The sequence below is a fragment of the Melozone crissalis genome, unplaced genomic scaffold, assembly GCF_028551555.1.
Source record: "Melozone crissalis strain CALT ecotype California unplaced genomic scaffold, PUWL_Pcris_2 ptg000011l_1, whole genome shotgun sequence".
NCBI lineage: Eukaryota > Metazoa > Chordata > Aves > Passeriformes > Passerellidae > Melozone > Melozone crissalis.
The window spans coordinates 2,912,486-3,200,843 of NW_026535789.1; the positions used below are offsets into that span (position 1 = coordinate 2,912,486).

A 288,358-nucleotide genomic window follows, 5' to 3' on the forward strand; every position below is an offset into this window, starting at 1 on the left:
GTGCGGACCTCTGTCGGGCCGGGAGAAAATCTTGTAGATAAAAACTAATAAACACTGAAGACCGAGAAAAAACCTGAAGACTCTTTTCGTCCTTTGGAGCACGGGCTGTCCCAAGGCCATCCCGAGCCTTTCCAGGCCATCAAAAACAGCCGAGAACGGGACAAAGATACTTCCTGAAACCAAGGGAAATGTGACCTGCAGCCATACGAAGTACAGCCAAAGCAAATGAAAACCTTTGGAAAAGAGGGAATTTTGCCAGTGAGATCAGTCTGTCTGGATAACTGAGGGATGCCCATCAATATTGCATACATTCCTCAATATTTGCAATGTCTTTTCTCCCAATTTCTGTGAAATGAATAAGCTGCAGTTGTTTACCATTAGCTTAAGCTCTTAGGGGAATTACCAAGCACCATGTATGTTTTGCTGTAGCTGAGCAGGACTTGAGTTTCCCAAATCTACAAAGCAGAAGGGAATCACACAGTTACTTGTGCTAATGTTAATGAAGGGTTTCATGAAAGCAGGTGAATGAGAGCATTGCATTGTAAAACTTCCACATGCAAGAAAACAGGAGTCCACTTAGAATAAAACATAGAAGGCTAGCATAACATCAGAACAGGATAAAATGAAATTGCTAGACAAGAAATTATGCATCAGAAATTAGATGTATAATTTCTGATATATCTGCATGCATTTGCAAGCTAAAACAGAAAAGGAAGGGCAGAGATAATAAGGAAGGAAGATTTTAAAATTGCACTGTGCAGAAGAGACACACGAACCACCAATGTGAGCACAGCTGGGAGATTCAGCTTGGAGATGGATTAGAGTGGAATCCATTCACTGAAAGTCTCTGGTGCACATGAGTGCAAAGACTGAGGAAAAAAGGAGAAAAGTTTAATTTCTGAAAGCTATTTAGATTCCTGGAAGCATTGTCTAGAGATCTAAAAATCTAAAGCCTCAGAGAATCTGAACCTAAACCATCCCCAAATGGATTGATCAGGTATGATGTACACATCTCTGCTGTTTTCAGAGTCAATGAAATTGACAATGAGTGGCTGGAAATTAGGAATGCCCACCCAGATTTTATCTCCATTACTTTAAGAACACCTTAATAAGGCACTTCAGGAACTGAGCACTGACATTCTCTCCCTGCTCTATTTACTTTACATTTGAATACAGGCTGGTAGAAGCAGAAATCAGGCTTTAATTTCTCCCCAAATTACCTGTTGCACTTTCAGGTTAGGAGTAGATGTAAAATTCAGCTAATCACTCTCTCTATCCATGAATATTCCACTAGTGAACTGACAAACAGAACATCCTTTTTCTCTTTTGTACCTTCCTAAATGGTGCCCAATGAACAGGACACTCGCATAAATCTCACAGAAAATCACCAAAATTGCTGAAATTAACTCTCAATTCCATGATAAAAGCTTCTGAGAAAAGGCTTGACAGGATCACTGAACAAACTGTAACTTGGAAGAGAAACACGCATTTCAGCACTGATCAAGGGGAAAGAAAAAGAAATGCTGTAAAAGTTCCAAGTGGAAGGTAAGGAGAAACACGGGAAGCACAGGAAGAACAAGGCCCTGTCAGATGACCTGTGCAAGGTAACTTTGTGCCCCAGCACTGTTAGAGGACATTCCCTGTCATTGGCGCAAGCAGCTGGAGACATAAATGCTGATTGATTTGGGGGCCACAGTCTTGCTAAGTGCAGAGGTGGTTCAATAACGTGACATGAGGGAGTTCCCTCACAGCAACTGGGATGCCAGAAAGAAGTGAACAGCTCACCACAGCCTGGCCCGCTCGGCTGCTTTTCCTTCTGACCCCCCTGGGGAGGCTCTGACATTTCCTCTTCCCTGATGAAAGCGCAGCTGCTGCCAAGGGAAACGTCCCCACACTCAGTGTTCCCTTTGCTTGCCAGATGTCCCATCTGCTGTCCCTGCCCAGGAGAGCTGCTCTGCTCGGGAGGAGGAGCCCGAGCGAGGGCCTGGGAACATCGGCGGCTGCAATCCCTCCTGATCTAGCGCTGTTTATGGATGTGTAGTTGGATTTGGATAGTTACAAGTATAGGGATATTTACATACACTGACTGATATTTGTATAGGGATATTATGTGTGTATATTGTTATATTGATGCGTGTATATTCATCTGTTTACATACTTGTATAGCTCTGTAGCTGTGCATTTCTATTGCTGGGGTTGTATGGATTGTTGTATTGGTCCATTGATATTTGTGTATTTATAGACAGGTTTGTTATGTTTGTAATATATTGTCATGTTATATATCATGAAATATGTAATGCATGTTTCCATGTCTATATTGTTATGCCTATATATGTATTTACTTCTATTTATTATGTATGGAGTTGTATAGTTCTAAAATTCTATTTATTTAGTTCTGGATCTGAGTTCCTTTACAGAGGGATATTGCTGTTTCTGTATTTGTATATGGGCTGTACATTTGTAGTAATAAGTAATGAATTTAATTGTTAAACTTCAATTCAGTAACTTCAATATTTGTGAGTTGTTGCAGAGGGTTGCAATAATTTTTTTTCACTGAAGTTGATATCTGTATATATTTATATAGCACAATTCTAAGAATAAATTTTATTCATAAATTGATATTTCTGTGTTTCTATATCGGTAGCACAGGTGTTGCAATTTAAAATAAATTTCATATTTAAACATAAGTTAATGTTTGTGTATTTGTACATTAGTAGTGTGGGTGTAACTATCTGCAATAAATGCAATGTTTCAACTGAAGTAAGTGCAGATTTGTGCTACACAAAGCCATGGGCAGATGTAAATGCTGGAGGATTTTGGCCATGCAGATCTCCGGCCATGCCCAGCACATGCCCCACCTGCACTCAGGCTGGGCAGGGGAAGCGCAGATTTGGGCTGGCAGCAGAGCCCCACGTTGGCTCAGAACTCGCTGCAGAGGCAGCTGAGAAAACTCCGGGGCTCCATGAGCACAGAATCCAAGCAGGAGCCACCTGGGAGGACAAATCCCTCATCCCACGGGCAGCTCTTTAGAAAAGTGCTCCAAGTGTCCCCCTGAAGCTCATCCCAGAGAGCAGAAGCCAGCAGGGATCCTGAGCCAGCTCTGCTGCCTTAGGCAGCACTTTGGCAAATGAGCTGCAGCAAGGGGGAGGCAGCAGTGACTGTGACTGCTGCAGGCTGGGGATGAAGGAAGGGCCATGGACACAAGTGCTGAGATGCCCCAAAATCCAGAGGGAGGCTGGAAAGCTGGGATTCAAGTTGGCATTTCAGTGCCAAGCTCTCACAGGCACTGAAATGATGGAATCCCTTTGTGTGAAGTGACCTGGAAGAACTGACAGGGAGTTGCTGCTAGGATCAGCAGTAGCAGAAGCAAAAATGTACAAACACTAGGAGATAATCTAATATCCCCCACAAGCAATGGCTTCAAAAATGATCTCATATATTCATAATATTATATTATATTATATTATATTATATTATATTATATTATATTACATTATATTATATTATATTAATAAAAATATATAATACATAATACGCATGAAATTTAATGCACATGTAGTTTTGGACAATTTTATTTTTTTATATCTATTTTCATTTAAAATACATATTTGAAATAGCCTTTCAGCTTGGGAGAGTGAAGATTTACAACAGTGCAAAACCATCTGCCCACACAGCAGTCAGCCCCCGGGTGCGTGCATGCACACCCACCCATTGTGCCTGCCCTTCTCAGCATCTCGGGGCTGCTGTTTGCACAGAACTGGGATGAATTTAACTCAACAGAGCCACGAGTGGGGTGTCCAGCTTGTCATGAACACTCATGTGGCAATGAACAACACAGAGCTCTCAAACCACATTATCACAGGTAGTTTCATTCCTGCTGGGCACTGCGGAACTCTAAAAATGACACAGAAAAGAGGTGGAAAACATTGGCATCATGGTACTGCTGGTATCCTCCTGGAGGAAAATCTGTTTGGTTTCTTAAGGTGGTAGCTTTCCAAAACCTAGGAAAACTGCTCAGCAGTGATAGCCCAATTGTGAATGGTTTTCTTGACTTGGCAAAGCTGGGGTGTTAACAATGGACTCCGTCCTTGGTTCAAATCACCTGCCCTTACCTGCAGACAAAAGCACCACCACCAGCAGCAGCTACATCAGTCAATTTTCTCAAAAATCTGTGTTAAACTTGGGAGAGGAAAGGAAAACACATCAGACGCTGAGGATTAATGACAAGACTCTGAGGAGCAGTTCCAAAGCAAGGGGCAGCAGCTTCTCTCTGGGCCACTCCTTGTGCCCCAAGGCAGCCGGGCTGCCCTGGCTGCCCAGGACCCTGCGCCCCGCGGGCTCTGCAGAGCTGCACAGCGGGGAGGCAGCTTCGGGCACCTCAGCCCCTGGGCAGGAGGGGCTGCTTGCTCTGCAGGGCTGCCTGTGGGCAAAAGCAGGGTGCTGGCCTTCTGCTCTTGGCCCCAGCCTGGCCTTGCAGGGCTAATCCTGTTCCCTGTCTCAAATGTGCTAATGATAGACCTGGTTGTTTGCAGCTCTGCACAGGTGTGATTTGCACCACAAAATACTGAAGGACCAAGGCCTGAACCACAGACCCTGACTGAAGCCTCAACAACAGGACCTGAGCCAAAGCTGCCCTCTAGATGACCTTCCCAACCCAATGTTCTATGTACCTGCTCCTTAACCAAGTGTTACTATCAAAAGGATTGTTGCATCCATTGACTGGTGAAACATGTCTTCACCTTTCTGCATGAGGAAAATTGACAAGGCCCCACCTGGCCTTGGTTCCTCCTTGAGCCCTGGCCAGGCCCAGGGAGAAAACCAAGAGGAGAATGACACCAGCTGTGCCCCCAGCAGAAGCTCTGGCACATTGCTCGTCCAGCACTGTCAGAGCCGGGCTACTCTCACAGTGCACTCAAAGCCTCGTGGCCGCCACAGGTGGAGGCACCGCAGGATTTCCCGGTTCCCAGCCGTGGCTCTGCAGGGCTGGGCTGGGACAGCTTCCCCCAGCTGATGTGCAGCTCTGGATGAAGGGGAAACCATTGGGCTACCTGGTGACGGATCTTCCTTAGTCACCAGAGGCACCCTTTTGTAATAATGCTGAGGTGCATTGCTTAGCTTATCCTTTCCTGACTCTTTTTTACACTTTTGCATTACAGTAAATCACACTGTTCCTTCAGCTGGTGTGTCTGCATCTCTGACCTTCCCCACCATCAAAACAAACACACAGCCAGTTTAGCATGAGACCTGCCTCTCTGCCAGTCCATCTCTTGGAAAACACCCCTGATGGCCATCTCCACAAATGAAATTCCCACTTTGCAACTTCCTTTGCTGCAGGCAGGTGAGAAAAGGAGCCACTCCCAGTTCTGGACACCTCCAGAAACCAGCTGTTTTCAGCAGTCACAACCCTGAAATATCAACCTCCTTCCTTAACCTGCCATTGGGAGCTCCCACCAAAAGGCCTTTTGTCCAAGGATATCCACAGAAGAGCTGGAGAAGGGAGCAGTTTGAAACACAACTGCTTCAGAGTTTAAACCTGCCTTTATCAAATGAGCACACACCAATCTGTCCCAAAGGGAAAGCAGGCAGGAAAGAGAAGCTCCTCTCCCACAACCACAAACTCTGTGCTTCCTTCTGTTCCAGCTGGAGAGTGGAGGCCATGGGCTGCACCTCACTTTGGGAAGGAGCCCTGGGAATTGGCCTGGTCTGGGAGGGCAGCAAAAGGAATTCCATAAAAAGTAGGAAAAGATTCTCTTGAAGGAATAGATGATGACAATATTTCTGCAGAAAAGCAAAAAAAGAATAATTGAAGCATTTCAAGAAGTGCCCAGACTGAAATTTGTTTGCCAATACGACAACCCCAAAGTCTCTGTGGTGTGTCAGCAAGCTCAGGAATGAACCTGCAAGGCTTGGATAAACACCACTGGTGTCTGCCCCCCAGAGCACAAGCAGCTCCCCAACAACACTTCAAGACTAAGGGACAAAGCTTCCCCCTTCAGCTCTCCACAGCAGCTCTAGGGAGTCTCTCCCCACTGCAAGATCTCCTTTGTCAGTCTACAGTGACAGGAGTTGGCTGCAGGGGACATTTGCATGGGAACTCTCCCCAGATTGGGGGGAAGAAAAAGAAGAGGTGATTCCTGAGGAAAGAAAAAGGCAACGCTGCTTGGGAAGACACCAGTGTGAGTTTGCTACAACTCTAGGCCCGAAATCCCCTGAAGAAAGCACCATCCATCCATGGGGCAGCACTTTGGCTTTGATATCAATGCTGACAAAATTGCTTCCCATTCCTGCTGCCGTAGCTGACTCCAATTCATGAGCAATGTGCCAACTCTGCCAAAGACAGGCAGACATGGTGAGATAAAACCAGCTAGTCTGCTGAAAAGGAGTCCAAATTAATGTTTTCTAACTCCCCCTTTTCATCCTTTCCGCAGCCAAGACAGAGCAATGTCCTTCCTCTCTGTCCCCGATGGTTACCCAGGCATGGGATGCAGCGTGGGGACAGAGCCTGTCACTGCTCCCAGTGCCCTGCCCTGCCCTTCCCTGCCTGCCTTGCCCTTCCCTGTCCTGCTGGATCCTGCTGTGCCGTGCCGAGCCGAGCCGAGCCCGGCCAGCTGTCACGCATTTCGGGAATGACCCTCCCCTGTGCTGCCCCCCGGCGTAATGAACATACCACTTTGTAACTTTGACTAGTTAGAGAGTCTTTGTCCCTGATTTTCAGTTTTAACAATTCAGGGAGCTTTTGTTTTCCCTGACTGTACAGTTGCTGCCAAGGGAAACACACCCAAAGACCAATAGTGACCCAGCCTTCCCTTTGCTTCCCTTTTCCTTCCCTCACTGCTACACAGCGCTCTCATACCAGGACCTCAGTGCTGCCTCACCTGAGCATTTAGAGCTGCCTCCAGGCCCTTCCAGGCTAAGTGCAGGTGCTCAGGACTCTGAGGGTTCCTAGCTGCTTGGGAGAAGGTGTTTGCTTCATCTGGACTTCTTGGGGTTTCATCGGAGGAGCCACGAACAGGCAAATTTCATCTCCACTGTGAGCTCTTCATTCTGCTTGTTCCCATGAAGCTTAAATGCCAACCTGAGCTCATCGTTCCTCTGGTTCCCGTAGACCATCACAGCCCTTCCATGGCCTCTCCAGAGAGGAGCAGCTGCACATCTTCAGAGCAGCAGTTGTCGGCCCGCATCCTATCAGGGAGGGAAAGAGTTTCTGCCCTTGCTTTCCAAGCAGGTCCTGGTTAATGACCCTTTAAAATGTTTTCCTGCAGTGCTCTGTCATGGGTAGATCTCAAATGAGAATCGGGTAGAAAGGGTCAAGTTGCCTAGGAAGGGGGACCTTGAAAACAGAAAGATTCTCTGCCTGATTTTCCTGTACTTGCTGCAGATTTGGATGGTGTTCTGGGCATTTTGCAGACAGCCTCTCTGTAGGGGTACAAGGGCAAGGTGGAAGATATTGCCTAACAAGTGGTCAGTGTAAGGTGCACTCTCCTCTTTCTTTGAATGAAGCCAAACTAGGACTCTGATAGGATATTGCAGATGTTTAAGACTGTCTGCCCTGCAAATCAAGCCATGCCATTTGACACTGGCAGGGGGCTGTGTAGAAATCACGAACGGGCCGGGACTGCTGAGGAACGCGCCTCGAGCTGTTTGCTTTCCAGCATCAGTCTCATTACATGGTTATGACAATGGGAAGATGCCAGCAGCTCACATCCCAGGCAGCAGACAAAGAAATTAATGTTACAACTTACTTTATAAGTTTTTTGACCAATCACACAATGCAAAAGTTTATTGACAGTAGTTCTATCCAATCACTTTAAGCACAGGTACCTTTGGTTAAAACAATGCTTGCTTATTTCGAATACAATACCTACTTGGAAGCCTTAAAACACAATGCACTGAGCTCCATTATTAAGCTTCAACCTTCCCAATATCTTGCTAGATAAACTTTTCTGTAGCTTAGAGAGGTTTTCTAGACCAGCATTAATACACAGACCATTGTTCTATTTTTCCTTGCTTTTCTACAGGTTAAATAATTTTTCTGCTGACCTATCTCATGGCTGCTGCTTAGCTGTAATCACAGTTCTACTAAATCTGAGACCTGCTTTTTGCAGCTTTCCCAAAACCCTCTGATTTTGTGGATTCCCACAGAGGACTCAGTGCCAGAGCCTCTGGAGAAGCGTGGAGGGCAGGGCTCAGGCAGGTTGTGCCAGTGCAGCATTTGAACTAAAGGCACCAGGAAGCACCAAGCCTGCAGAGAGGAACTCAACCCTCTCAACCCTTCTCATCTCCCTCACTGCCAGAGGCAGGCTCAGAGCAGCCATCTCACCCCTCTCTAAACCAGTGGGGGCTCTGTCCTTACCAGGCTCCTCGGGCTCCTGGGAATTGTTCCCACAGCTCTCGGTGCCAGGCAAAGCTCCCTCTGCTGCAGCTCTGTCCACAGGCTCCCCTCCTGAGGACTCAGGGGCAACATTAATATTCTCCTTGAAAGACAAACAGAAAGGAAGAAACCCTTCTCGCCACTTACACAAAACACCTGGTCCAACAACTCCATGGCTCACACACTTAATCCCTTGTTCCTAACAAGAACTCTGGGCCCCAAAGCCCTTCAACAGTCAGAAAAATTTGACTTCTCAAACACAGTCCAAAAGCTGTCAAAGCTGTCAGTGACAGTGTGGAACATGGGGGTAACACTGAACACATGGAATGGCTGCTAAGGAAATCAATTGCTGCTCTGTTCTGTAAGGTTGCATGTCTGACAGCACTAACATCAGTCATCATGTCACTAATTGCAATGGAAGTAGCACTGTCTTCTTTCTTCAGCCAACACTGCAGTCGGTGTAATGGTTTCAATGCCTCGCCCGAGGCAAGTTCATGTAGAAATAAATTCGATGTACCTCATTTTGCAGGGCCCTAGGGTCTGAAATTGCTATTACAGTTTTCTTTATAATGATGGGCAAATCTTTTTTCTCTGTGTTTTCTCTTGATGGCTTTTTTAACACTAGGTGCTCTCACAGTGAGTTGTCTGATGCTACATGGGCCACCTTTAATTTTTGAGGGAATGTCCTGCCAGGCTCTATCTCCACAAATGAGCCAATATTCTGTTGCTAATTGTCATGGGGACTCATCTAGGTCATCTACTCGTCAGCAGTTTCACCCTTAGGGGGCACTGGGGTAGTACAATTGCACCACAAACTTGAGTATCTGTCCTCAGGATGATGGGGAGTAACATTTAACTGTGGATCTCCCTGGTACTGAAACTCAGCACAAAATTCCATCACCAATGAACCAAGAATTCCAATTCTTGAGGTTCAGAAGGTGCTTTAAGAAGATCAGGGGCCCGGTGATGTCAGCTGGTTATGGGATTGGTCTCGTTGGCAGCCTCACACCAATATTTGTCACGATTGGGTATTGGCTACTCCTTGGCTGGCACAGGCACATCGACCAAACGGGTCACAAAGTCTGGATTCAAATTGGTCAAACACGTGGTGTCTGAGCCTGCTGACTTGGCTAAAGCAAGGCAAACATTCATTTTTGGTTGATCTACAGGCATATATGCACAGCAAAAGCAAGCAAGCAAAACCAACAAGTGCCAGTCTGTCATTTGATCAAACTCCATGTTCATTTTCAGCTGTTTTTAGGATGAAGCTTGCCCATCTATTTCAGTTCTCAAGCAAATCTTTTAGCACTTGTTCAGGGACTGGCCAACTATAGGGCACTACACTGTCCCTCTAACCTTCAATTTTTACAAATTTGGATATCGTAGAATTCTTTTGAACACAATGGACACCACGCTTTTGCTGAAAGAGCTCTATGATGCAAACCATTTTCACAGTCCAAAAATCAACATCAAACTCAAGATTTGTAGCTTTCACAGGTTGAACAGGATCGTCTGGCATGAACCGTCGCTTCTCCATGTGGCTCACGTCTGCGTGCTCATTTCCCTGCTGGAAATTGTCGCTGCGCTCTTGTGTATGAGACGGTTTCACGCCCTTCGTGGGGACCCACATAGGTCCGACACCTTTGCAAATACAAGCATACCCTTTGCCCCAAGTGATTAGTGAAAATGGTCCTTCAATTTGTCCTAACTCAAGGTTTCTGATCAAAACAGAAGGATTTTCTTTCAATTTTTCCTGTGTGCTGTTTGAAAAGTGCCTAAAAATTGGAGGAATAGTTCCTGCAAATGAGCTATTAAAAACATAAAGACATCTAAAGCTTTGCTCAACCTCATCTGGGATGTTGCTTGAGCCACTCCCCCTTTTGTTGATCTAGAATGAGTTTAGAGTGTGGTGCGTCCTTTCAACAATTGCCTGACCTGTGTGGGAATAGGGAATTTCAAAAGTGTGGCAAACACCCCAGTCCATCAAAAATGTGACCAATTTTTGAGCTGTGTATATGGGGCCATTTGTCAGTTTTCATCTCGTGAGGGATCAGTTTGGCGAGCTCTGGGCCCAGTGACACTGACAAGGACAAAAGCAAAAGACAAGAGGCACTCTCTCTTCCCGGGACCAAAGTCCCACAGCTTTAATGGAGAACAACTCCAGGAGAGAAAGGGAGTGTCCAGGAGAGGAAAGAAGATGTCCAGAGGAGGACAGAGAGCGTCCACCTCATGGCAGGAGACTTTAAACCCTTGGGGAGGGGGGTGGTAGAAAGGAACTACCTTAGTTTAACATAATAAATCACCACACTGAAGTTTTCTGCATAAATTGCTGCACTTGTTGCAAACAAAATCCTAAAATCTCCCCAAACACAACCGTGCAGTCCCAAATGACCACAATGTGGGAGAAAAACCACTCAACCCCCCTGTATACCCAAGCACCAGGTGTCACAGGGAGCACCAACCCCTGCAACTAGAAAGTCCACACACACAGGCTCACCGGGAAAGGAGCATGTCTTTATGAGGGGACAGAGTGCTCACTTTTCTCAACACAACACACACCATCCACCACATCAGCATCCACACACATCATCTTCCTCAAGCATTCACACACTGAAAACGGAAGCACAATTACAAGACACAGGAAAAATGGCAGCAATAAAACAGGATTTGCTCAATCCATCCCCACAATTGCTAGCAGGTCCTTATTGACACAGCAAATCCTTTCTGCCAGCAGCCAGACCCAAACCCAAACTGCACAGGCGTACATTGTGCACAGGACGTCTCTGTGTGACTTGTGAACAGCCCTTCCCCTGCATACACCTTACGGGTTACTTTATACAGAATTAAACGTTCCCTTTCTCCACAGTCCCAGCAGTCTTGTCTGTCCCCCTCGAGGAACAGCTGAGAGCGGAGGTGCCTCCAGGAAAGGAATGTCCTGGCAGCGCCCAGAGACGTCCAGAGCCCGGTTGTTCTCGCTGGAGCAGAGAAGCGTTCCTGCCGCGGTCACCAAATGAGGTGTGGAATAGAACTCCCCACAGTTAAAGGTAGAAGGTGGTGTGTTTATTACAGCGCCAGGCACACGAGGAGTTGTCTCTTAAAGACATGTGTGAAGAATCACTGCCGCTCTACTTATCTAAAAAAGTCCTACATATTCATATAATTCCCAAAACGACTAATACATATTCATTACGTAACCCCACCTACCCCCTTTGTATTAAAATGTATTATAACTGAGTCCAAAGTTCCTTCACATTTGCGGATTCTTTCACATCACATGGGTTGGTGGGTTTTAAAGCAGGGAATAGTCTCCTTCTGATGAAGCCAAGACGTCTTCCTCAATTTGACCACTTTCCTTATGACCTGTTGGCAGGCTTTCGCACCCCTTGGCTAAAGCTGAAATTTCAGGGCCCAGGTGCAGGCTACGGTCCTCTTCTTTGTCACAAAGAAATCCGCATCCCATCCCGCTTCTTTAAACATAGTAAAGACAGGCAAGTGATATATTACCCTAGCCTTAACTACATTATCTGCTAAAAATTAACTATCCCTTATTATTTCTACTCTTCTTGCTATACTCTTTCTGCCTAACTAAATCTTGCTAAAATTTTAACTCTTCCAGTTCTTTTAAATCCTGGATTCATTTGCCTCATCTCACACACCAGCCATGTGTGAGCCAATGCTGTAACTGGGAAATTCCACTCCTGAGCAGGAGATACAAGGCCTGGTTCTGAGCTGGAAGGGTGAGAAGGATGAGATGCACAGCGTTTTGATCCAGGGGATGTCCTGAAAGTGCACTACCTACCTGCCCCTGCTGCCGAGCACCACGCTCCACCTCCTTCTCCTGCTCAGCAGATTTTTAGGAATCCAGGGCTTGGTATGTATGATTTGCTACTGCAACAAATAGAATGAATTTGCTTTGCAATCCCAGTTTTGTCCTGGGTTATTTTGTGCATGGGTCTCCTCCTGAACCTGTGTCAAAGGCTGGCAGGGACTAAAGGACACTCCTATTCTCATGTCAGTAAATTCGGAGAAGTGATTTAAGTATCAATAAGTCAAGAAGTATCAATCAGTAAATCAAATAATTTGGGGGAATATTTAGCCTGTGAGTTTCAGCAAAGTATTGAATATGTCTTAGATCCATGGATACAAACTAGTAACTGAGATTGCTGGGTGTGCACGTGTTGGGGAAGTGACTCCCCACACACCCAGTGCTGAGATCAAGGATTGCCTCTTTTCTAACCCTGACCTGGCAGCAGGGATTGGGCCCTGCTTGGTAACGTTCATTTTGAAGACTTCTGTTGAGCAGGTAAGAATGGTCAAAATGAAATCTTTTCCAGCTGTTTCCCTTTGGTTCACCTGTTTGAGGGTTAAAATTCTGTGCTGCAGGTGTGCTGGGTGTGTGCAGAGCAGTGCAGCCCCAGAAACCCCTTGGCTTGCCCACAAGTTGTCATGCCTTGTTGCCAGGTGTGCCCAGCTGTGGCAGGAGAAGGAGCCCGCAGCGCAGTGGGCACCGTGCCCTGCCCAGCCGGGGCTCTCTGGCACAGAGCAGCAGCAGCGCCAGCACCGTTCAACCCGCTCCTGCCTTGGCTTCCCCTGGCACACAGAAGCCTCTGGAAATCAGCACCGCCAGTGGCATTCCCAGCTTGGAGCAGCTGCTGCTGGCGGGCAGATGCTGCCAGTTCAACTGCTGCCAAAGGGGAAGAAAGGCAGAGATGTACCCGCACTGGAGCCCTGGGCATGTCCAATAAAGGTGCAAATATGTGGGGAGATCTCTTAGGAAGGATTTCAGCTGTGATGCCAACAGTGGCTTCTCTCCTGGTTCTGTGTGTTCTGGGTGAGTAATGCAATGGTTGGCTCTGACAATTAAGAAGTAGATGTTATGTGGATGTTCAAATGTGTAGTGATGGTATTGTAATATATCCTCCCATAGTCCTCTTTCCCATCCCCCTTGTAATAGCCTTGGTAGTCAGGGCGTTTGGGGAGGGCTGGCTTGTGACCAGCAGGCAGGGTGTAACAACACCTGACCTCCAGTCAGGATGCAAGAAAGTAATCTCCACCAGTGGACAGCAGAGAAAGAGTTGACTGACAAAACTTTTGGAGGAGCTAAGGGTATAAAAGGCAGAACATCCTTTTTGTAGATGAGCACGTGGCTGCTAATCACAGAGACTCCCAATGCTGCAATTTTTCCTTATTCAGTCCTTGTTAAGGTTTACTAAACCTTTAAAATTTTAAAAGTGAGAGTCATTTCTCACACGTGCAGTGCTGTGGGCCATTGTCTTGGTCTGGTTTCCTTTGCTTGTGTCCCATCTGAGTGCTCAGCTGGGGTACAGGCTGTAGGTGCTTGGGACACTCCTGGAGTTCCTCCTGGATCCCCTGAACAACAGGGTTTGGCCCATGAGGGGAATTTTTGCTGCTTTGTGACAGATGAGAATTTCCCAGGCTCTTTTGTGTTCGCTGTAGGGAAGGTGGGTTTTGCTGTGCATAAACTCACAGACCAACACAGAGCTGTCCCTTTGTGATGTCAGGGCGTGGTTGCCACATCGTCATAGTGGCATCAGAAGGTTGCCTTGGTGCACGGAAGGCCTAAGTGTCAGAGCAGCCCTAGGCCTTGCTCAGATCAGGAGAACCTTCCTGGTCAAAGCATCTGTCAGTAGGCAGCTGCCCACTGACAAGAGGTTTGTTTTTTAAGCTTTTAGAAAAATTGCCGAAATGCCAGTAATTAACCATCTGGCCACTGCAGCTTTTGCTGCATATGGCATTGCCTATTCCATTTATTATTTTACAAATTTCGCACGTAAGTAGAGTTTTCCATTCTAATTAGGTTAGGGTGTATCCTAACCTGGCTTTTGTATGTCTTCCTGCTCTTTCTTGGTGGCTGAGTTTCTGATTTTGTAGGAGAAAGAGCATTAGGATGCCAGTGGTTTGGTAAAGCTCCTGTCAAGAGGTTCAGCTAAAAAGGGGGTGTCTGTAGCCACAGGGGCAGCATTTGCAAGGGAACCTGCAGGGCTTCCATTCCCTCCATGGGAGAGTCTGTGGCAGCAGAGTCTGTCATTTCCTCAGGTTGCTGGGACAAGCAAGACAGCTTTGAAAATGTAGACTGGCAGACCTTCTTTAAAGCCTTCCAACAACTCTGCAGTTGTTCCCAGAATTCAGAGAAAGCTTCTTTCTTTTTAAATTTTGTCATGAAAGGATTTTACTAACTTGACCTTTTACTGAGTGCTAAAATAGTTGTTCCCTTTGAATGGAAGTGCTGCTGTGCTCTTCAGCAATAGAACTGCACCACCTGCAGGGGGACTGTGGGGAAGCTTTTCTAGGCAACTGTTTCCGGCAAGTTAATCAGAACCAGTGCATGACACTGAGTGATAAAAAAAAAGAGTACCTGAAGGAGAAAATTTCAGAAGCTGTCTTATGTGTTTGGTAGAACAGGAGCATTGAGTGTTAAAGAAAAACACTTTGCATTTGCTTGATCATATTTGAATTCATTTACTGGCTAAACTGGCTGCAGTGTGGGCACAGCCAAGAATATTGTCCTGATCCCTTGCTGGCTGTGTGAATGAAATGTGTCTCTGGCAGGGATGTTGTGAAACAGGAAATCATCTCTGTTTGGGTTGACTTGTTCTGTGGGATTCAGCAGCCCAGGCAGTTTTCTGACAGAAGCTGGTTCATTTTCCCTTCCCACCACAGGACAACTGAGGCATGTATTCAGCAGTGCTGAAGATCCTGAGGTGAGTGAGAAAGGAACATTTCATGTTCCTGGTGTTTAAGAATTGTAGAGGAAGATGTGAGCTTGGCCAGTAGCAGTAGACTGTACAGGCCCAGCTAGGAAGGCTGAAAGAAAATCCATATTCCTGCCTGTAACAAAAATAATAACGGCAGAGATAGATATTTTTAAATTTCCTTCTCAGAGTTTAAAGAATTAAAAACCTAGTTTTGAAAAGAGAACGATGCTTGCAGACAGCAGATAGGGAAAATTTAATTAAGAGCAATTTCCTGTACAGTTGAATTAGATCATTTCAATTTAAACAGAGTGGCTTAGACTCCTATTCTTATCAAACTTTATGATATCTGCTTGGAACATGAGGTGGTAGAACAGGAAGGCCATCTTGCAATGGTGCCTGCAGTATCTGAAGTGCAGTGGGCACCTTTGTGGCTGGGGAGCTGCGTGGGCCCAAAGGACGCAGGGCTGGCGGCCGTGAGCAGCTGCAGATGAGGCAGCGTGTGGCCAGGGTGCCAAGAAGGCCAAGGGCACGGTGGCTGTGCCAGCAGCAGGGGGGCAGCAGGAGCAGGGCAGGGAGCGTGGCCTGTGCTGGGCAGCGCTGCGGCCACAGCTGGAGTGCTGTGTGCAGCTGTGGGCCCTGGGAAGCAGAGAGTCATGGAGGGGCTGCAGCGTGTGCACAGAAGGACAGGGGAGCTGGGCAAGGGGTGCAGCACAAGGCCGGGGAGGAGGTGCTGAGGGAGCTTTAGCTTGGACAATGGGGGCTCATGAGGGACCTTCAGGCAGACTTCCATAGATCCCTGCCTTAGATCCATAGAGCCAGTGCTCAGCACAAGGACTGTTTCCCTGCCAAACATCCCTTCACTGCATCCAAGTGCTTTAGACACTGGAGTGGGTAACACTTTCTTTTTTTTTTTTTTTTTGTTTATTTGTTTGTTTGTTTGCTAGAAGGAGAAGCCTTGTGTAATTTCTCCTTCTCCAGGGAGCAAGGGAGCTTTTTCTCCGTCTTTCCTGCCCTTTTCCAGCACTGGCAGAAACACATCACTTTCACTAGGTTAACGGCTCCTGTGTCTTTTGGCAGCCCAGGGCATCAGTGTGTGTTGTGTTTGGGAATTGAGCAGGAAATCAATTGCATTCCAGCTGGTGCTCAGAGATTAGAGGAGCTGGAAGGGGCTGGGCTGCATTTCTGATTCCAGCCACTTCAGCACCATCAGTGTGGTCGAGTCCAAGAGAAGAACTTGCCCGAGCACAGATGCACAAAGAGTGCAGTTCCCAGCAATGCTCGGTGCCTGATTGCATTCCATAATGACCTACATGCTCCAGATGCCCCAAGAGTGTGGGTTACTGAAGCAACAGGAGAGCAATCTCGGGATTGTAGTTGAGCGGTGCACTGGATACCAAGTTCTGATGTGTGTAGCAACAGACAGGACAGTAAGGAGAGATTTCAGTAATGAGATCTGCCTATTTATCTACTATCTATCTATCTATCTATCTATCTATCTATCTATCTATTTATCTATCTATCCATCCATCCATCCATCCATCCATCCACCCATCCATCTATCTACATAACATTTACATAACTGAATCTTCTGGCTCTGGCTCTGGTCCAAGGCAGTTGGAGGTGCAGAGCTCACCTAAAGTATCCCTTTCTGGAGAGAATTAGAGACATGTTCCCTCAACCAGTTCTGAGAAGGCGGAGATGTTTCCCCCTCCAGATATGGTGGGGTTTTTTCCCCTCAGAGTTGTTTTCCTCCTCCAGCCTCTTCTGCCCTCAAGTCCCCAGTTAATTCTTTCAATTTCTGCCTGTCCTAGAGAGGGGCAACAATTCCATGTTTAGGTGGTGTTTGGTGACTCTGGTCACACATGCATTACATGACACATGGTTTCCTTCACTGGCATCCCCAGGGCTGTGTAAGTGCATTCGTTCATGGGGCCTTAGGAGAGTCTTCTCTTTCCCTCAGCAGCAGCAGCAGCAGCAGCAGCAGGGAGCGGTGGCAGGGTCAGGACGAGGAAGAGGTGCCTGCCCTGGCCCTTTGCTCCTGGGCCCCAGGCCAGGAGGGCTCTGGCTGCAGCAGGGCGCTCTTCGGGCAGCCCCTGGCAGCCTCTGCACGGAGCACGGCACGCTGCCCTGTCCTGCTTGTGCCACTTTTCTTCAGCAATACCCTAGCTCCTCTTCACAAGGAAAAAACTCCAGCAATCTAAAAAGAGAGCATTCAAGTACAGTTCTACCTGCCTTTGCATTGTAGTTCAGGGCATGTATTTTTTGGTCTATAATTTCATGATTTTTATGAAAACATGCATTCATATCTTCACATTTTTGTGGTTTTAATTATTCATATACCTAAACACTCCATTTTAAACTCTTGATTTATTGCAGTTGGTAATTTTGAGGTAGTATATTTTAAAATGCCACAAAACAACACCTTTTGGGTAGTTTTTCTCACTTTTAAAAAAAAACCCCATAAGCCATTTTAGTCTCTGTCTCTCCAAATTGGTTCATATCGGCCTATTTTAAATCAGGGCTACAATACTTTTATAGGATTGAGAGAGCTCCAATTAAATGCACACCAGTGATTCCTCTTGTGGAATATCATGGCCCCACCGTAAAGCTTCTATTTACTTTTTTTTTTCTCTCATTAGCTCAACTGCAAACACACGTTCAGTTGCAAACTTACACAAGATGAGCAAAATGAAAATGATGTGATGGGCCTTTGGGAGCTCCTTGCTGATCTTTCTGCTTCTTCAGCTGAGCAGGGCTCTGATCCAGGCAAAGAGATTGCACTTAGTGCTACACAACCATTTGGCTGGAACTCTGCTGATTTCTAGGAATAGCTGGAGGCCTCTCTCTCCCCAGGATGTTTTTGCTGAGCCAAGCTTTGCTGGGTTTTGGCTGCAAATACCATTGCCCTTGCTTTCTTCTATCCACAAGGACCATGGCTGGGCAAAAACTGCCACGTGGGCCATCTTCCAAAGGCACTTTGGTCTGGAGTTTGTGAATGAATGAGAGCCTCATACACTTCCAAACCACAGGAAAAAAATCAGGAAAGAAAACTTCCCATCCTTAACAAACAACTGACAATTCACAAGTGGATCTAGAGCTTCTTTACGCAACGAAAAGGAAGGCAATCTTCCAATGGAGTTGTGCTTTCACGAGTTTTTCTTCTGACTCCCACTCCCAGCTGGCACTGGAAAAAGTCATGTCTCTGCAAGTGTCAGTGTGTTCTGTCTGCCATGAGTTGTTTTGCTGCAACAATCAGAACAGGCATCAGGCTGGAGAGAGGCTCAGCTGATGCCAGGAACAGGAGCTGCCCCAAGGAGAAAAAAGACATGAACTTTTACCTCCCCAACCCATCTCCCCAGAGGCTCAAGCAGGATTCCTCTGGTTCCCAGAAATACAAAGAAATAGGGCTGAGAAGACCCTTTGCAGCTACGTCTTCATGCCCAAGACTTTGCTGATGCCATTTGGGTTTTGCCTTTTTTCTTTTCTGTCTTTTCTGTATTCCTTGCACATCAATTTAGAGCTCTGTAGGCTACTCGATTTGTGACTACTTTTCCCAGTCCTTTTCCATGGCCTTTGCCTAAGCAGAAAGACAAACTTCCAGAGCTCCAAGCGCCGGGGGGTAGAAGGCCCCAGTGTTATCTTGGTTCTTCCTGGGACAGACCCCTGCAGGGAGCTGGTGGACTCACCATCCCTGCAAGCCTTTGAAAGAAGGCTGGATGTGGCACTCGGTGCCGTGCTTTAGTTGAGGTATTAGGCCATAGTTTGGACTCGATCATCTTGAAAGTGTCTGTCTTCCAAGCCAGGGATTCTGTGATTCTGTGACTGAGGCAGCTTTTCCTGCAGCCCTGCAAAGGGCTGCGGGGGCCCTTGGCCATAGACGGGGATCAGGTCTCATGGAAAAGAAGCAAAGGGCTCAAGGTGAAGGCTGCCAGGGCAGAGCCGCCCCAGCGCGGCCCAGAGCGAGCCTCATGTCCTCCTCCTCACCCTGCGCCCTCTGCACTGCCCTTTACGGCGGCGGCGGCTCCTCTCGCTGCGGGGCTCCAGGGCGTGCTGGGGGCCGGGCCCCTCGTCTTCGGGATGCGCCGGAGCCTTGGAGGCGAGCGGCTGCTGCTGTGGCCGGCAGGGGAGAGCTGCGGCTGCGGCCCCGGGACCGACAAGCTGCCGCTATGGCCGGCTCCTGCTGCGGCTCCTGCCTCGTCTGCGGGCTCTGCTCCTGCCCTGTCCGCACAGACACGGCCGAGGGCTGCCCGGCAGCTCCGTGCTGCTCCGCAGCGGGCCCGGCCGGGCTGCTGCTCTCTGCGGCCTCTGCCCGCCGCTGCCGGCCCCGCTGCGCTCCCGCCTGCCTCTGCCGCAGCGGGGCCCACACGGGAGGCAGCACATTGCGGCCGGCTCGGAAAAGCCCTGCCAGCAAACTGCCCGCCACGGCCTCGACCTCAGGGCACAGGCTGCCAGCGTCCTCGCAGCTGCGAGCCGGCCCGGGCCGCCTGCCGGCCTCGGCCACAGCTCCCGCCTGTGTCTCCATGGCCGCGGCTGCTCGGCACAGCGGGCTGAGCACAGCCAGCGCCAGCAGCACCTCCTCACGGGCCCAGGCTCTGGGCACTCTGAGCCCGCCCTCCCCCGAATCCCAGCCCTGAGGGGCTTGGCGTCCCAATGCATCCCCTGGGGACAGCAGAGTCGGCCGCTGAGCTCAGCCCATGGTGACACCACCAAGTGACCAATGGAAAATTCACCAAATCCTTATCAGAGACAAGAGAAAACTCCCATGGTGCCTGAAAGCCTGAAGGAACTGCCAATTCCAGATCATTCCATCCATGTATGAAAAGAGGCTTTTGCATTAAAGCAGAAAAGAGTTATGGAAAAGGAGGGCAGGAACAAACAACAAAGTTATTTGGACTCATGCTTCTTGTGTCTGTTAGAAAGGCCAAGAAAATGCACTCCTTGCTCTTCTGACACAGCTCTCTCTGTTCATGATGTGGGACAGCGAGTGCTGATGATGTGCAGGAGCTGATGCAAGGGACAGGGACGAGGACGCAGCAGGCACAGTGCCAAGCTGACAGAGGGATGATCTCTGACAGTGGCACTGAAGGAGAAGAGTTTGCAGGCAGCACAGAAAATGGCTCTTTGTTTCACCTCTTCTTTCAGTGCTGCTAAGAATGTAGCCTGGAGCAAGCTTGGAACTCCAGAGCCTGGAGCCCTTTCCAGGCAGGGCTGCATCAGACACAAACCAGCAGGGGACTGAGGAGCCCCTGGGGTGGCAGTGAGCAACCTCAGGCTCTGCTCACTGCTGCTGGCATTTTCTATTGAACCATCTCCAAGGACTTCTGTTGTGCTCTGTATTTCTAAGGGTTTTCCCCCTTGGTTTTTTTTTTTTTTTGTTGTCTCCTGCACCTTTTTTTCTCCAAATTTTCCTATCCTGTCAGCAGCAGCCCTTGTCCAGAACTGGCTCTAAAATATCAGCAAAGTAGCTAGGAACAACAATGGGTGGAATCCTGTGGCTCAGGAATTCATATGCCAGAGCCCTGCCTGTGCCTTATGCTTTGTCAGGACCTCCTTCTCTGTGCAAAACTAGGGATTAAGGGAGTTTTTTTGCCAAAGAGCTCCTGAGAAGGAAATGTTGTGCTAGGTTTCTCAGGAGTGTATCTGTTAAGTTCATTGCTGGCAAACAGAAAGTAAGGCCAGGGTAGCAGAGCAGCTGGGAGCTGGTCACTCCCTGCAAAGGGCTGGTGTAGGATGTGGGAACACCACATTCCAGGAGGGGCGAGCAGGGTCAATGTGCTCAAGGTGCTGCAAATGAGGTTTGGGTTCACTCAGAGAGTAGTCAGGGCTGGTGAGCACTGCAAGATCCAGCTGCAGTCCCCATCCATGTCCCTTTCAGTGCTGGCTTTAGGGTGTCTGCAGCCTGGATCCAGAGCGCCCTGGGGGGCTCCTGAGGCTGCCTTTCCACTCAGGGTGAGGATGCCCAGGAGCCCTGAGGCCGGCAGTGGGGACCAGGGCTGGGGCTTGTGGCCTGGCAGGTGTGGCTCTGGGGGCTGTGACATGCCAGGCCATGGGTCACTGTCACTGCCCTCTGCAGCCCTGGCTAGGTCTGTGATGCTCCAGGGACAATGGCAAGAGTGGGGATCTGGCTAGGTTAGGGTTTTGCCTGAGCCAGAACCTCTAGGCCAAATGCCGAGACGTAGAGACCCCTGGAGGACCGAGTGGAGGAAGCAGAGGAGGCTCTTCTGCAGTGTAAAGCGCAGCAAATTCATCAGGACAGGCAGGGGGAAGGTTCACAGCAGAGAATTACAAAAAGGAACAAACGTTCAGAGAATCCCCAGCCCCCCTGTGCACGGGTTTTTAAAATCTTTCAAAACAGGGGGTGGACACCATATAGTAACCAATAAGCGACTCTTGGGGTGTGGTTTTGAGGGCTACAACAAATCAGAACAAGGGGAAGAGAGAGCATTGGGATAGCGATTGGATCTTAGGGTGAGAGACAGGGAGCTTTCTGGAACAAAGGGTAGGGTTTGGGCTGATGGCTGGGGCAAAGGGGCTGATTTGTCTTGACAGACAGGGAAAAATCTGGTGAGGAGGGAGGGAATTCCTTGAGGGACACTTGGGTAGGAAGGCATAACACAGGGGAGAAACTAACTGTAATAACTCGGGGAACACTTGAACATACCACTATATAACAGAACATTTCACTCAATAACCTACCACACTGCAGCACAGAAATTCAGGCTTTCGGCAGCTGAGAAGTGGCACTATTTGAACCCGCAGCAGCTGGTGAAAGCCATCTCTCTCCTTCAGGTTCTTGCTGTGTGGGAAGGTGCTGCGAGTTGTGGTGGCTGCACTCCCCCTTTGCTGGGAGGATGATCTGTACCAGGGCAGAGCAGAAAGCTGCCATGGTGAGCAGAACATGCTCAGAGCATTGCAGTTCAGAGAATGGCACTGCCCCTGAAGGGCAAAAATCTTGAAAGCATAGAATTCTGTGCAGAACCGTTGCACAAATTTCTCTTCTAGAACATGCCCATTTTTTGTATGCTGTAGATGAATACTCTGGGTTTTATAGAATACATGGGGTTTTTTCTTAAGGTTTTTGGGAGAACTCTCAAGTTTATTTCTGTTTGTATTTTATATCCAGCATGCATACAGTTTTTTTATTATTATTATTTTTCTTTAGTATATACTTAGGGAAAAATACATAAGCATTTTTTAATCCTTTGGGATATTGTGACTAATATTCTTAGAAAGAAAACCTTGTTGAACAAGTGTGAAAACACAGAGAGAGGGAAAAACAGTATAAAAGTCTTTTAGAACAGGGCATGTAATAAGGACTGCAGAACTGAGTAATTCCTCCAAGTGTAGAATTAGCAAGATATATTACCAAGAGTAACTGCCAAGATACTTCCTTAAATCAAGGGAAATGTGACCTGCAGCCATACGAAGCACAGCCAAAGCAAATGAAAACCTTTGGAAAAGAGGGAATTTTGCCAGTGAGATCAGTCTGTCTGGATAACTGAGGGATGCCCATCAATATTGCATACATTCCTCAATATTTGCAATTTCTTTTCTCCCAATTTCTGTGAAATTAATAAGCTGCAGTTGTTTACCATTAGCTTAAGCTCTTAGGGGAATTACCAAGCACCATGTATGTTTTACTGTAGCTGAGCAGGACTTGAGTTTCCCAAATCTACAAAGCAGAAGGGAATCACACAGTTACTTGTGCTAATGTTAATGAAGGGTTTCATGAAAGCAGGTGAATGAGAGCATTGCATTGTAAAACTTCCACATGCAAGAAAACAGGAGTCCACTTAGAATAAAACATAGAAGGCTAGCATAACATCAGAACAGGATAAAATGAAATTGCTAGACAAGAAATTATGCATCAGAAATTAGATGTATAATTTCTGATATATCTGCATGCATTTGCAAGCTAAAACAGAAAAGGAAGGGCAGAGATAATAAGGAAGGAAGATTTTAAAATTGCACTGTGCAGAAGAGACACACGAACCACCAATGTGAGCACAGCTGGGAGATTCAGCTTGGAGATGGATTAGAGTGGAATCCATTCACTGAAGGTCTCTGGTGCACATGAGTGCAAAGACTGAGGAAAAAAGGAGAAAAGTTTAATTTCTGAAAGCTATTTAGATTCCTGGAAGCATTGTCTAGAGATCTAAAAATCTAAAGCCTCAGAGAATCTGAACCTAAACCATCCCCAAATGGATTGATCAGGTATGATGTGCACATCTCTGCTGTTTTCAGAGTCAATGAAATTGACAATGAGTGGCTGGAAATTAGGAATGCCCACCCAGATTTTATCTCCATTACTTTAAGAACACCTTAATAAGGCACTTCAGGAACTGAACACTGACATTCTCTCCCTGCTCTATTTACTTTACATTTGAATACAGGCTGGTAGAAGGAGAAATCAGGCTTTAATTTCTCCCCAAATTACCTGTTGCACTTTCAGGTTAGGAGTAGATGTAAAATTCAGCTAATCACTCTCTCTATCCATGAATATTCCACTAGTGAACTGACAAACAGAACATCCTTTTTCTCTTTTGTACCGTCCTAAATGGTGCCCAATGAACAGGACACTCGCATAAATCTCACAGAAAATCACCAAAATTGCTGAAATTAACTCTCAATTCCATGATAAAAGCTTCTGAGAAAAGGCTTGACGGGATCACTGAACAAACTGTAACTTGGAAGAGAAACACGCATTTCAGCACTGATCAAGGGGAAAGAAAAAGAAATGCTGTAAAAGTTCCAAGTGGAAGGTAAGGAGAAACACGGGAAGCACAGGAAGAACAAGGCCCTGTCAGATGACCTGTGCAAGGTAACTTTGTGCCCCAGCACTGTTAGAGGACATTCCCTGTCATTGGCGCAAGCAGCTGGAGACATAAATGCTGATTGATTTGGGGGCCACAGTCTTGCTAAGTGCAGAGGTGGTTCAATAACGTGACATGAGGGAGTTCCCTCACAGCAACTGGGATGCCAGAAAGAAGTGAACAGCTCACCACAGCCTGGCCCGCTCGGCTGCTTTTCCTTCTGACCCCCCTGGGGAGGCTCTGACCTTTCCTCTTCCCTGATGGAAGCGCAGCTGCTGCCAAGGGAAACGTCCCCACACTCACTCAGTGTTCCCTTTGCTTGCCAGATGTCCCATCTGCTGTCCCTGTCCAGGAGAGCTGCTCTGCTCGGGAGGAGGAGCCCGAGCGAGGGCCTGGGAACATCGGCGGCTGCAATCCCTCCTGATCTAGCGCTGTTTATGGATGTGTAGTTGGATTTGGATAGTTACAAGTATAGGGATATTTACATACACTGACTGATATTTGCATAGGGATATTATGTGTGTATATTGTTATATTGATGCGTGTATATTCATCTGTTTACATACTTGTATAGCTCTGTAGCTGTGCATTTCTATTGCTGGGGTTGTATGGATTTTTTTATTGGTCCATTGATATTTGTGTATTTATAGACAGGTTTGTTATGTTTGTATTATATTGTCATGTTATATGTCATGAAATATGTAATGCATGTTTCCATGTCTATATTGTTATGCCTATATATGTATTTACTTCTATTTATTATGTATGGAGTTGTATAGTTCTAAAATTCTATTTATTTAGTTCTGGATCTGAGATTCTTTAGAGAGGGATATTGATGTTTCTGTATTTAATTTAATTGTTAAACTTCAATTCAGTAACTTCAATATTTGTGTACAGTGAGTTGCTGCAGAGGGTTGCAATAAAGGAATTTTTTTTTCACTGAAGTTGATATCTGTATATATTTACATAGCACAATTCTCACAATAAATTAGATTTCAATCATAAATTGATATTTCTGTGTTTCTATATTGGTAGCACAGGTGTTGCAATTTAAAATAAATTTCATATTTAAACATAAGTTAATGTTTGTGTATTTGTACATTAGTAGTGTGGGTGTAACTATCTGCAATAAATGCAGTGTTTCAACTGAAGTAAGTGCAGATTTGTGCTACACAAAGCCATGGGCAGATGTAAATGCTGGAGGATTCTGGCCATGCAAATCTCTGGCCATGCCCAGCACATGCCCCACCTGCACTCAGGCTGGGCAGGGGAAGCGCAGATTTGGGCTGGCAGCAGAGCCCCACGTTGGCTCAGAACTCGCTGCAGAGGCAGCTGAGAAAACTCCGGGGCTCCATGAGCACAGAATCCAAGCAGGAGCCACCCGGGAGGACAAATCCCTCATCCCACGGGCAGCTCTTTAGAAAAGTGCTCCAAGTGTCCCCCTGAAGCTCATCCCAGAGAGCAGAAGCCAGCAGGGATCCTGAGCCAGCTCTGCTGCCTTAGGCAGCACTTTGGCAAATGAGCTGCAGCAAGGGGGAGGCAGCAGTGACTGTGACTGCTGCAGGCTGGGGATGAAGGAAGGGCCATGGACACAAGTGCTGAGATGCCCCAAAATCCAGAGGGAGGCTGGAAAGCTGGGATTCAAGTTGGCATTTCAGTGCCAAGCTCTCACAGGCACTGAAATGATGGAATCCCTTTGTGTGAAGTGACCTGGAAGAACTGACAGGGAGTTGCTGCTAGGATCAGCAGTAGCAGAAAGCAAAAATGGACAAACACTAGGAGATCATCTAATATCCCCCACAAGCAATGGCTTCAAAAATGATCTCATATATTCAATATATTATAATAGTTATGTTATTATATTATATTATTATATATTATTAATTATGTTATGTTATGTTACGTTATGCTATGTTATGTTATGTTATATTATATTATATTAGTCAAAATATATACTATATAATATGCATAAAATTTAATGAACATGTATTTTTGGACAATTTTTTTTTTATATATATATTTTCATTTAACATATATATTTGAAATAGTCTTTCAGCTTGGGACAGTGAAGATTTACAACAGTGCAAAACCATCTGCCCACACAGCAGTCAGCCCCCGGGTGCGTGCATGCACACCCACCCACTGTGCTTGCTCTTCTCAGCATCTCGGGGCTGCTGTTTGCACAGAACTGGGATGAATTTAACTCGACAGAGCCACGAGTGGGGTGTCCAGCTTGTCATGAACACTCATGTGGCAACGAACAACACAGAGCTCTCAAATCACATTATCACAGGTCATTTCATTCCTGCTGGACACTGTGGAACTCTTAAAAGACACAGAAAAGGAGTGGAAAACATTGGCATCATGCTACTGCTAGTATCCTCCTGGAGGAAAATCTGTTGGGTTTCTTAAGGTGGTAGCTTTCCAAAACCTAGGAAAACTGCTCAGCAGTGATAGCCCAATTGTGAATGGTTTTCTTGACTTCGCAAAGGCTGGGGTGTTAACAATGGACTCCGTCCTTGGTCCAAATCACCTGCCCTTACCTGCAGACAAAAGCACCACCACCAGCAGCAGCTGCATCAGTCAATTTTCTCAAAAAGCTGTGTTAAACTTGGGAGAGGAAAGGAAAACACATCAGACACTGAGGATTAATGACAAGACTCTGAGGAACAGTTCCAAAGCAAAGGGCAGCAGCTTCTCTCTGGGCCACTCCTTGTGCCCCAAGGCAGCCGGGCTGCCCTGGCTGCCCAGGACCCTGCGCCCCGCGGGCTCTGCAGAGCTGCACAGCGGGGAGGCAGCTTCGGGCACCTCAGCCCCTGGGCAGGAGGGGCTGCTTGCTCTGCAGGGCTGCCTGTGGGCAAAAGCAGGGTGTTGGCCTTCTGCTCCTGGCCCTAGCCTGGCCTTGCAGGGCTAATCCTGTTCCCTGTCTCAAATGTGCTAAGGACAGACTTGTTTGTTTCCAGCTCTGCACAGGTGTAATTTACACCACAAAATACTGAAGGGCTAAGGCCTGAACCACAGACCCTGACTGAAGCCTCAACAACAGGACCTGAGCCAAATCTGCACTCTAGATGACCTTCCCAACCCAATGTTCTATGTATCTGCTCCTTAACCAAGTGTTACTATCAAAAGGATTGTTGCATCCATTCACTGGTGAAACACGTCTTCACCTTTCGGCATGAGGAAAATTGACAAGGCCACACCTGGCCTTGGTTCCTCCTTGAGCCCTCGGCAGGCTCGGGGAGAAAACCAAGAGGAGAATGACACCAGCTGTGCCCCCAGCAGAAGCTCTGGCACATTGCTCGTCCAGCACTGTCAGAGCCGGGCTACTCTCACAGTGCACTCAAAGCCTCGTGGCCGCCAAAGGTGGAGGCACCGCAGGATTTCCCGGTTCCTGGCCGTGGCTCTGCAGGGCTGGGCTGGGACAGCTTCCCCCAGCTGATGTGCAGCTCTGGATGAAGGGGAAACCATTGGGCTACCTGGTGATGGATCTTCCTTAGTCACCAGAGGCACCCTTTTGTAATAATGCTGAGGTGCATTGCTTAGCTTATCCTTTCCTGACTCTTTTTTGCACTTCTGCATTACAGTAAATCACACTGTTCCTTCAGCTGGTGTGTCTGCATCTCTGACCCTCTCCACCATCAAAACAAACACACAGCCAGTTTAGCACGAGACCTGCCTCTCTGCCAGCCCATCTCTTGGAAAACACCCCTGGTGGCCATCTCCACAAATGAAATTCCCACTTTGCAACTTCCTTTGCTGCAGGCAGGTGAGAAAAGGAGCCACTCCCAGTTCTGGACACCTCCAGAAACCAGCTGTTTTCAGCAGTCACAACCCTGAAATATCAACCTCCTTCCTTAACCTGCCACAGAGAGCTCCCACCAAAAGGCCTTTTGTCTAAGGATACCCACAGAAGAGCTGGAGAAGGGAGCAGTTTTAAACACAGCTGCTTCACAGTTTAAACCTGCCTTTATCAAATGTGCACACACCAACCTGTCCCAAAGGGAAAGCAGGCAGGAAAGAGAAGCTCCTCTCCCACATCAGCAAACTCTATGCTTCCTTCTGTTCCAGCTGGAGAGTGGAGGCCATGGGCTGCACCTCACTTTGGGAAGGAGCCCTGGGAATTGGCCTGGTCTGGGAGGGCAGCAAAAGGAATTCCCCAAAAAGTAGGAAAAGATTCTCTGGAAGCATTAGATTATGACAGTATTTCTGGAGGAAAGCAAAAAAAAAAAAAAAAAAGAACTGGGAACTTCAAAAAGTTCCCAGTCTGAAATTTGTTTGCCAATATGACAACCCCAAAGTCTCTGTGGTGGGTCAGGAAGCTTAGGAATGTAGAGAGCATTTTGAGCAGACACTGGATAGAAGCAAGCTGCACAGTCCTGCATGTGTGCGTTATAGCAGAAGCATGCTGCCCTTGGGCAAACAATATAAAGAAGTTTGCCAAGATGTACCCCAGGAAAAGAGATGTGAAGCAAGATGTTCTAGGGATGTGAAGAGAAGATATGGGGCAGAATGTTCTGCTGACACTTTTGCCAATCTATGTACCTGACCAAAGATATGTTAGCTCTTTGTCCTATACACAACACTTTGTAACCACTTATATGTATTCTCCTGTTGCTGAACCCTGCATTACCATATAAATGTACCCTGAGATTTGCAATAAACTGAGCATTGATCATTACCTCCATGAAGATTGATCTCTGCCTCCGGAGGGCTCCTTTCTCTATTACCCCTCTCCTTTTCCCCGTCTCTCTCCCATACACCTTGTTTCTCTACCTGGCGTCCATATACTTTCTTTCTTTACAGGAATGAACTTGCAAGGCTTGGATAAACACCACTGGTGTCCGTCCCCCAGAGCACAAGCAGCTCCCCAACAAGACTTCAAGACTAAGGGACAAAGCTTCCCCCTTCAGCTCTCCACAGCAGCTCTAGGGAGTCTCTCCATTGCAAGATCTCCTTTGTCAGTCCACAGTGACAAGAGTTGGCTGCAGGAAGCATTTGCATTGGAGCTCTCCCCAAATGGGGGGAAAAAAAAAGAAGAGATGATTCCTGTGGAAATACAAAGGCAACGCTGCTTGGGAAGACACCAGTGTGAGTTTGCTACAGCTCTAGGCCAAAAATCCCTTGAAGATAGCAACATCCATCCATGGGGCAGCACTTTGGCTTTGATATCAATGCTAACAAAATTGCTTCCCATTCCTGCTGCTGTAGCTGACTCCAAATCACGAGAAATGTGCCAACTCTGCCAAAGACAGGCAGACATAGTGAGATAAAACCAGCTAGTCTGTGGAAAAGGAGACCAAATGAATGTTTTCTAATCACCCCTTTTCATCCTTTTCCCAGCCAAAACAGAGCAATGTCCTTCCTCTCTGTCACCGATGGTGACCCAGGCACGGGATGCAGAGTGGGGATAACCTGCTGTGCTGTGCCGTGCCGTGCTGCGCCGTGCCGAGCCGAGCCGAGCCGAGCCGAGCCGAGCCGAGCCCGGCCAGCCCCGGAGCCGCCCCGCCCGCGCTGTGCCCGCCGCCCCGGCTCTGCCGCGCGCGGCCCCCCGGGCCCGAGCGCAGCGCCCCCCTCAGGCCGCGCGCCGCCGGCGCAGCCGCGGCCGTTGCTCTGCGGGCGTTGTGGCCACAGTCGGCGATCGATGCCATGGCGGAGCTGCCGCTGCCCGCCGGGCTCAGCGCCCGCACCTTCCCCGCCAAGCTCTGGCGCCTGGTGAACAGCCCCCGCGTCCGCTCCGTGCGCTGGGACAGCCGCGCCCAGGGGCTGCTCATCGACCGCTCCCTCTTGGAGCGGGAGCTGCTCAGCTCGGGCCGCGCCCACAGGGATCGTGGCCATGGGCCGGCCCCGGTGCCGCACACCTTCAGGGCCACGCAGTTCCGCAGCTTCGTGCGGCAGCTCTACCGCTACGGCTTCCGCAAGGTGCCGGGCTGGCTCGGCTCGGCTGCGCCGGGCGATGCCGGGGCCTGGCTCCACTACAGCAACCCCTGCTTTCGCCGCGACCGCCCCGACCTCCTGCTCCGCATCAAGCGCCGGAGCGCGGCCAACAGGCAGCGACCGGCGGCGGGCCGGGATGGCCGCAGGCGCCCGCCCCGCTGCTCCCAGCAGCTCCCCGGGGCGCGGCCGCTGCCGGTCGGGAGGCACGGGCGCGCTCGCTTCACGCCGCTGCCCAGGGAGCGGCCGCCGCTGCCGGCCGGGCGCCCGCCCAGCGGCTTCCTCCTGCTGCACAGGGAGCGGCTGCTGCCGGACGGGCGGGAGCTGCGCAGCCCCCGGCCCGGCCGCCTCCAGCAGCACCCCGGGGAGCGGCCGCTGCTCGCCCGGCGCCCGCCCTGCGGCTTCCACCTGCTGCACAGGGAGCGGCCGCTGCCGGCCCGGCGGGAGGGGCCGAGCCGCTTCCAGGAGCTCTACGGGGAGCGGCCGCCGCCCGCCGAGCGGGCGGTGCTCGGCATCCCGCCCTGCCACTTGCTCGGGCTCCACGGGGAGCGGCCGCTGCCGCTCGAGCGGGAGGGGCCCCGCAGCCGCTCGCAGGAGCTCTGCGGGGAGCAGCTGCCTCCGGCCGAGCGGGAGGTGCTCGCCATCCAGCCCTGCAGCTTCCAGCAGCTCCACAGGGAGCAGCAGCCCCCAGCTGACGACGCACGAGGTAGGAAAAGAGTTGGAGCCTTGCTTTTCCAAAAGGTCCTGAAAAGTGACCGTTTGAAGTATTTTGCCGCAAGGCTCTGCCATTCTCGGCCAGAAGTTGTCAAGCCTACTAGGAAGGGGCACCTAGGAGACCAAAAGATTCTCTGCCTGGTTTTGCTGTGTGCTTCCCGTGATGTTTGATCCACAGCAGCACTAGAGCTCTGTGTCCCACAGCCACGTTGTGGAGCCTGACCAATGTGTTTGGATTCTTGCAGCCACCCTGGGCACTTCAGGGCCCAGCGCTCCACCCGGCAGTGCAGCTTGTGCAGCATGGACGGCCTCCAGCTCAGCACAGAACGCACCTGGGGAGGAGGAATGGCCACCAGCAGATCTGGGCCTTGCCGTAGAGAAAATGATTCGGGAGATCAGGAGGTCCCTGTCTGAAAGATCTCCCTCTGTGCAGGTAATTCCATTGGATGGGGATAAAAGGGCTGGACTGAGAGCTTTTGAGCGTTGTTACACGGTTGAGAAGCAAAGGCTTCTTTAATTGAAATTACTTCATTATTTTTTAGCTATTGAATTATTCTTGGTATTGAATTCTTCTTGGATTTCTAAAAGAGGGGATGAAAAAGAAATAAAGAAGAGGTTTTACTTGCTGGGAAAGAGGAGAAGAGTGTTTGGAGAAGTGGCACTGAAGGCCAAGTGTCCTGTGCAGGGAGGGGCTTGCCAGAGGTGCCTCTGTTGCAGCTGCAGCAGATGTGGGCTGTGCCTCTTTTGGGTGGGAAGGCCAAGGCAAAGCAAGGGCTGGGCTGCAGCTGCTGCTTACTGGAGCCTTCTACTACTGCCCCATGTGTGTCCTCCAGGCATCACCGTGGCCCCCTGAATCCTGAGTTTAAAAGGCTTGTCATGTGAACTGTGTGGGCAGTGTTCCCTCCTCTGTGCTCCATGTCCTTTGGGAGTGGAGAAGGACAGGTTTTGTATCCCTGATATGATTCCAGCAAAATAGTGAGTGATCTTTGGGTTCCTTTCTTTCTGTTTTTCTGTTCAGGGCAATGTTGGTGTTGCCCCTGATTCTTCAGGAGGGGAGCCTGTGGACAGAGCTGCAGCAGAGGAAGCTTCATCTGGCACCGAGAGCTGCAGGAACGGTTCCCAGGAGCCCAAGGAGCCTGGTAAGGACAGAGCCCCCACTGGTTTAGAGAGCTGTGAGATGGCTGCTCTGAGCAGGGTTGGTGCTTCCTGGTGCCTTGAGTTCAAATCCTGCACTGGCACAACCTCCCTGAGCCCTGCCCTCCACGCTTCTCCGGAGGCTCTGACACGGAGTCCTCTGCTGGGGCAGAGAGCAGGGAATAAACCTGACCTTGTGGGAGTTGTGTCACCAAGCCGTGTGTCCCAATTTTGTGCTGAAGTTGGTGGATAAATTTACTGCAAGGTGCCAGGGGAGGCCAGGCTGAGCGACACTTGAAGGAGCAGGGGAAAAAAAAGAGCAAAAATTCAGGGTAGAAATCCAAATCACTGACTAAATGTAGTACCAGTCTGCTGGTATTGGTCCTGACCCACAAGAAAAACAAGGAGCACAACATCAGAGGCCAACCAATTGAAAAATCACGGTAACTCTAGTATCAGAAGGAAAAGCTTGAATGACCCCTGATTAGGGAGGCCTAAGAGGTTAAAAGGAGCACTGTGGATCCATCCCTTAGCCAAGCTGGTGCAGCCTGCAGGCCTTGTAGGGAGCTCTGTCCCTCCCAGCCCTTGCTGCCAGAGCTGATGGTCGAGTTGGAGCAGCTGCTGCTCGCTGCAGAGGGCAGTTTGTAGATGGCAGGTAATGGAGCTGGTTCATGACTCAGCTCCCAGCACCTTCAGCTTCAGCCATTTCAGTGAGGACTGAGGTCTCTCTGTCAGCTCAGAGAAAGAACAAGGCTGGGCTTCCTTGTGGCAGCTGGGACTGTCTGTGTTTCAAGCTCTCCTGGGTGCCCTTTGCACTGCGGGGGCTGGGACTTTTTCGAGATAATTCAATGCTTTGAAGCACACTTTTGAACCCTTGGAATGGTCCCTGTTCTTTTAAGGGCACATTGCTTCAAATTGCCAAGTGAGAGTCTGCCTTTCAGGTCATCTTTGACAGCCCCTGGTAGAAGGACAATTGCTGCCCAAGGGAAAGGTGCACAAGGGCCAATATTGACTGAGCGTTCCCTTTGCTTCCCAGATGCCATCTGACCAATATCTCCAGGAGGGCTGGAAGAGACAGGGGAGAGCCTGTGACCATCAGGCAGGTAGAACTCCTCTGCTTGTAGATATGTTTATAGATTTCTATGGTTATTTATTAGTGGTTATAGTTCCATTTATAGATGATATTGTTCTATTTATATAGACATATATTGATAGATCTGTATAGTTAAATGTGGATATGTATATAGGTATAGATATGATATAATTATATTTTAAAATATATTTACATTTGTAGATTTTCAGAGTTAGATTTTTCTATGTGTAGAGTAAAATATTTTTATATATATATGAAGTTACATTTATGAATGTGTATAGTTATATAGTAAGAGGAATGTTTAGATGGAGAGATTGATGGAAGGATTGCTGTTTGTGTAGGCCTAGGCTGCATTTGTAGCTCTTTCCCCCCTCAGCTGCCTTTTTCACCTCTTGCTTTTCCCCCGGTGCCCCCTGTGTCCCGTGTCCCTGTGCTGGGTCCGAGCTGGCGGCCGGGCCGGGCGGAGCAGCACTTCCAGCCCCGGCTGTCCCTGGAGCGGTGGGAGCTGCCGCTGGCCCCAGGCACTGTCCCTGAGGAGCTGCTGAAGGACGGTGAGACTGAGGGGGCTCAGGAGGCTGAGGGGGCCGTGGCGCTGAAGGGACAGTGACCCTGAGCTGCTGCTGGGGCTGAGGGCTGTGGGGCAGCCGAGGGCCTTGGTGGCACTGAGGTGACAGGGAAGTGGCACAGGCTGGCAGGGTGGTGGGTCTCAGGGGACGGGATGGCTCAGAAGGGACTGAGGCAAGTGAGAGGACTGTGAGGGGCTGAAGAAACTGAAGGCAGCTGGGGCTTCACCGAGAGCATGGAGGGGGCCAGCAGGGAGCACAGAGGGCTCCAGGACTGCAGCTCTGCCAGGCCTTGGAAGCAATTCCAGAGCCTCCACTTTTGCCACAGCTGCCATGAAGACCTTGAGGACAGCTGGAGACTGACGGGAGCCAGCAGGGAGGAGCTGAAGGCCAGCAGCGAGAGAAGTGAAGAGGGACCTGCTGCTGCCAGCCTGGAGAGAGCCTGGCTGAGGCCACAGGCCCGGGGAGGCAGGTGGGGCTGAGGCTGCCGTGGGCTGTGGCTGTGGGCACTGCCCGGCGGGGCAGGAGCAGGCCCTGCCCGTGCTGGGGCTGCTCAGCGCAGCTGCCCCGGCTGGCACAGGCGCTGTCCTTGGGCAAGGCAGCTGTGCCGGCAGGGCCCGGGAGCTGTGCTGGCTCTGCCAGGCTGCGGGACAGTCCCGCCGCGGCTGCGCTCACCACAGCCCGGCCCGCCCGGCTGCTTTCTTTTTCTGACCCCCTGGGGAGGCTCTGACATTTCCTCTTCCCTGATGGAAGTGCAGCTGCTGCCAAGGGAAACGTCCCCATACTCACTCAGTGTTCCCTTTGCTTGCCAGATGTCCCATCTGCTGTCCTTGTCCCTGTCCAGGAGAGCTGCTCTGCACGGGAGGAGGAGACCGAGCGAGAGGCTTTGAAGATGGGGCAGCTGGGATCCCTCTGCTTTGAGTGTTCTTTACAGATACATGGACTTGAACATAGACAGGGATTATTACATCTATATTTCTGTATGTGGGTTGCTATTTGTATGGATTTATTTCCATGTGTAAATTCTTGTATTTATGTATATTTATTTTGTTATGAATGTATGCTATTTGTATATATACATATATGTTTGAAATTACATATATGTGTATCAATTTATCTATGTATACATGGATATTGTTATATCTGTGTTAATTTCTATTTCTCATGGGTACAGTGGTGTAGGTATCTCTTTTGATGTAATTTTTGTTATATGGCTTTTAAAATAGGAATATTGGTATTTGTATAGGTATATAAGTCTATTTGTATAGGTATATTTATCTGTTTATGTATGTAATTCTATTTACATATCTATGGACATATTTTTGTATTCCTAGATGGGCTTAATCCTTGTAGTAATATGTAATAAATTAAGTTGTTAAACGCCTAATTGATCTTTGTGTATAGTGAGTTTTTGTAGAGGTTGGCAAGAAATTAACTGAGGTTGGTATTTGTATATTATTACATACACAGGTTTTAATAATCTAATTAATTCCTGTTTTTAACCTAAATTGAGATTTGTATAGTTCTGTATTGTCAGCGTGGGTGTAGCACTTTGTAATAAATGACATTTTTCAACTGAAATTGATTCTCGTGTATTTGTGGATCAGCAGCGTGGCTGTAGCAATCTGCAAGAAATACCATTTGTCAGCTGTGATGGGTGTTCTGACATTTGTGCTCCCCAAAGCCATGAGCAGATGTAAATGCTGGAGGATTTTGGCCATGCCAATCTCCGGCCATGCCCAGCACATGCCCCACCTGCACTCAGGCTGGGCAGGGGAAGGGCAGATTTGGGCTGGCAGCAGAGCCCCACGTTGGCTCAGAACTCGCTGCAGAGGCAGCTGAGAAAACTCCGGGGCTCCACTGAGAGTAGAACTCCAAGCAGGAGCAACCCTGACAGGAGAAATCATTCACAATGAAAAAAAGAGAGAAAATGTGGCAAAGCAGATGTGGGGATACTCTGTGAGGATGATAAAATGCTCTGAATCACCCCTGCCTAGGCACGTCTTCTGCAAAAAGGTTTTGTTAAAAACTGAACACCTCCCATGAAATACAGATTGCTCTTTCCCCTTCACTTGCCTTGCTGCGTGAGTGGAGACACTCACTCCTTATCACTGAGAATTTTTGCCCTTCAGCACCTCACATTTAATCAAAGATGATGTACTACCTTGGCACCATCAATGAAAACAGCCCTGCCCTCGTGGCAGTGTTTGCAAAGTCTTCCCTCCTCCTGTCTCCACGTGTGACAGACGGAACCATCCCCTTCTGTCCAAACTGTGCCTGAGCTGAGTGAGGGCTCCAGGAGCTCAGGAGCAAGAGCACCGCATGTGGGAAGGTTTTGCAAAGCTTCCTAGGCACCAGTAAACTCTGGGTTTGCCAGTCTTCCCCTGCAATATTGTCCTATTCAAGAATGATCTTGGAGGACACTGTGCCTCCAGCTCACTCAAGAAAAAGTTTGTTTTCTTCAAGGCTTGAATAGAGGAAAATGAAAATTGTGGTTTTTAGAGTGAAATTCGGGGGTTGGTGTGGCTGGGTTCGCTCCACTATTTGCTGGGGAAAGTAGGGCAAAAGCTTTAAATTCCCAGCAGAAGCTGACTACCAGCCCACACAGACCTGAATGAGGCCCAGGTGGGCTTGCTGCACGCTGGTCCAAGGGAAAAGCTGGAACAAAGTCCCCTTTTATTGCAGATGGAGCCTGTACTGGTGTCTCCAGGGCTGTCTGTGGTAAGACACGGCAATCCAGCCAGAAACTGTGGATATGAGAGTTCCAACAGCAACCTGCTTCTCCAGGGTGAGGGACGAGGCCAGCCCAAAAGCCTGGAAGGTGCTCTGGGCACTGGAGAAGGCCAGGCTGTCCTTGTGCAGGGATGGCCTTCAAAGGGGACCTCACACCTTGTGCTGCTGACCAAGGGCAGCTGGTGGCCTTCCACAAAATGCTTCTTTTGTCCAGCTCTTGGAAAAGTTCCAGCCAGCAAAAATTCCTGCTGCTCACACCAGCCCTTTCCAAGCAGGAGGAATTTCAGCAGCAGCCTGATTGCTTAGTGGCAGGAGAATAAAATACTTAGCTGAGCGTTATCAACTCTCTGTCAGAAGCCACATCCTCAGCCCCTCATCTCCTCCAGTTGTCTCAGATGTGGAGGAAGCAGCAGGAAATCTCTGATCCTGGAAGGGAAAGCAGAAGCAGGAGAGGCAGTGGCTGGTCCCTGGGGCCTTGGGAGCAGTGAGAGCCATCCAAAACAGGATCTCTGCTTGGCTGTGGAGATAAGAGTGACCAATCAGCAATGCTCTGTGTGAGACTGGAGCCACCTGTGAAAGTGAGCATGGAAATCTGACCTTGCAAAACAGAGGAAAAGGTGTCCTTGGGTATTTGCCAAAGCTCGCAGGGGCTCTGAGCCACCTGGTCTAGTGGAAGGTGTCCCTGCCCATGGCAGGGGGTTGGATCTAGAGGGTCTTTAAGGCCCCTTCCAGCTCAAGCCCTTCTGTGAGTCTGAATTAGAAACCCACAATGACAAAGAGAACACAGCAAACCTGGCCTCCGCTGGGGGGTTGATGTCTGCAGTCACTTGTGTCACCTGGAGTCTGGTTTGGATCTGAAGAAATTTTCATGGTCCCAAAGTATTTCAGTGTGACTTTCCTGGTTCAGGGCCCCAAAAGATGCCAGAACAGGTTATCTGCAAGCACAGAATTGGTTAAGCTGCCTGTGAACCTGATGGAAGAAGTATATTCATGTTATTGCAGCATTTACCCTGTACAGGTGATATTTGGTTTCCATTTTGAAGATGAAATGTTCTTGCACAATGCTTGTATATGCAGAAATACTGGCTTTAAATCCTAATTCCATCTTCACACAGGGATGTGTAATCCCTCAGAAATGTTTAACACAGAGCCATATTAGCTTTAGGCTGGGTGGTGTGGTTTGTTTAAAGTTTGTGATGAGTAATGGCAGTGTTAACAAATACCACTCTTGTTAATTTGGGTCCTCCCTTTATCAACCCTGTTGCATAGAAATCACTTCTTTACAGCAGAGACTAAATGAAATCCCTTCATACAGATGAGAATTGTGCAATTCAGGCTGATTAAAGGGGAAGTTTTCTGTTATTGTGAAAGGACAATTTAGATAACCTGTTTGCTGTTCATCCTGGAGGTGCTTTGCAGTTAAGAGTGAAAAGGAAAAGGACATTTCTCTGAAGAAGTGTCTTGAATAAGCTTTTTGTATTAACCAGAAGCAGCTACATTGATATTGACCTCCACAATTAGAAATGCACAACAACCACTTAGGTGACTTAATCTGGCCATGACTTTTAGCTGCAATTCCAAAATCTCATCAAATATGTTGCTATCCTTTAAACAAGGAAGGAGAGCACAAATACCAACAATTCTCATCAGCCTTCTGGGTTGGAAAGACCATTTAATTTATGCTCCCTTAGCTGTTAGCCTAAACTCTGCTGTGCAAACCTTAGGTCTGTGTTGGACCTCATAAACTTCTTGAGCATCAACTTAGGTGCAACCCTGCTACAAAACCCTTCAGGCACCACACTGATTTAGAGTGGCAGGACTTCACTGTTCTAGCAGAGAATTTTATTTACTTGCTCCTGCAAGTCATTTCCAGAGTAGAAGTGAAATCAGTGCCGTGCTATCTGGATGTGATAGGATTTTCCTCCTGTCCCAACAGACAACAGGGGAAAAGATTTGTTTCTATTATACCATTACATCTAAATCTTTGGTTTGAGAGCAAAAGGAAAATGTTCCTTTAAGAAGTTCTGCCCAGACTTTTTGGCATGAGGACAAACTGTGGTGTGCTGGCAGGAGCAGCACTGTCCCTGTGGGTGCAAACCCCCTGAAGGATGAACAGGCTGCTGGCACAGGGGCCACATCCGCAGCATGAAAACCCACCGTGCCATTAACTCGATGCAAACTAAACACAAGTGACTCAGCTCTGCATCCTCAGCAAGGACTTGCCTCTGCAGAGATGTTACTGACAGACTCAGCTCTTGTTTGCAAGGGCTGTTAAATTGTCACACAAATCAACCACCCCTCCCTCTCTTGTCCTTGGCGTCAGGCTGCTGAGCTGCTGCTGAGAAAGAAGAGGCAGAGTCCTTCAGGGCAAACGGGGACTTTCCAATGGGCAGAAACTTCCTCCTTTGTTTTGTTTTCAATGACAACAGAGGGGTTTGTCTTCAGTCCCTGTGTCAGCAGGGAAATTGTGCCTGCCCATCACACCTAGGATCTGAACAACCTGGATTTTTATTGGTGTAAAACCCACAGTGACCTGACCTTCTGCAGGAATATGGAGAGAAGAGTCAAAAGGGATTCCTGGAATGTTGCAATAAGCAGAAAGTGGTATTAAACATATATAGATAAAAAGGCATAAAAGCTCATAAAAGCTCATATGGAACTGATGTAAACCTAATAAAAAGAAGCATTTTATTGTAATAAAGAGTGAGGGTTGCAGACCACAGTGTGAGATATAGCTACTCTTCATAGTTTTGGAAGGTTTATTAAACCTTATCAAAAACACAACAGAAGACTGAATAAAGAAAAAAGGTTACAGCACCAGGAGCAAAAGATTTTCCTCGCCATGTGCTCAGCCCCCTCACACTGGAGACTTTCCCTTTTTAACCCTTTAACCCCTCCCAAAGTTTTGTCCATCAACCCCTTCTTTGCTGTCCAGTGGTGGAGATCTCTTCCTCAAATCCTGATTGGGGGTCAAGTGTGACCATAGTGACAAGCCAGCCCTCCCAGATGTCCCAACCCCAGCTGTCCCTTGATAACCATGGGATGGGGTGCAGAATAACTATAAATCTATAAAACTTTTCTTAACTTATATACATGATATTTTTCTATTAATTGTGAGAGTCAATCATCACATGACTCATCTATCACAACAGGAAAAGAAGTTTCTGGTGGGAGGAACACTGGTTTTAAAGGTAGGACCAGCTCTTGAGGTTTGATTTGTTCCCTCTTTCAGATTACAAGGAAGCCATGGTGTTCCAGAGTAGAAGCTGGTCCCAAAAGTTTGAGAACAGGGTGTGATAAGATTACCAGGGTATTTTATCCGTATCTAGGAAGAAGCCCTGCAGAGCTTCTCTTTAGCTTTGACTGAAAGTAGAAGTCCTGTTTTTACCAAGAATTTTGATCTCTTCGTGTTTTGGAGAAAGAAAAAGAAAACCCCAAACCACCTGAAGTTTACATTGAGGTGAGGTGTATCAGAGAGGGATGAGGGCTCACCAAAGCAAGACACCGTCCTGTAATTTAAACTGTTCTTTCAATAAAAACAATAATTTCTCAGTACATGTGGATTTCAGCAGGCACCAGATTCCCTCTTCTTGTTCTGGCCTTTCACATATCACTAAGGGAAGGTGAGGCTGTGAGGCTGTGTCATTGTCATTCAGATTTTTAATTCTTCAGAAGTCAAAACTGAATTCAAGTCAAGTTCATTAAACTGCAATTTACATGTATGATAAATAGGTATGATTCGTGCTGATAAAAATTGAAACAGCAATCAATATTGATACAGTAATTGATATTTGAGAATAATAAAATAGTTAGAAGTTGTAATGCCAAAGAAGAGAAGGATAGGAGGGGCTCCACCCCCCCCCCCCCTTCCCAGGAGATGTTGTCAAGGACCACAGGAAAGAAGCTGAAGATAAAGTTGCTAAAAATGAGCAAAAACCTGGTTGGGTCCCAGAAAATGCTAATTATAAGGGATTTATTGCCTTGATATGTAGATGCAGTGATACGTTAGTCTTGGCTTACATTGTACTGGCTTGGTGCGCATGTGTAACCCAAACGTGAATTAAAGGACACAGAAGAAGACTACAGAGCCTTCATCAGTGACGACCCCCAAAGACTTGTGTGACCACCAAACCGAGTGGTGGCGCATGTGTGGTAAAGGTGGTAATGAAGGCTGAGATAGAGATATGACGAACCGAAAATGGGAGGAGATGGTATTGACACATGGCATATAAGGGGTGATTTTCACTTTGCAAGCTCGTATGTGATGTTGCAAGGGTCCCAGAACCCTGCCCTCCATACCCCGTGGTTATCTTTTGCTTATGCGCTATTATTGGAACCAAATTATCCCTTATTTTAATCAAATTATATTGTATCAAATTTTATAATTTTTTTTTTATTTTAACTATTAAATTAAAATTGTTACTACTTTTAATATTGTTTGGCTTTTTTTATGATAGGATAATTGGGCAAACATAACAATTTTGGTGGCGACATCCGTGACTCTCTCAACTACGGGGAGGTGGATAGTTTCTGGGAAGGAGCTCCCCACCAGACTTTTAAGTGGTCCCAAGGCTAGACCACTCTCCCTTGGGAAAAGAGAGGCTTTATTACAATAACACATAAGCAAATTAGTTTTTAAGAGCGTGCAAGAGAGGCTCCCATCAGAGTGCCGGCTTATAGGAGAGAGAGTACCCATAGAAAACTGCTTTGTGCACGAAGACCCTCGTGAGAAGATCAGGCTGTGAGTATCACGGGGTTTTGGGTCAGGGGGCGGCTGTATGCATGTGTGAGTGTGTGTGGAGTGTCTGAGACGGGGGCTGGGCAGTCCCGGACCCCCGAAGCAAGTGGGACCTCCCTGTACCGCGTTTTCGTGTTCTCCGCGAGGAGACCGGCCGGAAAAGGAGGGAAGTGCAAAGTGAATGAGTGGGGACCCTGGGAGGGTTTGACCCAGGGGCAAGGAGGGGATCCCTGGTCCAGGCACCTGTGGGAGGGTCCTTGAGCAGGAGGTATTGACTCAGTAGGGAGACTGAGAAAGAGAGTGAATGAATAGGTTCAATTTCCTTGGAGGGGTTGGTAGCAGGCAATTTAGTATGTGATTAGATGGTGAGAGATCGGGGCTAATAAATTGAGAAAGAGGGAGAGATAGGAGTGGAACAAGTAGATTGCAGAGGGAGAGATAGAAGTGGAACAGGTAGATTGAAAAGGCAGTGTGACAGTGTAATAAGTGAGGCAGTTGAGCCACGAGGTGAGTGTGGGAAACTAAGACTTTCCTGGTACCGGGGATTTCTTAGTTTGTTGCCGCCAGAAATGGGTCAGGGAAAAAGTAAGTTCCTTGACCCAGGGGCTGCGGATTGTAGGAAAAATTCGCAGTGGTTTGAGGAATCGGGGAACCGTGAGGGGGGTTCTCAGGGAAGGAGCATTCCTCAGGACAGCCCACTGGGGATGATAATACAGTTTTGGGATGAATGGAAATCCCGAAGGGAAGAAAATCAAGGAATTCGGAGGGCAGTGCCTAAGGGACATAATATAGGAAAAGCTTTGAGTGAGCATCAGAAAAAATATGAGTCCCCAGCAGAATGATTAAAAAGATTAAAAAGAGACTTGCAATTATATTCAGGCATAGATACTGATACTGCAGTTGGGCAGGTTTTGTTAAAAATTCAGTTTGTGACCAGATCTTGCAGTGACATCAGGAAAAAGCTGGAAAAATTAGAAGACTGGCAGGACAGGGGACTTCAAGTGTTACTGAGAGAAGCACAAAGGGCGTTTGTAAAGAGAAATGAGAAAAAGCAGAAAGCAGATGCCAGAATTTTGGTTGCGGCGTTCAAGAAATGCAGGCAGCTTTGAATACAGAAGAATCCGCAGGGAAAAACAAATGGCGGATGTCAGGATCTATTTTTAGGAAGACAAGACCTGTGCATTTTTCCCGCCACAAGAAAAGATACTTAAAACATTCTTGTCCTACTTTAAGGGATGCGGGACCTACCTGTTTTTATTGTCATAAAAAGGGGCACCTGCAAAAAAATTGCAGAAAGAAACAGCAAGATGAGAAAACTACTCAGGAGAATCAGAGAGGTCAAGAGTTTTGTTTAATGAAGAGGACCGAAATACAACCAGAAGAGGCCTTGATAACAAAACTAAAAGTAGGTCCTCAGAGTGAAGAAGTTGTATTTTTAGTCAATACAGGAGTTTCTCAGTCGACAGTGACAAAATTACCCCAGGGATGTGAGATAAGTCGTGAGCGAGTTTCAGTAATCGGAATTACGGGAGGTGGTTTCCCTTTTCCTGTAATAAAAGGAGTGCAAATTGAAACAGATGGCAAATTTGGAGTAAATGATTTATTGTTGATACCAGAGGCCGAGAATAATTTGTTAGGCAGAGATCTAATAATAGCCTTAAATTTACGGATAAAACCCTGTGAAGGAAAACTTAAAATTTATTCTTTAACTGAAGAAGATAATCTAGAAATTAATGACACGGGTTGGCGTTCAGGTGAAATGGGAAAAGTTTAGGGTAGAGGAGTCTGGTCCCCTTAGTCCCTCCTGGTCAGCACAAGCCTGTGAATTTTATGCATTACTCTGGGCATTATTAATACTAAAAGGGCAAGAAGGGACTATTTATACAGACTCCAAATATGCTTTTAGTGTAGTACATACTTTTAGAAAAATTTGGAAGGAAAGGGGACTTATAAACTCTCAAGGGAAAAGGTTAATACACGGGGAATTGATAATTCAGATACTTGAAGCTTTAAAAGGCTCAAAGAAAATAGCAGTAGTTCATGTAAAGGAATGCCATAGAGGGAGCGACATTAGAGTCAGAGAAATAATTTGGCTGATGAAGAAGCAAAAAAGAGCAACCTTAAGGAAAAGAGATACTGAAATCATGACCTTACAAAAAATTGAAATTCAGCAGGAGACACTTTCCCTTCCGCTAGCAGAACTGGCAGCTATAAGGAAATTAGGAGCAACATTCAAGGAGGGAAAGTGAGTTTTTCCTGATGGCAGGATTATGATGCCAAAACCAGTGGCATATTAGATCTTAGATAACTTGCATAGACAGACACACTGGGGAACAAGAGCCTTTCGTGATCACTTTTTAAAATTTTATGGGTGCATAAGGATATTTGAAATTGGAAAACAAATTACCCAGGTGTGTCTTACCTGTCAAAAGGTAGATAAGAAAGTGTTAAAGAGCCCTCCCTCTGGACGACAAAAAAAAAGCCTACAGGCTATTTGAAAAGATTCAGGTTGATTTTGTAGACTTGCTTTAAGTGGCTCGGTGGAATATTTGTTAGTTATAATAGATGAATTAACTCAGTGAGTTGAAGCATTTCCAGCAACTCGGGCTACAGTTTAAACGGTAGCTAAAATATTGTTGGAACATGAAATTCCAAGAATGTGAAAATATGGTGGGATTTAAGTAGATTTATATTAACCCTGATTTATTAAGAAGGAACTAAGCATCCTGGAGTGGCTGCGAACCGCAATTCCCTTGAGCTCAGAGGCAGAAGAACACCGGTGGAAAAAGAATAAAAGACTTTCTGAATAGGTGGGAACAGCCTAAAAAGATTGAAGATCTCCTCCAGGATCACCCACCAGCAACATTATTAGAATTGATTACAGAACTGCAATTCCAGAAACTGAGATTGATAACACCTGTTGCTAAAAGAGCTCAGAGACAAGTAAAATGTTGGGAGTGCAGTAAACATGGTTTAGGGTGTCATCCCTGGATATGTATTGTTTGCACACTTTGCTTTAACTCGTGGTGGAAAGTAAGAGGGAAGAGAAAGAGAGACAATTGATTTGCTTGTTTTGCTATGGTTATGTATTTAGCCAGCTAACTATAGAACTCATTGCTATTGATTTCTTTGAAATACCTTTGAGACTGGGAGACGGGACTCTTCAAGCAGCAATTGGATTAATAGAGAACTTAGATCAATTGGTTCTTGCTATATTGGCAATAGCACAAATAAGAGAATGAGCAACTCATAATATTATAGACCAGTGTCTCATAATTGATAGTTGTTGGGGAGAAGAAGTCTATATATCACATCATAGGCATGTTTTTGGGGCATATTGGCCCCGGAATTGGAGGCAGAGACTTAATGCACTCCCCGCCCTTGAAGAAAATTTAAAAAAAAAAAATTAATTGAGTCTTAGTGTGGTTGGCATATCTCTGAAATTTTGGAAAATATAAATTTATAGTGTTCCTGCCTAACATTTTCCCTGTTCTTTTCATTGTAATTATTTCTTCTTAACTAGCCAGAACAGAGAAATGGAATTTAAAAGGGGACAAGCAAACCCTGTGGGGCTATGGGTACCAAGGAAACGAAAAGCACCAGTGACTAGATCCCAGAATATTACCTTTGCTCCCGAGAAGACTGGCATCTCGGCCCTTGGTTGCAACCCAAGGGGCTTTGAGAAAGGTAGAAAGGTAGATTTCCTGAGGATTATTTTCACTGTGATCATTATGGTACCCTGGACGGTTGGCCAAAGTCAGAGAGCCACACTAGAGCGAGTTTCGGCAATGAAAAAGCAATCAGAGCAAAAACCAAGTCCCAGTAATTTCAACATTTGTGACTATTGCAATCACCCTGTGTAGATTAAGGACAAGATGAAATCTGTGTTTGTGATACACCTATATGTTAGTTCTGCTTGCTACAATCACAGCAGTTTTATAGATGTTTGTATTAAGGAAAGAAAGATGTATTGGGTAAGGAAAAATTTGAGATATAATAGACAAGCTCCTTATCCCCATGATGATCAAATTTGCCCTCAATATGGAAGATTCTTTTGTTTTGAAAGAGATGATAATGGAAAGGATCCAAGTACAGGGAAACCAGGCACTAAAAGAAAAATGGAAAGAGAAAAAAAAAAAAAAAGAAACAAAGGGGAATAGAGGAAAAAACAGGAGAAAAGAGTCAACAGAATTGGCTGAACTGTATAAACAACTAAAACAGCACTACAAAGATTGGGATTTGCCAGCCTCGAATAAGAATCTGTTTGTGGGATTGATACAAGAGATTGCTACAGAATTGGGATTATCCAAATGTTGGATTTGTAGAGGTCTAAAAATGGCTGAAAGACGGCTGTGGAAAAGTGAGAACTTACCTCCAGAGCAATTTTTAAAGTAGAATCGCACCCAAATTTCTGGAACATTGAAGAGACCTGAAGGATGGATTTTAAGCCATCAAGTAATTAGAATCATTTGTGTAACTCGAGAAAGAAGGAAATTTAATAAAGTAGTGGGGCATACTCTTTGTAAATCCACATTAGTAGTCAATATGGATAATTGTTCAAAAGTTTGGTGACCTGAAACCCCTATAAGATATTGAGGATCAATAAAAAAAAAAATTGTGAATGGGATGAACAGATTAATTTATGCTAGTACAGAAGTCCTGGAGCTAACCCCTACCAATCCATCGACAGCCTGAGGTCATATTGAGAACAACTGGAGAAAACTGATAAGAAATGGAAAGCCTCAGATGGGATATATTGGATTTGTGGGCAACGAGCATACAGTGAGTCACCTCAAAAATGGGGAGGAACCTGTACGTTCAGAGTAATACAACCCTCCTTCTTTGCTCTACCGAGGTCTAGGAGCAATGTGTTAAGAACTCCTCTGTATGAAACCCTGCAGCAGAGTAAAAGGGATTTGAATTTCAACTTTCCAACAGCAGGAGGGAACCAAAAAGGATGGGAGGAGGGGTGGCCTGCAGAATGAATTATAGCATATTATGAACCAGCAAGATGGGCTCAGGATGGGTCATGGGGATATAGGACCCCAGTTTACCTGTTGAATCGATTAATAAGGCTCCAAGCAGCAGTAGGGGTAGTGTCAAATCACACCTCCAGTGCTTTAAAAATGTTAGCCAGGCAATATACAAAAATGCGGGCATTTGTGTACCAAAATAGGATTGCCCTAGACAATCTGTTAGCAGAAAAAGGAGGAGTTTGTGGGAGATTAAATGAATCTGAGTGCTGTGTATAAATTGATGATTATGGGGAAGCTATCACAGAACTTGCAGAAGAAATTAAAAGAGTGGCTCATGTGCCCGGTACAAAAGTGGAATTCAATCTTGAAAGCAGATTGGTGGGATAACCTCTTTGGAAGCGTTTGGAAAAAAAAGTTAGAGTTCATGTTGTTATGCTCAATTCTGGGACTTCTGTTTCTGCTTTGTATGATTTTGTGTTTTATTAAGCTAATTCACTCAGTGATTCAGGGGATGCAGATTACAACAATGTCTCTAGATTCAGAATCAGCAGAAAAAGGAAAACCAAGATCTATATTGGTATTAAAAGCTGAATCGACCCCTGTTAAAGAACAAAGACCTAAAAAGATTGAAATAGAACAAGAAATGCTAACTAAACTTGAAAGAGAGTGTGAAAGACTAGAGGCAGTAATAGAAATGCTAGAAAAGTTTGAAGCTGAAAAGAGACAACAAGAAAACCAAAATTCTGAAAAAATACAAAAGATATCAGAGCATAGCTTTATAATAAAGCACAAATCATAATGATCAAGAAGATAAATGGGGGATTTGTGATAAATAGGTATGATTCATGCTGATAAAAATTGAAACAGTAATTGATATTGATACAGTAATTAATATTTGGGAATAATAAAATAGTTAGAAGTTGTAATGCAAAAGAAGAGAGGGAGAGGAGGGGCTCCACCCTCCCCCTCCCGGCAGATGTTTTCAAGGATCACAGGAAAGAAGCCAAAGATGTCATTGCTAAAAATGAGCAAAAACCTGGTTGGGTCCCAAAAAATGCTAATCATAAGGGATTTAATGCCTTGATATGTAGACATAGCGATATGTTAGTCTTGGCTTACATTGTACTGGCTTGATGCGCATGTGTAACCCAAACGTGAATTAAAGGACACAGAAGAAGACTACAGAGCCTTCATCAGTGACGACCCCCAAAGACTTGTGTGACCACCAAACCGAGTGGTGGCGCACGGGTGGTAAAGGTGGTAATGAAAGCGGAGATAGAGATATGACCAACCGAAAATGGGAGGAGATGGTATTGACACATGGCATATAAGGGGTGATTTTCACTTTGCAAGCTCGTATGTGATGTTGCAAGGGTCCCAGAACCCTGCCCTCCATACCCCGTGGTTATCTTTTGCTTATGCGCTATTATTGGAACCAAATTATCCCTTATTTTAATTGAATTATATTGTATCCAATTTATAGTTTTTTATTTTAACTATTCATTTAAAATTGCTGCTACTTTTAATATTGTTTGGTTATTTTTATGATGGGATACTTGAGCAAACATAACAAAATTCAATCTGCTATCTTAAAAAAAAAAAAGCAGAGAGAATTTTTGTCCTATTTTCTTTTCCTTTTTATAGTTTGATATCTACAATCCCCAGTTGATATTGACCCCCAGCACCTTCTAATGCAGTCTGAATATATACAAATATCAGGACCCTTCATGGCTGACAATCAATTGCACTTTATTCCCACCCCCTCTCCACCATTTCTTTTATCCAACCCCTGGCACTCCTATGGATCAAGAATGGTGTGGCCAGCAGGAGCAGGGCAGGGATTCTTCCCCTGTGCTCAGCACTGGTTGGGCAGCATCTCACGTGCTCTGTCCAGTTCTGGGTCCCCCAATTTAGGAAGGACATGGAGGGGCTGGAGTGTGTCCCAGAAAAGGGCAAAAAGGCTGGGGAGAGGAGACAAAAGGGCAAACAGGGATGGGCTATTTGCCCTTTTCCAGGGCAGGAACAGGGGTGGGCAAAAGGAAGAAATTACTACCAGGGAAGAGTAAAGAAAGCAAAGGTGAAGGCAAGGAAATGCTCAGGGCAGTTTCAGGGTGGCTGCCAGGCAGCCCTGGCTCTGAGCAACAGCGTCTGCAGTGGCACAGGAAACTCCCAGCTGATGGGAACAAACTTTCTGGCTGACTGCACAGGCCAGGACAAAGCTGAGTGGTTTCCCTGGTGTCCCCCAGCCCTTGCTGGCCCCAGGGGCTGATGGCATTTGTGCTCCCTCAGGTTCACGTCCCCACACCAACAGCATGGGGGTGCTCCCGCCTGCTGTTTGCAATGCAAACAGGGGCTGCTGAGCCAGTGCTGCCGTGTCTGTGCCTGCAAGGATGGGGCACCTGTGTGAGCTGGGGGAGAGGCCAGGGCTGCAGAGGGGGGATGTTGTTGGCAGCTGCATGAGGACGCTCTGGGATGCTGCCCTGGGCAGTCCAGCCCACTGGGGATGGATCAGACCCTGCTCTGCTGCTCCTTCCCATCTGCCCCAGGGCCCTTGCAGAGCCCCAGCCATGCTGTTTGCCCCCAGCCTGCCCACGGCCAGCCTGGGGCTGCTCACGGGGGTTTTCTGTGCTGAGCATTGGCCTGGGTGTGTTCTTGAGAGAGCCTAGGCAAGGAGCCTGGAGCCCCCAGGGCCTGGCCTGAGGCGTCAGCGCTGCCCCAGCAGTGCCCATGGCCTGTCCCTGCTGCAGCCCCGGCACTGCCACCCCCAGGGCTGTGCCCGGCCCCAAGAGCACTCAGGCCCTGCAGCAACACCAGGGCCACCAGGGCAGCGGGGCAGGGCCACGGCAGCAGCACTGGCAACACCAAGTGCTGCTGCTGCTGGGCAGAGCTGCTGGGCCAGCACTGATCTGCCTCCAGCTCTGTACACAGACATTGCTGCTGCAGCTCCAGAGAAGGAACAAAAGGGCATCTCTGCAAAAAACTTTCCTGGGAGATCCTTTAGTTCACTTACAGCCACTGAGAGCACAGCTCCTCATAGAAACAGGTTGTGGGTCACAGTAAAGGAGAAGGGAAACAAAATGAGAAATGGCACAATGACATCACTTTGTAGACAATACTTTAAAATTAAAACAAAGGTAAAGAACCTGCAAAGTGAAACTAACAAAAAGTATTGAAGATTAATTTTATTACAAGTGATTGGCAGAAATAGGCCAGTAGTTTAATGTTTCTGAAAGCATCCAGTCATCAGTGCCCACATGGAAGCCTTGAGCTCCTGGTTCCTCAGGCTGTAAATGAGGGGGTTCAGGGCTGGAGGCACCAACGAGTACAGAACTGACAGGGCCAGATCCAGGGATGCGGAAGAGATGGAGGGGGGCTTCAGGTAGGTAAAAATGGCAGTGCTGAGAAACAGGGAGACCACGGCCAGGTGAGGGAGGCAGGTGGAAAAGGCTTTGTGTCGTCCCTGCTCAGAGGGGATCCTCAGCACAGCCCTGAAGATCTGCACATAAGAGAAAACAATGAACACAAAGCAGCTTGAGGCTACAGAGACACAGCAAGAAGCCCAAGTTCCCTGGGGTAGGATTTGGAGCAGGAGAGCTTGAGGATCTGGGGGATTTCACAGAAGAACTGGCCCAGGGCATTGCCATGGCACAGGGGCAGGGAATATGTATTGGCTGTGTGCATCAGAGCATAGAGAAAGGCACTGGCCCAGGCAGCTGCTGCCATGTGGGCACAAGCTCTGCTGCCCAGGAGGGTCCCGTAGTGCAGGGGTTTGCAGATGGACACGTAGCGGTCGTAGCTCATGATGGTCAGGAGGGAAACCTCTAATGACATGAAAAACACAAAAAAAAAGAGCTGTGCAGCACATCCTGCATAGGAGATGGTCCTGGTGTCCCAGAGGGAATTGTGCATGGCTTTGGGGACAGTGGTGAAGATGGAGCCCAGGCCAGTGAGGGCCAGGTTGAGCAGGAAGAAGAACATGGGCGTGTGCAGGTGGTGGCCGCAGGCTACGGCGCTGATGATGAGGCCGTTGCCCAGGAGGGCAGCCAGGGAGATGCCCAGCAAGAGGCAGAAATGCAGGAGCTGCAGCTGCCGCGTGTCTGCCAATGCCAGCAGGAGGAAGTGCCTGATGGAGCTGCTGTTGGACATTTCTTCATTATGGACATTGTGAGCTTTTTAAAGACACATTGACAATTTGGACAAATTACCTTGAGTCAGTTCTATGCTATTTTCTTACACAAGCAATAAAAATTCCTTTTCTTTCTTTGTGGAAATTTCATTTACTTTTTTATTTTTGAGTTAAGAATTCGGCTGCTAAGTAACTGTGTGTTTTTAAGAACGGACAGAAATCCTGTTCTTGGCATTGCTCTCACCCTGAACACTGGGGAGCCCAGAGGGAAAACAGGCCTCCCTGTGCCCCAGAATAGTCAGAGCTGCTCATCCTAAACAGCTGCCCGTTGCTCATTTCACCTCCCTCTAGTACAGAATGGAAAAATTATTAACTGTAGTTATAAAAAACGTAGCCTTTTTGAACACTCCAGTTTCAAAATCAATCTCTCCAAACCCTACACTCTTCCCTGATGCTGTTGGCTGGAGGGATACCAAGGGTTGGCCTGGCTCTCTGCTGCCTCGAGTTGTGCCTACTGGGAGCAGTTTCTCTTTACCCAAGCCTTGTCCCTGCCAGTGCTGCCAGAGCCCAGCCCAGCCCTGGGGGCTCAGCTCTGCCCTGCAGACCGCTCCCAGCACTGGGCACTGCCCAGGGGCATCTCCCTGGCAGCAGGGCCTTAAGGGCAGGCCACACAAACAGAGATGCTGCAAGCCAAGGTGCTGCTGCTGCTGTCTGTAGGGAGAGAAGGCTGAGGAGGCACTTTCTGAGGGAGATCTGAGGCCCATCTGCTGATGCCCAGGCTAACAGTGCAGGAGTCTCAGTGACACAGGCAAAGATGACAGCCCCTTTCCCTTCCCTTTAGAAGAAAGCTGAGAGCAGCCCTGGCCATGCAGCACCATCTCCACAGCAGGAGGAATCTGCCCTGATGGGGGTGGCTCCTTCCACCTCCAACTTCTCCCCTGCAGCGTCCATGGGAAGCTGCCAGGCAGGCTGGGAGCTGCCCCTGGCAGGTGGCACATGCCCTGGGCTGGCCAAGAGCCCTGAGGGCTGCAGGAGCTGCTCTGCAGGACAACCCTGGCTGCACATGCAGGGCATGTTCATGTCCCAGTCATGCTGTGCTATGGCTGCTTTTCAAGTCTGCTTTGAGCCAAATAAATAGGAGCAATAATATCAGGAAGGGGAAATTCTGAGCTGGCCCTGTTGTGCCTTCTCCTCCTGCTGCCTTTGCTGATCCAAGTCTTGGCCAGCCCCCTGGCCTGTTGGCTCAAGATGCTGATCCCCTGGAAAACCTTTTTGTTCCAATGGGCTTCCAGCACAGCCAGAGCTCTGAGCCAGGTCCTGGCAGGGCCATGTGCAGGCAGGACCTGGGGGCTGCAGCTGTTTGTTCCATCCCTTACCTGCTTGACTACCTGAGCAGAGTTAAGGACAGTGCAAATCTGGAGAAGATCTGGGTATTTCTGACAGCTGAAAAGTTCTGGATGTGTCCCAGGCATGTCTGGAATCACTCTGTCTCCAGTGGTTTCCTCCTGTGTTAAACACTTGTCTACAGACAAGGCCAAACTCCCTCTTCCAGACTGAGCTGTGCCAGGAGTTACTGACCTCCTGTGCCAGGCTCTGGAGCTGCTCTCATCATGCCCAGATTTCCCTCTGGGAATGTTTGCCTGGCTTGAAACCACTGGCCTGAGCCAGCCTGGCTGAAGAGACCTGGGAGGTGGCCACAGACCCATTTGGTGAGCAGCAGACCATTGCCTCTTCCCAGGCTCAGCATCCAGCAGAGGATCTGACACCAGCCCCAGGCACACAAGCACAGAGCAGATCACGTCCCTGCAGCCCAGCGAGCTGTGACACCTCTGGGAATTTACTGGAAAGCCCTACCACCTCTCTAAGGCTCTCCGGAACAACCATGAGGGAAGGAAATAAAAAACAAGCCCTCAGAAAAACACAAAATGCTGTGTGAAGTACCTGAAATGCCCCCAACAGTTTAACTAGAGCATGGAGTAAGCTGAGAAAATGTATGAACAAACGAATTAAACAAGTGAGCACACAGCAGACAAGTTGGCATGTAGGTGTCTACTGAGAAAGCTTAAGCACAGCAAGGGGAGAAAAAGCAAACTCAAACCAAGGCATAATATCCCTCACATTTTGGAGCAGAGCTCTCAGACCATGTATCAGCCAAACCACTCCAAATTACCATCTGCCAGAATGTCCTTCAAAGAAAAAAGGTCCACAAGTTTGCAAAGCAGCAGTTTAATGTTGTCCTATCAGATGAGAGGCTCTCTCCAAAGAAGATTTTTGCACTTGAGTAAGAAACACTACACAAAAGTGTGACTCTCGTGGCCACTGCTACACTGTCAGGTACCATGAGACAATGAATTTTGGGAGTCCTGGCCATGTCATGGCAGGTACATCTGGAAAGAAGCTCTTTAGCAGCCCCTGTCATTTCATAAGTTACCTGCAAATGTTTCCAGATCCTCTGCATGATCTTCTCTGTATGCAGAAAGAGTCTACATAAAGAACCTGAGCAAACCACTCTGGTATTGTTTCAGAGACAAAGATACACCAGAATATGAAGAGCAGGTTTTGTTTCTCATGTATCTTCCTGTCATCCCTAAATCAGGCTCTGTTTCAGACTAGAAGCTGGATCCTTCCCTGGTATAAACCTGGGTACCTGCTCCTGTCCACGAGGCCCATCACTCCACACACGCTGAGGCCCAACTGCATTGCATATGAGATTGCCAAGTAAATGCAGGTCTGTGCATGCACCATGTGTTAGACTAGGCCATAAATAATTTATGATGCTGGAGAAGGTGACTGTATTTTTAGGTGTAGAAATATGCAGATAAAACAGTCCTGACATTCAGTTTTCACTCTGCACTTCTGATCCTGAATTTGAGTCCATCCAATGCATTTCTAAAGCCTCTGCACCTCTGAATGAGCAACACATCCCCTGCAAAGCCCCAAAACCCATAAATCAAAAAAGGGGCACCAGGAAAACCCATGGAGCCCACAGGATACCTCCTGCAGCCAGCACTACACAGGATGCCCCAGCATAAGGAAGAGCAGGCTCCTTCCCCTGAACCTCAAACATTCTGCAGGTCAGTCTCCTCTGGATTCTGGCTGCTGACCCTTATTCCTGACCCCACATCTAATCAACACGCCTTTGATGTCAGAGGCACGTGTTCATGGGGCCCAAATCTCTCTCTAAAGACCACGGGAGCTGCTCAAATCAGCACCTTGCCATCCTGAGGCAGCCCAGGAGCAAGGATGAGGAAGGACAAAGGTGCTCACTGGGTGCTTGTAACTGTACCCTCTGTTACATCTTCCCCCAGAGAGAGCTGTCAGTGGGACAGAAGGAGAATTATTCCTTCCTTGGACTTTGTAGAAACAGGGAGGCCAGGGAAACCAAGAAACAATCATAGATTTGACACCACATTACTTCTGGATGTGTCCAATGAGCAAGATAAGGACACACTGAGGAGAAGGGGAAACAGATGTTGCAAGGGTGAGGAAGGGGACAAGACAGTTTTGTGGTGTGTCACAACACAGCTTTTGGTCTCTGCTATCAGAAATAAACCAAGGGAGGTGGAGAGAGGCACAGAGCCCAGGCGAGGGCAGGTCTCACCTGGACAGGGCAGCTCCCAGGACAAAGGCAGTGTGTTCCTTCAGTGAGGCCTCGCTGCTGTTCAGCTCCTCGATCACCAGCCGGAGCCCACCCATGGACAGGAAATCCTTGGCATTGTCCACCTGGGAGAGAGCAGCTTCCATCAGCACAAAGCCCCAGCCCCTGGAGAACACCTCCCTTCACACCCACAGCATCCCTTCCCTCCTGCTTTGATCAGCAGGGAGTTTTACAAGGGATTAAAAATTCCGAGGGAATGGCTGTGGCTGAGTTTAGCACAGCCCTGCCCATGAGCAGAGATGTCACAGCTGCCCAGGCACAGTGTCCTCGTGGGAGGACATTGTCACACTCAGAAGGCATCGCTGGAAACTCAAATACTTTGATTATAGCTATCAAAACTGCTCTTGACATGTACTTTGGCAATTCAGGTGGTGTCAAAAACTCAATATATCTGCTGATGTCAAAAACCTCCAGCTCTTTGCTCTCCCCTGAGCAAGCCTTTACTAGGGATCCAGGGAATTGCATGTTTTGCAAATGAAGTTAATTAATTGATGCTGTAATTGTAGCACCAGGAGTCAGGGATGTTTAGGAGCCTGTCAGCACCAACAGGGTGCAAAGGGGGCATGGGAGCGAGTAGCATGGGCAGTTCTGGGAGTTCTCCATGAGTTCCATCAACAACTTCCCATGGACAAGGAAGGAAAAAGCCAGTCCCAGCTTGGAGGGGTCATCCAGGAGCTTCCCCAGGGAGCAGCCCCACAATGACTTTTCTAAGCAAACAATAATGGATTAACTGCCAGTAGGGAAAAGTTTGCACATTAGTGGGAATTCATCAGCCTCTGGCTCTAAGTGGATCAGGGGCTAGCCAGGCACAGTCCCAGCGGGCATCTGCTCTTTGAGAGGAGATCAGAAAAGGCTCTGAGTGCTCACAGACAAAATTTAGAGAAACAGCACAAACTACTTCAAGTACAAAATTCAGTCCAAAGTCAAATCAATGCATTTTGGTATTCAATGATTTTTTTTTCAGTTTAAAAGAGGATCTGATGAATGCTCAGAACTGCCTGCACAGAAAAATCAGTTTCTGCCTGCACAGAAAAATCAGGTTTAGAAATTCAACATATCTCTCTGAAAGACAGGGACACAACAGCAATCGTTGGCTGATGGAAACAGAATAAAAAAATGAGTTATCAGCAGGGCAAGCCGACCCCCTGATGAGGTGGAACAGGACCACAAGCCATGCAGGGCATGTGGGACCCTCTTCTAGTCAATGACTTCATGCTCAGTGTTATTTGTATCTCAACCATGTACCTTCATCAAAATTGGCCCTAAGTCAGATATTTCAGGTACCCAGGAGAAGAAGAAGCTTTGTGTCCTACAGGTCTGCCGTTACCAACCAAAGCAGGACCTGGGGAGCTCCAGCTCATCTCTGCTCCCCAGTGAGACAATACCCACCTGTCCCTCTGCAAAGCTGCTCTCTGCAGGTCTGCTGGGGCTGATTCAGGATTTGCAGCAGCTTTTGTATCCTTTCAGATGCTGTTCTTTTAACTGTCCCTATAAACCAGGCCTGCCAGAGCTCTCACTTTTCTGCAGACCCATCTTTATCTACAACGAAATCTATGCAGCAACCCAATTTCATCTGCCAGTGGGTCCTTTTATTGCTCAGCCTCTGTAAAAACTGGTTTAGTGCTGGAATCAGACATCGACTTCTGCATGAGAGGGAATATATGGACAGGCAGGAATTTGCATCCAGCAGCTGGAGTGGTAAAACCATCCCCTGCTGTAACCTCAGCAGCACCAGAGTCCTTTGTGCTGCCCCAGCGTCAGTGAGACACCACAACAGCAGAATGTAAATTGTGCTGTTGTGCTGTAAAGCTTATTCTGAAGATGTGTTTATCTTTTTTAACCAGAGTCTGTTGTGAGAGCTCCAGTTCTAAAACTAACAAAATCCCCAAACTTAACAACTTGAAGGTATTAACCTCTCTGGGGAACAGTGTATGCTGCAAGGCAGCAGCTTCTACCTCACTTCAGTCCACTGAAATCAGCACAGAAGAAAAACCAAAGATCAAAAGAGCTCTTGAGTAAAGTACACGGGCAAAGCAGGCGAGGGGAGGGATAGGAGAAGAGCAAATATGACAGCAGTTATTCAGGGAGCAGTTTTGAATTGGAGGAGAAAGAAAATAGGGAGGGAAGGTGAGAGAGAAAATGTTAGAAAACAAGAGCGAGGGAAAGCAGCATATCAACTGCACACGATGGAGAGGAAATTAGCAGAGACAGATGGTGTAGCATGTCAGAGCAGAGGAGAGGAGAAGATAAGCAGAGTAAATAATTGAGAGAAAGAGCCTGCAATGCCTGAGAACGGGTCTTGGCTCCACACACTGCTGTGCAAGCACCGTGAATGCTGTTTATGAGTTATGCTCTTCCCTCTTCACATTTGCATTTGGGTTTTATGCGATACAGATAACCCAGCAAGCCAAACCTTCCTACTCCTTCTCCAAGACGGACTCCCGAACATGCCAAGCTGAATCGTGGCTGAGGAGAGGCAAACCAGAGCTGGCAACCAAAAGCTGAGCAAAGGCAGAGCCCTTGGGCTGACTCTTCAAAGGCAGGAGAGAGCATCTCCCCGGGCTGGGCACCAGCCATGGCTCCCACGGCACGCTCCGAGGCACGAGCTGCCCCGCACCCACTGCTCCAGGGTGACCATGGCACAGAGCAGGGAGCAGCCTTTGCTTGCACGTCCTCCAGGGCATGGCATTTTCCACTCCACAGGGCATCCTGTGTCCCGGAGACAGCAGCAGGATGGCCGGGAGCTGAACAGTTCTGAAAAGCCACGGCACGGCATGGTACTGCTCTGATGGAGGCTGGGGAAGGTGGGACTTGCAAAGTGGCCCTACACAAGTCCTTGGCCACCCACATCTGCAAGGATCCCCTGCTCCCACAGCAGGGCTGTGACTCACTGCAGAGAAGTCCTGGCAGTTCAGCCCTTCCAGAGTTATGCGGCACCAGTGTCCTTTGGCTGCTGCTCAGTAATTACATTAAGCCACTGCTGCTAAAGTCAGTCCCAAGCAGAGATAATGCTCTGGACGCATTCAACTGACTGGAAGAAGAAAGAGGAGGAAAAGCCATGCTGGCTTAGAGACAAGTCATATTTCTTATCAGCTTCCTGCCTGACGAGAAGGTGCTGCCCAGCCATCTGCCCCGACAGCGCGGGCACAGAGCAGCGCTGTGATCGGCGCACAAAGGAGCCCCTGTGCTCTTGCCAGCCTCCTGCCATTGCCCCTCTCTGACCCCTTTGATGCTGCATGTGCTTCCGTTTGATGCTCCAGTCCCTGCTCCTCTGCCATTCTGAAATTGTTTGCCCCATCCTGTGCTGCAGGGATTTTCTGCTGGAATAGTCCAGATCGCTATGCTGGAATTCAAGGCATGCCAGGGCATTTGGGGGTTGCTTTTTAGCACAATGGCCTGATGCTCTGGCACCCTTAATCAGGCAAGATTAGCCCTGAGTACAAATATGAAGCTCTTTGGGTGCCCATTGTTCACAGTTATTTAACTCTGAGTCACACAAATGCAGTCAGTGACACAAAAGCAGGGAGAACAAACAGCAAGGAAGCCTCTGCATGCCCACAATGACAATTCAGAGTGGAAATTCAAGACAAAGAGCCCTGGAAATAACACTTGTATCAGCTGGCACATGGACTCTCTCTCTCACAGCAGCAACACTTCAGCTACCTGCCTCCAAATACCACATTTGGTTCAACAAGTGCTGTTCCAGTGAAAGGGCTTGCACTGGCACCTCCCAAGAGTTGTCCTATTCACCCTCTGAAATGACAAAGTGCCACTGGAAACTCTCCCAGTGCACTCCAGACTCTCCCCAGTCACTGGGGAGGGAGAAGCCAAGTCCCTTCCCACACGGCAGAGCAGAGGCTGGATGCCCAGACACCCTCCCAGGGGTGGCACCAAGGCAGGCACCAAGCCCAGGGGAGCAGAGCTCTGTGCCTGCAGCTGCATCCAAGGGGAGGTAGGAATGTGTGAGCTGAAAGCAGAGCAAGAGAGATCAGAGAGAGGGGGGAAAAGTGTGAGCACAAACCCCAGGAAGCGAGATGCCAGGAAATATGTTCACCCTCACACAGAGCTAATTAGCACAGCGAGGCTCTGCTTGCCACTGCTTACTCACACCAAGACAAAATAGGGGGTTTTGGGTGGCTGTCACCTTTCCTGGTACAAAGACGTTCTCTGTGAACTGATATAAAGGCACCTACCATCAACCACGGCAGCTTTCCATGGAAGCAGAAAGAAAATAATTATTTTCTGAGCAACCACCACTCTACTTACCCAAAAATGGCAGCTAAAACGCCATTTTGTAACATTAAGGAGATAAAAAAGGAAAAAGAGAGGATAAGAAAACCAGCCTGAGAACAGACAACAAATCAGGCAACCACCAGGATACTGCTGGCTCCTGGCCCAAGCGATGATTAATTCCAACCTGGATATAAAATAAGCCTGCACTAGTCCTCTGCTGTCTGGTATTGTCCCAGGATTATGGTAATTAAGCAATTTGTGTTACCTGATACTGATAAGAAAAATAAAGCCCTGTTTATGACACTGTATCCCCTGGATTTTACACGGTAGTTACTGAGGCATTCTTGCTACCTGGTGAACATAATATTCAAGATCATAAAGCGTCGTGACTTTCTCATCCAGCATGGAGGCAGAGCTGTTGAATTTGCTGATTAATTTAACCATAATTTCATAATCTGTTTCTATCTTCATGTTCAGCTTTTCAAACTCCTCCTTCAGCTGCTCTATGGGCCGGAACTTCTTCCTCACCTCTTCCTCTCGGGCCTTGGAAACAAAAGGAGGAAAAACCAGATGTGAGATAACAAGATAGGAGATGAAGAGAGACAAGACAGACACAGAAAGGAATGCCAGCCCCAAAATTCACAAAGGGAACCTGGCTATCTGTGCCAATGGATTTATTGCTCTACATCAGAGGTGCAGGGGCAGGGTCCTTCTGAGAAGCCCAAGAACCCAGTTAGCTGTGATATACCCACAATATGAGTGAACAGTAGAGCTCTGTGCACCACTTCTACATCTCTACAGCATTTGTGCACTATTTCTACATCCCATTTCCATCCAATTCAACATCAAGCCCACAGGCAGCAGTACTGCTGTTCTCTGCTTGCCTGCAAGTGGATCTTCTCAAAACCTGGCTGCAAAAAGCCCTGAGGCACCTCCCTGATCTTACAGCTGAACCTCTCTGGAACTGGACATGAGGCTGGAGAGCTCCAGAGGTCCCATCCAGCCCAAAGTGCCCAGTGACTCCAACGAGTTCTCAGACACAGACAAAGATGCTTTTGCCTTTCCAAGTGTTGAGCAAATTCCTGGAAGGGTCTATCTCCTAGGGAGAGGTGTGAGGACAGAAGCTGTCAGAAAGGGAGGCAGAAGGAGCAGTGATAAGCTGGGGGCAGCTGACGTGCTGTGCCATGGGGCATGGCCGGCACACAGCCTGTCCTGAGCTCATCTCCCTCGCAGTAACAGCACCCCAAGGGCTGCCCTGAACAGAGAGCTGACACAAAACATGTGGTGAGGAGGAAAGGCTCTGTCAGAGATCTCAGAGAGCCCCAGAGGTGCAGGAACATCAGCACTGGTGGCACTGGGGACAGAGCCTGCTGCTGCAGGGGACAGAAGCAGCAGAGAGGCCATGCTGGAGCTGGGCTGCCCCAAGGACAGGAGAAAGGCAGAAAGCCCCTTTTGGAAGGCATTTGTCACAAATGCCCAGATGTGTTTGTATGCGGAGTGAGCCTCAGCTGGAGGGTTTGCACTGTCCTGTACCTCATGAGGGATCAGAGAGGGCTGGAGGAAAACCAAGTGAGCAACGGAGGTGAAAGCTGTGTCAATGGAATGATAAATTACCAGAGGTACCACAACCAACCCATCCCTCCCAGAGCTGCCTCTGCCGGAGCACAGAGAGGCTCGGTGTAACTCCATTTCCTCTGACACTGAGCCTTCAGGGATGGATTTGCTCTCTGCAGGAGTGACCGCAAATGGAATACTTTAGGTCCATTAGATGTAGCTGCTTTTAGCCCACTTGCTGGGACAAAAGCTATTCTAACAGGGGGTTTTAAAAGATGGCTTATTTTCACCTAATAGAGTATCACTAATTTTTGCATTTCAGTGATCCTCATTTCCAGCAGCCCTTTTCAGCAGCCCTGCAATCAATCAGCAATGCTGCTATGGAAATAATCTCCAGCAAATGAAATCATACCGTGCTGCCACATAAGGGAAGAAAAAGCCTTTCTGTGACACCAGAACTTTAGAGCCTTGACTCCTCTTTCAGTTTTTGTTTGAGTGAGCCAAGACCAAGGCAGCAGGAGGAGCGAGGGTTAAAGAAATACTGCTGAGGGGGAGAAGGGAAAGAGGCTCTGATGTACCTGATGAGTCACACATCTTCCCACCTATTTACTTTGGGTTGTGGGTTGTTTTGTAACTAAATGGACAACTTGGAGCTTGTGTAAGGAAACATCAGCCCCTGCTTCACCATGACCACTTGGGTTTTGCTATCCAGAGCACAAGGTTGGAAATCCAAAGCAAGGAGAGTAAAGGGAAATACCCCCTGTAAATACCGTCAGCTGCAATCCAGTTCCCTTTGGGGTCTGCAGACATTTTTGTGAATTGAGCTGCAGTGAAACAGATAAATTACATTGTTCAGAGCAGCTGTGGCTGCCCCTGGATCCCTGGAAATGTCGAAGGCCAGCTTGAATGGGGCTTGGAGCAACCTGAGATAGTGGAAGGTGTCCCTGCCCATGGCAGGGGTGGGACTGGATCAGCTTTAAGGTCATATCCAACCCAAACCACTCACAGAATCTTCGAGTCGTACAGAAAAGTCAGGGAACAATATCACTAACAGGTTAATAAAGGTATTTTAGGTCCATATTCACCACAAAATTAGTTTGCACAGTGTTTTCCAAGCAATCATTTTAACCATTGTGTTTCAGCAGAGTGTAACAGGGTGTTTTCAGATCCCTGCAATGTGCATTGCTTTAGAAATGGGAAACTCACCTTCCTTTCTGCCTTCTCACTTTCCTTCATTTTAGCCAAGGCCTTTTTAAGCTCCTCAGATGTGAATGAATTTGCATCAAGATCAACCTTGCCCAGCCTTGCAGAAGAAACAAAACAAACAAGAACATGTAATGAGTGAAAAACGGCCTCAATTCTATCTTCACGGTGACATTCTAGCAATGGCTAAGGGCAGGAGGAAAGGAATGAAAAAACCTACCATACTCAAGAAAAGATTAGTCTGAGTGCTGGATTCTGTGTCAGGCTCACAGACACCACCCCCTGACAATATAGGGCTCTGCTGACCCAAATACTCAGATCCCACCACAATAAAAACAGCTGATGAATTGATACCTCAGAATTTTGTGTTGCCATTGAGGAACAACCCCAGCGCCACTATATAACTGCAGAGGGCCTACAAGCTTCAACTTGCAGATTTCAGCTTATGAACATTGCACAGAGAGTCACAGGAGACCTCAGCACCTTTCCAGTGAGGGAAGGGACTACAGAGAAGTGGGAGAGGACTCTTGGTCAGGAACATTAGTGACGGGACAAGGAGGAATGGGATCAAACTGCAAGAGATGGAAGAGATTTGATGATGGGAAGAGGTTCTTTACTCTCAGGGTGCTTGTCCCCGACACAGGGGCCAGTGCAGAGAGGCTGTGGATGCCCCATCCCCAGCAACATCCAAGGCCAAGTGGGACAGTGGCCGCAGCAACCTGCTGTGCTGGTAGCTTGCTCAGCTTGGAACCATATCATCTTGAGGGTCCCTTCCAAGCCAAACCATTCAAGGATTTGATCATTCTGCCATCCCCATCTCCCATTGAGCAGCGGCCTTGAAACTTCAGTGACATCACAGCTCCCAGAGGGTTCCAGGTGGAACGTCCAGGACTGGAAACAAGCACAGCAGACACTTCACCGGCTGCCAAGGGTCAGTTGCTGCTCACCCTGTGCTCTGACCCTCAGTGCTGAGGTGCTGCTGCTGACTGGGTTTTTTCTGCAACCTGCTCTGGAGCGCCAATCATAGCACAATGTGCTCTGCTGTGCCCATGGAGGTACAGTGCCATGCCAGGCAGGGGGCACCCGGCTTGGGCAGGCTGCAGCCATGTGGGAATGGATGGTGTGGGACAGGAAGCCCACTGGGAGATTGTGCTGCCCCTTGCAGGCTGACAGAGACACCGTGGAGGAGATGGAAGTGGACCTGGGGCTGGATGAGGAAGAAATGACTGGGGTGGACTCCTCCTCTACTTCCATGTCCAACCTGGTTCAGGACATGGAAATAGAGGAGGACGACAACATCGACAAGATGGAGGTCGATGAGGAGGATAACATCGAGGACATGGAAGAAGATGAGGAGAATGAAAACGAGCCCACGGTCCTTGGATGAAGATGGAGCCCCACAGGTAAGACAGGCAGATGCTTCCCACACCCTGCCCACACACACACTGGGTCCCCTGACGCCAGGCTGGGGCGGGGCTGGATGGCCCCGCTCAGGGACACGGTGCCCGCAGGGGGCCTGGATTGTGCTGCCACAAGCACCAGCCCCGGCCTGCCCTGCGCTTGCCTGGGGCGACGCCAGCCCTGCCAGCCCCGGCCCAGCCCCTGGGGCCCAGCTCCCAGCCCTGCTGGGCCCAGTGCTGCCAGATGAGTCCAGCTCTGCTGCTTCCTTTCTTCCAGGACTCATGAACATCATGGCTCAGATAGGATGCATTTGTAAATACGTTTGAGAGTTTAGAAGCTTCCTGTAAATATGTTTACTACGTTGGAAGTTTTTTGTAAATACATTTTGATGATTTTTAGCCCATCAGATCCCATGTCAATATGTTCTGTATGTTTTTGTGGTTGTTGTTATAACAATTCTTATAATGACACATATTCTGTAAATCCTAGATTTGCCGATCTTCGGCAAATAAATACTGTTTCATTTTAAAACCTGACTTCTCTTGGCCATTCCTTTGGCAACAGGCAGCCTTTGCACACTTGTGGGTTCCACTTGTTCCGTGTTCCCAGGGCTGGATGTCCCTGGGGGTGCTGGCACGGCCACCCCGGGGCTGCGGGTCCCTGTGCACAGGGGCTCCCACTGACACCACTCCTGGCCCTGGGCACTGCTGCTCTTCCTGGCCTGGGGCACAGCGCTGTCCCCAAGAGCTCAGCTCTCACCAGCTCTCACACAGGGGGCTCTCACAGCACTGGCACCTGCAGCCATGCCACCAAAGCAGCCAGCAAACCTTCAGCCACCCTTCCTGCTGCAGCCACAGGCACTCCTGGGCCCAGAGCCGCCAGCAGGCCACAGCCATGCAAAATCCACCTGCACATGCTCTCAAGGCCACCACAGCCTTGGCAACTGGGCCACCTGCATCTGGGCTGCTGCAGGGGCTGATCTTTAAGCCTTGCAGCCTCCAAAGGCCCTGGGCTCTGCTTCCCAGCCTGCTCCTCTCTGCACTGCCCTGAGCCTGCATTGTTCCAGAGACAAAAGCCAAGCCAGGACATCCTCACCCTGCCCGCATTCCTGCTGCTGCCAGCGGCCACTGGCCCCTGGGCCCCACTCGGGTGACAGCTGCAGGGACAGGGCAGCCTGTGCTGGGCAGGGGGCACGGGGCTTGGGGCCCTGGGGCTGCTGCTGCTGCTGCTGCTGCTGCTGCTGCTGCTGCTGCTGCTGCTGCTGCTGGGGGCCAGGGCCCAACAGGGCCCCGAGCTCAGCCCCTGCCCGGGCAGCTGCCCCCAAAGCCCCACACTCCCCGAGCATCCCCATCACACCTGCCAGGGGGAAATCCAATGGGCTTCAGGAAAGAAATTCCCCATAGTGAGTACACCACGGCATCCAAGGGGAAAGTCAGCACCAGCTGATCTTTACAGCACCTTGACAATGGTGGCTGCAGGGTAGGTGAGATCTCCAGGGCCTCTGGCAGTACCTGCTCTTCACGTGAGCCTGTGCGGCTGCTCCCACTGGGACGCAGCACTGGGCCCAGGCCAGCCCTCAGCCCCTCACAGATGATCCCAAGGAGCAGGCTCAGAAAGCATTTCCAGACCACTTCCTGTAGATATTTCAAAAGACTGAATGTAATTCAAAGAAGCCACCTTGCACATTCAGTTTTCGTGTCGTGGCATGAGAAGCCATGAAGGTGCCTCTCAATGTGCACTCAGGGCACTTCCACTGCCATCCCAAAGTGGACACAAAGGACAGGCCTCTGCTTTCAGCACTGCTGGGCTCCTCATTACAATGATATCTCAGGAGAATTCAAGGTTGTGGACGCCCAGGGGCCTCTTACTGGAATTATAATATCTCACGACAAAAATGACAAATTAAAGTAAAGTGAGGCAGCCCTTTAAATGCTGCAACGTTTTATCAGTTTTATCAGGGCTTACTGAATGCAGTGTTGGCGCCCTGCAGCAGCAACAGGGCCGGCTCAGCTGGTGAAGCCCAGGGGACATTTTGAAACATCTGCATCCAGCACCACCAGAGCAGGGAATGTGGGGACAGCCGCCTGCAGTGCAGGATCCATGGGTGATATTTTAGCCCTGTGGGTGGGCCACCCTTTACATCAGGGGCAGCTCTGGGTAACAAATTATCCAATCCTTAGAGCGATATATATCTTCCAGTTAGGTAGTCTCTCCTTTCAGAGTAGAAGATTTTTACTAAGGGAAGTTGAAAGTCATTTGTTCATTGGCTTTTAAAGGCTTTCCCAGATATTTCTTTGTATTCGGTTCGTTTTATAGCATTCTGGGACTGAGTTAAGGAAAGTCTCTATTTTTAGAAAACTCAGGGAGTGATACGAGTCGCAACATTTTACTCTATTTTTCATATGATTTATAGAGTTTTCTCAAGGGATCAAAGTTCTAATATTCAATCCAGTTTTTGAGTTCTGCCCCCGGCATTCCTGAACCCACTGATACCAAGATAAGGGTGATACACAGGTACTGCGGTAAAGTCTAGACAAGCCACCTGCTGTCTGCCATCTCCCCTCCTTCTCTACCCCCTGCCCACGTCTGTACTGATCACACCGGCCTGGATTCTACCCTAACCCATTCTTCAGTACCTCTCCTCACTGGATCCCCCTCAGATAGCTCACAAAATGCAGTCCCACCTCTGGAGGGGGTCGTCAATATCAAACTCTCTCCCACCCGCAGCTCTCTCATCGGGTCCTCCCCCTGTGTTGGGTCCCAGCTCTGCGTCAGGTACCACCCCTGCATTGGGATCCAGCGCTTCCTTGCCTACTCCCGCTGCCCTACCCCTTCCAACTCAGCCCCTTGCGGATCCAACACTGTCAGAGCTGGAAGTGTGAGGGGTGGTAACTGGAAGGCCGCCATCTTGGCAACCAAAGGCCCACAACACCGGGCGTGGCCACTCACCCCAGGCCCCGCTCCTCTGCCAAAGACCAAGTTCCCTCTTCTTCAGCATGAGCCTGAGGATTCTTGGCAGAGGATGCGGAAGCTGGCGGCTGAAGAGGGGGACTGGGAATTGGTAGCTAAAATACAAGCAGCACCGGTGCAGTACCAGAGTGGGGCTAACCCCTGATGGGAAACTGTCCCACACGGGAGATGAAAGATCTTTCAAAAGCAATGAAAGACCATGGGAGGGTCTCATCGTACTTTAATAATTTGTTAAATGCCATCTTCACTTCACATGTTATGGTGCCTCACGATCTGCTCCATTTTATGCACATCCTACTTTCTCCCACTGAAATTATTCTGTGGGAAGGAATGGGGGAAAAACTAATACAACAGCTATTAACAGACTATGCTAGGGAAGACAGGCAGGCACACCTAACACTATTCCATCTAGGGAGGAATATTTCACTAAATCTCATTCAATAGACCTTCCCTGAGCTCTATTAGAAGAGATAGAAGTGCTGCAAAGACGCCTCTCATGCAGACACCCAACGGAGAAACACCTACTCTAGATTTCACAGACATTCTGCAGGGACCTGGGCAATCCTTTCTAAAATTTATTGACCACCTTCCACAAGCAATATCGAAACAAGTTGTGCATCCAAAAGCCAGGAAGGTACTCCTTACTAAACTTGCTGAAACTAATGCTAATAACAACTGTAAAGACATTTTACCTTCTCTACCACTCAACACAAAGCCTACCATTGCACAAATGGTCGAGGCATGCACACTTAGGGCATCCTTACACTGTCACGCCAGCCAAGCTAAGGCTACCAGTAAGGGTGTAGTAGAGGTGATAGTAGCCTCCCAAGTTATTCCCTGACATACACATGAAAAAGGACCTGGCTTTAAGTGTAGGGAGATGGGGCAATTTAAAAAGAATTGTAAACCTAAAGCCTATTACTGGGGACCTTCTAGGTGTCACAGCCACTGTCCTCACTGCCCCCCTCGTCCACATGTTTTCCAACACCAGCAAAACCGCTGGCCTGCGGGAAACCCCACACAGACGCAGAAAGGCCCCGCGCAATGACACCAAACGCGAGGCCGTTCCGCCATACTCTCCCCAACACCGTGGAGAACCAGCACAGCGACCTCCTCAGATCCAGCGGGACAGCTCGATTGCTGCAGAAAACTCGACAGAAGACAGCTTTGCCCTGGAACCCAAAGGCAGCTAGTAGGGGCCTTTTCTATTTCAATCCACAATATTTATGTTCACCATATTCCCACAGCAAATACAGGCCTGAAGGACGGCCCAAAGACATTTTGATTTTAACCAACACCAGGGAAGGGATGGAGACACTCACTCTACTACCTGAGGTACTCGCCCTGATATCTTTGCAGGAGATAATTGTCCAGGCTATATACTTACAGTCTCCCCTTTTTATTCCAAAAGGAACAGTTATAGCGAGAGCCAACCTCCTAGTTTACATGATCACCACACCAGCTGATCCAATGGTATTGTGGGCACAGACAACATGCAGAAATAGACCTGTTCTTAAGTTTTCTTGGTCATTTAAAGGGAGAAAGAGATGTCTTTCAGGATTATTAGATACAGGAGCTGACATCATCATAATTTCCTGCTCTGATTGGCTAAAATAATGGCCCCTGGACCCAGCTGCTGAGGTAAATATTAGCTACCAGGGGAGCCACTACCAGCTTCTGGAGTCAAGGTACCATCTGCATGGAAGGTCTTGAGGGCACAGTTGCTACAGGAAGATCATTCGTCACCCGGGCACCAAAACCACTTTGAGGAAGAGACCTCTTGTCCCAATGAGGGACAAGGCTAGAGATCCTATCAACACCTCAGGATTTCTAGACGGGGCCACTGAGTAGTGTGCCACACTTCAGTCAACCTGGAAGTTCAACGACCCCATATGGGTGGATCAGCGGGCCCTCTGAGGAAGAAAGTTAAAGGCCCTGAAGTCCCTCGTGCAGGAGCAGCTGACTGTGGGCCACATTGTACCATCTACTAGCCCCTGCAATGTGCCTTTCCTTGACATGCAAAAGCCTGACAAAGACCAGAGGCAGCTACTGCAGGACCTCATGGAAAATCAACAAGGTCATTGAGGACATGGGTGCCCATCTGCCCGGCCTGCCCTCAGCCTCCAAGTTACCTCGAGTTTGGCAGATGGTTGTTATACATCTAAATTACTGCTTTTTTGACATCTCCTTGCACCCCAATGAAAGCCCCTTGTTCGCCTTTTCCATCCGTAAATTGACAAGCACCTTTTACAGAGGTACCAGTGGACCGTATTGCCTCAAAGAATGAAGAAGAAGCCAAATACTGGTTTATGCCTTGGACCCCAAATTCTCTTGCTCAGGCGGAAAAGACAGCCTAATGCTATAATTTTTCATTACATGGACGATACAGTCGTTTGTGCAGAAGCTCAATTCATTTTGGATGTTGCCATACAAGATGTCATCACAGCGGCACAGCAGAAAGGTTTTAAGATTGCAGCAGATAATGTCCTAAAACAGTTGTCTGGAAGGATCTTGGCGTGAAAGCACAGAGAGAATCATCACACCCTAAACACTGCACATCAAGGACAACCCAAAGACTCTGAAAGAACTCCACCAACTCTGTGGAAGCATCAGTTGGGTACATTCACTGCTGGGAATCACCAGAGAAGATCTCACGCCACTGTTCCTGCTCCTCCTTAAAGGCAGTGAAGGACTCGATTCCCTGCAATCACTGATACCGGAGGCCGAAGCAGCTGTACTAAAGGTCTCCTGGGTGATTCAAAATAAACAGGCACACAGATACCACCCTAATTTTCCTTTCTCCCTGGCAATCCTTGTTGTAAGTCCAAAATTCCACGCATTATTGTTTCAGTGCGATTCAGCTTTCTCAGATCCCCACATAGAAATTGAATGCGTTTTCAGAGCACACCAACCTACTAAAACGATAACAACCCAACAGAAAGTTATTGCAAAACTAATGCAGGAAACCTAGAGAGTGTCTGTGCTCTCTTGCAGGAATAGACCTTGTGAATATATACTTACTTCTCACTCCAGAGCACCTCAATTGCCTACTTCAAACATCTGAACCACTGCAATATGCCTTAGATAATTTTTAGACAGATTAGGATCAGGCATCAAGTCTACCATCAAAACATTCCTGTGCTGCTCAGGATGTTTAAAATTAGCCCACACCCAGCAAGATCCATTGTAGCCCCGGGCCCAAATTCTCAGGAGCATGCCCTTGCTTCTGTCATGGCTGAAGTCAGTCCAAGAGGACTAGAGAGTCTCCACATCTGGCAATCAGACATCACACACTAAGCCGCTTTTGCCAGACTAAAGTACATCCACGTCTCAATCGACACCTTTTACAGTGCAGTTTTTGCCTCTGCCCATGCTGTTGACAAATCAGAAGATGATATAAAACATTAATTTTTAGTTTTTTCCACCTTAGCAATCCCACAGGAAATTAAAACTGATAATGCTCTTGCTTATACCTTGCAATGATTCCAACAAGTTTCTGTCCCCTGCGGCATAAAACATGTCACAGGCACACCACACTCCACCACAGGACAGTCCATAGCCGAGAGGGCCCACTGAGCCATCAAAAGGATCCTTGATCAACAGAGCTGGGGAGTCCAGATATTATCTTCCATTGAGAGACTGGCCAAGGCCTTTTACGTATTCAACTTTTTGAACAACCCATTTATGGAGACAACTCCCCCAATCATCAGGAATTTTACTAATTCAACTGCAGCCCAATTAAAAGAACTGCCACCTGTACTGAGCAAAGACCCCAAATCTAAACAAATTATGGGCCCTTTTCCATTAATTACTTGGGGAAGCGATGCTGCCCTTGTCTCTACAGCAACACTCCTAAGATGGATTCCAGCAAAATACTTTAAAACTGTTTCTGGGAACGATGAGGCAACCACCAGAACTACCATCAGAAGAACAGAATGGAAGGCTAAGAGAGACAGCAGCAGCCTGAGAAAGAACAAGGAGAAGGAAAGAAGAAGATCTCCTAAGCAGCGTTGACCACACACACCAAGATAGCTCAGACACCACTAACCAGGATATATGGATTAACATTTGTAAAAATTATATTTTAGCATTGATATATGATTCTTTAATAAGCTGTGTTCACACCCTTGGCTTACAGAAGAGAAAGTTTAGTGGGAACACAACTTAAGTTTCATCTTCTAATCTCTTTATCTGTTTGCTTTTAGGCAACCCAAGCCTCAAGATACTAAGTCAGCTAAAGTCAGAGGATGCTGCCATTTGTAGCCGCTGCAGCAGGAATCTGGATGCTCCTCACTGAGCCGCATGCCTTCAGCTGGGTGCTTCCACAGAGAAGCTACAATTTCTTGTCCATGGCGATGGCGGTCAGGCACTACAAGGCATGTGTTTTTTCTACCTGTTGTCACATAGAGAGTCAGTATACCAGGGCATCCAGCTGCTAAAAGATAAGGAAACAAGATCCAGATAGAAGGCTGGTTCACTGGACTTTCCAAACACAGGGGTTTGCGAGGCTGGATTTCATCTTTAGTTAAGACTGTTGTGTGGGCTTTGTTTTTTGTATTCATTGTGTTGGTTATATTATCCCTTTTTCCTAAATGCCTGCACAACTCTATGGCAGAAGCCTTCTTTCTAGATAACAAAAAGGGGGAGATGTGAGTTCCCAGGGGCCTACCACTGCAACTGTAATACCTCAGAACAAAGTGACCAAGGTAAAAGAGAGACACGGCTCTGAATGTAATGTTGTCGCCCATGGGCATTTGCAGGCTCATGTTGATGCAGCACCTTTTGTTCGTATCACCTAGTTCAACTGCTACATATTCCTTATATGTACTCCCTTGGAATGTTCCAACTCTCTTGTATCAATTTGGTCCTGGCTTACTTTAATGATCCTGCGCTGTTCACCCCCATATTGTGTGCCCAGCCCCATTTCGTCTCCATTCCTGGACCCTCTTCAGCGCAATCCACACTATTTAGAGTTCCACACAACAATCCCGCTCATGCCTCATCCATCAGCCATCCAAGCAAGCCGGCTCCCAGCTCTGCAAGTGCAGGTCCCTCACAGAGGTTGCTGTGGGCAAGCCGCAATACAGGAACTGAGTGCACCAGGGAACGGGCCTCTAATAATAGACATGAATCCCACAGCCCATGCAGCAAAATCCTTGCATGTCTTTTCTTTTTCCTTTTTCTCTCAGTTCTCAAGCTACATTCCGCAATTTTTCCGACTGGGAACTCGGCTTCCCTCTCCTCTTTGCAGGATAAGTCACAAGTGTAACCCTGCAGGAACAGCCTGAAACAAAGGGAAGTGGGAGAGGACTCTTGGACAGGAACTGTTGAGACAGAACACGGAGGAATGGGATCAAACTGCAAAAGTCAGAAGAGATTTGAAAATGGGAAGAAGTTCTTTACTCTCAGGGTGCTTGTCCCTGACACAGGGACCAGTGCAGAGAGGCTGTGGATGCCCCATCCCCAGCAACGTCCAAGGCCAGGTGGGACAGTGGCCACAGCAACCTGCTGTGCTGGGAGCTTGCTCAACTGGGAACCAGATCATCTTGAGGGTCCCTTTCAAGCCAAACCATTCAAGGATTCGATCATTCTGCCATCCCCATCTCTCACTGCACAGCAGCCCTGAATCTTCAGTGACATCACAGCTCCCAGAGGGTTCCAGGTGGAATGTCCAGGACCTGGAAACGAGCACAGCAGACACTTCACCGGCTGCCAAGGGTCAGTTGCTGCCCGCCCTGTGCTCTGACCCTCAGCTCTGAGGTGCTGCTGCTGACTGGGCTTTTTCTGCAACCTGCTCTGGAGCGCCAATCATAGCACAATGTGCTCTGCTGTGCCCATGGAGGTACAGTGCCATGCCAGGCAGGGGGCACCCAGCTTGGGCAGGCTGCAGCCATGTGGGAATGGATGGTGTGGGACAGGAAGACCACTGGGAGATTGTGCTTCCCCTTTCAGACTGACACAGACATTGTGGAGGCGATGGATGTGGACCAGGGCCTGGATGAAGAAGAGATGATGGAGGTGGACTCATCCTCTACTTCCATGTCCTCCACTGTGGAGGACATGGAAGTAGACGAGGAGGAGACCATCGAGGAGATGGACGTAGATGAGGAGGATGACACCGAGGACATGGAAGTTGACGAGAAGGATGAGGAGGAGCCCATGGTCCTTGGATGAAGATGAAGCCCCACAGGTAAGACAGGCAGATGCTTCCCACACCCTGCCCACACACACACTGGGTCCCCTGACGCCAGGCTGGGGCGGGGCTGGATGGACGCTCAGGGACATGGTGCCCACAGGGGGCCTGGATTGTGCTGCCACAAGCACCAGCCCCGGCCTGCCCTGCGCTTGCCTGGGGCCACGCCAGCCCTGCCAGCCCCGGCCCAGCCCCTGGGGCCCAGCTCCCAGCCCTGCTGGGCCCTGTGCTGCCAGCTGAGTCCAGCTCGGCTGCTTCCTTTCTTCCAGGACTCATACTCATGATGGCACAGATGCAACGCCTTTGTAAATACGTTTTAAAGTTTTGAAGATTTCTGTAAATACGTTTCAAAGTTTTGAAGATTTCTGTAAATACGTTCACTACGTTTGAAGTTCTCTGTAAATACGTTTTGAAGATTGTTAGCCCATCGGATCCCATGTAAATATGTTCTGTACATTGTTGTTGTTGTTATAACAATTCTTATAATGACACATATTCTGTAAATCCTAGATTTGCCGATCTTCGGCAAATAAATACTGTTTCATTTTAAAACCTGACTTCTCTTGGCCATTCCTTTGGCAACAGGCAGCCTTTGCACACTTGTGGGTTCCACTTGTTCCGCGTTCCCAGGGCTGGATGTCCCTGGGGGTGCTGGCACGGCCACCCCGGGGCTGCGGGTCCCTGTGCACAGGGGCTCCCACTGACACCACTCCTGGCCCTGGGCACTGCTGCTCTTCCTGGCCTGGGGCACAGCGCTCTCCCCAAGAGCTCAGCTCTCACCAGCTCTCACACAGGGGGCTCTCACAGCACTGGCACCTGCAGCCATGCCACCAAAGCAGCCAGCAAACCTTCAGCCACCCTTCCTGCTGCAGCCACAGGCACTCCTGGGCCCAGAGCCGCCAGCAGGCCACAGCCATGCAAAATCCACCTGCACATGCTCTCAAGGCCACCACAGCCTTGGCAACTGGGCCACCTGCATCTGGGCTGCTGCAGGGGCTGATCTTTAAGCCTTGCAGCCTCCAAAGGCCCTGGGCTCTGCTTCCCAGCCTGCTCCTCTCTGCACTGCCCTGAGCCTGCATTGTTCCAGAGACAAAAGCCAAGCCAGGACATCCTCACCCTGCCCGCATTCCTGCTGCTGCCAGCGGCCACTGGCCCCTGGGCCCCACTCGGGTGACAGCTGCAGGGACAGGGCAGCCTGTGCTGGGCAGGGGGCACGGGGCTTGGGGCCCTGGGGCTGCTGCTGCTGCTGCTGCTGCTGCTGCTGCTGCTGCTGCTGCTGGGGGCCAGGGCCCAACAGGGCCCCGAGCTCAGCCCCTGCCCGGGCAGCTGCCCCCAAAGCCCCACACTCCCCGAGCATCCCCATCACAACTGCCAGGGGGAAATCCAATGGGCTTCAGGAAAGAAATTCCCCATAGTGAGTACACCACGGCATCCAAGGGGAAAGTCAGCACCAGCTGATCTTTACAGCACCTTGACAATGGTGGCTGCAGGGTAGGTGAGATCTCCAGGGCCTCTGGCAGTACCTGCTCTTCACGTGAGCCTGTGCGGCTGCTCCCACTGGGACGCAGCACTGGGCCCAGGCCAGCCCTCAGCCCCACACAGATGATCCCAAGGAGCAGGCTCAGAAAGCATTTCCAGACCACTTCCTGTAGATATTTCAAAAGACTGAATGTAATTCAAAGAAGCCACCTTGCACATTCAGTTTTCGTGTCGTGGCATGAGAAGCCATGAAGGTGCCTCTCAATGTGCACTCAGGGCACTTCCACTGCCATCCCAAAGTGGACACAAAGGACAGGCCTCTGCTTTCAGCACTGCTGGGCTCCTCATTACAATGATATCTCAGGAGAATTCAAGGTTGTGGATGCCCAGGGGCCTCTTAGTGGAATTATAATATCTCACGACAAAAATGACAAATTAAAGTAAAGTGAGGCAGCCCTTTAAATGCAACGTTTGGTCAGTTTTATCAGGGCTTACTGAATGCAGTGTTGGCGCCCTGCAGCAGCAACAGGGCCGGCTCAGCTGGTGAAGCCCAGGGGACATTTTGAAACATCTGCATCCAGCACCACCAGAGCAGGGAATGTGGGGACAGCCGCCTGCAGTGCAGGATCCATGGGTGATATTTTAGCCCTGTGGGTGGGCCACCCTTTACATCAGGGGCAGCTCTGGGTAACAAATTATCCAATCCTTAGAGCGATATATATCTTCCAGTTAGGTAGTCTCTCCTTTCAGAGTAGAAGATTTTTACTAAGGGAAGTTGAAAGCCATTTGTTCATTGGCTTTTTAAGGAGTTCCCAGATATTTCTTTGTATTCGGTTCGTTTTATAGCATTCTGGGACTGAGTTAAGGAAAGTCTCTATTTTTAGAAAACTCAGGGAGTGATACGAGTCGCAACATTTTACTCTATTTTTCATATGATTTATAGAGTTTTCTCAAGGGATCAAAGTTCTAATATTCAATCCAGTTTTTGAGTTCTGCCCCCGGCATTCCTGAACCCACTGATACCAAGATAAGGGTGATACACAGGTACTGCGGTAAAGTCTAGACAAGCCACCTGCTGTCTGCCATCTCCCCTCCTTCTCTACCCCCTGCCCACGTCTGTACTGATCACACCGGCCTGGATTCTACCCTAACCCATTCTTCAGTACCTCTCCTCACTGGATCCCCCTCAGATAGCTCACAAAATGCAGTCCCACCTCTGGAGGGGGTCGTCAATATCAAACTCTCTCCCACCCGCAGCTCTCTCATTGGGTCCTCCCCCTGTGTTGGGTCCCAGCTCTGCGTCAGGTACCACCCCTGCATTGGGATCCAGCGCTTCCTTGCCTACTCCTGCTGCCCTACCCCTTCCAACTCAGCCCCTTGCGGATCCAACACTGTCAGAGCTGGAAGTGTGAGGGGTGGTAACTGGAAGGCCGCCATCTTGGCAACCAAAGGCCCACAACACCGGGCGTGGCCACTCACCCCAGGCCCCGCTCCTCTGCCAAAGACCAAGTTCCCTCTTCTTCAGCATGAGCCTGAGGATTCTTGGCAGAGGATGCGGAAGCTGGCGGCTGAAGAGGGGGACTGGGAATTGGTAGCTAAAATACAAGCAGCACCGGTGCAGTACCAGAGTGGGGCTAACCCCTGATGGGAAACTGTCCCACACGGGAGATGAAAGATCTTTCAAAAGCAATGAAAGACCATGGGAGGGTCTCATCGTACTTTAATAATTTGTTAAATGCCATCTTCACTTCACATGTTATGGTGCCTCACGATCTGCTCCATTTTATGCACATCCTACTTTCTCCCACTGAAATTATTCTGTGGGAAGGAATGGGGGAAAAACTAATACAACAGCTATTAACAGACTATGCTAGGGAAGACAGGCAGGCACACCTAACACTATTCCATCTAGGGAGGAATATTTCACTAAATCTCATTCAATAGACCTTCCCTGAGCTCTATTAGAAGAGATAGAAGTGCTGCAAAGACGCCTCTCATGCAGACACCCAACGGAGAAACACCTAGTCTAGATTTCACAGACATTCTGCAGGGACCTGGGCAATCCTTTCTAAAATTTATTGACCACCTTCCACAAGCAATATTGAAACAAGTTGTGCATCCAAAAGCCAGGAAGGTACTCCTTACTAAACTTGCTGAAACTAATGCTAATAACAACTGTAAAGACATTTTACCTTCTCTACCACTCAACACAAAGCCTACCATTGCACAAATGGTCGAGGCATGCACACTTAGGGCATCCTTACACTGTCACGCCAGCCAAGCTAAGGCTACCAGTAAGGGTGTAGTAGAGGTGATAGTAGCCTCCCAAGTTATTCCCTGACATACACATGAAAAAGGACCTGGCTTTAAGTGTAGGGAGATGGGGCAATTTAAAAAGAATTGTAAACCTAAAGCCTATTACTGGGGACCTTCTAGGTGTCACAGCCACTGTCCTCACTGCCCCCCTCGTCCACATGTTTTCCAACACCAGCAAAACCGCTGGCCTGCGGGAAACCCCACACAGACGCAGAAAGGCCCCGCGCAATGACACCAAACGCGAGGCCGTTCCGCCATACTCTCCCCAACACCGTGGAGAACCAGCACAGCGACCTCCTCAGATCCAGCGGGACAGCTCGATTGCTGCAGAAAACTCGACAGAAGACAGCTTTGCCCTGGAACCCAAAGGCAGCTAGTAGGGGCCTTTTCTATTTCAATCCACGATATTTATGTTCACCATATTCCCACAGCAAATACAGGCCTGAAGGACGGCCCAAAGACATTTTGATTTTAACCAACACCAGGGAAGGGATGGAGACACTCACTCTACTACCTGAGGTACTCGCCCTGATATCTTTGCAGGAGATAATTGTCCAGGCTATATACTTACAGTCTCCCCTTTTTATTCCAAAAGGAACAGTTATAGCGAGAGCCAACCTCCTAGTTTACATGATCACCACACCAGCTGATCCAATGGTATTGTGGGCACAGACAACATGCAGAAATAGACCTGTTCTTAAGTTTTCTTGGTCATTTAAAGGGAGAAAGAGATGTCTTTCAGGATTATTAGATACAGGAGCTGACATCATCATAATTTCCTGCTCTGATTGGCTAAAATAATGGCCCCTGGACCCAGCTGCTGAGGTAAATATTAGCTACCAGGGGAGCCACTACCAGCTTCTGGAGTCAAGGTACCATCTGCATGGAAGGTCTTGAGGGCACAGTTGCTACAGGAAGATCATTCGTCACCCGGGCACCAAAACCACTTTGAGGAAGAGACCTCTTGTCCCAGTGAGGGACAAGGCTAGAGATCCTATCAACACCTCAGGATTTCTAGACGGGGCCACTGAGTAGTGTGCCACACTTCAGTCAACCTGGAAGTTCAACGACCCCATATGGGTGGATCAGCGGGCCCTCTGAGGAAGAAAGTTAAAGGCCCTGAAGTCCCTCGTGCAGGAGCAGCTGACTGTGGGCCACATTGTACCATCTACTAGCCCCTGCAATGTGCCTTTCCTTGACATGCAAAAGCCTGACAAAGACCAGAGGCAGCTACTGCAGGACCTCATGGAAAATCAACAAGGTCATTGAGGACATGGGTGCCCATCTGCCCGGCCTGCCCTCAGCCTCCAAGTTACCTCGAGTTTGGCAGATGGTTGTTATACATCTAAATTACTGCTTTTTTGACATCTCCTTGCACCCCAATGAAAGCCCCTTGTTCGCCTTTTCCATCCGTAAATTGACAAGCACCTTTTACAGAGGTACCAGTGGACCGTATTGCCTCAAAGAATGAAGAAGAAGCCAAATACTGGTTTATGCCTTGGACCCCAAATTCTCTTGCTCAGGCGGAAAAGACAGCCTAATGCTATAATTTTTCATTACATGGACGATACAGTCGTTTGTGCAGAAGCTCAATTCATTTTGGATGTTGCCATACAAGATGTCATCACAGCGGCACAGCAGAAAGGTTTTAAGATTGCAGCAGATAATGTCCTAAAACAGTTGTCTGGAAGGATCTTGGCGTGAAAGCACAGAGAGAATCATCACACCCTAAACACTGCACATCAAGGACAACCCAAAGACTCTGAAAGAACTCCACCAACTCTGTGGAAGCATCAGTTGGGTACATTCACTGCTGGGAATCACCAGAGAAGATCTCACGCCACTGTTCCTGCTCCTCCTTAAAGGCAGTGAAGGACTCGATTCCCTGCAATCACTGATACCGGAGGCCGAAGCAGCTGTACTAAAGGTCTCCTGGGTGATTCAAAATAAACAGGCACACAGATACCACCCTAATTTTCCTTTCTCCCTGGCAATCCTTGTTGTAAGTCCAAAATTCCACGCATTATTGTTTCAGTGCGATTCAGCTTTCTCAGATCCCCACATAGAAATTGAATGCGTTTTCAGAGCACACCAACCTACTAAAACGATAACAACCCAACAGAAAGTTATTGCAAAACTAATGCAGGAAACCTAGAGAGTGTCTGTGCTCTCTTGCAGGAATAGACCTTGTGAATATATACTTACTTCTCACTCCAGAGCACCTCAATTGCCTACTTCAAACATCTGAACCACTGCAATATGCCTTAGATAATTTTTAGACAGATTAGGATCAGGCATCAAGTCTACCATCAAAACATTCCTGTGCTGCTCAGGATGTTTAAAATTAGCCCACACCCAGCAAGATCCATTGTAGCCCCGGGCCCAAATTCTCAGGAGCATGCCCTTGCTTCTGTCATGGCTGAAGTCAGTCCAAGAGGACTAGAGAGTCTCCACATCTGGCAATCAGACATCACACACTAAGCCGCTTTTGCCAGACTAAAGTACATCCACGTCTCAATCGACACCTTTTACAGTGCAGTTTTTGCCTCTGCCCATGCTGTTGACAAATCAGAAGATGATATAAAACATTAATTTTTAGTTTTTTCCACCTTAGCAATCCCACAGGAAATTAAAACTGATAATGCTCTTGCTTATACCTTGCAATGATTCCAACAAGTTTCTGTCCCCTGCGGCATAAAACATGTCACAGGCACACCACACTCCACCACAGGACAGTCCATAGCCGAGAGGGCCCACTGAGCCATCAAAAGGATCCTTGATCAACAGAGCTGGGGAGTCCAGATATTATCTTCCATTGAGAGACTGGCCAAGGCCTTTTACGTATTCAACTTTTTGAACAACCCATTTATGGAGACAACTCCCCCAATCATCAGGAATTTTACTAATTCAACTGCAGCCCAATTAAAAGAACTGCCACCTGTACTGAGCAAAGACCCCAAATCTAAACAAATTATGGGCCCTTTTCCATTAATTACTTGGGGAAGCGATGCTGCCCTTGTCTCTACAGCAACACTCCTAAGATGGATTCCAGCAAAATACTTTAAAACTGTTTCTGGGAACGATGAGGCAACCACCAGAACTACCATCAGAAGAACAGAATGGAAGGCTAAGAGAGACAGCAGCAGCCTGAGAAAGAACAAGGAGAAGGAAAGAAGAAGATCTCCTAAGCAGCGTTGACCACACACACCAAGATAGCTCAGACACCACTAACCAGGATATATGGATTAACATTTGTAAAAATTATATTTTAGCATTGATATATGATTCTTTAATAAGCTGTGTTCACACCCTTGGCTTACAGAAGAGAAAGTTTAGTGGGAACACAACTTAAGTTTCATCTTCTAATCTCTTTATCTGTTTGCTTTTAGGCAACCCAAGCCTCAAGATACTAAGTCAGCTAAAGTCAGAGGATGCTGCCATTTGTAGCCGCTGCAGCAGGAATCTGGATGCTCCTCACTGAGCCGCATGCCTTCAGCTGGGTGCTTCCACAGAGAAGCTACAATTTCTTGTCCATGGCGATGGCGGTCAGGCACTACAAGGCATGTGTTTTTTCTACCTGTTGTCACATAGAGAGTCAGTATACCAGGGCATCCAGCTGCTAAAAGATAAGGAAACAAGATCCAGATAGAAGGCTGGTTCACTGGACTTTCCAAACACAGGGGTTTGCGAGGCTGGATTTCATCTTTAGTTAAGACTGTTGTGTGGGCTTTGTTTTTTGTATTCATTGTGTTGGTTATATTATCCCTTTTTCCTAAATGCCTGCACAACTCTATGGCAGAAGCCTTCTTTCTAGATAACAAAAAGGGGGAGATGTGAGTTCCCAGGGGCCTACCACTGCAACTGTAATACCTCAGAACAAAGTGACCAAGGTAAAAGAGAGACACGGCTCTGAATGTAATGTTGTCGCCCATGGGCATTTGCAGGCTCATGTTGATGCAGCACCTTTTGTTCGTATCACCTAGTTCAACTGCTACATATTCCTTATATGTACTCCCTTGGAATGTTCCAACTCTCTTGTATCAATTTGGTCCTGGCTTACTTTAATGATCCTGCGCTGTTCACCCCCATATTGTGTGCCCAGCCCCATTTCGTCTCCATTCCTGGACCCTCTTCAGCGCAATCCACACTATTTAGAGTTCCACACAACAATCCCGCTCATGCCTCATCCATCAGCCATCCAAGCAAGCCGGCTCCCAGCTCTGCAAGTGCAGGTCCCTCCCAGAGGTTGCTGTGGGCAAGCCGCAACACAGGAACTGAGGGCACCAGGGAACGGGCCTCTAATAATAGACATGAATCCCACAGCCCATGCAGCAAAATCCTTGCATGTCTTTTCTTTTTCCTTTTTCTCTCAGTTCTCAAGCTACATTCCGCAATTTTTCCGACTGGGAACTCGGCTTCCCTCTCCTCTTTGCAGGATAAGTCACAAGTGTAACCCTGCAGGAACAGCCTGAAACAAAGGGAAGTGGGAGAGGACTCTTGGACAGGAACTGTTGAGACAGAACACGGAGGAATGGGATCAAACTGCAAAAGTCAGAAGAGATTTGAAAATGGGAAGAAGTTCTTTACTCTCAGGGTGCTTGTCCCTGACACAGGGACCAGTGCAGAGAGGCTGTGGATGCCCCATCCCCAGCAACGTCCAAGGCCAGGTGGGACAGTGGCCACAGCAACCTGCTGTGCTGGGAGCTTGCTCAACTGGGAACCAGATCATCTTGAGGGTCCCTTTCAAGCCAAACCATTCAAGGATTCGATCATTCTGCCATCCCCATCTCTCACTGCACAGCAGCCCTGAATCTTCAGTGACATCACAGCTCCCAGAGGGTTCCAGGTGGAATGTCCAGGACCTGGAAACGAGCACAGCAGACACTTCACCGGCTGCCAAGGGTCAGTTGCTGCCCGCCCTGTGCTCTGACCCTCAGCTCTGAGGTGCTGCTGCTGACTGGGCTTTTTCTGCAACCTGCTCTGGAGCGCCAATCATAGCACAATGTGCTCTGCTGTGCCCATGGAGGTACAGTGCCATGCCAGGCAGGGGGCACCCAGCTTGGGCAGGCTGCAGCCATGTGGGAATGGATGGTGTGGGACAGGAAGACCACTGGGAGATTGTGCTTCCCCTTTCAGACTGACACAGACATTGTGGAGGCGATGGATGTGGACCAGGGCCTGGATGAAGAAGAGATGATGGAGGTGGACTCATCCTCTACTTCCATGTCCTCCACTGTGGAGGACATGGAAGTAGACGAGGAGGAGACCATCGAGGAGATGGACGTAGATGAGGAGGATGACACCGAGGACATGGAAGTTGACGAGAAGGATGAGGAGGAGCCCATGGTCCTTGGATGAAGATGAAGCCCCACAGGTAAGACAGGCAGATGCTTCCCACACCCTGCCCACACACACACTGGGTCCCCTGACGCCAGGCTGGGGCGGGGCTGGATGGACGCTCAGGGACATGGTGCCCACAGGGGGCCTGGATTGTGCTGCCACAAGCACCAGCCCCGGCCTGCCCTGCGCTTGCCTGGGGCCACGCCAGCCCTGCCAGCCCCGGCCCAGCCCCTGGGGCCCAGCTCCCAGCCCTGCTGGGCCCTGTGCTGCCAGCTGAGTCCAGCTCGGCTGCTTCCTTTCTTCCAGGACTCATACTCATGATGGCACAGATGCAACGCCTTTGTAAATACGTTTTAAAGTTTTGAAGATTTCTGTAAATACGTTTCAAAGTTTTGAAGATTTCTGTAAATACGTTCACTACGTTTGAAGTTCTCTGTAAATACGTTTTGAAGATTGTTAGCCCATCGGATCCCATGTAAATATGTTCTGTACATTGTTGTTGTTGTTATAACAATTCTTATAATGACACATATTCTGTAAATCCTAGATTTGCCGATCTTCGGCAAATAAATACTGTTTCATTTTAAAACCTGACTTCTCTTGGCCATTCCTTTGGCAACAGGCAGCCTTTGCACACTTGTGGGTTCCACTTGTTCCGCGTTCCCAGGGCTGGATGTCCCTGGGGGTGCTGGCACGGCCACCCCGGGGCTGCGGGTCCCTGTGCACAGGGGCTCCCACTGACACCACTCCTGGCCCTGGGCACTGCTGCTCTTCCTGGCCTGGGGCACAGCGCTGTCCCCAAGAGCTCAGCTCTCACCAGCTCTCACACAGGGGGCTCTCACAGCACTGGCCCCTGCAGCCATGCCACCAAAGCAGCCAGCAAACCTTCAGCCACCCTTCCTGCTGCAGCCACAGGCACTCCTGGGCCCAGAGCTGCCAGCAGGCCACAGCCATGCAAAATCCACCTGCACATGCTCTCAAGGCCACCACAGCCTTGGCAACTGGGCCACCTGCATCTGGGCTGCTGCAGGGGCTGATCTTTAAGCCTTGCAGCCTCCAAAGGCCCTGGGCTCTGCTTCCCAGCCTGCTCCTCTCTGCACTGCCCTGAGCCTGCATTGTTCCAGAGACAAAAGCCAAGCCAGGACATCCTCACCCTGCCCGCATTCCTGCTGCTGCCAGCGGCCACTGGCCCCTGGGCCCCACTCGGGTGACAGCTGCAGGGACAGGGCAGCCTGTGCTGGGCAGGGGGCACGGGGCTTGGGGCCCTGGGGCTGCTGCTGCTGCTGCTGCTGCTGCTGCTGCTGCTGCTGCTGCTGGGGGCCAGGGCCCAACAGGGCCCCGAGCTCAGCCCCTGCCCGGGCAGCTGCCCCCAAAGCCCCACACTCCCCGAGCATCCCCATCACACCTGCCAGGGGGAAATCCAATGGGCTTCAGGAAAGAAATTCCCCATAGTGACTACACCACGGCATCCAAGGGGAAAGTCAGCACCAGCTGATCTTTACAGCACCTTGACAATGGTGGCTGCAGGGTAGGTGAGATCTCCAGGGCCTCTGGCAGTACCTGCTCTTCACGTGAGCCTGTGCGGCTGCTCCCACTGGGACGCAGCACTGGGCCCAGGCCAGCCCTCAGCCCCTCACAGATGATCCCAAGGAGCAGGCTCAGAAAGCATTTCCAGACCACTTCCTGTAGATATTTCAAAAGACTGAATGTAATTCAAAGAAGCCACCTTGCACATTCAGTTTTCGTGTCGTGGCATGAGAAGCCATGAAGGTGCCTCTCAATGTGCACTCAGGGCACTTCCACTGCCATCCCAAAGTGGACACAAAGGACAGGCCTCTGCTTTCAGCACTGCTGGGCTCCTCATTACAATGATATCTCAGGAGAATTCAAGGTTGTGGACGCCCAGGGGCCTCTTACTGGAATTATAATATCTCACGACAAAAATGACAAATTAAAGTAAAGTGAGGCAGCCCTTTAAATGCTGCAACGTTTTATCAGTTTTATCAGGGCTTACTGAATGCAGTGTTGGCGCCCTGCAGCAGCAACAGGGCCGGCTCAGCTGGTGAAGCCCAGGGGACATTTTGAAACATCTGCATCCAGCACCACCAGAGCAGGGAATGTGGGGACAGCCGCCTGCAGTGCAGGATCCATGGGTGATATTTTAGCCCTGTGGGTGGGCCACCCTTTACATCAGGGGCAGCTCTGGGTAACAAATTATCCAATCCTTAGAGCGATATATATCTTCCAGTTAGGTAGTCTCTCCTTTCAGAGTAGAAGATTTTTACTAAGGGAAGTTGAAAGTCATTTGTTCATTGGCTTTTAAAGGCTTTCCCAGATATTTCTTTGTATTCGGTTCGTTTTATAGCATTCTGGGACTGAGTTAAGGAAAGTCTCTATTTTTAGAAAACTCAGGGAGTGATACGAGTCGCAACATTTTACTCTATTTTTCATATGATTTATAGAGTTTTCTCAAGGGATCAAAGTTCTAATATTCAATCCAGTTTTTGAGTTCTGCCCCCGGCATTCCTGAACCCACTGATACCAAGATAAGGGTGATACACAGGTACTGCGGTAAAGTCTAGACAAGCCACCTGCTGTCTGCCATCTCCCCTCCTTCTCTACCCCCTGCCCACGTCTGTACTGATCACACCGGCCTGGATTCTACCCTAACCCATTCTTCAGTACCTCTCCTCACTGGATCCCCCTCAGATAGCTCACAAAATGCAGTCCCACCTCTGGAGGGGGTCGTCAATATCAAACTCTCTCCCACCCGCAGCTCTCTCATCGGGTCATCCCCCTGTGTTGGGTCCCAGCTCTGCGTCAGGTACCACCCCTGCATTGGGATCCAGCGCTTCCTTGCCTACTCCCGCTGCCCTACCCCTTCCAACTCAGCCCCTTGCGGATCCAACACTGTCAGAGCTGGAAGTGTGAGGGGTGGTAACTGGAAGGCCGCCATCTTGGCAACCAAAGGCCCACAACACCGGGCGTGGCCAGTCACCCCAGGCCCCGCTCCTCTGCCAAAGACCAAGTTCCCTCTTCTTCAGCATGAGCCTGAGGATTCTTGGCAGAGGATGCGGAAGCTGGCGGCTGAAGAGGGGGACTGGGAATTGGTAGCTAAAATACAAGCAGCACCGGTGCAGTACCAGAGTGGGGCTAACCCCTGATGGGAAACTGTCCCACACGGGAGATGAAAGATCTTTCAAAAGCAATGAAAGACCATGGGAGGGTCTCATCGTACTTTAATAATTTGTTAAATGCCATCTTCACTTCACATGTTATGGTGCCTCACGATCTGCTCCATTTTATGCACATCCTACTTTCTCCCACTGAAATTATTCTGTGGGAAGGAATGGGGGAAAAACTAATACAACAGCTATTAACAGACTATGCTAGGGAAGACAGGCAGGCACACCTAACACTATTCCATCTAGGGAGGAATATTTCACTAAATCTCATTCAATAGACCTTCCCTGAGCTCTATTAGAAGAGATAGAAGTGCTGCAAAGACGCCTCTCATGCAGACACCCAACGGAGAAACACCTAGTCTAGATTTCACAGACATTCTGCAGGGACCTGGGCAATCCTTTCTAAAATTTATTGACCACCTTCCACAAGCAATATTGAAACAAGTTGTGCATCCAAAAGCCAGGAAGGTACTCCTTACTAAACTTGCTGAAACTAATGCTAATAACAACTGTAAAGACATTTTACCTTCTCTACCACTCAACACAAAGCCTACCATTGCACAAATGGTCGAGGCATGCACACTTAGGGCATCCTTACACTGTCACGCCAGCCAAGCTAAGGCTACCAGTAAGGGTGTAGTAGAGGTGATAGTAGCCTCCCAAGTTATTCCCTGACATACACATGAAAAAGGACCTGGCTTTAAGTGTAGGGAGATGGGGCAATTTAAAAAGAATTGTAAACCTAAAGCCTATTACTGGGGACCTTCTAGGTGTCACAGCCACTGTCCTCACTGCCCCCCTCGTCCACATGTTTTCCAACACCAGCAAAACCGCTGGCCTGCGGGAAACCCCACACAGACGCAGAAAGGCCCCGCGCAATGACACCAAACGCGAGGCCGTTCCGCCATACTCTCCCCAACACCGTGGAGAACCAGCACAGCGACCTCCTCAGATCCAGCGGGACAGCTCGATTGCTGCAGAAAACTCGACAGAAGACAGCTTTGCCCTGGAACCCAAAGGCAGCTAGTAGGGGCCTTTTCTATTTCAATCCACGATATTTATGTTCACCATATTCCCACAGCAAATACAGGCCTGAAGGACGGCCCAAAGACATTTTGATTTTAACCAACACCAGGGAAGGGATGGAGACACTCACTCTACTACCTGAGGTACTCGCCCTGATATCTTTGCAGGAGATAATTGTCCAGGCTATATACTTACAGTCTCCCCTTTTTATTCCAAAAGGAACAGTTATAGCGAGAGCCAACCTCCTAGTTTACATGATCACCACACCAGCTGATCCAATGGTATTGTGGGCACAGACAACATGCAGAAATAGACCTGTTCTTAAGTTTTCTTGGTCATTTAAAGGGAGAAAGAGATGTCTTTCAGGATTATTAGATACAGGAGCTGACATCATCATAATTTCCTGCTCTGATTGGCTAAAATAATGGCCCCTGGACCCAGCTGCTGAGGTAAATATTAGCTACCAGGGGAGCCACTACCAGCTTCTGGAGTCAAGGTACCATCTGCATGGAAGGTCTTGAGGGCACAGTTGCTACAGGAAGATCATTCGTCACCCGGGCACCAAAACCACTTTGAGGAAGAGACCTCTTGTCCCAGTGAGGGACAAGGCTAGAGATCCTATCAACACCTCAGGATTTCTAGACGGGGCCACTGAGTAGTGTGCCACACTTCAGTCAACCTGGAAGTTCAACGACCCCATATGGGTGGATCAGCGGGCCCTCTGAGGAAGAAAGTTAAAGGCCCTGAAGTCCCTCGTGCAGGAGCAGCTGACTGTGGGCCACATTGTACCATCTACTAGCCCCTGCAATGTGCCTTTCCTTGACATGCAAAAGCCTGACAAAGACCAGAGGCAGCTACTGCAGGACCTCATGGAAAATCAACAAGGTCATTGAGGACATGGGTGCCCATCTGCCCGGCCTGCCCTCAGCCTCCAAGTTACCTCGAGTTTGGCAGATGGTTGTTATACATCTAAATTACTGCTTTTTTGACATCTCCTTGCACCCCAATGAAAGCCCCTTGTTCGCCTTTTCCATCCGTAAATTGACAAGCACCTTTTACAGAGGTACCAGTGGACCGTATTGCCTCAAAGAATGAAGAAGAAGCCAAATACTGGTTTATGCCTTGGACCCCAAATTCTCTTGCTCAGGCGGAAAAGACAGCCTAATGCTATAATTTTTCATTACATGGACGATACAGTCGTTTGTGCAGAAGCTCAATTCATTTTGGATGTTGCCATACAAGATGTCATCACAGCGGCACAGCAGAAAGGTTTTAAGATTGCAGCAGATAATGTCCTAAAACAGTTGTCTGGAAGGATCTTGGCGTGAAAGCACAGAGAGAATCATCACACCCTAAACACTGCACATCAAGGACAACCCAAAGACTCTGAAAGAACTCCACCAACTCTGTGGAAGCATCAGTTGGGTACATTCACTGCTGGGAATCACCAGAGAAGATCTCACGCCACTGTTCCTGCTCCTCCTTAAAGGCAGTGAAGGACTCGATTCCCTGCAATCACTGATACCGGAGGCCGAAGCAGCTGTACTAAAGGTCTCCTGGGTGATTCAAAATAAACAGGCACACAGATACCACCCTAATTTTCCTTTCTCCCTGGCAATCCTTGTTGTAAGTCCAAAATTCCACGCATTATTGTTTCAGTGCGATTCAGCTTTCTCAGATCCCCACATAGAAATTGAATGCGTTTTCAGAGCACACCAACCTACTAAAACGATAACAACCCAACAGAAAGTTATTGCAAAACTAATGCAGGAAACCTAGAGAGTGTCTGTGCTCTCTTGCAGGAATAGACCTTGTGAATATATACTTACTTCTCACTCCAGAGCACCTCAATTGCCTACTTCAAACATCTGAACCACTGCAATATGCCTTAGATAATTTTTAGACAGATTAGGATCAGGCATCAAGTCTACCATCAAAACATTCCTGTGCTGCTCAGGATGTTTAAAATTAGCCCACACCCAGCAAGATCCATTGTAGCCCCGGGCCCAAATTCTCAGGAGCATGCCCTTGCTTCTGTCATGGCTGAAGTCAGTCCAAGAGGACTAGAGAGTCTCCACATCTGGCAATCAGACATCACACACTAAGCCGCTTTTGCCAGACTAAAGTACATCCACGTCTCAATCGACACCTTTTACAGTGCAGTTTTTGCCTCTGCCCATGCTGTTGACAAATCAGAAGATGATATAAAACATTAATTTTTAGTTTTTTCCACCTTAGCAATCCCACAGGAAATTAAAACTGATAATGCTCTTGCTTATACCTTGCAATGATTCCAACAAGTTTCTGTCCCCTGCGGCATAAAACATGTCACAGGCACACCACACTCCACCACAGGACAGTCCATAGCCGAGAGGGCCCACTGAGCCATCAAAAGGATCCTTGATCAACAGAGCTGGGGAGTCCAGATATTATCTTCCATTGAGAGACTGGCCAAGGCCTTTTACGTATTCAACTTTTTGAACAACCCATTTATGGAGACAACTCCCCCAATCATCAGGAATTTTACTAATTCAACTGCAGCCCAATTAAAAGAACTGCCACCTGTACTGAGCAAAGACCCCAAATCTAAACAAATTATGGGCCCTTTTCCATTAATTACTTGGGGAAGCGATGCTGCCCTTGTCTCTACAGCAACACTCCTAAGATGGATTCCAGCAAAATACTTTAAAACTGTTTCTGGGAACGATGAGGCAACCACCAGAACTACCATCAGAAGAACAGAATGGAAGGCTAAGAGAGACAGCAGCAGCCTGAGAAAGAACAAGGAGAAGGAAAGAAGAAGATCTCCTAAGCAGCGTTGACCACACACACCAAGATAGCTCAGACACCACTAACCAGGATATATGGATTAACATTTGTAAAAATTATATTTTAGCATTGATATATGATTCTTTAATAAGCTGTGTTCACACCCTTGGCTTACAGAAGAGAAAGTTTAGTGGGAACACAACTTAAGTTTCATCTTCTAATCTCTTTATCTGTTTGCTTTTAGGCAACCCAAGCCTCAAGATACTAAGTCAGCTAAAGTCAGAGGATGCTGCCATTTGTAGCCGCTGCAGCAGGAATCTGGATGCTCCTCACTGAGCCGCATGCCTTCAGCTGGGTGCTTCCACAGAGAAGCTACAATTTCTTGTCCATGGCGATGGCGGTCAGGCACTACAAGGCATGTGTTTTTTCTACCTGTTGTCACATAGAGAGTCAGTATACCAGGGCATCCAGCTGCTAAAAGATAAGGAAACAAGATCCAGATAGAAGGCTGGTTCACTGGACTTTCCAAACACAGGGGTTTGCGAGGCTGGATTTCATCTTTAGTTAAGACTGTTGTGTGGGCTTTGTTTTTTGTATTCATTGTGTTGGTTATATTATCCCTTTTTCCTAAATGCCTGCACAACTCTATGGCAGAAGCCTTCTTTCTAGATAACAAAAAGGGGGAGATGTGAGTTCCCAGGGGCCTACCACTGCAACTGTAATACCTCAGAACAAAGTGACCAAGGTAAAAGAGAGACACGGCTCTGAATGTAATGTTGTCGCCCATGGGCATTTGCAGGCTCATGTTGATGCAGCACCTTTTGTTCGTATCACCTAGTTCAACTGCTACATATTCCTTATATGTACTCCCTTGGAATGTTCCAACTCTCTTGTATCAATTTGGTCCTGGCTTACTTTAATGATCCTGCGCTGTTCACCCCCATATTGTGTGCCCAGCCCCATTTCGTCTCCATTCCTGGACCCTCTTCAGCGCAATCCACACTATTTAGAGTTCCACACAACAATCCCGCTCATGCCTCATCCATCAGCCATCCAAGCAAGCCGGCTCCCAGCTCTGCAAGTGCAGGTCCCTCCCAGAGGTTGCTGTGGGCAAGCCGCAACACAGGAACTGAGGGCACCAGGGAACGGGCCTCTAATAATAGACATGAATCCCACAGCCCATGCAGCAAAATCCTTGCATGTCTTTTCTTTTTCCTTTTTCTCTCAGTTCTCAAGCTACATTCCGCAATTTTTCCGACTGGGAACTCGGCTTCCCTCTCCTCTTTGCAGGATAAGTCACAAGTGTAACCCTGCAGGAACAGCCTGAAACAAAGGGAAGTGGGAGAGGACTCTTGGACAGGAACTGTTGAGACAGAACACGGAGGAATGGGATCAAACTGCAAAAGTCAGAAGAGATTTGAAAATGGGAAGAAGTTCTTTACTCTCAGGGTGCTTGTCCCTGACACAGGGACCAGTGCAGAGAGGCTGTGGATGCCCCATCCCCAGCAACGTCCAAGGCCAGGTGGGACAGTGGCCACAGCAACCTGCTGTGCTGGGAGCTTGCTCAACTGGGAACCAGATCATCTTGAGGGTCCCTTTCAAGCCAAACCATTCAAGGATTCGATCATTCTGCCATCCCCATCTCTCACTGCACAGCAGCCCTGAATCTTCAGTGACATCACAGCTCCCAGAGGGTTCCAGGTGGAATGTCCAGGACCTGGAAACGAGCACAGCAGACACTTCACCGGCTGCCAAGGGTCAGTTGCTGCCCGCCCTGTGCTCTGACCCTCAGCTCTGAGGTGCTGCTGCTGACTGGGCTTTTTCTGCAACCTGCTCTGGAGCGCCAATCATAGCACAATGTGCTCTGCTGTGCCCATGGAGGTACAGTGCCATGCCAGGCAGGGGGCACCCAGCTTGGGCAGGCTGCAGCCATGTGGGAATGGATGGTGTGGGACAGGAAGACCACTGGGAGATTGTGCTTCCCCTTTCAGACTGACACAGACATTGTGGAGGCGATGGATGTGGACCAGGGCCTGGATGAAGAAGAGATGATGGAGGTGGACTCATCCTCTACTTCCATGTCCTCCACTGTGGAGGACATGGAAGTAGACGAGGAGGAGACCATCGAGGAGATGGACGTAGATGAGGAGGATGACACCGAGGACATGGAAGTTGACGAGAAGGATGAGGAGGAGCCCATGGTCCTTGGATGAAGATGAAGCCCCACAGGTAAGACAGGCAGATGCTTCCCACACCCTGCCCACACACACACTGGGTCCCCTGACGCCAGGCTGGGGCGGGGCTGGATGGACGCTCAGGGACATGGTGCCCACAGGGGGCCTGGATTGTGCTGCCACAAGCACCAGCCCCGGCCTGCCCTGCGCTTGCCTGGGGCCACGCCAGCCCTGCCAGCCCCGGCCCAGCCCCTGGGGCCCAGCTCCCAGCCCTGCTGGGCCCTGTGCTGCCAGCTGAGTCCAGCTCGGCTGCTTCCTTTCTTCCAGGACTCATACTCATGATGGCACAGATGCAACGCCTTTGTAAATACGTTTTAAAGTTTTGAAGATTTCTGTAAATACGTTTCAAAGTTTTGAAGATTTCTGTAAATACGTTCACTACGTTTGAAGTTCTCTGTAAATACGTTTTGAAGATTGTTAGCCCATCGGATCCCATGTAAATATGTTCTGTACATTGTTGTTGTTGTTATAACAATTCTTATAATGACACATATTCTGTAAATCCTAGATTTGCCGATCTTCGGCAAATAAATACTGTTTCATTTTAAAACCTGACTTCTCTTGGCCATTCCTTTGGCAACAGGCAGCCTTTGCACACTTGTGGGTTCCACTTGTTCCGCGTTCCCAGGGCTGGATGTCCCTGGGGGTGCTGGCACGGCCACCCCGGGGCTGCGGGTCCCTGTGCACAGGGGCTCCCACTGACACCACTCCTGGCCCTGGGCACTGCTGCTCTTCCTGGCCTGGGGCACAGCGCTGTCCCCAAGAGCTCAGCTCTCACCAGCTCTCACACAGGGGGCTCTCACAGCACTGGCCCCTGCAGCCATGCCACCAAAGCAGCCAGCAAACCTTCAGCCACCCTTCCTGCTGCAGCCACAGGCACTCCTGGGCCCAGAGCTGCCAGCAGGCCACAGCCATGCAAAATCCACCTGCACATGCTCTCAAGGCCACCACAGCCTTGGCAACTGGGCCACCTGCATCTGGGCTGCTGCAGGGGCTGATCTTTAAGCCTTGCAGCCTCCAAAGGCCCTGGGCTCTGCTTCCCAGCCTGCTCCTCTCTGCACTGCCCTGAGCCTGCATTGTTCCAGAGACAAAAGCCAAGCCAGGACATCCTCACCCTGCCCGCATTCCTGCTGCTGCCAGCGGCCACTGGCCCCTGGGCCCCACTCGGGTGACAGCTGCAGGGACAGGGCAGCCTGTGCTGGGCAGGGGGCACGGGGCTTGGGGCCCTGGGGCTGCTGCTGCTGCTGCTGCTGCTGCTCCTGCTGCTGCTGCTGCTGGGGGCCAGGGCCCAACAGGGCCCCGAGCTCAGCCCCTGCCCGGGCAGCTGCCCCCAAAGCCCCACACTCCCCGAGCATCCCCATCACACCTGCCAGGGGGAAATCCAATGGGCTTCAGGAAAGAAATTCCCCATAGTGACTACACCACGGCATCCAAGGGGAAAGTCAGCACCAGCTGATCTTTACAGCACCTTGACAATGGTGGCTGCAGGGTAGGTGAGATCTCCAGGGCCTCTGGCAGTACCTGCTCTTCACGTGAGCCTGTGCGGCTGCTCCCACTGGGACGCAGCACTGGGCCCAGGCCAGCCCTCAGCCCCTCACAGATGATCCCAAGGAGCAGGCTCAGAAAGCATTTCCAGACCACTTCCTGTAGATATTTCAAAAGACTGAATGTAATTCAAAGAAGCCACCTTGCACATTCAGTTTTCGTGTCGTGGCATGAGAAGCCATGAAGGTGCCTCTCAATGTGCACTCAGGGCACTTCCACTGCCATCCCAAAGTGGACACAAAGGACAGGCCTCTGCTTTCAGCACTGCTGGGCTCCTCATTACAATGATATCTCAGGAGAATTCAAGGTTGTGGACGCCCAGGGGCCTCTTACTGGAATTATAATATCTCACGACAAAAATGACAAATTAAAGTAAAGTGAGGCAGCCCTTTAAATGCAACGTTTTATCAGTTTTGTCAGGGCTTACTGAATGCAGTGTTGGCGCCCTGCAGCAGCAACAGGGCCGGCTCAGCTGGTGAAGCCCAGGGGACATTTTGAAACATCTGCATCCAGCACCACCAGAGCAGGGAATGTGGGGACAGCCGCCTGCAGTGCAGGATCCATGGGTGATATTTTAGCCCTGTGGGTGGGCCACCCTTTACATCAGGGGCAGCTCTGGGTAACAAATTATCCAATCCTTAGAGCGATATATATCTTCCAGTTAGGTAGTCTCTCCTTTCAGAGTAGAAGATTTTTACTAAGGGAAGTTGAAAGTCATTTGTTCATTGGCTTTTAAAGGCTTTCCCAGATATTTCTTTGTATTTGGTTCGTTTTATAGCATTCTGGGACTGAGTTAAGGAAAGTCTCTATTTTTAGAAAACTCAGGGAGTGATACGAGTCGCAACATTTTACTCTATTTTTCATATGATTTATAGAGTTTTCTCAAGGGATCAAAGTTCTAATATTCAATCCAGTTTTTGAGTTCTGCCCCCGGCATTCCTGAACCCACTGATACCAAGATAAGGGTGATACACAGGTACTGCGGTAAAGTCTAGACAAGCCACCTGCTGTCTGCCATCTCCCCTCCTTCTCTACCCCCTGCCCACGTCTGTACTGATCACACCGGCCTGGATTCTACCCTAACCCATTCTTCAGTACCTCTCCTCACTGGATCCCCCTCAGATAGCTCACAAAATGCAGTCCCACCTCTGGAGGGGGTCGTCAATATCAAACTCTCTCCCACCCGCAGCTCTCTCATCGGGTCCTCCCCCTGTGTTGGGTCCCAGCTCTGCGTCAGGTACCACCCCTGCATTGGGATCCAGCGCTTCCTTGCCTACTCCCGCTGCCCTACCCCTTCCAACTCAGCCCCTTGCGGATCCAACACTGTCAGAGCTGGAAGTGTGAGGGGTGGTGACTGGAAGGCCGCCATATTGGCAACCAAAGGCCCACAACACCGGGCGTGGCCACTCACCCCAGGCCCCGCTCCTCTGCCAAAGACCAAGTTCCCTCTTCTTCAGCATGAGCCTGAGGATTCTTGGCAGAGGATGCGGAAGCTGGCGGCTGAAGAGGGGGACTGGGAATTGGTAGCTAAAATACAAGCAGCACCGGTGCAGTACCAGAGTGGGGCTAACCCCTGATGGGAAACTGTCCCACACGGGAGATGAAAGATCTTTCAAAAGCAATGAAAGACCATGGGAGGGTCTCATCGTACTTTAATAATTTGTTAAATGCCATCTTCACTTCACATGTTATGGTGCCTCACGATCTGCTCCATTTTATGCACATCCTACTTTCTCCCACTGAAATTATTCTGTGGGAAGGAATGGGGGAAAAACTAATACAACAGCTATTAACAGACTATGCTAGGGAAGACAGGCAGGCACACCTAACACTATTCCATCTAGGGAGGAATATTTCACTAAATCTCATTCAATAGACCTTCCCTGAGCTCTATTAGAAGAGATAGAAGTGCTGCAAAGACGCCTCTCATGCAGACACCCAATGGAGAAACACCTAGTCTAGATTTCACAGACATTCTGCAGGGACCTGGGCAATCCTTTCTAAAATTTATTGACCACCTTCCACAAGCAATATTGAAACAAGTTGTGCATCCAAAAGCCAGGAAGGTACTCCTTACTAAACTTGCTGAAACTAATGCTAATAACAACTGTAAAGACATTTTACCTTCTCTACCACTCAACACAAAGCCTACCATTGCACAAATGGTCGAGGCATGCACACTTAGGGCATCCTTACACTGTCACGCCAGCCAAGCTAAGGCTACCAGTAAGGGTGTAGTAGAGGTGATAGTAGCCTCCCAAGTTATTCCCTGACATACACATGAAAAAGGACCTGGCTTTAAGTGTAGGGAGATGGGGCAATTTAAAAAGAATTGTAAACCTAAAGCCTATTACTGGGGACCTTCTAGGTGTCACAGCCACTGTCCTCACTGCCCCCCTCGTCCACATGTTTTCCAACACCAGCAAAACCGCTGGCCTGCGGGAAACCCCACACAGACGCAGAAAGGCCCCGCGCAATGACACCAAACGCGAGGCCGTTCCGCCATACTCTCCCCAACACCGTGGAGAACCAGCACAGCGACCTCCTCAGATCCAGCGGGACAGCTCGATTGCTGCAGAAAACTCGACAGAAGACAGCTTTGCCCTGGAACCCAAAGGCAGCTAGTAGGGGCCTTTTCTATTTCAATCCACGATATTTATGTTCACCATATTCCCACAGCAAATACAGGCCTGAAGGACGGCCCAAAGACATTTTGATTTTAACCAACACCAGGGAAGGGATGGAGACACTCACTCTACTACCTGAGGTACTCGCCCTGATATCTTTGCAGGAGATAATTGTCCAGGCTATATACTTACAGTCTCCCCTTTTTATTCCAAAAGGAACAGTTATAGCGAGAGCCAACCTCCTAGTTTACATGATCACCACACCAGCTGATCCAATGGTATTGTGGGCACAGACAACATGCAGAAATAGACCTGTTCTTAAGTTTTCTTGGTCATTTAAAGGGAGAAAGAGATGTCTTTCAGGATTATTAGATACAGGAGCTGACATCATCATAATTTCCTGCTCTGATTGGCTAAAATAATGGCCCCTGGACCCAGCTGCTGAGGTAAATATTAGCTACCAGGGGAGCCACTACCAGCTTCTGGAGTCAAGGTACCATCTGCATGGAAGGTCTTGAGGGCACAGTTGCTACAGGAAGATCATTCGTCACCCGGGCACCAAAACCACTTTGAGGAAGAGACCTCTTGTCCCAATGAGGGACAAGGCTAGAGATCCTATCAACACCTCAGGATTTCTAGACGGGGCCACTGAGTAGTGTGCCACACTTCAGTCAACCTGGAAGTTCAACGACCCCATATGGGTGGATCAGCGGGCCCTCTGAGGAAGAAAGTTAAAGGCCCTGAAGTCCCTCGTGCAGGAGCAGCTGACTGTGGGCCACATTGTACCATCTACTAGCCCCTGCAATGTGCCTTTCCTTGACATGCAAAAGCCTGACAAAGACCAGAGGCAGCTACTGCAGGACCTCATGGAAAATCAACAAGGTCATTGAGGACATGGGTGCCCATCTGCCCGGCCTGCCCTCAGCCTCCAAGTTACCTCGAGTTTGGCAGATGGTTGTTATACATCTAAATTACTGCTTTTTTGACATCTCCTTGCACCCCAATGAAAGCCCCTTGTTCGCCTTTTCCATCCGTAAATTGACAAGCACCTTTTACAGAGGTACCAGTGGACCGTATTGCCTCAAAGAATGAAGAAGAAGCCAAATACTGGTTTATGCCTTGGACCCCAAATTCTCTTGCTCAGGCGGAAAAGACAGCCTAATGCTATAATTTTTCATTACATGGACGATACAGTCGTTTGTGCAGAAGCTCAATTCATTTTGGATGTTGCCATACAAGATGTCATCACAGCGGCACAGCAGAAAGGTTTTAAGATTGCAGCAGATAATGTCCTAAAACAGTTGTCTGGAAGGATCTTGGCGTGAAAGCACAGAGAGAATCATCACACCCTAAACACTGCACATCAAGGACAACCCAAAGACTCTGAAAGAACTCCACCAACTCTGTGGAAGCATCAGTTGGGTACATTCACTGCTGGGAATCACCAGAGAAGATCTCACGCCACTGTTCCTGCTCCTCCTTAAAGGCAGTGAAGGACTCGATTCCCTGCAATCACTGATACCGGAGGCCGAAGCAGCTGTACTAAAGGTCTCCTGGGTGATTCAAAATAAACAGGCACACAGATACCACCCTAATTTTCCTTTCTCCCTGGCAATCCTTGTTGTAAGTCCAAAATTCCATGCATTATTGTTTCAGTGCGATTCAGCTTTCTCAGATCCCCACATAGAAATTGAATGCGTTTTCAGAGCACACCAACCTACTAAAACGATAACAACCCAACAGAAAGTTATTGCAAAACTAATGCAGGAAACCTAGAGAGTGTCTGTGCTCTCTTGCAGGAATAGACCTTGTGAATATATACTTACTTCTCACTCCAGAGCACCTCAATTGCCTACTTCAAACATCTGAACCACTGCAATATGCCTTAGATAATTTTTAGACAGATTAGGATCAGGCATCAAGTCTACCATCAAAACATTCCTGTGCTGCTCAGGATGTTTAAAATTAGCCCACACCCAGCAAGATCCATTGTAGCCCCGGGCCCAAATTCTCAGGAGCATGCCCTTGCTTCTGTCATGGCTGAAGTCAGTCCAAGAGGACTAGAGAGTCTCCACATCTGGCAATCAGACATCACACACTAAGCCGCTTTTGCCAGACTAAAGTACATCCACGTCTCAATCGACACCTTTTACAGTGCAGTTTTTGCCTCTGCCCATGCTGTTGACAAATCAGAAGATGATATAAAACATTAATTTTTAGTTTTTTCCACCTTAGCAATCCCACAGGAAATTAAAACTGATAATGCTCTTGCTTATACCTTGCAATGATTCCAACAAGTTTCTGTCCCCTGCGGCATAAAACATGTCACAGGCACACCACACTCCACCACAGGACAGTCCATAGCCGAGAGGGCCCACTGAGCCATCAAAAGGATCCTTGATCAACAGAGCTGGGGAGTCCAGATATTATCTTCCATTGAGAGACTGGCCAAGGCCTTTTACGTATTCAACTTTTTGAACAACCCATTTATGGAGACAACTCCCCCAATCATCAGGAATTTTACTAATTCAACTGCAGCCCAATTAAAAGAACTGCCACCTGTACTGAGCAAAGACCCCAAATCTAAACAAATTATGGGCCCTTTTCCATTAATTACTTGGGGAAGCGATGCTGCCCTTGTCTCTACAGCAACACTCCTAAGATGGATTCCAGCAAAATACTTTAAAACTGTTTCTGGGAACGATGAGGCAACCACCAGAACTACCATCAGAAGAACAGAATGGAAGGCTAAGAGAGACAGCAGCAGCCTGAGAAAGAACAAGGAGAAGGAAAGAAGAAGATCTCCTAAGCAGCGTTGACCACACACACCAAGATAGCTCAGACACCACTAACCAGGATATATGGATTAACATTTGTAAAAATTATATTTTAGCATTGATATATGATTCTTTAATAAGCTGTGTTCACACCCTTGGCTTACAGAAGAGAAAGTTTAGTGGGAACACAACTTAAGTTTCATCTTCTAATCTCTTTATCTGTTTGCTTTTAGGCAACCCAAGCCTCAAGATACTAAGTCAGCTAAAGTCAGAGGATGCTGCCATTTGTAGCCGCTGCAGCAGGAATCTGGATGCTCCTCACTGAGCCGCATGCCTTCAGCTGGGTGCTTCCACAGAGAAGCCACAATTTCTTGTCCATGGCGATGGCGGTCAGGCACTACAAGGCATGTGTTTTTTCTACCTGTTGTCACATAGAGAGTCAGTATACCAGGGCATCCAGCTGCTAAAAGATAAGGAAACAAGATCCAGATAGAAGGCTGGTTCACTGGACTTTCCAAACACAGGGGTTTGCGAGGCTGGATTTCATCTTTAGTTAAGACTGTTGTGTGGGCTTTGTTTTTTGTATTCATTGTGTTGGTTATATTATCCCTTTTTCCTAAATGCCTGCACAACTCTATGGCAGAAGCCTTCTTTCTAGATAACAAAAAGGGGGAGATGTGAGTTCCCAGGGGCCTACCACTGCAACTGTAATACCTCAGAACAAAGTGACCAAGGTAAAAGAGAGACACGGCTCTGAATGTAATGTTGTCGCCCATGGGCATTTGCAGGCTCATGTTGATGCAGCACCTTTTGTTCGTATCACCTAGTTCAACTGCTACATATTCCTTATATGTACTCCCTTGGAATGTTCCAACTCTCTTGTATCAATTTGGTCCTGGCTTACTTTAATGATCCTGCGCTGTTCACCCCCATATTGTGTGCCCAGCCCCATTTCGTCTCCATTCCTGGACCCTCTTCAGCGCAATCCACACTATTTAGAGTTCCACACAGCAATCCCGCTCATGCCTCATCCATCAGCCATCCAAGCAAGCCGGCTCCCAGCTCTGCAAGTGCAGGTCCCTCCCAGAGGTTGCTGTGGGCAAGCCGCAACACAGGAACTGAGTGCACCAGGGAACGGGCCTCTAATAATAGACATGAATCCCACAGCCCATGCAGCAAAATCCTTGCATGTCTTTTCTTTTTCCTTTTTCTCTCAGTTCTCAAGCTACATTCCGCAATTTTTCCGACTGGGAACTCGGCTTCCCTCTCCTCTTTGCAGGATAAGTCACAAGTGTAACCCTGCAGGAACAGCCTGAAACAAAGGGAAGTGGGAGAGGACTCTTGGACAGGAAGTGTTGAGACAGAACACGGAGGAATGGGATCAAACTGCAAAAGTCAGAAGAGATTTGAAAATGGGAAGAAGTTCTTTACTCTCAGGGTGCTTGTCCCTGACACAGGGACCAGTGCAGAGAGGCTGTGGATGCCCCATCCCCAGCAACGTCCAAGGCCAGGTGGGACAGTGGCCACAGCAACCTGCTGTGCTGGGAGCTTGCTCAACTGGGAACCAGATCATCTTGAGGGTCCCTTTCAAGCCAAACCATTCAAGGATTCGATCATTCTGCCATCCCCATCTCTCACTGCACAGCAGCCCTGAATCTTCAGTGACATCACAGCTCCCAGAGGGTTCCAGGTGGAATGTCCAGGACCTGGAAACGAGCACAGCAGACACTTCACCGGCTGCCAAGGGTCAGTTGCTGCCCGCCCTGTGCTCTGACCCTCAGCTCTGAGGTGCTGCTGCTGACTGGGCTTTTTCTGCAACCTGCTCTGGAGCGCCAATCATAGCACAATGTGCTCTGCTGTGCCCATGGAGGCACAGTGCCATGCCAGGCAGGGGGCACCCAGCTTGGGCAGGCTGCAGCCATGTGGGAATGGATGGTGTGGGACAGGAAGACCACTGGGAGATTGTGCTTCCCCTTTCAGACTGACACAGACATTGTGGAGGCGATGGATGTGGACCAGGGCCTGGATGAAGAAGAGATGATGGAGGTGGACTCATCCTCTACTTCCATGTCCTCCACTGTGGAGGACATGGAAGTAGACGAGGAGGAGACCATCGAGGAGATGGACGTAGATGAGGAGGATGACACCGAGGACATGGAAGTTGACGAGAAGGATGAGGAGGAGCCCATGGTCCTTGGATGAAGATGAAGCCCCACAGGTAAGACAGGCAGATGCTTCCCACACCCTGCCCACACACACACTGGGTCCCCTGACGCCAGGCTGGGGCGGGGCTGGATGGACGCTCAGGGACATGGTGCCCACAGGGGGCCTGGATTGTGCTGCCACAAGCACCAGCCCCGGCCTGCCCTGCGCTTGCCTGGGGCCACGCCAGCCCTGCCAGCCCCGGCCCAGCCCCTGGGGCCCAGCTCCCAGCCCTGCTGGGCCCTGTGCTGCCAGCTGAGTCCAGCTCGGCTGCTTCCTTTCTTCCAGGACTCATACTCATGATGGCACAGATGCAACGCCTTTGTAAATACGTTTTAAAGTTTTGAAGATTTCTGTAAATACGTTTCAAAGTTTTGAAGATTTCTGTAAATACGTTCACTACGTTTGAAGTTCTCTGTAAATACGTTTTGAAGATTGTTAGCCCATCGGATCCCATGTAAATATGTTCTGTACATTGTTGTTGTTGTTATAACAATTCTTATAATGACACATATTCTGTAAATCCTAGATTTGCCGATCTTCGGCAAATAAATACTGTTTCATTTTAAAACCTGACTTCTCTTGGCCATTCCTTTGGCAACAGGCAGCCTTTGCACACTTGTGGGTTCCACTTGTTCCGCGTTCCCAGGGCTGGATGTCCCTGGGGGTGCTGGCACGGCCACCCCGGGGCTGTGGGTCCCTGTGCACAGGGGCTCCCACTGACACCACTCCTGGCCCTGGGCACTGCTGCTCTTCCTGGCCTGGGGCACAGCGCTGTCCCCAAGAGCTCAGCTCTCACCAGCTCTCACACAGGGGGCTCTCACAGCACTGGCACCTGCAGCCATGCCACCAAAGCAGCCAGCAAACCTTCAGCCACCCTTCCTGCTGCAGCCACAGGCACTCCTGGGCCCAGAGCCGCCAGCAGGCCACAGCCATGCAAAATCCACCTGCACATGCTCTCAAGGCCACCACAGCCTTGGCAACTGGGCCACCTGCATCTGGGCTGCTGCAGGGGCTGATCTTTAAGCCTTGCAGCCTCCAAAGGCCCTGGGCTCTGCTTCCCAGCCTGCTCCTCTCTGCACTGCCCTGAGCCTGCATTGTTCCAGAGACAAAAGCCAAGCCAGGACATCCTCACCCTGCCCGCATTCCTGCTGCTGCCAGCGGCCACTGGCCCCTGGGCCCCACTCGGGTGACAGCTGCAGGGACAGGGCATCCTGTGCTGGGCAGGGGGCACGGGGCTTGGGGCCCTGGGGCTGCTGCTGCTGCTGCTGCTGCTGCTGCTGCTGCTGCTGCTGCTGCTGCTGGGGGCCAGGGCCCAACAGGGCCCCGAGCTCAGCCCCTGCCCGGGCAGCTGCCCCCAAAGCCCCACACTCCCCGAGCATCCCCATCACACCTGCCAGGGGGAAATCCAATGGGCTTCAGGAAAGAAATTCCCCATAGTGAGTACACCACGGCATCCAAGGGGAAAGTCAGCACCAGCTGATCTTTACAGCACCTTGACAATGGTGGCTGCAGGGTAGGTGAGATCTCCAGGGCCTCTGGCAGTACCTGCTCTGCACGTGAGCCTGTGCGGCTGCTCCCACTGGGACGCAGCACTGGGCCCAGGCCAGCCCTCAGCCCCTCACAGATGATCCCAAGGAGCAGGCTCAGAAAGCATTTCCAGACCACTTCCTGTAGATATTTCAAAAGACTGAATGTAATTCAAAGAAGCCACCTTGCACATTCAGTTTTCGTGTCGTGGCATGAGAAGCCATGAAGGTGCCTCTCAATGTGCACTCAGGGCACTTCCACTGCCATCCCAAAGTGGACACAAAGGACAGGCCTCTGCTTTCAGCACTGCTGGGCTCCTCATTACAATGATATCTCAGGAGAATTCAAGGTTGTGGACGCCCAGGGGCCTCTTACTGGAATTATAATATCTCACGACAAAAATGACAAATTAAAGTAAAGTGAGGCAGCCCTTTAAATGCTGCAACGTTTTATCAGTTTTATCAGGGCTTACTGAATGCAGTGTTGGCGCCCTGCAGCAGCAACAGGGCCGGCTCAGCTGGTGAAGCCCAGGGGACATTTTGAAACATCTGCATCCAGCACCACCAGAGCAGGGAATGTGGGGACAGCCGCCTGCAGTGCAGGATCCATGGGTGATATTTTAGCCCTGTGGGTGGGCCACCCTTTACATCAGGGGCAGCTCTGGGTAACAAATTATCCAATCCTTAGAGCGATATATATCTTCCAGTTAGGTAGTCTCTCCTTTCAGAGTAGAAGATTTTTACTAAGGGAAGTTGAAAGTCATTTGTTCATTGGCTTTTAAAGGCTTTCCCAGATATTTCTTTGTATTCGGTTCGTTTTATAGCATTCTGGGACTGAGTTAAGGAAAGTCTCTATTTTTAGAAAACTCAGGGAGTGATACGAGTCGCAACATTTTACTCTATTTTTCATATGATTTATAGAGTTTTCTCAAGGGATCAAAGTTCTAATATTCAATCCAGTTTTTGAGTTCTGCCCCCGGCATTCCTGAACCCACTGATACCAAGATAAGGGTGATACACAGGTACTGCGGTAAAGTCTAGACAAGCCACCTGCTGTCTGCCATCTCCCCTCCTTCTCTACCCCCTGCCCACGTCTGTACTGATCACACCGGCCTGGATTCTACCCTAACCCATTCTTCAGTACCTCTCCTCACTGGATCCCCCTCAGATAGCTCACAAAATGCAGTCCCACCTCTGGAGGGGGTCGTCAATATCAAACTCTCTCCCACCCGCAGCTCTCTCATCGGGTCCTCCCCCTGTGTTGGGTCCCAGCTCTGCGTCAGGTACCACCCCTGCATTGGGATCCAGCGCTTCCTTGCCTACTCCCGCTGCCCTACCCCTTCCAACTCAGCCCCTTGCGGATCCCACACTGTCAGAGCTGGAAGTGTGAGGGGTGGTAACTGGAAGGCCGCCATCTTGGCAACCAAAGGCCCACAACACCGGGCGTGGCCACTCACCCCAGGCCCCGCTCCTCTGCCAAAGACCAAGTTCCCTCTTCTTCAGCATGAGCCTGAGGATTCTTGGCAGAGGATGCGGAAGCTGGCGGCTGAAGAGGGGGACTGGGAATTGGTAGCTAAAATACAAGCAGCACCGGTGCAGTACCAGAGTGGGGCTAACCCCTGATGGGAAACTGTCCCACACGGGAGATGAAAGATCTTTCAAAAGCAATGAAAGACCATGGGAGGGTCTCATCGTACTTTAATAATTTGTTAAATGCCATCTTCACTTCACATGTTATGGTGCCTCACGATCTGCTCCATTTTATGCACATCCTACTTTCTCCCACTGAAATTATTCTGTGGGAAGGAATGGGGGAAAAACTAATACAACAGCTATTAACAGACTATGCTAGGGAAGACAGGCAGGCACACCTAACACTATTCCATCTAGGGAGGAATATTTCACTAAATCTCATTCAATAGACCTTCCCTGAGCTCTATTAGAAGAGATAGAAGTGCTGCAAAGACGCCTCTCATGCAGACACCCAATGGAGAAACACCTAGTCTAGATTTCACAGACATTCTGCAGGGACCTGGGCAATCCTTTCTAAAATTTATTGACCACCTTCCACAAGCAATATTGAAACAAGTTGTGCATCCAAAAGCCAGGAAGGTACTCCTTACTAAACTTGCTGAAACTAATGCTAATAACAACTGTAAAGACATTTTACCTTCTCTACCACTCAACACAAAGCCTACCATTGCACAAATGGTCGAGGCATGCACACTTAGGGCATCCTTACACTGTCACGCCAGCCAAGCTAAGGCTACCAGTAAGGGTGTAGTAGAGGTGATAGTAGCCTCCCAAGTTATTCCCTGACATACACATGAAAAAGGACCTGGCTTTAAGTGTAGGGAGATGGGGCAATTTAAAAAGAATTGTAAACCTAAAGCCTATTACTGGGGACCTTCTAGGTGTCACAGCCACTGTCCTCACTGCCCCCCTCGTCCACATGTTTTCCAACACCAGCAAAACCGCTGGCCTGCGGGAAACCCCACACAGACGCAGAAAGGCCCCGCGCAATGACACCAAACGCGAGGCCGTTCCGCCATACTCTCCCCAACACCGTGGAGAACCAGCACAGCGACCTCCTCAGATCCAGCGGGACAGCTCGATTGCTGCAGAAAACTCGACAGAAGACAGCTTTGCCCTGGAACCCAAAGGCAGCTAGTAGGGGCCTTTTCTATTTCAATCCACGATATTTATGTTCACCATATTCCCACAGCAAATACAGGCCTGAAGGACGGCCCAAAGACATTTTGATTTTAACCAACACCAGGGAAGGGATGGAGACACTCACTCTACTACCTGAGGTACTCGCCCTGATATCTTTGCAGGAGATAATTGTCCAGGCTATATACTTACAGTCTCCCCTTTTTATTCCAAAAGGAACAGTTATAGCGAGAGCCAACCTCCTAGTTTACATGATCACCACACCAGCTGATCCAATGGTATTGTGGGCACAGACAACATGCAGAAATAGACCTGTTCTTAAGTTTTCTTGGTCATTTAAAGGGAGAAAGAGATGTCTTTCAGGATTATTAGATACAGGAGCTGACATCATCATAATTTCCTGCTCTGATTGGCTAAAATAATGGCCCCTGGACCCAGCTGCTGAGGTAAATATTAGCTACCAGGGGAGCCACTACCAGCTTCTGGAGTCAAGGTACCATCTGCATGGAAGGTCTTGAGGGCACAGTTGCTACAGGAAGATCATTCGTCACCCGGGCACCAAAACCACTTTGAGGAAGAGACCTCTTGTCCCAATGAGGGACAAGGCTAGAGATCCTATCAACACCTCAGGATTTCTAGACGGGGCCACTGAGTAGTGTGCCACACTTCAGTCAACCTGGAAGTTCAACGACCCCATATGGGTGGATCAGCGGGCCCTCTGAGGAAGAAAGTTAAAGGCCCTGAAGTCCCTCGTGCAGGAGCAGCTGACTGTGGGCCACATTGTACCATCTACTAGCCCCTGCAATGTGCCTTTCCTTGACATGCAAAAGCCTGACAAAGACCAGAGGCAGCTACTGCAGGACCTCATGGAAAATCAACAAGGTCATTGAGGACATGGGTGCCCATCTGCCCGGCCTGCCCTCAGCCTCCAAGTTACCTCGAGTTTGGCAGATGGTTGTTATACATCTAAATTACTGCTTTTTTGACATCTCCTTGCACCCCAATGAAAGCCCCTTGTTCGCCTTTTCCATCCGTAAATTGACAAGCACCTTTTACAGAGGTACCAGTGGACCGTATTGCCTCAAAGAATGAAGAAGAAGCCAAATACTGGTTTATGCCTTGGACCCCAAATTCTCTTGCTCAGGCGGAAAAGACAGCCTAATGCTATAATTTTTCATTACATGGACGATACAGTCGTTTGTGCAGAAGCTCAATTCATTTTGGATGTTGCCATACAAGATGTCATCACAGCGGCACAGCAGAAAGGTTTTAAGATTGCAGCAGATAATGTCCTAAAACAGTTGTCTGGAAGGATCTTGGCGTGAAAGCACAGAGAGAATCATCACACCCTAAACACTGCACATCAAGGACAACCCAAAGACTCTGAAAGAACTCCACCAACTCTGTGGAAGCATCAGTTGGGTACATTCACTGCTGGGAATCACCAGAGAAGATCTCACGCCACTGTTCCTGCTCCTCCTTAAAGGCAGTGAAGGACTCGATTCCCTGCAATCACTGATACCGGAGGCCGAAGCAGCTGTACTAAAGGTCTCCTGGGTGATTCAAAATAAACAGGCACACAGATACCACCCTAATTTTCCTTTCTCCCTGGCAATCCTTGTTGTAAGTCCAAAATTCCATGCATTATTGTTTCAGTGCGATTCAGCTTTCTCAGATCCCCACATAGAAATTGAATGCGTTTTCAGAGCACACCAACCTACTAAAACGATAACAACCCAACAGAAAGTTATTGCAAAACTAATGCAGGAAACCTAGAGAGTGTCTGTGCTCTCTTGCAGGAATAGACCTTGTGAATATATACTTACTTCTCACTCCAGAGCACCTCAATTGCCTACTTCAAACATCTGAACCACTGCAATATGCCTTAGATAATTTTTAGACAGATTAGGATCAGGCATCAAGTCTACCATCAAAACATTCCTGTGCTGCTCAGGATGTTTAAAATTAGCCCACACCCAGCAAGATCCATTGTAGCCCCGGGCCCAAATTCTCAGGAGCATGCCCTTGCTTCTGTCATGGCTGAAGTCAGTCCAAGAGGACTAGAGAGTCTCCACATCTGGCAATCAGACATCACACACTAAGCCGCTTTTGCCAGACTAAAGTACATCCACGTCTCAATCGACACCTTTTACAGTGCAGTTTTTGCCTCTGCCCATGCTGTTGACAAATCAGAAGATGATATAAAACATTAATTTTTAGTTTTTTCCACCTTAGCAATCCCACAGGAAATTAAAACTGATAATGCTCTTGCTTATACCTTGCAATGATTCCAACAAGTTTCTGTCCCCTGCGGCATAAAACATGTCACAGGCACACCACACTCCACCACAGGACAGTCCATAGCCGAGAGGGCCCACTGAGCCATCAAAAGGATCCTTGATCAACAGAGCTGGGGAGTCCAGATATTATCTTCCATTGAGAGACTGGCCAAGGCCTTTTACGTATTCAACTTTTTGAACAACCCATTTATGGAGACAACTCCCCCAATCATCAGGAATTTTACTAATTCAACTGCAGCCCAATTAAAAGAACTGCCACCTGTACTGAGCAAAGACCCCAAATCTAAACAAATTATGGGCCCTTTTCCATTAATTACTTGGGGAAGCGATGCTGCCCTTGTCTCTACAGCAACACTCCTAAGATGGATTCCAGCAAAATACTTTAAAACTGTTTCTGGGAACGATGAGGCAACCACCAGAACTACCATCAGAAGAACAGAATGGAAGGCTAAGAGAGACAGCAGCAGCCTGAGAAAGAACAAGGAGAAGGAAAGAAGAAGATCTCCTAAGCAGCGTTGACCACACACACCAAGATAGCTCAGACACCACTAACCAGGATATATGGATTAACATTTGTAAAAATTATATTTTAGCATTGATATATGATTCTTTAATAAGCTGTGTTCACACCCTTGGCTTACAGAAGAGAAAGTTTAGTGGGAACACAACTTAAGTTTCATCTTCTAATCTCTTTATCTGTTTGCTTTTAGGCAACCCAAGCCTCAAGATACTAAGTCAGCTAAAGTCAGAGGATGCTGCCATTTGTAGCCGCTGCAGCAGGAATCTGGATGCTCCTCACTGAGCCGCATGCCTTCAGCTGGGTGCTTCCACAGAGAAGCTACAATTTCTTGTCCATGGCGATGGCGGTCAGGCACTACAAGGCATGTGTTTTTTCTACCTGTTGTCACATAGAGAGTCAGTATACCAGGGCATCCAGCTGCTAAAAGATAAGGAAACAAGATCCAGATAGAAGGCTGGTTCACTGGACTTTCCAAACACAGGGGTTTGCGAGGCTGGATTTCATCTTTAGTTAAGACTGTTGTGTGGGCTTTGTTTTTTGTATTCATTGTGTTGGTTATATTATCCCTTTTTCCTAAATGCCTGCACAACTCTATGGCAGAAGCCTTCTTTCTAGATAACAAAAAGGGGGAGATGTGAGTTCCCAGGGGCCTACCACTGCAACTGTAATACCTCAGAACAAAGTGACCAAGGTAAAAGAGAGACACGGCTCTGAATGTAATGTTGTCGCCCATGGGCATTTGCAGGCTCATGTTGATGCAGCACCTTTTGTTCGTATCACCTAGTTCAACTGCTACATATTCCTTATATGTACTCCCTTGGAATGTTCCAACTCTCTTGTATCAATTTGGTCCTGGCTTACTTTAATGATCCTGCGCTGTTCACCCCCATATTGTGTGCCCAGCCCCATTTCGTCTCCATTCCTGGACCCTCTTCAGCGCAATCCACACTATTTAGAGTTCCACACAACAATCCCGCTCATGCCTCATCCATCAGCCATCCAAGCAAGCCGGCTCCCAGCTCTGCAAGTGCAGGTCCCTCCCAGAGGTTGCTGTGGGCAAGCCGCAACACAGGAACTGAGGGCACCAGGGAACGGGCCTCTAATAATAGACATGAATCCCACAGCCCATGCAGCAAAATCCTTGCATGTCTTTTCTTTTTCCTTTTTCTCTCAGTTCTCAAGCTACATTCCGCAATTTTTCCGACTGGGAACTCGGCTTCCCTCTCCTCTTTGCAGGATAAGTCACAAGTGTAACCCTGCAGGAACAGCCTGAAACAAAGGGAAGTGGGAGAGGACTCTTGGACAGGAACTGTTGAGACAGAACACGGAGGAATGGGATCAAACTGCAAAAGTCAGAAGAGATTTGAAAATGGGAAGAAGTTCTTTACTCTCAGGGTGCTTGTCCCTGACACAGGGACCAGTGCAGAGAGGCTGTGGATGCCCCATCCCCAGCAACGTCCAAGGCCAGGTGGGACAGTGGCCACAGCAACCTGCTGTGCTGGGAGCTTGCTCAACTGGGAACCAGATCATCTTGAGGGTCCCTTTCAAGCCAAACCATTCAAGGATTCGATCATTCTGCCATCCCCATCTCTCACTGCACAGCAGCCCTGAATCTTCAGTGACATCACAGCTCCCAGAGGGTTCCAGGTGGAATGTCCAGGACCTGGAAACGAGCACAGCAGACACTTCACCGGCTGCCAAGGGTCAGTTGCTGCCCGCCCTGTGCTCTGACCCTCAGCTCTGAGGTGCTGCTGCTGACTGGGCTTTTTCTGCAACCTGCTCTGGAGCGCCAATCATAGCACAATGTGCTCTGCTGTGCCCATGGAGGTACAGTGCCATGCCAGGCAGGGGGCACCCAGCTTGGGCAGGCTGCAGCCATGTGGGAATGGATGGTGTGGGACAGGAAGACCACTGGGAGATTGTGCTTCCCCTTTCAGACTGACACAGACATTGTGGAGGCGATGGATGTGGACCAGGGCCTGGATGAAGAAGAGATGATGGAGGTGGACTCATCCTCTACTTCCATGTCCTCCACTGTGGAGGACATGGAAGTAGACGAGGAGGAGACCATCGAGGAGATGGACGTAGATGAGGAGGATGACACCGAGGACATGGAAGTTGACGAGAAGGATGAGGAGGAGCCCATGGTCCTTGGATGAAGATGAAGCCCCACAGGTAAGACAGGCAGATGCTTCCCACACCCTGCCCACACACACACTGGGTCCCCTGACGCCAGGCTGGGGCGGGGCTGGATGGACGCTCAGGGACATGGTGCCCACAGGGGGCCTGGATTGTGCTGCCACAAGCACCAGCCCCGGCCTGCCCTGCGCTTGCCTGGGGCCACGCCAGCCCTGCCAGCCCCGGCCCAGCCCCTGGGGCCCAGCTCCCAGCCCTGCTGGGCCCTGTGCTGCCAGCTGAGTCCAGCTCGGCTGCTTCCTTTCTTCCAGGACTCATACTCATGATGGCACAGATGCAACGCCTTTGTAAATACGTTTTAAAGTTTTGAAGATTTCTGTAAATACGTTTCAAAGTTTTGAAGATTTCTGTAAATACGTTCACTACGTTTGAAGTTCTCTGTAAATACGTTTTGAAGATTGTTAGCCCATCGGATCCCATGTAAATATGTTCTGTACATTGTTGTTGTTGTTATAACAATTCTTATAATGACACATATTCTGTAAATCCTAGATTTGCCGATCTTCGGCAAATAAATACTGTTTCATTTTAAAACCTGACTTCTCTTGGCCATTCCTTTGGCAACAGGCAGCCTTTGCACACTTGTGGGTTCCACTTGTTCCGCGTTCCCAGGGCTGGATGTCCCTGGGGGTGCTGGCACGGCCACCCCGGGGCTGCGGGTCCCTGTGCACAGGGGCTCCCACTGACACCACTCCTGGCCCTGGGCACTGCTGCTCTTCCTGGCCTGGGGCACAGCGCTGTCCCCAAGAGCTCAGCTCTCACCAGCTCTCACACAGGGGGCTCTCACAGCACTGGCCCCTGCAGCCATGCCACCAAAGCAGCCAGCAAACCTTCAGCCACCCTTCCTGCTGCAGCCACAGGCACTCCTGGGCCCAGAGCTGCCAGCAGGCCACAGCCATGCAAAATCCACCTGCACATGCTCTCAAGGCCACCACAGCCTTGGCAACTGGGCCACCTGCATCTGGGCTGCTGCAGGGGCTGATCTTTAAGCCTTGCAGCCTCCAAAGGCCCTGGGCTCTGCTTCCCAGCCTGCTCCTCTCTGCACTGCCCTGAGCCTGCATTGTTCCAGAGACAAAAGCCAAGCCAGGACATCCTCACCCTGCCCGCATTCCTGCTGCTGCCAGCGGCCACTGGCCCCTGGGCCCCACTCGGGTGACAGCTGCAGGGACAGGGCAGCCTGTGCTGGGCAGGGGGCACGGGGCTTGGGGCCCTGGGGCTGCTGCTGCTGCTGCTGCTGCTGCTGCTGCTGCTGCTGCTGCTGGGGGCCAGGGCCCAACAGGGCCCCGAGCTCAGCCCCTGCCCGGGCAGCTGCCCCCAAAGCCCCACACTCCCCGAGCATCCCCATCACACCTGCCAGGGGGAAATCCAATGGGCTTCAGGAAAGAAATTCCCCATAGTGACTACACCACGGCATCCAAGGGGAAAGTCAGCACCAGCTGATCTTTACAGCACCTTGACAATGGTGGCTGCAGGGTAGGTGAGATCTCCAGGGCCTCTGGCAGTACCTGCTCTTCACGTGAGCCTGTGCGGCTGCTCCCACTGGGACGCAGCACTGGGCCCAGGCCAGCCCTCAGCCCCTCACAGATGATCCCAAGGAGCAGGCTCAGAAAGCATTTCCAGACCACTTCCTGTAGATATTTCAAAAGACTGAATGTAATTCAAAGAAGCCACCTTGCACATTCAGTTTTCGTGTCGTGGCATGAGAAGCCATGAAGGTGCCTCTCAATGTGCACTCAGGGCACTTCCACTGCCATCCCAAAGTGGACACAAAGGACAGGCCTCTGCTTTCAGCACTGCTGGGCTCCTCATTACAATGATATCTCAGGAGAATTCAAGGTTGTGGACGCCCAGGGGCCTCTTACTGGAATTATAATATCTCACGACAAAAATGACAAATTAAAGTAAAGTGAGGCAGCCCTTTAAATGCTGCAACGTTTTATCAGTTTTATCAGGGCTTACTGAATGCAGTGTTGGCGCCCTGCAGCAGCAACAGGGCCGGCTCAGCTGGTGAAGCCCAGGGGACATTTTGAAACATCTGCATCCAGCACCACCAGAGCAGGGAATGTGGGGACAGCCGCCTGCAGTGCAGGATCCATGGGTGATATTTTAGCCCTGTGGGTGGGCCACCCTTTACATCAGGGGCAGCTCTGGGTAACAAATTATCCAATCCTTAGAGCGATATATATCTTCCAGTTAGGTAGTCTCTCCTTTCAGAGTAGAAGATTTTTACTAAGGGAAGTTGAAAGTCATTTGTTCATTGGCTTTTAAAGGCTTTCCCAGATATTTCTTTGTATTCGGTTCGTTTTATAGCATTCTGGGACTGAGTTAAGGAAAGTCTCTATTTTTAGAAAACTCAGGGAGTGATACGAGTCGCAACATTTTACTCTATTTTTCATATGATTTATAGAGTTTTCTCAAGGGATCAAAGTTCTAATATTCAATCCAGTTTTTGAGTTCTGCCCCCGGCATTCCTGAACCCACTGATACCAAGATAAGGGTGATACACAGGTACTGCGGTAAAGTCTAGACAAGCCACCTGCTGTCTGCCATCTCCCCTCCTTCTCTACCCCCTGCCCACGTCTGTACTGATCACACCGGCCTGGATTCTACCCTAACCCATTCTTCAGTACCTCTCCTCACTGGATCCCCCTCAGATAGCTCACAAAATGCAGTCCCACCTCTGGAGGGGGTCGTCAATATCAAACTCTCTCCCACCCGCAGCTCTCTCATCGGGTCATCCCCCTGTGTTGGGTCCCAGCTCTGCGTCAGGTACCACCCCTGCATTGGGATCCAGCGCTTCCTTGCCTACTCCCGCTGCCCTACCCCTTCCAACTCAGCCCCTTGCGGATCCAACACTGTCAGAGCTGGAAGTGTGAGGGGTGGTAACTGGAAGGCCGCCATCTTGGCAACCAAAGGCCCACAACACCGGGCGTGGCCAGTCACCCCAGGCCCCGCTCCTCTGCCAAAGACCAAGTTCCCTCTTCTTCAGCATGAGCCTGAGGATTCTTGGCAGAGGATGCGGAAGCTGGCGGCTGAAGAGGGGGACTGGGAATTGGTAGCTAAAATACAAGCAGCACCGGTGCAGTACCAGAGTGGGGCTAACCCCTGATGGGAAACTGTCCCACACGGGAGATGAAAGATCTTTCAAAAGCAATGAAAGACCATGGGAGGGTCTCATCGTACTTTAATAATTTGTTAAATGCCATCTTCACTTCACATGTTATGGTGCCTCACGATCTGCTCCATTTTATGCACATCCTACTTTCTCCCACTGAAATTATTCTGTGGGAAGGAATGGGGGAAAAACTAATACAACAGCTATTAACAGACTATGCTAGGGAAGACAGGCAGGCACACCTAACACTATTCCATCTAGGGAGGAATATTTCACTAAATCTCATTCAATAGACCTTCCCTGAGCTCTATTAGAAGAGATAGAAGTGCTGCAAAGACGCCTCTCATGCAGACACCCAACGGAGAAACACCTAGTCTAGATTTCACAGACATTCTGCAGGGACCTGGGCAATCCTTTCTAAAATTTATTGACCACCTTCCACAAGCAATATTGAAACAAGTTGTGCATCCAAAAGCCAGGAAGGTACTCCTTACTAAACTTGCTGAAACTAATGCTAATAACAACTGTAAAGACATTTTACCTTCTCTACCACTCAACACAAAGCCTACCATTGCACAAATGGTCGAGGCATGCACACTTAGGGCATCCTTACACTGTCACGCCAGCCAAGCTAAGGCTACCAGTAAGGGTGTAGTAGAGGTGATAGTAGCCTCCCAAGTTATTCCCTGACATACACATGAAAAAGGACCTGGCTTTAAGTGTAGGGAGATGGGGCAATTTAAAAAGAATTGTAAACCTAAAGCCTATTACTGGGGACCTTCTAGGTGTCACAGCCACTGTCCTCACTGCCCCCCTCGTCCACATGTTTTCCAACACCAGCAAAACCGCTGGCCTGCGGGAAACCCCACACAGACGCAGAAAGGCCCCGCGCAATGACACCAAACGCGAGGCCGTTCCGCCATACTCTCCCCAACACCGTGGAGAACCAGCACAGCGACCTCCTCAGATCCAGCGGGACAGCTCGATTGCTGCAGAAAACTCGACAGAAGACAGCTTTGCCCTGGAACCCAAAGGCAGCTAGTAGGGGCCTTTTCTATTTCAATCCACGATATTTATGTTCACCATATTCCCACAGCAAATACAGGCCTGAAGGACGGCCCAAAGACATTTTGATTTTAACCAACACCAGGGAAGGGATGGAGACACTCACTCTACTACCTGAGGTACTCGCCCTGATATCTTTGCAGGAGATAATTGTCCAGGCTATATACTTACAGTCTCCCCTTTTTATTCCAAAAGGAACAGTTATAGCGAGAGCCAACCTCCTAGTTTACATGATCACCACACCAGCTGATCCAATGGTATTGTGGGCACAGACAACATGCAGAAATAGACCTGTTCTTAAGTTTTCTTGGTCATTTAAAGGGAGAAAGAGATGTCTTTCAGGATTATTAGATACAGGAGCTGACATCATCATAATTTCCTGCTCTGATTGGCTAAAATAATGGCCCCTGGACCCAGCTGCTGAGGTAAATATTAGCTACCAGGGGAGCCACTACCAGCTTCTGGAGTCAAGGTACCATCTGCATGGAAGGTCTTGAGGGCACAGTTGCTACAGGAAGATCATTCGTCACCCGGGCACCAAAACCACTTTGAGGAAGAGACCTCTTGTCCCAGTGAGGGACAAGGCTAGAGATCCTATCAACACCTCAGGATTTCTAGACGGGGCCACTGAGTAGTGTGCCACACTTCAGTCAACCTGGAAGTTCAACGACCCCATATGGGTGGATCAGCGGGCCCTCTGAGGAAGAAAGTTAAAGGCCCTGAAGTCCCTCGTGCAGGAGCAGCTGACTGTGGGCCACATTGTACCATCTACTAGCCCCTGCAATGTGCCTTTCCTTGACATGCAAAAGCCTGACAAAGACCAGAGGCAGCTACTGCAGGACCTCATGGAAAATCAACAAGGTCATTGAGGACATGGGTGCCCATCTGCCCGGCCTGCCCTCAGCCTCCAAGTTACCTCGAGTTTGGCAGATGGTTGTTATACATCTAAATTACTGCTTTTTTGACATCTCCTTGCACCCCAATGAAAGCCCCTTGTTCGCCTTTTCCATCCGTAAATTGACAAGCACCTTTTACAGAGGTACCAGTGGACCGTATTGCCTCAAAGAATGAAGAAGAAGCCAAATACTGGTTTATGCCTTGGACCCCAAATTCTCTTGCTCAGGCGGAAAAGACAGCCTAATGCTATAATTTTTCATTACATGGACGATACAGTCGTTTGTGCAGAAGCTCAATTCATTTTGGATGTTGCCATACAAGATGTCATCACAGCGGCACAGCAGAAAGGTTTTAAGATTGCAGCAGATAATGTCCTAAAACAGTTGTCTGGAAGGATCTTGGCGTGAAAGCACAGAGAGAATCATCACACCCTAAACACTGCACATCAAGGACAACCCAAAGACTCTGAAAGAACTCCACCAACTCTGTGGAAGCATCAGTTGGGTACATTCACTGCTGGGAATCACCAGAGAAGATCTCACGCCACTGTTCCTGCTCCTCCTTAAAGGCAGTGAAGGACTCGATTCCCTGCAATCACTGATACCGGAGGCCGAAGCAGCTGTACTAAAGGTCTCCTGGGTGATTCAAAATAAACAGGCACACAGATACCACCCTAATTTTCCTTTCTCCCTGGCAATCCTTGTTGTAAGTCCAAAATTCCACGCATTATTGTTTCAGTGCGATTCAGCTTTCTCAGATCCCCACATAGAAATTGAATGCGTTTTCAGAGCACACCAACCTACTAAAACGATAACAACCCAACAGAAAGTTATTGCAAAACTAATGCAGGAAACCTAGAGAGTGTCTGTGCTCTCTTGCAGGAATAGACCTTGTGAATATATACTTACTTCTCACTCCAGAGCACCTCAATTGCCTACTTCAAACATCTGAACCACTGCAATATGCCTTAGATAATTTTTAGACAGATTAGGATCAGGCATCAAGTCTACCATCAAAACATTCCTGTGCTGCTCAGGATGTTTAAAATTAGCCCACACCCAGCAAGATCCATTGTAGCCCCGGGCCCAAATTCTCAGGAGCATGCCCTTGCTTCTGTCATGGCTGAAGTCAGTCCAAGAGGACTAGAGAGTCTCCACATCTGGCAATCAGACATCACACACTAAGCCGCTTTTGCCAGACTAAAGTACATCCACGTCTCAATCGACACCTTTTACAGTGCAGTTTTTGCCTCTGCCCATGCTGTTGACAAATCAGAAGATGATATAAAACATTAATTTTTAGTTTTTTCCACCTTAGCAATCCCACAGGAAATTAAAACTGATAATGCTCTTGCTTATACCTTGCAATGATTCCAACAAGTTTCTGTCCCCTGCGGCATAAAACATGTCACAGGCACACCACACTCCACCACAGGACAGTCCATAGCCGAGAGGGCCCACTGAGCCATCAAAAGGATCCTTGATCAACAGAGCTGGGGAGTCCAGATATTATCTTCCATTGAGAGACTGGCCAAGGCCTTTTACGTATTCAACTTTTTGAACAACCCATTTATGGAGACAACTCCCCCAATCATCAGGAATTTTACTAATTCAACTGCAGCCCAATTAAAAGAACTGCCACCTGTACTGAGCAAAGACCCCAAATCTAAACAAATTATGGGCCCTTTTCCATTAATTACTTGGGGAAGCGATGCTGCCCTTGTCTCTACAGCAACACTCCTAAGATGGATTCCAGCAAAATACTTTAAAACTGTTTCTGGGAACGATGAGGCAACCACCAGAACTACCATCAGAAGAACAGAATGGAAGGCTAAGAGAGACAGCAGCAGCCTGAGAAAGAACAAGGAGAAGGAAAGAAGAAGATCTCCTAAGCAGCGTTGACCACACACACCAAGATAGCTCAGACACCACTAACCAGGATATATGGATTAACATTTGTAAAAATTATATTTTAGCATTGATATATGATTCTTTAATAAGCTGTGTTCACACCCTTGGCTTACAGAAGAGAAAGTTTAGTGGGAACACAACTTAAGTTTCATCTTCTAATCTCTTTATCTGTTTGCTTTTAGGCAACCCAAGCCTCAAGATACTAAGTCAGCTAAAGTCAGAGGATGCTGCCATTTGTAGCCGCTGCAGCAGGAATCTGGATGCTCCTCACTGAGCCGCATGCCTTCAGCTGGGTGCTTCCACAGAGAAGCTACAATTTCTTGTCCATGGCGATGGCGGTCAGGCACTACAAGGCATGTGTTTTTTCTACCTGTTGTCACATAGAGAGTCAGTATACCAGGGCATCCAGCTGCTAAAAGATAAGGAAACAAGATCCAGATAGAAGGCTGGTTCACTGGACTTTCCAAACACAGGGGTTTGCGAGGCTGGATTTCATCTTTAGTTAAGACTGTTGTGTGGGCTTTGTTTTTTGTATTCATTGTGTTGGTTATATTATCCCTTTTTCCTAAATGCCTGCACAACTCTATGGCAGAAGCCTTCTTTCTAGATAACAAAAAGGGGGAGATGTGAGTTCCCAGGGGCCTACCACTGCAACTGTAATACCTCAGAACAAAGTGACCAAGGTAAAAGAGAGACACGGCTCTGAATGTAATGTTGTCGCCCATGGGCATTTGCAGGCTCATGTTGATGCAGCACCTTTTGTTCGTATCACCTAGTTCAACTGCTACATATTCCTTATATGTACTCCCTTGGAATGTTCCAACTCTCTTGTATCAATTTGGTCCTGGCTTACTTTAATGATCCTGCGCTGTTCACCCCCATATTGTGTGCCCAGCCCCATTTCGTCTCCATTCCTGGACCCTCTTCAGCGCAATCCACACTATTTAGAGTTCCACACAACAATCCCGCTCATGCCTCATCCATCAGCCATCCAAGCAAGCCGGCTCCCAGCTCTGCAAGTGCAGGTCCCTCCCAGAGGTTGCTGTGGGCAAGCCGCAACACAGGAACTGAGGGCACCAGGGAACGGGCCTCTAATAATAGACATGAATCCCACAGCCCATGCAGCAAAATCCTTGCATGTCTTTTCTTTTTCCTTTTTCTCTCAGTTCTCAAGCTACATTCCGCAATTTTTCCGACTGGGAACTCGGCTTCCCTCTCCTCTTTGCAGGATAAGTCACAAGTGTAACCCTGCAGGAACAGCCTGAAACAAAGGGAAGTGGGAGAGGACTCTTGGACAGGAACTGTTGAGACAGAACACGGAGGAATGGGATCAAACTGCAAAAGTCAGAAGAGATTTGAAAATGGGAAGAAGTTCTTTACTCTCAGGGTGCTTGTCCCTGACACAGGGACCAGTGCAGAGAGGCTGTGGATGCCCCATCCCCAGCAACGTCCAAGGCCAGGTGGGACAGTGGCCACAGCAACCTGCTGTGCTGGGAGCTTGCTCAACTGGGAACCAGATCATCTTGAGGGTCCCTTTCAAGCCAAACCATTCAAGGATTCGATCATTCTGCCATCCCCATCTCTCACTGCACAGCAGCCCTGAATCTTCAGTGACATCACAGCTCCCAGAGGGTTCCAGGTGGAATGTCCAGGACCTGGAAACGAGCACAGCAGACACTTCACCGGCTGCCAAGGGTCAGTTGCTGCCCGCCCTGTGCTCTGACCCTCAGCTCTGAGGTGCTGCTGCTGACTGGGCTTTTTCTGCAACCTGCTCTGGAGCGCCAATCATAGCACAATGTGCTCTGCTGTGCCCATGGAGGTACAGTGCCATGCCAGGCAGGGGGCACCCAGCTTGGGCAGGCTGCAGCCATGTGGGAATGGATGGTGTGGGACAGGAAGACCACTGGGAGATTGTGCTTCCCCTTTCAGACTGACACAGACATTGTGGAGGCGATGGATGTGGACCAGGGCCTGGATGAAGAAGAGATGATGGAGGTGGACTCATCCTCTACTTCCATGTCCTCCACTGTGGAGGACATGGAAGTAGACGAGGAGGAGACCATCGAGGAGATGGACGTAGATGAGGAGGATGACACCGAGGACATGGAAGTTGACGAGAAGGATGAGGAGGAGCCCATGGTCCTTGGATGAAGATGAAGCCCCACAGGTAAGACAGGCAGATGCTTCCCACACCCTGCCCACACACACACTGGGTCCCCTGACGCCAGGCTGGGGCGGGGCTGGATGGACGCTCAGGGACATGGTGCCCACAGGGGGCCTGGATTGTGCTGCCACAAGCACCAGCCCCGGCCTGCCCTGCGCTTGCCTGGGGCCACGCCAGCCCTGCCAGCCCCGGCCCAGCCCCTGGGGCCCAGCTCCCAGCCCTGCTGGGCCCTGTGCTGCCAGCTGAGTCCAGCTCGGCTGCTTCCTTTCTTCCAGGACTCATACTCATGATGGCACAGATGCAACGCCTTTGTAAATACGTTTTAAAGTTTTGAAGATTTCTGTAAATACGTTTCAAAGTTTTGAAGATTTCTGTAAATACGTTCACTACGTTTGAAGTTCTCTGTAAATACGTTTTGAAGATTGTTAGCCCATCGGATCCCATGTAAATATGTTCTGTACATTGTTGTTGTTGTTATAACAATTCTTATAATGACACATATTCTGTAAATCCTAGATTTGCCGATCTTCGGCAAATAAATACTGTTTCATTTTAAAACCTGACTTCTCTTGGCCATTCCTTTGGCAACAGGCAGCCTTTGCACACTTGTGGGTTCCACTTGTTCCGCGTTCCCAGGGCTGGATGTCCCTGGGGGTGCTGGCACGGCCACCCCGGGGCTGCGGGTCCCTGTGCACAGGGGCTCCCACTGACACCACTCCTGGCCCTGGGCACTGCTGCTCTTCCTGGCCTGGGGCACAGCGCTGTCCCCAAGAGCTCAGCTCTCACCAGCTCTCACACAGGGGGCTCTCACAGCACTGGCCCCTGCAGCCATGCCACCAAAGCAGCCAGCAAACCTTCAGCCACCCTTCCTGCTGCAGCCACAGGCACTCCTGGGCCCAGAGCTGCCAGCAGGCCACAGCCATGCAAAATCCACCTGCACATGCTCTCAAGGCCACCACAGCCTTGGCAACTGGGCCACCTGCATCTGGGCTGCTGCAGGGGCTGATCTTTAAGCCTTGCAGCCTCCAAAGGCCCTGGGCTCTGCTTCCCAGCCTGCTCCTCTCTGCACTGCCCTGAGCCTGCATTGTTCCAGAGACAAAAGCCAAGCCAGGACATCCTCACCCTGCCCGCATTCCTGCTGCTGCCAGCGGCCACTGGCCCCTGGGCCCCACTCGGGTGACAGCTGCAGGGACAGGGCAGCCTGTGCTGGGCAGGGGGCACGGGGCTTGGGGCCCTGGGGCTGCTGCTGCTGCTGCTGCTGCTGCTCCTGCTGCTGCTGCTGCTGGGGGCCAGGGCCCAACAGGGCCCCGAGCTCAGCCCCTGCCCGGGCAGCTGCCCCCAAAGCCCCACACTCCCCGAGCATCCCCATCACACCTGCCAGGGGGAAATCCAATGGGCTTCAGGAAAGAAATTCCCCATAGTGACTACACCACGGCATCCAAGGGGAAAGTCAGCACCAGCTGATCTTTACAGCACCTTGACAATGGTGGCTGCAGGGTAGGTGAGATCTCCAGGGCCTCTGGCAGTACCTGCTCTTCACGTGAGCCTGTGCGGCTGCTCCCACTGGGACGCAGCACTGGGCCCAGGCCAGCCCTCAGCCCCTCACAGATGATCCCAAGGAGCAGGCTCAGAAAGCATTTCCAGACCACTTCCTGTAGATATTTCAAAAGACTGAATGTAATTCAAAGAAGCCACCTTGCACATTCAGTTTTCGTGTCGTGGCATGAGAAGCCATGAAGGTGCCTCTCAATGTGCACTCAGGGCACTTCCACTGCCATCCCAAAGTGGACACAAAGGACAGGCCTCTGCTTTCAGCACTGCTGGGCTCCTCATTACAATGATATCTCAGGAGAATTCAAGGTTGTGGACGCCCAGGGGCCTCTTACTGGAATTATAATATCTCACGACAAAAATGACAAATTAAAGTAAAGTGAGGCAGCCCTTTAAATGCAACGTTTTATCAGTTTTGTCAGGGCTTACTGAATGCAGTGTTGGCGCCCTGCAGCAGCAACAGGGCCGGCTCAGCTGGTGAAGCCCAGGGGACATTTTGAAACATCTGCATCCAGCACCACCAGAGCAGGGAATGTGGGGACAGCCGCCTGCAGTGCAGGATCCATGGGTGATATTTTAGCCCTGTGGGTGGGCCACCCTTTACATCAGGGGCAGCTCTGGGTAACAAATTATCCAATCCTTAGAGCGATATATATCTTCCAGTTAGGTAGTCTCTCCTTTCAGAGTAGAAGATTTTTACTAAGGGAAGTTGAAAGTCATTTGTTCATTGGCTTTTAAAGGCTTTCCCAGATATTTCTTTGTATTTGGTTCGTTTTATAGCATTCTGGGACTGAGTTAAGGAAAGTCTCTATTTTTAGAAAACTCAGGGAGTGATACGAGTCGCAACATTTTACTCTATTTTTCATATGATTTATAGAGTTTTCTCAAGGGATCAAAGTTCTAATATTCAATCCAGTTTTTGAGTTCTGCCCCCGGCATTCCTGAACCCACTGATACCAAGATAAGGGTGATACACAGGTACTGCGGTAAAGTCTAGACAAGCCACCTGCTGTCTGCCATCTCCCCTCCTTCTCTACCCCCTGCCCACGTCTGTACTGATCACACCGGCCTGGATTCTACCCTAACCCATTCTTCAGTACCTCTCCTCACTGGATCCCCCTCAGATAGCTCACAAAATGCAGTCCCACCTCTGGAGGGGGTCGTCAATATCAAACTCTCTCCCACCCGCAGCTCTCTCATCGGGTCCTCCCCCTGTGTTGGGTCCCAGCTCTGCGTCAGGTACCACCCCTGCATTGGGATCCAGCGCTTCCTTGCCTACTCCCGCTGCCCTACCCCTTCCAACTCAGCCCCTTGCGGATCCAACACTGTCAGAGCTGGAAGTGTGAGGGGTGGTGACTGGAAGGCCGCCATATTGGCAACCAAAGGCCCACAACACCGGGCGTGGCCACTCACCCCAGGCCCCGCTCCTCTGCCAAAGACCAAGTTCCCTCTTCTTCAGCATGAGCCTGAGGATTCTTGGCAGAGGATGCGGAAGCTGGCGGCTGAAGAGGGGGACTGGGAATTGGTAGCTAAAATACAAGCAGCACCGGTGCAGTACCAGAGTGGGGCTAACCCCTGATGGGAAACTGTCCCACACGGGAGATGAAAGATCTTTCAAAAGCAATGAAAGACCATGGGAGGGTCTCATCGTACTTTAATAATTTGTTAAATGCCATCTTCACTTCACATGTTATGGTGCCTCACGATCTGCTCCATTTTATGCACATCCTACTTTCTCCCACTGAAATTATTCTGTGGGAAGGAATGGGGGAAAAACTAATACAACAGCTATTAACAGACTATGCTAGGGAAGACAGGCAGGCACACCTAACACTATTCCATCTAGGGAGGAATATTTCACTAAATCTCATTCAATAGACCTTCCCTGAGCTCTATTAGAAGAGATAGAAGTGCTGCAAAGACGCCTCTCATGCAGACACCCAATGGAGAAACACCTAGTCTAGATTTCACAGACATTCTGCAGGGACCTGGGCAATCCTTTCTAAAATTTATTGACCACCTTCCACAAGCAATATTGAAACAAGTTGTGCATCCAAAAGCCAGGAAGGTACTCCTTACTAAACTTGCTGAAACTAATGCTAATAACAACTGTAAAGACATTTTACCTTCTCTACCACTCAACACAAAGCCTACCATTGCACAAATGGTCGAGGCATGCACACTTAGGGCATCCTTACACTGTCACGCCAGCCAAGCTAAGGCTACCAGTAAGGGTGTAGTAGAGGTGATAGTAGCCTCCCAAGTTATTCCCTGACATACACATGAAAAAGGACCTGGCTTTAAGTGTAGGGAGATGGGGCAATTTAAAAAGAATTGTAAACCTAAAGCCTATTACTGGGGACCTTCTAGGTGTCACAGCCACTGTCCTCACTGCCCCCCTCGTCCACATGTTTTCCAACACCAGCAAAACCGCTGGCCTGCGGGAAACCCCACACAGACGCAGAAAGGCCCCGCGCAATGACACCAAACGCGAGGCCGTTCCGCCATACTCTCCCCAACACCGTGGAGAACCAGCACAGCGACCTCCTCAGATCCAGCGGGACAGCTCGATTGCTGCAGAAAACTCGACAGAAGACAGCTTTGCCCTGGAACCCAAAGGCAGCTAGTAGGGGCCTTTTCTATTTCAATCCACGATATTTATGTTCACCATATTCCCACAGCAAATACAGGCCTGAAGGACGGCCCAAAGACATTTTGATTTTAACCAACACCAGGGAAGGGATGGAGACACTCACTCTACTACCTGAGGTACTCGCCCTGATATCTTTGCAGGAGATAATTGTCCAGGCTATATACTTACAGTCTCCCCTTTTTATTCCAAAAGGAACAGTTATAGCGAGAGCCAACCTCCTAGTTTACATGATCACCACACCAGCTGATCCAATGGTATTGTGGGCACAGACAACATGCAGAAATAGACCTGTTCTTAAGTTTTCTTGGTCATTTAAAGGGAGAAAGAGATGTCTTTCAGGATTATTAGATACAGGAGCTGACATCATCATAATTTCCTGCTCTGATTGGCTAAAATAATGGCCCCTGGACCCAGCTGCTGAGGTAAATATTAGCTACCAGGGGAGCCACTACCAGCTTCTGGAGTCAAGGTACCATCTGCATGGAAGGTCTTGAGGGCACAGTTGCTACAGGAAGATCATTCGTCACCCGGGCACCAAAACCACTTTGAGGAAGAGACCTCTTGTCCCAATGAGGGACAAGGCTAGAGATCCTATCAACACCTCAGGATTTCTAGACGGGGCCACTGAGTAGTGTGCCACACTTCAGTCAACCTGGAAGTTCAACGACCCCATATGGGTGGATCAGCGGGCCCTCTGAGGAAGAAAGTTAAAGGCCCTGAAGTCCCTCGTGCAGGAGCAGCTGACTGTGGGCCACATTGTACCATCTACTAGCCCCTGCAATGTGCCTTTCCTTGACATGCAAAAGCCTGACAAAGACCAGAGGCAGCTACTGCAGGACCTCATGGAAAATCAACAAGGTCATTGAGGACATGGGTGCCCATCTGCCCGGCCTGCCCTCAGCCTCCAAGTTACCTCGAGTTTGGCAGATGGTTGTTATACATCTAAATTACTGCTTTTTTGACATCTCCTTGCACCCCAATGAAAGCCCCTTGTTCGCCTTTTCCATCCGTAAATTGACAAGCACCTTTTACAGAGGTACCAGTGGACCGTATTGCCTCAAAGAATGAAGAAGAAGCCAAATACTGGTTTATGCCTTGGACCCCAAATTCTCTTGCTCAGGCGGAAAAGACAGCCTAATGCTATAATTTTTCATTACATGGACGATACAGTCGTTTGTGCAGAAGCTCAATTCATTTTGGATGTTGCCATACAAGATGTCATCACAGCGGCACAGCAGAAAGGTTTTAAGATTGCAGCAGATAATGTCCTAAAACAGTTGTCTGGAAGGATCTTGGCGTGAAAGCACAGAGAGAATCATCACACCCTAAACACTGCACATCAAGGACAACCCAAAGACTCTGAAAGAACTCCACCAACTCTGTGGAAGCATCAGTTGGGTACATTCACTGCTGGGAATCACCAGAGAAGATCTCACGCCACTGTTCCTGCTCCTCCTTAAAGGCAGTGAAGGACTCGATTCCCTGCAATCACTGATACCGGAGGCCGAAGCAGCTGTACTAAAGGTCTCCTGGGTGATTCAAAATAAACAGGCACACAGATACCACCCTAATTTTCCTTTCTCCCTGGCAATCCTTGTTGTAAGTCCAAAATTCCATGCATTATTGTTTCAGTGCGATTCAGCTTTCTCAGATCCCCACATAGAAATTGAATGCGTTTTCAGAGCACACCAACCTACTAAAACGATAACAACCCAACAGAAAGTTATTGCAAAACTAATGCAGGAAACCTAGAGAGTGTCTGTGCTCTCTTGCAGGAATAGACCTTGTGAATATATACTTACTTCTCACTCCAGAGCACCTCAATTGCCTACTTCAAACATCTGAACCACTGCAATATGCCTTAGATAATTTTTAGACAGATTAGGATCAGGCATCAAGTCTACCATCAAAACATTCCTGTGCTGCTCAGGATGTTTAAAATTAGCCCACACCCAGCAAGATCCATTGTAGCCCCGGGCCCAAATTCTCAGGAGCATGCCCTTGCTTCTGTCATGGCTGAAGTCAGTCCAAGAGGACTAGAGAGTCTCCACATCTGGCAATCAGACATCACACACTAAGCCGCTTTTGCCAGACTAAAGTACATCCACGTCTCAATCGACACCTTTTACAGTGCAGTTTTTGCCTCTGCCCATGCTGTTGACAAATCAGAAGATGATATAAAACATTAATTTTTAGTTTTTTCCACCTTAGCAATCCCACAGGAAATTAAAACTGATAATGCTCTTGCTTATACCTTGCAATGATTCCAACAAGTTTCTGTCCCCTGCGGCATAAAACATGTCACAGGCACACCACACTCCACCACAGGACAGTCCATAGCCGAGAGGGCCCACTGAGCCATCAAAAGGATCCTTGATCAACAGAGCTGGGGAGTCCAGATATTATCTTCCATTGAGAGACTGGCCAAGGCCTTTTACGTATTCAACTTTTTGAACAACCCATTTATGGAGACAACTCCCCCAATCATCAGGAATTTTACTAATTCAACTGCAGCCCAATTAAAAGAACTGCCACCTGTACTGAGCAAAGACCCCAAATCTAAACAAATTATGGGCCCTTTTCCATTAATTACTTGGGGAAGCGATGCTGCCCTTGTCTCTACAGCAACACTCCTAAGATGGATTCCAGCAAAATACTTTAAAACTGTTTCTGGGAACGATGAGGCAACCACCAGAACTACCATCAGAAGAACAGAATGGAAGGCTAAGAGAGACAGCAGCAGCCTGAGAAAGAACAAGGAGAAGGAAAGAAGAAGATCTCCTAAGCAGCGTTGACCACACACACCAAGATAGCTCAGACACCACTAACCAGGATATATGGATTAACATTTGTAAAAATTATATTTTAGCATTGATATATGATTCTTTAATAAGCTGTGTTCACACCCTTGGCTTACAGAAGAGAAAGTTTAGTGGGAACACAACTTAAGTTTCATCTTCTAATCTCTTTATCTGTTTGCTTTTAGGCAACCCAAGCCTCAAGATACTAAGTCAGCTAAAGTCAGAGGATGCTGCCATTTGTAGCCGCTGCAGCAGGAATCTGGATGCTCCTCACTGAGCCGCATGCCTTCAGCTGGGTGCTTCCACAGAGAAGCCACAATTTCTTGTCCATGGCGATGGCGGTCAGGCACTACAAGGCATGTGTTTTTTCTACCTGTTGTCACATAGAGAGTCAGTATACCAGGGCATCCAGCTGCTAAAAGATAAGGAAACAAGATCCAGATAGAAGGCTGGTTCACTGGACTTTCCAAACACAGGGGTTTGCGAGGCTGGATTTCATCTTTAGTTAAGACTGTTGTGTGGGCTTTGTTTTTTGTATTCATTGTGTTGGTTATATTATCCCTTTTTCCTAAATGCCTGCACAACTCTATGGCAGAAGCCTTCTTTCTAGATAACAAAAAGGGGGAGATGTGAGTTCCCAGGGGCCTACCACTGCAACTGTAATACCTCAGAACAAAGTGACCAAGGTAAAAGAGAGACACGGCTCTGAATGTAATGTTGTCGCCCATGGGCATTTGCAGGCTCATGTTGATGCAGCACCTTTTGTTCGTATCACCTAGTTCAACTGCTACATATTCCTTATATGTACTCCCTTGGAATGTTCCAACTCTCTTGTATCAATTTGGTCCTGGCTTACTTTAATGATCCTGCGCTGTTCACCCCCATATTGTGTGCCCAGCCCCATTTCGTCTCCATTCCTGGACCCTCTTCAGCGCAATCCACACTATTTAGAGTTCCACACAGCAATCCCGCTCATGCCTCATCCATCAGCCATCCAAGCAAGCCGGCTCCCAGCTCTGCAAGTGCAGGTCCCTCCCAGAGGTTGCTGTGGGCAAGCCGCAACACAGGAACTGAGTGCACCAGGGAACGGGCCTCTAATAATAGACATGAATCCCACAGCCCATGCAGCAAAATCCTTGCATGTCTTTTCTTTTTCCTTTTTCTCTCAGTTCTCAAGCTACATTCCGCAATTTTTCCGACTGGGAACTCGGCTTCCCTCTCCTCTTTGCAGGATAAGTCACAAGTGTAACCCTGCAGGAACAGCCTGAAACAAAGGGAAGTGGGAGAGGACTCTTGGACAGGAAGTGTTGAGACAGAACACGGAGGAATGGGATCAAACTGCAAAAGTCAGAAGAGATTTGAAAATGGGAAGAAGTTCTTTACTCTCAGGGTGCTTGTCCCTGACACAGGGACCAGTGCAGAGAGGCTGTGGATGCCCCATCCCCAGCAACGTCCAAGGCCAGGTGGGACAGTGGCCACAGCAACCTGCTGTGCTGGGAGCTTGCTCAACTGGGAACCAGATCATCTTGAGGGTCCCTTTCAAGCCAAACCATTCAAGGATTCGATCATTCTGCCATCCCCATCTCTCACTGCACAGCAGCCCTGAATCTTCAGTGACATCACAGCTCCCAGAGGGTTCCAGGTGGAATGTCCAGGACCTGGAAACGAGCACAGCAGACACTTCACCGGCTGCCAAGGGTCAGTTGCTGCCCGCCCTGTGCTCTGACCCTCAGCTCTGAGGTGCTGCTGCTGACTGGGCTTTTTCTGCAACCTGCTCTGGAGCGCCAATCATAGCACAATGTGCTCTGCTGTGCCCATGGAGGCACAGTGCCATGCCAGGCAGGGGGCACCCAGCTTGGGCAGGCTGCAGCCATGTGGGAATGGATGGTGTGGGACAGGAAGACCACTGGGAGATTGTGCTTCCCCTTTCAGACTGACACAGACATTGTGGAGGCGATGGATGTGGACCAGGGCCTGGATGAAGAAGAGATGATGGAGGTGGACTCATCCTCTACTTCCATGTCCTCCACTGTGGAGGACATGGAAGTAGACGAGGAGGAGACCATCGAGGAGATGGACGTAGATGAGGAGGATGACACCGAGGACATGGAAGTTGACGAGAAGGATGAGGAGGAGCCCATGGTCCTTGGATGAAGATGAAGCCCCACAGGTAAGACAGGCAGATGCTTCCCACACCCTGCCCACACACACACTGGGTCCCCTGACGCCAGGCTGGGGCGGGGCTGGATGGACGCTCAGGGACATGGTGCCCACAGGGGGCCTGGATTGTGCTGCCACAAGCACCAGCCCCGGCCTGCCCTGCGCTTGCCTGGGGCCACGCCAGCCCTGCCAGCCCCGGCCCAGCCCCTGGGGCCCAGCTCCCAGCCCTGCTGGGCCCTGTGCTGCCAGCTGAGTCCAGCTCGGCTGCTTCCTTTCTTCCAGGACTCATACTCATGATGGCACAGATGCAACGCCTTTGTAAATACGTTTTAAAGTTTTGAAGATTTCTGTAAATACGTTTCAAAGTTTTGAAGATTTCTGTAAATACGTTCACTACGTTTGAAGTTCTCTGTAAATACGTTTTGAAGATTGTTAGCCCATCGGATCCCATGTAAATATGTTCTGTACATTGTTGTTGTTGTTATAACAATTCTTATAATGACACATATTCTGTAAATCCTAGATTTGCCGATCTTCGGCAAATAAATACTGTTTCATTTTAAAACCTGACTTCTCTTGGCCATTCCTTTGGCAACAGGCAGCCTTTGCACACTTGTGGGTTCCACTTGTTCCGCGTTCCCAGGGCTGGATGTCCCTGGGGGTGCTGGCACGGCCACCCCGGGGCTGTGGGTCCCTGTGCACAGGGGCTCCCACTGACACCACTCCTGGCCCTGGGCACTGCTGCTCTTCCTGGCCTGGGGCACAGCGCTGTCCCCAAGAGCTCAGCTCTCACCAGCTCTCACACAGGGGGCTCTCACAGCACTGGCACCTGCAGCCATGCCACCAAAGCAGCCAGCAAACCTTCAGCCACCCTTCCTGCTGCAGCCACAGGCACTCCTGGGCCCAGAGCCGCCAGCAGGCCACAGCCATGCAAAATCCACCTGCACATGCTCTCAAGGCCACCACAGCCTTGGCAACTGGGCCACCTGCATCTGGGCTGCTGCAGGGGCTGATCTTTAAGCCTTGCAGCCTCCAAAGGCCCTGGGCTCTGCTTCCCAGCCTGCTCCTCTCTGCACTGCCCTGAGCCTGCATTGTTCCAGAGACAAAAGCCAAGCCAGGACATCCTCACCCTGCCCGCATTCCTGCTGCTGCCAGCGGCCACTGGCCCCTGGGCCCCACTCGGGTGACAGCTGCAGGGACAGGGCATCCTGTGCTGGGCAGGGGGCACGGGGCTTGGGGCCCTGGGGCTGCTGCTGCTGCTGCTGCTGCTGCTGCTGCTGCTGCTGCTGCTGCTGCTGGGGGCCAGGGCCCAACAGGGCCCCGAGCTCAGCCCCTGCCCGGGCAGCTGCCCCCAAAGCCCCACACTCCCCGAGCATCCCCATCACACCTGCCAGGGGGAAATCCAATGGGCTTCAGGAAAGAAATTCCCCATAGTGAGTACACCACGGCATCCAAGGGGAAAGTCAGCACCAGCTGATCTTTACAGCACCTTGACAATGGTGGCTGCAGGGTAGGTGAGATCTCCAGGGCCTCTGGCAGTACCTGCTCTGCACGTGAGCCTGTGCGGCTGCTCCCACTGGGACGCAGCACTGGGCCCAGGCCAGCCCTCAGCCCCTCACAGATGATCCCAAGGAGCAGGCTCAGAAAGCATTTCCAGACCACTTCCTGTAGATATTTCAAAAGACTGAATGTAATTCAAAGAAGCCACCTTGCACATTCAGTTTTCGTGTCGTGGCATGAGAAGCCATGAAGGTGCCTCTCAATGTGCACTCAGGGCACTTCCACTGCCATCCCAAAGTGGACACAAAGGACAGGCCTCTGCTTTCAGCACTGCTGGGCTCCTCATTACAATGATATCTCAGGAGAATTCAAGGTTGTGGACGCCCAGGGGCCTCTTACTGGAATTATAATATCTCACGACAAAAATGACAAATTAAAGTAAAGTGAGGCAGCCCTTTAAATGCTGCAACGTTTTATCAGTTTTATCAGGGCTTACTGAATGCAGTGTTGGCGCCCTGCAGCAGCAACAGGGCCGGCTCAGCTGGTGAAGCCCAGGGGACATTTTGAAACATCTGCATCCAGCACCACCAGAGCAGGGAATGTGGGGACAGCCGCCTGCAGTGCAGGATCCATGGGTGATATTTTAGCCCTGTGGGTGGGCCACCCTTTACATCAGGGGCAGCTCTGGGTAACAAATTATCCAATCCTTAGAGCGATATATATCTTCCAGTTAGGTAGTCTCTCCTTTCAGAGTAGAAGATTTTTACTAAGGGAAGTTGAAAGTCATTTGTTCATTGGCTTTTAAAGGCTTTCCCAGATATTTCTTTGTATTCGGTTCGTTTTATAGCATTCTGGGACTGAGTTAAGGAAAGTCTCTATTTTTAGAAAACTCAGGGAGTGATACGAGTCGCAACATTTTACTCTATTTTTCATATGATTTATAGAGTTTTCTCAAGGGATCAAAGTTCTAATATTCAATCCAGTTTTTGAGTTCTGCCCCCGGCATTCCTGAACCCACTGATACCAAGATAAGGGTGATACACAGGTACTGCGGTAAAGTCTAGACAAGCCACCTGCTGTCTGCCATCTCCCCTCCTTCTCTACCCCCTGCCCACGTCTGTACTGATCACACCGGCCTGGATTCTACCCTAACCCATTCTTCAGTACCTCTCCTCACTGGATCCCCCTCAGATAGCTCACAAAATGCAGTCCCACCTCTGGAGGGGGTCGTCAATATCAAACTCTCTCCCACCCGCAGCTCTCTCATCGGGTCCTCCCCCTGTGTTGGGTCCCAGCTCTGCGTCAGGTACCACCCCTGCATTGGGATCCAGCGCTTCCTTGCCTACTCCCGCTGCCCTACCCCTTCCAACTCAGCCCCTTGCGGATCCCACACTGTCAGAGCTGGAAGTGTGAGGGGTGGTAACTGGAAGGCCGCCATCTTGGCAACCAAAGGCCCACAACACCGGGCGTGGCCACTCACCCCAGGCCCCGCTCCTCTGCCAAAGACCAAGTTCCCTCTTCTTCAGCATGAGCCTGAGGATTCTTGGCAGAGGATGCGGAAGCTGGCGGCTGAAGAGGGGGACTGGGAATTGGTAGCTAAAATACAAGCAGCACCGGTGCAGTACCAGAGTGGGGCTAACCCCTGATGGGAAACTGTCCCACACGGGAGATGAAAGATCTTTCAAAAGCAATGAAAGACCATGGGAGGGTCTCATCGTACTTTAATAATTTGTTAAATGCCATCTTCACTTCACATGTTATGGTGCCTCACGATCTGCTCCATTTTATGCACATCCTACTTTCTCCCACTGAAATTATTCTGTGGGAAGGAATGGGGGAAAAACTAATACAACAGCTATTAACAGACTATGCTAGGGAAGACAGGCAGGCACACCTAACACTATTCCATCTAGGGAGGAATATTTCACTAAATCTCATTCAATAGACCTTCCCTGAGCTCTATTAGAAGAGATAGAAGTGCTGCAAAGACGCCTCTCATGCAGACACCCAATGGAGAAACACCTAGTCTAGATTTCACAGACATTCTGCAGGGACCTGGGCAATCCTTTCTAAAATTTATTGACCACCTTCCACAAGCAATATTGAAACAAGTTGTGCATCCAAAAGCCAGGAAGGTACTCCTTACTAAACTTGCTGAAACTAATGCTAATAACAACTGTAAAGACATTTTACCTTCTCTACCACTCAACACAAAGCCTACCATTGCACAAATGGTCGAGGCATGCACACTTAGGGCATCCTTACACTGTCACGCCAGCCAAGCTAAGGCTACCAGTAAGGGTGTAGTAGAGGTGATAGTAGCCTCCCAAGTTATTCCCTGACATACACATGAAAAAGGACCTGGCTTTAAGTGTAGGGAGATGGGGCAATTTAAAAAGAATTGTAAACCTAAAGCCTATTACTGGGGACCTTCTAGGTGTCACAGCCACTGTCCTCACTGCCCCCCTCGTCCACATGTTTTCCAACACCAGCAAAACCGCTGGCCTGCGGGAAACCCCACACAGACGCAGAAAGGCCCCGCGCAATGACACCAAACGCGAGGCCGTTCCGCCATACTCTCCCCAACACCGTGGAGAACCAGCACAGCGACCTCCTCAGATCCAGCGGGACAGCTCGATTGCTGCAGAAAACTCGACAGAAGACAGCTTTGCCCTGGAACCCAAAGGCAGCTAGTAGGGGCCTTTTCTATTTCAATCCACGATATTTATGTTCACCATATTCCCACAGCAAATACAGGCCTGAAGGACGGCCCAAAGACATTTTGATTTTAACCAACACCAGGGAAGGGATGGAGACACTCACTCTACTACCTGAGGTACTCGCCCTGATATCTTTGCAGGAGATAATTGTCCAGGCTATATACTTACAGTCTCCCCTTTTTATTCCAAAAGGAACAGTTATAGCGAGAGCCAACCTCCTAGTTTACATGATCACCACACCAGCTGATCCAATGGTATTGTGGGCACAGACAACATGCAGAAATAGACCTGTTCTTAAGTTTTCTTGGTCATTTAAAGGGAGAAAGAGATGTCTTTCAGGATTATTAGATACAGGAGCTGACATCATCATAATTTCCTGCTCTGATTGGCTAAAATAATGGCCCCTGGACCCAGCTGCTGAGGTAAATATTAGCTACCAGGGGAGCCACTACCAGCTTCTGGAGTCAAGGTACCATCTGCATGGAAGGTCTTGAGGGCACAGTTGCTACAGGAAGATCATTCGTCACCCGGGCACCAAAACCACTTTGAGGAAGAGACCTCTTGTCCCAATGAGGGACAAGGCTAGAGATCCTATCAACACCTCAGGATTTCTAGACGGGGCCACTGAGTAGTGTGCCACACTTCAGTCAACCTGGAAGTTCAACGACCCCATATGGGTGGATCAGCGGGCCCTCTGAGGAAGAAAGTTAAAGGCCCTGAAGTCCCTCGTGCAGGAGCAGCTGACTGTGGGCCACATTGTACCATCTACTAGCCCCTGCAATGTGCCTTTCCTTGACATGCAAAAGCCTGACAAAGACCAGAGGCAGCTACTGCAGGACCTCATGGAAAATCAACAAGGTCATTGAGGACATGGGTGCCCATCTGCCCGGCCTGCCCTCAGCCTCCAAGTTACCTCGAGTTTGGCAGATGGTTGTTATACATCTAAATTACTGCTTTTTTGACATCTCCTTGCACCCCAATGAAAGCCCCTTGTTCGCCTTTTCCATCCGTAAATTGACAAGCACCTTTTACAGAGGTACCAGTGGACCGTATTGCCTCAAAGAATGAAGAAGAAGCCAAATACTGGTTTATGCCTTGGACCCCAAATTCTCTTGCTCAGGCGGAAAAGACAGCCTAATGCTATAATTTTTCATTACATGGACGATACAGTCGTTTGTGCAGAAGCTCAATTCATTTTGGATGTTGCCATACAAGATGTCATCACAGCGGCACAGCAGAAAGGTTTTAAGATTGCAGCAGATAATGTCCTAAAACAGTTGTCTGGAAGGATCTTGGCGTGAAAGCACAGAGAGAATCATCACACCCTAAACACTGCACATCAAGGACAACCCAAAGACTCTGAAAGAACTCCACCAACTCTGTGGAAGCATCAGTTGGGTACATTCACTGCTGGGAATCACCAGAGAAGATCTCACGCCACTGTTCCTGCTCCTCCTTAAAGGCAGTGAAGGACTCGATTCCCTGCAATCACTGATACCGGAGGCCGAAGCAGCTGTACTAAAGGTCTCCTGGGTGATTCAAAATAAACAGGCACACAGATACCACCCTAATTTTCCTTTCTCCCTGGCAATCCTTGTTGTAAGTCCAAAATTCCATGCATTATTGTTTCAGTGCGATTCAGCTTTCTCAGATCCCCACATAGAAATTGAATGCGTTTTCAGAGCACACCAACCTACTAAAACGATAACAACCCAACAGAAAGTTATTGCAAAACTAATGCAGGAAACCTAGAGAGTGTCTGTGCTCTCTTGCAGGAATAGACCTTGTGAATATATACTTACTTCTCACTCCAGAGCACCTCAATTGCCTACTTCAAACATCTGAACCACTGCAATATGCCTTAGATAATTTTTAGACAGATTAGGATCAGGCATCAAGTCTACCATCAAAACATTCCTGTGCTGCTCAGGATGTTTAAAATTAGCCCACACCCAGCAAGATCCATTGTAGCCCCGGGCCCAAATTCTCAGGAGCATGCCCTTGCTTCTGTCATGGCTGAAGTCAGTCCAAGAGGACTAGAGAGTCTCCACATCTGGCAATCAGACATCACACACTAAGCCGCTTTTGCCAGACTAAAGTACATCCACGTCTCAATCGACACCTTTTACAGTGCAGTTTTTGCCTCTGCCCATGCTGTTGACAAATCAGAAGATGATATAAAACATTAATTTTTAGTTTTTTCCACCTTAGCAATCCCACAGGAAATTAAAACTGATAATGCTCTTGCTTATACCTTGCAATGATTCCAACAAGTTTCTGTCCCCTGCGGCATAAAACATGTCACAGGCACACCACACTCCACCACAGGACAGTCCATAGCCGAGAGGGCCCACTGAGCCATCAAAAGGATCCTTGATCAACAGAGCTGGGGAGTCCAGATATTATCTTCCATTGAGAGACTGGCCAAGGCCTTTTACGTATTCAACTTTTTGAACAACCCATTTATGGAGACAACTCCCCCAATCATCAGGAATTTTACTAATTCAACTGCAGCCCAATTAAAAGAACTGCCACCTGTACTGAGCAAAGACCCCAAATCTAAACAAATTATGGGCCCTTTTCCATTAATTACTTGGGGAAGCGATGCTGCCCTTGTCTCTACAGCAACACTCCTAAGATGGATTCCAGCAAAATACTTTAAAACTGTTTCTGGGAACGATGAGGCAACCACCAGAACTACCATCAGAAGAACAGAATGGAAGGCTAAGAGAGACAGCAGCAGCCTGAGAAAGAACAAGGAGAAGGAAAGAAGAAGATCTCCTAAGCAGCGTTGACCACACACACCAAGATAGCTCAGACACCACTAACCAGGATATATGGATTAACATTTGTAAAAATTATATTTTAGCATTGATATATGATTCTTTAATAAGCTGTGTTCACACCCTTGGCTTACAGAAGAGAAAGTTTAGTGGGAACACAACTTAAGTTTCATCTTCTAATCTCTTTATCTGTTTGCTTTTAGGCAACCCAAGCCTCAAGATACTAAGTCAGCTAAAGTCAGAGGATGCTGCCATTTGTAGCCGCTGCAGCAGGAATCTGGATGCTCCTCACTGAGCCGCATGCCTTCAGCTGGGTGCTTCCACAGAGAAGCTACAATTTCTTGTCCATGGCGATGGCGGTCAGGCACTACAAGGCATGTGTTTTTTCTACCTGTTGTCACATAGAGAGTCAGTATACCAGGGCATCCAGCTGCTAAAAGATAAGGAAACAAGATCCAGATAGAAGGCTGGTTCACTGGACTTTCCAAACACAGGGGTTTGCGAGGCTGGATTTCATCTTTAGTTAAGACTGTTGTGTGGGCTTTGTTTTTTGTATTCATTGTGTTGGTTATATTATCCCTTTTTCCTAAATGCCTGCACAACTCTATGGCAGAAGCCTTCTTTCTAGATAACAAAAAGGGGGAGATGTGAGTTCCCAGGGGCCTACCACTGCAACTGTAATACCTCAGAACAAAGTGACCAAGGTAAAAGAGAGACACGGCTCTGAATGTAATGTTGTCGCCCATGGGCATTTGCAGGCTCATGTTGATGCAGCACCTTTTGTTCGTATCACCTAGTTCAACTGCTACATATTCCTTATATGTACTCCCTTGGAATGTTCCAACTCTCTTGTATCAATTTGGTCCTGGCTTACTTTAATGATCCTGCGCTGTTCACCCCCATATTGTGTGCCCAGCCCCATTTCGTCTCCATTCCTGGACCCTCTTCAGCGCAATCCACACTATTTAGAGTTCCACACAACAATCCCGCTCATGCCTCATCCATCAGCCATCCAAGCAAGCCGGCTCCCAGCTCTGCAAGTGCAGGTCCCTCCCAGAGGTTGCTGTGGGCAAGCCGCAACACAGGAACTGAGGGCACCAGGGAACGGGCCTCTAATAATAGACATGAATCCCACAGCCCATGCAGCAAAATCCTTGCATGTCTTTTCTTTTTCCTTTTTCTCTCAGTTCTCAAGCTACATTCCGCAATTTTTCCGACTGGGAACTCGGCTTCCCTCTCCTCTTTGCAGGATAAGTCACAAGTGTAACCCTGCAGGAACAGCCTGAAACAAAGGGAAGTGGGAGAGGACTCTTGGACAGGAACTGTTGAGACAGAACACGGAGGAATGGGATCAAACTGCAAAAGTCAGAAGAGATTTGAAAATGGGAAGAAGTTCTTTACTCTCAGGGTGCTTGTCCCTGACACAGGGACCAGTGCAGAGAGGCTGTGGATGCCCCATCCCCAGCAACGTCCAAGGCCAGGTGGGACAGTGGCCACAGCAACCTGCTGTGCTGGGAGCTTGCTCAACTGGGAACCAGATCATCTTGAGGGTCCCTTTCAAGCCAAACCATTCAAGGATTCGATCATTCTGCCATCCCCATCTCTCACTGCACAGCAGCCCTGAATCTTCAGTGACATCACAGCTCCCAGAGGGTTCCAGGTGGAATGTCCAGGACCTGGAAACGAGCACAGCAGACACTTCACCGGCTGCCAAGGGTCAGTTGCTGCCCGCCCTGTGCTCTGACCCTCAGCTCTGAGGTGCTGCTGCTGACTGGGCTTTTTCTGCAACCTGCTCTGGAGCGCCAATCATAGCACAATGTGCTCTGCTGTGCCCATGGAGGTACAGTGCCATGCCAGGCAGGGGGCACCCAGCTTGGGCAGGCTGCAGCCATGTGGGAATGGATGGTGTGGGACAGGAAGACCACTGGGAGATTGTGCTTCCCCTTTCAGACTGACACAGACATTGTGGAGGCGATGGATGTGGACCAGGGCCTGGATGAAGAAGAGATGATGGAGGTGGACTCATCCTCTACTTCCATGTCCTCCACTGTGGAGGACATGGAAGTAGACGAGGAGGAGACCATCGAGGAGATGGACGTAGATGAGGAGGATGACACCGAGGACATGGAAGTTGACGAGAAGGATGAGGAGGAGCCCATGGTCCTTGGATGAAGATGAAGCCCCACAGGTAAGACAGGCAGATGCTTCCCACACCCTGCCCACACACACACTGGGTCCCCTGACGCCAGGCTGGGGCGGGGCTGGATGGACGCTCAGGGACATGGTGCCCACAGGGGGCCTGGATTGTGCTGCCACAAGCACCAGCCCCGGCCTGCCCTGCGCTTGCCTGGGGCCACGCCAGCCCTGCCAGCCCCGGCCCAGCCCCTGGGGCCCAGCTCCCAGCCCTGCTGGGCCCTGTGCTGCCAGCTGAGTCCAGCTCGGCTGCTTCCTTTCTTCCAGGACTCATACTCATGATGGCACAGATGCAACGCCTTTGTAAATACGTTTTAAAGTTTTGAAGATTTCTGTAAATACGTTTCAAAGTTTTGAAGATTTCTGTAAATACGTTCACTACGTTTGAAGTTCTCTGTAAATACGTTTTGAAGATTGTTAGCCCATCGGATCCCATGTAAATATGTTCTGTACATTGTTGTTGTTGTTATAACAATTCTTATAATGATACATATTCTGTAAATCCTAGATTTGCCGATCTTCGGCAAATAAATACTGTTTCATTTTAAAACCTGACTTCTCTTGGCCATTCCTTTGGCAACAGGCAGCCTTTGCACACTTGTGGGTTCCACTTGTTCCGCGTTCCCAGGGCTGGATGTCCCTGGGGGTGCTGGCACGGCCACCCCGGGGCTGCGGGTCCCTGTGCACAGGGGCTCCCACTGACACCACTCCTGGCCCTGGGCACTGCTGCTCTTCCTGGCCTGGGGCACAGCGCTGTCCCCAAGAGCTCAGCTCTCACCAGCTCTCACACAGGGGGCTCTCACAGCACTGGCACCTGCAGCCATGCCACCAAAGCAGCCAGCAAACCTTCAGCCACCCTTCCTGCTGCAGCCACAGGCACTCCTGGGCCCAGAGCTGCCAGCAGGCCACAGCCATGCAAAATCCACCTGCACATGCTCTCAAGGCCACCACAGCCTTGGCAACTGGGCCACCTGCATCTGGGCTGCTGCAGGGGCTGATCTTTAAGCCTTGCAGCCTCCAAAGGCCCTGGGCTCTGCTTCCCAGCCTGCTCCTCTCTGCACTGCCCTGAGCCTGCATTGTTCCAGAGACAAAAGCCAAGCCAGGACATCCTCACCCTGCCCGCATTCCTGCTGCTGCCAGCGGCCACTGGCCCCTGGGCCCCACTCGGGTGACAGCTGCAGGGACAGGGCAGCCTGTGCTGGGCAGGGGGCACGGGGCTTGGGGCCCTGGGGCTGCTGCTGCTGCTGCTGCTGCTGCTCCTGCTGCTGCTGCTGCTGGGGGCCAGGGCCCAACAGGGCCCCGAGCTCAGCCCCTGCCCGGGCAGCTGCCCCCAAAGCCCCACACTCCCCGAGCATCCCCATCACACCTGCCAGGGGGAAATCCAATGGGCTTCAGGAAAGAAATTCCCCATAGTGAGTACACCACGGCATCCAAGGGGAAAGTCAGCACCAGCTGATCTTTACAGCACCTTGACAATGGTGGCTGCAGGGTAGGTGAGATCTCCAGGGCCTCTGGCAGTACCTGCTCTTCACGTGAGCCTGTGCGGCTGCTCCCACTGGGACGCAGCACTGGGCCCAGGCCAGCCCTCAGCCCCTCACAGATGATCCCAAGGAGCAGGCTCAGAAAGCATTTCCAGACCACTTCCTGTAGATATTTCAAAAGACTGAATGTAATTCAAAGAAGCCACCTTGCACATTCAGTTTTCGTGTCGTGGCATGAGAAGCCATGAAGGTGCCTCTCAATGTGCACTCAGGGCACTTCCACTGCCATCCCAAAGTGGACACAAAGGACAGGCCTCTGCTTTCAGCACTGCTGGGCTCCTCATTACAATGATATCTCAGGAGAATTCAAGGTTGTGGACGCCCAGGGGCCTCTTACTGGAATTATAATATCTCACGACAAAAATGACAAATTAAAGTAAAGTGAGGCAGCCCTTTAAATGCAACGTTTTATCAGTTTTGTCAGGGCTTACTGAATGCAGTGTTGGCGCCCTGCAGCAGCAACAGGGCCGGCTCAGCTGGTGAAGCCCAGGGGACATTTTGAAACATCTGCATCCAGCACCACCAGAGCAGGGAATGTGGGGACAGCCGCCTGCAGTGCAGGATCCATGGGTGATATTTTAGCCCTGTGGGTGGGCCACCCTTTACATCAGGGGCAGCTCTGGGTAACAAATTATCCAATCCTTAGAGCGATATATATCTTCCAGTTAGGTAGTCTCTCCTTTCAGAGTAGAAGATTTTTACTAAGGGAAGTTGAAAGTCATTTGTTCATTGGCTTTTAAAGGCTTTCCCAGATATTTCTTTGTATTCGGTTCGTTTTATAGCATTCTGGGACTGAGTTAAGGAAAGTCTCTATTTTTAGAAAACTCAGGGAGTGATACGAGTCGCAACATTTTACTCTATTTTTCATATGATTTATAGAGTTTTCTCAAGGGATCAAAGTTCTAATATTCAATCCAGTTTTTGAGTTCTGCCCCCGGCATTCCTGAACCCACTGATACCAAGATAAGGGTGATACACAGGTACTGCGGTAAAGTCTAGACAAGCCACCTGCTGTCTGCCATCTCCCCTCCTTCTCTACCCCCTGCCCACGTCTGTACTGATCACACCGGCCTGGATTCTACCCTAACCCATTCTTCAGTACCTCTCCTCACTGGATCCCCCTCAGATAGCTCACAAAATGCAGTCCCACCTCTGGAGGGGGTCGTCAATATCAAACTCTCTCCCACCCGCAGCTCTCTCATCGGGTCCTCCCCCTGTGTTGGGTCCCAGCTCTGCGTCAGGTACCACCCCTGCATTGGGATCCAGCGCTTCCTTGCCTACTCCCGCTGCCCTACCCCTTCCAACTCAGCCCCTTGCGGATCCAACACTGTCAGAGCTGGAAGTGTGAGGGGTGGTGACTGGAAGGCCGCCATCTTGGCAACCAAAGGCCCACAACACCGGGCGTGGCCACTCACCCCAGGCCCCGCTCCTCTGCCAAAGACCAAGTTCCCTCTTCTTCAGCATGAGCCTGAGGATTCTTGGCAGAGGATGCGGAAGCTGGCGGCTGAAGAGGGGGACTGGGAATTGGTAGCTAAAATACAAGCAGCACCGGTGCAGTACCAGAGTGGGGCTAACCCCTGATGGGAAACTGTCCCACACGGGAGATGAAAGATCTTTCAAAAGCAATGAAAGACCATGGGAGGGTCTCATCGTACTTTAATAATTTGTTAAATGCCATCTTCACTTCACATGTTATGGTGCCTCACGATCTGCTCCATTTTATGCACATCCTACTTTCTCCCACTGAAATTATTCTGTGGGAAGGAATGGGGGAAAAACTAATACAACAGCTATTAACAGACTATGCTAGGGAAGACAGGCAGGCACACCTAACACTATTCCATCTAGGGAGGAATATTTCACTAAATCTCATTCAATAGACCTTCCCTGAGCTCTATTAGAAGAGATAGAAGTGCTGCAAAGACGCCTCTCATGCAGACACCCAATGGAGAAACACCTAGTCTAGATTTCACAGACATTCTGCAGGGACCTGGGCAATCCTTTCTAAAATTTATTGACCACCTTCCACAAGCAATATTGAAACAAGTTGTGCATCCAAAAGCCAGGAAGGTACTCCTTACTAAACTTGCTGAAACTAATGCTAATAACAACTGTAAAGACATTTTACCTTCTCTACCACTCAACACAAAGCCTACCATTGCACAAATGGTCGAGGCATGCACACTTAGGGCATCCTTACACTGTCACGCCAGCCAAGCTAAGGCTACCAGTAAGGGTGTAGTAGAGGTGATAGTAGCCTCCCAAGTTATTCCCTGACATACACATGAAAAAGGACCTGGCTTTAAGTGTAGGGAGATGGGGCAATTTAAAAAGAATCGTAAACCTAAAGCCTATTACTGGGGACCTTCTAGGTGTCACAGCCACTGTCCTCACTGCCCCCCTCGTCCACATGTTTTCCAACACCAGCAAAACCGGTGGCCTGCGGGAAACCCCACACAGACGCAGAAAGGCCCCGCGCAATGACACCAAACGCGAGGCCGTTCCGCCATACTCTCCCCAACACCGTGGAGAACCAGCACAGCGACCTCCTCAGATCCAGCGGGACAGCTCGATTGCTGCAGAAAACTCGACAGAAGACAGCTTTGCCCTGGAACCCAAAGGCAGCTAGTAGGGGCCTTTTCTATTTCAATCCACGATATTTATGTTCACCATATTCCCACAGCAAATACAGGCCTGAAGGACGGCCCAAAGACATTTTGATTTTAACCAACACCAGGGAAGGGATGGAGACACTCACTCTACTACCTGAGGTACTCGCCCTGATATCTTTGCAGGAGATAATTGTCCAGGCTATATACTTACAGTCTCCCCTTTTTATTCCAAAAGGAACAGTTATAGCGAGAGCCAACCTCCTAGTTTACATGATCACCACACCAGCTGATCCAATGGTATTGTGGGCACAGACAACATGCAGAAATAGACCTGTTCTTAAGTTTTCTTGGTCATTTAAAGGGAGAAAGAGATGTCTTTCAGGATTATTAGATACAGGAGCTGACATCATCATAATTTCCTGCTCTGATTGGCTAAAATAATGGCCCCTGGACCCAGCTGCTGAGGTAAATATTAGCTACCAGGGGAGCCACTACCAGCTTCTGGAGTCAAGGTACCATCTGCATGGAAGGTCTTGAGGGCACAGTTGCTACAGGAAGATCATTCGTCACCCGGGCACCAAAACCACTTTGAGGAAGAGACCTCTTGTCCCAATGAGGGACAAGGCTAGAGATCCTATCAACACCTCAGGATTTCTAGACGGGGCCACTGAGTAGTGTGCCACACTTCAGTCAACCTGGAAGTTCAACGACCCCATATGGGTGGATCAGCGGGCCCTCTGAGGAAGAAAGTTAAAGGCCCTGAAGTCCCTCGTGCAGGAGCAGCTGACTGTGGGCCACATTGTACCATCTACTAGCCCCTGCAATGTGCCTTTCCTTGACATGCAAAAGCCTGACAAAGACCAGAGGCAGCTACTGCAGGACCTCATGGAAAATCAACAAGGTCATTGAGGACATGGGTGCCCATCTGCCCGGCCTGCCCTCAGCCTCCAAGTTACCTCGAGTTTGGCAGATGGTTGTTATACATCTAAATTACTGCTTTTTTGACATCTCCTTGCACCCCAATGAAAGCCCCTTGTTCGCCTTTTCCATCCGTAAATTGACAAGCACCTTTTACAGAGGTACCAGTGGACCGTATTGCCTCAAAGAATGAAGAAGAAGCCAAATACTGGTTTATGCCTTGGACCCCAAATTCTCTTGCTCAGGCGGAAAAGACAGCCTAATGCTATAATTTTTCATTACATGGACGATACAGTCGTTTGTGCAGAAGCTCAATTCATTTTGGATGTTGCCATACAAGATGTCATCACAGCGGCACAGCAGAAAGGTTTTAAGATTGCAGCAGATAATGTCCTAAAACAGTTGTCTGGAAGGATCTTGGCGTGAAAGCACAGAGAGAATCATCACACCCTAAACACTGCACATCAAGGACAACCCAAAGACTCTGAAAGAACTCCACCAACTCTGTGGAAGCATCAGTTGGGTACATTCACTGCTGGGAATCACCAGAGAAGATCTCACGCCACTGTTCCTGCTCCTCCTTAAAGGCAGTGAAGGACTCGATTCCCTGCAATCACTGATACCGGAGGCCGAAGCAGCTGTACTAAAGGTCTCCTGGGTGATTCAAAATAAACAGGCACACAGATACCACCCTAATTTTCCTTTCTCCCTGGCAATCCTTGTTGTAAGTCCAAAATTCCACGCATTATTGTTTCAGTGCGATTCAGCTTTCTCAGATCCCCACATAGAAATTGAATGCGTTTTCAGAGCACACCAACCTACTAAAACGATAACAACCCAACAGAAAGTTATTGCAAAACTAATGCAGGAAACCTAGAGAGTGTCTGTGCTCTCTTGCAGGAATAGACCTTGTGAATATATACTTACTTCTCACTCCAGAGCACCTCAATTGCCTACTTCAAACATCTGAACCACTGCAATATGCCTTAGATAATTTTTAGACAGATTAGGATCAGGCATCAAGTCTACCATCAAAACATTCCTGTGCTGCTCAGGATGTTTAAAATTAGCCCACACCCAGCAAGATCCATTGTAGCCCCGGGCCCAAATTCTCAGGAGCATGCCCTTGCTTCTGTCATGGCTGAAGTCAGTCCAAGAGGACTAGAGAGTCTCCACATCTGGCAATCAGACATCACACACTAAGCCGCTTTTGCCAGACTAAAGTACATCCACGTCTCAATCGACACCTTTTACAGTGCAGTTTTTGCCTCTGCCCATGCTGTTGACAAATCAGAAGATGATATAAAACATTAATTTTTAGTTTTTTCCACCTTAGCAATCCCACAGGAAATTAAAACTGATAATGCTCTTGCTTATACCTTGCAATGATTCCAACAAGTTTCTGTCCCCTGCGGCATAAAACATGTCACAGGCACACCACACTCCACCACAGGACAGTCCATAGCCGAGAGGGCCCACTGAGCCATCAAAAGGATCCTTGATCAACAGAGCTGGGGAGTCCAGATATTATCTTCCATTGAGAGACTGGCCAAGGCCTTTTACGTATTCAACTTTTTGAACAACCCATTTATGGAGACAACTCCCCCAATCATCAGGAATTTTACTAATTCAACTGCAGCCCAATTAAAAGAACTGCCACCTGTACTGAGCAAAGACCCCAAATCTAAACAAATTATGGGCCCTTTTCCATTAATTACTTGGGGAAGCGATGCTGCCCTTGTCTCTACAGCAACACTCCTAAGATGGATTCCAGCAAAATACTTTAAAACTGTTTCTGGGAACGATGAGGCAACCACCAGAACTACCATCAGAAGAACAGAATGGAAGGCTAAGAGAGACAGCAGCAGCCTGAGAAAGAACAAGGAGAAGGAAAGAAGAAGATCTCCTAAGCAGCGTTGACCACACACACCAAGATAGCTCAGACACCACTAACCAGGATATATGGATTAACATTTGTAAAAATTATATTTTAGCATTGATATATGATTCTTTAATAAGCTGTGTTCACACCCTTGGCTTACAGAAGAGAAAGTTTAGTGGGAACACAACTTAAGTTTCATCTTCTAATCTCTTTATCTGTTTGCTTTTAGGCAACCCAAGCCTCAAGATACTAAGTCAGCTAAAGTCAGAGGATGCTGCCATTTGTAGCCGCTGCAGCAGGAATCTGGATGCTCCTCACTGAGCCGCATGCCTTCAGCTGGGTGCTTCCACAGAGAAGCCACAATTTCTTGTCCATGGCGATGGCGGTCAGGCACTACAAGGCATGTGTTTTTTCTACCTGTTGTCACATAGAGAGTCAGTATACCAGGGCATCCAGCTGCTAAAAGATAAGGAAACAAGATCCAGATAGAAGGCTGGTTCACTGGACTTTCCAAACACAGGGGTTTGCGAGGCTGGATTTCATCTTTAGTTAAGACTGTTGTGTGGGCTTTGTTTTTTGTATTCATTGTGTTGGTTATATTATCCCTTTTTCCTAAATGCCTGCACAACTCTATGGCAGAAGCCTTCTTTCTAGATAACAAAAAGGGGGAGATGTGAGTTCCCAGGGGCCTACCACTGCAACTGTAATACCTCAGAACAAAGTGACCAAGGTAAAAGAGAGACACGGCTCTGAATGTAATGTTGTCGCCCATGGGCATTTGCAGGCTCATGTTGATGCAGCACCTTTTGTTCGTATCACCTAGTTCAACTGCTACATATTCCTTATATGTACTCCCTTGGAATGTTCCAACTCTCTTGTATCAATTTGGTCCTGGCTTACTTTAATGATCCTGCGCTGTTCACCCCCATATTGTGTGCCCAGCCCCATTTCGTCTCCATTCCTGGACCCTCTTCAGCGCAATCCACACTATTTAGAGTTCCACACAGCAATCCCGCTCATGCCTCATCCATCAGCCATCCAAGCAAGCCGGCTCCCAGCTCTGCAAGTGCAGGTCCCTCCCAGAGGTTGCTGTGGGCAAGCCGCAACACAGGAACTGAGTGCACCAGGGAACGGGCCTCTAATAATAGACATGAATCCCACAGCCCATGCAGCAAAATCCTTGCATGTCTTTTCTGTCTCCTTTTTCTCTCAGTTCTCAAGCTACATTCCGCAATTTTTCCGACTGGGAACTCGGCTTCCCTCTCCTCTTTGCAGGATAAGTCACAAGTGTAACCCTGCAGGAACAGCCTGAAACAAAGGGAAGTGGGAGAGGACTCTTGGACAGGAAGTGTTGAGACAGAACACGGAGGAATGGGATCAAACTGCAAAAGTCAGAAGAGATTTGAAAATGGGAAGAAGTTCTTTACTCTCAGGGTGCTTGTCCCTGACACAGGGACCAGTGCAGAGAGGCTGTGGATGCCCCATCCCCAGCAACGTCCAAGGCCAGGTGGGACAGTGGCCACAGCAACCTGCTGTGCTGGGAGCTTGCTCAACTGGGAACCAGATCATCTTGAGGGTCCCTTTCAAGCCAAACCATTCAAGGATTCGATCATTCTGCCATCCCCATCTCTCACTGCACAGCAGCCCTGAATCTTCAGTGACATCACAGCTCCCAGAGGGTTCCAGGTGGAATGTCCAGGACCTGGAAACGAGCACAGCAGACACTTCACCGGCTGCCAAGGGTCAGTTGCTGCCCGCCCTGTGCTCTGACCCTCAGCTCTGAGGTGCTGCTGCTGACTGGGCTTTTTCTGCAACCTGCTCTGGAGCGCCAATCATAGCACAATGTGCTCTGCTGTGCCCATGGAGGCACAGTGCCATGCCAGGCAGGGGGCACCCAGCTTGGGCAGGCTGCAGCCATGTGGGAATGGATGGTGTGGGACAGGAAGACCACTGGGAGATTGTGCTTCCCCTTTCAGACTGACACAGACATTGTGGAGGCGATGGATGTGGACCAGGGCCTGGATGAAGAAGAGATGATGGAGGTGGACTCATCCTCTACTTCCATGTCCTCCACTGTGGAGGACATGGAAGTAGACGAGGAGGAGACCATCGAGGAGATGGACGTAGATGAGGAGGATGACACCGAGGACATGGAAGTTGACGAGAAGGATGAGGAGGAGCCCATGGTCCTTGGATGAAGATGAAGCCCCACAGGTAAGACAGGCAGATGCTTCCCACACCCTGCCCACACACACACTGGGTCCCCTGACGCCAGGCTGGGGCGGGGCTGGATGGACGCTCAGGGACATGGTGCCCACAGGGGGCCTGGATTGTGCTGCCACAAGCACCAGCCCCGGCCTGCCCTGCGCTTGCCTGGGGCCACGCCAGCCCTGCCAGCCCCGGCCCAGCCCCTGGGGCCCAGCTCCCAGCCCTGCTGGGCCCTGTGCTGCCAGCTGAGTCCAGCTCGGCTGCTTCCTTTCTTCCAGGACTCATACTCATGATGGCACAGATGCAACGCCTTTGTAAATACGTTTTAAAGTTTTGAAGATTTCTGTAAATACGTTTCAAAGTTTTGAAGATTTCTGTAAATACGTTCACTACGTTTGAAGTTCTCTGTAAATACGTTTTGAAGATTGTTAGCCCATCGGATCCCATGTAAATATGTTCTGTACATTGTTGTTGTTGTTATAACAATTCTTATAATGACACATATTCTGTAAATCCTAGATTTGCCGATCTTCGGCAAATAAATACTGTTTCATTTTAAAACCTGACTTCTCTTGGCCATTCCTTTGGCAACAGGCAGCCTTTGCACACTTGTGGGTTCCACTTGTTCCGCGTTCCCAGGGCTGGATGTCCCTGGGGGTGCTGGCACGGCCACCCCGGGGCTGCGGGTCCCTGTGCACAGGGGCTCCCACTGACACCACTCCTGGCCCTGGGCACTGCTGCTCTTCCTGGCCTGGGGCACAGCGCTGTCCCCAAGAGCTCAGCTCTCACCAGCTCTCACACAGGGGGCTCTCACAGCACTGGCACCTGCAGCCATGCCACCAAAGCAGCCAGCAAACCTTCAGCCACCCTTCCTGCTGCAGCCACAGGCACTCCTGGGCCCAGAGCCGCCAGCAGGCCACAGCCATGCAAAATCCACCTGCACATGCTCTCAAGGCCACCACAGCCTTGGCAACTGGGCCACCTGCATCTGGGCTGCTGCAGGGGCTGATCTTTAAGCCTTGCAGCCTCCAAAGGCCCTGGGCTCTGCTTCCCAGCCTGCTCCTCTCTGCACTGCCCTGAGCCTGCATTGTTCCAGAGACAAAAGCCAAGCCAGGACATCCTCACCCTGCCCGCATTCCTGCTGCTGCCAGCGGCCACTGGCCCCTGGGCCCCACTCGGGTGACAGCTGCAGGGACAGGGCATCCTGTGCTGGGCAGGGGGCACGGGGCTTGGGGCCCTGGGGCTGCTGCTGCTGCTGCTGCTGCTGCTGCTGCTGCTGCTGCTGCTGCTGCTGGGGGCCAGGGCCCAACAGGGCCCCGAGCTCAGCCCCTGCCCGGGCAGCTGCCCCCAAAGCCCCACACTCCCCGAGCATCCCCATCACACCTGCCAGGGGGAAATCCAATGGGCTTCAGGAAAGAAATTCCCCATAGTGAGTACACCACGGCATCCAAGGGGAAAGTCAGCACCAGCTGATCTTTACAGCACCTTGACAATGGTGGCTGCAGGGTAGGTGAGATCTCCAGGGCCTCTGGCAGTACCTGCTCTTCACGTGAGCCTGTGCGGCTGCTCCCACTGGGACGCAGCACTGGGCCCAGGCCAGCCCTCAGCCCCTCACAGATGATCCCAAGGAGCAGGCTCAGAAAGCATTTCCAGACCACTTCCTGTAGATATTTCAAAAGACTGAATGTAATTCAAAGAAGCCACCTTGCACATTCAGTTTTCGTGTCGTGGCATGAGAAGCCATGAAGGTGCCTCTCAATGTGCACTCAGGGCACTTCCACTGCCATCCCAAAGTGGACACAAAGGACAGGCCTCTGCTTTCAGCACTGCTGGGCTCCTCATTACAATGATATCTCAGGAGAATTCAAGGTTGTGGACGCCCAGGGGCCTCTTACTGGAATTATAATATCTCACGACAAAAATGACAAATTAAAGTAAAGTGAGGCAGCCCTTTAAATGCTGCAACGTTTTATCAGTTTTATCAGGGCTTACTGAATGCAGTGTTGGCGCCCTGCAGCAGCAACAGGGCCGGCTCAGCTGGTGAAGCCCAGGGGACATTTTGAAACATCTGCATCCAGCACCACCAGAGCAGGGAATGTGGGGACAGCCGCCTGCAGTGCAGGATCCATGGGTGATATTTTAGCCCTGTGGGTGGGCCACCCTTTACATCAGGGGCAGCTCTGGGTAACAAATTATCCAATCCTTAGAGCGATATATATCTTCCAGTTAGGTAGTCTCTCCTTTCAGAGTAGAAGATTTTTACTAAGGGAAGTTGAAAGTCATTTGTTCATTGGCTTTTAAAGGCTTTCCCAGATATTTCTTTGTATTCGGTTCGTTTTATAGCATTCTGGGACTGAGTTAAGGAAAGTCTCTATTTTTAGAAAACTCAGGGAGTGATACGAGTCGCAACATTTTACTCTATTTTTCATATGATTTATAGAGTTTTCTCAAGGGATCAAAGTTCTAATATTCAATCCAGTTTTTGAGTTCTGCCCCCGGCATTCCTGAACCCACTGATACCAAGATAAGGGTGATACACAGGTACTGCGGTAAAGTCTAGACAAGCCACCTGCTGTCTGCCATCTCCCCTCCTTCTCTACCCCCTGCCCACGTCTGTACTGATCACACCGGCCTGGATTCTACCCTAACCCATTCTTCAGTACCTCTCCTCACTGGATCCCCCTCAGATAGCTCACAAAATGCAGTCCCACCTCTGGAGGGGGTCGTCAATATCAAACTCTCTCCCACCCGCAGCTCTCTCATCGGGTCCTCCCCCTGTGTTGGGTCCCAGCTCTGCGTCAGGTACCACCCCTGCATTGGGATCCAGCGCTTCCTTGCCTACTCCCGCTGCCCTACCCCTTCCAACTCAGCCCCTTGCGGATCCCACACTGTCAGAGCTGGAAGTGTGAGGGGTGGTAACTGGAAGGCCGCCATCTTGGCAACCAAAGGCCCACAACACCGGGCGTGGCCAGTCACCCCAGGCCCCGCTCCTCTGCCAAAGACCAAGTTCCCTCTTCTTCAGCATGAGCCTGAGGATTCTTGGCAGAGGATGCGGAAGCTGGCGGCTGAAGAGGGGGACTGGGAATTGGTAGCTAAAATACAAGCAGCACCGGTGCAGTACCAGAGTGGGGCTAACCCCTGATGGGAAACTGTCCCACACGGGAGATGAAAGATCTTTCAAAAGCAATGAAAGACCATGGGAGGGTCTCATCGTACTTTAATAATTTGTTAAATGCCATCTTCACTTCACATGTTATGGTGCCTCACGATCTGCTCCATTTTATGCACATCCTACTTTCTCCCACTGAAATTATTCTGTGGGAAGGAATGGGGGAAAAACTAATACAACAGCTATTAACAGACTATGCTAGGGAAGACAGGCAGGCACACCTAACACTATTCCATCTAGGGAGGAATATTTCACTAAATCTCATTCAATAGACCTTCCCTGAGCTCTATTAGAAGAGATAGAAGTGCTGCAAAGACGCCTCTCATGCAGACACCCAATGGAGAAACACCTAGTCTAGATTTCACAGACATTCTGCAGGGACCTGGGCAATCCTTTCTAAAATTTATTGACCACCTTCCACAAGCAATATTGAAACAAGTTGTGCATCCAAAAGCCAGGAAGGTACTCCTTACTAAACTTGCTGAAACTAATGCTAATAACAACTGTAAAGACATTTTACCTTCTCTACCACTCAACACAAAGCCTACCATTGCACAAATGGTCGAGGCATGCACACTTAGGGCATCCTTACACTGTCACGCCAGCCAAGCTAAGGCTACCAGTAAGGGTGTAGTAGAGGTGATAGTAGCCTCCCAAGTTATTCCCTGACATACACATGAAAAAGGACCTGGCTTTAAGTGTAGGGAGATGGGGCAATTTAAAAAGAATCGTAAACCTAAAGCCTATTACTGGGGACCTTCTAGGTGTCACAGCCACTGTCCTCACTGCCCCCCTCGTCCACATGTTTTCCAACACCAGCAAAACCGGTGGCCTGCGGGAAACCCCACACAGACGCAGAAAGGCCCCGCGCAATGACACCAAACGCGAGGCCGTTCCGCCATACTCTCCCCAACACCGTGGAGAACCAGCACAGCGACCTCCTCAGATCCAGCGGGACAGCTCGATTGCTGCAGAAAACTCGACAGAAGACAGCTTTGCCCTGGAACCCAAAGGCAGCTAGTAGGGGCCTTTTCTATTTCAATCCACGATATTTATGTTCACCATATTCCCACAGCAAATACAGGCCTGAAGGACGGCCCAAAGACATTTTGATTTTAACCAACACCAGGGAAGGGATGGAGACACTCACTCTACTACCTGAGGTACTCGCCCTGATATCTTTGCAGGAGATAATTGTCCAGGCTATATACTTACAGTCTCCCCTTTTTATTCCAAAAGGAACAGTTATAGCGAGAGCCAACCTCCTAGTTTACATGATCACCACACCAGCTGATCCAATGGTATTGTGGGCACAGACAACATGCAGAAATAGACCTGTTCTTAAGTTTTCTTGGTCATTTAAAGGGAGAAAGAGATGTCTTTCAGGATTATTAGATACAGGAGCTGACATCATCATAATTTCCTGCTCTGATTGGCTAAAATAATGGCCCCTGGACCCAGCTGCTGAGGTAAATATTAGCTACCAGGGGAGCCACTACCAGCTTCTGGAGTCAAGGTACCATCTGCATGGAAGGTCTTGAGGGCACAGTTGCTACAGGAAGATCATTCGTCACCCGGGCACCAAAACCACTTTGAGGAAGAGACCTCTTGTCCCAATGAGGGACAAGGCTAGAGATCCTATCAACACCTCAGGATTTCTAGACGGGGCCACTGAGTAGTGTGCCACACTTCAGTCAACCTGGAAGTTCAACGACCCCATATGGGTGGATCAGCGGGCCCTCTGAGGAAGAAAGTTAAAGGCCCTGAAGTCCCTCGTGCAGGAGCAGCTGACTGTGGGCCACATTGTACCATCTACTAGCCCCTGCAATGTGCCTTTCCTTGACATGCAAAAGCCTGACAAAGACCAGAGGCAGCTACTGCAGGACCTCATGGAAAATCAACAAGGTCATTGAGGACATGGGTGCCCATCTGCCCGGCCTGCCCTCAGCCTCCAAGTTACCTCGAGTTTGGCAGATGGTTGTTATACATCTAAATTACTGCTTTTTTGACATCTCCTTGCACCCCAATGAAAGCCCCTTGTTCGCCTTTTCCATCCGTAAATTGACAAGCACCTTTTACAGAGGTACCAGTGGACCGTATTGCCTCAAAGAATGAAGAAGAAGCCAAATACTGGTTTATGCCTTGGACCCCAAATTCTCTTGCTCAGGCGGAAAAGACAGCCTAATGCTATAATTTTTCATTACATGGACGATACAGTCGTTTGTGCAGAAGCTCAATTCATTTTGGATGTTGCCATACAAGATGTCATCACAGCGGCACAGCAGAAAGGTTTTAAGATTGCAGCAGATAATGTCCTAAAACAGTTGTCTGGAAGGATCTTGGCGTGAAAGCACAGAGAGAATCATCACACCCTAAACACTGCACATCAAGGACAACCCAAAGACTCTGAAAGAACTCCACCAACTCTGTGGAAGCATCAGTTGGGTACATTCACTGCTGGGAATCACCAGAGAAGATCTCACGCCACTGTTCCTGCTCCTCCTTAAAGGCAGTGAAGGACTCGATTCCCTGCAATCACTGATACCGGAGGCCGAAGCAGCTGTACTAAAGGTCTCCTGGGTGATTCAAAATAAACAGGCACACAGATACCACCCTAATTTTCCTTTCTCCCTGGCAATCCTTGTTGTAAGTCCAAAATTCCACGCATTATTGTTTCAGTGCGATTCAGCTTTCTCAGATCCCCACATAGAAATTGAATGCGTTTTCAGAGCACACCAACCTACTAAAACGATAACAACCCAACAGAAAGTTATTGCAAAACTAATGCAGGAAACCTAGAGAGTGTCTGTGCTCTCTTGCAGGAATAGACCTTGTGAATATATACTTACTTCTCACTCCAGAGCACCTCAATTGCCTACTTCAAACATCTGAACCACTGCAATATGCCTTAGATAATTTTTAGACAGATTAGGATCAGGCATCAAGTCTACCATCAAAACATTCCTGTGCTGCTCAGGATGTTTAAAATTAGCCCACACCCAGCAAGATCCATTGTAGCCCCGGGCCCAAATTCTCAGGAGCATGCCCTTGCTTCTGTCATGGCTGAAGTCAGTCCAAGAGGACTAGAGAGTCTCCACATCTGGCAATCAGACATCACACACTAAGCCGCTTTTGCCAGACTAAAGTACATCCACGTCTCAATCGACACCTTTTACAGTGCAGTTTTTGCCTCTGCCCATGCTGTTGACAAATCAGAAGATGATATAAAACATTAATTTTTAGTTTTTTCCACCTTAGCAATCCCACAGGAAATTAAAACTGATAATGCTCTTGCTTATACCTTGCAATGATTCCAACAAGTTTCTGTCCCCTGCGGCATAAAACATGTCACAGGCACACCACACTCCACCACAGGACAGTCCATAGCCGAGAGGGCCCACTGAGCCATCAAAAGGATCCTTGATCAACAGAGCTGGGGAGTCCAGATATTATCTTCCATTGAGAGACTGGCCAAGGCCTTTTACGTATTCAACTTTTTGAACAACCCATTTATGGAGACAACTCCCCCAATCATCAGGAATTTTACTAATTCAACTGCAGCCCAATTAAAAGAACTGCCACCTGTACTGAGCAAAGACCCCAAATCTAAACAAATTATGGGCCCTTTTCCATTAATTACTTGGGGAAGCGATGCTGCCCTTGTCTCTACAGCAACACTCCTAAGATGGATTCCAGCAAAATACTTTAAAACTGTTTCTGGGAACGATGAGGCAACCACCAGAACTACCATCAGAAGAACAGAATGGAAGGCTAAGAGAGACAGCAGCAGCCTGAGAAAGAACAAGGAGAAGGAAAGAAGAAGATCTCCTAAGCAGCGTTGACCACACACACCAAGATAGCTCAGACACCACTAACCAGGATATATGGATTAACATTTGTAAAAATTATATTTTAGCATTGATATATGATTCTTTAATAAGCTGTGTTCACACCCTTGGCTTACAGAAGAGAAAGTTTAGTGGGAACACAACTTAAGTTTCATCTTCTAATCTCTTTATCTGTTTGCTTTTAGGCAACCCAAGCCTCAAGATACTAAGTCAGCTAAAGTCAGAGGATGCTGCCATTTGTAGCCGCTGCAGCAGGAATCTGGATGCTCCTCACTGAGCCGCATGCCTTCAGCTGGGTGCTTCCACAGAGAAGCTACAATTTCTTGTCCATGGCGATGGCGGTCAGGCACTACAAGGCATGTGTTTTTTCTACCTGTTGTCACATAGAGAGTCAGTATACCAGGGCATCCAGCTGCTAAAAGATAAGGAAACAAGATCCAGATAGAAGGCTGGTTCACTGGACTTTCCAAACACAGGGGTTTGCGAGGCTGGATTTCATCTTTAGTTAAGACTGTTGTGTGGGCTTTGTTTTTTGTATTCATTGTGTTGGTTATATTATCCCTTTTTCCTAAATGCCTGCACAACTCTATGGCAGAAGCCTTCTTTCTAGATAACAAAAAGGGGGAGATGTGAGTTCCCAGGGGCCTACCACTGCAACTGTAATACCTCAGAACAAAGTGACCAAGGTAAAAGAGAGACACGGCTCTGAATGTAATGTTGTCGCCCATGGGCATTTGCAGGCTCATGTTGATGCAGCACCTTTTGTTCGTATCACCTAGTTCAACTGCTACATATTCCTTATATGTACTCCCTTGGAATGTTCCAACTCTCTTGTATCAATTTGGTCCTGGCTTACTTTAATGATCCTGCGCTGTTCACCCCCATATTGTGTGCCCAGCCCCATTTCGTCTCCATTCCTGGACCCTCTTCAGCGCAATCCACACTATTTAGAGTTCCACACAACAATCCCGCTCATGCCTCATCCATCAGCCATCCAAGCAAGCCGGCTCCCAGCTCTGCAAGTGCAGGTCCCTCCCAGAGGTTGCTGTGGGCAAGCCGCAACACAGGAACTGAGGGCACCAGGGAACGGGCCTCTAATAATAGACATGAATCCCACAGCCCATGCAGCAAAATCCTTGCATGTCTTTTCTTTTTCCTTTTTCTCTCAGTTCTCAAGCTACATTCCGCAATTTTTCCGACTGGGAACTCGGCTTCCCTCTCCTCTTTGCAGGATAAGTCACAAGTGTAACCCTGCAGGAACAGCCTGAAACAAAGGGAAGTGGGAGAGGACTCTTGGACAGGAAGTGTTGAGACAGAACACGGAGGAATGGGATCAAACTGCAAAAGTCAGAAGAGATTTGAAAATGGGAAGAAGTTCTTTACTCTCAGGGTGCTTGTCCCTGACACAGGGACCAGTGCAGAGAGGCTGTGGATGCCCCATCCCCAGCAACGTCCAAGGCCAGGTGGGACAGTGGCCACAGCAACCTGCTGTGCTGGGAGCTTGCTCAACTGGGAACCAGATCATCTTGAGGGTCCCTTTCAAGCCAAACCATTCAAGGATTCGATCATTCTGCCATCCCCATCTCTCACTGCACAGCAGCCCTGAATCTTCAGTGACATCACAGCTCCCAGAGGGTTCCAGGTGGAATGTCCAGGACCTGGAAACGAGCACAGCAGACACTTCACCGGCTGCCAAGGGTCAGTTGCTGCCCGCCCTGTGCTCTGACCCTCAGCTCTGAGGTGCTGCTGCTGACTGGGCTTTTTCTGCAACCTGCTCTGGAGCGCCAATCATAGCACAATGTGCTCTGCTGTGCCCATGGAGGTACAGTGCCATGCCAGGCAGGGGGCACCCAGCTTGGGCAGGCTGCAGCCATGTGGGAATGGATGGTGTGGGACAGGAAGACCACTGGGAGATTGTGCTTCCCCTTTCAGACTGACACAGACATTGTGGAGGCGATGGATGTGGACCAGGGCCTGGATGAAGAAGAGATGATGGAGGTGGACTCATCCTCTACTTCCATGTCCTCCACTGTGGAGGACATGGAAGTAGACGAGGAGGAGACCATCGAGGAGATGGACGTAGATGAGGAGGATGACACCGAGGACATGGAAGTTGACGAGAAGGATGAGGAGGAGCCCATGGTCCTTGGATGAAGATGAAGCCCCACAGGTAAGACAGGCAGATGCTTCCCACACCCTGCCCACACACACACTGGGTCCCCTGACGCCAGGCTGGGGCGGGGCTGGATGGACGCTCAGGGACATGGTGCCCACAGGGGGCCTGGATTGTGCTGCCACAAGCACCAGCCCCGGCCTGCCCTGCGCTTGCCTGGGGCCACGCCAGCCCTGCCAGCCCCGGCCCAGCCCCTGGGGCCCAGCTCCCAGCCCTGCTGGGCCCTGTGCTGCCAGCTGAGTCCAGCTCGGCTGCTTCCTTTCTTCCAGGACTCATACTCATGATGGCACAGATGCAACGCCTTTGTAAATACGTTTTAAAGTTTTGAAGATTTCTGTAAATACGTTTCAAAGTTTTGAAGATTTCTGTAAATACGTTCACTACGTTTGAAGTTCTCTGTAAATACGTTTTGAAGATTGTTAGCCCATCGGATCCCATGTAAATATGTTCTGTACATTGTTGTTGTTGTTATAACAATTCTTATAATGACACATATTCTGTAAATCCTAGATTTGCCGATCTTCGGCAAATAAATACTGTTTCATTTTAAAACCTGACTTCTCTTGGCCATTCCTTTGGCAACAGGCAGCCTTTGCACACTTGTGGGTTCCACTTGTTCCGCGTTCCCAGGGCTGGATGTCCCTGGGGGTGCTGGCACGGCCACCCCGGGGCTGCGGGTCCCTGTGCACAGGGGCTCCCACTGACACCACTCCTGGCCCTGGGCACTGCTGCTCTTCCTGGCCTGGGGCACAGCGCTGTCCCCAAGAGCTCAGCTCTCACCAGCTCTCACACAGGGGGCTCTCACAGCACTGGCACCTGCAGCCACGCCACCAAAGCAGCCAGCAAACCTTCAGCCACCCTTCCTGCTGCAGCCACAGGCACTCCTGGGCCCAGAGACGCCAGCAGGCCACAGCCATGCAAAATCCACCTGCACATGCTCTCAAGGCCACCACAGCCTTGGCAACTGGGCCACCTGCATCTGGGCTGCTGCAGGGGCTGATCTTTAAGCCTTGCAGCCTCCAAAGGCCCTGGGCTCTGCTTCCCAGCCTGCTCCTCTCTGCACTGCCCTGAGCCTGCATTGTTCCAGAGACAAAAGCCAAGCCAGGACATCCTCACCCTGCCCGCATTCCTGCTGCTGCCAGCGGCCACTGGCCCCTGGGCCCCACTCGGGTGACAGCTGCAGGGACAGGGCAGCCTGTGCTGGGCAGGGGGCACGGGGCTTGGGGCCCTGGGGCTGCTGCTGCTGCTGCTGCTGCTGCTGCTGCTGCTGCTGCTGCTGGGGGCCAGGGCCCAACAGGGCCCCGAGCTCAGCCCCTGCCCGGGCAGCTGCCCCCAAAGCCCCACACTCCCCGAGCATCCCCATCACACCTGCCAGGGGGAAATCCAATGGGCTTCAGGAAAGAAATTCCCCATAGTGAGTACACCACGGCATCCAAGGGGAAAGTCAGCACCAGCTGATCTTTACAGCACCTTGACAATGGTGGCTGCAGGGTAGGTGAGATCTCCAGGGCCTCTGGCAGTACCTGCTCTTCACGTGAGCCTGTGCGGCTGCTCCCACTGGGACGCAGCACTGGGCCCAGGCCAGCCCTCAGCCCCTCACAGATGATCCCAAGGAGCAGGCTCAGAAAGCATTTCCAGACCACTTCCTGTAGATATTTCAAAAGACTGAATGTAATTCAAAGAAGCCACCTTGCACATTCAGTTTTCGTGTCGTGGCATGAGAAGCCATGAAGGTGCCTCTCAATGTGCACTCAGGGCACTTCCACTGCCATCCCAAAGTGGACACAAAGGACAGGCCTCTGCTTTCAGCACTGCTGGGCTCCTCATTACAATGATATCTCAGGAGAATTCAAGGTTGTGGACGCCCAGGGGCCTCTTACTGGAATTATAATATCTCACGACAAAAATGACAAATTAAAGTAAAGTGAGGCAGCCCTTTAAATGCTGCAACGTTTTATCAGTTTTATCAGGGCTTACTGAATGCAGTGTTGGCGCCCTGCAGCAGCAACAGGGCCGGCTCAGCTGGTGAAGCCCAGGGGACATTTTGAAACATCTGCATCCAGCACCACCAGAGCAGGGAATGTGGGGACAGCCGCCTGCAGTGCAGGATCCATGGGTGATATTTTAGCCCTGTGGGTGGGCCACCCTTTACATCAGGGGCAGCTCTGGGTAACAAATTATCCAATCCTTAGAGCGATATATATCTTCCAGTTAGGTAGTCTCTCCTTTCAGAGTAGAAGATTTTTACTAAGGGAAGTTGAAAGTCATTTGTTCATTGGCTTTTAAAGGCTTTCCCAGATATTTCTTTGTATTCGGTTCGTTTTATAGCATTCTGGGACTGAGTTAAGGAAAGTCTCTATTTTTAGAAAACTCAGGGAGTGATACGAGTCGCAACATTTTACTCTATTTTTCATATGATTTATAGAGTTTTCTCAAGGGATCAAAGTTCTAATATTCAATCCAGTTTTTGAGTTCTGCCCCCGGCATTCCTGAACCCACTGATACCAAGATAAGGGTGATACACAGGTACTGCGGTAAAGTCTAGACAAGCCACCTGCTGTCTGCCATCTCCCCTCCTTCTCTACCCCCTGCCCACGTCTGTACTGATCACACCGGCCTGGATTCTACCCTAACCCATTCTTCAGTACCTCTCCTCACTGGATCCCCCTCAGATAGCTCACAAAATGCAGTCCCACCTCTGGAGGGGGTCGTCAATATCAAACTCTCTCCCACCCGCAGCTCTCTCATCGGGTCCTCCCCCTGTGTTGGGTCCCAGCTCTGCGTCAGGTACCACCCCTGCATTGGGATCCAGCGCTTCCTTGCCTACTCCCGCTGCCCTACCCCTTCCAACTCAGCCCCTTGCGGATCCAACACTGTCAGAGCTGGAAGTGTGAGGGGTGGTGACTGGAAGGCCGCCATCTTGGCAACCAAAGGCCCACAACACCGGGCGTGGCCACTCACCCCAGGCCCCGCTCCTCTGCCAAAGACCAAGTTCCCTCTTCTTCAGCATGAGCCTGAGGATTCTTGGCAGAGGATGCGGAAGCTGGCGGCTGAAGAGGGGGACTGGGAATTGGTAGCTAAAATACAAGCAGCACCGGTGCAGTACCAGAGTGGGGCTAACCCCTGATGGGAAACTGTCCCACACGGGAGATGAAAGATCTTTCAAAAGCAATGAAAGACCATGGGAGGGTCTCATCGTACTTTAATAATTTGTTAAATGCCATCTTCACTTCACATGTTATGGTGCCTCACGATCTGCTCCATTTTATGCACATCCTACTTTCTCCCACTGAAATTATTCTGTGGGAAGGAATGGGGGAAAAACTAATACAACAGCTATTAACAGACTATGCTAGGGAAGACAGGCAGGCACACCTAACACTATTCCATCTAGGGAGGAATATTTCACTAAATCTCATTCAATAGACCTTCCCTGAGCTCTATTAGAAGAGATAGAAGTGCTGCAAAGACGCCTCTCATGCAGACACCCAATGGAGAAACACCTAGTCTAGATTTCACAGACATTCTGCAGGGACCTGGGCAATCCTTTCTAAAATTTATTGACCACCTTCCACAAGCAATATTGAAACAAGTTGTGCATCCAAAAGCCAGGAAGGTACTCCTTACTAAACTTGCTGAAACTAATGCTAATAACAACTGTAAAGACATTTTACCTTCTCTACCACTCAACACAAAGCCTACCATTGCACAAATGGTCGAGGCATGCACACTTAGGGCATCCTTACACTGTCACGCCAGCCAAGCTAAGGCTACCAGTAAGGGTGTAGTAGAGGTGATAGTAGCCTCCCAAGTTATTCCCTGACATACACATGAAAAAGGACCTGGCTTTAAGTGTAGGGAGATGGGGCAATTTAAAAAGAATCGTAAACCTAAAGCCTATTACTGGGGACCTTCTAGGTGTCACAGCCACTGTCCTCACTGCCCCCCTCGTCCACATGTTTTCCAACACCAGCAAAACCGGTGGCCTGCGGGAAACCCCACACAGACGCAGAAAGGCCCCGCGCAATGACACCAAACGCGAGGCCGTTCCGCCATACTCTCCCCAACACCGTGGAGAACCAGCACAGCGACCTCCTCAGATCCAGCGGGACAGCTCGATTGCTGCAGAAAACTCGACAGAAGACAGCTTTGCCCTGGAACCCAAAGGCAGCTAGTAGGGGCCTTTTCTATTTCAATCCACGATATTTATGTTCACCATATTCCCACAGCAAATACAGGCCTGAAGGACGGCCCAAAGACATTTTGATTTTAACCAACACCAGGGAAGGGATGGAGACACTCACTCTACTACCTGAGGTACTCGCCCTGATATCTTTGCAGGAGATAATTGTCCAGGCTATATACTTACAGTCTCCCCTTTTTATTCCAAAAGGAACAGTTATAGCGAGAGCCAACCTCCTAGTTTACATGATCACCACACCAGCTGATCCAATGGTATTGTGGGCACAGACAACATGCAGAAATAGACCTGTTCTTAAGTTTTCTTGGTCATTTAAAGGGAGAAAGAGATGTCTTTCAGGATTATTAGATACAGGAGCTGACATCATCATAATTTCCTGCTCTGATTGGCTAAAATAATGGCCCCTGGACCCAGCTGCTGAGGTAAATATTAGCTACCAGGGGAGCCACTACCAGCTTCTGGAGTCAAGGTACCATCTGCATGGAAGGTCTTGAGGGCACAGTTGCTACAGGAAGATCATTCGTCACCCGGGCACCAAAACCACTTTGAGGAAGAGACCTCTTGTCCCAATGAGGGACAAGGCTAGAGATCCTATCAACACCTCAGGATTTCTAGACGGGGCCACTGAGTAGTGTGCCACACTTCAGTCAACCTGGAAGTTCAACGACCCCATATGGGTGGATCAGCGGGCCCTCTGAGGAAGAAAGTTAAAGGCCCTGAAGTCCCTCGTGCAGGAGCAGCTGACTGTGGGCCACATTGTACCATCTACTAGCCCCTGCAATGTGCCTTTCCTTGACATGCAAAAGCCTGACAAAGACCAGAGGCAGCTACTGCAGGACCTCATGGAAAATCAACAAGGTCATTGAGGACATGGGTGCCCATCTGCCCGGCCTGCCCTCAGCCTCCAAGTTACCTCGAGTTTGGCAGATGGTTGTTATACATCTAAATTACTGCTTTTTTGACATCTCCTTGCACCCCAATGAAAGCCCCTTGTTCGCCTTTTCCATCCGTAAATTGACAAGCACCTTTTACAGAGGTACCAGTGGACCGTATTGCCTCAAAGAATGAAGAAGAAGCCAAATACTGGTTTATGCCTTGGACCCCAAATTCTCTTGCTCAGGCGGAAAAGACAGCCTAATGCTATAATTTTTCATTACATGGACGATACAGTCGTTTGTGCAGAAGCTCAATTCATTTTGGATGTTGCCATACAAGATGTCATCACAGCGGCACAGCAGAAAGGTTTTAAGATTGCAGCAGATAATGTCCTAAAACAGTTGTCTGGAAGGATCTTGGCGTGAAAGCACAGAGAGAATCATCACACCCTAAACACTGCACATCAAGGACAACCCAAAGACTCTGAAAGAACTCCACCAACTCTGTGGAAGCATCAGTTGGGTACATTCACTGCTGGGAATCACCAGAGAAGATCTCACGCCACTGTTCCTGCTCCTCCTTAAAGGCAGTGAAGGACTCGATTCCCTGCAATCACTGATACCGGAGGCCGAAGCAGCTGTACTAAAGGTCTCCTGGGTGATTCAAAATAAACAGGCACACAGATACCACCCTAATTTTCCTTTCTCCCTGGCAATCCTTGTTGTAAGTCCAAAATTCCACGCATTATTGTTTCAGTGCGATTCAGCTTTCTCAGATCCCCACATAGAAATTGAATGCGTTTTCAGAGCACACCAACCTACTAAAACGATAACAACCCAACAGAAAGTTATTGCAAAACTAATGCAGGAAACCTAGAGAGTGTCTGTGCTCTCTTGCAGGAATAGACCTTGTGAATATATACTTACTTCTCACTCCAGAGCACCTCAATTGCCTACTTCAAACATCTGAACCACTGCAATATGCCTTAGATAATTTTTAGACAGATTAGGATCAGGCATCAAGTCTACCATCAAAACATTCCTGTGCTGCTCAGGATGTTTAAAATTAGCCCACACCCAGCAAGATCCATTGTAGCCCCGGGCCCAAATTCTCAGGAGCATGCCCTTGCTTCTGTCATGGCTGAAGTCAGTCCAAGAGGACTAGAGAGTCTCCACATCTGGCAATCAGACATCACACACTAAGCCGCTTTTGCCAGACTAAAGTACATCCACGTCTCAATCGACACCTTTTACAGTGCAGTTTTTGCCTCTGCCCATGCTGTTGACAAATCAGAAGATGATATAAAACATTAATTTTTAGTTTTTTCCACCTTAGCAATCCCACAGGAAATTAAAACTGATAATGCTCTTGCTTATACCTTGCAATGATTCCAACAAGTTTCTGTCCCCTGCGGCATAAAACATGTCACAGGCACACCACACTCCACCACAGGACAGTCCATAGCCGAGAGGGCCCACTGAGCCATCAAAAGGATCCTTGATCAACAGAGCTGGGGAGTCCAGATATTATCTTCCATTGAGAGACTGGCCAAGGCCTTTTACGTATTCAACTTTTTGAACAACCCATTTATGGAGACAACTCCCCCAATCATCAGGAATTTTACTAATTCAACTGCAGCCCAATTAAAAGAACTGCCACCTGTACTGAGCAAAGACCCCAAATCTAAACAAATTATGGGCCCTTTTCCATTAATTACTTGGGGAAGCGATGCTGCCCTTGTCTCTACAGCAACACTCCTAAGATGGATTCCAGCAAAATACTTTAAAACTGTTTCTGGGAACGATGAGGCAACCACCAGAACTACCATCAGAAGAACAGAATGGAAGGCTAAGAGAGACAGCAGCAGCCTGAGAAAGAACAAGGAGAAGGAAAGAAGAAGATCTCCTAAGCAGCGTTGACCACACACACCAAGATAGCTCAGACACCACTAACCAGGATATATGGATTAACATTTGTAAAAATTATATTTTAGCATTGATATATGATTCTTTAATAAGCTGTGTTCACACCCTTGGCTTACAGAAGAGAAAGTTTAGTGGGAACACAACTTAAGTTTCATCTTCTAATCTCTTTATCTGTTTGCTTTTAGGCAACCCAAGCCTCAAGATACTAAGTCAGCTAAAGTCAGAGGATGCTGCCATTTGTAGCCGCTGCAGCAGGAATCTGGATGCTCCTCACTGAGCCGCATGCCTTCAGCTGGGTGCTTCCACAGAGAAGCCACAATTTCTTGTCCATGGCGATGGCGGTCAGGCACTACAAGGCATGTGTTTTTTCTACCTGTTGTCACATAGAGAGTCAGTATACCAGGGCATCCAGCTGCTAAAAGATAAGGAAACAAGATCCAGATAGAAGGCTGGTTCACTGGACTTTCCAAACACAGGGGTTTGCGAGGCTGGATTTCATCTTTAGTTAAGACTGTTGTGTGGGCTTTGTTTTTTGTATTCATTGTGTTGGTTATATTATCCCTTTTTCCTAAATGCCTGCACAACTCTATGGCAGAAGCCTTCTTTCTAGATAACAAAAAGGGGGAGATGTGAGTTCCCAGGGGCCTACCACTGCAACTGTAATACCTCAGAACAAAGTGACCAAGGTAAAAGAGAGACACGGCTCTGAATGTAATGTTGTCGCCCATGGGCATTTGCAGGCTCATGTTGATGCAGCACCTTTTGTTCGTATCACCTAGTTCAACTGCTACATATTCCTTATATGTACTCCCTTGGAATGTTCCAACTCTCTTGTATCAATTTGGTCCTGGCTTACTTTAATGATCCTGCGCTGTTCACCCCCATATTGTGTGCCCAGCCCCATTTCGTCTCCATTCCTGGACCCTCTTCAGCGCAATCCACACTATTTAGAGTTCCACACAGCAATCCCGCTCATGCCTCATCCATCAGCCATCCAAGCAAGCCGGCTCCCAGCTCTGCAAGTGCAGGTCCCTCCCAGAGGTTGCTGTGGGCAAGCCGCAACACAGGAACTGAGTGCACCAGGGAACGGGCCTCTAATAATAGACATGAATCCCACAGCCCATGCAGCAAAATCCTTGCATGTCTTTTCTGTCTCCTTTTTCTCTCAGTTCTCAAGCTACATTCCGCAATTTTTCCGACTGGGAACTCGGCTTCCCTCTCCTCTTTGCAGGATAAGTCACAAGTGTAACCCTGCAGGAACAGCCTGAAACAAAGGGAAGTGGGAGAGGACTCTTGGACAGGAAGTGTTGAGACAGAACACGGAGGAATGGGATCAAACTGCAAAAGTCAGAAGAGATTTGAAAATGGGAAGAAGTTCTTTACTCTCAGGGTGCTTGTCCCTGACACAGGGACCAGTGCAGAGAGGCTGTGGATGCCCCATCCCCAGCAACGTCCAAGGCCAGGTGGGACAGTGGCCACAGCAACCTGCTGTGCTGGGAGCTTGCTCAACTGGGAACCAGATCATCTTGAGGGTCCCTTTCAAGCCAAACCATTCAAGGATTCGATCATTCTGCCATCCCCATCTCTCACTGCACAGCAGCCCTGAATCTTCAGTGACATCACAGCTCCCAGAGGGTTCCAGGTGGAATGTCCAGGACCTGGAAACGAGCACAGCAGACACTTCACCGGCTGCCAAGGGTCAGTTGCTGCCCGCCCTGTGCTCTGACCCTCAGCTCTGAGGTGCTGCTGCTGACTGGGCTTTTTCTGCAACCTGCTCTGGAGCGCCAATCATAGCACAATGTGCTCTGCTGTGCCCATGGAGGCACAGTGCCATGCCAGGCAGGGGGCACCCAGCTTGGGCAGGCTGCAGCCATGTGGGAATGGATGGTGTGGGACAGGAAGACCACTGGGAGATTGTGCTTCCCCTTTCAGACTGACACAGACATTGTGGAGGCGATGGATGTGGACCAGGGCCTGGATGAAGAAGAGATGATGGAGGTGGACTCATCCTCTACTTCCATGTCCTCCACTGTGGAGGACATGGAAGTAGACGAGGAGGAGACCATCGAGGAGATGGACGTAGATGAGGAGGATGACACCGAGGACATGGAAGTTGACGAGAAGGATGAGGAGGAGCCCATGGTCCTTGGATGAAGATGAAGCCCCACAGGTAAGACAGGCAGATGCTTCCCACACCCTGCCCACACACACACTGGGTCCCCTGACGCCAGGCTGGGGCGGGGCTGGATGGACGCTCAGGGACATGGTGCCCACAGGGGGCCTGGATTGTGCTGCCACAAGCACCAGCCCCGGCCTGCCCTGCGCTTGCCTGGGGCCACGCCAGCCCTGCCAGCCCCGGCCCAGCCCCTGGGGCCCAGCTCCCAGCCCTGCTGGGCCCTGTGCTGCCAGCTGAGTCCAGCTCGGCTGCTTCCTTTCTTCCAGGACTCATACTCATGATGGCACAGATGCAACGCCTTTGTAAATACGTTTTAAAGTTTTGAAGATTTCTGTAAATACGTTTCAAAGTTTTGAAGATTTCTGTAAATACGTTCACTACGTTTGAAGTTCTCTGTAAATACGTTTTGAAGATTGTTAGCCCATCGGATCCCATGTAAATATGTTCTGTACATTGTTGTTGTTGTTATAACAATTCTTATAATGACACATATTCTGTAAATCCTAGATTTGCCGATCTTCGGCAAATAAATACTGTTTCATTTTAAAACCTGACTTCTCTTGGCCATTCCTTTGGCAACAGGCAGCCTTTGCACACTTGTGGGTTCCACTTGTTCCGCGTTCCCAGGGCTGGATGTCCCTGGGGGTGCTGGCACGGCCACCCCGGGGCTGCGGGTCCCTGTGCACAGGGGCTCCCACTGACACCACTCCTGGCCCTGGGCACTGCTGCTCTTCCTGGCCTGGGGCACAGCGCTGTCCCCAAGAGCTCAGCTCTCACCAGCTCTCACACAGGGGGCTCTCACAGCACTGGCACCTGCAGCCATGCCACCAAAGCAGCCAGCAAACCTTCAGCCACCCTTCCTGCTGCAGCCACAGGCACTCCTGGGCCCAGAGCCGCCAGCAGGCCACAGCCATGCAAAATCCACCTGCACATGCTCTCAAGGCCACCACAGCCTTGGCAACTGGGCCACCTGCATCTGGGCTGCTGCAGGGGCTGATCTTTAAGCCTTGCAGCCTCCAAAGGCCCTGGGCTCTGCTTCCCAGCCTGCTCCTCTCTGCACTGCCCTGAGCCTGCATTGTTCCAGAGACAAAAGCCAAGCCAGGACATCCTCACCCTGCCCGCATTCCTGCTGCTGCCAGCGGCCACTGGCCCCTGGGCCCCACTCGGGTGACAGCTGCAGGGACAGGGCATCCTGTGCTGGGCAGGGGGCACGGGGCTTGGGGCCCTGGGGCTGCTGCTGCTGCTGCTGCTGCTGCTGCTGCTGCTGCTGCTGCTGCTGCTGGGGGCCAGGGCCCAACAGGGCCCCGAGCTCAGCCCCTGCCCGGGCAGCTGCCCCCAAAGCCCCACACTCCCCGAGCATCCCCATCACACCTGCCAGGGGGAAATCCAATGGGCTTCAGGAAAGAAATTCCCCATAGTGAGTACACCACGGCATCCAAGGGGAAAGTCAGCACCAGCTGATCTTTACAGCACCTTGACAATGGTGGCTGCAGGGTAGGTGAGATCTCCAGGGCCTCTGGCAGTACCTGCTCTTCACGTGAGCCTGTGCGGCTGCTCCCACTGGGACGCAGCACTGGGCCCAGGCCAGCCCTCAGCCCCTCACAGATGATCCCAAGGAGCAGGCTCAGAAAGCATTTCCAGACCACTTCCTGTAGATATTTCAAAAGACTGAATGTAATTCAAAGAAGCCACCTTGCACATTCAGTTTTCGTGTCGTGGCATGAGAAGCCATGAAGGTGCCTCTCAATGTGCACTCAGGGCACTTCCACTGCCATCCCAAAGTGGACACAAAGGACAGGCCTCTGCTTTCAGCACTGCTGGGCTCCTCATTACAATGATATCTCAGGAGAATTCAAGGTTGTGGACGCCCAGGGGCCTCTTACTGGAATTATAATATCTCACGACAAAAATGACAAATTAAAGTAAAGTGAGGCAGCCCTTTAAATGCTGCAACGTTTTATCAGTTTTATCAGGGCTTACTGAATGCAGTGTTGGCGCCCTGCAGCAGCAACAGGGCCGGCTCAGCTGGTGAAGCCCAGGGGACATTTTGAAACATCTGCATCCAGCACCACCAGAGCAGGGAATGTGGGGACAGCCGCCTGCAGTGCAGGATCCATGGGTGATATTTTAGCCCTGTGGGTGGGCCACCCTTTACATCAGGGGCAGCTCTGGGTAACAAATTATCCAATCCTTAGAGCGATATATATCTTCCAGTTAGGTAGTCTCTCCTTTCAGAGTAGAAGATTTTTACTAAGGGAAGTTGAAAGTCATTTGTTCATTGGCTTTTAAAGGCTTTCCCAGATATTTCTTTGTATTCGGTTCGTTTTATAGCATTCTGGGACTGAGTTAAGGAAAGTCTCTATTTTTAGAAAACTCAGGGAGTGATACGAGTCGCAACATTTTACTCTATTTTTCATATGATTTATAGAGTTTTCTCAAGGGATCAAAGTTCTAATATTCAATCCAGTTTTTGAGTTCTGCCCCCGGCATTCCTGAACCCACTGATACCAAGATAAGGGTGATACACAGGTACTGCGGTAAAGTCTAGACAAGCCACCTGCTGTCTGCCATCTCCCCTCCTTCTCTACCCCCTGCCCACGTCTGTACTGATCACACCGGCCTGGATTCTACCCTAACCCATTCTTCAGTACCTCTCCTCACTGGATCCCCCTCAGATAGCTCACAAAATGCAGTCCCACCTCTGGAGGGGGTCGTCAATATCAAACTCTCTCCCACCCGCAGCTCTCTCATCGGGTCCTCCCCCTGTGTTGGGTCCCAGCTCTGCGTCAGGTACCACCCCTGCATTGGGATCCAGCGCTTCCTTGCCTACTCCCGCTGCCCTACCCCTTCCAACTCAGCCCCTTGCGGATCCCACACTGTCAGAGCTGGAAGTGTGAGGGGTGGTAACTGGAAGGCCGCCATCTTGGCAACCAAAGGCCCACAACACCGGGCGTGGCCAGTCACCCCAGGCCCCGCTCCTCTGCCAAAGACCAAGTTCCCTCTTCTTCAGCATGAGCCTGAGGATTCTTGGCAGAGGATGCGGAAGCTGGCGGCTGAAGAGGGGGACTGGGAATTGGTAGCTAAAATACAAGCAGCACCGGTGCAGTACCAGAGTGGGGCTAACCCCTGATGGGAAACTGTCCCACACGGGAGATGAAAGATCTTTCAAAAGCAATGAAAGACCATGGGAGGGTCTCATCGTACTTTAATAATTTGTTAAATGCCATCTTCACTTCACATGTTATGGTGCCTCACGATCTGCTCCATTTTATGCACATCCTACTTTCTCCCACTGAAATTATTCTGTGGGAAGGAATGGGGGAAAAACTAATACAACAGCTATTAACAGACTATGCTAGGGAAGACAGGCAGGCACACCTAACACTATTCCATCTAGGGAGGAATATTTCACTAAATCTCATTCAATAGACCTTCCCTGAGCTCTATTAGAAGAGATAGAAGTGCTGCAAAGACGCCTCTCATGCAGACACCCAATGGAGAAACACCTAGTCTAGATTTCACAGACATTCTGCAGGGACCTGGGCAATCCTTTCTAAAATTTATTGACCACCTTCCACAAGCAATATTGAAACAAGTTGTGCATCCAAAAGCCAGGAAGGTACTCCTTACTAAACTTGCTGAAACTAATGCTAATAACAACTGTAAAGACATTTTACCTTCTCTACCACTCAACACAAAGCCTACCATTGCACAAATGGTCGAGGCATGCACACTTAGGGCATCCTTACACTGTCACGCCAGCCAAGCTAAGGCTACCAGTAAGGGTGTAGTAGAGGTGATAGTAGCCTCCCAAGTTATTCCCTGACATACACATGAAAAAGGACCTGGCTTTAAGTGTAGGGAGATGGGGCAATTTAAAAAGAATCGTAAACCTAAAGCCTATTACTGGGGACCTTCTAGGTGTCACAGCCACTGTCCTCACTGCCCCCCTCGTCCACATGTTTTCCAACACCAGCAAAACCGGTGGCCTGCGGGAAACCCCACACAGACGCAGAAAGGCCCCGCGCAATGACACCAAACGCGAGGCCGTTCCGCCATACTCTCCCCAACACCGTGGAGAACCAGCACAGCGACCTCCTCAGATCCAGCGGGACAGCTCGATTGCTGCAGAAAACTCGACAGAAGACAGCTTTGCCCTGGAACCCAAAGGCAGCTAGTAGGGGCCTTTTCTATTTCAATCCACGATATTTATGTTCACCATATTCCCACAGCAAATACAGGCCTGAAGGACGGCCCAAAGACATTTTGATTTTAACCAACACCAGGGAAGGGATGGAGACACTCACTCTACTACCTGAGGTACTCGCCCTGATATCTTTGCAGGAGATAATTGTCCAGGCTATATACTTACAGTCTCCCCTTTTTATTCCAAAAGGAACAGTTATAGCGAGAGCCAACCTCCTAGTTTACATGATCACCACACCAGCTGATCCAATGGTATTGTGGGCACAGACAACATGCAGAAATAGACCTGTTCTTAAGTTTTCTTGGTCATTTAAAGGGAGAAAGAGATGTCTTTCAGGATTATTAGATACAGGAGCTGACATCATCATAATTTCCTGCTCTGATTGGCTAAAATAATGGCCCCTGGACCCAGCTGCTGAGGTAAATATTAGCTACCAGGGGAGCCACTACCAGCTTCTGGAGTCAAGGTACCATCTGCATGGAAGGTCTTGAGGGCACAGTTGCTACAGGAAGATCATTCGTCACCCGGGCACCAAAACCACTTTGAGGAAGAGACCTCTTGTCCCAATGAGGGACAAGGCTAGAGATCCTATCAACACCTCAGGATTTCTAGACGGGGCCACTGAGTAGTGTGCCACACTTCAGTCAACCTGGAAGTTCAACGACCCCATATGGGTGGATCAGCGGGCCCTCTGAGGAAGAAAGTTAAAGGCCCTGAAGTCCCTCGTGCAGGAGCAGCTGACTGTGGGCCACATTGTACCATCTACTAGCCCCTGCAATGTGCCTTTCCTTGACATGCAAAAGCCTGACAAAGACCAGAGGCAGCTACTGCAGGACCTCATGGAAAATCAACAAGGTCATTGAGGACATGGGTGCCCATCTGCCCGGCCTGCCCTCAGCCTCCAAGTTACCTCGAGTTTGGCAGATGGTTGTTATACATCTAAATTACTGCTTTTTTGACATCTCCTTGCACCCCAATGAAAGCCCCTTGTTCGCCTTTTCCATCCGTAAATTGACAAGCACCTTTTACAGAGGTACCAGTGGACCGTATTGCCTCAAAGAATGAAGAAGAAGCCAAATACTGGTTTATGCCTTGGACCCCAAATTCTCTTGCTCAGGCGGAAAAGACAGCCTAATGCTATAATTTTTCATTACATGGACGATACAGTCGTTTGTGCAGAAGCTCAATTCATTTTGGATGTTGCCATACAAGATGTCATCACAGCGGCACAGCAGAAAGGTTTTAAGATTGCAGCAGATAATGTCCTAAAACAGTTGTCTGGAAGGATCTTGGCGTGAAAGCACAGAGAGAATCATCACACCCTAAACACTGCACATCAAGGACAACCCAAAGACTCTGAAAGAACTCCACCAACTCTGTGGAAGCATCAGTTGGGTACATTCACTGCTGGGAATCACCAGAGAAGATCTCACGCCACTGTTCCTGCTCCTCCTTAAAGGCAGTGAAGGACTCGATTCCCTGCAATCACTGATACCGGAGGCCGAAGCAGCTGTACTAAAGGTCTCCTGGGTGATTCAAAATAAACAGGCACACAGATACCACCCTAATTTTCCTTTCTCCCTGGCAATCCTTGTTGTAAGTCCAAAATTCCACGCATTATTGTTTCAGTGCGATTCAGCTTTCTCAGATCCCCACATAGAAATTGAATGCGTTTTCAGAGCACACCAACCTACTAAAACGATAACAACCCAACAGAAAGTTATTGCAAAACTAATGCAGGAAACCTAGAGAGTGTCTGTGCTCTCTTGCAGGAATAGACCTTGTGAATATATACTTACTTCTCACTCCAGAGCACCTCAATTGCCTACTTCAAACATCTGAACCACTGCAATATGCCTTAGATAATTTTTAGACAGATTAGGATCAGGCATCAAGTCTACCATCAAAACATTCCTGTGCTGCTCAGGATGTTTAAAATTAGCCCACACCCAGCAAGATCCATTGTAGCCCCGGGCCCAAATTCTCAGGAGCATGCCCTTGCTTCTGTCATGGCTGAAGTCAGTCCAAGAGGACTAGAGAGTCTCCACATCTGGCAATCAGACATCACACACTAAGCCGCTTTTGCCAGACTAAAGTACATCCACGTCTCAATCGACACCTTTTACAGTGCAGTTTTTGCCTCTGCCCATGCTGTTGACAAATCAGAAGATGATATAAAACATTAATTTTTAGTTTTTTCCACCTTAGCAATCCCACAGGAAATTAAAACTGATAATGCTCTTGCTTATACCTTGCAATGATTCCAACAAGTTTCTGTCCCCTGCGGCATAAAACATGTCACAGGCACACCACACTCCACCACAGGACAGTCCATAGCCGAGAGGGCCCACTGAGCCATCAAAAGGATCCTTGATCAACAGAGCTGGGGAGTCCAGATATTATCTTCCATTGAGAGACTGGCCAAGGCCTTTTACGTATTCAACTTTTTGAACAACCCATTTATGGAGACAACTCCCCCAATCATCAGGAATTTTACTAATTCAACTGCAGCCCAATTAAAAGAACTGCCACCTGTACTGAGCAAAGACCCCAAATCTAAACAAATTATGGGCCCTTTTCCATTAATTACTTGGGGAAGCGATGCTGCCCTTGTCTCTACAGCAACACTCCTAAGATGGATTCCAGCAAAATACTTTAAAACTGTTTCTGGGAACGATGAGGCAACCACCAGAACTACCATCAGAAGAACAGAATGGAAGGCTAAGAGAGACAGCAGCAGCCTGAGAAAGAACAAGGAGAAGGAAAGAAGAAGATCTCCTAAGCAGCGTTGACCACACACACCAAGATAGCTCAGACACCACTAACCAGGATATATGGATTAACATTTGTAAAAATTATATTTTAGCATTGATATATGATTCTTTAATAAGCTGTGTTCACACCCTTGGCTTACAGAAGAGAAAGTTTAGTGGGAACACAACTTAAGTTTCATCTTCTAATCTCTTTATCTGTTTGCTTTTAGGCAACCCAAGCCTCAAGATACTAAGTCAGCTAAAGTCAGAGGATGCTGCCATTTGTAGCCGCTGCAGCAGGAATCTGGATGCTCCTCACTGAGCCGCATGCCTTCAGCTGGGTGCTTCCACAGAGAAGCTACAATTTCTTGTCCATGGCGATGGCGGTCAGGCACTACAAGGCATGTGTTTTTTCTACCTGTTGTCACATAGAGAGTCAGTATACCAGGGCATCCAGCTGCTAAAAGATAAGGAAACAAGATCCAGATAGAAGGCTGGTTCACTGGACTTTCCAAACACAGGGGTTTGCGAGGCTGGATTTCATCTTTAGTTAAGACTGTTGTGTGGGCTTTGTTTTTTGTATTCATTGTGTTGGTTATATTATCCCTTTTTCCTAAATGCCTGCACAACTCTATGGCAGAAGCCTTCTTTCTAGATAACAAAAAGGGGGAGATGTGAGTTCCCAGGGGCCTACCACTGCAACTGTAATACCTCAGAACAAAGTGACCAAGGTAAAAGAGAGACACGGCTCTGAATGTAATGTTGTCGCCCATGGGCATTTGCAGGCTCATGTTGATGCAGCACCTTTTGTTCGTATCACCTAGTTCAACTGCTACATATTCCTTATATGTACTCCCTTGGAATGTTCCAACTCTCTTGTATCAATTTGGTCCTGGCTTACTTTAATGATCCTGCGCTGTTCACCCCCATATTGTGTGCCCAGCCCCATTTCGTCTCCATTCCTGGACCCTCTTCAGCGCAATCCACACTATTTAGAGTTCCACACAACAATCCCGCTCATGCCTCATCCATCAGCCATCCAAGCAAGCCGGCTCCCAGCTCTGCAAGTGCAGGTCCCTCCCAGAGGTTGCTGTGGGCAAGCCGCAACACAGGAACTGAGGGCACCAGGGAACGGGCCTCTAATAATAGACATGAATCCCACAGCCCATGCAGCAAAATCCTTGCATGTCTTTTCTTTTTCCTTTTTCTCTCAGTTCTCAAGCTACATTCCGCAATTTTTCCGACTGGGAACTCGGCTTCCCTCTCCTCTTTGCAGGATAAGTCACAAGTGTAACCCTGCAGGAACAGCCTGAAACAAAGGGAAGTGGGAGAGGACTCTTGGACAGGAAGTGTTGAGACAGAACACGGAGGAATGGGATCAAACTGCAAAAGTCAGAAGAGATTTGAAAATGGGAAGAAGTTCTTTACTCTCAGGGTGCTTGTCCCTGACACAGGGACCAGTGCAGAGAGGCTGTGGATGCCCCATCCCCAGCAACGTCCAAGGCCAGGTGGGACAGTGGCCACAGCAACCTGCTGTGCTGGGAGCTTGCTCAACTGGGAACCAGATCATCTTGAGGGTCCCTTTCAAGCCAAACCATTCAAGGATTCGATCATTCTGCCATCCCCATCTCTCACTGCACAGCAGCCCTGAATCTTCAGTGACATCACAGCTCCCAGAGGGTTCCAGGTGGAATGTCCAGGACCTGGAAACGAGCACAGCAGACACTTCACCGGCTGCCAAGGGTCAGTTGCTGCCCGCCCTGTGCTCTGACCCTCAGCTCTGAGGTGCTGCTGCTGACTGGGCTTTTTCTGCAACCTGCTCTGGAGCGCCAATCATAGCACAATGTGCTCTGCTGTGCCCATGGAGGTACAGTGCCATGCCAGGCAGGGGGCACCCAGCTTGGGCAGGCTGCAGCCATGTGGGAATGGATGGTGTGGGACAGGAAGACCACTGGGAGATTGTGCTTCCCCTTTCAGACTGACACAGACATTGTGGAGGCGATGGATGTGGACCAGGGCCTGGATGAAGAAGAGATGATGGAGGTGGACTCATCCTCTACTTCCATGTCCTCCACTGTGGAGGACATGGAAGTAGACGAGGAGGAGACCATCGAGGAGATGGACGTAGATGAGGAGGATGACACCGAGGACATGGAAGTTGACGAGAAGGATGAGGAGGAGCCCATGGTCCTTGGATGAAGATGAAGCCCCACAGGTAAGACAGGCAGATGCTTCCCACACCCTGCCCACACACACACTGGGTCCCCTGACGCCAGGCTGGGGCGGGGCTGGATGGACGCTCAGGGACATGGTGCCCACAGGGGGCCTGGATTGTGCTGCCACAAGCACCAGCCCCGGCCTGCCCTGCGCTTGCCTGGGGCCACGCCAGCCCTGCCAGCCCCGGCCCAGCCCCTGGGGCCCAGCTCCCAGCCCTGCTGGGCCCTGTGCTGCCAGCTGAGTCCAGCTCGGCTGCTTCCTTTCTTCCAGGACTCATACTCATGATGGCACAGATGCAACGCCTTTGTAAATACGTTTTAAAGTTTTGAAGATTTCTGTAAATACGTTTCAAAGTTTTGAAGATTTCTGTAAATACGTTCACTACGTTTGAAGTTCTCTGTAAATACGTTTTGAAGATTGTTAGCCCATCGGATCCCATGTAAATATGTTCTGTACATTGTTGTTGTTGTTATAACAATTCTTATAATGACACATATTCTGTAAATCCTAGATTTGCCGATCTTCGGCAAATAAATACTGTTTCATTTTAAAACCTGACTTCTCTTGGCCATTCCTTTGGCAACAGGCAGCCTTTGCACACTTGTGGGTTCCACTTGTTCCGCGTTCCCAGGGCTGGATGTCCCTGGGGGTGCTGGCACGGCCACCCCGGGGCTGCGGGTCCCTGTGCACAGGGGCTCCCACTGACACCACTCCTGGCCCTGGGCACTGCTGCTCTTCCTGGCCTGGGGCACAGCGCTGTCCCCAAGAGCTCAGCTCTCACCAGCTCTCACACAGGGGGCTCTCACAGCACTGGCACCTGCAGCCACGCCACCAAAGCAGCCAGCAAACCTTCAGCCACCCTTCCTGCTGCAGCCACAGGCACTCCTGGGCCCAGAGACGCCAGCAGGCCACAGCCATGCAAAATCCACCTGCACATGCTCTCAAGGCCACCACAGCCTTGGCAACTGGGCCACCTGCATCTGGGCTGCTGCAGGGGCTGATCTTTAAGCCTTGCAGCCTCCAAAGGCCCTGGGCTCTGCTTCCCAGCCTGCTCCTCTCTGCACTGCCCTGAGCCTGCATTGTTCCAGAGACAAAAGCCAAGCCAGGACATCCTCACCCTGCCCGCATTCCTGCTGCTGCCAGCGGCCACTGGCCCCTGGGCCCCACTCGGGTGACAGCTGCAGGGACAGGGCAGCCTGTGCTGGGCAGGGGGCACGGGGCTTGGGGCCCTGGGGCTGCTGCTGCTGCTGCTGCTGCTGCTGCTGCTGCTGCTGCTGCTGGGGGCCAGGGCCCAACAGGGCCCCGAGCTCAGCCCCTGCCCGGGCAGCTGCCCCCAAAGCCCCACACTCCCCGAGCATCCCCATCACACCTGCCAGGGGGAAATCCAATGGGCTTCAGGAAAGAAATTCCCCATAGTGAGTACACCACGGCATCCAAGGGGAAAGTCAGCACCAGCTGATCTTTACAGCACCTTGACAATGGTGGCTGCAGGGTAGGTGAGATCTCCAGGGCCTCTGGCAGTACCTGCTCTTCACGTGAGCCTGTGCGGCTGCTCCCACTGGGACGCAGCACTGGGCCCAGGCCAGCCCTCAGCCCCTCACAGATGATCCCAAGGAGCAGGCTCAGAAAGCATTTCCAGACCACTTCCTGTAGATATTTCAAAAGACTGAATGTAATTCAAAGAAGCCACCTTGCACATTCAGTTTTCGTGTCGTGGCATGAGAAGCCATGAAGGTGCCTCTCAATGTGCACTCAGGGCACTTCCACTGCCATCCCAAAGTGGACACAAAGGACAGGCCTCTGCTTTCAGCACTGCTGGGCTCCTCATTACAATGATATCTCAGGAGAATTCAAGGTTGTGGACGCCCAGGGGCCTCTTACTGGAATTATAATATCTCACGACAAAAATGACAAATTAAAGTAAAGTGAGGCAGCCCTTTAAATGCTGCAACGTTTTATCAGTTTTATCAGGGCTTACTGAATGCAGTGTTGGCGCCCTGCAGCAGCAACAGGGCCGGCTCAGCTGGTGAAGCCCAGGGGACATTTTGAAACATCTGCATCCAGCACCACCAGAGCAGGGAATGTGGGGACAGCCGCCTGCAGTGCAGGATCCATGGGTGATATTTTAGCCCTGTGGGTGGGCCACCCTTTACATCAGGGGCAGCTCTGGGTAACAAATTATCCAATCCTTAGAGCGATATATATCTTCCAGTTAGGTAGTCTCTCCTTTCAGAGTAGAAGATTTTTACTAAGGGAAGTTGAAAGTCATTTGTTCATTGGCTTTTAAAGGCTTTCCCAGATATTTCTTTGTATTCGGTTCGTTTTATAGCATTCTGGGACTGAGTTAAGGAAAGTCTCTATTTTTAGAAAACTCAGGGAGTGATACGAGTCGCAACATTTTACTCTATTTTTCATATGATTTATAGAGTTTTCTCAAGGGATCAAAGTTCTAATATTCAATCCAGTTTTTGAGTTCTGCCCCCGGCATTCCTGAACCCACTGATACCAAGATAAGGGTGATACACAGGTACTGCGGTAAAGTCTAGACAAGCCACCTGCTGTCTGCCATCTCCCCTCCTTCTCTACCCCCTGCCCACGTCTGTACTGATCACACCGGCCTGGATTCTACCCTAACCCATTCTTCAGTACCTCTCCTCACTGGATCCCCCTCAGATAGCTCACAAAATGCAGTCCCACCTCTGGAGGGGGTCGTCAATATCAAACTCACTCCCACCCGCAGCTCTCTCATCGGGTCCTCCCCCTGTGTTGGGTCCCAGCTCTGCGTCAGGTACCACCCCTGCATTGGGATCCAGCGCTTCCTTGCCTACTCCCGCTGCCCTACCCCTTCCAACTCAGCCCCTTGCGGATCCCACACTGTCAGAGCTGGAAGTGTGAGGGGTGGTAACTGGAAGGCCGCCATCTTGGCAACCAAAGGCCCACAACACCGGGCGTGGCCAGTCACCCCAGGCCCCGCTCCTCTGCCAAAGACCAAGTTCCCTCTTCTTCAGCATGAGCCTGAGGATTCTTGGCAGAGGATGCGGAAGCTGGCGGCTGAAGAGGGGGACTGGGAATTGGTAGCTAAAATACAAGCAGCACCGGTGCAGTACCAGAGTGGGGCTAACCCCTGATGGGAAACTGTCCCACACGGGAGATGAAAGATCTTTCAAAAGCAATGAAAGACCATGGGAGGGTCTCATCGTACTTTAATAATTTGTTAAATGCCATCTTCACTTCACATGTTATGGTGCCTCACGATCTGCTCCATTTTATGCACATCCTACTTTCTCCCACTGAAATTATTCTGTGGGAAGGAATGGGGGAAAAACTAATACAACAGCTATTAACAGACTATGCTAGGGAAGACAGGCAGGCACACCTAACACTATTCCGTCTAGGGAGGAATATTTCACTAAATCTCATTCAATAGACCTTCCCTGAGCTCTATTAGAAGAGATAGAAGTGCTGCAAAGACGCCTCTCATGCAGACACCCAATGGAGAAACACCTAGTCTAGATTTCACAGACATTCTGCAGGGACCTGGGCAATCCTTTCTAAAATTTATTGACCACCTTCCACAAGCAATATTGAAACAAGTTGTGCATCCAAAAGCCAGGAAGGTACTCCTTACTAAACTTGCTGAAACTAATGCTAATAACAACTGTAAAGACATTTTACCTTCTCTACCACTCAACACAAAGCCTACCATTGCACAAATGGTCGAGGCATGCACACTTAGGGCATCCTTACACTGTCACGCCAGCCAAGCTAAGGCTACCAGTAAGGGTGTAGTAGAGGTGATAGTAGCCTCCCAAGTTATTCCCTGACATACACATGAAAAAGGACCTGGCTTTAAGTGTAGGGAGATGGGGCAATTTAAAAAGAATCGTAAACCTAAAGCCTATTACTGGGGACCTTCTAGGTGTCACAGCCACTGTCCTCACTGCCCCCCTCGTCCACATGTTTTCCAACACCAGCAAAACCGGTGGCCTGCGGGAAACCCCACACAGACGCAGAAAGGCCCCGCGCAATGACACCAAACGCGAGGCCGTTCCGCCATACTCTCCCCAACACCGTGGAGAACCAGCACAGCGACCTCCTCAGATCCAGCGGGACAGCTCGATTGCTGCAGAAAACTCGACAGAAGACAGCTTTGCCCTGGAACCCAAAGGCAGCTAGTAGGGGCCTTTTCTATTTCAATCCACGATATTTATGTTCACCATATTCCCACAGCAAATACAGGCCTGAAGGACGGCCCAAAGACATTTTGATTTTAACCAACACCAGGGAAGGGATGGAGACACTCACTCTACTACCTGAGGTACTCGCCCTGATATCTTTGCAGGAGATAATTGTCCAGGCTATATACTTACAGTCTCCCCTTTTTATTCCAAAAGGAACAGTTATAGCGAGAGCCAACCTCCTAGTTTACATGATCACCACACCAGCTGATCCAATGGTATTGTGGGCACAGACAACATGCAGAAATAGACCTGTTCTTAAGTTTTCTTGGTCATTTAAAGGGAGAAAGAGATGTCTTTCAGGATTATTAGATACAGGAGCTGACATCATCATAATTTCCTGCTCTGATTGGCTAAAATAATGGCCCCTGGACCCAGCTGCTGAGGTAAATATTAGCTACCAGGGGAGCCACTACCAGCTTCTGGAGTCAAGGTACCATCTGCATGGAAGGTCTTGAGGGCACAGTTGCTACAGGAAGATCATTCGTCACCCGGGCACCAAAACCACTTTGAGGAAGAGACCTCTTGTCCCAATGAGGGACAAGGCTAGAGATCCTATCAACACCTCAGGATTTCTAGACGGGGCCACTGAGTAGTGTGCCACACTTCAGTCAACCTGGAAGTTCAACGACCCCATATGGGTGGATCAGCGGGCCCTCTGAGGAAGAAAGTTAAAGGCCCTGAAGTCCCTCGTGCAGGAGCAGCTGACTGTGGGCCACATTGTACCATCTACTAGCCCCTGCAATGTGCCTTTCCTTGACATGCAAAAGCCTGACAAAGACCAGCTACTGCAGGACCTCATGGAAAATCAACAAGGTCATTGAGGACATGGGTGCCCATCTGCCCGGCCTGCCCTCAGCCTCCAAGTTACCTCGAGTTTGGCAGATGGTTGTTATACATCTAAATTACTGCTTTTTTGACATCTCCTTGCACCCCAATGAAAGCCCCTTGTTCGCCTTTTCCATCCGTAAATTGACAAGCACCTTTTACAGAGGTACCAGTGGACCGTATTGCCTCAAAGAATGAAGAAGAAGCCAAATACTGGTTTATGCCTTGGACCCCAAATTCTCTTGCTCAGGCGGAAAAGACAGCCTAATGCTATAATTTTTCATTACATGGACGATACAGTCGTTTGTGCAGAAGCTCAATTCATTTTGGATGTTGCCATACAAGATGTCATCACAGCGGCACAGCAGAAAGGTTTTAAGATTGCAGCAGATAATGTCCTAAAACAGTTGTCTGGAAGGATCTTGGCGTGAAAGCACAGAGAGAATCATCACACCCTAAACACTGCACATCAAGGACAACCCAAAGACTCTGAAAGAACTCCACCAACTCTGTGGAAGCATCAGTTGGGTACATTCACTGCTGGGAATCACCAGAGAAGATCTCACGCCACTGTTCCTGCTCCTCCTTAAAGGCAGTGAAGGACTCGATTCCCTGCAATCACTGATACCGGAGGCCGAAGCAGCTGTACTAAAGGTCTCCTGGGTGATTCAAAATAAACAGGCACACAGATACCACCCTAATTTTCCTTTCTCCCTGGCAATCCTTGTTGTAAGTCCAAAATTCCACGCATTATTGTTTCAGTGCGATTCAGCTTTCTCAGATCCCCACATAGAAATTGAATGCGTTTTCAGAGCACACCAACCTACTAAAACGATAACAACCCAACAGAAAGTTATTGCAAAACTAATGCAGGAAACCTAGAGAGTGTCTGTGCTCTCTTGCAGGAATAGACCTTGTGAATATATACTTACTTCTCACTCCAGAGCACCTCAATTGCCTACTTCAAACATCTGAACCACTGCAATATGCCTTAGATAATTTTTAGACAGATTAGGATCAGGCATCAAGTCTACCATCAAAACATTCCTGTGCTGCTCAGGATGTTTAAAATTAGCCCACACCCAGCAAGATCCATTGTAGCCCCGGGCCCAAATTCTCAGGAGCATGCCCTTGCTTCTGTCATGGCTGAAGTCAGTCCAAGAGGACTAGAGAGTCTCCACATCTGGCAATCAGACATCACACACTAAGCCGCTTTTGCCAGACTAAAGTACATCCACGTCTCAATCGACACCTTTTACAGTGCAGTTTTTGCCTCTGCCCATGCTGTTGACAAATCAGAAGATGATATAAAACATTAATTTTTAGTTTTTTCCACCTTAGCAATCCCACAGGAAATTAAAACTGATAATGCTCTTGCTTATACCTTGCAATGATTCCAACAAGTTTCTGTCCCCTGCGGCATAAAACATGTCACAGGCACACCACACTCCACCACAGGACAGTCCATAGCCGAGAGGGCCCACTGAGCCATCAAAAGGATCCTTGATCAACAGAGCTGGGGAGTCCAGATATTATCTTCCATTGAGAGACTGGCCAAGGCCTTTTACGTATTCAACTTTTTGAACAACCCATTTATGGAGACAACTCCCCCAATCATCAGGAATTTTACTAATTCAACTGCAGCCCAATTAAAAGAACTGCCACCTGTACTGAGCAAAGACCCCAAATCTAAACAAATTATGGGCCCTTTTCCATTAATTACTTGGGGAAGCGATGCTGCCCTTGTCTCTACAGCAACACTCCTAAGATGGATTCCAGCAAAATACTTTAAAACTGTTTCTGGGAACGATGAGGCAACCACCAGAACTACCATCAGAAGAACAGAATGGAAGGCTAAGAGAGACAGCAGCAGCCTGAGAAAGAACAAGGAGAAGGAAAGAAGAAGATCTCCTAAGCAGCGTTGACCACACACACCAAGATAGCTCAGACATCACTAACCAGGATATATGGATTAACATTTGTAAAAATTATATTTTAGCATTGATATATGATTCTTTAATAAGCTGTGTTCACACCCTTGGCTTACAGAAGAGAAAGTTTAGTGGGAACACAACTTAAGTTTCATCTTCTAATCTCTTTATCTGTTTGCTTTTAGGCAACCCAAGCCTCAAGATACTAAGTCAGCTAAAGTCAGAGGATGCTGCCATTTGTAGCCGCTGCAGCAGGAATCTGGATGCTCCTCACTGAGCCGCATGCCTTCAGCTGGGTGCTTCCACAGAGAAGCCACAATTTCTTGTCCATGGCGATGGCGGTCAGGCACTACAAGGCATGTGTTTTTTCTACCTGTTGTCACATAGAGAGTCAGTATACCAGGGCATCCAGCTGCTAAAAGGAAAGGAAACAAGATCCAGATAGAAGGCTGGTTCACTGGACTTTCCAAACACAGGGGTTTGCGAGGCTGGATTTCATCTTTAGTTAAGACTGTTGTGTGGGCTTTGTTTTTTGTATTCATTGTGTTGGTTATATTATCCCTTTTTCCTAAATGCCTGCACAACTCTATGGCAGAAGCCTTCTTTCTAGATAACAAAAAGGGGGAGATGTGAGTTCCCAGGGGCCTACCACTGGAACTGTAATACCTCAGAGCAAAGTGACCAAGGTAAAAGAGAGACACGGCTCTGAATGTAATGTTGTCGCCCATGGGCATTTGCAGGCTCATGTTGATGCAGCACCTTTTGTTCGTATCACCTAGTTCAACTGCTACATATTCCTTATATGTACTCCCTTGGAATGTTCCAACTCTCTTGTATCAATTTGGTCCTGGCTTACTTTAATGATCCTGCGCTGTTCACCCCCATATTGTGTGCCCAGCCCCATTTCGTCTCCATTCCTGGACCCTCTTCAGCGCAATCCACACTATTTAGAGTTCCACACAACAATCCCGCTCATGCCTCATCCATCAGCCATCCAAGCAAGCCGGCTCCCAGCTCTGCAAGTGCAGGTCCCTCACAGAGGTTGCTGTGGGCAAGCCGCAACACAGGAACTGAGTGCACCAGGGAACGGGCCTCTAATAATAGACATGAATCCCACAGCCCATGCAGCAAAATCCTTGCATGTCTTTTCTTTTTCCTTTTTCTCTCAGTTCTCAAGCTACATTCCGCAATTTTTCCGACTGGGAACTCGGCTTCCCTCTCCTCTTTGCAGGATAAGTCACAAGTGTAACCCTGCAGGAACAGCCTGAAACAAAGGGAAGTGGGAGAGGACTCTTGGACAGGAACTGTTGAGACAGAACACGGAGGAATGGGATCAAACTGCAAAAGTCAGAAGAGATTTGAAAATGGGAAGAAGTTCTTTACTCTCAGGGTGCTTGTCCCTGACACAGGGACCAGTGCAGAGAGGCTGTGGATGCCCCATCCCCAGCAACGTCCAAGGCCAGGTGGGACAGTGGCCACAGCAACCTGCTGTGCTGGGAGCTTGCTCAACTGGGAACCAGATCATCTTGAGGGTCCCTTTCAAGCCAAACCATTCAAGGATTCGATCATTCTGCCATCCCCATCTCTCACTGCACAGCAGCCCTGAATCTTCAGTGACATCACAGCTCCCAGAGGGTTCCAGGTGGAATGTCCAGGACCTGGAAACGAGCACAGCAGACACTTCACCGGCTGCCAAGGGTCAGTTGCTGCCCGCCCTGTGCTCTGACCCTCAGCTCTGAGGTGCTGCTGCTGACTGGGCTTTTTCTGCAACCTGCTCTGGAGCGCCAATCATAGCACAATGTGCTCTGCTGTGCCCATGGAGGTACAGTGCCATGCCAGGCAGGGGGCACCCAGCTTGGGCAGGCTGCAGCCATGTGGGAATGGATGGTGTGGGACAGGAAGACCACTGGGAGATTGTGCTTCCCCTTTCAGACTGACACAGACATTGTGGAGGCGATGGATGTGGACCAGGGCCTGGATGAAGAAGAGATGATGGAGGTGGACTCATCCTCTACTTCCATGTCCTCCACTGTGGAGGACATGGAAGTAGACGAGGAGGAGACCATCGAGGAGATGGACGTAGATGAGGAGGATGACACCGAGGACATGGAAGTTGACGAGAAGGATGAGGAGGAGCCCATGGTCCTTGGATGAAGATGAAGCCCCACAGGTAAGACAGGCAGATGCTTCCCACACCCTGCCCACACACACACTGGGTCCCCTGACGCCAGGCTGGGGCGGGGCTGGATGGACGCTCAGGGACATGGTGCCCACAGGGGGCCTGGATTGTGCTGCCACAAGCACCAGCCCCGGCCTGCCCTGCGCTTGCCTGGGGCCACGCCAGCCCTGCCAGCCCCGGCCCAGCCCCTGGGGCCCAGCTCCCAGCCCTGCTGGGCCCTGTGCTGCCAGCTGAGTCCAGCTCGGCTGCTTTCTTTCTTCCAGGACTCATACTCATGATGGCACAGATGCAACGCCTTTGTAAATACGTTTTAAAGTTTTGAAGATTTCTGTAAATACGTTCACTACGTTTGAAGTTCTCTGTAAATACGTTTTGAAGATTGTTAGCCCATCGGATCCCATGTAAATATGTTCTGTACATTGTTGTTGTTGTTATAACAATTCTTATAATGACACATATTCTGTAAATCCTAGATTTGCCGATCTTCGGCAAATAAATACTGTTTCATTTTAAAACCTGACTTCTCTTGGCCATTCCTTTGGCAACAGGCAGCCTTTGCACACTTGTGGGTTCCACTTGTTCCGCGTTCCCAGGGCTGGATGTCCCTGGGGGTGCTGGCACGGCCACCCCGGGGTTTCGGGTCCCTGTGCACAGGGGCTCCCACTGACACCACTCCTGGCCCTGGGCACTGCTGCTCTTCCTGGCCTGGGGCACAGCGCTGTCCCCAAGAGCTCAGCTCTCACCAGCTCTCACACAGGGGGCTCTCACAGCACTGGCACCTGCAGCCACGCCACCAAAGCAGCCAGCAAACCTTCAGCCACCCTTCCTGCTGCAGCCACAGGCACTCCTGGGCCCAGAGACGCCAGCAGGCCACAGCCATGCAAAATCCACCTGCACATGCTCTCAAGGCCACCACAGCCTTGGCAACTGGGCCACCTGCATCTGGGCTGCTGCAGGGGCTGATCTTTAAGCCTTGCAGCCTCCAAAGGCCCTGGGCTCTGCTTCCCAGCCTGCTCCTCTCTGCACTGCCCTGAGCCTGCATTGTTCCAGAGACAAAAGCCAGGCCAGGGCATCCTCACCCTGCCCGCATTCCTGCTGCTGCCAGCGGCCACTGGCCCCTGGGCCCCACTCGGGTGACAGCTGCAGAGACAGGGCAGCCTGTGCTGGGCAGGGGGCACGGGGCTTGGGGCCCTGGGGCTGCTGCTGCTGCTGCTGCTGCTGCTCCTGCTGCTGCTGCTGCTGCTGGGGGCCAGGGCCCAACAGGGCCCCGAGCTCAGCCCCTGCCCGGGCAGCTGCCCCCAAAGCCCCACACTCCCCAAGCATCCCCATCACACCTGCCAGGGGGAAATCCAATGGGCTTCAGGAAAGAAATTCCCCATAGTGAGTACACCACGGCATCCAAGGGGAAAGTCAGCACCAGCTGATCTTTACAGCGCCTTGACAATGGTGGCTGCAGGGTAGGTGAGATCTCCAGGGCCTCTGGCAGTACCTGCTCTTCACGTGAGCCTGTGCGGCTGCTCCCACTGGGACGCAGCACTGGGCCCAGGCCAGCCCTCAGCCCCTCACAGATGATCCCAAGGAGCAGGCTCAGAAAGCATTTCCAGACCACTTCCTGTAGATATTTCAAAAGACTGAATGTAATTCAAAGAAGCCACCTTGCACATTCAGTTTTCGTGTCGTGGCATGAGAAGCCATGAAGGTGCCTCTCAATGTGCACTCAGGGCACTTCCACTGCCATCCCAAAGTGGACACAAAGGACAGGCCTCTGCTTTCAGCACTGCTGGGCTCCTCATTACAATGATATCTCAGGAGAATTCAAGGTTGTGGACGCCCAGGGGCCTCTTACTGGAATTATAATATCTCACGACAAAAATGACAAATTAAAGTGAGGCAGCCCTTTAAATGCTGCAACGTTTTATCAGTTTTATCAGGGCTTACTGAATGCAGTGTTGGCGCCCTGCAGCAGCAACAGGGCCGGCTCAGCTGGTGAAGCCCAGGGGACATTTTGAAACATCTGCATCCAGCACCACCAGAGCAGGGAATGTGGGGACAGCCGCCTGCAGTGCAGGATCCATGGGTGATATTTTAGCCCTGTGGGTGGGCCACCCTTTACATCAGGGGCAGCTCTGGGTAACAAATTATCCAATCCTTAGAGCGATATATATCTTCCAGTTAGGTAGTCTCTCCTTTCAGAGTAGAAGATTTTTACTAAGGGAAGTTGAAAGTCATTTGTTCATTGGCTTTTAAAGGCTTTCCCAGATATTTCTTTGTATTCGGTTCGTTTTATAGCATTCTGGGACTGAGTTAAGGAAAGTCTCTATTTTTAGAAAACTCAGGGAGTGATACGAGTCGCAACATTTTACTCTATTTTTCATATGATTTATAGAGTTTTCTCAAGGGATCAAAGTTCTAATATTCAATCCAGTTTTTGAGTTCTGCCCCCGGCATTCCTGAACCCACTGATACCAAGATAAGGGTGATACACAGGTACTGCGGTAAAGTCTAGACAAGCCACCTGCTGTCTGCCATCTCCCCTCCTTCTCTACCCCCTGCCCACGTCTGTACTGATCACACCGGCCTGGATTCTACCCTAACCCATTCTTCAGTACCTCTCCTCACTGGATCCCCCTCAGATAGCTCACAAAATGCAGTCCCACCTCTGGAGGGGGTCGTCAATATCAAACTCTCTCCCACCCGCAGCTCTCTCATCGGGTCCTCCCCCTGTGTTGGGTCCCAGCTCTGCGTCAGGTACCACCCCTGCATTGGGATCCAGCGCTTCCTTGCCTACTCCCGCTGCCCTACCCCTTCCAACTCAGCCCCTTGCGGATCCAACACTGTCAGAGCTGGAAGTGTGAGGGGTGGTAACTGGAAGGCCGCCATCTTGGCAACCAAAGGCCCACAACACCGGGCGTGGCCACTCACCCCAGGCCCCGCTCCTCTGCCAAAGACCAAGTTCCCTCTTCTTCAGCATGAGCCTGAGGATTCTTGGCAGAGGATGCGGAAGCTGGCGGCTGAAGAGGGGGACTGGGAATTGGTAGCTAAAATACAAGCAGCACCGGTGCAGTACCAGAGTGGGGCTAACCCCTGATGGGAAACTGTCCCACACGGGAGATGAAAGATCTTTCAAAAGCAATGAAAGACCATGGGAGGGTCTCATCGTACTTTAATAATTTGTTAAATGCCATCTTCACTTCACATGTTATGGTGCCTCACGATCTGCTCCATTTTATGCACATCCTACTTTCTCCCACTGAAATTATTCTGTGGGAAGGAATGGGGGAAAAACTAATACAACAGCTATTAACAGACTATGCTAGGGAAGACAGGCAGGCACACCTAACACTATTCCATCTAGGGAGGAATATTTCACTAAATCTCATTCAATAGACCTTCCCTGAGCTCTATTAGAAGAGATAGAAGTGCTGCAAAGACGCCTCTCATGCAGACACCCAATGGAGAAACACCTAGTCTAGATTTCACAGACATTCTGCAGGGACCTGGGCAATCCTTTCTAAAATTTATTGACCACCTTCCACAAGCAATATTGAAACAAGTTGTGCATCCAAAAGCCAGGAAGGTACTCCTTACTAAACTTGCTGAAACTAATGCTAATAACAACTGTAAAGACATTTTACCTTCTCTACCACTCAACACAAAGCCTACCATTGCACAAATGGTCGAGGCATGCACACTTAGGGCATCCTTACACTGTCACGCCAGCCAAGCTAAGGCTACCAGTAAGGGTGTAGTAGAGGTGATAGTAGCCTCCCAAGTTATTCCCTGACATACACATGAAAAAGGACCTGGCTTTAAGTGTAGGGAGATGGGGCAATTTAAAAAGAATTGTAAACCTAAAGCCTATTACTGGGGACCTTCTAGGTGTCACAGCCACTGTCCTCACTGCCCCCCTCGTCCACATGTTTTCCAACACCAGCAAAACCGCTGGCCTGCGGGAAACCCCACACAGACGCAGAAAGGCCCCGCGCAATGACACCAAACGCGAGGCCGTTCCGCCATACTCTCCCCAACACCGTGGAGAACCAGCACAGCGACCTCCTCAGATCCAGCGGGACAGCTCGATTGCTGCAGAAAACTCGACAGAAGACAGCTTTGCCCTGGAACCCAAAGGCAGCTAGTAGGGGCCTTTTCTATTTCAATCCACGATATTTATGTTCACCATATTCCCACAGCAAATACAGGCCTGAAGGACGGCCCAAAGACATTTTGATTTTAACCAACACCAGGGAAGGGATGGAGACACTCACTCTACTACCTGAGGTACTCGCCCTGATATCTTTGCAGGAGATAATTGTCCAGGCTATATACTTACAGTCTCCCCTTTTTATTCCAAAAGGAACAGTTATAGCGAGAGCCAACCTCCTAGTTTACATGATCACCACACCAGCTGATCCAATGGTATTGTGGGCACAGACAACATGCAGAAATAGACCTGTTCTTAAGTTTTCTTGGTCATTTAAAGGGAGAAAGAGATGTCTTTCAGGATTATTAGATACAGGAGCTGACATCATCATAATTTCCTGCTCTGATTGGCTAAAATAATGGCCCCTGGACCCAGCTGCTGAGGTAAATATTAGCTACCAGGGGAGCCACTACCAGCTTCTGGAGTCAAGGTACCATCTGCATGGAAGGTCTTGAGGGCACAGTTGCTACAGGAAGATCATTCGTCACCCGGGCACCAAAACCACTTTGAGGAAGAGACCTCTTGTCCCAATGAGGGACAAGGCTAGAGATCCTATCAACACCTCAGGATTTCTAGACGGGGCCACTGAGTAGTGTGCCACACTTCAGTCAACCTGGAAGTTCAACGACCCCATATGGGTGGATCAGCGGGCCCTCTGAGGAAGAAAGTTAAAGGCCCTGAAGTCCCTCGTGCAGGAGCAGCTGACTGTGGGCCACATTGTACCATCTACTAGCCCCTGCAATGTGCCTTTCCTTGACATGCAAAAGCCTGACAAAGACCAGAGGCAGCTACTGCAGGACCTCATGGAAAATCAACAAGGTCATTGAGGACATGGGTGCCCATCTGCCCGGCCTGCCCTCAGCCTCCAAGTTACCTCGAGTTTGGCAGATGGTTGTTATACATCTAAATTACTGCTTTTTTGACATCTCCTTGCACCCCAATGAAAGCCCCTTGTTCGCCTTTTCCATCCGTAAATTGACAAGCACCTTTTACAGAGGTACCAGTGGACCGTATTGCCTCAAAGAATGAAGAAGAAGCCAAATACTGGTTTATGCCTTGGACCCCAAATTCTCTTGCTCAGGCGGAAAAGACAGCCTAATGCTATAATTTTTCATTACATGGACGATACAGTCGTTTGTGCAGAAGCTCAATTCATTTTGGATGTTGCCATACAAGATGTCATCACAGCGGCACAGCAGAAAGGTTTTAAGATTGCAGCAGATAATGTCCTAAAACAGTTGTCTGGAAGGATCTTGGCGTGAAAGCACAGAGAGAATCATCACACCCTAAACACTGCACATCAAGGACAACCCAAAGACTCTGAAAGAACTCCACCAACTCTGTGGAAGCATCAGTTGGGTACATTCACTGCTGGGAATCACCAGAGAAGATCTCACGCCACTGTTCCTGCTCCTCCTTAAAGGCAGTGAAGGACTCGATTCCCTGCAATCACTGATACCGGAGGCCGAAGCAGCTGTACTAAAGGTCTCCTGGGTGATTCAAAATAAACAGGCACACAGATACCACCCTAATTTTCCTTTCTCCCTGGCAATCCTTGTTGTAAGTCCAAAATTCCACGCATTATTGTTTCAGTGCGATTCAGCTTTCTCAGATCCCCACATAGAAATTGAATGCGTTTTCAGAGCACACCAACCTACTAAAACGATAACAACCCAACAGAAAGTTATTGCAAAACTAATGCAGGAAACCTAGAGAGTGTCTGTGCTCTCTTGCAGGAATAGACCTTGTGAATATATACTTACTTCTCACTCCAGAGCACCTCAATTGCCTACTTCAAACATCTGAACCACTGCAATATGCCTTAGATAATTTTTAGACAGATTAGGATCAGGCATCAAGTCTACCATCAAAACATTCCTGTGCTGCTCAGGATGTTTAAAATTAGCCCACACCCAGCAAGATCCATTGTAGCCCCGGGCCCAAATTCTCAGGAGCATGCCCTTGCTTCTGTCATGGCTGAAGTCAGTCCAAGAGGACTAGAGAGTCTCCACATCTGGCAATCAGACATCACACACTAAGCCGCTTTTGCCAGACTAAAGTACATCCACGTCTCAATCGACACCTTTTACAGTGCAGTTTTTGCCTCTGCCCATGCTGTTGACAAATCAGAAGATGATATAAAACATTAATTTTTAGTTTTTTCCACCTTAGCAATCCCACAGGAAATTAAAACTGATAATGCTCTTGCTTATACCTTGCAATGATTCCAACAAGTTTCTGTCCCCTGCGGCATAAAACATGTCACAGGCACACCACACTCCACCACAGGACAGTCCATAGCCGAGAGGGCCCACTGAGCCATCAAAAGGATCCTTGATCAACAGAGCTGGGGAGTCCAGATATTATCTTCCATTGAGAGACTGGCCAAGGCCTTTTACGTATTCAACTTTTTGAACAACCCATTTATGGAGACAACTCCCCCAATCATCAGGAATTTTACTAATTCAACTGCAGCCCAATTAAAAGAACTGCCACCTGTACTGAGCAAAGACCCCAAATCTAAACAAATTATGGGCCCTTTTCCATTAATTACTTGGGGAAGCGATGCTGCCCTTGTCTCTACAGCAACACTCCTAAGATGGATTCCAGCAAAATACTTTAAAACTGTTTCTGGGAACGATGAGGCAACCACCAGAACTACCATCAGAAGAACAGAATGGAAGGCTAAGAGAGACAGCAGCAGCCTGAGAAAGAACAAGGAGAAGGAAAGAAGAAGATCTCCTAAGCAGCGTTGACCACACACACCAAGATAGCTCAGACATCACTAACCAGGATATATGGATTAACATTTGTAAAAATTATATTTTAGCATTGATATATGATTCTTTAATAAGCTGTGTTCACACCCTTGGCTTACAGAAGAGAAAGTTTAGTGGGAACACAACTTAGGTTTCATCTTCTAATCTCTTTATCTGTCTGCTTTTAGGCAACCCAAGCCTCAAGATACTAAGTCAGCTAAAGTCAGAGGATGCTGCCATTTGTAGCCGCTGCAGCAGGAATCTGGATGCTCCTCACTGAGCCGCATGCCTTCAGCTGGGTGCTTCCACAGAGAAGCCACAATTTCTTGTCCATGGCGATGGCGGTCAGGCACTACAAGGCATGTGTTTTTTCTACCTGTTGTCACATAGAGAGTCAGTATACCAGGGCATCCAGCTGCTAAAAGGAAAGGAAACAAGATCCAGATAGAAGGCTGGTTCACTGGACTTTCCAAACACAGGGGTTTGCGAGGCTGGATTTCATCTTTAGTTAAGACTGTTGTGTGGGCTTTGTTTTTTGTATTCATTGTGTTGGTTATATTATCCCTTTTTCCTAAATGCCTGCACAACTCTATGGCAGAAGCCTTCTTTCTAGATAACAAAAAGGGGGAGATGTGAGTTCCCAGGGGCCTACCACTGCAACTGTAATACCTCAGAACAAAGTGACCAAGGTAAAAGAGAGACACGGCTCTGAATGTAATGTTGTCGCCCATGGGCATTTGCAGGCTCATGTTGATGCAGCACCTTTTGTTCGTATCACCTAGTTCAACTGCTACATATTCCTTATATGTACTCCCTTGGAATGTTCCAACTCTCTTGTATCAATTTGGTCCTGGCTTACTTTAATGATCCTGCGCTGTTCACCCCCATATTGTGTGCCCAGCCCCATTTCGTCTCCATTCCTGGACCCTCTTCAGCGCAATCCACACTATTTAGAGTTCCACACAACAATCCCGCTCATGCCTCATCCATCAGCCATCCAAGCAAGCCGGCTCCCAGCTCTGCAAGTGCAGGTCCCTCACAGAGGTTGCTGTGGGCAAGCCGCAACACAGGAACTGAGTGCACCAGGGAACGGGCCTCTAATAATAGACATGAATCCCACAGCCCATGCAGCAAAATCCTTGCATGTCTTTTCTGTCTCCTTTTTCTCTCAGTTCTCAAGCTACATTCCGCAATTTTTCCGACTGGGAACTTGGCTTCCCTCTCCTCTTTGCAGGATAAGTCACAAGTGTAACCCTGCAGGAACAGCCTGAAGCAAAGGGAAGTGGGATAGGACTCTTGGACAGGAAGTGTTGAGACAGAACACGGAGGAATGGGATCAAACTGCAAAAGTCAGAAGAGATTTGAAAATGGGAAGAAGTTCTTTACTCTCAGGGTGCTTGTCCCTGACACAGGGACCAGTGCAGAGAGGCTGTGGATGCCCCATCCCCAGCAACGTCTAAGGCCAGGTGGGACAGTGGCCACAGCAACCTGCTGTGCTGAGAGCTTGTTCAACTTGGAACCAGATCATCTTGAGGGTCCCTTTCAAGCCAAACCATTCAAGGATTCGATCATTCTGCCATCCCCATCTCTCACTGCACAGCAGCCCTGAATCTTCAGTGACATCACAGCTCCCAGAGGGTTCCAGGTGGAATGTCCAGGACCTGGAAACGAGCACAGCAGACACTTCACCGGCTGCCAAGGGTCAGTTGCTGCCCGCCCTGTGCTCTGACCCTCAGCTCTGAGGTGCTGCTGCTGACTGGGCTTTTTCTGCAACCTGCTCTGGAGCGCCAATCATAGCACAATGTGCTCTGCTGTGCCCATGGAGGTACAGTGCCATGCCAGGCAGGGGGCACCCGGCTTGGGCAGGCTGCAGCCATGTGGGAATGGATGGTGTGGGACAGGAAGCCCACTGGGAGATTGTGCTGCCCCTTGCAGACTGCCAGAGACATTGTGGAGGCGATGGATGTGGACCAGGGCCTGGATGAAGAAGAGATGATGGAGGTGGACTCATCCTCTACTTCCATGTCCTCCACTGTGGAGGACATGGAAGTAGACGAGGAGGAGACCATCGAGGAGATGGACGTAGATGAGGAGGATGACACCGAGGACATGGAAGTTGACGAGAAGGATGAGGAGGAGCCCATGGTCCTTGGATGAAGATGAAGCCCCACAGGTAAGACAGGCAGATGCTTCCCACACCCTGCCCACACACACACTGGGTCCCCTGACGCCAGGCTGGGGCGGGGCTGGATGGACGCTCAGGGACATGGTGCCCACAGGGGGCCTGGATTGTGCTGCCACAAGCACCAGCCCCGGCTTCCCTGCGCTTGCCTGGGGCCACGCCAGCCCTGCCAGCCCCGACCCAGCCCCTGGGGCCCAGCTCCCAGCCCTGCTGGGCCCAGTGCTGCCAGCTGAGTCCAGCTCTGCTGCTTCCTTTCTTCCAGGACTCATACTCATGATGGCACAGATGCAACACCTTTGTAAATACGTTTTAAAGTTTTGAAGATTTCTGTAAATACGTTTCAAAGTTTTGAAGATTTCTGTAAATACGTTCACTACGTTTGAAGTTCTCTGTAAATACGTTTTGAAGATTGTTAGCCCATCGGATCCCATGTAAATACCTTCTGTACATTGTTGTTCTTGTTGTTGTTATAACAATTCTTATAATGACACATATTCTGTAAATCCTAGATTTGCCGATCTTCGGCAAATAAATACTGTTTCATTTTAAAACCTGACTTCTCTTGGCCATTCCTTTGGCAACAGGCAGCCTTTGCACACTTGTGGGTTCCACTTGTTCCGCGTTCCCAGGGCTGGATGTCCCTGGGGGTGCTGGCACGGCCACCCCGGGGCTGCGGGTCCCTGTGCACAGGGGCTCCCACTGACACCACTCCTGGCCCTGGGCACCGCTGCTCTTCCTGGCCTGGGGCACAGCGCTCTCCCCAAGAGCTCAGCTCTCACCAGCTCTCACACAGGGGGCTCTCACAGCACTGGCCCCTGCAGCCATGCCACCAAAGCAGCCAGCAAACCTTCAGCCACCCTTCCTGCTGCAGCCACAGGCACTCCTGGGCCCAGAGCCGCCAGCAGGCCACAGCCATGCAAAATTCACCTGCACACTCTCAAGGCCACCACAGCCTTGGCAACTGGGCCACCTGCCTCTGGGCAGCTGCAGGGGCTGATCTTTAAGCCTTGCAGCCTCCAAAGGCCTTGGGCTCTGCTTCCCAGCCTGCTCTGCACTGCCCTGAGCCCGCATTTTTCCAGAGACAAAAGCCGAGCCAGGGCATCCTCACCCTGCCCGCATTCCTGCTGCTGCCAGCGGCCACTGGCCCCTGGGCCCCACTCGGGTGACAGCTGCAGGGACAGGGCATCCTGTGCTGGGCAGGGGGCATGGGGCTTGGGGCCCTGGGGCTGCTGCTGCTGCTGCTGCTGCTGGGGGCCATGGGCCCACAGGGCCCCGAGCTCAGCCCCTGCCCGGGCAGCTGCCCCCAAAGCCCCACGCTCCCCGAGCATCCCCATCACACCTGCCTGGGGCAAATACCACGGGCTTCAGGAATGAAATTCCCCATAGGAACTGAACCAAGAAATTCTCCATGGGGAAATCAGCACCGGCTGATGTTTAGAGCACCTTGACAATGGTGGCTGCAGGTAGGTGAGATCTCCAGGGCCTTTGGCAGTGCCTGCTCTGCACGTCAGCCTGTAGGGCTCCTTCCAGTGGGACACAGCACTAGCCTCTGGCCAGCCCTCAGCCCTTCACAGCTGATCCCAAGGAGCAGGCTCACAAAGCAGTTTCAGACCACTGCCTGCAGATATTTCAAAGGACTAAATGTCATTCAAAAACCCAAACTGCCAATTTATTTTTGGTGTCGTGGCATGAGAAGCCATGAAGGTGCCTCTTAATGTGCACTCAGGGCAGTTCCACTGCCATCCCAAAGTGGACACAAAGGACAGGCCTCTGCTTTCAGCACTGCTGAGCTCCTCACCCAGCAATGAAGTCTAAGGCAGAGGCAATGTTCTGCAGGCCGGGGGGCCTACCACTGGAATAGTAATACCTGATGACAAGGATATAGAATTAAAGTAAGGTGAATAACCCCTCTGAATACAATGATCTTTCTCATTGTCTTTTGTGGGATCATGCAGATTCAGCACATTTCCTTGGTATCATGAACTTCCTCCTTTCCTTATATATACTCCCCTAGGATGTTCTCCCGTCTCCTAACCCCTGTTAGTCCTGAATTACTGTGTACAAGGTCCTTTTTTCCCCCATGGAAATCCTTGTGTGCCCACCCCTACTTTGTCTCCTTCCCTGGGCCCTCTCCAGTGCAATCCGCAGTATTTGCAGTTCCACACATAGATCCCTCTCTTGCCTCATCCATCATGCATTCCAGAAAGTCTGCTCCTAGATCTGGGAGTGCAGGTCTCTCACAGTGTCTGGCTGTGGACACGCCACAAGGGCTGCCCAAACCGGGAGCTTCTTTGAGAATTCCTGAGAGCCACTCCAGTGAGAATCCGGCTCTGCCACCATCACGGGACAGAAGACGCCTCGGGTCAGCCACCGCCCTGGAGTGGGACCTGAGTTTTATCAGGGCTTGCTGAAGGAAGCATTGGAACCCTGCAGCAGCAACAGGGCCGGCTACGCTGGTGAAGCCCAGGGGACATTTTGAAACATCTGCATCCAGAGGAACCAGAGCAGTGAGCTGGGGGACAGCCGCCTGCAGTGCAGGATCCTTGGGAGATATTTTAGTCCTGTGGGTGGGCCACCCTTTACATCAGGGGCAGCTCTGGGTAACAAATTATCCAATCCTTAGAGAGATAAATACCTTCCAGTTAGGTAGTCTCTCCTTGCAGAGTGGAAGACTTTTACTAAGGGAAGTTGAAAGTCATTTGTTCATTGGCTTTTTAAGGAGTTCCCAGACATGTCTGTTGATTCAGTTTGTCATGTAGCATTTTGGGACTGAGTAAGGGAAAGACTCTATCTTTTGCAAACTCAGAGAGTGATAAGAGTCACAACATTTTACCCAGTATTTCATATGATTTATAGAGTTTTCAGAAGGGTTCAAAGTTCTAATATTCAACCCAGAGTTTGAGTTCTGCCCCCCACATTCCTGAACCCACTGACACCAATAGGATGAGAGACGGAAACTGCTGTAAAGCACAGACAAGCAACTGCTGTCTCACATCTCTCCTCCTTCTCTACCCCCTGCCCACGTCTGTACTGATCACACCGGCCTGGATTCTACCCTAACCCATTCTTCAGTACCTCTCCTCCCTGGGTCCCCCTCAGATAGCTCACAAAATGGAGTCCCTCCTCTGGAGGGGGTCGTCAATGTCAAACTCCCTCCCACCCCCAGCTCTCTCATCGGGTCTTCCCCCTGTTTAGGTCCCAGCTCTGCGTCAGGTACCACCCCTGCATTGGGATCCAGTGCTTCCTTGCCTACTCCCGCTGCCTTACCACCGCCAACTCAGCCCCTTGCGGATCCCACACTGTCAGAGCTGGAAGTGTGAGGGGTGGTAACCGGAAGGCCGCCATCTTGGCTACCAAAGGCCCACAACACCGGGCGTGGCCAGTCACCCCACGGCCCCGCTCCTCTGCCAAAGACCAAGTTCCCTCTTCTGGAGAGGAGAGGGAAGGTTCATCTGACGTTCAGCATGAGCCTGAGGATTCTTGGCAGAGGATGCGGAAGATGGCGGCTGAAGAGGGGGACTGGGAATTGGTAGCTAAAATACAAGCAGCACCGGTGCAGTACCAGAGTGGGGCTAACCCCTGATGGGAAACTGTCACGCACACTGAAGATGAAAGATCTTTGTAAAGCAGCAAAAGACCATGGGAGGGGCTCACCATATTTTAATAATTTGTTAAATGCCACCTTCACTGCACATGTTATGGTGCCTCACGATCTGCTCCATTTTATGAACATCCTACTTTCTCCCACTGAAATTACTCTGTGGGAAGAAATGGGGAAAAAACCAATAAAACAATTATTAGAAGACTATACAAGGGAAGACAGGCGGGCACACCTAACACTAGTCCATCTAGCCAGGGAGGAAGATTTCACAAAACCTCATTCAATAGACCTTCCCAGAGCTCTGTTAGAAGAGACAGAAGCGCTGCAAACACAGCTCACATGCAGACACCCAATGGAACAACACCTACTCTAGATTTCATAGACATTCTGCAAGGACCTGGGCAATCCTTTCTAAAATTTATTGACCACCTTCCACAAGCAATAGAGAAACAACTTGAAAATCCAAAAGCCAGGAAGGTACTTCTTACTAAACTTGCTGAAACAAATGCTAATAACACCTGTAAAGACATTTTACCTTCTCTACCACTCAAAACAAAGCCTACCATTGCACAAATGGTCGAGGCATGCACGCTTAGGGCATCCTTACACTGTCACGCCAGCAAGGTAAGGCTACCAGTAAGGGTGTAGGAGAGGTGCTAGTAGCCTCCCAAGTTATTCCCTGACATACACATGAAAAAGGATCTGGCTTTAAGTGTAGGGAAATGGGGCATTTTCAACAGAATTGTAAAAATAAAGCCTATTACCAGGGACCTTCTTGCTGTTGCAGCCACTGTCCTCACTGCCCCCCTCGTCCACACGCTTTCCAACACCAGCAAAACCGCTGGCCTGCGGGAAACATCACACAGACACAGAAAGGCCCTGCGCAATGACACCAAACGCGAGGCCGTTCCACCCTACTCTCCCCAACACCATGGAGAACCAGCACAGTGACCTTCTCAGATCCAGCGGGACAGCTTGATCGCTGCAGAAAACTCGACAGAAGACAGCTCTGCCCTGGAACCCAAAGGCAGCTGGTAAGAGACTTTTCAATTCCAATCCAGGATATTTATGTTCATCAAATTCCAACAGGCAAATACAGGCCTGAAGAAGAGGCCAGAGAGATTTTGATTTTAACCAACACCAGGGAAGGGATGGAGACACACACTATACTACCAGAGGTACTCGCCTTGACATTTTTGCAGGAGATAACTGTCCAGGTTCTATGCTTAGACCCTCCCCTTTTCATTCCAAAAGGAACAGTTACAGTCAGAGCCTACCTCCTATGGGACAGGATCCCCACACCAGCTGATCCAATGGCAATGTAGGCACAGACAACATGCAGAAATAGACCTGTTCTAAAGTGTGCTTGGTCATTTAAAGGGAGAAAGAGATGTCTTTCAGGATTATTAGATACAGGAGATGACATCATCATAATTTCCTGCTCTGATTGGCTAAAACAATGGCCCCTGGTTCCAGCTGCTGGGGTAATTATTAGCTACCAGGGGAGCCACTACCAGCTTCTGGAGTCAAGGTACCATCTGCATGGAAGGTCCTGAGGGCACAGTTGCTACATTAAGATCATTTGTCACCCGGGCAACAATAACACTTTGGGGAAGAGACCTCTTGTCCCAAAGGGGGACAAGGCTAGAGATCCTATCAACACCTCAGGATTTCTAGACAGGGCAACCCAGCAGCGCACCACACTTCTGTTAACCTGGAAGACCAACGACCCCATATGGGTGGATCAGTGGCCCCTCCCAGGCAGAAAGTTAAAGACCCTGAAGTCCCTCGTGCAGGAGCAGCTGACTGTGGGCCACATTGTACCATCTACTAGCCCCTGCAATGCGCCTGTCCCTGACATACAAAAGCCTGGCAAAGACCAGAGGCAGCTACTGCAGAACCTCATGGAAAATCAACAAGGTAATTGAGGACATGGGTGCCCTTCTGTCCGGCCTGCCCTCAGCCTCCGTGTTACCTCGAGTTTGGCAGATGGTTGTTATACATCTAAATTACTGCTTTTTTGACATCTCCTTGCACCCCAATGAAAGCCCCTTGTTCGCCTTTTTCATCCGTAAATTGACAAGCACCTTTTACAGTGGTACCAGTGGACCGTATTGCCTCAAAGAATTAAGAAGAAGTCACATACTTGTCAATACCTTGGAGCCCAAATTCTCTTGCCCAGCTGGAAAAGACAGCCTAATGCTATAATTTTTCATTACATGGACGATACAGTCGTTTGTGCAGAAGCTCAATTCATTTTGGATGTTGCCATACAAGATGTCATCACTGCGGTACAGGAGAAAGGTTTTGAGATTGCAGCAGATAAAGACCTAAAGACAGCCCCCTGGAAGGATCTTGGCGTGAAAGCACAGAGAGAATCATCACACCCTAAACACTGCACATCAAGGACAACCCAAAGACTCTGAAAGAACTCCACCAACTCTGTGGAAGCATCAGTTGGGTACATTCACTGCTGGGAATCACCAGAGAAGATCTCACGCCACTGTTCCTGCTCCTCCTTAAAGGCAGTGAAGGACTCGATTCCCTGCAATCACTGATACCGGAGGCCGAAGCAGCTGTACTAAAGGTCTCCTGGGTGATTCAAAATAAACAGGCACACAGATACCACCCTAATTTTCCTTTCTCCCTGGCAATCCTTGTTGTAAGTCCAAAATTCCATGCATTATTGTTTCAGTGCGATTCAACTTTCTCCGATCCCCACATAGAAATTGAATGCATTTTCAGAGCACACCAACCTACTAAAACGATAACAACCCAACAGAAAGTTATTGCAAAACTATTGCAGGAAACCTAGAGAGCGTCTCTGCTCCCTTGCAAGAATAGACCTTGTGAATATATGCTTACTTCTCACTCCAGAGCACCTCAATTGCCTACTTCAAACATCTGAACCACTGCAATACGCCTTAGATCATTTTTAGACAGATGAGGATCAGCCAAAAATTCTACCACCAAAACATTCCTGCGCTGCTCAGGATGTTCAAAATTACCTGAGACCAGGCAAGATCCATTGTAGCCACCTGCCCCAATTGTCAGGAACAAGGCCTTGCTTCTGTCAGAAATGCCGTCAGTCCAAGAGGACTAGAGAGTCTCTACATCTGGCAATCAGACATCACACACTAAGCCCCTTTCGGCAGACTAAAGTACATCCATGTGTCATTTTACACCTTTTACTGTGTAGTTTTCGCCTCTGCCCATGCTGGAGAAAAATCAGAAGATGCTATAAAACATTACTTTTTAGTTTTTTCCACCTTAGCAATTCCACAGGAAATTAAAACTGATAATGCTCTTGCTTATACTTTGCACTGATTTCAACAAGTTTCTGACCACTTGGTTATAAAACATGTCACAGGCATACCACACTCCAACACAGGACAGTCCAAAACCGAGAGGGCCCACTGGTCAATCAAAAGGATCCTTGAGCAACTGAGAGGGGGAGTACAGATATTATCTTCCATTGAGAGACTGGCCAAGGCCTTTTACGTATTCAACTTTTTGGAAAACCCATTTATGGAGCCAACTCCCCCAGTCATCAGGAATTTTACTAATTCAACTGCAGCCCAATTAAAACACCAGCAACCTGTGCTGAGCAAAGACCCCGAATCTAAACAAAATATGGGCCCTTTTCCATTAATTACTTGGGAAGGAGAAGATGCCCTTGTCTCTACAGCAACACTCCTAAGATGGATTCCAGCAAAATACTTTAAAACTGTTTCTGGGAACAGTGAAGCAAACACCTAAGCCACCATCAGAAGAACAGAATGAAACTCTAAGACAGATTGGAGCACCCTCGAAAAGAAGAAGGAGAAGGACAGAAGAAGATCTCCTAAGCAGCGTTGACCACACACACCAAGACCAAGATAGCTCAGACACCACTAACCAGGATCTATGTCTTAACTTTTGTAAAAATTGTATTTTAGCATTGCTCTATGATTCTTGTAATAAGCTGTGTTCACACCCTTGCCTTACAGAAGAGAAAGTTTAGTGAGACCAAAACTTACTTTTCACTTTCTACTCTCTTTATCTGTTTACTTTTAGGCCACCAAAGCCTCCAGATAACAAATTATCAAAGTCAGAGGATGCTGCCATTGGTTGCTGCTGCAGCAGGAATCTAGATGCTCCTCATTGAGCCGCATGCTTTCAACTGGTTGCTTCCACAGACAAGCCACAATTTCTTGTCCATGGCCATGCCTGTCAGGCATTTGATGGCACGTGTTTTTTCTACCTGCTGTCACAGAGGGAGTCAGTATACCAGGGCATCCAGCTGCTAAAAGATCAAGGAAACAAGATCCAGATGGAAGGCAACAACGACTGGTTCACTGGACTTTTCAAATATCGGGGGATGAAAGGCTGGCTTCCATCTTTAGTTAAGAAGGTTTTGTGGACTTGGTTTATGGTATTCATTGTGTTGGTTATTTTATCCATTTTTGCTAAATGCCTGCAAAACTCTATGGCAGAAACCTTCTTTATAGATAACAAAAAGGGGGGAGTTGTGGGGGCCCTGGGGCCTATCATTGGAACTGTAATACCTCAGGGCAAACTGACCAAGATAAAAGAGAGACACCGCTCTGAATGCAATGGTGTCGCCCATGGGCATTTGCAGGCTCATGGTGATGCAGCACGTTTTGCGGGCATCACCCAGTTCAACTGCTGTATTTTCCATATATGTGTTCCCCTAGACTGTTCCAACTCTCTTTTACCATTTTGCTCCTGGCGTACTGTAATGATCCTGCACTGTTCACCCCCATATTGGGTGCCCAGCCCCATTTTGGTCTCCCTCCCTGGACCCTCTTAATTGCAATCCATAGTGGTTAGAGTTCCACAAAAATCCCACACTCACCTCGTTAACAAGCAGTTTAAGAAAGCGTGCTCCCACCTCTGGAAGTGCAGGTCCCGCACACAGGCTGGCTGTGGACAGGCTGCAACACAAGAACTGAGTGCACGAGGGAACGTGGCCTCTAATGAAACGCATGAATCCCACATCCCACGCAACCCAAACCAGTGCTTGCATGTCTCTACTTTTTCCGTCTTCGCTCAGTTCTCAAGCCACTTTCCCCATTTTCTCTGACTGGGTACGTGGCTTCTCTCTCTCCTGTCTGCAAGCTAAGCTACATGCGTAACCCTGCAGGAACAGCCTGACCCACAGGGAAGTGGGAGAGGACTCTTTGTCAGAATATGCAGTGAGAGGACATGGAGGAATGGGATCAAACTGAAGGAAGTGGATCAGATTTAATGATGGGAAGTTCTTTACTCTCAGGGTGCTTGTCCCTGACACAGGGACCAGTGCACAGAGGCTGTGGATGCTCCATCCCCAGCAACATCCAAGGCCAGGTGGGACAGGGGCCGCAGCAACCTGCTGTGCTGGGAGCTTGCTCAGCTTGGAACCACATCATCTTGACGGTCCCTTCCAAGCCAAACCATTCAAGGATTTGATCATTTTGCCATGCTCATCACCCACGGTGGTGTGGCCCTGTAACTTCAGTGACATCACAGCTCCCAGAGGGTTCGAGGTGGAACGTCCAGGACCTGGAAACGAGCACAGCACACACTTCACCGGCTGCCAAGTTTGAGTTGCTGCTCACCCTGCACTCTGACCCTCAGCACAGAGCTGCTGCTGCTGCCTGGGCTTTTCCTGCCGCCTGCTCCGGAGCGCCAATCCCAGCACAATGTGCTCTGATGTGCCCATGGAGGTATAGTGCCATGCCAGGCAGAGGGCACAGTGCCTGGGCAGGCTGCAGCCATGTGGGAATGGATGGTGTGGGACAGGAAGCCCACTGGGAGATTGTGCTGCCCCTTGCAGACTGACAGAGACACTGTGGAGGAGATGGATGTGGACCTGGGCAAGGATGAGGAAGAGATGATGGAGGTGGACTCATCCTCTACTTCCATGTCCTCCCCTGTTGAGGTCATGGAAGTAGACGAGGAGGAGACCATCGAGGAGCTGCACATAGATGAGGAGGATGACACGGAGGACATGGAAGTTGATGAGGAGGATGAGGAGGAGCCCATGGTCCTTGGATGAAGATGGAGCTCCACAGCTAAGACAGGCAGATGCTTCCCACGCCCTGCCCACACACACACTGGGTCCCCTGACGCCAGGCTGGGGCTGGGCTGGATGGCCCCGCTCAGGGACACGGTGCCTGCAGGGGGCCTGGATTGTGCTGCCACAAGCACCAGCCCCGGCCTGCCCTGCGCTTGCCTGGGGCCACTCCAGCCCTGCCAGCCCTGGCCCAGCCCCTGGGGCGCAGCTCCCAGCCCTGCTGGGCCCGGTGCTGCCAGCTGAGTCCAGCTCTGCTGCTTCCTTTCTTACAGGAATCATGCACATGATGGCAGAGATGCCACGCGTTTGTAAATACGTTTGAAAGTTGTGAAGTTCCTGTAAATATGTTGACTACATTAGAGGTTTCCTGTAAATATGTTTTGAAGATTGTTAGCCCCTCGGATCTCATGTAAATATGTTCTGTACATTGTTGTTGATGCAGTTATAACGATTATTATAAGGAAAAATATTCTGTAAATCCTAGATTTGCCTATCTTTGGCAAATAAATACTGTTTCATTTTAAAACCTGACTTCTCTTGGCCATTCCTTTGGGCACAGGCAGCCTTTGCACACTTGTGGGTACCACTTGTTCCACATTCCCAGGGCTGGAGGTCCCTGGGGGTGCTGGCACGGCCACCCCGGGGCTGCGGGTCCCTGTGCACAGGGGCTCCCACTGACACCACTCCTGGCCCTGGGCACTGCTGCTCTTCCTGGCCTGGGGCACAGCGCTGTCCCCAAGAGCTCAGCTCTCACCAGCTCTCACACAGGGGGCTCTCACAGCACTGGCACCTGCAGCCATGCCACCAAAGCAGCCAGCAAACCTTCAGCCACCCTTCCTGCTGCAGCCACAGGCACTCCTGGGCCCAGAGCCGCCAGCAGGCCACAGCCATGCAAAATCCACCTGCACGCTCTCAAGGCCACCACAGCCTTTGAAACTTGGCCACCTGCATCTGGGCTGCTGCAGGGGCTGATCTTTAAGCCGTGGAGCCTCCAAAGGCCCTGGGCTTTGCTTCCCAGCCTGCTCTGCACTGCCCTGAGCCCACATTGTTCCAGAGACAAAAGCCATGCCAGTGCCTCCTCACCCCACCCGCATTTCTGCTGCTGCCAGCGGCCACTGGCCCCTGGGCCCCACTCGGGTGACAGCTGCAGGGACAGGGCAGCCTGTGCTGGGCAGGGGGCTCAGGGCTTTGGGCCCTGGGTCTGCTGCTGCTGCTGCTGTGGGCCATGGGCCCAACAGAGCCCCGAGCTCAGCCCCTGCCTGGGCAGCTGCCCCCAAAGCCCCATACTCCCCAAGCATCCCCATCACAGCTGCCAGGGGCAAATCCAATGGGCTTCAGGAAAGAAATTCCCCATAGTGACTACACCACGGCGTCCAAGGGGAAAGTCAGCACCAGCTGATCTTTACAGCACCTTGACAAAGGTGGCTGCAGGGCAGGTGAGATCTCCAGGGCCTCTGGCAGTGCCTGCTCTTCACGTGAGCCTGTGCGGCTGCTCCCACTGGGACGCAGCACTGGGCCCAGGCCAGCCCTCAGCCCCTCACAGCTGATCCCAAGGAGCAGGCTCAGAAAGCAGTTTCAGACCACTGCCTGTAGATATTTCAAAGGACTAAAAGTCATTCAAGGAAGCCACCTTGCACATTTAGTTTTGGTGTCGTGGCATGAGCAGCCGTGACGGTGCCTCTCAATGTGCACTCAGGGCACTTCCACTGCCATCCCAACGGGAACACAAAGGACAGGCCTCGGCTTTCAGCACTGCTGAGCTCCTCACTAGCAATAAAATCTCAGGACAGGCAGGAACTGAGTGCACCAGGGAACCTGGCCTCTAATAAAAGGCATGAATCTAACAGCCCACCCAAACACATGCCTTGCATGTCTCTGCATTTTCTGTCTTCTCTCATCTCTCGTGTCACTTTCCCCATTTTCTCTTACTGCGAACATGGCTTCTCTCTCTCCTGTCTGAAGGTTAAGCCACACGTGTGACCCTGCAGGAACACCCTGACCCAAACGGGAGTGGGAGAGGACTCTTGATCAAGAACTGTAGTGACAGGACAAGGGAGAATGGGATCAAACTGCAAGAGTTGGAAAAGATTTGATGATGGGAAGAAGTTCTTTACTCTCAGGGTGCTTGTCCCTGACACAGGGACCAGTGCAGAGAGGCTGTGGATGCCCCATCCCCAGCAACATCCAAGGCCAGGTGTGACAGGGGCCGCAGCAACCTGCTGTGCTGGGAGCTTGCTCAGCTTGGAACCAGATCATCTTGAGGGTCCCTTCCAAGCCAAACCATTCAAGGATTTGATCATTCTGCCATCCCCATCTCCCAATGCACAGCACCCCTGCAAAATCAGTGATATCACAGCTCCCAGAGGGTTCCAGGTGGAACGTCCAGGACCTGGAAACGAGCACAGCAGACACTTCAACAGCTGCCAAGGGTCAGTTGCTGCTCACTCTGCGCTCTGACCCTTAGCGCTGAGGTGCTGCTGCTGCCTGGGCTTTTCCTGCTGCCGGCTCTGGAGCACCAATCCCAGCACAATGTGCTCTGCCAATGGAGGTATAGTGCCATGCCAGGCAGGGGGCACCCGGCTTGGGCAGGCTGCAGCCATGGGGGAATGGAAGGTGCGGAACAGGAAGCCCACTGGGAGATTTTGCTGCCCCTTGCAGACTGACAGAGACACTGTGGAGGAGATGGAGGTGGACCTGGGCCTGGATGAGGAAGAAATGATGGAGGTGGACTCCTCCTCTACTTCCATGTCCTCCCCTGTTGAGGACATGGAACTAGACGAGGAGGACAACATAGAAGAGATGGAGGTGGATGGGGAGGATAACATCGAGGAGATGGAAGTTCACATAAAGGATGAGGAGGAGCCCATGGTCCTTGGATGAAGATGGAGCCCCACAGGTAAGACAGGCAGATGCTTCCCACGCCCTGCCCACACACACACTGGGTCCCCTGACGCCAGGCTGGGGCTGGGCTGGATGGCCCCGCTCAGGGACACGGTGCCCGCAGGGGGCCTGGATTGTGCTGCCACAAGCACCAGCCCCGGCCTGCCCTGCGCTTGCCTGGGGCCACGCCAGCCCTGCCAGCCCTGGCCCAGCCCCTGGGGCCAAGCTCCCAGCCCTGCTGGGCCCAGTCCTGCCAGCTGAGTCCAGCTCTGCTGCTTCCTTTCTTCCAGGACTCATGCACATGATGGCAAAGATGCCATGCCTTTGTAAATACATTTGAAAGTTTAGAAGATTTTTGTAAATATGTTCACTACGTTTGAAGTTCTCTGTAAATACGTTTTGAAGATTGTTTGCACATTGGATCCCATGTAAATATCTTCTGTACATTTTTGTTTTTGTTATAACAATTGTTATAATGACACATGTTCTGTAAATCCTAGATTTGCCAATCTTTGGCAAATATATCCTGTCTCTTTTTAAAACCTGACTTCCTTTGGCCATTCCTTTGGGAACAGGCAGCCTTTGCACACTTGTGGGTTCCACGTGTTCCGCGTTCCCAGGGCTGGATGTCCCTGGGGGTGCTGGCACGGCCACCCCGGGGCTGCGGGTCCCTGTGCACAGGGGCTCCCACTGACACCACTCCTGGCCCTGGGCACTGCTGCTCTTCCTGGCCTGGGGCACAGCGCTGTCCCCAAGAGCTCAGCTCTCACCAGCTCTCACACAGGGGGCTCTCACAGCGCTGGCACCTGCAGCCATGCCACCAAAGCAGCCAGCAAACCTTCAGCCACTCTTCCTGCTGCAGCCACAGGCACTCCTGGGCCCAGAGACGCCAGCAGGCCACAGCCATGCAAAATCCACCTGCACGCTCTCAAGGCCACCACAGCCTTGGCAACTGGGCCACCTGCCTCTGGGCTGCTGCTGGGGCTGATCTTTAAGCCTTGCAGCCTCCAAAGGCCCTGGGCTCTGCTTCCCAACCTGCTCTGCACTGCCCTGAGCCCACTTTTTTCCAGAAACAAAAGCCAAGCAAGGGCATCCTCACCCTGCTTGCATTCCTGCTGCTGCCAGCGGCCACTGTCCCCTGGGCCCCACTTGGGACACAGCTGCAGGGACAGGGCAGCCTGTGCTGGGCAGGGGGCATGGGGCTTTGGGCCCTGGGGCTGCTGCTGCTGCTGCTGCTGTTGCTGCTGGGGGCCATGGGCCCAACAGGGCCCCGAGCTCAGCCCCTGCCCGGGCAGCTGCCCCCAAAGCCCCACACTCCCCAAGCATCCCCATCACAACTGCCAGGGGGAAATACCACGGGCTTCAGGAAAGAAATTCCCCATAGTGAGTACACCACGGCGTCCAAGGTGAATGTCAGCACCAGCTGATGTTTACAGCTCCTTGACAAAGGTGACTGCAGGGCAGGTGAGATCTCCAGGGCCTCTGGCAGTGCCTGCTCTGCACGTGAGCCCGTGGGGCTGCTCCCAGTGGGATACAGCACCAGGCTCAGGCCAGACCTCAGCCCCTCACAGCTGATCCCAAGGACCAGGCTCACAAAGCAGTTTCAGACCACTGCATGCAGATATTTCAAAGGACTAAAGGTCATTCTAGGAAGCCACCTTGCACTTTTAATTTTGTGTCGTGGCATGAGAAGCCATGAAGCTGCCTCTCAATATGCACTCAGGGCACTTCCACTGCCATGCCAAAGGGATCACAAATGACAGGCCTCAGCTTTCAGCGGTGCTGAGCTCCTTACTAGCAATGATATCTCAGGAGGACGCAGGGTTTTGCAGGCCCAGGGGCCTCTTACTGGAACTATAATACCTCATGAGAAAAATGATAAATTAAAGTGAGGCAGCCCTCTAAATGCAATGTTTTATCAGTTTTATTAGGGCTTGCTGATTGCAGCGTTGGCACCCTGCAGCAGCACGATGGATGAGGGCTGGCTCAGCTGGTGAGGCCCAGGGGACATTTTGAAACACCTGCATCCAGGGCCACCAGAGCAGTGAGCTGGGGAACAGGAGCCTGCACTGCAGAATCCTTGGGTGATTTTTTTAGTCCTGTGTGTGGGCCACCTTTTACATCAGGGGCAGCTCTGGGTAACAAATTATCCAAAGTTGAGAGGGACCTATAAGTTTCAGTTAGAGAGGTTCTCCTTTCATGGGGGAAGACTTTTATTAAGGGAATTGGAAGTCATTTATTCATTGGCTTTAAAGGAGTTCCCAGATATTTCTGTTGATTCAATTCATCATGTAGCATTTTGGGACTCAGTTCGGGAAAGAGCCTTTCTTTTGAAAACTCAGGGAGGGATAAGAGTCGCAAAATTTTACCTAATTTTTCACATGATTTATACAGTTTTCTCAAGGGTTCAATGTTCTAATACTCAAATCATATTTTGAGTTCTGCCCCCGGCATTCCTGAACCCACTGATATCAAGATAAGGGTGAGAGACAGGAACTGCTGTAAAGCACAGACAAGCCACCTGCTGTCTGACATCTTCCCTCCTTCTCTATCCCCTGCCCAGTCACACAGGCCTGGATTCTACCCTAACCCATTCTCCAGTACCTCTCCTCACTGGATCCCCCTCAGATAGCTCACAAAATGGAGTCCCTCCTCTGGAGGGGGTTGTCAATGTCAAACTCCCTCCCACCCCCAGCTCTCTCATTGGGTCTTCCCCGTCTTGGGTCCTACCCCTGCAGCAGGAACCACCCCTGCATTGGGATCCAGTGCTTCCTTGCCTACTCCCGCTGCCCTACCACCGCCAACTCAGCCCCTTGCGGATCCCACACTGTCAGAGCTGGAAGTGTGAGGGGTGGTAACCGGAAGGCCGCCATCTTGGCTACCAAAGGCCCACAACACCGGGCGTGGCCAGTCACCCCACGGCCCCGCTCCTCTGCCAAAGACCAAGTTCCCTCTTCTGGAGAGGAGAGGGAAGGTTCATCTGACGTTCAGCATGAGCCTGAGGATTCTTGGCAGAGGATGCGGAAGCTGGCGGCTGAAGAGGGGGACTGGGAATTGGTAGCTAAAATACAAGCAGCACCGGTGCAGTACCAGAGTGGGGCTAACCCCTGATGGGAAACTGTCACGCACACTGAAGATGAAAGATCTTTGTAAAGCAGCAAAAGACTATGGGAGGGGCTCACCATATTTTAATAATTTGTTAAATGCCACCTTCACTGCACATGTTATGGTGCCTCACGATCTGCTCCATTTTATTTACATCCTACTTTCTCCCACTGAAATTATTCTGTGGGAAGAAATGGGGGAAAAATCTAATAGAACAACTATTAAAAGACTATGCTAGGGAAGACAGGTGGGCACACCTAACACTAGTCCATCTAGCCAGGGAGGAAGATTTCACAAAACCTCATTCAATAGACCTTCCCAGAGCTCTGTGAGAAGAGATATAAGTGCTGCAAAGACAGCTCTCAAGCAGACACCCAATGGAACAACACCTACTCTAGATTTCATAGACAATCTGCAGGGACCTGGGCAATCCTTTCTAAAATTTATTGACCACCTTCCACAAGCAATAGAGAAGCAAGGTGAATATCCAAAAGCCAGGAGGGTACTCCTTACTAAACGTGCTGAAGCAAATACTAATAACACCTGAAAAGACATTTTACCTTCTCTACCCCTTAACCCAAAGCCTACCATTGCACAAATGGTCGAGGCATGCACACTTAGGGCATCCTTACACTGTCACGCCAGCCGAGCTAAGGCTACCAGTCAGGCTATAGTAGAGGTGCTAGTAGCCTCCCAAGTTATTCCCTGACATACACATGAAAAAGGACCTGGCTTTAAGTGTAGGGAGATGGGGCATTTTCAACAAAATTGTAAAAATAAAGGCTATTACCAGGCACCTTCTAGGTGTCACAGCCACTGTCCTCACTGCCCTCCTCGTCCACATGCTTTCAAACACCAGCAAAACCGCTGGCCTGCGGGAAACCCCACACAGACACAGAAAGGCCCTGCCCAATGACACAAACGTGAGGCCGTTCCACCCCACTCTCCCCAACATTGTGGAAAACCAGCACAGCGACCTCCTCAGATCCAGTGGGACAGCTCGATCACTGCGGAAAACTCAACAGAAGACAGCTCTGCCCTGGAACCCAAAGGCAGCTGGTAAGAGCCTTTTCAATTCCAATCCACGATATTTATGTTCACCATATTCCAACAGGTAAATACAGGCCTGAAGAACATCCCAGAGACATTTTGATTTTAACCAACACCAGGGAAGGGATGGAGACACTCACTCTACTACCTGAGGTACTCGCCTTGACATCTTTGCAGGAGATAACTGTCCAGACTCTATGCTTAGACCCTCCCCTTTTCATTCCAAGAGGAACAGTTACAGTCAGAGCCTACCTCCTACGGGAGATGACCACCACACCAGCTGATCCAATGGTGATGTGGGCACAGACAACAGGCGGAAACAGACCCATTCTAAAGTGTGCTTTGTCTTGTAATGGGAGAAAGAGATGTCTTTCAGGACTATTAGATACAAGAGCTGATGTCACCATAATTTCCTGCTCTGATTGGCTAAAACAATGGCCCCTGGTTCCAGCTGCTGGGGTAATTATTAGCTACCAGGGGAGCCACTACCAGCTTCTGGAGTCACAGTAACATCTGCAGGGAAGGTCCTGAGGGCACAGTTTCTACGGTAAGATCTTTTGTCACCCGGGCACCAATAACAATTTGAGAAAAAGACCTCATGTCCCAAAGGGGGACAAGGCTAGAGATCCTATCAACACCTCAGGATTTCTAGACAGGGCAACCCAGCAGCGCACCACCCTTCAGTCAACCTGGAAGACCAACAACCCCATATGGGTGGATCAGTGGCCCCTCCCAGGGAGAAATTTAAAGGCCCTGCAGTCCCTCGTGCAGGAGCAGCTGACTGTGGGCCACATTGTACCATCTACTAGCCCCTGCAATGTGCCTGTCATTATCATATGAAAGCCTGGCATGGACAAGAGGCGGCTCCAGCAGGACCTCAGGAAAATCAATGAGGTCATCGAGGACAGTGGTTCCCTCCAGCCTGCCCTCAGCCTCCATGTTACCTCGAGATTGCCGATGGTGCGCCATGCTGTAGTTGTGGGGAGCAGTTTTTGGAGTCCTCCTATTTTTCGGATATCTTCTTTGCCATTTCGGCTGTGATTGATGGAGCCTGAGCACAGGAAGAGCATTGCTTTGAAGATTGCATGGGTTGAGATCTGAAGGAAGGCTAGTTCAGGGAGGTTTAATCCAATTGTAACTACAATTACACTGTTATTGGCAGATGGTTGATATAGATCTTAATGACTACTTTTTTGACACCCCCATGCAGCCCAATGACACCCTCCTGGGTTGCCTTTTCCGTCACTAAATCGACAAGCACCTTTACAGAGGTACCAGTGGACTGTATTGCCTCAACGACTGAAGAGTAGACCAAAAATTTGTCAATTGCTTGATGTCCAAATTCTCTCGCCCTAAAGCTAATCGCTTTTCGTTTTACGGACCACTAAATGAACATCCTAATGCTATCATTTTTCATTACGTGGACGACACAGTCGTTTTTGGAAGAGCTCAAATCATTTTGGATGTTGCAGTAAAAGATGTCATCACTGTGGTACAGGAGAAAGGTTTTAAGATTGCAGCAGATAAAGTTCAAAGGACAGCCCCTTGGAAGTGTCTTGGCCTAAAAACTGCAGAGAGAACCATCACACTACAAACACTGCACATCAAGGACAACCCAAAGACTCTGCCAGAACCCCAAATGCTCTGTGGAAACATCAGTTGGGTACATTCACTGCTGGGATCGACCACAGAAGACCTCACGCCACTGTTCCTGCTCCTCCTTAAAGGCAGTGAAGGACTCGATTCCAGTGATCACTGACACCGGAGGCTTAAGCAACTGTACAAAAGGCATCCTGGGTGATTCAAACTAAACAGGCACACAGACACCACACTAATTTTCCTTTCTCCCTGGCAATCCTTGGTCTAAGTCCAAAATTCCATGCATTATTCTTTCAGAGGGACTCAACTATCTCAGATCCCCTCAAAGAAATTGAATGCGTTTTCAGAGCACATCAACCTACTAAAATGATAACAACCCAACAGAAAATTATTGCACAACTAATCAGGAAAGCTAGAGAGCATCTGTGCTCCCTTACAGGTACAGACCTTGTGAATATATACTTACTTCTCACTCCAGAGCCCCTCAATTGCCTACTTCAAACATCTGAACCACTGCAATACGCCTTAGATCATTTTTACACAGGCTAGGATCAGCCAAAAATTCTACCACCAAAACATTCCTGTGCTGCTCAGGATGTTCAAAAACACCCGAGACCCGTCAAGATCCCTTGTAGCCACCTGCCCCAATTGTCAGGAACATGGCCTTGCTTCTGTCAGAGCTGGAGTCAATCCAAGAGGACTAGAGAGTCTCCACATCTGGCAATCAGACATCACACACTAGGCCCCTTTCGGCAGAAGACAGTACATCCACGTCTCAATCGATGCCTTTTCCAGTGGGATTTTCATCTCTGCCCATGCTGGTGAAAAATCAGAAGATGTTATAAAACATTACTTTTTCATTTTTTCCACCTTCGCAGTTCTACAGGAAATTAAATTTGATAATGCTCTTGCTTATACCTCACACTGATTCCAACAAGTTTCTTACCACTGGGGTATAAAACATGTCACAGGCATACCACACTCCGCCACTGGAAAGTCCACAGCTGAGAGGGCCCACTGATCCACCAAAAGGATCCTTGAGCAACTGAGAGGGGGAGTACAGATATTATCTTCCACTGACAGACTGGCCAAGGCCTTTAATGTATTCAACTTTTTGAACAATTCATTTATGGAGACAACTCCCCCAGTCATCAGGCATTTACTAATTCAACTGCAGCCCAATTAAAACACCAGCAACCTGTGCTGAGCAAAGAACCTGAATCTAAACAAGTTATAGGCACCTACCCATTAATTTCTTGGGAAAGAGAAGATGCCCTTGTCTCTACAGACACACTCCTAAGATCGATCCCAGAAAAATACATAAAAACTCTTTCTGGGAACGGTGAGGAAAACATCAGAAGAACAAAATGGAAGCCTAAGGGAGACAGCAGCAGCCTGGGAAAGAAGAAGAAGAACAGAAGATCTCCTAAGCAGCATTGACCACACACACCAAGACCAAGATAGCTCAGACACCACTAACCAGGATCTATGTCTTAACATTTTTAAAAATTATATTTTAGCATTGCTCTATGATTCTTGTAATAAGCTGTGTTCACACCCTTGGCTTACAGAAGAGAAAGGTGAGTGGGACTCCAACTTAAGTTTCATCTTCTAATCTCTTTATCTGTTTACTTTTAGGACACCCAAGCCGCCAGAAAATAAATCAGCTAAAGTCAGAGAATGCTGCCATTTGTAGCCTCTGCAGCAGGAATCTGGATACTCCTCACTGAGCCACATGCCTTCAGCTGGGTGCTTCCACACACAAGCCACAATTTCTTGTCCATGGCCATGCCTGTCAGGCATTTGAAGGCAGATGTTTTTTCTACCTGTTGTCACATAGGGAGTCAGTATACCAGGGCATCCAGCTGCTAAAAGATCAAGGAAACAAGATCCAGATGGAAGGCAACAACGACTGGTTCACTGGACTTTCCAAACACAGGGGTTTGCGAGGCTGGCTTTCATCTTTAGTTAAGACAGTTTTGAGGGCTTTGTTTTTTGTATTCATTGTGTTGGTTATTTTATCCATTTTTGCTAACTACCTCCAAAAGTCTATGGCAGAAGCGTTCTTTATAGATAACAAAAAGCGGGGGATGTGAGGGCACAGGAGCCTACCATTGGAACTGTAATACCTCAGGGCAAAGTGACCAAGGTAAAAAAAGTCACCGCTCTGAATGCAATTGTGTTGCCCATGGGCATTTGCAGGCTCATGTTGATGCAGTACGTTTTGCTGGCATCACCCACTTCAACTGCTGCATTTTCCTTATATATACTCCCTCGGAATGTTCCACCTCTCTTGTATCAATTTGGTCCTGGCTTACTGCAATGATCCTGCGCTGTTAACCCCCATATTGTGTGCCCAGCCCCATTTTGTCTCCATTCCTGGACCCTCTTCAGCGCAATCCACACTTTTTGGATTTCCACACAACGATCCCTCTCTTGCCTCATCCATCAGCCATCCAAGCAAGCCGGCTCCCAGCTCTGCAAGTGCAGGTCCCTCACAGAGGTTGCTGTGGGCAGGCTGCAACACAGGAACTGAGTGCACCAGGGACCGGGCTTCTAATAAAAGGCATGAATCCCATCACCCACGCAACACAAAGACTTCCATGTCTTTTCTTTTTCCTTATTCTCTCAGTTCTCAAGCCACTTTCCCCATTTTTTCTGACTGGGAACTTGGCTTGTCTCTCTCGTGTCTGCAGGTTAAGTCACATGTGTAACCCTGTAGGAACAGCCTGAAACAAAGGGAAGTGGGAGAGCACACTTTCTCAGGAACTGTAGTGACAGCACACGGAGGAATGGGATGAAACTGCAAGAGGTGGAAGAGATTTGATGATGGCAAGAAGTTCTTTACTCTCAGGGTGCTTGTCCCTGACACAGGGACCAGTGCAGAGAGGCTGTGGATGCCCCATCCCCAGCAACATCCAAGGCCAGGTGGGACAGGGGCCGCAGCAACCTGCTGTGCTGGGAGCTTGCTCAGCTTGGAACCAGATCATCTTGAGTGTCCCTTCCAAGCCAAACCTTCAAGGATTTGATCATTCTGCCATCCCCATCTCCAACTGAGCAGCACCCCTGAAACTTCAGTGACATCACAGCTCCCAGAGGGTTCCAGGTGGAACGTCCAGGACCTGGAAACGAGCACAGCACACACTTCACCGGCTGCCAAGGGTCAGTTGCTGCTCACCCTGCGCTCTGACCCTCAGCACAGAGCTGCTGCTGCTGCCTTGGCTTTTCCTGCTGCCTGCTCTGGAGCGCCAATCCCAGCACAATGTGCTCTGATGTGCCCATGGAGGTACAGTGCCATGCCAGGCAGGAGGCACCCGGCTTGGGCAGGTTGCAGCCATGTGGGAATGGAAGGTGTGGGACAGGAAGCCCACTGGGAGATTTTGCTGCTCCTTGCAGGCTGACAGAGACACTGTGGAGGCCATGGAAGTGGACCTGGGTATGGAGGAGGAAGAGATGATGGAGGTGGACTCCTCCTCTACTTCCATGTCCTCCCCTGTTGAGGACATGGAAGTAGACGAGGAGGACAACATCGAAGAGATGGAAGTGGATGAGGAGGATGACACCGAGGAGATGGATGTGGACGAGAAGGATGAGGAGGAGCCCATGGTCCTTGGATGAAGATGGAGCCCCACAGGTAAGACAGGCAGATGCTTCCCACGCCCTGCCCACACACCCACTGGGTCCCCTGACGCCAGACTGGGGCTGGGCTGGATGGCCCCGCTCAGGGACACGGTGCCCGCAGGGGGCCTGGATTGTGCTGCCACAAGCACCAGCCCCGGCCTGCCCTGCGCTTGCCTGGGGCCACGCCAGCCCTGCCAGCCCCGGCCCAGCCCCTGGGGCCCAGCTCCCAGCCCTGCTGGGCCCGGTGCTGCCAGCTGAGTCCAGCTCGGCTGCTTCCTTTCTTCCAGGACTCATGCCCAAGATGGCACAGATCCGATACCTTGTAAATACGTTTGAAAGTTTAGAAGTTCCTGTAAATATGTTGACTATGTTAGAAGATTCCTGTAAATACGTTTTGAAGATTGTTAGCCATTCGGATCCCATGTAAATATCTTCTGTACATTTTTGTTGTTGTTATAACAATTGTTATAATGACACATGTTCTGTAAATCCTAGATTTGCCTATCTTCGGCAAATAAATACTGTTTCTTTTGAAAACCTGACTTCTCTTGGCCATTCCTTTGGGAACAGGCAGCCTTTGCACATTTGTGGGTTCCACTTGTTCCACATTCCCAGGGCTGGAGGTCCCTGGGGGTGCTGGCACGGCCACCCTGGGGCTCGGGGTCCCTGTGCACAGGGGCTCCCACTGACACCACTCCTGGCCCTGGGCACTGCTGCTCTTCCTGGCCTGGGGCACAGCGCTGTCCCCAAGAGCTCAGCTCTCACCAGCTCTTACACAGGGGGCTCTCACAGCGCTGGCCCCTGCAGCCATGCCACCAAAGCAGCCAGCAAACCTTCAGCCACCCTTCCTGCTGCAGCCACAGGCACTCCTGGGCCCAGAGACGCCAGCAGGCCACAGCCATGCAAAATCCACCTGCACATGCTCTCAAGGCCACCACAGCCTTGGCAACTGGGCCACCTGCCTCTGGGCTGCTGCAGGGGCTGATCTTTAAGCCTTGCAGCCTCCAAAGGCCCTGGGCTCTTCTTCCCAGCCTGCTCTGCACTGCTCTGAGCCCACATTGTTCCAGAAACAAAAGCCAGGCCAGGGCATCCTCACCCTGCTTGCATTCCTGCTGCTGCCAGTGGCCACTGGCCCCTGGGCCCCACTCGGGTGACAGCTGCAGGGACAGGGCAGCCTGTGCTGGGCAGGGGGCACGGGGCTTTGGGCCCTGGGGCTGCTGCTGCTGCTGCTGCTGCTGGGGGCCATGGGCCCAACAGGGCCCCGAGCTCAGCCCCTGCCCGGGCAGCTGCCCCCAAAGCCCCACACTCCCCGAGCATCCCCATCACAGCTGCCAGGGTCAAATCCCATGGGCTTCAGGAAAGAAATTCCCCATAGTGACTAAACCAAGGGGTCCAAGGGGAAAGTCAGCACCAGCTGATGTTTACAGCACCTTGACAAAGGTGGCTGCAGGGCAGGTGAGATCTCCAGGGCGTCTGGCTGGGCCTGCTCTGCACGTGAGCCTGTGCGGCTGCTCCCAGTGGGACACAGCACCGGGCTCAGGCCAGCCCTCAGCCCCTCACAGCTGATCCCAAGGAGCAGGCTCAGATAGCAGTTTCAGACCACTGCCTGCAGATATTTCAAAGGACTACATGTCATTCTAGGAAGCCACCTTGCACATTTAGTTTTAGTGTCGTAGCATGAGAAGCCATGAAGCTGCCTCTGATTGTGCACTCAGGGCACTTCCACTGCCATCCCAAAGGGATCACAAAGGACAGGCCTCAGCTTTCAGCAGTGCTGAGCTCCTCACCCAGCAATGAAATCTCAGGAAGAGGCAGGAATTATGTGCTCCAGAGATTCTGGACTCCAATAAATCGCATAAATTCTACAGGCTATCTAACCCAATGACCTGCATGTCTCTTTTTCCTCTTTCTCTCATCCCTCATGTCACTTTCCCCAAAACCTACCATTGCACAAATGGCCAAAGCATCAACCATTAGGATATCCTTACACCATGATGCCAGCCTAGCTAAGGCAACATTAGTTTGAGCAGAAGCTCAAATCATTTTGCATGTTGCAGTACAAGATGTCATCACCGCAGTACGGGAGAAAGGTTTTTGTATTGCGGCAGATAAATTCCAAAAGACAGACTCCTGGAAGTAGCTTGGCCTAAAAAGCGCAGAGATAACCATCACACTCCAAACACAGCAAATCAAGGACAACCCAAAGACTTTGCCAGAACTCCACAGGCTGTGTGGAAGCTGTTTTGATGTCGTGGCATGAGAAGCCTTGAAGTGCTCTGAAAGTGTTCTCAGGGCACTTCCACTGCCATCCCAAAGGGAACACAAAGGACAGGCCTCTGCTTTCAGCACTGCTGAGCTCCTCATCCAGCAATGAACTCTCTGGAAGATGCAGGAATTGAGTGTACCAGGGAACCTGGCCTCTAATAAAAGGCATGAATCCCACAGCCCACCCAACCCAAAGCCTTGTATATCTGTACCTTTTTCTTCTTCTCTCTTCTCTCGTGTCACCTTCCCCATATTCTCTGTCCAGGAGTTTGGCTTCTCTCTCTCCTGTCTGCAGGTTCAGCCGCATGTGTGACCCTGCAGGAACAGCCTGACCTGCAAGCAAAGGTCACGTTATTTCAGAGCACTGCACTGCTCCAGCTTGGGGAGGAACTGGGAACTGAAGACATGTGCTCCTCCTTGGGAGCAGCTCCTCCCCATCCCATACAGTGAGCAGTGGGATATCTACCACTGACCCTCCTCCCATCCAGCAGCACCCCTGAAATGCTGCTTTTCCCTCCCAGAATTGCCACCCTGAGCCACCCAAGGTGTCCCTCCACTGCCAGGCTGGCTCTGATCCACAGTGGAGGTGGAACCCTGAGCCCAGCAGACACTGATTCCTTCCCTTCTAGCCCAGGTCCTAGCAGAGCACTAAAACTCCACACCAGGAGTGGATTTGGAGGCTGCATGGAAAAAGGGGAATTGCTATTGATTGGGGCAGACAGAACAAAATGCAGTTGCCAAAGGGAAATCAAAGCATCCGACAGGGTACAGCCAGGTACGCTGCACATCAAGGCTGTGCTGGTGTGGAAATATTGTATTAAAAGGAATTTATGATTACTACTATCTGCCAACAAAAATACACAGAATACATTAAGCTTCTGTTTTAAATGCAGAAAAGATAGGAAATTCAGAGTGGTTTTCATCAGTTCACCACAAACACATCTCAATGGCCAGCCCAGCACTGGGGTGAAGGGGAGGCAATATTTGGTTGCAACCTCTTGATGGCATTTCTTCTTCTCCTAATGCAGGAATTCTGCCTGCCCAGGACAGCAAGGATGCAGGTGAACAGCCACAGAGCTGCTCACAGATGGACAGACAGACCAAAGCTGCTCACTCTCCCCCCTTATGAGGAGGATTTCTTATTCAGCCTTTCCTTTCTCTCTTCCTTTTACCTAAAAAGATACCTGGGATAGAGTAACAGTTTGCAGGAGACAGGGAACATCTCCTACCAAAGGGAAGTGAAGGCAAGGGTAATTATTTTGTAGAATAAATACATGCACTCACAGATAAAAACTCTGGTCTTGGTAACAAATTGATCGATCTCTCCCTGTTCAAGACCAAAGAGACATTTCCCTGATCAAAGGACCTGGTCCTTCCTGTGTAAGACTGGGATGTTTGTCACAATTCAGACAGAAACATTTCAAAGTCTGTAGTCATCCAATAGGTATAAATGCATTTAGAAAGTGCAGGAAAATCCATCTTGGAGGATTTCCTATTAAAACAAAGTTTGCATTTCTGGTAGACTCTCTTTCTCCCCATCAGTCCTGTCCACTGGAAGCTGCATTGGTTGGATATGTGAGAGGACAGGTGTGCTTATCTCCCCATTTTAGAGGAGAATAGGCTACATGTGCCTCCTCCACACTTGGAATGCTTTCCATGGACAGATCTCAACCTCCTACTACTCCTTAAATTTGTGATACACAGGACCTTTAATCTCTGTCTATCTATGGGAGCATCCTCCCCCGCTGAGAAGTTGGGCTCTTCAGGAATTTGGTGCCCTCACCAATGTGTGCCCCTTGCTGGCAGTGGAGTGCTGGTCAGAAAGGAGTTTGTAGGATCTCCATGAAAAGGGCAACATCACATCTCCTGTCCCTGGCTCGGGCAACACCAGGACAGGGCTCTGCCAGCAAGGAAAACACAGCCAATGCTAACCTGCTCTAGCGGGAGACGTCCCTGCCCACGGCAGGGAGGTGGAACAAGGTGAGCTGTGAGGTCCCTTCCAGGCCAGGCTCTGAAGGATGAAATGCCATCGCGGGCTGAACGGGAGGCGGGAGGACGATCCCCTCCTCTGCAGACACCGCCGGGGCCGGGCTGCCTCCCCCCAAAGCCCAAAGCGTTCCTGACCGTGCCACCAGCGCTGGGCAGGCCAGGTCACAGCCCCAGCAGTGGCTGTGGCAGCTCTGGGCTGTCACACAGCCGGGAATGGCCCCCGACAGGGAGCACAGCACAGCTCCAGCTGCATCCAGCCACAGCAGCCTGCCGGGGAGGGGAAGGAGGTGGATGGAATCCCATCGAGGGAATCACCCAAAGGGAAAGCACAGGAGCAGGCTCCAGAAGGGTGGGGGGCTGGGGGGCCCAGCCCTCCTGTTTCTGTTCTCAGTGCGAGAAATGCTACTCACTTCCAAAAAATTTAAAAGGTTTATTAAAACCTTATCAGAAATACAACAGCAGATGGAATAGAGAAAAGATTACAGCGCTGGGAGCAGAGGATTTCCCCACCATGTGCTCACCCACACCAGGGAGGTTTCATCTTGTAACCCTTTAGCCCCCCCAAAGTTCTGTCCATCGACTCCTCCTTCCCTACCCAGGGGTAGAGATCCCTTCCTGACACCTTGAGTGGGGTTCAGGTGCTGCCACAGGAACGAGTGACCCTCCCAAATGTCCCAAACCCAGGGCATCCCTGATAACAACACAAGGGGGTAAAACATAACTATAAAACTTCTCTTAACATTTCCCTTTTAATTGTGAGAGTCAACCATGGCATTACTCATCTGTCTAATCAGCAAGCAGAAAACAAAACCAAACCCAGGCCTGGTGCTCATGAGCTGCATGCCCAGCACAGCCAAATCCCCGAGGCTGCATCAGCCAAGGCACAAATCCTTCCTGCTCCTCCTTTGCACACTAAATGGGGTTTAACCAGGAGACTCCGAACCCCAGAGCAAAACTCACAGCCCTGATGTGTTTAAGCAGCTCTTGGTGCTCCAGAGATTTCCCCTCCCCACCCAGCACAGCAGCCCAGGTTCATGGCACAGCAGGACAAATGCGCTGCTTTAATAAAGAAACCATGAAAAATATCTCTGTTTTCAACAAAAAGATTGACACTGACACATAAAAATGTTACAGCTGCTCAAGGAAGGTCTTCTGTCTTATTTAGTTTGGGGTATTTTGAAGTCAAAAGTGTGTTTGAGGGTGTGTTGGCTTGAATAATGTGATTAAAATTGCTGATTTAGACAAGTAAGCTGGAAATACTAAATTTTAATCATGTTTCAGTATGTAGCTTCTAGACATTTCCCTTAAAAATAGTTGATTCTCTTTGATTTCTATAATTTGATACTATTAAACAACTGGGAGCACACACTGGAGCAATACATGTGTATGCAATTACAAAGCTTCACATGCTGCTAAAACAGAACCATTCTGTTAATAGCTTTTTCCCAAGAGAAATTAATTTTTTACTTATTGTTTGCATTAAGTTGCATTTGGGAAATGAAACTCAATTTAAAAAATACAAAACCACGCTTTCATTTAAGCCATTTCGTAACATTTTTTCTCCTTGACACCTCAGACAAATAAAATATGTGTATTCACAGGTAGGCACTGCATAGATGTGCTACTGAATTGTCCCTCTTCCCTGAGAGCTGCAAATCCTACAGCTGCCAGACCTCATCCCTTGCTCCTCATAAAGGGAAAGAAGAGTTTCCATTCCAGTTAATTTCCCAGCTCTAAATCAACTACCCAGTGAGTAGAAATAGCTGTGAAATCCCCTCCACAAACCTGCCAGAAGGGTTCCAGCTGTGGAGAGGGAAGCAGCAAATTCCTGCTCCCACAATTGGTTTGGAACCCTTACCAATTAAAAAATATCCCACTCTTGGGATTTTTTTAACCACAACTAAAATAAATTGAAATCAATTAAAAATAAGATCACAGACTCACAGAATGGCTTGGGTGGAAAGGAACCTTAAAGCTCATCCAGTGCCACCCCTGCCACAGCAGGGACACCTCCCACTGTCCCAATGTCCAGCCTGGCCTTGGGCACTGCAAGGGATCCAGGGGCAGCCACAGCTGCTCTGGGCACCCTGTGCCAGGGCCTGCCCACCCTCACAGGGAAGAATTCCTCCCTAATATCCAATCTGTACCTGCTCTCAGTTGGAATAGGTGTTATTGCATTGCCTTGGGATGATAGATCAGGAGAAAGCCCCAGGGTGTGAGCAGAGCTCCCAATGCCGCTGCTGGGGACGTGCCTCCCACCTGCCCCTCAGTCACTCAGCTGCCTCACAGCCAAAAAGACAGTGTCCAACAGGAAAAGTACTCCCAGAGGATGAAACCCTTGTCACTGCACAAATGACAAGGTCTTTATTGGGAATAAATGTCAAAGCAGAGCGACAGCATTTATTTTCCAGGCAGGAGACACTGATCCTGTGGCGACACTGCAGGGATGGTGTTATTCCTGCTCCTGATTTAATCCCTTTATCAGCTGCAGAAGCACCAGGACAGGCTTTGGTCTCCCATGCCAGCTCTGACGGACACTGCTGTCCCCACAAGCTGTCCCCACCCCTGGGTGCTGCCTCTGCAGCCCAAAGCACTTGGAGGTCCCTCTGAGCACTGGCACTCCTTCATTTGGATGCGCGCTGTCCATAAAGATGCTTAGAGAGACGCCGAGGAAGACTTTAATTTATAGCCCCATTCTTTTAATCTTGGTCAGACAGATTTTTTCAGACATCTGTTTATATCTCCTTATAATATATTGACTGGAGCAGCAGCACCAGGCAGCAGCTCTCTCACAGGGGCTCTGCTGACATTTATAAACCAAAGCAATTTCTCTCGTGTGCTTTATGTTATCAGCTAAACCTCTCCACTTAAATTACTGCCTTGTAACCAAATCACAACTATCTGTTATTCTGCTCTGTGCACGTTTCCCAGGCTCTATACCAATATCAAGCTTTGCAGAGGCTAAAAACAAGATGAGAAATTAATAAAAAAATGGAAAACAGGACATGCTTCCACCAGGCTCACAACTGAGGGAGGATCAGGCACGTTGTGCACCACATTAGTAAAAGCAGAGGGCTGCTGGTGGAATATGCAGCACGAAGTGATAACCAAAGAACCCCATCTCTCTTCTTCTAGAGCAACCAAATGATCAGCTGTGTTCCCTCACTAAAGGAGAAAGGTCTCATCCTGGACTCCTTTCCAGCACATCATTCCACATTCCACAGGTGGGTTTGTGTTCAAGCATGGGGACAGGGCTGAGCCCCAACTCACTGCACAGCTACAGGCTGGCAAGTTGTACATCACACACTGACCTGCAAACCTCCCACCAAGGTTGTGCAGTAACTCACTGCACTCCTGGCAGTGGCTTCCCCATCCCATCCCATCCCATCCCATCCCATCCCATCCCATCCCATCCCCACCCCTTGGACAAAGCTGACAGCCACTGACTGTCCATCAAGAGGAGCCCAAGAGGGACAGGACACTCGCCCCCTGTAGCACCACCCTGTCCCCCTTGGCACAGGAATGTCCCCTGGTGTCCTGGTTTAGGACAAATTAGGGGAAATCTCCAAAAGGGAGTCCCCCCCAAAAAAACAAACCTCCAACCACCCCTCCCCCCCCAATACCGGGTTCGGGAAGGAATTCCTTGGAGGAGCAAAGTGGAAAACAAAACCTATTTATTGGCAAATAACAAAAGAACACTCCCCAACACAAGAAAAGAAAAGAAAACCAGTCAGTGTTGTGGAGGGTGCCGAGCGTCTCTCGCAGGCTCCGGAGGTCCCGCCGGACGTCCCAGGTCAGGTCCGGAGCCGGTCCAGTATCTTCAGGGGAGGGTAAGAAAGAGAGGACGAAAGAAAAGGGGAAAAAAAAACAGCGCAGAAAGCAGCAAAGGGACAAAAGGCAGCTATCAGCTAGGGCTAAGGCAGTAGCAAGCAAGCGAAGTGGCAAGCAGAAGCAAGCAGGCCAGCCAGCCAAGCGGCCAAAAGCCAAAAGCAAAAAAGCCAAAGTACACCCAGTCCCCCTCCCTCCTCCCTCCCCGCCCCGCCGCGGCAAGACGGCCGGGGGGGGGGGGGTGAAAAGAGAGAGAGAGAGAGAGAAAAAAACACAGCTGCCAGACATAATACACGATATTGGGATAAAAGCGGTCATCCCATGACACTTTTTTTTTTTTTTCCCTTTTCTTTCGTCCTCTCTTTCTTACCCTCCCCTGAAGATACTGGACCGGCTCCGGACCTGACCTGGGACGTCCGGCGGGACCTCCGGAGCCTGCGAGAGACGCTCGGCACCCTCCACAACACTGACTGGTTTTCTTTTCTTTTCTTGTGTTGGGGAGTGTTCTTTTGTTATTTGCCAATAAATAGGTTTTGTTTTCCACTTTGCTCCTCCAAGGAATTCCTTCCCGAACCCGGTATTGGGGGGGGAGGGGTGGTTGGAGGTTTGTTTTTTTGGGGGGGACTCCCTTTTGGAGATTTCCCCTAATTTGTCCTAAACCAGGACACCTGGGAAGGCTGGAGCAAGCAGAACAAAGGTGATCCAGCTCACTAAGGCAGATCCCTGGCTCGTCCCCAAGTGAGCATCCTTGTTTGCCATTGTAAGAGAATTCAAAATCTATCAAGGGTTTGAAAATAAGCCCCAGTTATGAGTCAGCAAGTGGCTCTGCAGCTCTCAAAAATTACTTCGATGTGTGAGCAAGCCTCAGAGAGCATCTACCTTCCTTTACTCTTTGTTTCTCTCCACGCAGGGAGTGAGGGAAAAGGGACTTTCTTTCTAGTACAGGCAACAAAGGAATCTGGAATCAATATGTGAATGTTCCAGCAAACCACATCGGCAGTGCTGCACTACTGAAATAATCACACTGCCAGAGCATCCATAATAAGTTATCTGATGGCACCACACCTTCTCCCTTAATAAAATAATGATTAAAAACCACCAGGAGACAAATCCCAGTGAGCAGCGGAGCTCCCCACAGCTGCGTCCCCAGCTCCAGGAGCCACCAGTGCCAGGGCTGGGACCTGGCCGAGGCTGGGGCATCCCGTGCTGGTGGCACATGGGGACACTGTGCCTGACTCCAGCTGTGCCTGGGTGGATGGGATGTCCCACACCAGCGTGCTCAGAGGAAAACAGAGGAGCCAGACCCAGTCTTGGGGCTCAGCTCACACCCTGACCCCAGACTCTGGTTAGAGCTGCTGAGCAAGGAAGCAGCAAAGTCTGCCTCCGTTTTCCTTTCCCTTCTTTCCTACAAAGGCAAATCTACCACTCTCCAGACTGTTTGTTACTTCAAAACAGAACATTTTTACACACAAAAGGAAGACATGTAACAGACACAGCTAAGGATGAGATGGATTACTGATGGGAAGAAGAGGCCCAGAGCCTGAATCTCATTTATATCTTTCTTTCTTTCTTTTTTTCTTTCTTTCTTTCTTTCTTTCTTTCTTTCTTTCTTTCTTTCTTTCTTTCTTTCTTTCTTTCTTTCTTTCTTTCTTTCTTTCTTTCTTTCTTTCTTTCTTTCTTTCTTTCTTTCTTTCTTTCTTTCTTTCTTTCTTTCTTTCTTTCTTTCTTTCTTTCTTTCTTTCTTTCTTTCTTTCTTTTTTCTTTCTTCCTTCCTTCCTTCCTTCCTTCCTTCCTTCCTTCCTTCCTTCCTTCCTTCCTTCCTTCCTTCCTTCCCTCCCTCCCTCCCTCCCTCCTTCCTTCCTTCCTTCCTTCCTTCCTTCCTTCCTTCCTTCCTTCCTTCCTTCCTTCCTTCCTTCCTTCCTTCCTTCCTCTCTTTCTTCCTCTCTTCCTCTCTTCCTCTTTTCCTCTCTTCCTCTCTTTCTCTTTCTCTCTCTCTCTCTTTCTCTCTTTCTCTCTTTATCTCTTTCTTTCTCTTTCTTTCTTTTCTTTCTCTCTCTCTTTCTCTCTCTCTTTCTCTCTTTCTCTCTTTCTTTCTCTTTCCTCCTTACTTCTCTTTCTTTCCTATCTTTTCCTTCTTTCCTTTCTTTTTCTTTCCCTTCTTCACTCAGCTATAGCCTTTTGCATTAGTTCACTGTCTGACACTCACTGCTCCTCCCAATTAAGTGCCACTGGAAAATGTCATTAATAGGCTCTATGTCACCTCCTCCTGATAGCTGGTGGAGAGGTTTCACAGCACCAGGCCTGGAAGCTCCCCAGCAGCTGCCCCAGCCCCCCCAGCATTCCCCACCTCAGGCAGGGAGGAAGCTCAGACACCTGTGTTCACAACCCAAGTACAAACTCCTGTGACAAACTCCTCTTCCTGGGGAAGAAATGCTTTACAAATGCACTCCCTGGGCAGCTCCTGCTCCCACGGTACTGCTGGGGAGCCAGAGCTGCCTGCTGAGTGCAGCATCTCCTCAGAGCAGCACCAGCCTGGGCACTGCCTCTCCACTGCTCAGGTAACCAGGGACAGCAGGGGCTCTGCAGGGGATGGGATGCAGAAGGAACCCCTGGGGTGATGCACCGTGCCCAGTGCCATGGTGCCACCTCTCCCAGACACTGCCCAGCTCGGGCTGGAGGAGCTGGGCTGCCTCTGCCTGCGAGTGACCAGCCCTGGTGCTGCCAGCCTGGTTTCATCGCTGTTCTGTCTGATCATTGCCCAGAGGGCTGACAAGGACAGAGATGTCCTTCTCTTCCTGGGATTGCAGGGGAAACCCTCAGAGAGGATTTCTGTCCTTACAGCATGAGCAAATAATTGGCACTGCTGCTTCCTTCTGCCTCCCAGGGCACCCCAATGGAGCAACACAGGGGTTTAGATGGTGGGTGCTACTGCCTATTTCCCAATAAGCATCTCCTTGGAAAAGCTGCTTGGGTGAACATTCAGGGAGAGCAGCCAAGTCCACACACCAGACTCACCATGGCCAGTTCAGCCACGAGAGGCAGAAGGGCCTTTTGTATGATAAATTCCTGCAAAGGTTTATTCCAGCACGCCAAAGGGGAATCAGAGACAAAAGAGCTGGCCATGTGGTGTGCACAGGGTTAATTAGGGGTCAGTGGCCAATGGTCCAAAGGCACTGGGGTGGCACAAAGGGCAGGGCAAAGGGCACTGCCCTACAGGGGAGACGCAGAGCCAGCCACCAGGGATACCACAACCAATGAGGGAACAGGGAAAGGAGAAACTACCAGAGTTTGGGACATACGGGGAAAGGAACTGGGGTGGTTCATAGTGTTGTGCAAGGCTCCATGGGGAAGTTTTCTCTTGCAGCCTAGGTGGAGACTCTATAGCATATTCTTCCAGGGCACAGCCCTGGGGATTGCCCTGAGGGATTCAAAGGATTCCACACCCAGACACACAGGGAGCAGGCAGGGCCTGATCCCCCAGCCACAGACCTTGCAGAGGCTCTTCCAGAAAGGCCTGAAGGGAATGAATTGTTGAGAGATTGAATGAAGAGTTCAGAGCACCTCAACAAAACCAAGGAAGTCTCATGTAAGAACTTCAGTTAGCTAGTTTATCAGACAAACCTTTCTGTGACATTCCAAGCTATGTTAATAAACATTCTGGAAATCGACCTGTCAGAATGGTGATGTCAAAGTATGACATCTTCTCCAACATCTGATTTTGTTCTGTGCTGCACTGGAGCAGGGACAGAAGCCATCTGAAATGCTTTCAAGCTTGCCAAGGGTGAATTTGTCCCCTGTGCAACATCCAGCACAGCTGCTGGCAGCAAAGGCATTCCTGGGAAAGCCCCAAAGCCACCCTGTTCTGGTACATCCCAACAGCAGGTGTGCTCCTGCCCAGGCTCCTCACAGGTCCCAAAGCAGCAGCACTGCTTTCTGCTTGAACCCCACTTGGACAGGGACAGGGAAAGAATTGTGGAACAGTTTGGTTGGAAGGGATCTTAAAGATCATCCAGTTCCAGCCCTCCTGCCACAGTGAAGCCACCCCAAAAGGGCTGATCCCGTTGCAGTTTCTCATTTAGCAAGAGACAAGTGACCCACTGGTGCTCGCTGTGCTGCTGCTCTTCCATGGCTGATGCCACAGAGCTCACTGGTGGACTCAGGGTGTTAAGGGCTGCTCACACCAGGATTACAGGGAGACAACCCCCACAGTAACCTTGGGAGAACTGTCTTGCACCCAGTGATTTTTAATGCCAACCTTGCTGCACTAACCACATCTTTAAGCACCATCCATCAGGCCTTCAGCTCAAACACTTGTTTGGCTGAAAAGGGTTTTAGAGCCACTCTTTTGTCACAATGCTGAGAGGTCTTCTCTGTAATTTGTTCCCCTCAGCAAATAGAATGAAAATGTTTTTAAAATGATGCCAGAATCCAATTCCTCCTCCTGTGATTCAATCCACAGCTAGTAGAGAACAAAGCCTCACAAGGAAGGGGCTCTCCACTAAGTAACCCTTGATTAGAGATGTGAAAGCACCATTCCATTTGGACACTGGGCTGGACGGCGCTCACAACTGGCCCTTTTCCCTGAGCCAGGGCTCTCCTGTGGCACTGGGATTTATGTTCTCCCAGCTGATCAGCTGGTGCTGAGTGCTCTGAATGCTGCTATTCAAACAGAGGCACCCTGTGGGGGAGGCTGGGCTGGGCTCTCTCCTCACACCACCTGCCAAATCCACTTGGCTTCTCCTGCAGCTCCTGCAGCAAGGGGGAAGGAGGGGCACGTGAGCCCCTGGGACAAGCAGGCCATGGTTGGCAGTGCCAAAGCAGGTCCCTGTGACTGCCACCCACCCTCCATGGCAGCCAAGGTGATGATGATGATGATGGTGGCACACCAGGGGGCCCAGCCTCATGCCCAGAGCTGAGCCTGCTGAACACACACCAAACCTCATCCCTCCCGTGCAGGGGAGCCACAAGGACAGGAGGGGTGTCTGTCACACACAGGGCACAGCGTGGCCCTCCCATGAGGTGCCTGGGCCCCCTGGGAAGTCTGGAAGTGATGGAATTGAAGGCGGAAGCCAGCGAAGAGCCTGGGGAGGAGGGATCTCAGGGAAGGAGGGGTGACAGGAGGGTTCCAGGGGGAAATACAGGGCCTCTGATGGGGGCACTGCTGCAGCATCTGCTGATGTACCTGCTGCTGCTGCTGCTGCTGCAGGAGGGAAATGCTTCCTGTGGCAAAGAGCTCATACAACAAGTGCTCCATTCTCCACCTCCCTGCTGGGAGGGCTGCTCTGCCTTCAGTGCAACAGCAGCAAACACACCAGGAAAAAATAACCACAGGGCAGGAAGAAGAAGGCGTGTCCTTTTGTAGAGTGGGCACAACCTGTTATCACTTTGCCAGCAAAGCCTTCTCCCCAGCTTCAAGGCAGGCACTGCAGTGAGTTACCACAGCCCTGGGTGCAGCAGGAGCCATGTGCTCAGGATTTAATACAAGGCACTTGATTTATTTTTTCTTCTGATACTGGGCTTGAAGTCTGTGAACTGCAGCAGTTTAGAGAGTTTAATCCCACAAAGGTCCGAGCAGAAGAAAACAGAGAGACCAAACATATCCAGCCACACTGATATTTCATCTCTCAAATGGCACACCAGGCTGCAGAGACACTGCAGTGACCTTTGTCTCACCATGTCCCCAAGGCAACATCCATGAGAAGCTTACTTACAAATGCCAGTTTTAATCCCTTTCCAACTCCCTACAATATTTATCCCCAAGCCAATGCTACAATCCATTCAATAATTGTCATTCCTCAGGTCTATTTGTTACTTCAGAAAGCCCATCTGGGATGCTGAAGGCTTGGCTACGTTCAGAGAACATCAATACAGGATGTAGGCAGAGAAGAACAAGGCAGCTGACCAGGAGAATTGAGAACCTGACAAAAGGAACTGAGGATGATATTAATTTTGTGGGATTTTAGGCATTTAATACCTTTTGAGAGAGGCTTCTTTACTATGATGGAGGTTAGCACCTCCAGAACATCATCAACCATCGTGTCTCCCACATGTGTCACTCTCAGCCTCTCCTCCTCTCTCAGTGACTCAGGAGAGGGCCACCAAAGAACCTGGCAATGTGGAGGCACAGAAAGGACACAATAAGGAGGGATAATCCATCAGGACCAACACCAGTGTGAGAATTAGGAGGTTTAAAACAGCCCTGGTTAATCTGTTGTTGGAAACAAGGAGTTAAAGGCTAAAAGGGCTGTTGTGGTTTGACCGGAAATGGGACATCTGGGATATGTTGTTTTGCTGTGGTTACCAATGGGTGGTTGGATTTTAAGATGAGCACCTAGTTTGACCAGTGGGGCATTTGGATCCGCCTCTTGAGACTACGAACCCAAGGGGTTAAAAGCAGGGCTCTTGTCCTTCGGAGCTCTCTTGGGATTTCCGGCGTGAAGGAGTCTCTGCCCCAGCCCAGTTGCTGGCTGGGCTGGGGGAGTGGAAAGCCACGTGGCCCATCTACGGTAGGCCTGGATTCGGAGGAAGGGTGGCGGAGCATCGAGCGACCTGTTTATTCCCCCTCCCCCCCCCCCCCCCTTTGGAGACGGAGAGAATGCAGCCTGTGCTGGAACTGGAACTGTTACCTTGAAACTTGATATCATGTGCCGGCAGTACGGCTGGAGGAGAAGGGGGGGGGGGGGGGGGCAGCTAGTAGCCCTGCCGTCTGGATGAGCTCTTAACCCTTGTGGAGAGTGAAGACCCCCAAAACATTGCCTTTCCTGGGAAGGGGATAGGAGTGGAAGATGCAGGAAGAAACCAGGCCAGTAAGGGGGGTCTGGCAAAGGGAGAAGAGAGATGTTGAAGGAATGGAGGAAGATGGAGTGGCAGTTTTTGCTGGACTCTTTTTTGTTGTATATCCATGGACTCTTTCCTGGTAATGCAGAGGCTGTATTGCAGGGGGAAGCGGAGGCTCGGAGTCAAGAGAGTTTGGTTTTGAGACCCCTCGGCCCCAGGGGGTATAGAAGAGATGGGGGGGACAAAGGTCCCAGGGATGAGACTGTGCTCTGCTTGGAACGAGACGAGGCATTCTTAAAAGGCCCTGACGGCAGGCCCCTGCCCCATCCCATGCCAGGTGGTGAGAGCACCTTGGCATGGAAAGGAGATGTCACGAGATAGCAAGACTCCGGGCGGATTGCTGATTGTGACAAGAAGTCCGTGGCAAAAGGAAGGACTCCATCTATCCTTATGAGCTGAAGATTTGATTTTTTTCTAAAGGGTGGTGCCAGACCGAGTGTGGATAATTTTTGGAAATGTAAATGTGCATGGGAATTTGGTGGGAGGAGGATAAGGAAGTGTTTCTGTGTAGTTTTCATTCTCCTTGTGTTTTTTTTTTCTTTGTGTGTGTAGTTTAGTAATTGTGTGTGTAGTTTAGTTAATAAACTTCTCTTTATGTTTAAGTTGGAGCCTGCTTTGCTTATTTCCTGGCCACATCTCACAGCAGATATCAGGTAAGAGGTATATTTATGGGGGCTCTGGCTTTGCCAGGCCTAAACCATAACAAGGGCTCAACTTGAGGAGGGTAAAGGAGCTAAAAAGGAAACTATTTTCCAGGGGAGGGCTGGGAAGCTCAAGAAGGGGATTCATGACCAGGCCTCAGCACTCTCTGTTCCTGTCCTCAGTTTCTGAGTCTGTAACTCAGCGCTGAAATTGCAAGGATGAGACACGCACAACACAAACTCCCATCTCCCAGCTCCAGCTCGCAGTGGGAGCGTTTCAGGACACGCTGTGCCGCTGTCAGGGCGTGCAGCTGACTGCCTTGGATCCCCTCTGTGCTCGATGGGTGTTGCAGTGTGTTGTAAACTGTTTTAAACTCCTGGGTCCCTTTCCCAGGTGTGCCTATATGCCTTTCCCTTCCCCCTCGCCCCCTTGCTTAGTGGGTCCTGTCAATCAGGCTTAACATTCCAGCAAGGCGTCGTGTGGTTGGTCAAGTTCAAAGGATGCCCCTATGCCCAGGGGTCGTTGGCCTATCTAGGTGTCCCTCGTCCCTTGAGACCCCGCCCCTTTCACCTGGTTGGTGCTCAGCTGTCCCCTCCCCTCCCCCTGCCCCGGGAGCTTAAAAAGGTGATCAGACCATGCAGCCACATTCTGCTGGAGCAGTTGCCTACGTTCAGACCTCTGTAACCATGGAATAAACTTTTGGACATTAAACCCTCTGGCAGAATCCTCTCCTTTTTCTCTTCACCATCGCCTGAAGCTCTCCTGAGGTAAACGGAGTTCCTGACAAGCCTGGACTTGTTCAGTGCCCAGTTGCAATCTCCAGCAGCCAAGGTATCTCTGGGGTGATTTACACCACAGCTGCTGCCTTTGGCCCAGCAGCGAGGGTCAGACTGGTCCAGGCACCATCTAACTGATAATATTTGGATTCATATTCCAATAACTGGCGTCCCTGAGGGTGGGCAAAGCGACTCTGCAGCCCAAGACGGACCCGCAGTACCTCGGAGAATCTTCTGGCAGCCGTGCATCCAGCTGAGAAGGGCTTTGGTTGCATCGCCCTCAGTTAGAGACTTTGGGAATATTCCCAGAAGAAGTTTCGTGGACTTGTTTGGCGCCTCTGGAAAGCCCAGCTCCTGTTTGGTGAGCACATTTTCCAGAGGGAGAACAGGGTAGCCTCTCTTGCCCATAGACAAGTCCTGTTCTGGTGAGGAGACCTGCCTGTACCCAGCCAGCTACAGCTTCCATTTCAGGTGAGTATCTCTGCTTTCGGTAGAGCAGAAGCTCAAAAACAGACTCTGCCGTGAGTTCTGTTCCTTTTTTTGCCTTTGCATTTTTGGCTGCGCAGCCCCACAGAGGGAATTCATTGCGTTCTAGCTTTAGCTTTCTGCCGCGTGTTTCACTGTCTTTTAGAATTCGCGCCGGAGAGGGAGTGTTCTGCCCTTCCCCCCAGCTTGGCAGCGCAGCGTGCTCGGCTCTCCACGTGGCCGGGAGATCTTTCTCGGTGCGGGGGAGGGGGGGGCTCTCGGCTCTCTCTTGCCGCGGGGGACTCTCTCTCTCAGTGTGGGGAGGGGGGCTCTCTGCACACGCGGCGCAGGGGGACCCAGGTTTCGGCTTGCCACTTGGCATGGGGAAGGCTCCTCTCCCAGCTCCGTGGGGGGGCTGCATTCCACGGCAGGGGAGGCTTTGTGTCTGCCTGGCTGGGCAGGGCGTGCCCTGCTGCTGCTGCCCGGGAATTTTAAAAGCAGTACATACAGCTGCATTGTGAAGCTTTTGTCTGTTCATTATCGCTTTCTATCTGTGGTTTTTTTAGAAATCGGTAGCTGATTTTAGCTTTGTTTTTTGCCAGGCGGGATTAAGTACTTTGCTTTTTACATCTAACATGGGTTCGAAACTCAGCATTGTACAAAAAGGAGTGTCTTATAATATTGTTAGCATTTTAGTCAGTAGTAATGTGAAGTTCTCTAAAGGAAAATTGAAACAGTTTATAAGATGGCTTTTTCTGCAGTTCCCAAACATTTCCCCTGAAGAAATCCACAATATTCAATTCTGGGACAAAGTTGGGAATGAATTGATGACCTTAGGACAATCTGGCAAAGCACTCTCTGCTAAATTTGTGTTCTGGAGTTTACAGATTCAAACAGCATTGCTCAAACAAAAGGAAATGGAGAAAAAGCCACATTCCAAGCCATGTACCTCTGCTCTCCCTGTTTACCCCTCTCCTAGCTCTAAAACCCCTAAACCTCTTTACCCAAAACTTGGTATTTTAAAGAGAGCAAACTCATTGGGAAGTCGACTCCCAGAGTCTGCTGAAATACCTGAGTTGCCCTGTCCACAAGGCCCTGGCCAGGCTGCGTGGAACCTTTCCCAGTCCCCTGTGTCCCCTGCTCTGAAACTCAGAGCACGTGTCACCTTTCCAGAGAGCAGTGATGCCCAAAATGGCCCCCAGTCCCTAGGGGGTCCGCAAGATGGAGGATGCCACGTGGCATCTTCCCAAACCTGGTCTTCTTCTTCGCAAAATCCTCTTAAGTATCCCAAAATTCCATCCCCCTCTCCTCCTGTTCCTCGTGACACCTTCCCCCCTTCCCCCCCCTTTCCTGCAGTACCCTCAGCTCCGCCCCTCTACTCCTCCCAGGGGGCGTCTGCTGACGTGATGTCGCCAGGTGTCCCCGCCCCCTGCCTGCCCCTTGACCCCGCCCCTTGTTCCCATGGTGTCTCCGCCCCCTGCTCGCCCCCTGACCCCACCTCCTGTTCCCACAGTTTCCCCACCCCTTGCCAGCCCCCTGTCCCCACCCCCTCCCCGGGTTCCCACGGTGGGGACACACCCACTGCCGGTCCCCAAACCTGTAGCTGTGATCCCAATGCTTCTGTTTCAAGGGATGCAGAGCAGGGAACAACAGATTCAATGCATAGTCCCATGTTGTCACTGGCTCCTGTTACCTTTCAGCCTGCAGCTCAGGGGGGAGCAGCCCCAACTGCTAATTGGAGTTCTTTTGGACGACAATTGATTAAAGAGATCTGTAAATCTCATAAAGAATATGGTCCACACAGTCCATATTTCCGTGGCCTTTTAAATTCTGAATTGAGTAGGACTGTGGTGATTCCACATGATTTAAAACAACTTTTTTCCTGTCTCATAACATCCACGGAATTCAAATTATGGGAATTAGCCTGGAAACAACTGCTAAAAGATGCTCTCCCAGGCTTGCATGCTGATCCAAACACAGCCAAAGACAACAGTGGTAACCCTATTACCATTGAGCACCTCTGTGGTGAGGGCCAGTGGTCTTCACCCTCAGTCCAAGCTACTGCAATTCCTGCAGAAACACTTGAGAAAGTAAAAGAAGCAGCTGAAAAAGCATTCTTTTCCCTCCAACCTGAGGGGCCTTTTGAGCTCTATAGTAAAATTAAACAGCTACCATCAGAGCCTTTTTTGAAATTTGTAGAAAGGCTAACTAGAGCCATTGAAATACAAGTTAAAAAAGAAAATGCTAGAGAAGCAATTTTAGAGGAAATGGCATTTACAAATGCAAATGCACAGTGTCAAGCGGCAATCCTGAGCCTTCCTATAGAACCTACCGCCACCCTAAAAGACATGCTTCTAGTCTGTAGCAGGAAAGTGCCTCTGATGAGTGTGGCTGAAGACTCCAGACCAAGGCTGCTGCCAAGACCACCTCAGCGTGTCGCCGTTGCCAGCCCTGCACCTTTTCCCTCAGCACAGCAGTACCCTGGGCAGCAGCGGAGACCAGCAATGGCCGAGCCCACAAAACCATGCCTGCTTTGTAACAACCTAGGGCACTGGAGTAACCAGTGCCCCATGAAAAGGGAATTTGATGAATTTAAAAATGGCAGGGGAGGAGAACTACAAGCCCTCCCTGGGGGTCAACAACAAAAAAACTGAAAAGAAAGCGCCAGCCTGCCAGGCGTGCAGACATAAAAAGAGCAGGCCAAGAGAATAAGGGTAGCAAAACAAATCAAGCACGCAATAATATTAATGTTTGTGTAAGTGAAGCAGGTGCTTCAAAGACTGTGTATGATTTAAGTGATCCTGTGTTAACCACATCTTCTGTCAATGAGCCTTACAGGTTGCAGCTGACAGAGTCACTTCTCCTGAAGGATACTGCCTGGCATTTTGTCTCTGTAAATCCTGAACAGAAGGGTACTTGGAACCGAATTCGTTGTAAGTACATCATCATTGGGGACACCAAACACACACCACAAGAGATCAGAATTGCTCCAGGAATGACAACATCAGATCCTGAGCAATTTGTTCTCGGCCTGCACTGTTTCCACCCACCCCTGTTTCTTCCCAAGGGACAAATTGTTGCACAAGCTATCCCTGTGCCATCTTTACCTGAAAATATCGAAAAACAAGGGCCCACAGTCGCCCGGGTCCAAGTTATTGGGAAAGATAAACCCAAATTATGGTGCAATGTCAGTGGGGGTGGGGAGTCAAAACGCATTGAGATGCTTGTAGACACAGGTGCAGACTGCACAGTGATTCCAGTACAAGACTGGCCAGCACATTGGCCTTTGCAAAATGTTGCCGGTCACCTTCAAGGTGTGGGAGGTCTGCAATTGGCAAGACAATCCAAAAGCATTATTCAATTCGAGGGTCCAAACGGACAATTGGCAAATATCCGTCCATTTGTGTTAGATTATTCGGAACCTTTGTTAGGGAGAGATTTAATGGCCCAGTGGGGTGTCTCAATTGATATTCCAGACTCTCCACAGCATTTTTGTGCAGCAGTCATTGAACAACAGCGCCCCACCCAAAAACTGAAGTGGAAAACAGACAAACCAGTTGATGTGAAACAGTGGCCACTCAGTAAACAAAAAATAAAGGTGCTTGAGGAACTAGTGCAAGAGCAACTAAAAAAGGGCCACATTGTGGAGACCATGTCCCCATGGAACTCTCCAGTGTTTGTCATCCAAAAAGCTGACAAAAAGAGATGGCGACTCCTCTGTGACCTCCGACAAATTAATAATGTAATTGAAGATATGGGTTCTCCCCAACCTGGTATGCCATCCCCAACAATGCTTCCCCAAGATTGGAAATTAGCTGTTATTGATATTAAAGATTGTTTTTTCCAAATCCCCTTGCACCCTGACGATGCACCGCGTTTTGCATTCTCAGTCCCTTCTATCAATTTAGAATCCCCTATGAAAAGGCACCATTGGACTGTTCTTCCTCAGGGACTCAAGGTCTCTCCAGCTATCTGCCAGTGGTATGTCTCTTCCCTGCTTTCCCCAGTATGTGCAGCCGCAGAGAAGGCCATCATCTATCATTATATGGATGATCTCCTTGTGTGTGCCCCCAATGATGATTTACTCACACATGCGCTTGACCTAACGATCGATGCATTGATTGTTGCAGGGTTCGAGCTCCAGGAAAAGAAAATTCAAAAGATGCCACCTTGGAAGTATTTGGGCTTAGAAATTGGAAATAGGACCATTGTTCCTCAAAAACTAGAAATCAATCCAAGGATCAAGACCCTTGCGGATGCCCACAAGTTGTGTGGGTCTTTGAATTGGGTAAGACCATGGCTCGGTCTGACTAATGAAGACCTTGCCCCTCTTTTCAATTTATTGAAAGGGGGAGAGGACCCAGGTGCTCCTAGGTCTATTACCCCAGAGGCACGGAAAGCTCTAGAAAAGGTTCAGATTGCAATGTCCACAAGACAGGCCTACCGATGCCGGCCTGACCTGCCATTCAAATTTATCATTCTAGGTAAGTTGCCACACCTCCATGGAATTATTTTCCAGTGGGAGGAAAAACAAACACCTAAGGCAAAGAACACACCAAAAAAGGACCGGGACCAGAGGGACCCTCTCTTGATCATAGAATGGGTTTTCCTCAGTCACAAAAGGTCCAAGAGACTGACAAAGCCTCAAGAGCTGGTAGCAGAACTGATCCGGAAAGCAAGGACCCGGATCAGGGAGTTAGCAGGATGTGATTTTAAGTGCATTCACATCCCAGTTAAGTTAAAATCAGGTCAAAATACTGGAGCAATTGTTTAAAGAAAATGAAGTGTTGCAGTTTGCTCTGGATTCCTACTCAGGACAAATTTCAGTAGCGCAGCCCGCTCACAAATTGTTTGAACAAGATGTTCAATTTACTTTAAAATTGAGAAGTGCTCTAAGTAGGAGACCTTTAAAAAGGGCTCTGACTGTCTTTACAGATGCGTCTGGGAGGTCCCACAAGTCTGTGATGACTTGGAAGGATCCTCAAACCCAGCAGTGGGAGACGGACATTGCTGAGGTGGAAGGTTCACCTCAGGTTGCTGAATTGGCTGCGGTTGTTAGGGCTTTTGAAAGGTTCTCAGAACCATTTAATCTGATTACAGACTCTGCATGTGTGGCAGGAGTAGTATCCAGGGCAGATCAAGCAATACTGCAAGATGTATCTAACATCACACTTTTCGAATTGCTCTCAAAACTGGTAAAGTTAGTCACTCACCGAGAGCAACCATTTTATGTGATGCATATCAGGTCACACACTGACTTGCCAGGGTTTATCGCTGAAGGCAACAGAAGGGCAGATGCTCTTGCTGCACCTGCAGTGATGGCCACTCTCCCAAATGTTTTTGAACAGGCAAAAATCAGCCACCAGCTTTTCCACCAAAATGCACCTGGCCTGGTTCGTCAGTTTAACATCACTCGAGAACAGGCCAAAGCAATTGTGGCCACATGCCCAAATTGCCAACAACATGCACTCCCTACAGTGAGTACGGGAGCAAACCCAAGGGGACTGAATAGTTGTGAACTGTGGCAAACAGATGTAACACACATAGTCTTTTGGATGGCAAAAATATGTTCATGTTAGTGTAGATACCTTTTCTAGAGCGGTCTATGCTTCTGCCCACACAGGAGAATCATCTATTGATGCTATTAGCACCTCTTACAGGCTTTTTCTTTCATGGGCATCCCCAAGGAGCTGAAAACTGATAATGGGCCTGCTTATAAATCCAAGGAATTCGGGAGCTTCCTGCAGCAATGGGGAGTAGAGCACAAAACTGGCATCCCCTACTCCCCTACAGGTCAAGCCATTGTAGAAAGAACTCACCGTGATATTAAAAGGGTCCTGGACCAGCAACAACAGGTTCTGAATGTGGAACCTCCCCACATACGGTTATCCAGGGCGCTATTCACAATCAATTTTCTGAATTGTTCTTTTGACAGCCTGAACCCACCCATCCTACGCCACTTTGGGGGGAGCAGTCACAGGTTGATGAAAGAAAAACCTCCAGTTTTAGTAAAGGACCCTGAGACTTGGAAAATGGTGGGACCTTACAAATTGAATACTTGGGGACGTGGATATGCCTGTGTGTCCATCCCTTCTGGTTTAAGGTGGGTTCCTTCCAAATGGGTAAAGCCCTATGTTCCCAAAGTCTCAGAGAAATCTACAGAAGCACCCCAGGTTACTCATGCTGCCTGGAGAAGAAAAAGATGCACACGTTCTCTGGAGGAAATTCCATTTAAGCCTCCTATCTGGAATAGTTTGTAATATATGTTTGTTTCAAGTTTTTGTACCAGTTTAGATCCCACTGTTCGTGTGTAGCCTCGAGACGCCATGAGACCGAGCCTGCTTCTTGTCCTACTCGTGATCATCCCACCTGTGATCTCCTGCATAGTGCTGCAGCCCAAACCACATATGGACTACCTTGACAAAGGCTCTCAGACATCAACAGAGAAACTGACAACGGGCTGAATGGACTTTTCAACGGCTGGGGACTCTCGGGCTGGTTGGGATCTATTTTGAAAACTGTGTTTTTAGTGCTGTTCATTTTAGTTATAGTTATTGTAGTTGTTAGCATTGGTTTTGGAGTAATCAAACGCATGGTCCTCAAGTTAATTTCAAGCTCATCTCCCCCTCCTGAGGTCTACCATTTGGAAGCCCTTAGTGCTCCAATGGATGACCTGGAAGCCTCAGTGGAAAACACTGACCCTCCTGTAGAGGAAGAACCGATTTACCAACCATGGTTTGGCAATCATTCTGCACCACAAACACAGCCCTCTTCTTTTTAAACAAAACTAGGGGAAGATGTTGCAGTGTGTTGTAAACTGTTTTAAACTCCCGGGTCCCTTTCCCAGGTGTGCCTATATGCCTCTCCCTTCCCCCTCGCCCCCTTGCTTAGTGGGTCCTGTCAATCAGGCTTAACATTCCAGCAAGGCGTCGTGTGGTTGGTCAAGTTCAAAGGATGCCCCTATGCCCAGGGGTCGTTGGCCTGTCTAGGTGTCCCTCGTCCCTTGAGACCCCGCCCCTTTCACCTGGTTGGTGCTCAGCTGTCCCCTCCCCTCCCCCTGCCCCGGGAGCTTAAAAAGGTGATCAGACCATGCAGCCGCATTCTGCTGGAGCAGTTGCCTACGTTCAGACCTCTGTAACCATGGAATAAACTTTTGGACATTAAACCCTCTGGCAGAATCCTCTCCTTTTTCTCTTCACCATCGCCTGAAGCTCTCCTGAGGTAAACGGAGTTCCTGACAAGCCTGGACTTGTTCAGTGCCCAGCTGCGATCTCCAGCAAGCCAAAGGTGTCTCTGGGGTGATTTACACCACAGTTGCTGCCTTTGGCCCAGCAGCGAGGGTCAGACTGGTCCAGGCACCATCTAACTGATAATATTGGGATTCATATTCCAATAGATGGGTGTCAGCTGCCTCCCCTCACCCAGGCCCCAGCCCCGTCCCAGCAGTGGTGCCCCTGAGCCCGGAGCCTCCCCGGGGCCAAGGGCTCCACAGGGCTTGGCCAGCACTGCCCGGGCCAGCCTGGAGGTGCTGCTCCCACCCCCTGGCTGCCAGACCAGCAGGATGGATGGGCAGAGCTGCCTGCCAGCCCTGCTGCCAAGGCAGAGTGAGAACAAATTTGGATAATAAAAGCTGGAATAAGGAGATGCCTTGGAGAGCGCGCTGGAATAGCGCTTTGCGAAACTTCAATTTAAAGCCTTGTTTCTACAGCTAACGCAGCCGTAAGGAACATTAGCCTAATTTCTGTCAAGAGAACTTGCCAACACTGCAGTATTTAAGATAGACACTAAAGATGTGTTTTGTCTCACGGATAGATCACTGGGAAGGGAAAGAGCTGTGCCACACTTGGTTCACAGGAAAATAAATTGACATTCTCCCTGGGCCTAATTGGTGGATGCTGTTTTATAACACCACATGCACGAGCAGCCTCCCATTTTATCAGTGTGCAGCTGAGATTGGTGCCAAATCCACTAGAAAGTGGGGTTAGATACAGGAACCCACAGGGACGTGCTTCAAATGGGCACCCAAAGACACAGAGCTGGGCATTTTCCAGCCACAGAGTATCTGAAATATTGGGCAATGTCCTGAAGGGTCAGGTCCTTCTACTGATGGTGCTCACCAGCTGAGCCATAGTTGTGGGGGGGCTTTCAGGGCCAAGGGGAGAAAACTGGGGATAGAAGAAGAGAACTGTCTTGGCTTCCTCAGGACCAGCAGCAGGAACTCACCTGGCCTGGCTTTTAGAGATGCTCCATTGTGAGTCAATAGAAAGCAAAGAAAAGAGAGGCTGTACCCTGAAGCTTTAGGAGAAAAGTGTTGCGAGCTCCTGCTCCCATCATACCCCACTCTGAGGAACTAAAACATTCCCAGGAGTCCAAGTGTATTAAGGCTGGAATGGCTCCACAAGTCGCACGTGCCAGCCTTGGAGCTGGGTTTGAGACATGCCCAAGATAAGGCTGGTGCCACAGCACAAAGGCTTGTCCAAGACTTGCAGCTTCTGCAGTGGAAAGTTGAAAATGCCCTTTTATTTGCAGTTGTTACACAGAAATGACAGCCATGTAACCTTGTCCCAGCCTTGGAAAAGAAATCAGCTTGCAGAGGAAGCCTGAGGGAGCGCGACCCTGAGCTGCAGCCTCGAGGGCAGGAGGGTGGCTCTGCTCTGCCACGGATTCTGCCCTTGCAGGAGAACTAAATCACTACAACGGCCAGAAATGTCCCTCGGGAAGGAAATCCTCTCAAAGATAAATCAATAACTCAGTGTAATTTTAGCATGCAGCCCGGAGAATTTACATTGCCAGGAAGGCTGAGAGCTCTGCCACAGAGACAGAAGCGCAGCATCATCAAACAGCCCTGCAGCAGACCCTGCACAGAGCTCGGGCTCTGGGTGTTCACTGCCAAGCCACGAGGCTGGGCTCTGCATTTTGGGACCCCACAGACTCAAATCACAGGGACAGCAGCAGGGATGTGGTCCAGCCAAACTCCCTTGGGACAAACCCACCTTTCCCTTTTCTCCTCTGCAGCAGCAAGGCTGCAATCATGGCAGTGCTGGCAAACACTCCAGATCCTGCAGGGTGAGACACACAAAGCTCAGCTAAACCAGGCTCAGGAGCAGAGGGGGAGTGCTCCAGCCACAGCCCCCATCCCTGGCCAGGGGTTCCCACCAGCCAAGCCACCCACGAAACAGCACAACAAGGATGTGCCACAGCCCCCGGTGATTAATGAGACTGCAATTTACGTAATTATATTAATGCTAAGTACACTCGGAGCAGTAAGTTCAAGGGAAGTGATGACACTGTAGAAGAGCACAGTTCAACACTGAGCAGTAACTCCAGCAAAAAGGGGGGAGAAAAAAAAAGCCCCTAATTATTCAGTAGCTCTTCTCCCAGATTCTCAGGGTCAGCTTGGAGGAGAAGGTGGTCTGAATTATATTTTCGTTTCCAGAACGTCAACAGAATTGCTAAGTGAGTTCCAGCGCCAAGGTCAGAGCCTGCCCATTGTTATGCATGCCAGGCCCGTTCCCTCCCAAGCTCTGCTGTGTCCCTCCTGCCAGCGCTGCCACCACCAAGCCCTGCTATCCCAGGGACACAGGACCAGCTCCTGTGCCAGTGCTTGTCCTGGTCCCCAGCACGGACAGACAAACTGCAACAACCAATTCCTCAGAAGCCAGGTGTAGCCTCCACGTCTGAAGGTGCAGGAGCCTGTCCAGGATAAGCCTGAGGAGCAAACAGCCCAGTCCAGCCAGCAGAGGTTTGTGCACACCGAGCCCTCTGCAGAGTGCCTGTTGGCACAGCCACAGCCCCTGGCAGATGTGGAGCCTGTGCCAGGGCATGCAGAGCTGGGAAGGACTGTGCCCACACACACACAGAGCTCTTCCCCTGCACGCCCACCTGGAGCCACGGAAGCATTTTGGAGCACCCGTGCTGGCCACAGTCCTGTCACTCCTCACAGGTTCCTCTGGTGCCAACAAGCTCTCACACAGATTGTGCCATCAGTGCTGATGTGCTCCAAGAGCCTCAGTCTGCAAATCCAGCTTTACAGCAGTTACCAATGCACACTGGGCTTCTGCATTGCTTCATTGAGACTTGGACTTTTACAGTGGCCTGAAGTGTCAGGACACAGGGAATGGCTTCCACTGCCAGAGGGCAGGGATGGATGGGATATTGGGAATCAGGAATTGTTCCCTGTGAGGGTGGGCAGGCCCTGGCACAGGGTGCCCAGAGCAGCTGGGGCTGCCCCTGGATCCCTGGCAGTGCCCAAGGCCAGGCTGGACACTGGGGCTGGAGCAGCCTGGGACAGTGGGAGGTGTCCTTGCCATGGCAGGGGATTGGAATTGGATGAGTTCAAGGTTCCCTTCCAACCCAAACCATTCTGGGATCCAATGACTCTGCACCTCTGAAATGCTGAGATCTGCCTGCAGAGCTGCCCCAAGGGCCAAGGTCAGTGCTGGAAGCTAAAGGTGCATCATGATCACCCCACACAAAGCCAGGACAATGACTTGTTTTGCTCCTACAACACAGAAGCTGCCTGAAAAGCAAGGGCAGAAGAACTCTGCAAAGACAACACAAAAGAGGAGACCCCACAAGCCTCATGTGACCCCTGTGTCTGATTGAAAACCAAACTGAATTAAATGAGAAGTCACAAGTTTGGTGTCTCAGGATTGCACTCAGAGCTCTCCTGGTGCCTTCCACGCTCAGCAGCAGCATCCAGCAAGAGGGAACATGCAGAAGGCAACTCAGTGATGATTAGGAAGACATATAAAGTTATCCATCACAGAGCAACCTGTGTGCACCTACATGTCCTGCAATACAATCAGAAATCAATAGCAAGATGCAGAAATCCTCAACCACTCAGTAAAATATAAAGAACAATTGTAATATTGATTTTAAAAGCACCACTGTAAAGACAGTTGAGAAGAAGCCTGAGAAAGCAAAGCAAAATGCCTGAATTGAAACCTTTTTTTTCTTTTCCCTCAGAAAGATATTAATAATGGATATTCAATGCAAGAAGAAAAACTGAAACCCACACCAGATTCTCCTGAATAACAGCTTTCTGCAAAGCCCAGCTATTAATGTAACAGGGACGTCCATCAATCAAGCACACAGAAAGTAGTTTGAGAGCCAAAAAAAGAGCATGCAAACATCTGCTTTTGGCAACTTAAATTTTGCCCTTAAGCACAAGGAACATAATAAATTAACAGGAGGTTGGGCTTGAACTTGTTTTCCTCCATCCTGGACCTAAATGCTGAGGATAAGGATGAAGGTACACAAACATGCTGCTGCAGGGATATGTCATGACAAAAAGTGGGCAAAAGGAGCACAATTTCATTTGTGTTTTCATTTGAGAACACTGGTGCAAGAGGACACCAAGCAGGGGTGTAGCATCTCCCTGTGTGCAGTTCAGGGAGCTCCTGTGAACCCTTTTCCATCTCCAGCATCCTCAGCACATCCAGGACTGCTGGAGTGGTCCCACAGTGGAGTGACAAATGTGCCAGTGTGCTCCAAGGTGCCCATGGCTCCCTCCTCGCCCAGCTGCTTCCCTGCTCCCTGTGGAGCTGTGGTGATTTTGGCAGCTCCTCAGTCCCTCAGTGTTCTCTTCAACCACCACATCACACCTGGGGTCCATCCACGCAGCCAAGCACAGCCTGGGGTGTCCCAGCAATCCCAGAAAAGCTGGATTGGCACCAGGGGAACGGCTGCAGAAAGCAGCTGGGGTGTCCCCACACTTCCAGTGTCTCCCTCCTTGTAAAACACAGCAGGTCAGAGCAAGTGCTGGAGATAATGAACACAATTTACGGATTCCAGCACAGGAGGCTGCAGGCATGGCTGCAACTAAGTCTTAAGAAATTCTGAAGAGTGACACCATAAAATGGCATTATGGAAGGCTGTATTTATTGTCTCCCCATGCTTCTGTCTCCAAGGTGCCATGTTACACTTAATAACAGTTTTCTCCCCAGCTGCCAGTGTTGCAAACACTGATGGGCTAATGGTCGGGCCAGCCCTCCCCAAACACACACATCTCACCCAGTACACAGCTTCCATGGCAGGAACAGGCAAAAAGGATTAAACCAGCTGCTGCCCAGCTGCTGCCCAGCCTGCCCCCTCCGTGCTGGCTCTGCAGGGCTCCCTGCCACGCAGCAGGACAGGAGTTCTGTCCCTGGAAGTGATGCAGAGGAGGAGCAGCTGCTGTGGGGTGGTACCTGCATGCCCAGTGTCCTGCTGGGACAGGAGCATCCCTGCCCTGCCCTGCTGGGAACACCAAGGCCCTGACAGCAGAGCAGCCCCACCTGAAACTACTGCCTGCTGACACAGCAAGCTCCGGGCATGGCACCAGCACAGCCCTGGGGGGGAACCATAGGGAACCAGGGATCCTTATGGAGAACCAGAGATCCTCATGGAAGACCATGGAGAACCAGAAATCCTCAAGGAGGACCATGGAGAACCAGAGATCCTCAAGGAGAACCAGGGAGAACCAGAGATCCTCAAGGAAGACCATGGAGAACCAGAGATCCTCAAGGAGAACCATGGAGAACGAGAGATCCTCAAGGAAGACCATGGAGAACCAGAGGACCCCTGGTTCCTGGTGCCAGAAGGGCAGGAAACCTCCCCATTCAGCATTCCCACCTCCCCTACCACTGCAGTGTGCACTTCCATGGTTCCATATTTAGCTTTTGGGCCACGCATACAGTTTTTCTGGAGCATAATCTCCACTGAATTTCTTGTTCTCCCTGCTGGTGTAGTGTTCTAAGCCTGCAAGAAAATCACTTTGAGCTTCAGGCAGTGCCTTGGGTGTGGATGGAGACTTGACAAGTATAAAGATGCTGCTGTTCCATCCCTGCCTGTATCACCTGCACTGCTGAAGGCACAAAAAAAATCATGTGAACCATCTTTAGTTCTCTTCAGAATACAAAAAGGTAACAAAAATGCCCAAACTCACATCTATCAGTTTATCAAGTACAGCAAGCCGTACAAATAGGAGTGCAGGTGTGTTTGGCACTCACAGTGGATGGAGCTGAATGTGAACATCTCCTCACCCAGTGTCCCCCCTCTGGCCTCCGTGTCCCTCCTCTCTTGCCAGCTGACAGCGACCAGCTCTCCTCAGCAGCCTGGCTCTCCTCCTCCTCCAGAACAAGTCCTTTCCCCTTCAGAAAGCAAACCAAAGGTTTGGAGAGCATCTGAAGAGATCAGTGTGTGGAAGGATGATGAAACAGGAGTCAAGTGAAAGCCCCTTGGCTTCTCTTCCAGCAAAGGCTCTGCCCTCATGGACCCCCTTCCCTGCAGCCTCTGGCTCCTGGCTCCAGCCCTCTGGACCCACAGCTCCCCAGCAGCTCAGACATTTCCTGCTGCCTCTTTTCAGAGGAGCCCTTTCTGTGCTTGCCCCGCTCAGACTGCAGCTGATGTTAGTGGGGCAGCAGTCAGCACCACCACCAGGGCTTGCAGCCCTCTGTGAAGCCACTGTGAGATTTTCTGTCTTGAAACAGCACTGCCAGACAGTCCCTGATAGCTGAGCCTGGAAACACCTCTGGGATCAACCCCTGCTCCAGCAGTGTCCCCTCCAGCCCTACGCCTGTGCTCAGGAGGGTCTAGGATGTCCCAGGACTCCATCACCTCTCTTGTGGAGCTGGCCTGCTCCAGCCACCCTGCAGTAACCATTTTTCTGTGTTTAAGCAGTGTTTTCTGTATGTTTTGCTGCTGGGATGGCAGCACAGCCAGTGGGGCAGCAGCCACTCATCCAGCATTTCCTCAGACAGTCTATAAATACCTGCACTCCAGCTGTAAAACCCATCACCATGTGCACCCCCCTTACAGCTCCAGCTAATCCAGATACAGCCAGGGATAACAATTCTTTTGTGCATTATCTGGTGAAGAACAGACAGATAACTGTAATTAGTAGCACCCTGGTTAGGTGAAATGACAGTGTAATTAATGAAGATCAGGTAGGCTTTGTTTCAGATAAGGAAAGCAGCAGATTCTATCAAAATGTAAATGCAGCTCAAAATCCAGCCTCAGTGATCACTTAGAGGTGCTTTTAGAAACACCACCAGCCTGAGATGCAGAGGTTTTGCTTGGGCTGAATGACACATCCTAAAAACCCTGGTCCGGGGCTAACATGTAAATTGTTGATTAGATCTATTTATTCACACCCCGCAGTGATGGGGGAAACTTGCAGCTCCCTGCTCCTCCTCTGGCTTTGCAGGATCACAGGCACATTCCTGTTATTGCTGCTTGCAAGGACTCTGCAACCCTGGGAGCTCTCCAGCAGCAGAAACAGCAGCAATTCCAAGTGACAGGCTACATACATTAATTATGTATTCACATAACATCCTGTTGCAAGTGAATGACCCAAGCAAAACTTCCTGCAGTCTGAAGGATCAGGCAGAAAAATCAGGAGAGAGAAGCCTGAGTCTTTTGAATCAGAAATGTTGTCCCTCATTAGAATTTCCAACACCACCACCCTTACTCCTTCCAAAATGTAAACACATAACAAAAAATAAAACGTTAATCTGGCGTGGAAGAATTCTTTCAATAAATGGGAATTAGCTGTGCAAAACATCAGGACAGACCCAAGGAGATTACATTTCCTTCCCCAGCTTTTGCTGGTAAAGCAGGGCTGGAAAAACAGAGCCATATTTATTTTTTAACTGGGAAGCTTCCTCAGGATGCCAAAGGAAGCAGCTTCAGTAAAGCAGAGCCATTTGTCTCAGTGTGCGTTCAAGTAAGAACAAATGCAAAACCAGCTTCTAGACCTCAAGGAGCATCAAATAGCTTTTTAATTTATGTCCCAAATTCCCTGCAGATTCTGAAATGAACAGAGGGCAGGGTTCAGAGAAAATGCCTCGCTCAGTCAAGACAGCTGGATGGATATTCTGAGTTTTCCTCAGAGGAGAAGGTGCTTTTGCACCAGAATGGAGCAGGCACAGCACGTGGCTCTGGAAGGATCTGTGGAAAAAGCAGACCTGTTGCTTGTGTGACCCTTTAAATAAATGTATGGAAAACTGAATAACTTGGGAAAGAAAAAGGAGGAAAAAAAAGAAACTGGAGCCCCATCTGAGCAAGAGGACAATTTGCAGGCAAGAGCTGTGAAGGAGCAAGTGAAATATTCCTCACAGGAGCCATCTGACTGTGCTGACTGCTGAAAACCCTCTGGCCTTTTCCCTGCCCACCCAGAATCAGCTCTGTGGAAGTTTCAGTAAGTCAGGCCTTAACCCATGGCGGAAACTGCAGGGAGGAAGGGCCTGAGCAAGACCACGGAAAACACTCCCTAATTATGGAAAAAAGATAATGCTGCAAAACTGTGGGTAAGGGATGTATATGATGCAGACTGAACAGCAAGGAAAAACCAGGGATTAGCCCCTAGAGCCAAGTTCTTTTGTAACAACTGCCACACACATCCCAAGGCCCAAATCCAGCAGCTCCTGGAGCATATGGCCACATGTATCCTGGGAAAAGGGCTCAGAAATGGTCATCCTGGCCTCAGGCTCAGACACCTGCGCTCCAGCAAACCTTCATTCAGGGCAGGGTCTGGGTACAGAGCCAGCAATGCCAAAGGGACAGATGTGGAAGGAGGTGGAAAGATGGTGCATCCCCTCAGGGCTGGGGCTTCCTCCTTCACCACCAGCAAATGACAGCAAACACAGGAGAGCGGGCTGAACACACAATGTCTGCAAGATATCTATAGGTCAGGGCCGAATTTATGACATTACAGAATAAAGTTGACAAATTTAGGAAAAATAATCTATGCAGGAATGCCTGACCCCAGAGCTGCCAGCCTCTCCCAGAGTGTGTGGTCAGTCACATCCTGCAGCAAACACCAAACACTGCAGTGCCTGCAGTGCCTGTGCCACACAAGATCACACATTTGAAGCCTGAGGGAGTCGCTGTGATTATGTTTGTGATCAAACCTTCATAACTGTTTCAGTAACCCTGGGACCCAAGTCCCATGTTTTGAAAGTATATTCCCCCAAGAATTTCCCATTTCCCAAGGAAAATGTTGGAGCTTTGGGCCTGCTGTGGCTTGCTGGCTTTGGAAAGAGGAGAGATGCTAGCCAGACTGGAAATTCAAGATGACCAAGGCTGGAGGCACTGCCAAAACATTTCAGAGGAGGGAAAACAATTTTTTTCCAAAACACTGTTACAAGCTTGAAATAAATGTGCAGACTGTTAGATAAAGACAGAGATAAAAATAGGCCTGTTATTAAATACCTCTTCTTTAATGAGGTTTATCCTTCTAAACAGCCACGCGAAGGTTATTTGAGCTATTGCAGCAAAACCAGCCTACTTGCACATAAAAACCAGAGCAAGGGATTCCTCATCACCCAGCACACATTTGAGCACCTCTCAGCAGCTCACATGCTCACAGCATCCCCAGCTTGGCAGGGAGGAGATGAAAGCAAGGAATGAGAGATGTGTTCCCTGGGAAACAGTCTCTCTTCCTTCAAAGCACTTTTCCCCCACCAAACAATGTACATTTAACCACGGGAATGGTTCCACTGCTGATGTCTGCTGCTATTACACCACCAGTAGCCTGAGCATCATTAAAGTGAAGTTTGAAATTATTCTGAAAGCTGCAGCTTAACCTCCTCCTGTTGCACTAAAACCACTGCTTGAGTCTCAGCACCTCATCCCCTGGTTTATGGCCCCTCCTGACCACCTGGAATACCCTGCAGGGCTCAGAATTCCACAAACCACTAGCAGGAGTCATGGCTTGGCTCATGGAAACACAGCCCTGCACCCTTGTTTTGGCAGTGCCCACAGCCTTGTCCATGGCTGCGTGTTAGAGAAGCTCAGATTTTATTCTGGCTGCTCAGAAGCACAGTTAGTTTTTGGCAGAAGGAGCATGCAAAAGTCTTTTGTAACCATTTTGAAACCAGAACATCATGGCCAGCAAGGGACAGGACTGACCTGACACACCAAAAACCCGCCCCAAGCCCACTCTGCTACTTAACCTGAGCAAGCATTGTAGGGCTTTTCCTCACCACACCAGTGCTGCCAGGACACTGCCACTTCTGCAAATGACAGAAGAGAAGTTTTACCTGCATTTGGGGGGCAAAAGCTGGCTCCCAATTCATGGAATTGGGGGTCCCAATTCTGTACAGAAATGCTGAAACCAAGCTGCAGGGCAGGACATTTGTGCTGTGATTCCCTGCCCAGAGCTGGCATCCTTCAAACACATCCTCCTGCTGGAGCAGGGGGCTGGGAACCCCTGTCTGCTCACTGTCCCAGCATCTCCTGAGCCCCAGTCCTGTCCTCTCACCAACAGCTGGAGGGAAACATCACCATCCCTCTTACCCAGACCAGGACCAGGGCATGGAGGGTGTGCTTGGTGAGCCCCATCTGCCTGGCACTGCCCCACACACCAGGCAGGAGCAGCACCTGGAGCTTCAGCCCTGGCACTTCTGCCAAGGACTTGGAATTAGGCACAAGTGTTAGGGACACTGTGCCGCCTGTGATGTGAGGATGAGGGGCAAAGGAAAGCTCACAAGGGTAGGAAGCTGAGAGAGGAGCCCATGAAGGCAGCTGGCAATAAAAAGGACAGGCAGGAGATAAATTAAGGAGATGGAAAGCCTCCTATGCTCGAAGTCAGATTGAAAACAAGTAGAGGGAAAACTACCAGGGACTATAACTCAGCTTCCAAGCACTGAACATTTGCTCTCAAGTCAGCCTGGCCTTTCCTACCTGCTGGAATCATCCTCTAGCTCTCCTGTTGCTGGCCAGACAAGATTATACCAACTCCAGAGTGGAGATTCCTCCCATCTGCACATCATTAACAAGTCGTTTTATAAAGAAACGTGGAGAAGAAGCATTTCATCTAGTATAGATGAGGTTTTTGAAATTCCATTTGCCTTCCCTCTGTATGCAAAACCGTGCTGATCTGATGAGGCTCCTATTTCCTGGATTAGACATGTCAAACTTTGCAAAAATGAGCATACCCTGGTGGTTTCACTCTGTATTTCACAGCCCTCTCTTGACTGTGCTGCCATAAATATTTCAGAGACCTGCCCACCACTGTCTCAGTTAGGTCTGGGTCAGTGAGAAGCCAATGGTTTGGACAGTGATGAATTCAGCAGAGCAATTAGCAAGAGTTGTTGCAGCTCAGGACATCCCAGCGAGCAGCAGGAGCAGACAAGGTGTGAGGGGACCCTCAGCAGCAGCCAGGTCACCCCCACAGGCTGTGGCACAGGCCTGGCACAGATCCTGCTGCCTCCTGCCTCCCCTGCCTCAGGAACCTCCTGTCAGCCAAATCGGTGCTGCCTCATTTGGCCACTGGAATCCCCTGGAGGACAGACTGGCAGTGAAACTGGGCTGAGGTACTGCTCATCCTCAGCCCTGTCCTTGCACAACAAGCCCTTCAAAGCAGCCCTGAAAACACCTCCCTGCCGTGGCTGCCTGCAGAACTGGGCTCCCACGGGTGTAAAACCTTGTTTGAGCAGCAAATGAGACGGGAGAAGACCTGTGACAAGCAGGAGCAGCAAATGTTATGAACAAAATTCGGGTAATATTTTTTTTGTGAGAAAAAGTTACAAAAAGCAGCCAGACCACGGGTAGCTGCTGAAGTTCTTCGTGTTTTGTTATTGTAATCACGAGTCGTTGTGGCTAATCGCTCCTTTTGTATCAGCAGAGCCTCGCCCGAGGCTAAGTTGTACCTTTCCCAGAAGGGTGGGAACCTTCCCGAACAGTAGAAGAGACCTGAGAAGGTGGGGGGGGCTATGCAAAGTGACTCCAAGACCACAATGCAGCATGGGTCCCCCGGTGTACGGAGAAAACCCCAAAACAACGAGCCACCTAAGAGTTGAGAGACTGGAGTGATGTCTAGACGTGAAGAGCCGAATGCTGAACCTGCAGAGATGCAAAACACCTTCAGAGCCTCTCGCCCTGACCAAGAGAGACGACCCCGGCGGTGAGACGAGGCTGACTGAGCTGGCAAAGGTACCATCTGACGGGATCAGCAGGCCCTAAAGGCTCCCACGAGGACTTGATCCCCAGCTCTGCCCCTTGCGGACAGAGCTGCGCATATCCTCCTTCTCTGAGTCGCTTTGGGAGAGACGACGGAGACTGCAGACCCGTTGAGCCACCCAATCCTGAGCTGATCACTTTTAATAAAGGCATTGAAAAAGGAGAAGAAGTCTCCTGGCCCTTTTTTTGTTTATTTCAGCAAAGGTAGCCTGAGGATCCTTGGGAACTGCAGCCATGGATATTTAAATGCCAAGCAATGTATCACTGGCTCCCTGCTGAACATGAGATGGTTTCATCTTTGCACAAGCAGCACCAAAAGCATGCTCACATCAGCTTCACTCTGGCAGCCTGACCAGCAGCAGCAGCTGTGGCTCCTTGGTTTTTAACTGGGAAATCATTGGGCACTGCAGAAAATTACTCTGGGCAGCACAAACAGCGGGGAGTCACTGCAGGTTCAGCTCTGCAAGGCAGAGCTTTAACCACAGCTGAAGGTGCAGGCCAGCTGAGCTCCCTGCTCTGCCCTGAGACATCCATCCAAAGCCCAGAGAGATCCACGCTGCACCGTGCCAGTCACAGTGCCAGGCTCTGCTCCATCCCTCCAGTCTGCAGGGAGCTGCTCTGCAGCAAAGGCAGCCTCTGTGCCCCACTGCTGCCTCTCTGCAGAGCAATCTGTAAATATTTTGATATTTGGGCAGTGGAGGTTCTCACTTGTCCATCTGGATTGGAAACTGCACTCATTAACTCCCAACTGTCAGCTAGAAATCTGCCAGAGGGTTTCTGCCACATTAGGGAGCAGCAAAGGACTGCTGCCACGGGGATGGGCAGAGCAGAGCCTTGTGCAGCCCCAGCTCTCCACTCATCACTGCTGGGGGGCGATTAATGCCCTTTTCCTTTCCCAATTAAACCCCTGCCTCTAATATCCTTGCTCTGAATCTTCACAGCAAACTCTTCCCAGAGGAGCCACTGCTGGGTAGAAAATTTCCCACCACTGCTGGGTGGAAAATCTGCTGCTCAGTGATACAACTAGATGGCCAGAGAAATCCAACTTCCAATCATCATCAGGAATGCTGAACAAAATATTGGGAGATTTGGTGCCCAAATAACAAAAGTAAAATATGTTCCAGCTCCCAAGGGTACTGTCACATGGAGAAAGTGTATTCTGAAAGAAAAAAGACTGCAGAGGAAGCACAACTTCAAACAAACTCCGTTACCTGACCATGAGGAGTCAGAGCAGGGGTGTGAACCTTCATTCAGAGGAAACAGCAATCCCACTCACTTAACCCCAAAAAACCTCCAGGTTCCTGTGGACTCCAACCATGGACAGAAGGAAAAGCCCCACAGATGATGCCCAAAAGTCTAAGAGCAGAGGTGCTGGAAGCCTCTCTGGGGCACACATCTCCCTTCAGTCTGAGCCTGCACCTGGTGCATTATTTAGTGCCAAGTGAGAAAGAAGCAATGCCTAACCAAGTGTTAAAGGGCTTTGGGAAGTTTCACCAACCTTTCCAGAGCCGTCAGCTCTGGCTGCCTGTCAGAAGAGACAACTGATCTTGCTTCCAGACTACAGGCAGCACAGCTCTTAGGGCAACTGTCTCTCTGTGTTTGCATCCAGACACTTCCTTGAAGTGTGCTCAAAGTGCAAGGAAGCACTTGATCAAAATCCAGCTCACACTGTAGACAGCGAGGAACAAGCGCCCAAAGCATTACAGACACAACAACAATCGAATTTGGGAAGGGATTTGACAGGTTACAGGTTGATGACACTGCTGCAGTCCCAGTGGAAATGTGGATTGATGCAATTAGCAACAGGGAACTGGAAACTCAGCAGAGGAAAACTGGGAACACATCTATAAAAGATGAGCTGCTGCACCATTGTAGAGAAGCACAAAATCCTGCGTGAGCTTGAAATAAACAGGGCCAGGAGACTTCTTCTCCTTTTTCAATGCCTTTATTAAAAGTGATCAGCTCAGGATTGGGTGGGTCAACGGGTCTGCAGTCTCCGTCGTCTTCCCGGGCGACTCAGAGGAGGAGGATATGCGCAGCTCTGTCCGCAAGGGGCAGAGCTGGGGATCAAGTCCTCGTGGGAGCCTTTAGGGCCTGCTGATCCCGTCAGATGGTACCTTTGCCAGCTCAGTCAGCCTCGTCTCACCGCCGGGGTCGTCTCTCTTGGTCAGGGCGAGAGGCTCTGAAGGTGTTTTGCATCTCTGCAGGTTCAGCATTCGGCTCTTCACGTCTAGACATCACTCCAGTCTCTCAACTCTTAGGTGGCTCGTTGTTTTGGGGTTTTCTCCGTACACCGGGGGACCCATGCTGCATTGTGGTCTTGGAGTCACTTTGCATAGCCCCCCCCACCTTCTCAGGTCTCTTCTACTGTTCGGGAAGGTTCCCACCCTTCTGGGAAAGGTACAACTTAGCCTCGGGCGAGGCTCTGCTGATACAAAAGGAGCGATTAGCCACAACGACTCGTGATTACAATAACAAAACACGAAGAACTTCAGCAGCTACCCGTGGTCTGGCTGCTTTTTGTAACTTTTTCTCACAAAAAAAATATTACCCGAATTTTGTTCATAACAGTCCCCCCTCTTTTTCTTTGATCGAGCTTAAATTCTAAGCTCGCATCAACTCACAAATTTTTTTTTGTTTTGAATCTACTATAAATCTCTTGTGCAGTTTGGTAATCATAGTTACTTAACTTTGTTACTTTCTTTGGTTTCTTCAGGTTGGTCTGCACGGCAAGTACTATTCTACTAAAACAGATGAATAAGCATAGTAAAAAAAGCAATCCTCCAAGTACACACACAGTGAGAAAAACTACCTTTTCCCATACATCTTTTTTGAAAATCTCCAGGTTCTCCCACCCACTGGAATCAAGTGTAGGAGTTTGATCTTGATTATTTACACATGCTAATCTTTTTATTTCGTTTGAAATGTTCCTAATAATTTAATTCTTTATTTTTAATACTGCCTGGAGCCGGATTAATTTGTTTAACATAGATATTGAGATCTCAATTTGGCTTTTACAATTTTGGATTTTCTCAATTTCTATTTCACTTTCCCGGTTCTGTTTATTTTCTCCCAAATCATTATATATAGGAACTCCCAAACTTGATCCAGTTTCTTTGGGTAATAAGAGAATTGGTTTTATCACTCTAGCAATGCAGTTGCCAGATGAGATCAAACTTAGGGATTTTGGGCTCCCCTGAAATGTGTTCCAAAAGGGGTTGATCTCCTTTCCAGTACACTTATATAAATACTTGTAACAAACAATTTTTCTTACTATTTTCACCATTTCTTTACTTTTTACTAGATCTTCTGAGCTCGTTTCAGCAGCATCACATTCAAAGCACAACCAGGCTTCCCTTACAGTACACTCTCCTAGGAGTGGCTGCCCGAAAGTGGCAATATTGTATGCTCTCCAATACACTCTCTTATTTTTCTGATAAAGGACCAATTGGGAGGGGTTAACACGATCAGGGTCAGAACTGATGTGGACTCTCGACAAGGAGCTCACTTCCTCCGCACAGAGAAGTTGGTAGCATTCACTGCACCGCTCAGCTGGGCTTCCCAGAGCACCACCAGCAATCAGAGCCATCAGTACTACCCTTCCCAAGAGTCCGGTATGGGTCATCTTGCAGAGCTTGCCCACCCGGCCTTGCCTCTTGGGGAATTTTACTGAGGAAAAGCTTCCAAGCTCTTTAGAGTCCCTTCTACCCGCTTCTCTGGTTAAACCCCTCTTGGTCTGTTCCCTACCAATTTTGGTTTCCCCTCCCAGGGGAGTGTTCTGTGGAGGAGTAACCTGGAGTTTTTTTGAAATAAATTGGGGAACTTAACTAGAATTTCTTATTTACAGTCTTAAACTTTTTACCAACATAGTTTACACAAAACAGTTTTGAAACATTTTAAGCAATATTAGAACTCTTGATACCAATTTTTTCCACACAGTTCAGTCTATTTGACTCTTCCTTCTGAGAGTCAACTTTAAATCCTTTGGTCCTTTTACCACAGTATACTCAGGTGATTTAGCTTGTGAAGCAGATGAATCCTTGTCCAGTGCCCAGAGGTGAGTGGTGTGGACTCTGGCCCAATGCTAGAGGGAAAAACTGGGAGTCTGGCTCAATGCCAGAAGGAGAAAGGGGTGGAGTCCGGTCCAATGCCAGAGGAAAAAAAACCTGATGTTGAATCCTGGTCCAATGCCAGGGGGTGAGAGTGATGTGAGTCCAACCTTTTTCCTTTTGGTCTGCACAGTCGAATTAGTAATGAAGAATACCTGAAACAGGCTTTCAAACACAGGCATTAATAGTCTGCTATTTAATGATTTTATCAAAACTCAGTTTCTCTGTTTAATGTTATTGGTTCTCTCATCAACTTCTACATACTCTGTATTTTGCAAGGAGTTGTATTTCTCAGCTAACTTAACTCCCAAAGTACTTTTATTTTCTTATATCTCTGTGTATTTAATTCACTGGTTTTCTGTTCTACTTTCACTTAGAGCTTAAATATTTCTTTCAACCCCTTACACTTAAATTTTTGGGTTTTTTTTTTCTTACACCATTCTTCTACACAATACACTTCCTTCTAAGGATATGTGGTAAAACTTATAATGCACAATCTACATTACCTCTATTCTAATTTGTCTATATTCACTCTCACACATTCCTTCACACCCTCAAGACACAAACTGGATCATTATTCCTAGATAATCACGGGTCCCTGTAGCCCCCCCTCACCCTGGGGTTGGCCCACAGGTCTCAGTATCCCTGGGCCTCTTGGAAGGGCCCTGACTCTGGTTGCCTCTGGTGCACATTCACCTGTGAGGCTGTCTGTGTGTCACTCACGCTCTTACAGCTACGGCTCTCTCACACACCTGGGGAGCACTAGTCTGGTTTGCAGGTCACACATGCTCTTTGGCCACAGCCCCCACCCGCCCGGGGGACACAAGCCTGGTTTGCAGGTCACACATACACACACTTGCACTGCCCCCTTCCCACCTGCCCGGAAAGTTGAGGCTGACTTCGTGACTCACTCTCACACACACAAGACTACAATAAGGTACCTTTTACTTTCACATAATTTATTACACGTTAAGTATTACTGGCCAGTTTTGGTGCTATTGGATATCCTTTCTACCTAGCTGTTTTTTTGTCTAACTTCAGATGTTTTTCACTATTCTATACTATACTTCTTAGTACTTTGTTGAGACAGGACTTATCTGCTCCTGTATCTACTCAAAAATTCAAATTCTTCATTTAGGGGTCCCACCTCAAAGTTTACCAAGGGCTCTTCTAGATGTTGCATTGGGTCCCCTATAGTGTAAAGCCCCTGACCCTCTAATCGTCACCTTTAAGGATCTTCTCTAAATTATCTTGTTCCCTGGCTATTGCCGCATCGAGACTGAGCTTTCTACAAAACCTCCTGACGTGTCCTGGCTCTCCACAGTAATAGCAATGTCGCTCTCTCAAAGGGCCTTGAGGTGTCTCCATCCCTCTTGCACCTGACAGTACTGGCCTATCCTTGCCTCCTCCTGGTGGTGGACCCGCCCACTCTGCACTTTCTCTAGCTACAGCAACCATGATCTTAGCCTTGGCCTTTGCTTTTTCTTCCTCCCTCCTTAAATACACCTTCAGTGCCTCTTTTAACAATTCATTTATGTCCTTCTCTTGCCAATCTTCCATCTTCTCCAGTTTTCTCCTTATATCAGGCCAAGATTTGGTAACAAATTGGACTTTTAACAGCATTTGACCTTCTGGGGTGTCTGTGTCTATTTTAGAGTACAACTGGAAGTTCCGCCTTAGGCGATTTAGCCAAGCAGCAGGAGCTTCATCCTTCTCCTGTGTACCCTCAAACGCCAATTGGGTGTTAGTTCCTTTGGGAACTGACTCTTTGATCCCCCGTATTATCAAAGACCTATATTCCCTCATGGCCTTCCTCCCCTCCTCCTGGTTAGGGTTCCCAACTAGGAGGAGGTAAAGGGACAGCAATAGGAGGGGGAGAAGAGCCTGAGTGAATATTCAGCGGAGGTGGAGAAGGGGTAGAGAATACAGCAGGTGGAGTAGGCACTTGTGGTGATGCAGAAGGAACTGGAGGAGCTGAAGGGGGTGGTGAGGGAGTGGTTGGAGGAGATACTGGGTTTATCATAGCAGAAGCTGAAGAGGTAGAAGGAGGAATTTGAGCAGGTGGTAGTGGGATGGCAGCCGGGGGAGGAACCGGACCTGCCATTTGAGGCGCTTGCAGAAGAGGATTATAAGGTGGAGGGGCAGAAGGAGGCAAATAATCCAGGGGGTCCCATCTTTTACTAGTTCTATCATCCCCTCCTTCATTCCCTTCTTTCTTCCTCTGTACCTTACAAATTCGCACCCCTTCATCCCCAATAGCGCTCTTTACCCAGCAAGATATATACAGTAATTGCTCAGGATCAGTATCTCCTCGAGCTGTCAGATAATTATTTAATTGTTGGCACATCCACTTATCCTTTGTCCCACACCAAGGCCATCCTCCTTGCACCTCTAATTCTGGCCACACTTCCATACAATAATGGATCATTTTCACTTTATCTAATCCCTCCGTGGCCTCTATAGAATCCCATTTCACTAACAGTTCTCCTAAGGGACTATTGGGATGTACATACCTCAGTCTCTTGCCGGTCTTTTTACTATTACAACATCCCATTTTTGCAGGTCTCTATAACAAAGTCTCAAAGGTGCCTCAACTGACCGGTAATTTCAAAAAAACCTTGTTTGAGGAGCTTCAGCCTCCTCCACTGAACTTCAAATTTCTGCCTGATGCTCAGGACTTTATACTGAAACAACTGCCCAATCTCTTATATCTATCGGGACTTGAACACACGATGCCTCGGCCAAGAATCCGGGTCGTGCCTGACTCCCTCAGTCAGGAAAAACAACTGCCTGATTTTTAGTTTGCCTAACTCGCCAATTTTTAGGCTTCACCGTATCAGGACTTAAAAGCAAACCACAGCCTCCTTCGCTGGGGTTTGTGCCTGACTCCCTTTGTCAGGACTTACTTTGCCTGCAGGGCTTGCGAAAACACCCGAATCTTTCTCGGGACTGACAAATCTTACGCGAATCCTTTTCGAGACTTACAAAAGTGCCTGACCTCCCTTTGTCAGGACTTTGGGGTGCGTGCCACTCATACACAGTAATTCACTCCGCACGCCCGGAGTGGGGGGCCCTTTATTCCCCCTTGGGAGACGACTTCACTCACGCTAATTCCACTCACTTTCCCCTGTTTCCGGCCTGCCCCTTCGCAGGAGTCAGGAAACGCGGTACTGAGGGGTCCCACTCACTTCGAAGGTCCAGCTGCCGGCCCTCGTCTCACTCACACACTTGCGCACGTCTCCCACTCCCGCCACCGGGTTTCTCACCAGTCCGGTGCTCCGGTGCTCCTCTGCGTCGCTGTCCTGAGCCGATCCCTGGTCCTAGTAGCCAGCTGTCCTCTGAAGATCCAAGATGGCCAGTCCTGAGTCTTCTTGCGGCGTGGCTATTCCGGACGAGAGCCCCCAGCTGAAATAAACAGGGCCAGGAGACTTCTTCTCCTTTTTCAATGCCTTTATTAAAAGTGATCAGCTCAGGATTGGGTGGGTCAACGGGTCTGCAGTCTCCGTCGTCTTCCCGGGCGACTCAGAGGAGGAGGATAAGCGCAGCTCTGTCCGCAAGGGGCGGAGCTGGGGATCAAGTCCTCGTGGGAGCCTTTAGGGCCTGCTGATCCCGTCAGATGGTACCTTTGCCAGCTCAGTCAGCCTCGTCTCACCGCCGGGGTCGTCTCTCTTGGTCAGGGCGAGAGGCTCTGAAGGTGTTTTGCATCTCTGCAGGTTCAGCATTCGGCTCTTCACGTCTAGACATCACTCCAGTCTCTCAACTCTTAGGTGGCTCGTTGTTTTGGGGTTTTCTCCGTACACCGGGGGACCCATGCTGCATTGTGGTCTTGGAGTCACTTTGCATAGCCCCCCCCACCTTCTCAGGTCTCTTCTACTGTTCGGGAAGGTTCCCACCCTTCTGGGAAAGGTACAACTTAGCCTCGGGCGAGGCTCTGCTGATACAAAAGGAGCGATTAGCCACAACGACTCGTGATTACAATAACAAAACACGAAGAACTTCAGCAGCTACCCGTGGTCTGGCTGCTTTTTGTAACTTTTTCTCACAAAAAAAATATTACCCGAATTTTGTTCATAACAAGCTCAGAACAGGAACAAGTTGAAACAGGAGTGAGATGGGGGAAACACAGCTCCAAGCTCCCTCCCAGTGCTCAGAACGGTAGATCCAAATTCTAAATTCAAACACTTGAATTTGCTTCCCCCAGAGAGACTGGCCTAGTTTGCCACAGGGATACAACGGGAGAGGCAGTGGGGGTGTCCTGGAGACATGGGCAGCAGAAGGCAAACCCTGAGCCCAGCCAGGCTCTGCTCAGCTGCCAGTGAGTGCAGCCACATGGAAAACATGGCAAGATGCAGAACCAGTGGGATGGACACGCTGCCAAGTTGCGTGGCTCTGCTGCAGCACCATAAGGTGAATCCCTGTGCAGCCACAGCAGCAGCTGTGCCAGGTCAGCTCCCTGCCAGCCAGAGCTGAGCTCACACTGGGAAAGTGTGGCCAGAGGCTACAGGGATGGGCTCATGCTGGCAGCAGGGCCCCAGCCTTGGCTAACACTTGCTGAAGGTGTCAGTGCCAGTCCTCACAGGGATTTCACTGCAGAAGAACCCCAGGAGACAGAAACCCAGGCTGGCAGCAGGAGACCAAGGCCGGCTCCTCTTTGTGCCACGTCCCCAGTGCTGGGGTCTGTAGCAGTCAGAACATGAGGCAGGACACCATTTAAGTCTTTACAAGAGTAACCAAAATTACTCTCCTCTGTGAATACTGACAAGCTCCCCACTTCCACAAGCCCTTCACTGCATGTGCCCAACATGGAATAACTACAAAAATGAAGTGGAATAAGGCACCCGAGCAGTGGAGAAGGTGCTTGTGAACAAACCCTGCAATGAGGTTTCTAATGATTGCAAGTATGTACATGTTCTGCTCCAGCAAAGCTGGTGGGGATCTGCCAGGCTGACTAATGAGCAGGGACACCACATGCCTTCCATACATAATGGTACAGAAATGGAATATAAGTATATACTGCAGCTCTGTGGAACGCAGGGGCTTTTGTAGCCATTTATGTTATACAAAGATTTACATTTGGAAAAGTCATTCTGCTATATCTGGCAGAAATTTCAAGACAAATGGAACCCATACTTATTCTTTCAATGATAATACTGAGCACAGGATAAAGCTCTTAAATTCAGAGCACTTTATAAAAATTAATTACTACTTAGTTCACCCTTGTGAGGTGGGAAGGTATTATACCTGCATATACATGAGGACACCAAAGCACAAGGGGATTAAACAGCTCGTTCAGGATCCCAGAGACAGGCTAATTGTTGAAATATGTATGCACATGTGCATCTGTGTGTGTTTGAATGGGTTTGGCCCCTCCAGAGCCTTCTCAGCACACAGAGGCCAAGCTGCTCTGCTGGGCTCCTCTCACCACAGAGTCCCAGGCATGTCTAATGAAAGACACCAACCCAAAGAAAGGGAAGAGATTTCTTGTGGTTTGCAGAGATGGAAATAAAAGCTAGCTTTCAAACAGGTGAGGAACAGAAAAGCCATTGTTATAAAGCTGTGCAGTGCTCCAGTGACAGCTCCTAATCAGCTTGCCACTGAGCAGCGCCACACCGGAGCACAGCAGACCTGGGAATCCACGTGCCAACAAACGTTATAAAACCTGGCCCTTGACAAATGAAGAGAGAAAGGGCTGTGGAGCCAGTGACAGAGACAGCCCCCCACCCACAGGGGGCTGGCAGCCCACTCCTCCTGCTCCAGTGACCTGAAAGCCCTGGAGCAACCTCTCCCCTCCTTGGACGCTTTGCTCACCACCTCCAGTCCCTGCACTGGGTCACCGAGCCCTCCTCTCTGTGTGAGCACCAGCAAAAGCACACACTGTCATGGGAACAAACAGCTCTTGGAGCGTCTGCAAGGCTCCTGTCAGTGCTGGCAGGTGGGTTCCAGAGGCATGCTATAATTAGCAGTTACCTGGATGCAGGGTTTGCCACTGATCCGTGGGGTAAAACACTTCCAGGTCTTCAGGATCAGCATCATCCTCTGTCCCCGGCTCCTTCCCACTGTCATCTTTTATGTCGCTCTCTTCTATTTTTGTAAGGGCAAACTCCTTTTGGAGAGAAGAGATTCAGCTCATTAGCAATTGCATCTGGGTAATTTAGTGCTGGCTGAGAATACAAAATTTTTTCCCTTGCCAGCAGATTTTTTTTTTTTTGACATCTGAGATTCTTTCCACATGGTTAAATTTAGATTTAAAGTATATTAAAGGTTAAACATGCATAACTAGCATGACATTTGTGCTGAACAAAGCAACGCAGCTTATTTCCTATTCCAGAGCAGGTTGCAGGTTTCAAACCAGCTCTCACAGAGCCTTACCTGTATTTCAGTCAGAGGCAGGAGCCCTGGCTATTATTAAGGTTGTATAACGTTGTAAGACCCCATTTTCCCTTGCCTAAAAATATATCAAACTTTTAATTTTTTCAGCTGAAATTTTCCACACGAGTGGAATGCCGCAAGGCTTGTTGGTTGGTTTGGGGTTTGGTGAGTTCTTTTGGGTTTTGTTGGGTTGTTTTGTTTTTTTTTTTTTTCTTTTTCTTAAATGCACTTATTTCAGGCTTGGAGAAGATTTCAGCTAAAATAGTTCAGCTGTTTCCAAAACAGGACATGGGAAAAAACACACCGAGCTGCCCACATGATACAAATGTGAGGATCCTCTTCTCCACCCTCTTCCAGTGTTCTCCAAGGCTTTTAAAACAATGAGGCGGGGATTTAATCACCACCTCCATGGCAAGTGCAGCACGAGGCTGGCAGAGGTGTGGGAGAGCAGCCAGCACGAGCGGCTCGATGTTACACCAAGGGAAGAACAGCAGGGAAAAAAATCCTTGCTGTGAGGGAAACCTTGGTGTTCAATGGAAAGCCTCCCTAGGGAGCTGGTGGGAGTCACAAAAAACTCTGGAGAGTGCACAGAAATGACCTGTACTCTCACACCAGGCACTGACTCTGGGTCTGGGCTGTTCTGGTTCCAGCAGGAACAGATGAACTGGTCCAGGCTCATCATCCCCACAGCTCAGTGCCTGCTGAAGGGAATGTTTTCAGCTTCTGAGATCACCAATTCAGTCACCACTGAGGAATTTGAGTTAACCACCCTACAGGGAATGATTAGTCCTAATTGTTGGCAATTAAGATGGAGTTACAGCTCACTTCATGAAGTGTTTGGTTCTTAATCCTTAGGATGTTTTCACAGGGAAAAATGTAAGTAAATTCAGAGGTTAACTGGGAAATTTTGGGACACATTCTGCCTTCAGTTCTTCCACTCTTTGGGAAAAAATGCATGCACATTTTCTGTCAGAATTTGGATGCTCTGCACATAAATATCCGTTTCCAGCGTAGAAGAGTCCTTCTGAGCAACAGAAATGTCAACCTGAGCAAAACACGCAGAGTAGCAACAACAGTGTGGATGTGGCACTTGGGGACGTGGGCTGGTGGTGGCCTTGGCAGCATTGGGTTAAAGGTTGTACTCAATGATCACAAAGGTCTCTCCCAACCTACACAATTGCACAATTCCATGATTGTGGTAACACACAAGGAAGGCTGACAAACCTATAGAAGGTTTTTATTTCAGCTGTGGAAAGCGACTGCGATTTCAGAAATGCACGAGGAACCAGATCTTAACTCCTGCTTTTGCTGAGCGCATCAGGGGCTTGGAATTGTTTAAATTATAACAAATGGTTAAAGCTCAGGAACAATCACAGCCATAAAAGCCCAGGTTCTGCAGATGAAAATCAATGTTAACATTTTCTGAGCCAAGACTCAACAGGACTAATAAAGAGTGAGTGGAGCAGTTATTCCTTAGCTGATTTCCACAGCTCTGTGATTATCCAAGAGGGAGTTAGTGATACAGGCTATTGTAAATTTACCACCAGGCCTCCCAGTGCTGGATCTGTTAGAACACATAATGGAGACAGCTGATGTTTACCAGCTCTGCTCAGGAAAAGTGTGGGGTTTAAACGCTCAGTAAGGATAAAAGGATGCGACTTGGTTCATTTAAGTGCTGCTGTCACTGCCTGGCCACAGTTGCTTTGCAATACCTCATTTTCATTAGCATTTCTAGCAAAAACGGGCAGCACCACACAAGCAATTCTTCATTTACACAGAAATCAGCAGAACCCTTTCTGGTTTGTTTTCGTAATTCAAGCAGGAGAAAGACATTTCCTAAAGAATAATGGGCATTTCCTTAAAGGCAAAAAGCATCTGTGTTTTATCAGTCTGAAGTCAAGTGGAGCAGCCAAAACTTACAGGCACTCTCTGTCCCAGGCTGGAGCAGGAGAGGAGCACAGAGCCCAGCAGCAGCAGCAGGCTGACCCTGGAGGTGCTGGAGAGGAGCCTGGCCCAAGGAGACATTGCCACCAGCCTGAAATGCAAAGCAAAACAAACCCAACAGTATTTTTTTCCCCATTTTTGCAGCTTTCCGGACTCTTTACACAACACTTTGCAACACAGCATGGGATCAGGGGTGTGACATGGCAGGAGGCACAACACCTCGAGGTGTGAGCACAGGGACTCGTGGGGCTCACTGCTAATGGGGTTTGTGACAGGTAATGCCAAGAACTCATACTGATCCCACAGGGGATGATATCTCTCCTGGAAAATATGAGGAGACCTGCAAGACTTGTTTAAAATCTCTGTGTCAGTGCCATGGATGACAACTGGAGGGAAAAATAAAAAGCCGTGCAATCCCGTGAAGGCTTTTTATGCCTGTGCCTCATTTTAAGCACTGAAGTATCTGCGTTAATTCAAATTAAACAAAACGACCAGCTGTCCAAGGAGCAGGGGTTCATCTAATCCATATGTAGGTTTTTCTTGAGGAAAACAACATTTTGCAGAGGTCAGCAAGGTTTACTCAGTGGTTCCTACAGCACAAGGCTTTCCCTGCTGCTCAGAGCAGAGGCTCAGCCCAGCCATGGGGCCAGGAGCTGGCTCTGACCATGCTCAGGTGTTCCAGGGAGCAGAGCGATGGCACAGACCCACTCTGATGGGGCACAGAGCCACCCTGATGGAGCACAGAGCTACGCTGATGGAGGACAGAGCCACCCTGATGTGGTACAGAGCCACCCTGATGGGGCACAGAGCCACCCTGATGGGTACAGAGCCACCCTAATGGGGTACAGAGGCACCCTGATGGGTACAGAGCCACCCTGATGGGTATAGAGCCACCCTGATGGTTATAGAGCCATCCTGATGGGGTACAGAGCCATGGCACAGACCCACCCTAATGGAGCACAGAGCCACCCTGATGGGTACAGAGCCATCCTGATGGGGCACAGAGCCATCCTGATGGGGTACAGAGCCACCCTGATGGGGCACAGAGCCACCCTGATGGGTATAGAGTCACCCTGATGGGTATAGAGTCACCCTGATGGGTACAGAGCCATGGCACAGACCCACCCTAATGGAGCACAGAGCCACTCTGATGGGTACAGAACCACCCTGATGGGGCACAGAGCACATCACGGGGAAATGAAGGCTGCTGCTGCTGCTGTGGGTGCCAGTGCCTGGGCACAGAGCAGTTGTGCCCACCCTGCGTGTGAGCACACACACTGTGCCCCCAGTGCCTGACACGAGGCTTGGGATCCACCTACAGCCTTCAGCTCTCTGCTGGGCTAGGGAGATTGCAGCAGCCTGCCAGCACACAGGCTGCACAAGTATTTCCTTTGATTAGCTCTAAATTTACACGCTGCTAAATTAAACTAAATGAGGTCTTTTGAAAGAAGATAGGACTGATTAGTTCCGTTCAAACACTCCTTCATTACTCATCCCTCCATCAAGTCTGCTCCTACTCCTATCCAGGTTTTAAAGAAGTTCCTCCCCTATACACAGTCCGAAATATCTTGCTTTGCTGTCCATCAGGGTTGCACATCAGATAGCAGAGCTCTCCCTCACTGAAGCAACCACCTTGTGTCCCACAAAGCAGAAAACCTGCTCACAGCAGCACCCAACACCAGCTCCTGGCACCAAAGAGCCTCTGCCCCCAGAAGCCTTCAGGGACGTGGAGGGAAGCCTCCTCTCCTTCCACCCTTTCACTGGTACCTTGTCCTTACACTCCACTTTGTTATTTCTTCCTCTCCCTGCTTGGTTTTTGCCAGAAAAGGAAGAGGAAACCAGGAGAGGGACAGAGCAGAGGTAACAGTGCACCTGATGTACTTCTGCAGCCTCCAAAAACTCCTGAGCCAGGGTCTTCCTGAGCAGCAGCCTCTTCCTTTGAGCCACCTCGACCACATCAACTGGATTTTTCTCATTAATTTGCTTTGGAACAGATCTGGATTTCTGACACCCACAGCATGCCTGAGCAATGAGCATCCCCCTGCTTAACTCACACAGTTCAGGAAAGCATCACCTCCCAGTTCCTACTTCAGTCTCTCCTCTTTCCTAAAGGGTCAAAGAACCACCTCAAGGGCCCACAAGCCCCTATTAAACCACAGCTGGAGTAAAAGAAAAGCTCCCTGTTTTCATAAGCCAACCTGTGGCCAGAGCCTCCAGCTCTCTCCTGGGACATGGCCAAGCAAATCCAGGCTACAACCAACACCCAGGCTCCTGAGCTGGCACACCCAGAGCACAATGCACAGCCTCAAACTCCCTCTGCTCCCAGATCTTGATCCTTGTGCCCTTCTGGACAGTCCCACAGTCCTGACCTCAGTCCAGTGTGACCACAACACACAATTAATTCCCTCTCACCTCAGAACAAACTAAAGCTTTTTACACAGGAACAGGTTTCTTGGTTTGATTGAGGTTTTTTCAGTAATAAAACAAGCAGCAAAACTGGAATAATGAAAAATAGATGTATCCCTCAAACTTTATCTGCAAGCCTGGAAATAAAAAGAGAAAAAAAAAAACAAAAAAGAAAGAGAAATTCAACAAAGCAGTGGCTGAAAGCAAACGCACACTCCCAATAAAAATAGAGCTCATGTGTACCGAGGAGGCTGCTAGCAAATGACAGCACAGCCTCTTCCAAGCCTCCAGCCTCCTGCCTGCCTGGCAGATGACATCTGCACAACAATTAGCACTTTGCTTCAGTCCCAGGTAGGCAGGAGGAGCCAACGTGTGCAACAGGGGCTCTGGAGCTCCTGGAGAGGAGCTTCTGCACAGGCTGACATCTCCTTACAGACAGACACACACAGAGAGCAGGAGAGGATTTCCACACAGAATGTTCTGTGGACACAATGAGAGCAGGAGAGGATTTCCACACAGAATGTTCTGTGGATACAGTGGATTTCCAGAAACAACTCTCACAGCCTGCGAAGCAGAAAGGGTGGTCGTGGTGACCCCACCTGCACACGGTTTGGTTTTTTTGTTTGTTTGTTTGGGGTTTTTTATGTTTGTTTGTTTTGGATTTGAGGGCATCTTTGGGGATCCAGCACATACAGCAGCCAGGCAGCAGCAAAACTGGACTAGGAAGGTCACAAATTCCCCTTGTGCAGAGTGGAGGGGCTGGTTTTTTCTCAATAATCCTTTTTGTCAAACAAAATCAGGCACTAGGGAAAGAGCAAAGGGTCAGACTCTGAGAAGTCTCCTCTGCTGGCAGTAACCCTCCTGTCAGAGATGGGGATGTTGCTGGCTGGGAGGTTCTGCTCCACAGCTCCAGAAATCCTGGTCTGCACCAACAGCAGCAGAAACAGCCCAGAGCTGTGCTCCCCATTAGCAGGGCCATTCCAGTGAGGGCAGAGCTGTGCACAGGGGGCTGCACAGCCCCGGGAATGCAGCTCCCACAGCCACAGGTGACAGCCCCAAGGCAGCCAGTGAGAGGAGCACATGTCATTGATGCCTCCTGCTGCTGGCAGCACTGCCCTCACAGCCCAGCACAGAGCCCACACTGCCCGTCCTGTGCCACTCCAACAAATCCTCCAGGAGCCTCATCTGAGCCCTGACCTGCTGCTCCAGGAGAGCACACAGACATCCCAGAGCCCCTCAGCCCCAACATCAGCCTCTGGCTTTGCAGCCAGCTGGAAGCAGAATTCCAGAATCACTGAGCTTGGAAGAGACTGCCAGGACCATTGAGTCCAAGTTGTGCCTGATCCCCACCTCGTCCCCTGCCCAGAGCGCTCAGTGCCACCTCCAGCCCTTCCTGGGCACCTCCAGGGATGGGAACTCCAAACCCCCCTGGGCAGCCCCTCCCAATCCCTGAGCCCCCTTTCCATGGGGAAATTCCTGCTGTGCCCACCCTGAGCCTGTAGGCAATTTCCTCTTGTCTTGTCCCTCATTCCCTGGGAGCAGAGCCTGACTCCAACCTGGCTCCTCCCTCCTGGAGAAGGTTCCCCTGAGCCTCCTTTTCTCCAGGCTGAGCCCCTTTCCCAGCTGCTCCTCACAGTTCCGTACACTGCTGGGACTCTCCAGCCCCTTCCCAGCTCTGTTCCCTTCCCTGGACATGCTCCAGCCCCTCCATGTTTTTCTTGCCATGAGAGCTCAGAACTGGACACAAGACTGGAGGTCCCTCAGCAGTGCCAGCACAGAGGACAGGCACTGTCCTGCTCCTGCTGCCACCCCAGTGCTGATACAAAAACACCAATTATCTCCAAGAATAGGCAATACCAATAAGCTAATCCTTGTTTTCACCTAGGGATGACCTGAGGGAGCAGGATTAGTATTACAGCCTTACAAACTGTCTGCAGGTTAACTCAGGGCAGGTTTCTGTCCAGCCAGCCTCACTGAGATGGCAAGGGGAGCACCAGCAGCACACTGTGCCGTCCAGCACAAAGCACCAACAGAGCTCCCTCAGTGAGAGCAGGGCAGGGATGGGAACCCCCAGCACCTCCAGTTGAAGCAGGGCACAAAGCCCTGGCGGCACTCACAGCCTCTGAGGCTGGAGGAGAAGTTTCCTGGGCAACAGCAGCTCAGGGAATGAGCTCCAGCCAAGCTGTGCACGGGGGCTGTGGGACTGGAGAGGCTCTCAGGACACAGAGTGCACTCACAGCGAGCTGAGATCCCCTTCACACACAATGTCCTTCCAATGGTGGCATCCAGGGCCGAGCCCCTGTGACAGGCTGAGTGCTGTGCAGTGCCACAGACAAAGAGAAGGAAATGCAGCTGACCTGACCTGCAATTTCCCTCCTCTGAGCAAGAGGGTCCCCAGGTCTGTGAGCAGCACTCATGTTTGCTGGTGTGCTACAGACACCTTGGGAGCACCCTGCAGCCAGCTGTCCCTCCTGCTTGCCAACTGCACAGCTACACCAGCAGGAGAAAGAGGAGGCTTGGAGCTGAAATTCAGCCTATGCCTAGGACAGGAAACAGCTGCACGGCAAAGAGAGGATTATTGGGAGGCCACAGAGGATTACTGGGAGGCCACATTCTAATGCCCTTCCCCAGTCACTAGCTGGGTGTGCACAACCCTGTGCTTTCACACAGGACAACCTGCACACACCATCACCCGAGGTCAATGCCCAGGATGATCCCAGCAGCTCTGCTCCTCCAGGCATCCTGTCCTCAGGAAAGCACCCCTGTGCCTCCAGTGGGTGTCCCAGCCCCACTCCAGTGAGAGCCCCAAGCCCTGCCAGAGGGTCCCACCTGGGCACAAAGCCCCAGCCAGGCAGGGCAGCACAGGGAGCAGCAGTTGTTTTCCAGCCCCCTCACACCTCCAGGATCCCAGTGGAGAGGGTGTAGCTGCCACACAGACCATTCCATTCATGTCGCTTATGAAATGGCTTTACAAAAACATTTATTCTTCTTGCCTGCTCCTCATCATTTACTCCTACTAGGACTCTGCTCTGGCATGTTAAAAACACTCCTACACAAAGGGAAAAGTTGTGGGAACACCTTGCTGCCTACAGAGAACCCACACAGCAAGGAAGCCACACTTTGAGGCTGGTAGGAATAAACTGGGCTGGCTGGGCCCAGCCTGAGCAGGGGCAGCAGGTCCTGCTCCAAACTTGAGCCAGCCCACAGGAGGGAATTGTAACACGGGCACAGGGTGGCAGGGGCAGGATAACCATGGCACAAACACATGTTTACAGAGCTTGGCATCTACTGAGCACTCATGCAACCTTTGTAACCGCTGCTAACAAATAATAACAATAAATATTAATAATCCCTCCAGGCTACCTGTGCAGCCATCAGCTCACATCAGCCCCTCGAGCAGCAGCTTGGCCATGACACCACCCAACACAGCTCCGACAGCCCTGCCAGGTGCCAGGAGCAGGACAGGGATGTGTCCAGCAGCAGGAGACAGCCCAGCAGTGCCTGGGCACGGTGGGGGCAGCTCCTGGCACCAGCAGCTTCACCAGCACTGCCACAGCTCCCCCAATGGCAAGGGAGGGGTTGTTGTGTGTTGGATAAAGCCAGAACCGCCCCTTCTACGCGGCCACAGCAACCCTGACCCTGCTGTTTATACAGCTCGCACAGTTTGACACTAAGCATCGTTTAGTCTATCATTTAAATTGACTTAATTAATTCATTCAGCAAGCTGCATTCACACAAAACGCTGCTCTCCAGAGGGCAGGAGCACAGCTTTGAGCTGGGGTGGTGTGAAGGCTGAGCAAGGCTGCCCTCACCCTCGTTAGCGGCCATGGCACAGGGCCCACGCTCATTAGTGCTGCTGGCAGAAGGGGCCACGCTCCACCGGAGCTCAGCATGACCCCAATTCCATGAGCTGCCTCCCCCAGACCCTCCACGCCAGAGACAGACTGCTGAGTCCAGCATGGGGAATCTTCTCTGCCAGCATGGAGTGTGCAGAAGCAGAGCGTGCCTCGGAGATCAGAGGCTGAATTTATCATTTATTATTTATAAGCAGCGCATCTCTCTGAATTTCTGGCAGCTGTTCTCACAGGGCTCTGCTCTGCCTGCACACCACATGACACTGACTCCTCAGAGCTCTGGGGTTGGCAGGGACCTCTGGGCCCACACCAGAGCACTGGTGCTGATTTGCTCCAATTTAGGACTTCAGGACTTGCCTGGAGATGAGAGTGCACAGGGACCTTCAGGACAAACATCTTTCTAAAAGCTGTCACACTGCCTGACCTCCACCACATGAAACAGCTTTTCCCTTCCTCTTCGCCTCCCCACCACCCCGAATCCCAGCCAAAACACCTCTCATCCTACCCATACCTATTCCCTTCTCCCACTCCTTGCTGCAATTTCCCATGCACAGCACAGACAATAAGTGATGTTTTCTCCCCCCCCTCAGATCTATCCTTTCCACCAGTTCCTATTTGCAAGGTGACACGTTGCCTCACACTATCCCAGGAGTCTCCCAGCATTCTGTGTTTTTATCCCCTCTGCTTTCCCAAGCTTGGAGAATCTAACAGGAAAGAAAGCACATGCTGCACTAACAAGGTCCCAGAGAATCCTGATTTCCCACTGCAGCTGGGCCCATGAATTGCCAAAGATTTAACTGGCTTGTTCCTAGCCTCTCTGGAAACAGCTTTTTGTATTTTCCAAGTTCCTGCTGTTCACCCATGGTTCTCATAGGGAATAACAACCTCCTTCCCCTGTCAGATGCCAGCTTCCCTATAAAGAAACTCAATTAAGAGGTTAAGAAACCATGAAAAAAAAATTCCTGCTCAGTGTTACAGAAATCCAGCGGTGATGGATCCAGTACACAACTCCCACAGCAGCAGCCACACCACACTGCCTGCCCAGCACAGCCATCCCTGCCCCTGGCTGAATCTCAGTCAGGAGCCCCAGCTCAGCCTGCAGGTTTCCTTCCCACGGGGATTGCCAAGCCAAGGAACCCCTGCCAGTCCCTGCAGAGCACTGGCACAGAGCTGCCCCAACAGTGGGCACGCAAAGGACTCCTCCAGCTGCCCTATTGATCTGCCAGGAGCCACGAGCTGTGAGCTTCATGAAAAATGCATTTTCTCACCTCTCCACAGAGCGTCAGTCGGTGGTGACAGCTCTGACTCCCTGTGACAAGCCAGGGGACTGGGAGCAGCAGGGAGCAGGATGGCACACGGGCAGCAAACGTGGGGCTCACCTGCTGCATGCCCTGGGTATGTGCACAGGAATAACATGGCATAGCAGCTTGTGGATTGAGCTCATGGAATGCCTGGCTGGATGTCCAGTCCTGGCTTGGCTCCCACATGCTTCCAGTTTTGTGGCAAGCTCCCAGATGAAAAGGCAGAGGCCACTGGGATCCACCTCGTGGGTCAAACCCAGTCAGGAGCTGCCAGACTGGCAGCAAAACCTGGGATAAAGCCCTGACAAGCCAATCTCAAACCCACCCCTGAAGGGGAGGAAGGAGCTCTCTGGGGATGAACACAACTTGCTGCCACACAGGCTCCCTCAGAACCAGTCCTGGCTTTGTCCCCAGTCCCTGCATCAATCTGGACACATCAGTGCCCACGCTGGGGCTCAGCTGCTCCATTCCAACACTGACACCATGGTTACAGACACTGAGGTCAGCAGCAGTAGCTCCCTGTGCTTGGATCAAAGGCTTGATGCAAGTTTGCTTTTTTTCTGTCCCTGCACTGGTCCTTTCTCAGTGGTTGCAGAGAATGCCTTTGTTAAGCAATTAAATAAGCCCTGGGACAGGAATGAGCATGAAGGGAGAGCTGAGAGATTGCCAGTCCCACCATCCAGAAGTGACTCTTGTGGTCATTGCCGTTTCTCTATCCAGGCATTTCCCACCAAGACTGAAAAGCAACTCTTGCTCCCCAACCATCAAAGCTTCCCCAGGACAAAGCCAAAGCAGAACAGCCAGCCACTGCAGGCAGCATTCCTTCAACAGGGTTTTTCCTAAGGAAATTTAAATTAAAACAAGCCCCAAGGCCTGCAAATGCAGAAGCAAATGCACAGACACAGAAAGCAGAAAGAGAACATAGTTCCTTCCCTCTCATGTTGTTCATCTGCCACCCCTGCTTTGGGGAATGGTTTGTTGCCTTTTAGAGCTATTTTAGATGTTACTTGCAGCAATGTGTGGAGAAAACAGTTGAAATGTGATGGTGCAGCATTCTTTTTAATTAAACAATCCCTCAGGCACCACGGAATGGCTCCAGTCAAGCCCAGGACACTGCAGGTCTGCCTCCTCGGGGGGAGATGCTGGCCCCACTCCTCCAGCACTGCAGAAGGTCTCCCAGACCCCTCTGGAGGTCTGCTATCAGATGGCCCAGATCTTCTGCAGGCTTTGTCCTTCCTGCTGCCATCCTGGCTTTTTGCCCTGTCAGCCTCTGCTAAGCAGAGCTTTGGTCCTCCTAGCAACTCCTGGTTCAGGGACCTTCTTTCCTTCTGCTGCCCAAACACGAAGGACATGCAGCTGGAGCTCCCCATCACCTCACCTTCAGATGGGAAGGCTTTGATGTGGTACAGAGTGCCTGGATCTGGGATTCCTCAGGTCTCTTCAAACAGCAGCAGAGCCACAGCTTGTGATCCGTGCAAAAGAGCATTTTCCTTGGGAATGGAAGTCATGCCAGCGTTCATCTCCACCTTGTCATGGCAGAACAAGCTGCATCGGTGCTTCAAAGAGCTCCTCAGCCTTAAATCCTTATAAAACGTTGACTAAGTGGAGAACCTGTCTCTGAACATCTCATGAATCCCAGCAGAGGTTATGAAACAGCTTTCCTGTGACTGCCTGCACTGCCATGGGACCCTGCACATGCAACTGGAACCGCAGCACCATGGGCTCCCCTCACAGGGAACACTCTGCTGCCCCAGGAGATCTGCATTCACGGCTTGTGGAGAGAGAACTAAAGAGCCAGTAAAGCTCCCAGGTCCCTCCTGGGCTCCATGACCAGGCTCCCTGCTCCTCAGAGCCGTGGGGTTCACTCAGCAGAACTTCAGCTCCATCCCCATTGCCCCTCAGCCACAGCACTCCTAAACCTGCTCTGAGGAAGAACAGAGACGTCTTTTGAGTGGGTTTCCTCCACAATTTTCTCTTCTAAGGGACAATTACTCTGTTTGTAACCTCAGTACCTTCCAGTGAAAGCACTGTTTCTCATCTGGAGCTCAGACCAACAGCAGGAGATCCAGACACTCAAAAGGAAAATCCTTTTGGTGAGACACCCTATAAAGAGCCATTTCATGGACTGGCATATCTCAGTATTGAGCAGCACTGCTCCACAGAGGCTTCTTCCTTTGACAGTCCTGGCTGTCACTGTACCTGCTGGCTCTGCAAACACCCAAGCAGCAGCCAAAGGACACAGGGACTTTCACTCCCCATGTCTTGGTGTTTGCTGCGAGGTGATTGGCAAAGCCAAGAGCTCGAAATCTGCTGTCAGAGCGAGCAGCAGGCTGTTCCCTCACACACCCTCAGCTCTGATCCAAGAGGCACCTGCAGCACCTTCCTCTCTGCTGTGAGACACCAGAACATCCTGAGCAGCTGCCTGTGCATCCTGGTGGTGCCATGGCAGGTGGGACATGGCACATCCACCACAGGTTTGCCACACCACGTCTGTACATGTCTGAGCTTCTCCCACGATAACTGCAGTTCTCAGCTGTCCCCTCCTGCACACAGGTTTTCTACCCAGCCGTTCTGCAGAGCTCCTCCATCAGCTGCCATCTAAATAAAGCTGCTCTGTGAATCCAGGCTGTTTCAGTGACAGCCTCCACAGTGACTTCCAGTGACCACACACATCACACGTCAAGACAAGTTTTAGCACTGACCCCAATGAGGGACTGAGAAATCTCCACGCACCCAGAGGAAGGCAGGGGCAGTTCCTCATATGTCAAAGGGAACAGCAGTGGGAATAGGCCACATGTTTTCTGAGGCAAGGACCCTGACAAATGGCACATTTATTGTGCTATTCAGGAAGAAACAATAACTACAGTGGCCTCCAGTCTCCAGCTCTTTTAAGTCTGTACTTAAAGAAAGAGCAAAAAAAGACCAAAGCAAACAAGGCTTCCACAAAACCCTCTGAACAGGCTTTTAGCTGCTGGACAAAAGCGTGGCAGCAGGAACTGCTCTGCATTGTCCCATCTCGTTCCTGTTTCGTAACAGCCCCTGCACTGCAGGCAAAGCACAGCAGCAGCAAAGCCCTGCTTGGGTGCTGGAGCTGCCCTGACTCCAGCTCCTGCCTTGCCACTGTGCTCCAGGTGTGCTCCAGGTGTTTCCCAGGAGTGCTCCAGGTGTGCCCCAGGAGTGCTCCAGGTGTGCTCCAGGTGTGCCTGACTGCCCTGGCACGTGCTGCCTGCTGGGCTTGTTCATCCCAGGGCAAGGAGCAGGGAGCCAGTCCGGGCACCCATGATGCCATGAGGATTTTTTGCCATTCTTTTATGTACCTTTTATGTATTCTCAGTGCCCCTAACATGCACATTTGTAATTCCTTATGTCTGATCACTTACCATAAGCCTGGCATTCTGTTAGGTCAGAAAACCAAATATCCAAAAGGCCTCTCAGCTGGAGGCCAAAAAGCCCTAAGCTATCTTGAGAAACTAAGATCCCCTCTAAAATACATCCTGTAAACTAAAATTAAGCCCATCTAGTGAGAAATACTTTGAAATAGGAAGATATCAGGCTATTCCTTGAAGCCTCTCATTGAGGCATCTTTGTTAAATATGCTAATTTGCAAGGTCTATAAATTGTATACCATGTGTGTGCATTTCAGCACATTCCACCTTGGTGAAGTGGTGCACCATAAAGATCTTTATTAAATACCAAGAGAAAAACCCTTTATCCCCTAACTGTGTCTGGCTCCTCATTTTAAGACCAAGGAAAAGGCATCACCTGGTGGGTTCTGTTTGCCCAAGGGCATAGAACAGCAGCACCCAGGGCTCCATGCACAGCTCCAGGATGATCTCCTGGGAACACATTCCCAGCACACATAACTCTCTGTCTAATCAGGCACTCAGCCCTGTTTTGGAGGAGATTTACAGAGAGGGTTTTTTTCTCTTGGAAGCAATAATAGATGGACAGCCGGAAAGGGAAGAAATTAATGAACAAATAATCATTCCCAAAGTTGCAAATAGGAGCAATTCCTCACTCTGAGACAACTCTGGAAAACAAGATTAAAATGCTTAGGGGACATATTCTGAAAACTGCAGGTAATAGAACAGATAAAATGTATTTACACTATCTCACAGGGGACATGTACTTTTTATTCTGCTGAGGAATGTAATATTCTGCTGCTCATTGCAGAGCTAAAAGGGTGTCCTAAAAAAAGGAACTTAACAAAGCGTTTTTAGTGGCAACTGGGTCTGATTCCAGAGCACAGGCTCTCCTCTGCCCCGCCATGGGAGCCACAACCAGCACCTGCAGACACACCCAGCACACAAACACCATTAATTATCCATGCCAGCAGCACCGTTACCAAGCAGCAGAAAGGAGGCTGGGATGGCGGGGGGGTCACAGCAACGCTCTCTGCACTGATGTTTCCTAAGAGGAGGAGGCAGGGCTGCCTTCCTCCACTTCCCAGTGCCTGCAGAGCCGCGGCTGCCAGCGAACAGACTGTGCCTCAAGTAGCCGCCAGCAGAAACAATTTGTCATGTGTCAGATCAAATAAACTCTTATGAGGCCACTGTGCTCCCTGAAGCAGACGGCTACCAAACTCCAGAGGAGAAATCCAAGGAAGCGAGCCGGCCGTGTCAGCCCCGAGTGCTTGAGGAGCCCAGCACACTCCTTGTTGTGAGACTGCAGATCCCGTGCAGCACCCCACACCAGGCAGACACCAGCAGCTCCCATCAGGAACAAGGGTTTGGTGTTTAAATTAGCACTCCACATAGTCTGGAAACTCCACATTCCTCATCCAGTGGCACAGCACATCGCTCATCCCAGGGAGGCCTGAGGAAGGCTGGTATCTGCCAGGTGTCTGGAATGGGCTGCAATGGATTATCACTTGTCTGAGCAAGTGCTTCTCCCCTCCCAGCCAGCACATGCTCTCCTGCTACAATAATTCCCTCAAAACTGCATTACAGATTACTACCTTTTCATTTTAAATAGACTTATTTTTGTTCACTCCCAAGCACCATTGCAGTTCCCCATGCATTGGGCTTGTGCCCTTGTGCTGAGGCCCCTTGCAGGTCCTGTTTGCTGCATAGTCCTGCAAGAGCCACTAAAGCACAGGGCCCAGGCATGTCCTTGTCTGTGATCCTGTTGGGCAGAACAAACCCCTGAAGTTGCTGTGGGCACTTCTGCAAGAATAAATCATGCCAGCAGTACTGTGAGGATCTCAAATCACTCACCTGCTCGTGCAAAGACCAGGCTCAAGCACTCCCTGGTCTGCACAGAGGGCACATCCCTCAGCCCAGGGCTCAGCCACTGGCTCCAGATGATCCAGTGTGCTCCATCTGGGAGCAGCCACCTGAGCCCTGCCACAGCCAGGAAAGCCTCTCCTTCTATAGATGATGGATAATGGCTCCATAAAAGTGAGTCTGCAAGAGGCCTGAAGTTCCTAGTTGGAAGGAGATTAGTTTATGGCACAGTGAGAGCAGCCACAGGCAGAAAGGCAGGAGATGCCAAGGAAGGACAGGAGAAGCTGGACGTGTTGCCTCAAGTCACCAGAAATCAACATCCTGCCCCAAACCCCAGCAACAGGACCTTGACACTGCCTATCAACAAAATGAAGTGAGCAAATGGGAAATCTGGCAGCCTAAAGCAAGGAACAAGGGAAGAACAAGGATTCAGGCATGGGGCATTCCCCCAGCATTAGCAGGGCCAGTACAAACCTCAGCTGTGAGGGGTTTTTCCAGTTTATTTAAACAGCATCCAGTACCTGATGACGAGTTCTATTTATACCCCTTCTATCTGTACCAGGACTCCTCTCCAGCCACAGGGACTGGCAGGAGCACAGGACCCCATCCATTGCTCCAGGAGCCTCTCACCCAGCTCAGAACACAACCCTCAGCCGGCCCAGGCACCAGGAGAGCTGCAAAGGACTCACAGTGCTGCTTCCAGCAAGGAGCAAACAACACAGGCTGTGCCTGGAACACGGCAAGCGTTACACTGAGATCCCAGGGAGGAGGAGGAGGTTACAGCCTCCAGTCTGTCATTTCCAGCCATGCTTTTCAGGCAGGTACAGCTGCACAGACATCAGGAGTCAGGTTCCCACAGATTCCCAGCCTTTGCACGGTCCAGTTTCCAGCCAGCAGCTCTCTGGACTGTGACCCAGCCCAGCTCAGCGGTGGAAAGCAGTGCCAGCTCCAGGCACAGCCCTTGCCCCCAGCCTTTGAAGGCAGGTTAAGCAGGCAAAGCCTTAGGCATCAACCCAGGACATGGCTTGAACTCACATCTCTGAATGGAGACTCTGCCTCTGAAAAATTAATGCTTTGTTCAGCTCTCTGCCTTTGAGAGATTTCTGAGAGAATCAAAGGCTGGAGTGCAGTGGGAGTCACACTCACATCGGGTTCCTCAGCAAACTCTGGTTCTGTTCCTGAACAATGGTAATTTCTCCAGACACCTGGAGAAACCAAATCTGCCTCAGCCAGCCCATCCCACCCTGCTCCTCAAATCTGAACAAAGGAGCCCATTAACAGCACCCGTGACAAATTTCTTTACCCAAGAACATGTGTCCAAGTGCCACGCTGTGAGCACTCAGATGGTTCCCAGAAACCTCCTGCTGATGTGGAACACTCTGCCCGAGCTTCCTCACATATACTCTGTACTTGATTACCCCACGCTTGCTGGGAGAAGAGGAACAAAATGCACTCCAGAGCCACCTACTGATTCCTGATTTGAGTGCAACCATGGCAGCAACACCATTTTTCCCTCCCTCTCCAAGGCTGGCACATGCCATGTCCAGTTCCTAGAGACAGGAACCTCACACCCAGCCCTTCTGTTCTGTCATCCTCAGGAGAGCCCATCTGGAGAAGCCATCACACACTAGGTACCAACACAGTATTCAAAACTACATGCAGAACTTGCAGAAGCACTTAGATCACTCACGGCTCCTGCTGGAAATTTTCCACAGTGTAAGAGTTTATTTTTGTGGGCAGGAAGAGAGCAAGAAAATTAATTAAGGCAGAGTAAGAAGAAAAAACTCCTCCTAAAGTGAGTTAAATACACTAAAGCACCAGTTGTGAGCAGGCCAAGTCCATTTTAAGGGCTATACATTTTCACTTCCACAGTCTTGAAAAGGAAAATGAAGAGACTTCGTTCTGTATGCATACTGTCCACCATTTGTTATTGTCTGTCTATTGATGCTCAGTTGAAAAACAAAATTTAATTAAACCCCACAGTACTGCATTGCCTGCCTTTGAAATACGCCTGCATTAGTGGATCATTACAGTAAATGAAATACAGCTTCATATCGGATTTTTCAAATAACGTCCTAAAACTGTTACAAATTAAATAATACTCCTGCAGAGAGAAATTAAGAGACAGTGTTTTTAGCAAGGGCAAAGAGATGTTTACAGATGAAGTCTGGAATAAGACGTGGAGGCAATGAGGCAGAGTTGCCACAGAGCCCTTCCAGACCTTGTTGGGAGGGTTCTGTGTACCAGAAACTAGAAAGGAAAGAGTGTGCCAGGGGCAGGCACACAGAAAGGGCAGTGTCCCCAACCCCCCAAGAATGTCTGCATGACCAGAACAGGGTTTTGGGGTGTGCTCAACCCAGAGAGGTGTTTCTGCATGGGGGAGAACTCACTGCAGCCACACACCCTCCACGTCCTCCCCAAACCCGGCCAAAGCAGCAGCAGCCATGGGAGGTGGAGCCTTGTAACCACTCAAAGCATTGAAAGCCTGGACACTCAGTGGGCAAGGAAAGGGATCCAGGAAGGTGCTGTTGTGGCAGGATGACAAATACCTGCACAGGGAGGAGAAAAGCAACAGGAGCTTTGTTATCTCGGGGTAAGTAAAAGCACAAGTGGGTCAGTGAGTCAGCATTGGGCACAGCAGCAATGCCTGATGTGGAACACAGCAAAGCAGGTGAATATTGTATGAGCTTTACAGCTCTGGCTTCAAGAGATCTTCTCCTTAATAGCACCTGAGCTGATGCCAAGTGTTCTTTGACGATTTATTTACTCCAAGAAATCATTTTCCCTAAATAAAAGGAGCCCGTTACCGCATCCTTCTTCACATGAGCCTGGAAAAGGCTGCGCCCTGCAGCTCCTGTGGCCTCATCTCCATGGTGATGCACCAACACACACACTCACACTGACTCCAGCAAGAAGGCAAACCTCCCCAAAGGAAAGGCTGAACCTCCCAAAAAGAAAGGCTGAACGTGCCCAAGGGAGAGGCTGAACCTGCCCAAGGGAGAGGCTGAACCTGCCCAAAGGAAAGGCTGAACGTGCCCAAAGGAAAGGCTGAACCTGCCCAAAGGAAAGGCTGAACCTGCCCAAGGGAGAGGCTGAACAGCCCCCAGGGAAAGGCTGAACCTGCCCAAGGGAAAGGCTGAACGTGCCCAAAGGAAAGGCTGAACCTGCCCAAAGGAAAGGCTGAACCTGCCCAAGGGAAAGGCTGAACGTGCCCAAAGGAAAGGCTGAACCTGCCCAAGGGAAAGGCTGAACGTGCCCAAGGGAGAGGCTGAACGTGCCCAAGGGAGAGGCTGAACCTGCCCAAAGGAAAGGCTGAACCTGCCCAAGGGAAAGGCTGAACCTGCCCAAAGGAAAGGCTGAACGTGCCCAAGGGAGAGGCTGAACAGCCCCCAGGGAAAGGCTGCAGGTGGCAGAGCTCTCAGCAGCACCAGGCCTGGCACAAGGTGTGCTGCAGGTGTTGGCAGGCAGGGCTTCCCTGAGAAGCAGAGCAGGTCAGCCTATCAACAGGCTGGAAATAAAGAAAACCTAGCAAGGGCACCTCTGGATCCATTTTATAGGAAAACAGCACATTTCCAGCTGCTGTCCATGCCAGGGAGCAGCAACTGAGAGACAAGTTCCTGTAGCTCTCATCAGCCTGTGAATCAATTATTTATAGGAAGAAGGTTCAGCATATAATCATTGAAAGCTGTCAACTTCCAGCCCACACAGAGCTTCCTCTGTGGAAAGGCTGCTGGTCTGTGAGCCAGGGACTCCTCACCCCTCATGTCACAGGATTAAATGAGCAGCTATGACACAAGGGGATCCATTACACTACAGCCACAACGAGCACTGGCACCCCAAGGCACTAACAGCACTCAGCAACATCGGGCAAAAACCACAGGAACACAGCAAATGCAGCCCAGCATCCTTCCTAAAGGAAAAATAGTGGTGAAAGGGCATTGGGAGTGATGTAACAGGGCTGGCACATGGAGCAGCTGGGGAAGGAGATTCTGGCAAGGCTCTGTGGGGCCAGCCTGTCGAAGGCAAGGCAAGCACAGCACTCAAGCACCAGCCCAGTGCTCTCCTATCCCCACAGCAAAGCCTCTGTAGGGATCAACAACTCTCAGCCACTCACCTGCACACCCCCAATGCTCTCCATCAGGAGACTCTGGCTTTGTGCTTCCCAGGCTGTGGCAAAGCCACCCCTAATGGTTAAGAGCAGCACAAGCAGCTTGCAGAGAGGATGGAGATTGCTGAGGCTCTGCAGCTTCCGAGGGTGGGAGCAATCCTCGAGTGCCACAATCATCAGGCTGTGGGAGCACGCCAGGAGCAGGGCACACAGAGGCTGAAAACGAGCAGGCTTCACACTCCCAGGTACTGCAGGAAACGTGCTCATCCTCAGCTCACCAGCACTCTTTGAGCACAGCCAGAATGAGGTCTGAACATTAAAAACACACCAGAGTGCTGCTCCCAGTCTGCTGGAGGAAATAAAGGGAGGGGGATGTCTGATGGGGAGGAGAGGGCGCAGCACAGGCACCTCTGGAAGAGCCCTGCCTCTGCACTTCAAGGTTAAACACCTCCTTTGCACTCATCTCCGAATCTGCCTCTCTTTAAAGCTGCACCAGGTAATTAGAATCATTATAACTATTATTAGACCATAATATTATTATAGCATTTTTGCTACACTTGACATCTGTTGGCTGATAGATTTAACTGGTACATAAGAAATAACTGTGCAGAGATTTCTTGAAAATGAGCACCAACACGGAAGACATTAAAGCATTCTGCATTCAAAAAGTTCATTTTATGGAAGGACACTTGCAATAAAAATTCTAAAATTAGGTTAAACCTTTAAAACCTGCCGTTAAAGGAATTATTTGGGCTTTAAGTAGGCAACCATTTAAAAAATCCTGACTTTTATTTAGATGCTGGAAGACATATATGTGGCTTGGTATCTCCTTCAGATCAACATATGCATCTTTTTCCCATCTACTCCAGAGATTTCTAAATCATCCTTCCATCTTCCTTTCTCTCGCTCTGCAGCAGGCACTTGAATTTTTTGGGCAGAGTCTGACTGCACAGGGAACCAGTATAATCAGGGCTCTTACAACCTGCTGTCTGCAAATCCTATAGAATTATCAGCAAGCACACATCCAGAATAAAATACAGCTTCCTGCAGCCCATGAAGCCCAAAGGGCTTTGCAAACTAGACTTGGGATGCAATTTATCCACCACTGAGATTCAGCTGTAATCCAGAGTGGAACACAACCTTTCCATCCATATTTAACTACAGCACACAGCCCCCTGGAGAAAAGTGAGGAAGAATCCAACAGAAGCCATAGGAAAGTTTTAGGGAGACTGAATTTTCTGCCCTGGAACTGAAATTAGGTCAGGGCATCCACCAAGTTGGACACAATGATGCTTGTAGGTGCCTTCCAACTCAGAATATTCCATGATTCCATGACTCTACCATCAGCCACAGACCAATAGAAAGAGGGCACAGCATCTCCATCCTGTTGATGGTGTCCCTGAAGCACAGCTGGATTGAACAGCTGGGTACCACAAGTTACCAGCCAGGAGAGGAGGAAGACATGAACACCCTGTGTTGTCCTTAAATTCAGTGGGGCCCAAATTTCGCCCCACAGTTACACCCATGTGCAAAGAAAGATGGAATAGCACTTCAGAAAAGGACCAATTCTTGAACCTCAGGCAGCTGAGCCCAGCAGCTCAGTACTCACAGAACTCAGGGAGGGTAGAGCTAGGCAGAGATGTTTGCTCCAGTGAAATCTATTTCAGCTCTTCCTTAAGCAGTTGGCACTGAGGTGACAGCAGAGGCCTGGTGCAGTGAGGTGTCCTGCAACCACATCCACCATGACACACTATTTAGGAATAAAAATGAGCATCATTAATTTCTCCAGAGCAGGTAGTTTTATCTTTCCAAAAAAGAGCAACCACACAAGGAACTTGGAATTGCTTGAGGAGAAAAATGCATTTTTGCTACCTTAGCCACATACACACAAGCCCAACTCTCACTGAGGAGAGACTTAATAGAGAGAAAAGGGGAGCAGGAGATGCTGGACACAACTTCCCCCATGCACAGCCCACTGCTGAGGCAGCTCTGAATGGGAAGCAGGGCTGAGGATTGTCTCAGAGCTGTGACAGCCCCAGCAAGCATCAGCAAGAAGCCCCAGGTGAACAAAGTTCATGAAAGCTCTTAAAAATCACCTCAGCCTTCAGAAGGAGAGCACAACACAATCCCCTACAGAGACCTGCCCATCACACCTCTGACCAGCACAAAGCAGGTTTTTCACTCTATCCATCTGATGCTTTCAATAGCCAGAGGAGCTGGGTCTGGAAAAGCTCACCTTCATGAGGCCCAGTGCTCATTAATAAGAAAAAAAAAGACCAACCAAAGCAACTCAACCCCACACACTTGAGGGGTAGCCATCAGCAATTCCCTGTCACCACAAGAGAAATCCTTGTGTATGAGCCCTGGGAGCTCAGCCCAGGTCTGCTTCTGTTCAACCTTTCCATTAATAGTTTGAACAAAGAAGAGAAAGCACTTTTATAAAACCTGAAAGGATGCCCAGGAGTTAAGAGATGGAGGCACTCTGGAGGTCATGATTGGAATTGCTAAACTGAAGAAAAGTTCCCAAAACACCAACAAATCAATAGAAAGAAAAGCAAGGAAAACAATACAAAGAAGTGTACTTGGAAACAGCACAAACAGAGATCAAGCACACAAACAGAGTCCAGGGGAAAGTTCTCCAGATAGAGGGAACCTGGGGAAAACTGGGGACCAGACTAAATGTGACACCACAGCTCCAAAGAGTTGAACTCCCCTCTGTGATCCAGAAACATAAAATACCCAGCTCTGGGCTCTGTGCTGGTATCAGCTCTGAGGTACACACAGACCAGAGGGTCTGGGCAGCCAGCAGAGCAGTCAGCAGTATAAAACATGCTGCCCTATACCAGCTGTGGAGGAGTTTCTCCATCCCTGCTCCCTCCAGGGCCAGTCCCAGTTCTCAGATTTTAACAGGGTTTACTCACAAGGAAAACCAGCCACAGGACTCCCCACTCTATGAAGGCAAGACACAAACTGGCTGCTCAGTTTGCTGCAAGGACAAGTTAGATGGGCTGTCAGGCTCTGAGAGTGGGATTCCATCAAGGCCCAGAGGGAACTGGGCCCTGTCCAGATCTGCACTACCATCCACCACTGCCCAGCCTGGAGCCAAGCATCTCTCCCCTGGCTCAGGACAGGGGCACGGACAAGGAGGCTGTTCCAGCCCTGTATTTCCTTTTCGCATCCTCCATCTGGCTACTCCTGCAGCAGTGACAAAGCCAAATGAACAGCCTTCTCTTCCCCAAAATACAACAGAGCTCCTCATCCTGCTGAGGGGCACCCACACAACACAGAGCCAGCACTGCTGTGACCGTTTCCATTCACGCCTTCCTTATCCCTCACTAACAGAGCTCATCAAGCTTCATTTGCCACCTGCTGCTGCAGCAGAGAAGCCAGCAGGGAATGGGATGCTGCCCTGGGGGAGGGCACGGTTTCCTAGCTTCCCTCCTCCCCTTCCACTCCACTGACCTCTGCAATGCCTGAAGCCCACAGGGGCCATCACCCAGCCCTGCCCACCCCAGACACCTTAATTTGAGGGGACAGTTGTTAAAAGCCATTGCCACAAGGTGTTACAAAGCAGGTGACACCAGAACACAGCTGCACCAAACCCAACCAGCAGCTTGGGAGAAACCCAGCAAGGGGGCAAAAGCTACAAATCTCATGCAAAAGCAGGGCTTAGCTCTCAGGAACGTTTCACATTTCCCAAAGACTCAGAGGGATTTGGGGTTTTGCTGAGCTGCCTCGTGAACCACAGCCAGAATGGATCTCACGGTGAGCAGGCGCCGTCTCCCTTGGCAGGGCTGCTTCCCAGAGATCCCCAGTCTTGTGTCACTTCCCACTGCAGGTGCTAAGAATATCTGCGTGCTCATAAAAAATAGCAACCAGCTATTGAGAACTTATCAACAAAGTGCTCCACAAATCTTAATTAAAGCTGATTCACCTCCCCCACGAGCCCGAGTGGAGCATTATTTCTCAGAGGAGAACACTGGGTGTAAGAGCTGAGGTGGGTTACAAAAGCCACGGAGGGAGTCAGTAGCACAGAGGATTAGCACATGGAAAGGCTGACTATTATCCCTAAATTTATCCAAATAATCCACTGCCTCACAAATTCTCAAGGTATGGCTGCTGTGCATTCAACCCCATCTGCTCAACCCAAGCAGAAGCAGAGACAGCTGTGGGGGTGCTGGAGTTTGCCAGGTGTTTTATTGCTCAGGCTAAAGGAATTCTCCACTGTAAAAATGAAGAAGGTGGTGGCAGTAGCACCAGCCCTGCTCTTGTGCTGCTTCAGGACACAGGGACAACACTGTGGGTTCAAAGGCTGTTCTGACAGTTCACCAGGAATTGTTTCCAGCTGATTTCTTACCAAGAATCATATTTGTATCCTTTCAAATTTAGTAAATACATGGTCACACAGACAGCAGCCTCCAGGAACTTGCAACACTGCTCTCCCACCTCTGGTAGCTGGACTCCTACACTGAAGTTTCTGGGACAGCATTTTGGATACTTCCACCACAGAAATACCCTAGAGGCTGCTGAAAAACTAAGTGGATCAGGCTGGGTCATTTTAAGGCAGGATTAGGGGAAAGAAAAGACAGAAACTTAGAAGTGCATCCCTTAACAGTGCTACTCCCAGAGAACAAATGAATTCAAATGATCACAGGGAGCAGGAGCACTGCGGCAGCACGTTGGGTAAATGACAGGGCATGTCACCATCTTCTAACATCCTCTGGACACTTATCTGCACTTAAAAGGCTCCTGCCAGGCTGTGCACGGACCAGCCTCTTCCACAGACAGCTCCACCACAGAAATGCCTCTGCTGATCACCCTCCTTTGGCAGGCACACTGAGCAGCACCAGCGCAGGCAGCTCTGCCTCTGCGCTGCACTCAGACGGGGTTAGTTCTAGCAAAGAAACACTGCAGAATAAATAACTTAAGAAATTGTGTCTATAGAGCTTGGTGTAAACCCAGACCCTCCTGAAGGTGGGCAGCATCAGAGCTCTGTCAAAGGTCACTGCTAATGCAAGTGTTAGTCAACCACTGAACTTAAACATTTTACGGCAACATTCCAAACAGTGTTGATATACAAAATCCCATTTGCTCAGCGTTCTCCTTCCTGGCCTTGTGGAATGCATCGTTTCACCAGTTCTCCTGCCAGAAAACCATATGCGGGCTTGTACCAAAACAATTAAACCAGTTTTAAAATTCAGACCTCGTGTTACAGAGCGCACACCCTGAAGAAACATCCATTTTAATATCCCAGAGCTACTTCAATTTTTCCAGCACGTTTTTATTCCACAGCAGCCTGGGCACACAGTAGGCCAGAGGTCACGCAGCCTCGTGCTCCAGGCAGGATCCAAACTGTGCCCGTTGGGGGAAACTCACGTGTAAGATTTTTGTTTAAAAGCCCTGAGTGTAAGGGTCCCCTGCCCTGCTCCGACTGTGTGCCTAAGTGCCCCTCACAGGGCACGCGTTTGCTACAGCACTCCAGCCGCACAGGCTGCCCGTCCTGCCGGGCCTGCCGAGCCTCCGGGGCCGCACACACAGCGTCCCCAACGGCCCGGCCACAGCCAATGAGGGGAACCGGGCCGGCGGGCAGCCTCCACCCGGCAAGGCCTTACCGCCGGGTGCGCTCGCGCGAGGGCAAAGCAGGGAGGCAGCAGTGGGTACCCCCGGGCCGGGACCAGGGCTCCGTCCCGAATCGCAGATCCCCAACCCGGAGCTACACCCCGGCCCTCACGGGCCGCCAGCACCACCGCCCCCTGCTACCCCCCCACCCCGACTCACCGCTCCGCACTGCGCACGCGCCGCCCGGCCCCAGCCGCCCCGCCCCGGCCCTGCTCTAGCCAATTAACGCCGTCCTTGCACGAGCTCCTGCCATTGGCCCCGCCCCTGGCCCCGCCCTACTCACTCAGCACGGCCCCACTCTTGGCCACACCCCCTGACCCGTGCCTGTCTGTCAGCACCGCCCTTGTTCCCGCCCCCTGGTCCTGGCCCCTCCCCCTGATCCTGGCCCCGCCTGTGCCCTGTGAGGCGGCGGTGGTGGCGCTGTCTTGGCCCCGCCGTGTCCCGGACTAGATTCGCTGGGCTGAGCCTGAGCCTGAGCCTGAGCCTGAGCCGTGTCCCGGGCCGATCTGAGCCATGTCCCGGGCTGAGCCTGAGCCGTGTCCCGGGCCGATCTGAGCCACGTCCTGGGCTGAGCCTGAGCCGTGTCCCGGGCTGAGCCTGAGCCGTGTCTCGGGCCGTTCTGAGCCGTGTCCCGGGCCGATCTGAGCCATGTCCCGGGCTGAGCCTGAGCCTGAGCCGTGTCCCGGGCCGATCTGAGCCGTGTCCCGGGCTGGGTTAGCCGGGCTGAGCCGTGTCCGCTGCCCTGGGCTGCGGGAGCCTCCCTGGCTGTGGGAACGGCGTGTCCCGGGCAGCAACGCCATCCTGGAGGATCTGTCCCTCAGGAGTGAATGCCTGCTTTGGCGCGCCTCTGTGCATCGTGTTAGGTTGGACTAATGGAGGAATTTCTCCGTGGAAAGGGTGGTCCGGCCTTGGCAGGGGCTGCCCAGGGAGGTGTTGGAGTCTCCCCCATGCACATGTCCAAGGAAGGGCTGGAGGTGGCACCCAGTGCTCTGGGCTGGTGACAAGGTGGGAATATCTGGGATGGATGCCTGGGATCAGGAGGGAATATTTGCAATGATCTGGAGATATTGGCTTTACACATCACATCATCCCTGCCACAGGCTGCTTCAGCACCCCCTTTATTTTTCACAGGTTTTGAGGAAGGTAGTGAGGTTTCAGGTAAACACAAGGGTGTAAATTCTCAGTCTTGGCACCCCTGGTTGATGCTGAAATGAGGTGAGAAAGTCAGAGAAGGCACAGGGAGCTCACTGGTCCCCTCACCTCATTCACTCAAAGCACTCTGCTGATTAAAATCATGCCAAAGCATTTCCCACCCCTCTCCCAACTGCAACTGAGTGATGGCATTGCAGAGATGATGGAAAATCAGCCACGAGCTGTGTAGCCCTCCCTGGTGAGGGCTGGGCTGTGGCTGAGGAACAGGCCATGGGGTCCACTGCACAGCAGTGGAAACCAACGTGCCAGCCCCAAAATTAAACCTGCAATGCTTAATCATCTAGTGAAAGATGCTCAGTGACATCAGGGGACCTGTCCCTGGGCCACTGTCCCCACGGCTCTGCTCACCCATGCTGTGTTTGACTGCTGGCACCCACAGAGATCCTGGAGGCAGGAGATTGAGTGTAAGCAAATCTCAGCTCTCCTTGCCAGTAATTGAATATTTTCAATCTTTCCAGGTTGGTTGTAAACCTCTCAAAAACATAATCTGGAATCAAATCCCTCAAAGCCTGTCAGGAGTGCACCAGAGCTTTATAGATGTTTATGATTTTTGTTGAGGTTTATAGTTTCTCAGGCAGCTACGTGATTGCTGCCTGGGTGTAACTCCTGGCTTTTGGATGGGGGAAGTACTGCTGTACTTCATCCTCTTCCTCCTCCTTTTGGGCTCCACACACCAAGCCAAGGCTGGCAGCCAGGCAGGACTGGTCTCTCTGCTTGCAGCCCAGGAGCCAAATGTCAGCTGGGGCACTGAGAAGGGGATTTTCCCCCTGCTTGTCTCAGGCTGCTGCACACCAGGCACTTTGGGAAGCCTCACTGAGATGCTCAGTCCATCCAGAGAGGAGCACTGCTGCATCCCTGGGCAATCCCAACCAAATCCCACATCTGAAACTGCTCCCACATCTAAGAGATAAGAAAATACACTCTGCATGTATTACCTTCTGCATCTGGAGTTCCTCTCTCTGGTCTGATGGGATGAAGGGCTTTTTCAAAAGGTATTAGAGAAGATGGGTGTGAGAGAGTAATTTGGGACTGGGAGTAATTTTTCATCAGTATACTTAAAGACAATCACAGCACTAGGAGGGAGGCCTAATTGTGGAGTTGTGTAATTAGTTTTTATGTCACTGCAATTATTCTGTTGGCTACATATAAAGAACATGGGAAAATGCAGCACTTAATTTTAAATCAAGACTTGATTCTCTTTTAGTAGGTAATTGATGTTGATCACATCACTTAGCAGCAACTATAAAATGTGCTATTTAGATTGCAAAAGGATGGAGAAAAGGACTGAGCAGATAGGTAATTGATGAATCGCGGGCAGCGTTGGTGGGAGGCAGCAGGAATCCCTCAGCTGCCTCTGCCTGCAGCTGCTCCTGGGCTTCCTTAGTGCCCAGGGCTTTAACAGGCACTGAGCCCCTGTCCCAATCCCACAGCATTGCTCTGTCCTGGACAGCAGTGGAACAGGGCAGCTGCTTTTCATGGAATTGATCCCTCCTGGGAAAACCCCCTCCTTTAAGGAATCCAGATCTTCTTCCTGGAATTGATCCCTCCTGGTTAAACCCCTTCCTTTAAGCAATCCAAGTTTTCTTTGTGGAATTGATCCCTCCTTGTTAAACCCCTTCCTTTGAGCAATCCAGATTTTCTTCACGGAGTTGATCCTTCCTGGTTAAACCCCTTCCTTTAAGCAATCCAAGTTTTCTTTGTGGAATTGATCCCTCCTGGTTAAACCCCTTCCTTTAAGGAATCCAGATTTTCTTCATGGAGTTGGTGCTTCCTGGCTAAACCCCTTCCTTTAAGGAATCCAGATGTTCCTCTGGCAAAGGTGTGTGAGTTTGCTCCCAGGACTGCCATATGCTCGTCTGGAGCCACCAGGCTCCTCTCCTCTCAACGCTGTTTGGCTTCTCCAGTGACTCAGTTGTGGCAATGTGTCCCAAATTTGGTCACAACAGCTAAACACTCCCAGATACATAACTGGACATTTAAGTCCACAAGCAAAATTAAGTCCCAGGGTGCCAATGCTGTGAAGCCTCACAGTGCTGCCCTTGACAGGTAACTTAGTTTTTGGTGATGGGCTCATACTAAAAGTACCTGCAAGTAGTTTTGGTTGGGGGAAGACCCAGAGACAAGGCCCAAAGCAAGGCACAGACATCCAGAGGGTTCAGTTGCCCTTTTCTCTCTGGAAGGATGCCAGGATGAGCATGAGAGGTGTCTCTTCTGGGTACAAAGCAAACTCCACAGGCTACAGGAGACTCTTGAGGTCACATTTCCAGGTGGCAGGTCCAGGCTTTGCACTTGCACCAAAACAGATGGATTTGTGGCCAGACAAGCCACTGCATAGAGTCCTACCAGGATTTTTAAGTGAAACACTTTTCCCCTTCAGCCTTTCCTTCCCCTGAACCTTTTTTGTGTGCTGTAGCAAAATATGAGATGGAATTTGGGCTCCAGTGGGTGTAATTGCTGAACAGCCTGCCCTGGCCAGCCTCACCGCTGCTAGAGCGCTGCCCACAGCCACTTTCCTGCTGACACAATGAAATGCATTTTTACAGCCCAAGACATGAGTCATGACCCAGCCTGAGTTCAGAGCAGAGCATTTTTTAAGTACTTGTGACTCCAAAGAGGCTGGAGGGGAACCCTGGGCTTGAGATAGGATAGCATCATAACAGCAGAGTTTCCCCAGTCACTTTTCAAAATGCTTTTTCTCACTCATTTTGTGTGCTGGGACGTGAAGACTATTGTAGGACCTGTTCTGCCATGCCAGCATCAGCCTCTCTGAATTGCTGTGAGGATCAGATGAGTCCATCTTGCAGTCTCTTATCACCAGCAGCACAAATCCTATTTCATTCACTGCCAAAAAAAGAGACTCATCCAAAGGCGTTTGCCATCAGTCCCTCGGGGGCTCTGGAGCCATAAGTGGGATGCAATGAGCCCGGGGCCATTCCTGCTCTAGAAGGGCTCTGCCAGCGGGGATGCAGCTCAGGGTTCGCGGGTGAGCTGCTGCCCATGCAGCCCTGGCACAGCTCGGGGTCAGGCCCGCCGGGTGACAGCCCCTGACAGTCCCTGTGCCATGTCCCCAGGAGTGATCTGTCCTGGCACTGAGGGCTCAGCACCTGCTGGGTGACAGCTCCTGATGGTCCCTGTGCCGTGTCCCCAGGACAGCTCTGTCCTGGCACAGCTCGGGCTCAGCACCCGCAGGGTGACAGCTCCTGACAGTCCCTGTGCCGTGTCCCCAGGACAGCTCTGTCCTGGCACTGAGGGCTCAGCGCCCGCTGGGTGACAGCTCCTGACGGTCCGGTGCCGTGTCCCCAGGACAGCTCTGTCCTGGAACTAAGGGCTCAGTGCCCGCTGGGTGACAGCCCCTGACGGTCCCTGTGCTGTGTCCCCAGGACAACTCTGTCCTGGCACAGCTCAGGCTCAGCACCCACCAGGTGACAGCCTCCGAGGGTCCCTGTGCCGTGTCCCCAGGACAGCTCTGTCCCCGTGGGAGCTGTGCCAGGGTGAGAGGGGCGATGCCGGGGGGCTGCCGCCTTTCACCCCCGTTATTAACGGCACCGCTCGGCACCGACGGGTTCTTCACAGCATGCCGGGCCCCCGGGCTGCCCTCGCTCGCTCCCGCCTGGTTAAATTTGGATTAAATCAGCGAAGCCAACACAGTGATCAATTCCCAGTGCTCTCCTCTGGAGCCGGGCACAAATGAGGGGAAAGCAGGGAGGAGAATAAAGCCCGGAGTGAGGGCACAGGGACCTGCAGGTACAGGAGGGATGTGAATGGAAACTCAAGTTTTCAGTGCCACCAGCTCAGCTGTGACTAGGCAGGGACAGCGACCCTAGGGATGCTTTTCTAGAAGCCATCATGCCAGATGATCTGGGCAGGGGCCTTTATGGGTGCTCAAGCCAGGATTTAGGTGAAAAATTGGCCAACACAGAGGGCCATGCAGGCAGCAAGGGGACAGTTCAATCCCCTGCCTCCTCCCCATGGAACAGAGCCCGGTCACAGACACACAGTCCTGGTTATCCCCCAGCAAAGTCAGACTCCCTTGGCCTGGAGCAGTCACTCCCTCCCAGGGCTGAAGGTTTCAGATCACTGGACAGCTGTGGGCAGCACCATCCCTGCCTCTCTGGCTGCCTCCCCCAGGAGCCACATCCTGGCTGCCACCTCCTTGTCACTGCATTTGAAGCA

At 49.7% G+C, this 288,358-nt stretch overlaps 2 long non-coding RNA genes across 2 annotated transcripts; both read right to left on the reverse strand.

Annotated features, from left to right (window-relative positions):
- Nucleotides 1-58,218: 58,218 nt before the first annotated feature.
- Nucleotides 58,219-214,854, reverse strand: LOC128933559 (uncharacterized). Its single transcript, XR_008482798.1, has 3 exons — nt 214,769-214,854; nt 60,563-60,659; nt 58,219-58,345 (listed from the first exon to the last, which is right to left on the reverse strand). It is a non-coding gene; the product is annotated as an uncharacterized LOC128933559 (long non-coding RNA).
- Nucleotides 214,855-258,193: 43,339 nt separating this feature from the next.
- LOC128933556 (uncharacterized) lies at nt 258,194-283,169 on the reverse strand. The gene is made up of 3 exons (XR_008482797.1): nt 283,133-283,169; nt 260,437-260,551; nt 258,194-258,250 (listed from the first exon to the last, which is right to left on the reverse strand). It is a non-coding gene; the product is annotated as an uncharacterized LOC128933556 (long non-coding RNA).
- Nucleotides 283,170-288,358: the final 5,189 nt, after the last annotated feature.